This window comes from Muntiacus reevesi, chromosome 1 (assembly GCF_963930625.1).
Source record: "Muntiacus reevesi chromosome 1, mMunRee1.1, whole genome shotgun sequence".
NCBI lineage: Eukaryota > Metazoa > Chordata > Mammalia > Artiodactyla > Cervidae > Muntiacus > Muntiacus reevesi.
In genome coordinates this window covers 30032752-30321109 of record NC_089249.1, presented here as the reverse complement: position 1 = coordinate 30321109, position 288358 = coordinate 30032752, and the positions used below count along the sequence as shown (strand labels likewise).

Genomic DNA, 288358 nt, shown 5'->3' with positions numbered 1-288358 from the left:
TGGAGTCACAAATAAAGAGGAGCCTGCAGTGCAAAAGATCCTGCCAAGTAAAATAAGATAAATAAATAAGTATTTTTTTAAAAAAATAGAAGCACATCTAGTCTAGAATTCTACTCTACAAATTCAGAAAAAGACTCCTTCTTTTCTCTAGTTTTCAGAATGAAAATTACTACAAGGTTTTATCTTTTTTATATTCCCTCTAATACTTGCAACTATTATATATCAGTCAGTCAGTCAGTTCAGTTGCTTAGTCATGTACAACTCTTTGCAACCCCATGGAATGCACCACACCAGGCCTCCTTGTCCATCACCACCTCCTGGGGCTTACTCCAACTCATGTCCATTGAATCAGTGATGCCTTCCAACCATCTCACCCTCTGTCTACCCCTTCTCCTCCTGCCTTCAATCTTTCCCGACATCAGGGTCTTTTCAAATGAGTCAGCTCTTTGAATCAAGTGGACAAAGTATTGGAGCTTCAGCTTCAACATCAGTCCTTCCAATGAATATTCAGGACTGATCTCCTTTAGGATGGACTGATTGGATCTCCTTGCAGTCCAAGGGACTCTCAAGAATCTTCTCCAATACCACAGTTCAAGAGCATCAATTCTTTGGTGCTCAGCTTTCTTTATAGTCCAACTCTCACATCCATACATGACTACTGGGGAAAAAAAAAAAAAAATATATATATATATATATGTATATATATACACTAAATTTAATACTCAAAAATTCATTTATACTATACTTCATGGGAAGTTTAAGAAATTTTCCAGGAAAAATTGAACTCAATGGATTTACTTTTAGTCTTGTTCAATTTTTTTTTTTAATAAAACATTTTATTTATTTATTTATTTTTGGCTATGCTGAGTCTTCGTGGCCACGCTGGGGTTTTCTCTAGTTATGGTGAGTGTAGGCTACTCTCTAGTTGCAGTGTGCAGGTCCTCACTTCAGTGGCTTCTCTTGTTACAGAGCACAGGCTTCTAGGGTGAGTGGGCTTCAATAGTTGTGGTGAATGGGCTCAGTCGTTGGGATTCTTGGGCTCTAGAGAACAGGGTCCGTAAGTTGTGGCACACAGGCTTAGTCGCTCCAAGGCAACTAAGATCTGGGATCTTCCCTGATCAGGGATTGAACCTGTGTCTCCTGCATTGGCAGGTGGATTCTTTATCACTGCGTCACCAGGGAAGTGCCTACTTTTAGCTTTTTTATATACATGAAAGTGAAAGTGTTAGATGCTCAGCTGTGTTCAACTCCTTGCAACCTCATGGACTATAGCCTGCCAGGCTCCTCTGTTCTATGGAATTCTCCCAGACCAGGGAACGAACACAGGTCTTCTGCATTGCAAGCAGATTCTCTACAGACTGAGCCACCACGCATACTAGAATCTAAATTCCAGGTGAAATTAGACTCACTGTATCAGAGAGTATCGGCCAGCCCGGTCAAAATTGGAGGAGGGGTACCAAGTTAGATGATGTGTGCCCACGGGTATTGATAACCAAAGACAGAAAGGGCTCAATGAGGATTTCGTATTGAACATGGAAGATGTAGTAACCCCAGCTGTTCCTAAATAAATTAATACTCTGTGGGTCAACTGTCCCAGGACAAGATAGAGTTTTACAACTCCTTTACACTTTCTTTTGATCTGATTCTTCTTTTTTAATAAGTTAGTTTACTTTTTGAAATGTTTATTTGGCTGTGCTGGGATTTAGTTGCAGCTTGCAGGATCTTTAGTTGTAGCATGTGAGATCTAATTCCCTGACCAGGGATGGAAACCAGGCCCCCTGCTTTGGGAGAGAGAAGTCTTAGCCACTGGACCACCAAGGAAACCCCTTGATCTGATTCTTTATTCTTGTCCCTCATGGAGCAAACAGACTCAACCCTAACTCTGTATCTCTAAACTAAGTTAAGAGAAGGCTTCTCTGATGGCTCACCTGCAATGCAGGAGATATGGGTTCAATCCCTGGGTTGGGAAGATCCTCTGGAGAAGGAAATGGCAACCCACTCCAGTTTCTTTCCTTGGTAAACCCAAGGATAGAGGAGCCTAGCAGGCTTCAGTTCATGGGGTCACAAAGAGTCGGACACAACTTAGCAAGTGAACAACAGCAAAAGGCACTTTTTCATGAATAGTTATCAAACAAAGTGAAAGTTGCTCAGTTGTGTCCAACTCTTTGCAACCCCATGGATTATACAGTCCATGGAATTGTCCAAGCCAGAATACTGGAATGCGTAGCCTTTGCCTTCTCCAGGGGATCTTCCCAACCCAGGAATTGAACCGTCTCTTGCATAGAAGGCAGATTCTTTACCAACTGAACTATCAGGGAAGCCCAACACAAATTAGGGAAAAGCACTGGTTTTAGAACCAGATCTGAATTTGTATCCCCAGCTTCACTAATTTGTAATGTATAACTGTTCATGAAATTATTTAATCTCGTGGAAACTCAATTTCATTTTTTAACATCACTAATACAAAAAAAAGGAGTACCCACCTCGGAGGTATGTTTTAAGAGAGAAATGAGTTGTTACATGTACAGTGCCCATCACTGGAGGCCCACTCTGTTTGCTCTATAGATCTCCTGTAAATCCTTCAATCCCAATCACTTAGAGTAAGTAATAGCCAATCATTTCCCATAAGGAATAAGTGAAGACTACGGACTGAAGGTGCAAGAAAAGAAATTCTAGAATCTTAAAGACATATCTTAACCAAGAAAAGAATTCCAAGAGGGAATTTATAGAATCTTTCTTCTGAATCCTTTAAAAATAAGCTACCACCCATCTGTCTTGAAAGGATGTTGTAAACCTTTCTGCTAGCTTTCTATCATGTCTCAGGGCACTTCTCACCCTGACTCACAAAATTGGCTATTTTCCCTTGAAACTCTTTCCTTCCAAGATACTAGGCTACCCTGGACCCTCTCCAGTCTCTCCAGCAGGTCCTTTCCCCCTAATTATGATCATGCTTCTTTCTTCTCCTGCCTTCTAGATGTAGGCAAGATAGCCATCCCACCTTAACCTGGCCCTGACACCCTCTTCCTTGGTGTCTCAATTGTCACTTCTAGTCTGATCATCTCTAAAACTATGCCTCCAATTCTAATCTCTCTCCTGATCTCCAGACTTTATTTCCAAAAGCCCATAGTTTCCCTCATAGCTCAGTCTGGGTTCGATTCCTGGGTCAGGAAGATTCCCTGGAGAAGTACAGGGAGCCAGCACACGAGATCCCAACCATGACAAGGTCAAGAGGAGACCTGACAAGCAAGACAGATCAGGACTTCAGGGATTTCGAAAAGCTGCCCCGGTGCTCACCTTAAAGATGATCTCTGTCTTTCTGATGCTTGCTCTGTTAGACTACTCCCTAATTTCTGTAACACAGGTAGAAGGCCTTGCCCCATCTCTTTCCAAACAGAATCAACTTAGAACTTTAATCAATATGTCCCCCGGACGGCGGTATCCTATAAGATTATCCAGGATGAAAGGAGTGTTTCAATTTAGACCCCTTTGCTGGCATTTTAGTTTGTTTGGCAAATGCGTTTATGCCCTCCGTACTAATATGCATGACTGCTCATAATACCCTAATCATAAAACAGCATAAAGAACCTGATCATGTAAAGGCCCTAATAGGCACAGAGACCTTCAGGAGGTGAGGAAGCCCTATTAGAAAACACAAAAATGTTTTTCTATAAGTGGTTATAGTTAAAGATTTAGAAAAATAAGAGTTCAGAATTGTTAATTTCAACCAGGAATGCTAAACAGAGGCTGCCTCACCGGAGCTGCAGAGTCTTTGTGTGGTAAACCTTTTAGATAAATTTAACTGATAACTTCTGCAAAAGGACTGACCTTTGTGTTCAACAAAGAATAGAATATGGAAAGCAGCTTTGCATTCACCTAGGTCATAAAATGTCAATCGGCCCCAAGGCCAGAAGATAATGTACAAGACTCTCACAAAGAAGTATGCAGAAAACACCGTGGTTTCCTGAAGGATAAGCTGATGTAATATTAAACTATCTTCCCCTTAAAAATGTACTAACTTAGAATATAAAAGCTACAGTAAAAAATAAAGATTTACCAGACTCTGCTGCACACCCCCAATCTGGTCTCTCTCTGTCTCTGTCTCTGTCTCTCTCTCTCGCCAACGCCATTCATCCTGAGGGTACCTCTGGATCCTACTGAGGCTGGACCCCACACACACAAGATCCTACCCATGACAAGGTCATGAGGAGAAGACCTGACAAGCAAGGCAGTTCAGGACTTCAGGGATTTTGTGTGCTGGCTCCCAGCAGAGAAGGAAATGGCAACCCACTCCAGTACTCTTGCCTGGAGAATCCTATGGACAGAGGCGCCTGGCAGGCTACAGTCCATGGGGTCGCAAGAGTAGGGTACAACTTAGCGACTAACCCACCACCATAGCTGGTTCATCACTATTATTTCAAGCCCAGTTGGTCTAAATCCAAGCACACAATCTTCCTTCTTAAACCTGTTTGTCCTGCTGTCTTCCTTCTCTCCACCGATGCCATCAACATTCTCCCAGTCATCCAGGCTGCAAACTTCAATATAATTCACGTCATGTTGTTATTGTTTTGTCACTAAGTCAAGTCCAATTCTTTGTGACCCCATGAAATGTAGCCCTCCAGGTTCTGCTGTCTCCATGGGATTTTCCAGGCAAGAATACTGGGGTGAGTTGCCATTTCCTTCTCTAAGGGATCTTCCCAACCCGGGGATCGAATCCGATTCTCCTGCATTGTCAGGTAGATTCTTTATCGCCGAACCACGAAAGAAGCCCTTCATGTCTTCATAGATAGCATTTAAAGTAGGAAGGAAAGACACAAGCCTCTCATATCCAATTATCACTAAATCTTCCCAGTTCTATTTTTACAAGAACTCTCATAGCCCTCCTCCTTCTGTTCCCACTCTCATTGCCATAATTTAGTTGTTTATTATGCCTTCACCTCGGATTACTGTTATTCCTGGCTTTAATCTCTTTTTGCCACAATCCACCAAATGCACAGAAGGCAAATAATCTTCTTAACCCTTGGTTCTGGTGAGACTTTCCCCTACTCTAAAGAATGTAACTTGCACTCACATGCTCTCCTATGTGCCAGACAAGAATATCTGCTGTGTGGCAAGGACACCTGAAATCTTCCATCATTGTGTTTGCACAATGTTACTTGAAATTCTCCCCCACCACACACAGGTTTATCTAAATGATATCCAGTTTTCAAGATCCATTTTAATTGTCCCTTTGTAGTCTTTCCTGAAGTGTGTTCTTGCTGTGTAGACTAGTAGTTCTCAACTGAGAGCACAGATGGGGAACGGGGGCGGTGAGGAGAACTGCTACTGGAAGCTAATGGCACAGACCAGGGTTGCTGCCAAACATCTTACAATACACAGGACAGCCCCCCAACAAAGAATTATCTGGCCCAAAGTGTCAATAATGCCAAAGTTGAGGACTGCTGCTTGTAGACCCATATCAACTTCTGTGCTCTTTTGTTGTCTGAGTCCTTCTCTAGGGCACATCATGAGAAGACAGTGAGCCATCACCTCTGTGATGGCTAATTGGCTAGCATGGTGTTAGCCCAGTGACTACTTTTCAGACTACTCCTTCTCAATCCCTTTCTGTTCCCTTCTACCTCTTAAAATGTTTTCAGATACTGTCCTCCCTCTGGGTTTTATCCTCTGTCCTCAATGCTTTTCTCATTCATTTTGTTTAATTTTGTTTATTTATCTTTTTGGCCATGCTGCACAGCATGTAGGATCTTAGTTTCCTGACCAGGAATGGAACCCAGTGCCCCCTGCATTGGAAGCTCAGAGTCTTAACCACTGGACAATTTTTTTAACCACTGGACAATTTTTTAACCACTGGACCTTCTTATTTTATTTTTCTTAAGACTTTTTTTTAAAAAATTCAGACTTTTAAAAATCTTTATTGAATTTGTTGCAATATTGCTTCTGTTTTCTGTTTTGTGTATGTGTGTGTGTTTTTTTTTTTTTTTGGACAGAGAGGCATGTGGGATCTGAGCTCCCCACCCAGGGATCGAACCTTCACCCCTCCATTGGAAGGCGAAGTCCAAATCACTGGACCACGAGGGAAGTTCTGCTTCTCATTCATTTTAAAACTGCTCCGTGGGTGAGTTCACCTACCCTTTGACTGATATTGCTAGGTTATCTGCCAAAAGGCCACTTCTCTTCCCTTTCTTCTTCTAACTAGGGTGGTGGTACATAATATGCCTAGTCTTGGGGGGAGTGGATGATAATTAATCTCAGGGAGTAATGATGATCTCATATTATTTTGCTATAGACCCGTTTCCCCACACTCTCTTGAGCTAGGGATGCCCAGGGAATCAAGTTCTAACCAACAAGACTTAAGGGGAAGTTATTGGAGGGGCTTCTAAGGGGTTCACCTTCTGATTGGGGAAAAAAAAAAGTCAGGCAAGAAGTCCTTGCTGGTGTCACTCTGTTCTTTTCCTGTTTTAAATGCCATTTATATATCATGTTTCAGGGAGCTGCCAACAGCCATCCTGCAAGCATGAGTGACAAGCCCAAAGTCCGAAACTAATCAATTGAGGATGGGAAGGCAGAGAGAGACAGCAAGTGCTGGGCTGTGGATAACATTGTTGAACCACCTTGCCTAAGGTGGAATCACCTACCTTCAAATTTTTTGTTATGTGAGATAATTACATATCTTTTTTGCTTTGCCTCTATTGGTCAAGTATTTTATTACTACTCTTGAAAGCATTTCTTGGCTTCAATAACACCTATACTTCAGTACCACCTGACTCAAGAACTGTACTGATATTTCGGATGTACATTCATTCCCATGTGTTTGAACCAAAGGTATCTCCTCCCAACTCAGTAAGAAATTTTTATCTTATGTATCATGAACCTATATTTTCTCTCAAATCCTTTTCTCAGTAAAATCCTTTTCTCAAGCACACACACACGTTTCCCATATGCTGCATGCTTTGTAGGCTCCTCTCGTATTTCCTATGTCTCTCTCTTTTCTTTAAATTTTTACTTTTTGGCTGTACTGCGAGGCATGTGGGATCTCAGTTCCGCAATCAGAGATTGAACTCTTGCCCCCTCCATTGGAAGCGTGGAGTCTTAGCCACTGGACCCCCAGGGAAGTCCCATTGTATAGCCTATCTTTCTTATCACAGTACTCTTTAATTAGTAACCCGAACGATAGCCAAGTCAGCTTCAGATCCTACTTTTCCTTCACTCTCTGCCAATTTAATTATTTATAATTTTATAAACTTTTCTGTTTATTATTTCTCAAATTTGTCTTTTGCTCTTCATACTCTTTAGACTGCCTTATTTCAAACCCTCATCATCTCTTAGCTGGATATTACCTTCTTAACTGGGTGACATTTAAATAAATTAACGTATCTTGACCTTATTTTCCTTACCTATAAAATGGGAATTAAAAACTCCATGGCTTTCACAAGGAATAAAAAACAAATTAGACTAGTACTTACCACATAGTAAATACTCAATAAATATTAACTATGATTATTACCTTTAATAAAAAATATATATTCTGTGGTGTGTTTTTCTGTAACGTAAAGCACTTCTCACTAACTCACCACTACCCAAATGCTTTCTACTTCAGGCAAACAAATTTATTGACAGTTGTAAAGATCTTGCTTAGAGGATGTCAACTTAGGTTCAAGTCATTCTTGTTTGTCTTCACAACATATCAATTATGCCTGCTTAGACAATGTTGTTTTGTATTTCTAAATCTTTGTTATATGGCACCAGAAAAGAATTTAGGGAAGACTGATTTTTTTCCCTCTATGAGGCAATATTCTTCTGAGTACTATATGTAACGTCCCATGTATTACAAGGTTTTCCACTCTGGCTGGAGGGAATGACGGCTCTTCTAGGCTCTGTATGATGTTCCCTGCTTGTCCTGCCTGCTCATTTCGGATGATTCTTCCCCGGCTTTGAGTAGTCTCCTAATACAGGTGTGATGCAGCTGTTGCTGCTGTTGTTCAGTTGCTAAGTTGTGTCTGATTCTTTGTGACCCCATGGACTGTAGCACGCCAGGCTTCCCTGTCCTCCACTATCTCAGAGAATTTGCTCAAATTCATGTCCATTGAATTAGTGATGCTACCTAACCATCTCATCCTCTGCCACCCCTTTCTGCTTTTGCCTTCAGTCTTTCCTAGCATCAGGGTCTTTTCCAATGAGTCAGCTTCAGCATCAGTCCTTCCATTGAACATTTAGGGTTGATTTCCTTTAAGACTGATGGGTTTGATCTCCTTGTGATCCAAGGGACTCTTAAGAGTCTTCTCCAACACCACAATTTGAAGGCATCAGTTCTTTGATGCTTAGCCTTCTTTATGGTCCAACTCTCATATCCATACATGACTCCTGGAAAAACCATAGCTTTGACTATACAGAACTTTTTCAGCAAAGTGATGTCCCTGCTTTTTAATATGCTGTCTAGTTTTGTCATAGCTTCCCTTGCAAGAACAAGCATCTTTTAATTTCATGGCTGCAGTAACTATCTGCAGTTATTCTGGAGCCCAAGAAAATAAATCTGTTACTGCTTCCACCTTTTCCCCTTCTATTTGTCATGAAGTGATGGGACCAGATGCCATGATTTTAGTTTTTTGAATGTTGAGTTTTAAGCTAGTGTTTTCACTCTCCTTTTACCTTCATCAAGAAGCTCTTTGGTTCCTCTTCATTTTCTGCCATTTAGAGGCTTATCATCTGTATATCTGAGGTTGTTGATATTTCTCCTTACAATCTTGATTCCAGCTTGTGATTTATCCAACCTGGCATTTCATATGATGTACTCTGCATATAAGTTAAATAAGCAGAGTGACAATATATACAGCTTTGTACTCCTTTTCCAGTTTTGAACCAATCAGTTGTCATGTCTGGTTCTAACAATTGCTTCCTGAACCACATACAGTTTTCTCAGGAGACAAGTAAGGTGGTCTGGTATTCCCATCTCTTGAAGAATTTTTCACAGTTTGTTGTGACTCACACACTCAAAAGCTTTAGTGTAGTCAATGAAGCAGAAGTAGATGTTTTTCTGGAGTTCCCTTGCTTTCTCCATGATCCAACTAATGTTGGCAATTTGATCTCTAGTTCCTCTACCTCTTTGAAACCCAACTTACACATACAGAAATTCTTGGTTCACATATTATTTAAGCCTAACTTGAAGAGTTTTGAGCATAATCTTTCTACCACGTGAAATGAGTGCAATTATACAGTAGTTTGAACATTCTTTGGCATTGCCCTTCTTTAGAATTAAAATAAAAACTGATCTTTTCCATTCCTATGGCCACTGTGAGCTATTCAAATTTGCTGACATGTTGAGTACAGCACTTTAACAGCATCATCTTTTAGGATTTGAAATATCTCAGCTGAAATTCCATCACCTTCACTAGCTTTGTTCACATTAATACTTCCTAAGTTCCACTTGACTTCACTCTCCAGGATGTCTGACTCTAGGTGAGTGACCACAGAATTATGGTTATCTGGGTCATTTAGACCTTTTCTGCATAGTTTTTCTATGTTTTCTTGCTACCTCTTCTTAATATCTTCTGCTTCTGTTAGGTCCTTCTGGTTTCTGTTCTTTTTCATGCCCACCTTTACACAAAGTATTCTCTTGATATCTCCAATTTTCTTGAAGAGATCTTTAGTCTTTCCAATTTTAGAATGTTTGCTGAACAGAGAGGAGGAACCCACTGCAGACTCACAGCATACCTTCTACCGTTCAATGCCTGAAAACCACTGTTCCATACAAATTTTCACAGTGTTTTAGTTATTTAAGGCAAGAGGGTTAATCCAGTTCTCTTACTCCATCTTCTTCCTTTACAGAAAGAACTGGTAGTAAGGAAAAGGTAATTTAGAATTATTTGTCATAAATAAGCATTTTAGTATTAAAACAAAGTTCATGAGCACACATAATATGACTCCTTATCATCAGACATAGTGTTTTTATACTTTTTAAAAACTTGAGCACATTCACATGAACATAATGCAAAGTTACTGTTCATGAGGTTCTCAAGGCAAGAATACTGAAGCTGTTTGCCGTTCCCTCTCCCTTCTCCTAAATCCTAAGGGAACTCAGTCCTGAATGTTCATTGGAAGGACTGATGCTGAAGCTGAAACTCCAATACTTTGGCCACCTGATGCAAAGAGCTGACTCATTGGAAAAGACCCTGATGATGGGAAAAATTGAAGGCGGGAGTAGAAGTGGATGACAGAGAATGAGAAGGTTGGATGGCATCACTGACTCGATGGACATGAGTTTGAGCAAGCTCTGGGAGTTGGTGATGTGTCGGGAATCCTGGCGTCCTGCAGTCCATGGGGTTGCACAGAATTAGACATGACTGAGTGACTGAAGTGCACTGAATGGAAAGTTACAGTCATTCTACCTCATATGAAAATAAGATGCAATAGTAAGTGTTGCTTTCCAAAATTATATTTTGTGATCAATATTTCAATATTTTGTTTTACTTAGAAATTGTCCAGCTATCCAAAGATTATACATTAGTTAACTCAATTTAATATTAGTTTAAATGTTATGTTAACTAAGAATTTTGGATATTATGCTTATTCTAACACATTACAAAATATAACTGCTATTGATCTGAAAGTGTTTCTTGGTATTATAACTCAATATCACTGATCACATTATTTTGTATTTTCAGTGGTTGTAAACATTACATAAGAATAAAGTTAATCTACCTAATCTGTAAATAGTACAAGAATTTTAGGAAGCTTAGATTAACTATTAGAAAAGTCAGTCTTGCTTTTAAAAATTAGACACTTGTGTTACACCCCACACTGGTAAAATTGGAGAAAAGACATATTATTATTTTTATTTATTTATTTATCTTCCAGTTTTATTGAGATATAATTGATATAGGCATTCTATATGTTTAAGGTGTAGTGTATAATAATTTAACTTACATAAAAAATGAAACGATTATCATAATAAATTTAGTGAACATCATCGTGTCCTATAGATACAAAAACAAAGATATAGGAAACAATTTTTTTCCTTGTGATGAGAACTCTTGGGATTTCCTTTCTTAGCAACTTTCATACATAACATACAGCAGTGTTCATTACATGTATCATTATATATATTACATCCCTAATACTGATTTATCTTATATCTGGAAGTTTATACACTTTGATTGCCTTCATCCAATTCTCCCCTTCCCCTCCCCTCAACCTCTGCCTCTGATAACTACAAATCTGGTCTCTTTTACGGGTTTGTCTGTTTAAATATTCATCTATTTGGCTATATCAGGTCTTAACTGCAGCATGCGGGATCTTTCGTGTGGCACTCAGACTCTCTAGCTGTGGCTTGCGAGCTCCAAATTGCATGGGCTTCAGTAGTTGTGGTGCAGGGGTTTAGTTGCTCTATGACATGTGGAATCCTAGTTCCCACACCAGGGTTTGAACTTGTGTCCCCTGCATTGCAAGACAGATTCTTAACCACCGGACCACCAGGGTTTCTTTGCTTTTGTTTGTTTGCTTTTGAAGTATAACCGACCTTCAGCATTATGGTAGTTCCTGTTCACAACATAGTGATTTGATGTTTTTATACATTTCAAAGGGCTTCCCTGGTTGCTCAGCTGGTAAAGAATCTGCCTGCAATGCAGGAGACCCCAGTTCCATTCCTGGGTCTGGAAGATGCCTGGAGAAAGGATAGGCTACCCACTCCAATCTTGGGCTTCCCTGGTGGCTCAGACTGTAAACAATCTGCCTGCAATGCAGGAGACCTGGGTTTGATCCCTGGGTTGGGAAGATCCCCTGGAGGGGAGGGCATGGCAACCCACTCCAGTATCTTGCCTGGAGAATCCCATGAACAGAAGAGCCTGGAGAGCTACAGTCCATGGGGTCGCAAAGAGTCGGACAAAACTCAGCGACTAAGCGTAGCACAGCACACACATTTCAAAATGGTAACATCATGATGTCTAATTACCATGTGCCACCGTGCAAAGATATTACATAGTGACTGACTATATTCCCCACACTGTGCATTTCATACCTGTGACTCATTTATTTTGCAATTGGAAGTTTGTACCTATTAATCTCAACTACCAATTTCCTCCCCACAAAGCAATCCCTATGACAACCACTTGTTTTTCTCTCTGCATCTATAGATTTGTTTCTATATTTTCATGTTTGCTCATTTGTACTCTTTTTTAGGTTCCATATAAGTGAAATCATACAATATTTGTTTTTCTCTGTTTTACTTACTTCACATAATGTTCTCTAGGTCTTCCCATATTGTTGCAAATGGCAAGATTTCATTTTTTTTTAATGGCTAATATTCCACTGTTTTAATAACCCATAACTTAAATAAAATAAACCATAATTAAACCATATGGTTAATAAACCATAACTTCTTTATCCATTCATCTGTAATGAGCATTTAGGTTATATCTATATCTTGGCTATTGTAAATGATGTAGCAATAAACATGAGGATGCTTATATTTTTTTCAAATTAGTGTTTTTGTTTTCTTCAGATAAATAACCAGGAGTGGGGTTGCTGGATCATATGGTATTTCTGTTTTTAATAATTGAGGAATCTCTATACTGTGTTTCAGAGAGTGGCCATGTCAATTTACTTTCCCACAAGATTCCCTTTTTCCACATCCTCACCAATGCTTATTTGTTACCTTTTTGATAAAAGCCATTCTGACAGGCGTGAGGTGATATCTCATTGTGGTTTTGATTTGTATTTGATGATTAGTGATGTACATCCCATTGCTGCAGTCAGCCCACTGGTGAGTGATGCTAGATCCTGGGGTGTGTAATTGAAGGTTCAAGGGTTCTGGGTACTGGTGTCTTCCTGCTGATGGGTAGAGGCAAGCCCTGGGGTCTCTGGCTGCAGAGCCCAAGGTGTCCTGGAGCTGGGGCCTTCCCTCTGCTGGGTGAGGTTGGATTCAGGCTTAGTGTTCACTCTCTGGTGTGTGGGGGCTTCCCAAGTGGCTCAGTGGTGAAGAATCCACCTGCAATGCAGGAGACTCGGGTTTGATCCCTGGGTGACAAAGATCCCCTGAAGGAGGGCATGGAAGTGCACTCCAGTATTCTTGCCTAGAGAATCCCCCTGGACAGAGGAGCCTGGTGGGCTGCAGTCCATAAGTTTGCAAAGAGTCCAACATGACTGAAGGAACTTAGCACGTGCACACTGGTATGTGCAGCCAGGTCCGGGCTCTCTGGAGTAAAGGGCTGGGTTCTGAGGAAGCTATGTGTACCGGGGGTCTTAAGGGGACCAGCCTGTTCATCCGTTGACCAACGTCCCTGCTTAGCTAGTTGCATGGCCTGACATGTTGCAGTAGTGGTGTAGACAGGCTGCTGGGCGGGACTGAGTCCCAGCGCTATTGAGCAGGGGAAGGATGCTTGCCAGCACCAGTATCCTCATGGCAGAATGAGCTCCCAAATAGCTGCTACTAGTGTCCTTATTCCCCAGGTGAGCTCCAGTTGCCTCCTGCCTCTTCAAAAGACTCCTCAAGATCAGCAGGTAAGTCTGATCGAGGCTCCTTTCAAATTACTGCTCTGCCCTGTGTTCCAGAGCAAGTGAGATTTTGTGTACACCTTTTAAGAGTGCAGTCTGTATTTTCCACAGCCCTCTGGCTCTCCCAAAAGTAAGCCTGGCTGCCATCAAAGCCAAGTGTTCTGGGGGCTCATCTTCTCACTGCAGGACGCCCAGGCTGGGGAACCCAGTCTGGAGCTCCAACCCTTCCTTGTTCTTTGGGGAGAAACTCTGCAATTGTAGTCATCCTCTTATTTGTGGGTTGCCCACACAGGGTGTGGGTCTTGACTAAGTGGCATCTCTGTACCTTCTACCCTCTCACTGTGGTTCCTTCTTTATGTCTTTAGTGGTAGATCTTGTTTCCTAGTCTTCCAGTCTTTCTCGTCACTAGTTGCTCCGTAAATAGTTATAATTCTGGTATACCTGTGGGAGAGGGTAAGCCTAGAGTCTTCCTACTCCGCTATTTTGGTCACAATGTCATTAATGTTATTTTTAAACCAAAATGATTAAACTAGACCTGTCCAAGGATTCACATAATGTTTTGAATTTGGCTTCTTATATCAAAATATTTCAGAGCAGAACTTTCTATGAGAGTTTATTTTTTTCCTGAAAAATTGGCACTCACAGAGCACTGCATTAAAAGTTCCATTTTTTTTATTTTCAAGAAAGTTTGGGGATATTAGACATATATTAGCCCTTTCTATTCTCTGAAAGCCAACAGAAACAGGTCTCAGAATTTTGAAAGACTTTATTTCCTCAGAGAAGTTTTTGGTTTACAATAAAATTGAGAAGATACAGAGCTCTCCTTATATCCTCTTCCCCTATGTAAACATAACCTCCCCCTTATCAACATCACTTATCAGAATTGTGCTTTTTTTATTTGAACAAATGATAAAACTACCGTTGGGCTTCCCTTGTGACTCAGCTGGTGAAGAATCCGCCTGCAATGTGGGAGACCTGGGTTCGATGCCTGGGTTGGGAAGATTCCCTGGAGCAGGGAATGGCTACCCACTCCAGTATTCTGGCCTAGAGAATTCCCTGGACTGTGTAGTCCTTGGGGTCACAAAGAGTCTGATACAACTGAGCAACTTTCACTTTCAAACCTACATTGACACATAATAATCACCCAGCGTTCCTAAGTCCATAGTTTATCCAAGGGTTCAGTTATGGTTTTATTCATTCTATCCATTTAGACAATGACATATATACATCATTATCATATCACATAGAATATTGTCACTGCCCTAAAAATCATCTGTCCTCTGCTTATTCATATCTCCCTGCCTCTTCCACTTGACTTTCCTTCTCTCCTCACCAGACTTCTGATCTCTTTATTGTCTCCATCTTGCCTTTTCCCAAATGCCACAGAGTTGCAATCATATATTATGAAGCCTTTTCAGACTGACTTCTTTCACTTGGTAATATGTATTTAAGATTTCTCTATTTCTTTTCATGATTTGATAGCTCATTTGTTTTTGGGTGTGCTCAGTCATTTCCGTCGTGTTCGACTCTTTGTGACCTCATGGACTGTAGCCTGCCAGGCTCCTCTGTCCATGGGATTCTCCAGGCAAGAATACTGAAGTGGGTTGCCATTTCCTTTTCCATGGGATCTTCCTGACCCAGGGATCAAACCCATGTCTTCTGTGTCTCTTGCACCTTGGAAGCACCCATTTTTTTTTTTAGCACTGAATAATATTCCATTTGCATATTAAAAAGCAGAGACATTACTTTGCCAACAAAGGCCTGTCTAGTCAAGGCTATGGTTTTTCCAGTAGTCATGTATGGATGTGAGAGTTGGACTGTGAAGAAAGTTGAGCGCTGAAAAAATGATGCTTTTGAACTGTGGTGATGGAGAAGACTCTTGAGAGTCCCTTGGACTGCAAGGAGATCCAACCAGTCCATCCTGAAGGAGATCAGTCCTGGGTATTCAATGGAAGGACTGATGCTGAAGCTGAAACTCCAATATTTTGACCACCTCATGTGAAGAGTTGACTCATTGGAAAAGGCTCTGATGCTGGGAGGGATTGAGGGCAGGAGGAGAAGGGGACGACAGAGGATGAGATGGCTGGATGGCATCACCAACTCGACGGACATGAGTTTGAGTGGACTCTGGGAGTTGGTGATGGACACGGAGGCCTGGCTTGCTGCGATTCATGGGGTCACAAAGAGTCAGACACGACTGAGTGACTGAACTGAACTGAACTGAATATTCCATCATTTGAATGTTGTTGTTGCATGCATGCTCCATGTCCAACTCTTTGTGACCCTATAGACTGTAGCCCGTCAGGCTCTACTCTCCATGGGATTCTCCAGGCAAGAATACAGGAGTGGGTTGCCATTTCCTCCTCCAGGAGAGCTTCTCAACCCAGGGACTGAACCCTCATCTCCTGTGTCTTCTGCATAGAGGCAGATTCTTTACCTGTTGACCAATTTAGGGAAGCCCTTCTGAATGTACCACAGTTTATCCATTCACCCACTGAAGACATCGTGATTGCTTCCAAGTTTTGGCAATTCTGAAAAAAAATCCTAATGAAAATCCATGTGCAGATTTCTGTGTAGACATAAGTTTTCATCTCCTTTGGATAAATACCAAGGAGAGCAATTACTGGATCACATGTTTAGAGCTATATGATGACATATAATGTGGAACATCTTTTTAGATGAAGAGTCTGTTAAGGTCTTTGATCATTTATTAATTGCTGTGTGCTTAGTTGCTCAGTCGTGTCTAACTCTTTGCGACCTCATGGACTGCAGCCTGCCAGCCTCCTCTGTCCAAGGGGATTCTCCAAGCAAAAATACTAGAGTGGGTTGCCATGCCCTCCTCTAGGGAAACTTCCCAACCCAGGGATCGAACCCAGGTCTCCCACACTACAGGAGAATTCCTTTATCCACTGAGCCATCAGGGAAACCCATTTTTTAATTAGGCTGTTGGTTTCTATCGTTGAGCTTTATGGATTCTCTGTGTATTTTGAATATGCCCCTTATCCAACTGTGTCTTTTGCAAACATTTTCTCCTAGTCTGTGATTTGTCTTCTCATTTTCTTGACAGTGTCTTTCATAGAGCACAAGTTTTTAATTTTCATGAAGTCCAGTTTATCAATGTACAATCTGGTTTTAGAAAAGGCAGAGGAACCAGAGATCAAATTGCCAACATTGCCAAATTGATGATACACTGGATCATCAAAAAAGCAAGAGAGTTCCAAAAAAACATCTATTTCTGCTTTATTGACTATGCCAAAGCCTTTGACTGTGTGGATCACAATAAACTGTGGAAAATTCTGAATGATATGGGAATACCAGACCACCTGACCTGCCTCTTGAGAAACCTGTATGCAGGTCAGGAAGCAACAGTTAGAACTGGACATGGAAAAACAGACTGGTTCCAAATAGGAAGAGCATGTCAAGGCTGTATATTGTCACCCTGCTTATTTAACTTATATGCAGAGTACATCGTGAGAAATGCTGGGCTGGAAGAAGCACAAACTGGAATCAAGATTGCCGGGAGAAATATCAGTAACCTCAGATACGCAGATGACACCACCCTTATGGTAGAAAGTGAAGAAGAACTAAAGAGCCTCTTGATGAAAGTGAAAGAGGAGAGTGAAAAAGTTGGCTTAAAGCTCAACATTCAGAAAACTAAGATCATGGCATCTGGTCCCATCACTTCATGGGAAATAGATGGGGAAACAGTGGAAACAGTGACTGACTTTATTTTTTGGGGCTCCAAAATCACTGCAGATGGTGCTTGCAGCCATGAAATTAAAAGACACTTGCTCCTTGGAAGGAAACTTATGACCAACCTAGACAGCATATTAAAAAGTAGAGACATTACTTTGCCAACAAAGGTCCGTCTAGTCAAAGCAATGGTTTTTCCAATGGTCATGTATGGATGTGAGAGTTGGACTATAAAGAAAGCTGAACACCAAAGAATTGATGCTTTTGAAGTGTGGTGTTGGACAAGACTCTTGAGAGTCCCTTGGACTGCAAGAAGATCCAACCAGTCCATCCTAAAGGAGATCAGTCCTAGTTGTTCATTGGTAGGACTGATGTTGAAGCTGAAACTCCAATACTTTGGCCACCTGATGTGAAGAGCTGACTCATTTGAAAAGACCCTGATGCTGGGAAAGATTGAGGGCAGGAGGAGAAGGGGACGACAGAGGATGAGATGGTTGGATGGCATCACCGACACAGTGGACATGAGTTTGGGTAAACTCCGGGAGTTGGTGATAGACAGGGAAGCCTGGTGTGTTGCGGTTCATGGGGTAACAAACAGTCGGACATGACTGAGAGACTGAAATGAACTGAGTTTATCAATTTCTTCTCTCATAGTTTGTGCCTCTGGTATTGTATTGAAAAAGTCATCACCATACCAAAATATAAGTCTAACTTTTCTCCTACCTTTTCTTCTAGGAGTTTTTATAGTTTTGTGTTTTACATTCAGGTCTATGATCCATTTTGAGCTAATTTTCGTGAAAAATATAAGATCTGTGTCTAGATTCACATTGTTTGCATGTGTATGCCCCATTGTTCCAGCACCATTGTTGAAGAGACTGTCTTTGCTCCATTGTATTGCCTTTGTTCTTTTGTCTAAGATCAACTGAATGTATCTGTGGGGTTACATTCTGGGCTATCTATTCTGCTCCACCAGTCTATCCTTTTGCCAGTATCACACTATCTTGATTACTGTAGCTTTACAGTAAGTCTTAAAGTCAGGTAGTGTTAATCCTCCATCTTTAATCTTCTCCTTCAGTGTTGCCTTGGCTATTCTAAGTCTTATGCTTCTCCATATGATCTTTAGAATCATGTTGTCAATATAAATAAAATAACTTGCTGGTGTTTTGGTTAGGACTGCATCCAATCTATAGATCAGGTTGGGAAGAACTGATCTGAGGTATTGAAACTTCAGATCCAAGGACATGGAATCTATCCCTATTTATTTAGTTCTTTGATTTTGTGTGTGTGTGTGTGTGTGTGTGTGTGGCTGCACTACACAGCATGCAGGATCTTAGTCCCCAGACTGGGGATTGAAATCTCATCCCCAACACTGGAAGAGCAGAGTCTTAACCACTGGACCGCTGAGGAAATCCCTTAGTTCTTTGATTTTATTCATCAGAGTTTTATAGTCCTTCTTATATAGATCTTGTCTATCTCTTGTTAGATTTATACCTAAGTACTTCATTTTGGTAGGGTTTTAATATAAATAGTATCATGGTTAAATTCCAAATTCAATTTGTTTATTGTTGTATATAGGAAAGCTATTTACTTTTTTAAATATTAACCTTATGTCCTGCAATCTTGTTAGAATATTTATTTGTTCCAGGAATTTGGGGGGGGGGGTATTTTTTTTTCTATGTAGATGATCATATCATCTGCAAACAAAGACCATTTTATGCCTTCCTTCCCAATCTGTATGCCTTCTATTTCCTTCTCTTGACACATTGCATTATCAATGCAATGTCATCTTCATCCAATGGAAGATTGGTCCTCATCATTCTCACAGATCACCAAGGGAGTAGAAAACGGAATCGGATTCTCAGTTATTGCAATGATTGCTGCCACCAGTGAGGAGTAAATCATCCACTATGTGCATTCTGTGGAAGTGACGCCTGAAAGCCCATTACACATGACTTCCCAGACCACACTATAGAAAAAAATGTGGCCCAACCACTATTTCCTAAGGACCCAGGAATATACAGGGTGTTCTTTCACTTACAAAGCTAGGGCCTGCGTCTTGGTCCAGGACCAGCTGTGTGTTGTGGCCACTCCATGGGCTCACTAGAGCCCTTTGCAGTAGGGACTCTACATTGGTAGCTCATCATTGACCATATTCAAATATTTATACCACAGAAGTTAGTAGATGCTGAAAATCAGCCACTGTGCCACTCGATGAGCCAGTTGTTAAACATTTTTACCAGCATGCCACTGTCCTGTATCCACTGGACACAGGAATGGAAAGAGAAATGGCCCAAATCACACGTTAGATTGTGGACAGATGAATTGATCTGTCCAAGAAAAGAAATAAATACATGGAAGTGAAACAAAAAAGAATCTGAGGAAGAGAGTCAGCAGAGGGAAAATTCTTTTGACACATGACTGGGTGTAAGTAGGCCTTGAGGTGCACCTCTAAGGCAGGTAAGTTGATCCTGGCAGGTGAGTCCACTCGGACATCTCAGACTTCCAAAGCATAAACTGCAAAAGCTGGGGGGGAGGAGCTAAGATGGGGGAGGAATAAGATGGGGAGACCACTTTCTCCCCTACAGATTCATCAAAAGAACATTTGAACGCTGAACAAACTTCACAAAACAACTTCTGACCGTTAGCAGAAGACATCAGGTGCCTAGAAAAGCAGCTCATCGTCTTTGAAAGGAGGTAGGATGAAATATAAACGATAAAAAGAGAGACAAAAGAGCTAGGGACGGAGACCCGTCCCGGGAGGAAGTCGTAATAGAGGAAGTTTCCAAACACCAGGAAACCCTCGCACTGGCAGGTCTGGGGGAAGTTTTTGAATTTCGGAGGGCAACCTGACTGGGAGGAGAAGAATAAATAAAACCCACAGATTACATGCCTAAAAGCAACTCCCAGCAGAAAAGTACCCCAGACGCCTGCATCTGCCACCAGCAAGTGCTTTGCTTAGGGTAAGGACCGGGACAGAATGCCCTGAGGGCAATTGGAGGGAGCTAAAGTGAGACAGCAACTTAAACTGTGGGATAGCAAGAGAGAGAGAGAGAGAAAATTAACCAGCCCGAACACACTGCTGGCCCTTCGCAGAACAAAGGGACTGATAGATCCCAGAGAAGAGTTAGCCGGTGGCGGACCGACCCATCCCCGCTGGAGGCAGGAGGCAGGGGAGAGGGGCAAACTCGGCCCTAGAGATGGCACCCCTACCGAACTGCAAACAGGCTCCCAGTTTCTAACCAAAGACTTCCTGAGATTCTGGATGGTTGACATCCGCTGGGAGGGTCGCGGCTAGAGGCCAGCTCCCGAGAACAGACACAAGGCACATGCATCCGACTGGCTCATGCGGAAACTGAGGCTGGGACCGCGGAGGGGATGAAGCGCACCGCACCTGGGAGAGGACGTCCGTCAAGCTCCAGGCTGCCTGAGCTGCTCGAGCAGGGAAGGCACAAAATGCAGGCCCAACCAGATCCGTGCTTTTGTGGAGAACCCGAAAACTGGAACCACACGAAACACAGGGCCCGCCCCCTATAGAACAGCCGGGAGCCTGAGCAGTGTAGACGGGGAGAGCACACACCTGTGAGCGGGGCAAACCCACTGTGACCGGAACACTGTGAGTGCTCCCCACACAGGCCAGTGATATCTGTCTGCAGTGCTCCTTCCTTCCTACAGCATGACTGAACAAGCGAATGTGAATAAGAGACGACCTCTGCCCGCCTGTGTCAGGGCGGAAATTAGACACTGAAGAGACCAGCAAACAGAAGCCAAATAAACAAAGGGAACCGCTTCAGAAGGGACGGATGCAGCATATTAAAATCCCTGTAGGTAACACTGACTACACCGGAAGGGCCTATAGATATTGAGAAGTGTAAGCTGGAATGAAGAGCTATTTGAAACTGAACCGAACCCACACTGAGCGCAACAGCTCCAGAGAAATTTCTAGATATATTTTTTACTTTTTTTTTAATTAAAAAAAATTTTTTTTCTTTTCTTTTCTTTTTCTTTTTTTCTTTTTTCTTTTAAAATTCCCTATTACTCCTCCATTACTCCTTAACTTTCATTTTAATATATTTTTACTATTTTTTTTTAATTAGGAAAAAAGTTTTTTTTCTTTTCTCTTATTTTCTTTTAAAGTCCTCTTTACTCCTCTATTACTCCTTAATTTTCATTTTCATTTCACAATAACCTTGCAAAAAAAAAAAAAAGAAGAGGCCCTATTTTTAAACCAAACTTCATATATATTTCTAAAATTTTTTGTGTTTTTGTTTTTAATATTGTATTTTTAAGAGTCTAACCTCTACCCTAGATTTTTAATCTTTGTTTTTCATTGTTTGATATCAATTTTGGACATTTAAAAATCCAATATTCAGTACCCATTTTTACTCAGGAGTGTGTTGATTACTCTCCCACTTTTGACTCTCCTTTTTCTCCCTCAGATCACCTCTATTTCCTCCCTCCCCCTTCTCTTCCCAATCCGATCTGTGAATCTCTGTGGGTGTCTGGGCTATGGAGAACACTTTGGGAACAGAGAACTGCATAGATCTGTGTCTCTCCTCTTGAGTCCCCCTTTTTCTCCTCCTGCTCATCTGTATCTCTCTCCTCTCTCTCCTCTTCTTCATGTAACTCTGTGAACCTCTCTGGGTGTCCCTCATAGTGGAGAATCTTTTCACCATTAACCTAGAAGTTTTATTATCAATACTGTATAGTTGGAGAAGTCTTGAGACTATTGGAAGAATAAGACTGAAATCCAGAGGCAGGAGACTTAAGACCAAAACCTGAGAACACCAGAAAACTCCTGACTACACGAAACTGTAAGTATTAAGAGACCATCCAAAAGCCTCCATACCTACACTGAAACCAACCACCACCCAAGAGCCAGTAAGTTACAGAGCAAGACATACCATGCAAATTTTCTAGCAACGCAGGAGCATAGCCCTGAGCATCAACATACAGGCTGCCCAAAGTCACACCAAACACATAGACCCACCTCAAAACTCACTACTGGACACTCCATTGCACTCCAGAGAGAAGAAATCCAGGTCCACACACCAGAACACCGACACAAGCTTCCCTAACCAGGAAACCTTGACAAGCCAATTGTCCAACCCAACGCACTGGGTGAAACCTCCACAATAAAGTTGAAACTCTGATAACTTTTGCCACCTGATGCAAAGAGCCAACTCACTGGAAAAGACTCTGATGCTGGGAAAGATTGAGGGCATGGGGAGAAGGAGGCGACAGTGGAACCAACAGTAGAATAATAGAGACAGAAGATAGGATAAGTGAGGTAGAAGATAAAATGGTGGAAATAAATGAAGCAGAGAGGAAAAAAGAAAAAAGAATCAAAAGAAATGAGGACCTAAGGGACCTCTGGAACAATATGAAACGTGCCAACATTCAAATCATAGGAGTCTCAGAAGAAGAAGACAACAAGAAAGGCCATGAGAAAATACTCGAGGAGATAATAGCTGAAAACTTCCCTAAAATGGGGAAGGAAATAGTTACACAGGTCCAAGAAACCCAGAGTGTCCCAAACAGGAGAAACCCAAGGCGAAACACCCCAAGATACATATTAGTCAAATTAACAAAGATCAAACACAAAGAACAAATATTAAAAGCAGCAAGGGACAAACAACAAATAACACACAAAGGGATTCCCATAAAGATAACAGCTGATCTATCAATAGAACCCCTTCAGGCCAGAAGGGAATGGCAGGCCATACTTAAAAGTAATGAAAGAGAATAACCTACAACCAGATTACTGTACCCAGCAAGGATCTCATTCAGATATGAAGGAGAATTCAAAAGCTTTACAGACAAGCAAAAGCTGAGAGAATTCAACACCACCAAACCACCTCTTCAATAAATGATAAAGGATCTTCTCTAGACGGAAACACAGAAAGGTTGTATAAACGTGAACTCAAGACAACAAAGTAAATGGCAACGGGACCATACCTATCAATAATTCCCTTAAATGTAAATGGGTTGAATGCCCCAACCAAAAGACAAAGATTGGCTGAATGGATACAAAAACAAAACCCCTATATATGCTGTCTACAAGAGACCCACCTCAAAACAAGGGACACATACAGACTGAAAGTGAAGGGTTGGAAAAAAATATTTCATGCAAACGGAGACCAAAAGAAAGCAGGAGTTGCAATACTCATATCAGATAAAACAGACTTTAAAATAAAGGCTGTGAAAAGAGACAAAGAAGGACACTACATAATGATCAAAGCATGAATCCAAGAAGAAGATATAGCAATTATAAATATATATGCACCCAACATAGGAGCACCGCAATATGTAAGGCAAATGCTAACGAGTATGAAAGAGGAAATTAATAGTAACACAATAATAGTGGGAGACTTTAATACCCCACTCACACCTATGGATAGATCAACTAAACAGAAAACTAACAAGGAAACACAAACTTTAAATGACACAATGGACCAGCTAGACCTAATTGATATTTATAGGACATTTCACCCCAAAACAATCAACTTCGCCTTTTTCTCAAGCGCACATGGAACCTTCTCCAGAATAGATCACATCCTGGGCCATAAATCTAGCCTTGGGAAATTCAAATAAATTGAAATCATTCCAGTCATCTTTTCTGACCACAGTGCAGTAAGATTAGATCTCAATTACAGGGAAAAAATTATTAAAAATTCAAACATATGGAGGCTAAATAACACGCTTCTGAATAACCAATAAATCATAGAAGAAATTAAAAAAGAAATCAAAATATGCATAAAAATGAATAAAAATGAAAATACAACAACACAAAACCTATGGGACACTGTAAAAGCAGTGCTAAGGGGAAGGTTCATAGCATTACAGGCTTACCTCAAGAAACAAGAAAAAGTCAAATAAATAACCTAACTCTACACCTAAAGCAACTAGAGAAGGAAGAAATGAAGAAACCCAGGGTTAGTAGAAGGAAGGAAATCTTAAAAATTAGGGCAGAAATAAATGCAAAAGAAACTAAAGAGACCATAGCAAAAATAAACTGAGCTAAAAGCTGGTTTTTTGAAAAAATAAATAAAATTGACAAACCGTTAGCAAGACTCATTTAGAAACAAAGGGAGAAGAACAAAATTAACAAAATTAGAAATGAAAATGGAGAGATCACAACAGACAACACTGAAATACAAAGGATCATAAGAGACTACTACCAGCAGCTCTATGCCAATAAAATGGACAACTTGGAAGAAACGGACAAATTCTTAGAAAAGTATAACTTTCCAAAATGGAACCAGGAAGAAATAGAAGATCTTAACAGAGCCATCACAAGTAAGGAAATCGAAACTCTAATCAGAAATCTTCCAGCAAACAAAAGTCCAGGACCAGATGGCTTCACAGCTGAATTCTACCAAAAATTTAGAGAAGAGCTAACACCTATCTTACTCAAACTCTTCCAGAAAATTGCAGATGAAGGTAAACTTCCAAACTCATTCGATGAGGCCACCATTACCTTAATTCCAAAACCAGACAAAGATGCCACAAAAAAAGAAAACTACAGGCCAATATCACTGATGAACATAGATGTAAAAATCCTTAACAAAATTCTAGAAAACAGAATCCAACAACATATTAAAAAAATCATACATCATGACCAAGTGGGCTTTATCCCAGGAATGCAAGGATTCTTTCATATCCACAAATCAATCAATGTAATACACCACATTAACAAATTGAAAGATAAAAATCATATGATTATCTCAATAGATGCAGAAAAAGTCTTTGACAAAATTCAACATCCATTTATGGTTAAAACTCTCCAGAAAGCAGGAATAGAAGGAACATACCTCAACATAATAAAAGCTATATATGACAAACCCGCAGCAAGCATTACCCTCAATGGTGAAAAATTGAAAGCATTTCCCCTAAAATCAGGAACAAGACAAGGGTGCCCACTCTCACCACTACTATTCAACATAGTTTTGGAAGTTTTGGCCACAGCAATCAGAGCAGAAAAAGAAGTAAAAGGAATCCAGATAGGAAAAGAAGAAGTGAAACTCTCTCTGCAGATGACATGATCCTCTACATAGAAAACCCTAAAGACTCTACCAGAAAATTATAGAGCTAATCAACGAATATAGTAAAGTTGCAGGATATAAAATTAACACAAGAGAAATCCCTTGCATTCCTATACACTAAGAATGAGAAAACAGAAAGAAAAATTAAGGAAACAATACCATTCACCATTGCAACAAAATGAATAAAATACTTAGGAGTATATCTACCTAAAGAAACAAAAGACCTATACATAGAAAACTATAAAACACTGATGAAAGAAATCAAAGAGGACAGATGGAGAAACATACCGTGTTCATGGATTGGAAGAATCAATATTGTCAAAATGACTATACTACCCAAAGAAATCTATAGGTTCAATGCAATCCCTATCAAGCTACCAATGGTATTTTTCACAGAACTAGAACAAATAATTTCACAATTTGTATGGAAATACAAAAAACCTGGAATAGCCAAAGTAATCTTGAGAAAGAAGAATGGAACTGGAAGAATCAACCTGCCTGACTTCAGACTATACTACAAAGCCACAGTCATCAAGCCAGTATGTTACTGGCATAAAGACAGAAATATAGATCAATGGAACAGAACAGAAAGCCCAGAGATGAATCCATGAACCTATCGACACCTTATCTTTGACAAAGGAGGCAAGGATATACAATGGAAAAAAGTGGTGCCGGGAAAACTTGTCAACCACTTGTCAAAGAATGAAACTAGAACACTTTCTAACCATACACAAAAATAAACTCAAACTGGATTAAAGATCTAAATGTAAGACCAGAAACCAGAAAACTCCTAGAGGAGAACATAGGCAAAACACTCTCCGACATAAATCACAGCAGGATCCTCTATGACCCACCTACCAGAATATTGGAAATAAAAGCAAAAATAAACAAATGGGACCTAATGAAACTTAAAAGCTTTTGCACAATAAAGGAAACTATAAGCAAGGTGAAAAGACTGCCTTCAGATTGGGAGAAAATAATAGCAAACGTAGCAACAGACAAAGGATTAATCTCAAAAATATACAAGCAACTCCTGCAGCTCAATTCCAGAAAAATAAATGACCCAATCGAAAAATGGGCCAAAGGACTAAACAGACATTTCTCCAAAGAAGACATACAGATGGCTAACAAACACATGAAAAGATGCTCCACATCACTCATTATCAGAGAAATGCAAATCAAAACCACAATGAGGTACCATTACATGCCAATCAGGATGGCTGCTCTCCAAAAGTCTACAAGCACTAAATGCTGGAGAGGGTGTGGAGAAAAGGGAACCCTCTTACACTGTTGGTGGGAATGCAAACTAGTACAGCCACTATGGAGAACAGTGTGCAGATTTCTTTAAAAAACTGGAAATAGAACTGCCATATGACCCAGCAATCCCACTTCTGGGCATAAACACTGAGGAAACCAGATCTGAAAGAGACATGTGCACCCCAATGTTCATTCGCAGCACTGTTTATAATAACCAGGACATGGAAGCAACCTAGATGCCCATCAGCAGACGAATGGATAAGGAAGCTGTGGTACATATACACCATGGAATATTACTCAGCCATTAAAAAGAATTCATTTGAATCAGTTCTAATGAGATGGATGAAACTGGAGCCCATTATACAGAGTGAAGTAAGCCAGAAAGATAAAGACCAATACAGTATACTAACGCATAAGTATGGAATTTAGAAAGATGATAACGATAACCCTATATGCAAAACAGAAAAAGAGACACAGATGTACAGAACAGACTTTTGGACTCTGTGGGAGTAGGCGAGGGTGGGATGTTTAGAGACAACAGCATCGAAACATGTATATCATCTAGGGTGAAACAGACCACCAGCCCAGGTTGGATGCATGAGACAAGTGCTGGGGGCTGGTGCACTGGGAAGACCCAGAGGGAGCGGGTCGAGAAGGAGGTGGGAGGGGGGATCGGGATGGGCAATCCATGTAAATCCATGGCTGATTCATGTCAATGTATGACAAAAACCACTACAATATTGTAAAGTAATTAGCCTCCAACTAATAAAAGTAAATTGAAAAAAAGAAAAAAACAGCCAAAGCTGGTAACATGACTCCATACAAATATGCAATGAATATGTGTCAAAAATTTACTTCATTCACTAACCAGGTGTCAACATGAGAATAAAATGATTCTGAAAAGTATAGTAGAGACAGAGTATTTGTAGTCAACAAAAGATGGGATGCAGGATAAATGACAAACTTAGATACAAACTTGACTTCGGGATAGGAAAGGAGGAAAATATTTATTGTTGTTGTTTAGTTGCGAAGTCATGTCCCACTCTTTGGACTGTAGCCCATCAAGGATCCTCTGTCCATGGGATTTCCCAGGTAAGAATGCTGGAGTGGGTTTCCACTGCCTTTTCCAGGGGATCTTCCTGATCCCTAGAGAAGGGAAGGATTGAACCTAAATACCATGCATCTCCTGCCTTGGCAGACAGATTATTTACCACTGAGCCACAATGGAAGCCACAATATTTATTATGACATAGATCAAAAAAGAAAAAAAAAAAAAAAAAAGGAAAGAAAGAAAAAGAAAATAATTTAAAATAATGTTAATATTAATTGGAGTGATATGAGCAAAAAAGCAAGAGAGTTCCAGAAAAACATCTATTTCTGCTTTATTGACTATGCCAAAGCCTTTGACTGTGTGGATCACAAAAAACTGTGGTAAATTCTGAAAGAGATGGGAATACCAGACCACCTGACCTGCCTCTTGAGAAACCTGTATGCAAGTCAGGAAGCAACAGTTAGAACTAGACATGGAACAACAGACTAGTTCCAAATAGGAAAAGGAGTATGTCAAGGCTGTATATTGTCACCTTGCTTGTTTAACTTATATGCAGAGTACATCATGAGAAACGCTGGGCTGGAAGAAGCACATGCAGATGACACCACCTTTATGGCAGACAGTGAAGAAGAACTAAGAAGCCTCTTGATGACAGTGAAAGAGGAGAGTGAAAAAGTTGGCTTAAAGCTCAACATTCCCAAAACTAAGATCATGGCATCTGGTCCCATCTGGTCCCATTTCCCACTTCATGGGAAATAGATGGGGAAACAGTGGAAACAGTGTCAGGCTTTATTTTTTGGGAGCTCCAAAATCACTGCGGGTGGTGATTGCAGCCATGAAATTAAAAGATGCTTACTCTTTGGAAGGAAAGTTATGACCAACCTAGATAGCATATTAAAAAGCAGAGACATTACTTTGCAAACAAAGGTCTGTCTAGTCAAGGCTATGGTTTTTCCAGTGGTCATGTATGGATGTGAGAGTTGGACTGTGAAGAAATCTGAGCGCTGAAAAATTGATGCTTTTGAAATGTGGTTTTGAAGAAGACTCTTGAGAGTCCCTCGGACTGCAAGGAGATCCAACCAGTCCATCCTAAAGGAGATTAGTCCTGCGTGTTCATTGGTAGAGCTGATGTTGAAGCTGAAACTCCAATACTTTGGCCAGCTAATGTGAAGAACTGACTCATTTGAAAAGACCCTGATGCTGGGAGGGATTGGGGGCAGGAGGAGAAGGGGACGACAGAGGGTGAGATGGTTGGATGGCATCACCAACTCACAAGACATGAGTTTGGGTAAATTCCGGGAGTTGGTGATGGACAGGGAGGCCTGGCTTGCTGCGGTCCATGGGGTCGCAAAGAGTTGGACGTGACTGAGTGACTGAACTGAACTGAACTGCTTTACAAAATTTTGCTGTTTTCTGTCAAACCTCAACATGAATCAGCCATAGGTATACATGTATCCCCTCCCTTTTGAACCTCCCTCCCATCTCCCTCCCCATCCCACCCCTCTAGGTTGATACAGAGCCCCTGTTTGAGTTTCCTGAGTCATACCGCAAATTCCCATGGGCTATCTATTTTACATATGGTAATGTAAGTTTCCATGTTACTCTTTCCATACGTCTCATCCTCTCCTCCCCTCTCCCCATGTCCATAAGTCTATTCTCTATGTCTGTTTCTTCACTGGTGCCCTGTTAATAAATTCTTCAGTACCATTTTCACAGATTCCGAATATATGTGTTAGAATATGGTATTTATCTTTCTCTTTCTGACTCACTTCACTCGTGAAGTAGGTTCTAGATTCATCCACCTCATTGGAACTGACTCAAATGCATTCCTTTTTATGGCTGAGTAATATTCCATTGTGTATATACCACAGCTTCTTTATCCATTCATCTGTTGATGGAATTCCAGGTTGCTTCCATGTTCTAGCGTTTGTAAATAGTGCTGCAATGAACAATGGGATACATGTGTCTCTTTCAATTTTGGTTTCCTCAGGGTATATGCCTAGGACTGGGATTGCTGTGTCATATGGTGGTTTTATTCCTAGTTTTTTAGGGAATCTCCATACCATTTTCCATAGTGACTGTATCAATCATTCCAGTATTCTTGCCTGGCGAATCCCATGGACAGAGGAGCCTGGCAAGTTCAGGGGGTCACAAAGAGTCAGACATGACTTAGTAACTGAACAGCAACAACAACAACAACAACACACACACACACACACACACACATAGAGAGAGAGTGCAGTGAGTCTGTCATGTCCAACTCTTCTGAATAAAGAAACAAAGTGTTCTGGAAGGTTAGAAAAGAGAGCTATTTGTTCTTTCAGTGTAGGACATTTCACAGTAGACAATGTTTTATTTGTTGAAAGGAAAACTTTTAAAATATTTATCTATTTATTTGGCTGTATCAGGTGTTAATTACAGCACACAGGGTCTTTCTTGCAGCACGTGGGCTCTTAATTGTGGTGTGCAGGCTTCCCTAGTTGCAGTACGTGCATTTCTCTCTAGTGGTGGCAAGTGGGCTCTAGAGCACACAGGCTTAGTAATTGCAGTGTGGCCGCCAGGGCATGTGGGATCTTAGTCGCCATTCAGGGGTTGAACCTGGGTCCCCTTCATTGGAAGGCAGTTTCATAACCACTGGACCACAAGTTCTTGAAAAAATATTTGAATAACTTAATTCTGGCTGACAGTCACTGAGCACTGTCTCTGTGACTGGTACCACTTTAAGCACTTGATATGTTTTAAGTCATGGAATGTTGACGAAACCTCTTCATATTGGTGGCATTATCACTATTGTCTTCCTGATGCTGCTGCTAAGGCACAACTTGGCCAGGGTCACACAGCTAGTAAGTAGCATAGATGGGATTTGAAACCAGGTGATCTCCTCCATCAGGGGGAGGAGATAGCCACCGTGCTCTGCTGCCGAGGAAGGAAGTGTGTTACAGAAGGAAGTGGAATCAAGGAACTCTGCATGAAGGAGGTGGCCTTTCAACTAATTCTTTCTACAAAAATGAAATCCGGTGTGACAGAGTAATTTTTTTCCAGAAAAGATAGAATTGTGTCCTCACCATCGTGTCTGATATCATTAATGTTTTTCACATGGGAGGGTTTATGGGAAATTTGGAAAGTAAGTGAAGAGCAAGGAAAGAGATAATAGCAACTTATCATCACAGTTGTAGAGATGGTAATCTCCTGGAAGGCAAGCCTAAGGTTCTATTCACTTTTGCTCTGTCAATTTCAGGAGAGAAGAAAAGCTTCCATATTAGGTACACATCTGTGTCACAAAGTAGGTAACTAGAATATTCTGATGTCGGGTAATCTTTCTTAATTTTTTGGCTAATTTTAAAAATTGAAGTATGGTTGATTTACAATGTTGTGTTAGTTTCAGATGTACAGCAAAGTGATTCAGTTATATAAATATACACCCACAAATATATACAGACTCTTTTTCTTTAAAGGTTATTATAGAATATTGAATATAATCCTCTGTGCTAACAATAGGCCCTTGCTGGTTATCTATTTTATGTATAGTAGTGGGTATACTGGAGAAGGCACCCCACTCCAGTACTCTTGCCTGGAAAATCCCATGGACGGAGGAGCCTGGTAGGCTACAGTCCATGGGGTCGCTATCAGTCGGACATGACCGAGCGACTTCACTTTCACTTTTCACTTTCATGCATTGGAGGAGGAAATGGCAACCCACTTCAGTGTTCTTGCCTGGAGAATCCCAGGGACGGGGGAGCCTGGTGGGCTGCCGTCTATGGGGTCGCAGAGTCTGACAGGACTGAAGCGACTTAGCAGCAGCAGCAGCAGTGGGTGTATGTTAATCTCAAACTCCTAATTTATCCCTCCCCCAAGTCCCCCTTGGTAACCATAAGTTTGTCTTCTATGTTTGTGGGTCTATTTCAGTTTTGTGTATAAATTCATTTGTATCAATTTTTAAGAAAAGATTCCTCATATAAATGACATTATATGATATTTGTCTTTCTCTGCTTGGATTAATTCACTGAGTATGTTCATCTCCAGGTCCATCCACAAGCAACTTGAAAAGTAATCAAATGCAGCACTGTTAGATAGAACATTCTATGTTGGTGAAAATGTTCTCTATTATGCTCTGTTCAATACAGCCACCACGGGCCACATGTGGCCATGGATCACTTGAAATGTGGCTTGTGTGTCTGAGGAATGAAAGATTAAAATTTTTTGTTTTAATTAATATAAATTTACAAAGCCACATATGGGCAACATGGTCACAGGAGTTCAAATTTTTCCAAAATCTCCCATGTGGTTCCAGATAATGGCTGGTATGTAGATTGGTCATTCAGGGTCTTAACAATTGCAGATTTTGGGGCAAATGTATAACAGAAAGGATCTGCTTTCAAGCAGGAAGTGGCTTGCCATAGCAATTTCCTCAAGTGTAGAAAATATGAAGCTGGAATGATATACTGGCAGTCATATTTAATTCACTTTTAATTAACTTTTACCACTGGGGAAGACACACTTAAAAATAGGCACATTTCAGACATTATGGGTCCCCAAAAGACTTAGAATCAATCCCAAACCTAGAAAGATATATATTCTCAGTGATCTCAGTTGGACTGTGGATTCTGAGAGAGATTAAACTGTTACGGTGTTCTGAAATAGAATAGGCTGCATATAAAATGAGCTTCCCTCATAGCTCAGTCGGTAAATCATCTGTCTGCAATGCATGCTGTGAAGGAAATTTCTAGGTTTGGATGTAATAGATTATTCAAGGATAGCTGAATTTCAGTTTAGTTTTCTATAATGCATTTTGACTGCCCATTGATATTGAAAGTCTAGTATGGAAATACTCTGTTTAAAACACACACCATACACACAAATTCACTTTATTTTGGAAATATTGGAAGTTGAAGAAGAGTCAAACTTTACTACTCAGAATTTCCATTGTGAATAATTTGGGTTTACTTTGTAGGCTTTTTCCCCCTTTTCCCTTTATACAGTTGAGATCATAGTATATATAATTTGCTTTTATTTACTTGAAAATTTTAAGATTATTTTTGTACTATTTCTGTTTTACCAGCTTTGGGTATCCCCCACCTTTTTAGTTGCATTTGAGAGTTAACAGAAGATCAACTCCTCAGAACTCTGTGCAGCAGAAATGCTACCACAGCTTTTTGAGCTGCCAAAGAGCTTTACTAAGTCAACAAAACACTTTCTCAGCTTTGAGCCGTTGTGCAGTGAGATTCAACACAGACATTCCACTTGTCTGGATTTTCCATTTTGAAGCTGATGTATGTTAGAAAAATATGTAAGTTCTACCATTTTCTTTCTATTATTTCTTTTATTTGTAGCCATTTTTATAAAATAAGAGGTTTTCACAGATGTAGGACTTTGGTTCAACTTACAGAAAATCTGAGAGGAAGGTGTTTTAAAGTGTGGATTTTACTATAAAAAAACTTCAGTGTACTTGGCATAATATTATGTACATGCCAATTAGTTGAAGCTGTGTTTCCAGGGGTGACCAATTGCCCTGCTCTCTAATATGCTTCAGATTGATATCTAGCTCAGCACAGAGAAAGCCAGCTCTCTGCTATCCCAGCTCCTCCATCAACCTTGACAATTTAGCATATTGGATGTTAAATATGGGTTTTTATTGCCAAAACTCATGCCTGTTTAGAAAAAGGATAGGTGTTAGAAGCTGGTTCTCACTGGGGAAAATATGTCTCTCTTGATATACATATGTGCTAAGTCGCTTTAGTTGTGTCTGACTCTTTGAGATCTTATGGACTGTAGCCTGCCAGGCTCCTTTGTCCATGGGATTCTCCAGGCAAGATTACTGGAGTGGGTTGTCATGCCCTCCTCCAGGGGATCCTCCCAACCCAGTGCCACCTGGGAAGTCCCATAGGCAAAATAATTTGGGGGAACTCTCTAACTCAACTTACAATTGAAAGTATGGTAGGTTCTCCCCAGTGACCTCTGCCTCTGTGTAATCTCTGAACTTAAGTGTGGGCCAGATTTACTGACTTGATTGTAATGAATAGAACATGGCAGAAATTATGGGATATCACTACCAAAATTAGGTTTTAAAAGACTTTGCTATTTCTTAGTCTCTGTGTGTGTGTGTGTGTGTGTGTGTGTGTGTGTGTAAATTCTTCATTTTCTTTCCCTCTTTGTCTTGGATTGCTTACCCTGGGGAAGCCAACCCCAAGCTGTGAGGCAGTCGTGCTGAGAGGCCCGTGTGGTGAGGGACTGACACCTGCCAAAAATTACAGGCGTGATTTTGGAAGTAGAAACACCAAGCTGCTTGGTCCCAAATTCCTAACCCGCAGAAACTGTGAGGTAATACATGTTTATTGATCTGGGCTTCTACATCTCAGGATGCTTTACTTCCCAGCAACAAACAATTAATAAAGATGGATAAGAGCTAGAGAAGCTGAAAGAAGCTACTCAGGGGGTCCAATACATTTTTGACAATAATATAGTTAACATTGTACTCCCTCCATTGTGCTAAATAGTGTTCTGCATACCTTCACATATAGCAATTCATTTAATCCTCACTTTGATCCTGATATTATTACCATTTTACAGACAAAGAAACTGCCACAGAGAGAGGTTAAATCCAAAGAAATCTAGATCTTGAATCCATGCTCTTAACCACTTGGCTGTCTTGCCCTTCTGTGGTTAATTTTAGTGGGGAGAATGAAGCAGGTTCAGTCAGAAGGCCAGTCTAGCCAGGGGTGGAGGGGAAGCGTAAGCAGAAACAAGAAGTGGGAAAGGCTCCCTGAAGTATAACTTTGATTCCTAGTGGCTCAGATGGTAAAGAATCTGCCTGCAATGCAGGAGATGCAGGAGACATATGTTTGATCGATAGGTTTGATTGCTAGGTTTGAGGAGATTTAGGTCAGGAAGATCCACTGGAAAAGGAAATGGCAACCTACTCCAGTATTCTTCCCTGGAGAATCCCATGGACAGGGGAGCCTGGCTGCAGTCCATGGGGTCACAAAGAGTCAGACACAACTGAGCACACACATGCATACTGTGTTTCTTTGTTGCTTTGTGCAGGCTTTTGTGAGCAGAGGCTATTTTCCTTGCGGTGTGCAGGCTTCTCCCTGCTTCTCTCGTTATGGAGCACGGGCTCTAGTCTCAAGGGCTTCAGTAGTTGTAGCTCTCAGGTTCTAGAGTGAGGGCTCAGTAGTTGTGGCCCATGGACTTAGCTGCTCTGAGCTATGTGGTATCTTCCCAGGCCGTGTTCTCTGTGTTGGCAGGCAGATTCTTAACCACTGCACCACGAGGGAAGTCCTAACTGACTTTCTTAAGCATAGTCTATACGAGTAAAGTCACCCGCCCCTTTCTCCCACTAAGAACAACTAGCAGACTAGGAGGAAATCTGCCTTTTTTGGGAGGAAGAACACTTTCGAAGAGTTGGAGAAAGTCCAAGTAATAGATAAGACAGATACGGTCATCAGTGCTGTTTTGCAATAACGTCTTTTTTTTTTGGCCATGCCTCACTGCAGTGAAAGAGCTGGCCATAGGAGAATAATTCCCTGGGATGATGTCTGTTTGCTCAAATAAGTTGACATACCCACTCCAGCTGACACTCAGCAGGCATAAACCCATCAACAGATTGACCAGTCTAGCCTTCCTCCAAGATGATCTTTTACTTTTATCTTGTTTGTTTCACTTTTCCTATTTCATACTCAGTGTTTCCATTTCATTTAGTTTATGTTTTCCAATTTCATCTCTCTTTTTTTTAATGTTCTTTCTCAAGGCTTTATCAAACATAATAGAAATGCTTTTGTATACATGTATATGAATAGTATGTGTAATATGTATATTTTAGAAAATATGAATTTTTGGTGAAAAAAAATTATGACATTTTGATTCCACTTGTTTGACTTAGTATAAATAGAATGCTAGATTTCTAGTTAAAAATATAGATACGCAACCAGTAGCAAAGAATTGGAGAAGAAATGGCCACCCACTCCAGTGTTCTTGCCTGGGGAATCCCAGGGACAGGGGAGCCTGGTGGACTGCCGTCTATGGGGTCGCACAGAGTTGGACACGACTGAAGCGACTTAGCAGCAGCAGCAGCAGCAAAGATTTACTGTAGCACAGAGAACTGTGTGTACGTATAACTGAATCAGTTCGCTGTGCACCAGAAATATTGTAAGTCAACGATACTTCTGTAAAATAAATATATTAAGAAAAAAAAAGTTAGAGAAAGAACGAAAAACTATACTATTGTGATTTTTCATAAATTGAAAGTCGTAGGCTATTTTGCCTGCTTTTTCTTTTTCACAGTGACCTCCATGCACCTGTATTTGGCACTTAAAATAATATGAAGGGAGCAGGTCCTGGGGTTCTCAGTAGAGCCTCAGATACACTACACTACCCTGTACGACATGGGCTTGTCCATGCAGAGGACACCAAGAGATCCTCAGTACCTGTGCTGTGAGCATTATCTGATTGATGAAGAAACTAAAGCCCCAGCACACTTTGGTGGTTGTTGATAAAAATGCTTTGTTGAGTGTCAGGAGATGAAGCCCGGTTGAGCTGTCCCAGCAAGATAATGGTAGACAATAGGTAAACAAATTATAGGAAAGAGCTTTATTATATTTTATTTTTTAATTAAAATTCTTTATTGGCATATAACTGCTTTACAGTGCTGTGTTGACCTCTGCTGTGCAGTGAAGTGAATCATCTGAATATATACATATATCCCTTCATGTTGAATTGCCTTCCATTTAGGTCACTGCAGAGCACTGTGGGAGTTCTTTGTGCTATACAGTAGGTTCTCATTATGGAAGGAATTTAAATGAAAGTGTAAGTATTGATGATTCCCTCTTAAGACCTACATGATGCTGACATCTATCATATGGGTCGAGATCGTTCTACCCTTGTCATGGTTTAAAAACCTGGCTGCTGATTTTCAAGAATAGAAGCTCTTGTCTGAGAAACTTCCTCCCACAACACAACAGAGCTGAGCTTGTTGACTGGGTATGTGGAAAATGCCTAGGTTTTACACCCATGTATTTGATTTATTATTCAACTCGGTGTGCTAGTTACTTCGTGAATAGTTTTATGGGGGAAAAGTCATGGTGAATAAGTGATTGCATTTTGAATGTCATAAGAATAAGAAAGTGGATGGAATATTTATGTAACACAAACTCAACACTAATTCTTACCTGCCAGGCAAGAGAAATAAAACATGTTTGTCTTGCAAACTGAATAGAGCTCTAGTTCAAGTATTTATGATTGCACATTTGGGAGGAATGAAATTCCTCTTCCATTTAAAAAATATGGTTATGTGTTCTATTTGGTATTCTAGTATATAATATGGAAACACGAACCATTTGAAGGTTTATTTTTGAAAGTATACCACAGGTTGATATATAAAATATAAATAACTCAGTCACTAGAGCTCTACACAGCTTCTTCTTGGATAAAGAACCTAAACTTTGGGTTTACATAGTTACTAAAACACTCAACCACTCACTGCCACAGTCATACCCTTGACCTTGTTATTATCAATAGACAGAGCCCTGTCATATCCCAGATTCTGGGTTCCATTTCGATTGTCATCTTCTACCCCATCTTCACCATATATATATTTTTTTTTTTTTGGTCCATCAGGATGTCCCATCTACAGACTGTATTGCTGTTGCATCATCCCAAATCCCCCCACTGATGTCCTGTGTTCTCTCCCTGCCCAGACTAAATCCCAGTTGCATCAACAGAGTCGCTGCTTCACACAACTCCAATTCCTTCTCAATCTCACATCAAACTTGCTTGGATAAATCACAACCCTAGTTAACTCTGATTTTCCACCTACTCTGGGCCTGCACTCACACAGCTAAAAATCATGCAACTCTGCTAGCTGGTCTCATGTGAGATTTGGGACCACGAATCTTGAGAGTCATGAGAGTCAGCATGAAAGAGTGAAAGTGAGAAGTGTTAATCACTCAGTCGTGTCTGACTCTTTGTGACCCCATGGACTGTAGCCTGCCAGGATCCTCTGTCCAAGTGATTCTCCAGGCAAGAAATCTGGAGTGAGTTGCCATTCCCTTCTCCAGGGGATCTTCCCAATCCAGGGATCCAATCTGGGTCTTCTGCATGGCAGGCAGATTCTTTACCATCTGGCTGCTGACTCTCATACTGTTGCGCAATCCCACTGTGTTTCCCTATCCAGGCTTTCTCATGCTTTCTCTTAGATTCTATGTTTTTCTCTCTTCTCGAACTTCCAACACTATTTCCCTTTGCAGAGATAACTGAAGCAATCAAAAGAAAATATTCACCACCCACCCCCTGTACCTACCTACCAACCTCTATGCCCAAACTCAGTATCTTCCCTGTACTATTGACAGGCTGTCTCTGTGGCTACTAAGCCTGAGCCCTTACTGGGTATTAAGTCTCCTCCTTCAACACATGGTCACTCACAGTTTCTACCATTCCCAACTCTCTCTCCTGCAACCTCAGTTTTCCTCTCTGGATCCTATTATTCCCATAAACGTGCAAGCAAACTGTTATTTCTCCCACCTAAAAGAAACCCCAAAGCACTAAACTCCTTTGACTCGTTTCTTTCTCTGCTATTGTCTAATTCTTTCCTTCCTTTTATAGAAAATGAAAGCTGTTTTTTTTAAGCAGCTTCACTGAAGTTGAATTAATACACAAAAATGCAACACATGTTTAATGCACATATTTGATGAGTTTGGACACACACATATACCTAGGACACCATCATCATCATTAAGGTAATAATTACATCCATTACCTGCAAAAGTTTCCTTATACCTCTTTGCTTTTTTCTTTTAATGGTCAGAATACTTAACACAAGATCTACCTCTTTTTTTTTTTTTTTTTTTCAAGATCTACCTCTTAATAAACTTTTAAGTCCCCTTTATGGACCATAACCTTATGATGAAGAGGCTTGCAAAACTCAGGGAAGCGATAAGCCATGTTGTGCAGGGCCTCCAAGACAAGTGAGTCATGGTGGAGAGTTCTGACAAAACATGGTCCACTGGAGAAGGGAACAGCAAACCACTCCAGTATTCTTGCCAAGAGGACCCCATGAACAGTATGAAAAGGCAAAAAGGTATGACACCGGAAGATGAGCCCCCCAGAGTTGGAAGGTGTCCAACATGCTACTGGGGAAGAGCAGGGGGGAATTACTAATTGCTCCAGAAAGAATGAAGTGGCTGGGTCAAAGTGGAAATGACACTCAGTTATGGATGTGTCTGGTGGTGAAAATAAAGTCTGTAAGGAACAATATTTCATAGGAACCTGGAATATTAGGTCCATGAATCAAGATAAATTGGATGTGGTCAAGCAGGAGATGGCAAGAGTGAACATTGACATCTTAGGAATCAGTGAACTAAAATGGATGGGAATGAGGGAATTTAATTCAGGTGACCATTAAATCTACTACTGTGGGCAAGAATCCCTTCAAAGAAATGGACTAGTCATCCTAGTCAACAAAAGAGTCCAAAATGCAATACTTGGGTGAAATCTCAAAAATGATAGAATGATCTTAGTTCATTTCCAAGGCAAATGATTCGATGTCACAGTAATCCAAGTTTAGGCCCCAGATACCAATGCTGAAGAAGCTACAGTCGAACGGTTCTATGAAGATCTACAAGACCTTCTAGAACTAACACTAAAACAAGATGTCCTATGTATCATAGGGGACTGGAATGCAAAAGTAGGAAGTCAAGAGATACCTGGAGTAACAGCCAAGTTTGACTTTGGCATACAAAATGAAGCAGGACAAAGGCTAACAGAGTTTTGTCAAGAAAATACACTGGTCATAGCAAATACCATTTTCTGACAACACAAGAGATAACTCTACACATGGACTTCATCAAATGGTCAATATCTAAATCAGACTGATTAAGTTCTTTGCAGCCGAAGATGGAAAAGCTTTATACAGTCAGCAAAAACAAGACGTGGAACTGACTGTGACTCAGATCATGAACTCCTTATTGCAAAATTCAGGCTTAAATTAAAGAAAGTAGGGAAAACCACTAGGCAGTTCAGGTATGAACTAAATCAAATCCCTTATGATTATATAGTGGAGGTGATGAATAGATTCAAGCATTAGATCTGGTAGACAGAGTGCCTGAGAAACTATGAACAGAGCTTCATAACTATGAACAGAGTGCCTGTACAAGAGGCAGTGACCAAAACTATCCCAAATAAAAAGGAATGCAAGAAGGAAAAATAGTTGTCTGAGGAGGATTTACATAGCTGAGGAAACCAGAGAAGCGAAGAGTAAAGGAGAAAGGCAAAAAGCAAAGGAGAAAGGGAAAGATACTCCCAACCAAATGCAGAGTTCCAGAGAACAGCAATGAGAGATAAGAAGGGCTTCTTAAATGAACAATGCAAAGAAGTAGTGGAAAACAATAGAATAGAAAAGACTAGCGATCTCTTCAAAAAAATTTGAGATATCAAGGGAACGCTTCATGCAAGGATGAGCATAATGAAGGACAGAAACGGTAAGGCTCTAACAGAAGCAGAAGAGACTAAGATGAGCTGGCAAGAATACACAGAAGAACTGTACAAAAAACTTCTTATGATCTGGATAACCACGATGGTGTGGTCACTCACCTAGACCCAGACATTCTGGAATGTGAAGTCAAGTGGGACTTAGGAAGGATTACTATAAACAGAGCTAGTGGAGGTAATAGAATTCCAACTGAGCTATTTCCAATCTTAAAAGATGATGCAGTTAAAGTGCTGCACTCAATATGCCAGCAAATTTGGAAAACTCAGCAGTGAACTGGACTGGAAAATGTCAGTTTTCATTCCAATTGCTAAGAAGGGCAATGTCAAAGAATGTTCAAACTATTGAGCTGTTGTGCTCATTTCACATATTCATGAGGTTATGCTCAAAATCCTTCAAGCTGGGCTTCAGCAGTACATTAACCAAAAATTTCCATATGTACAAGCTGGGTTTAGCAGAATAGTGTTAGCTGCTCAGTGGTGTCTGACTTTTTGCGACCCTATGGACTGAAGCCTGCCAGGCTCCCCTGTGCATGAGATTCTCCAGGCAAGAATACTGGAGTGGATTGCCATTCCCTTCTCCAGGTGATCTTCTAGGCTCAGAGATTGAACCCAGCTCCTGCATTGCAAATAGATTCTTTATTTTTGAGCTATAGGGAAGCCCTTGTAGGGGAACCAGAGATCAAATTGTTAACATTCACTGGATCCTAGAGAAAACCAGGGAATTCCAGAAAAATGTTTGCTTTATTGATAATGCTAAAGTCTTTGACCCAGTAGATCACAACAAACTGTGGAAAATTCTTTGAGAGATGGGAATACCAGATGACCTTACCTGACTCCTGAGAAACCTGTATGTTGGTCAAGAAGCAACAGTTTGAATCTTACATGGAACAACTGACTGGTTCAAAACTGGGAAAGGAGTATGAAAAGTTTGTATACTATTACCCTGTTTATTTAACTTACACGCAGAGTACATCATGTGAAATGCTGGGCTGGATGAATCACAAGCTGGAATAAAGATTGCCAGGAGAAATATCAACAACCTCATATATGCAGATGACACTACCCTAATGGCAGAAAGTGATGATGAACTAAAGAACTTCTTGATGAGGGTAAAAGAGGAGAGTGAAAAAGCTGACTGGAAACTCAACATTCAAAAAACAAAGATCATGGCATCTGGTCCCATCACTTCATGGCAAATTGAAGGGGGAAAAGTGGAAGCAGTGACAAATTTTATTTTCTTGGGCTCCAAAGTCACTGCAGATGGTGATTGCAGCCATGAAATGGAAAGACACTTGCTCCTTGGAAGGAAAGCTATGACAAACCTAATTGTTGTTCAGTCCCTCAGTCATGTCTGACTCTTTGCGACCCCATGGACTGTAGCATGTCAGGCTTTCCTGTCCTTCACCATCTCCTGGAGCTTGTCCATAGCGTTGGTGATGCCATCCAACTATCTCGTCCTCTGTCATCCCTATCTCCTCCCGCTTTCAATCTTTCCCAGCATCAGGGTCTTCTCTAATAAGACAGCTTTTTGCATCAGGTGGCCTAAGCATTGGAGCTTCAGCTTCAGCATCAGACCTTCCAATGAATATTCAGGACAATTTCCTTTAGGATTGATTGGTTTGACACCCTTGCAGTCCAAGGAACTCTCAAGAGTCTTCTTCAATACCACAGTTAAAAAGCATCGATTTTTTGGCACTCAGACTTCTTTATGGTCCAACTCTCACATCCATACATGATTACTGGAAAAGCCATAGCTTTGACTAGATGGACCTGTGTTGGCAAAGTAATGTCTCTGCCTTCTAATATGCTGTCTAGGTTGGTCATAGCTTTTCTTTCAAGGAGCAAGTGTCTTTTAATTTCATCGCTGCAGTCACCATCTGCAGTGATTTTGGAGCCCAGGAAAATAAATTCTGTCACTATTTCTATTGTTTCCCATATATTTGTCATGAAGTGATGGAACTGGATGCCATGCTCTTTGTTTTTTGAATATTGAGTTATAAGCCAGCTTAAAACTCCTTTTTCACTTTTGTCAGGAGACTCTTTAGTTTCTCTTCGGTCTTTGCCATAAGGGTGGTGTGATCTGCATATCTGAGGTTATTGATATTTCTCCAGGAAATCTTGATTCCAGCTTGTGCTTCATCCAGCCTGGCATTTCACATGATATACTTTACATATAATTTAAATAGCACTGTGACAATATACAGCCTTGATGTACTCCTTTTCCAATTTGGAACCAGTCATTGTTCCATGTCCTTTTCTAGCTGTTGCTTCTTGACCTGCATACAGGTTTCCCAGGAGGCAGGTAAGGTGGTCTGGTATCCCATCTCTTTCAGAACTTTCCACAGTTTGTTGTGATCCACACAGTCAAAGGTTTCTGTGTAGTCAAAGAAGCAGAAGTAGATGTTTTTCTGGAATACTCTTGCATTTTCTATGATCCAATGGATATTGTCAATTTGATCTCTGGTTCCTCTGCCTTGGCATATTAAAAAGCAAAGACATCACATTGCCAACAAAAGAAGAGTCAAAGCTATGGTTTTTCCAGTAGTCATGTACGCATGTGAGAGTTGGACCATAAAGAAGGCTGAGCACCAGAGAATTGATGCCTCCGAATTGCGGTGCTGGAAAAGATTCTTGAAAGTCCCTTGGACAGCAAGGAGATCAAACCAGTCAATCCTAAAGGAAATCCTCCCTGAATATTCATTGGAAGGACTGATGCTGAGGCTGAAGCTCCAATAGTTTGGCCACCTGATGGGAAGAGTCGACTCATTGGAAAAGACCTTGGTGCTGGGAAAGATTGAGGCAAATGTAGAAGAGAGGGACAGAGGATGAGATGGTTAGATAACATCACTGACTCAATGGAAATGAATCTGAGCAAACTCCAGGAGATAGTGGAGGACAGGGAAGCCTGGCGTTTTGTAGTCCATGGGGTTGCAAAGAATTGGACATGACTTAGCAACTGAAAAATAACAACAAAACTTTAAATGTACAATATAATTTTGTTAACTATAGGCACAATATTGAATAGCAATCACAGTGAGCTCCTAAAAGCAGGGTCCAGGGGCTTCCCTGGTGGTCCAGTGGGACTTCATGCTTCCAAAGCGAGACATTGGGTTCACAAAATTTTCTCCTGAAAATGTCTATCTGAAAGCCTGTTCTGCCAGTTTTTTTCAGAATGCAAAGTGCCTCATTCCTGATCTCTGCCCTGAATTCCCTTTAGGGTGTGTTAAGGGTCAGTGACTGCAGAGGTTACTGTCTTCATTCCTGTAGAACCAGATAGTTAGCAACATTCTTTAGTCTGGAAGATGATATCACTCTGTCCCTTCTTGCGAATCCAAAGTTATTTCTTAGTCCTCATTTTACTAGATTGATCAGCACTTGATCACTGTGTCTTCCTCGGAATTTTCCCTGCCTGGCTTTGAGGACACAGCGCTCACTGGATTTTCCTCCTTCCACCTCACTGCTGCTCCTTCTCAGTCCTCTTTGCTGGTTCCTCCTCATCTCATTTCCCAGACTGATAAACATTGACATGTCATAGGGCTCAGGCCTTGGACTTCTCTTCCCCACTTGCCTTCACTTTCTGGGTGAACGCCATAGGTCTCTTGGGCTTATATGCCACCTTTATGCTGAGGACTTCTGGATTTATGTTATCTCTAACACAAACCTCTCCCCTGATCCAGACCATACCCTCAACTGCCTATTTGACGAACTCCACTTGAATGTTAAATAGGATCTTAAACTCAACATTCTGAAACTGAGCTCCTGATACTTATCTCTCCCTCTCAGTTCAGTTCAGTTGCTTAGTCGTGTTCGACTCTTTGCAACCCCATGGACTGCAGCATGCCAGGCCTCCCTGTCTATCAACAACTCCCGGAGTTTACTCAAACTCATGTCCATTGAGTCAGTTTTGCCATCCAACCATCTCATCCTTGGTTGAGTCTTTTTCCTCCTGCCTTCAATCTTACCCAGCATCAGGGTCTTTTCAAATGAGTCAGTTTTTCGTATCAGGAGGCCAAAGTATTGGAGTTTTAGCTTCACCATCAGTCTTTCCAGTGAATATGCAAGGTTCATTTCCTTTAGGATAGACTGGTTGGATGTCCTTGCAGTCCAGGAGACTCTCAAGAATCTTCTCCAACACCACAATTCAAAAGCATCAATTCTTCGGTGCTCAGCTTTCTTCATAATCCAACTCCCACATGCATACATGACCACCGGAAAAACCATAGCCTTGACTAGATGGACCTTTGTTGGCAAAGTAATGTCTCAACTTTTTAACGTGTTGTCTATGTTGGTCATAGCTTTTTTCCCAAGGAGTAAGTGTCTTTTAATTTCATGGCTGCAGTCACCATCTGCAGTGATTTTGGAGCCCCCCAAAATAGTCTGTCACTGTTTCCCCATCTATTTGCCATGAAGTGATGGGACCAGATGCCATGATCGTAGTTTTCTGAATGTTGAGTTTTAAGCCAACTTTTTCACTCTCCTCTTTCACTTTCATCAAGAGGCTCTTTAGTTCTTCTTCACTTCCTGCCATAAGGGTAGTGTCATCTGCATATCTGAGGTTATTGATATTTCTCCTGGCAATCTTGATTCCAGCTTATGCTTCATCCAGGCCAACGTTTCTCATGATGTACTCTGCATATAAGTTAAACAAGCAGGGTGACAGTGTACAGACTTGTCGTACTCATTTCCCAATTTGGAAACAGTCTGTTGTTCCATGTCCAGTTCTAACTGTTGCTTGCTGACCTGCATACAGATTTCTCAAGAGGCAAGTCAGGTAGTCATCTCAACTAATGGCAATTACATTCCCCTAGTTGCTCAGGTCAAATTTTTTTTTTAAAGAATGTATTCTTTAAAATTTTAACCTTTTTACTTTGTACTGGGGTATAGCTGATTAACAATATTGTGATGGCTTCAGGTGAACAGAGAAAGAACTCAGCCATATATATACATGTATCCAGTCTCACTCAAGTCCCCCTCGCATCCAGGCTGCCATATAACATTGAGCAGAGTTCCCTGCATGCTACAGCAGGTCCTTGGTGGGTATCCATTTTAAATATAGCAGTGTGTACACGTCCATCCCAAACTCCCTAACTATCCCTTACCCACTGGCAACCGTAAGTTCGTTCTCTGAGTCTGTAAGTTTCTTTGTTTTGTAAGTTCATTTGTATCATTTCTTTTTAGATTCCATATATAAGGGATGTCATAGGATCTTTCTCCTTCTCTGTCTGACTTACCCCACTCGGTATATCAGGTCAAAATCTTGAAGTCATTCTTGAGTTTTCTATTACCCTCATATCCCACATTCAGTCTGCCAGCATATCTTGTCTCATCTAAGAGCATCCATCTATCTATCTAACTGTCCATCTATCTTCATCATCACTATCTATCCATCTATTTGTCTTCATCATCACCATCTATCCATCTATCTGTTTGTCTTCATCATCTGTTGGTCCTTTAATGGACCGGAACCTGGTGGTCTGGAATTGGAGAGAGTGTGGAGAAAAGGGAACCCTCTTACACTGTTGGTGGGAATGCAAACTAGTACAGCCGTTATGGAGAACAGTGTGGAGATTTCTTAAAAAACTGGAAATAGGACTGCCATATGACCCAGCAATCCCACTTCTGGGCATACACACCGAGGAAACCAGATCTGAAAGAGACACGTGCATCCCAATGTTCATCGCAGCACTGTTTATAATAGCCAGGACATGGAAGCAACCTAGATGCCCATCAGCAGACGAATGGATAAGGAAGCTGTGGTACATACACACTATGGAATATTACTCAGCCATTAAAAAGAATTCATGTGAATCAGTTCTAATGAGATGGATGAAACTGGAGCCCATTATACAGAGTGAAGTAAGCCAGAAAGATAAAGACCATTACAGTATACTAACACATATATATGGAATTTAGAAAGATGGTAATGATAACCCTATATGCAAAACAGAAAAAGAGACACAGAGGTACAGAACAGACTTTTGGACTCTGTGGAAGAAGGCGAGGGTGGAATGTTTTGAGAGAACAGCATCGAAACATGTATATTATCAAGGGTGAAACAGATCACCAGCCCAGGCTGGATGCATGAGACAAGTGCTCGGGCCTGGTGCACTGGGAAGACCCAGAGGGTCGGTTGGAGAGGGAGGTGGGAGGGGGGATCGGGATGGGGAACACATGTAAATCCATGGCTGATTCATGTCAATGTATGACAAAAACCACTACAATATTGTAAAGTAATTAGCCTCCAACTAATAAAAATAAATGGGAAAGCAATTAAAAAAAAAAAAGAAAGTAAGAGAGAGAAAGAGGCTGATATCCCCTGGTTTCCGCGGAAAGCCAATAGAGTCCCATTCTTAGGGCTCGCGCTGCTGCACGTAGGCACCAGGCGCCCTCTCAAGTGGGTGAAGGCACAGTGCGTCTTCTCGAGAGGGTCTTAGAAGCCCGGGCAAGAAAGCGAGCTCAGTGGGCCTCCGTGCTCCAAGGAATTAGCCAGAAATAGAGAGATATAGAGAGAGAAAGAAAGACGCAGGGACCCAAGCTCCGATGGAGCAAAGGAGTTTTAATCAACTTGGCATGGGCATATATACTGTCTTACAAGGTGGTTATTCTCAGCAAAGATAAAGATTAAAATTCCCAGACTTACAAAACATAAGATGATCCCTATCAAAGAGAGAGTTGCAGACAATCACCTTTTCATAAGAAGGAAGAGGGTACTTGTCACTGTAATGAGAAATGCCTGGATTCCTCAGTCCGGGGAATGGCGTGCCTCTCCTCTTAATTCCTGAATATTCAGGAATTAGTAAGGGCCAGAGGGTACCTGACAGATCCAAAACAGCACTCTTGTTAAATTCTTCCTGACAATCATCACCATCTATCCATCTATCTATGGCTTCTTGTCTTCATTTCTCTTCCTGGATTCTTGCTATAAACATCTAACTAATCTCACTATTTCTACCCTTGACTCCTTGCTCTTGATTCATATATTCAGAGCGCACATCTGCTCTCCTTAAAATCCTCTAATGGAAAGCCAGTATTCTTCTATAACCCCGAGGTCTTACATAACTTACTCTCCCCAGTTAGTGCTCCAACCTCATTTCCTATCTTTCTACTCTATTCTTTTCACTCCAGCCACATTGGCTGCCTCGCTGTTACTCAAACATGTAGGGCAAGCTTGTGCCTCAGGATTTGCACTTGCTCTTCTGCCTGGTTGCAGTTTCTCAGGTATCCCCTGGCTGGCTTCTTCACTTCTTCCAGGTCTTTATTAAAATTCACACTCAGGTGAGCCCTTCTTTGGCTGTGTGTGTGCATGCTCAGTCGAGTCTGACTCTTTGCGACCCCATGGATTATAGCCCACCAGGCTCCTCTGTCCATGAAATATTCCAGGCAAGTACTGGAGTGGGTTGCCGTTTTCTTCTCCAGGGGATCTTCCTGACCCAGGGATCGAACTTATGTCTCTTGTGTCACTTGAATTGGCAGGAGGATCCCACTGAGCCACCTGGGAAGCCCCACCTTCCTTTGCTGCCCTATCTACAATTGCAGCCTTCCCTCCAAACTCATTCTTCATGTTCTTTTTATTTTTCTTTCTTCAGCATTTATCAGTCCAAAACATACTATGTATTTTTGTCAATTATGTTAATTTTGTCTCCTTTGGTTGGAAGTAAGCTCTATGAGAGCAGGAATTTTGTCTATTCACAGTGTATCCTAGCACTAGGATGGGCCTGATACATACTAAGTACTCAGTATCTGTTGAATGAACACATTAATGAACAGTTGATGAACATGATGAAGGGTTTCCCAGGTGGCGCTAGTGGTAAAGAATCTGGCTGTCAATGCAGGAGATGCAAGGACACTGGTTTGATCCCTGGGTTGGCAAGATCCCCTGGAAAAGGAAATGGCTACCCACTGCAGTTTTCTTGCCTGGAAAATTCCATGTACATAAGATCCTGGCATGCTACAGTCCATGGGACTGCAAAGAGTTGGGCACAACTGAAAAAGTAAGAAACAGCCGCAAAACACGATGAAAATATACAGCCTTATCTGTATATTTTATATACAGCTTTATCTGTATAAAGAGAAACATATACAGTGTTGCTTTCTTTTATACACATTGGTGATACCTATTGTTAAATTGGTGATAGTTATTGTTAAAAGCAGTTATTATTTTATTCTGGATATTCCCATATCATCAAAAGCAGAATTTGATTCTCAGACAACAGATACAAATCTAGAATTGTGAACTGCTACAAGAAATGTGTAATTTTTAACTTTAGGAAACTCCCACCATGATTTTCAAGAATTATGATATGAATATTATCACTCATGAAATACTGAGTACATGAGAGAACTGTAATCACAAAATAAAACATAAAATAGGTTTTATTAATGATTTCTAGATCATTGAATTTCAACTGATTACCAGCAGAGGGTACTACCGATCCACCTTTTTTACATCTATGTATAGAAAGTGTTTGCTGAACTATGAGGCAGCTTTTAGTGATATAAATAACCTTATCTTATAAAACTACATAACATGGTAATGATTCAGTCATCAAAAATAGAATAACTTGAGTTTTTTAATCTATTATTTTCTCTTTTTATTCTTTTATTTAAACTGATGATCTTGTACATACAGTACAAAAAATATAAAGAAATAATTAAATCTCTACCCCTGTTTCTAAGTACCCAGTTTCTCTCCCAAAGGTTACCATCATCTCTAGTTTTTTCTGTATCTATGCGTATCTGTGTTTTGCTTTGGTTTCTACTTTAGCTATATTTTTTAATGAGAAATAATAGAAATAATGTTCTTCACATTATGGTTGATTTATATTAACAGTTTGACCATATAATTTTGGGATCACATATAAATCCTTGAAGAACCTCTTTTAACAGTTGTATTTTATCTCAAAGTGTAATTTATATAACCGGTCCTTATTGAAGGATGCAAAAGTTTTTTCACCATTTTGTCATTCCAAACAAAACTATAGCAAGTATATTTTGGGAATTCCCTGGTGGTCTAGTGAGACTGTGCTTCCAATGCAGGAGGTAAGACTCTGATGCACGAGGCGTGGGTTCAATCTCTGGTGAGGTGCCACGTACCTTGTGGAGTAGCCAATGTACATATCATTTACAAAGATAAATGTTTTATATATGTATAATGTTTCATATGGGCTTCCATCATAGCTCAGTCGGTAAAGAATCTGCCTGCAATGCAGGAGACCCGGGTTTGATTCCTGGTTTGGAAAGATACCCTGGAGAAGGAAATGGCAACCCACCTCAGTGTTCTTGCCTGGAGAATCCCATGGACAGAGGAGCCTGGCAGGCTACAGTCCATGGGGTCCACAAGAGTTGGACACAATTTAGTGACTAAACCAAAACAAATGTTTAATATATATGTATATATTAAGTGTATGTATTAATGCATAATATATATGTATGTAAAACATTTATCTTTGTAAACATGTGCAAGTGTATCTGTAGGATAACTTTCTAGAAAAACCCAGTAGACATCTGAAAAATAATGAAGGCAGAGTCCTATTTCCATATACACCAAAATAAAGTCTAAATGTATTGAATTCTAAAAATAGTAGAAAAGAACATGAGAGAATGATTTATGAGTTTAGAGTCAGGAAGAACTTTCTAAGTCTAACAAAAACTTGAAGCCATAAAGAGAAGTTTGAAACCCGAGTTTAATTTTTTAAAAATATCTGCATGGCAAAAATGTCATAAAAGAAAAGTAGAAATGACCCATTGTACAAATGCATTTCTAATCCATAAAATACAAAGAACTAAATTTTTTCCTATGTAAAGAGCTTTTGTAAGTTGGTAAAACCAAGTCTCTGTTGAAAAATGACAAAAGAATACAAACAAATAGAATATAGAAAAGGAAGCACAAATATTAATAGCTTTAAATGCATGAAACCACATTCGTAAGGAGAGAAGTGCAAATTAAAATCAGGAGATGCTATCTTTCACTTATCAGATTGGCAAAGATCAACACATTGTGTTGATGAAGGTGTGGGGAACCAAGCAGGCTCACGGATTGTTGGTGACATAGTAAACTGATACAACTGCTATGGAAACCAATGTGGCAACAGCTATCAAATTTTCCAAAAGAAAGTTTGTGGAGTGTTTTGGCTTTAGGTTTGTTTGTTTTTGTTTTTTTTTTAATCAAATCTGTTTCTTTGAATTAGTCACATGTACTAAACCGGCCACCAGAGTTTAAAAATAAAAACAAAATAATTTAAGGTATTATGCCCTTTGTGTAAAGTTGGATAGCAACCATATTGGGCTATGGAAATTAAAATGACAATGAAAAGAATCTCTAAGTGCATATCAGTCAGTTAACAAACAGATGGCACATTTTTTTCAAGGGGAGACAGAAAAGAATTTCAGTCCCGAAGATGTGGGTAGGATTAAAGGAAATAATGAGGAGTGGGGAGCATGCTATGGTGCTGGCATCCTGGATCTAGGGAACCTATCCTAGCAAGGGCTAAGGTAGGGAAGTTCAGAACCAAGTGAGTACTGTCACTTTAAGAGAGGGTTGCCTGGAACTTCCGGGTGCTCCAGTGGTAAAGAATCTGAATTCCAATGTAGGGTACACCTGTTTGATCCCTGGTCATCCCTAGCTGGGAGCCAAAATCCCACATACGGAGGGACCACTAAGCCCACTCAGTCTAGAGCCTGTGTGCCGTGACAAGAAAAGCCCTCAAGCTGCAACCTACAACTAGAGAAGTCCCAGTGCTGCAATGAAGACCCAATGCAGCCAAAAGAAAAAAGCGGGCTGCCTGACAGGTGCCATGGAAAAGCTTCAACCACTGTCAGACAGGGCTGGCAGGGTGGGATCCAGGAGAAAACTATCCTAGGCTCTTTCTGCTCATGCCTATTTTATGCAGGTGCCTGGTACTGACTAAGTTCAATGGGAAATCAGAGGGCAGCAAAGTCAGACTGATGCCATCCATAGACGCCAGTCTGCTGGAACACAGAACAAGAACAGGTAGATCTTGTTTTAATTCAGGAGGGTTAACTTGGGAGGGCAATGGGTGATTGTCATTCAGCTAATACATATCTTATAATATCTCCAGGGCCTTCATTTTAACCTGCCTCCAAAAACATATTACCAATTTTTCTTCCAAAGTATTCACTTCCATGTTCCATTTTTTTCAGAATGGAACCCATAAGTCACTAAAATTTCCAATCCCTTTCTTTCTGGGACAGTATCTTTATGAAAATTGGCTTCCTGAAGACACTGCCTTTGCTTAATAAAGCTTAATTAACAGAAACCAATGAAAAGACAATGGCACCTAGAACCTTAGGGCGCTACTATAAAAAATAGTGCATTTAAAAAATAGTACATTTTACATGCAGCAAGTTTTAAAAAGTAAAATGTATGTTATGGAGACTTCCCTGGAGGTCTAGTGTTTAAGAATCTCCCTGCCAGCACAGGGGACACAGGTTCAATCCCTCCTCCGGGAAGATCCCACATGCTAAGCCCGTGAGCGGCAACTACTGACACCCTCAGGCCCGGAGCCTGTTCTCTGCAAGAAGAGAAGCCAGCACAGTCAGAAGCCTGCACAGGGCACAAGAGAAAGTCCATGTGCAGCAACAAAGGCTCAGCACAACCAAAATTAAATAAATTAATTAATAATAAAATCTTAAAAACATATGTTACATTTGGCCATGCCTCGCATGAAGGAAGATTCTACTATCTGGTTTTCTTTTTTCCTCCCTTCCTTTCTTCCAACAGTACCCTTCTTCCCCTCCAATCTACTTTTGATCAGATAAAATGAGTCTCTTAGATCAACCAGAGCTTAATTCCAGAGATCCTGCTATTGGCTAATGTCTAACAACATTAAAGACTGCTTTAGAGGGACTTCCCTGGCAGTCCAGTGGTTAAGGCAGTTAACACTCTGAGCTTCTACTGCAGAGGGCATGGGTTTGATCCCTGGTCAGGGAACTAAGATTTCACATGCTGTGGAGGGAGGCAAAAAAAAAAAAAGTATCATTAAGAAATTTAAAAAAAAAAGTATCATTAAGAAATTAAAAAAAAAAAGATTGCATTAAAGAGAAGGCGATGTTATTTAAGTAGATTTTTTTTTTTGCCTATTTACAAAATATTTAATTTTCTTGAAATGTTATTTTGAAGAGCGGGGATGGCATTTCTTAGAGGTTCCCTAATTATAGCAAGACAGTTGCTTTCAGGTCTGGCAATATCAGGGGCCCTCTCTGGTCAACCCACCTTAAAGGGAAATGACATAGCGAGGAAACAATATGTTGGTCCTAACAATAGTTTATTCCAGAGTCAAAGCCCCATCTTGACTTTCTGGGGTAAAGTCTATGTTTTATCCCTTTGTATTCCTTCACATGTTAACAAAACATGTTTTCAGGGCTGGAAAAAATGTTTGTGCTGTGCTGTCACTTCAATCCCGTCTGACTCTGCAACACTCTGCATCGTAGCCTGCCAGGCTCCTCTGTCCATGGGATTCTTCAGGCAAGAATATTGGAATGGGTTGCCATGCCCTCCTCCAGGGGATCTTCCCAACCCAGGAATCGAACCCATGTCTCTTACATCTCCTGCATTAGCAAGTGGGTTCTTTACCACTAGTGCCACCTGGGAAACCCAGAGATGTTTGGTTATATGCAAATACTATGCCATTAAAAAATTTTTTTTACTTGTTTGTTTATTTTTGGCTGCCTTGGGTCTTCATTGCTGTGTACAGGCTTTCTCTAGTTGTAGCTAGCAGGGTCTACTCTGTTGTGGTGCATGGGCTTCTCATTGCAGTGGCTTCTCTTGTCGCGAGATAGGCTTTATGGCAGGAGGACTCCAGTAGTTGCAGCTCATGGGCTCTAGAGTACAGACTCAGTGGGCTCCGTAGCCGTGGCGCTCGGGCTTAGTCGCTCCAAGGCATGTGGGATCTTTCCCAACCAAGGATGAAACCCATATCCCCTGCATTGGCAGGAGGATTCTTAACCACTGGATCATCAGGCAAGTTCCTATGTCATTTTATATAAGAGAATTAAGCATCCACAGATTTGGGTATCCAAGGGGAGCTTGGAATAAATCCCTCATGGATACCAAGAGGCTATTGTATTCTGTTAAAATCAGCCTGAGGCAAACAATAATAAGTGATAGAATAAACAAGTGATAAGTGATAAATAAGTGATGATATAACACATTCATTTGATTCATTGATGAGCCACTGGAATTTTATTCAGGTTATTCCTGAATAAGTTCAGGATGCTCGTTTCACTGCTCTGGGAAATATCACATATGATACATTCATTTGGAGAAGGAAAAAAAGAGTATAGTTTGCCAGACAGGCGATATAGTCTAGTGGATTCAGAATTTGAATATTATTTCTGGCTCTGCCGCTGTCTTCCTTTATGACTAGGAGGAAAATCTCTCTGGGTGTTGCTAGTTTCGGTATCTGGGGATTGATAAGAAGATCATAAGCAGGGATGTTATAAGAGAGTTCATTTCATGGGAAATTAAACAGAGCAAATCTAATGAGAGACATGGGTTTACTAGTTATTTCTTTCTAGTGCTATTTTGTGTTTTAAGAGGACATTTCACACCGGAATAAATACATTGAGCTTCAGAAAATGTATCATGCCGTATGTTATCTCATTTAACCCTTGAAATTAACCCAAGAGGTCATTCAGAATATTGATGCAGTTTCACAGAAGAAGAAACTGAAACACAGAAAGTTACTTTGTCACAAAATGAGTGAGCAGGGACACCCCTGGTGGTCCAGTGGTTAAGATTTCACCTTCTATTGCAGAGGGTACAGGCTCAGTCCCTGGTGTAGGGAAATAAGATCCCACATGCCTTGTGGTCAAAAGCACAAAAAGCAGACAAAAAAACCAGAAGTAATATTATAACAAATTCAATAAAGATTTTTTAAAAAAACCCAAAAAGCAAAACCCTAATGAGCAGAAAAGCTACAATATGGCCCAGGTTATTTGAATCCAGAGCCCTAATTCTTAGCTACGACATTTCTCCCTCTCACCTGGGGACAGAGATAATGATGACCCACAGGAATAGTATATATAAAAATCTTGATATGCCAAAAATAGATTTTCAGAGCACTCTATGCAGGGGAAGGGGGAAACGAGAGAAGAGGGGAGGGGTAGGAAATCACCAATGCTAAGGTCCGAGAAGCATGTGATTAGGGACTGGCTGGAGAAGCCCCATGAGTAGTAAGCAAAACCGCCAGTTTGAGAAAAAAACGTTTCAGGTATGATGTTTCCAGTTGTATGTTTGGAATCCAGATTTTGGTTTGCTTTTCTGTTTTTATGGTGATGTGTTTGTTTTGTTCTGTTTTTAAGATGCTTGTCACAGCTGAGTATCATTTCCTTGGATGGGAAATGACACTATATGAAGTTTCAATTATTTCTGAATCTGCCTGTATCCTCGCTACCTAAATTTACATTTTTTTTTCACTACCCCACCCCCTCCCCCTTTTCTCATGGTTCCATCAGACTGTGTACGCAGTGCTGCTAAAATAACAGGCTTAGTCTCACCACTAGGCTTTTCTCAGTCTCTTCCCACCTCACAGGTGTGTCCATGCCCCTATCTTTGCATAATACTTTTTTATTTATAGCCCAGCTACTTTATAATGGCTTCTCAACCCACATGGAATACACCCTATCCTGACCTCCCATGGAGCTTAATGTACCACTCATCTAATTCTTTGCTTAATTTTTGCACTCTGCACAATTTATATGCTGAGTCTTCCAAACCAGATCAGATCCCATAAAAGACACAATGATTAATAGCACTGATGTCTGAGAACACATACAACATTTGGCCAAATAGAAGCATATGAAATTTAAATTAACAAGTGACTTTTACTAGTGTGAAATATTAACAATTAAACAATAAACTTGTTTTTAGAATACATTTTATTATTAAAAGCTTTGAAATAATATTGCCTCTTTTAGACTTTCATGGGCTTCACAAATTTTAAATATTTTGCAATGTCTACTTGATATTTCTATTACAATTTTTAAATTTTAAATATTTAATAATAACCATGGTATGTACTCAATAACTTGTTTTGTACATTCTTTTCTAAGTGGAGAGATTCATTAAGCCAAGATAGCATAGAACTGAATAGAAGTGGCAAAGAGAAGGGAAATTGGAATTGTCAAAGGGGCTGCAGTTTGATATTTAGTGGTATCCCATTTTAAGTGTTAGTTGCTGGCTTGAAAATTCTTCAAGAAAGTCTTTGACCAACAGGACAATTCATTTTCATTAAAAGACTTCCTTCCTACTTCATCAATGGGATTAAGGCTACACATCGTGATAGTTTTTCCTGTTTTTAGATCTAACTCCATAAACAGAAACAATGGTAACAAGAAAAGTGACTTTCCCTGATTAGAGAGTATATTCCGGATGATCTTTATTTTGTAGTAACACTGGGATGGCATGTTAGTGAACACGCCAGCATCCTCTCCCAGCAGCTGACTGCATCCTCCTATGTACCCTTCCTCACACCCCTATGCCTGCGGGCCTGGCTGAACCCGGGAGGCAGGTGGAGATGGTGAGGGCTTCCCTGTTCGCCAGCCTGTCTCTCACCTCGCCCCGGACCACTCTGAAGACGTTAGCTCCACCCGCATCATCTGGTCCTCAGGACCTCTCTCTCCATTCCGCGTTTTCCGAAGATGGTTCTTGGATGCTAGTGAACTGACAATAAGGTGGTGAGTTTTCCCCAAACAAATAATTAAACTTTGGCTGATGGTGGCTCTTAGTCACTGAAGGTCAAGAAAATCTTCCTCTGGATGGGAAAAAGGTAACTTCAGCGGTCGCTCTTCTGTTGTTGCCTGTTGTAACTTCCAATTCAATGTGTCTCTTGTGAATGAGACAAACCTCCAAAATTGATATAAGGGGGTTCAGTGGAGCTCTTTGAAAGTTTGAAACACCTCTAGGAAAAAAACCCCAAAACACTGAAAGAAATTGGGAGAAAAAGCTGAATAGCTAAAAGTGATAAAGCTATTTTCCCTTAAAATGTTGCTTTGGAGATCCCAGAAGTGTTTTATTGAAGGATTTTGGATAGGTTAAAGCCCTGAATTGTTGTTTCCAGTCTTGGCTTTTTGGAATGTGTTAGAAGAATGTAGTTTTGTGGGTTTGTTGACTGTAAGAATGTCGGAGCACCTGAGTTTTTGGAGTTAAGATTTATCATAGGTTTTTTTCCTGGTCTCTGAGAAGAAAACCAGACTTCATATAAGAAGAAGTGAAACAGAAGAACACAGTTTTCAGAAGCATAATGTGTGACTGCTATTTCAGGAACTGTTCCAATATGAGATGTTTATAATAAGCTTGGTATGACCCAGCCAAGGAGCTTAATATAACAAGGTTAACTGAGTGGTGGGAGGAGATGGTTCCAGCTTGCAATTATTAGTAATGAAAAAGGTTTGCAGATGACAGATTCACTGAGCATTTACTAAATCTGGGACTTGTGGTTTGCAAATCATTTTGATTAACAGCTGCTACCATGATCTGGAGAGGGCAGGAAAACGTGTTGCTATTTTATCACGTTAAATACTAGTCAAAGAGAGACTAAAACAGTGTAATTTGGCAAAAATAAAATTTACTGATTGAGTAGAAATCCATGCTCTGCTCTCCCACTGGGCTGCTAAAGATGAGCTTCCTGGGAACATCTCAGTGAACAGATGTTTCTTCTTATGTGTTGATGAAGCGTTTACTGGCATCTGATTGTTACTGAAGGACTCTTTTGGCAAAAGGAACCCCTTGTTTATCTATCTACATATACATATATACTTATATTTTTTACATACGTTAATTAAGGGCTTTGCATTAATTAAACCACCAAGTGGGACTCACTTGGGTGAGTCCTGAAGGATTTCATAATTAAGTAACAGATGATTCTTAAGATAAGCCTAGTTGATCTTAAGTTTCGAAGTTTAATGTTCAAGCTATAACTATTAGTAAAGGGAGAAAAAATTTAAATGGTTGGTGAAGAAGAGATAATTACATTGTCAACATAATCTTTCTTTAGTTAGAGTTTGATTCAGAAGGTTTTCTAAAATTCTTCAAGGATGCTATTTTTGTATCTCTGTATAAATCCTAATGTCTTTCTTTGAGAAGAAATCCAACTGTTTCTTAGTTATTGAAGAATATGGATATTTAAAGCACAAATTATGCCCTAATATTATAAGTTCCTATGGAATATGAGATATTATCTATATTATACATACATGTTGAATTTATTCTAATCTACTGAAGACTTCTTTAGAAGTCCAAAGAGATAGCTTAGTGTGGGACTCTGTAGTTACACCACTGATGAAAATAATCTTACTTTAGATAAGAAACCGTGTTTGTTTTATAGATGTTGCTATGCATCAGAGGCTTTTAATTATTGCTTTATAGTTTTAGATCAGAGAGATGATTGAAAAGTTCATTCAAGATCTTGAATAGGTACAACAAGGCAATTCAGGCAATAATAATAATGAGACTCATTCTAGAAAGGACAATGGGTCATAGGTCAAACAATAAATAAATAAATAAATTTTATTTATTTATTGAAATAAATAAATAAATTTTATTTATTTATTGAAATAAATAAAATTAGTGAAATAACTTGTTTGGATAATCTCTAATATTATTTTATATTACATTTATCTAATGTGAACTCAGATAGAAATCTGCTATAGGAATATATATCTGGATATGGATGTAAATATATAGATATAGGGAATGGCATCCGGTCCCATCTCTTCATGGCAAATAAATGGGAATCAATGGAAACAGTGACAGAATTTATTATTTTGGGCTCCAAAATCACTACAGATGGTGACTGCAGCCATGAAATTTAAAGACGCTTGCTCCTTGGAAGAAAAGCTATGACCAACCTACACAGCATATTAAAAAGCAGAGACATTACTTTGCCAACAAAGGTTCATCTAGTCAAAGCTATGGTTTTTCCAGTAGTCATGTATGGATGTGAGAGTTAGACTATAAAGAAAGCTGAGCACTGAAGAACTGGTGCTTTTGAACTGTGGTGTTGGAGAAGACTCTTGAGAATTCCTTGGACTGCCAGGAGATCCAACCAGTCCATCCTAAAGCAGATCAGTCCTGAGTGCTCCTTGGAAGGACTGATGCTGAAGCTCCAACACTTTGGCCACCTGATACAAAGAACTGACTCATTTGAAAAGACCCTGATGCTGGGAAAGATCGAAGGCGGGAGGAGAAGGGGACAACAGAGGATGAGATGGTTGGATGGCGTCACCAACGCGATGGACATGAGTTTGAGTAGGCTCCGGGAGATGGTGATAGACAGGAAAGCCTGGCATGGGCAGTCCATGGGGTCCCAAAGAGTTGGACATGACTGAGTGACTGAACTGAACTGAGGGAGTGGAAAAGGGATTTTTGATTCCACTTCTTAATTTTCTGTTCACAACCTTAGATGTAGCAAACAATATATATAATATTATGCATAGCGTATGCCACATAATAGATGCTCCAATTTTTCTCTATCCTTATTCCCAAACTAGAATAACTCCTATTATATTCTCTCACAGCCCTGGCACTTTTCTTTCCTAGTGTGTAATTATTTTATTATTCTAGGCTTTAGGGTTGCTAGATTTAGCTAGTTAGAACTGCCAGATGCCCAGAGAAATTTGAGTTTTAGATAAACAAGAGATAACTTTTCAGTATAAGTTTTTCCTATGTAACTTTTTGATGCACACAATGGACTAAAAAAATTAGCCATTGTTTATTGGAAATTCAAATTTTATTTGGCATCCTGGGTCTTTTGTTTTTGGCTGCATCGGATCTTAGTTGTGGAGCATGAACTCTAGTAGTGGCATGCAAGCTTACTTGTCCTGTGGCCTGTGGAATGTTAGTTCCCTGACCAGGGATCAAACCCTAGTCCCCTGCATTGGAAGGCAAATTCTTGCACTCTGGACCACCAGGGAAGTCCTAGGCATCCAAGATTTAATCTGGCAGTCTTAGTAGCTTCCTTCTTTATATGTGCATCTCTCACAGACCAAAAGTTTTAGGACAGCAGATATTCTGGTTTGCTCATGATTGTACCCACTGTTTCTACTAGGCTTAGCACATTTTAGGTAGTTAATGGACATTGATTAAATGCCTAAAAGGATGAGTGGTATAGAGTACAATAAAGGTTCAGAGAATTTAAAAACAAAAGAAACCAATGGAATTTCTACAAGTGTACCATCTTTACATAGTAAGTATTCAATCAACAAAACAGATAAATAAGAGAATTCTTTGTAAAAGACAGACTCCAAGCACCTGATTCTACAAGTACAATTAACCTTCAGTTTTTAATTTTCAGTTAGTACTCTTTCAAAGACAGTTATTGAAAGCAAGTCAGACTTGTATTTTTCAGTGTTATGGCAGATTGCAGTGGATCTAAAACTAAAAAAAAAAAAAAAAAATTGGACAGGATGGACAGGAGATATTTCCATGCCATATAAGGAGAAAGTGGCACAAATTTTGAAATCTTGATCATCACATCTTACTTATTGAACTCCCACAAATGTTCTGCTCTATATTAGAAAAAGCAAAACAAGTTAATCTTGTGAGCTCTGTTAGCTCATGAAGAGCCGGTGCCTTAAGTGTGCTTTTTCTAAGGTTTGGTTTAATAAACCATGGAGCAGGGCTTGCTTAGGTGAGTCATGGACGTTTAGGAAACAGATGGTAGGAGGAGAAAAATGCCTCAGAAAAGCAAACAGAAATGTGGTGTCTTTATGCTAGGAACATTCATCTGGACCCATCACAGATGCCCACGAGTGAAGCCTTTCACTGGGGCTTGAATAGCAACCCACACTGAGGTTCACAGATGTTCCCAGGGAGATTGATGGGTCTGGGAGTCTGAAGTTCCAGTCCTAGGGCTCCTATTAGCCTCAGGCTCAACCTTCCCCTTGATTCACTGGCTGTAGAAGAGAAAAACAGTCACATTACATTGAGAACACTGACAGATACTCCACTGTTGTTCAGTCGCTTAGTTCTGTCTGACTCTGTGCAATCCCATGGACTGCAGCACACCAGGCCCCTCTGTCCACTTTCTCCCAGAGTTTGCTCAAATCCATGTCCACTGAGTCGATGATCATATCTAATCATCTTATCCTCTGTTGTGCCCTTCTCCTTTTGCCTTCAATCTTTGCCAGTATCACGATCTTTTTCAGTGAGTCAGCTCTTCACATCAGGTGGCCTAAGTATTGGAGCTTCAGCATCAGTCCTTCCAATGAATATTCAGGGTTGATTTCCTTTAGGATTGACTTGTTTGATCTCCTTTCAGTACAAGGGATTCTCAAGAGTCTTCTCCAGCACCACAGTTTGAAAGCATCAGTCCATCGGTACTCAGCTTTCTTTATGGTACAAATCTCACATCCATGCATGACTACTGGAAAAACCATAGTTTTGACTATATGGACCTTTATTGGCCAAGTGATGGTTCTGCTTTTTTATATGTTGTCTAGGTTTGTCATAACTTTCCTTCCAAGGAGCAAGCATCTTTTAATTTCATGGCCGCAGTCACCATCCATAGTGATTTTGGAGCCCAGGCAAAGAAAATCACTGCTTCTCACTTTTCCCCTTTCTATTTGCCATGAGTGATGGGACCAGATTCTACCTTAGTTTTTTGAATGTTGAGTCTTTAAGAAGGTCGTTAACAGACATGGGGAAGTAACGTGGCTCCTGCCATGTCCCCATCACAGTCAGCTGTAGATTTGGAATGTGTTGTATTCCCAGGCAGACTCTCTTCTGTCATTACCATTGCTTCACTTCCAACCTCCTAGCTGAGCAATGAGAAGCTCCCATTTGGCCAGGGGAAATTTTCCAGAAAGAGTGGTAGCTACAAGTCTTTGAGAGCCAACACTCACTACAGCTAGGGAACAAGTCCACAAGCCTTGTGGATTATCAATGCTGCCAACAGTAAAGTATTGAGTATCTAAAAGAGAATCATACCATGGCTTTTGTATACAAGAATTAAAAGCATTTTTGAGGAGGCAATGAGTATACACATTTGAAACAGTCCAAAAATAGAAGGCAAAATCTAATTAAATCACAGACTATACAGTACAATTATACATCCTTGGACAGAACTGAAAGCTTGAGTCAAGCGCGTATACGCTGATTCCAGAATTTCAATAGGAGAATGTGTTTTAGGCTTGACATTGAAAGATTAGCCTTGAATAGAAGGAGTGGATTGTAGTGACAGCATAAAGATTCAAAGATGATTGTTACCTTAAATGGTGAAGGGTTCTGTTGATGGAAACTTCATTAGGTGGAACTGGTGGTTATTATCTTGAGGTACAATGAACCAGACTGAGAAGATCTGGAGCGTCTTCTTCCCAGTCTTTCTAAATGCCCCTTTGTTCATTTTCTATTAGGGTACTTTTTAAAAAGAGCCACAAACAGAAGTTTTTTTTTTTTTAAAAATTATTTATTTTAACCAACAGTGTAAGAGGATGGTGGGATGCATGAGACAAGCGCTCGGGCCTGGTGCACTGGGAGGACCCAGAGGAGTCGGGTGGAGAGGGAGGTGGGAGGGGGGATCGGGATGGGGAATACATGTAACTCTATGGCTGATTCATGTCAATGTATGACAAAACCCACTGAAATGTTGTGAAGTAATTAGCCTCCAACTAATTTAAAAAAATTTTTAAAAATTATTTATTTTAATTGGAAGCTAATTACTTTACAATATTGTAGTGATTTTCACCATACATTGACATGAATCAGCCATGGGTGTACATGTGTCCCCATCCTAAACCCTCCTCCCACCTCCCTCCCCATCCCATCCCTCAGGGTCATCCCAGTGCACCAGCCCTGAGCACCCTGTCTCATGCATCAAACCTGGACTGACGATCCATTTCACATGTTTCAGTGCCATTCTCTCAAATCATCCCACCCTCACCTTCTCCCAGAATCCAAAAGTCTGTTCTTTACATCTGTGTCTCTTTTGCTGTCTCGCATTTAGGGTCATCGTTACCATCTTTCTAAATTCCATATATATGTGTTAATATACTATATTGGTGTTTTTCTTTCTGACTTACTTCACTCTGTATAATAGGCTCCAGTTTCATCCACCTTATAAGTTTTATAAGTTTTTGTTAAGGTTCTAGAAATAGTAACTTTCAAACTCTTTGTAACTATTCAACTATTTATAACTATTCAATTTATTGTAACTCTTTGCATAGATTAAATGTACCAGTTTAGGCACAATTTTGGATTTACTTCCAAGTTCTTTAGTTGCTGTCTTATAAGAAGTTGAGATCATGCTTTTTAAAGATCATATACGCTACCATTAAACAAAATTCTGCTGAAGTCAGACGTCCTTGGCACAGATCTTAGAGATGTGACCATCAGCAAGTTACTTGACCTTTTTGAGCCTTAATTTTATTATCTGTGAAAAGGGGATATTTCTACATATCTGACAGGGCTTGTGTGAAGTTTGGACATTATATATGCAAGATGCTTAATGAAAGAGATATTTATTAAGTTCTCAATAGATAAGAATAAGAGTAGCTACTCAAATGGGAGCTTTCATATCATCACCATCATCGTATTTGATGTATAAATGAAGAGCAATGTTATCTACACTCTCAAGCAAGACTGCATGGGTTCAAATGTGGACTCCACCACTTATCTACAGTTACTTTGGGTGTGTCCCTTAATCTCTTTGTGCCTGAAAAAGGAGATAATAGCAAACTTGCCTCATAGAGTTGTTTTAAGATGCAATGAGTTTTTACATACAAAGAACTTAGTACTATGCCTGACTCATGGGAAATACTTTCTAGTTGTTAGCTATTATTTCTAGAAATTTGAGTCCCAAAGTTAACATGTGGAAATCTGTTTAAAACAATTGTTTAAATAAACAAATAAACAAACAAAAAAACAAACAATTGTTTAACTAAACAAAGACCTATTGTACAGCACAGGGAACTATATTCAATATAGTGCAATAACCTATAATGGAAAAGAATCTGATAAAGAACATATGATATATTTTAAGTTGGCCAAAACGTTCACTTGGATTCTTCTGTAAGATGTTACGGAGAAGCCCGAATGAATTATTTATTCGTTTATTTGTTTTTGGTTGTGTGGGTCTTTGTTTCAGCATGTGGGCTTTTCTCTAGTTGCTGCGAGCAGGGGTTCTCTCTGGTTGCATGCTTGGGCTTCTCACTGGGGTGGCTTCTTCTGTTGTGAGCACAGGCTCTAGGGTGTGTGGGCTTCAGTGGTGAACTCAGTAGTTGTGATTCCTGGGAAGCACAGGCTCCATAGTTGTGGTGCACAGGTTTAGTTGCTCTGAGACATGTGGAATCTTTCCAGGCCAGGGATTGAAACTATGTCTCCTGCAGGTGGATTCTCTATCACTGAGTCACCAGGGAAGTCGCCAGACAAACTTTCTGGCCAACCCAATGTATGTATAACTGAACCACTTTGCTGTACACTTGAAACTGACACAACATTGTAAATCAACTCTACTCTGTTTTTTAAAGCAATTGTTTTAAAGATAGTGGTTTAAAGACATCTTGAACGAATGGATAAGGAAGCTGTGGTACATATACACCATGGAATATTACTCAGCCATTAAAAAGAATTCATTTGAATCAGTTCTATTTGAACCATTTGAATGAATGATCAATTGGTTTATTTGATCATTAATCATTTAATGACCCATCAATTCATTTGAACCAGAGATGGATGAAACTGGAGCCCATTATACAGAGTGAAGTAAGCCAGAAAGATAAAGAACATTACAGTATACTAACACATATATATGGAATTTAGAAAGATGGTAACAATAACCCTATATGCAAAACAGAAAAAGAGACACAGATGTACAGAACAGACTTTTGGACTCTGTGGGAGAAGGCAAGGGTGGGATGTTTCGAGAGAACAGCATCGAAACATGTATATTATCTAGGGTGAAACAGATCACCAGCCCAGGCTGGATGCATGAGACAAGTGCTTGGGCCTGGTGCACTGGGAAGACCCAGAGGGATCGGGTAGAGAGGGAGGTGGGAGGGGGGATCGGGATGGGGAACACATGTAAATCCATGGCTGATTCATGTCAATGTATGACAAAAGCCACTACAATATTGTAAAGTAATTAGCCTCCAACTAATAAGAATAAATGGAAAAAAATAAAAAATAAAAAAAATAATCATCACAAATTGCAAAAAATAAATAAATAAATAAAATAAATAAAGACATCTTGATCCCCCCAAAGTTGGTTTGGGAATAAATAGCCTATTGCTCCATTATTGTTAGGACAGTGCTAACTGAAAAACATGTCTACTTTTTGCCTGTACTTTTAGCCTCTTCCTCTGTCTCACTGGAGGAAAGTCAGCAATGGCCTCTGCAAAGAAGGTCGCTGAAAAACGGCATAACCCGGTGGAAAGCATCTGTAGAAAACTACGAGCCATCCAAAAGAGAGAAGACATTTCTGATCCCATCCGACAGATTATCAAATACCAGTCTAGCAGTTTTGACAGCCCACAGACTAACCCCAAGAAGGATTTTGAAGAGGTACTGAAGAAAATGATGGCTGCTCACATCCCTCTGCCCGACACGCTCTTCTCGAGTCCTGAGAAAGATGGAACCTTCGCTTCCCGGTCTCAGAGAGTGTCTCCAAGAACCCCATCCATTTCTCATCTCAGCTCTCCTGAGCAGGCAACATACCCGCTTACCCTCACAGGTTCTGAAAATATCTCAAGGCCGAGATCACAGAGCTCCCAGAATTATACATTTTTGACACCGCAGATCACAAAAAGAGAGCTATTTGCTGACAAGGATTTGACTAACTATTGTAGTGGAAATGATTTTAGTACCTTAGCACTTGATTTTGATTCCACCTCTGATCAGAGCTCTACTCCTCAGGATTCCGTGGTGAAAAAATTATCTCCGAAAGAAGAGGGTAAATATTCATATTTTAATATTTGTTCTTCCAATAAAGCAAGGAGCATGTGACTATGACAGTGCCTGATCTAAAATGAAGTATGAAACTTGGTTAAAGCATCCATCTTTCCCTTAAAATGTTCTTTCTCTCAACAAAAATCTTATATCTGAAGCATCCGTGTTTTCTATGATTTCAAATATAAACCTGATAGAAATTCTAGATTATATTTTCAATCATAATCATTGGTATTTTTCTACTGACCTGAAAACAAACTTTCTCCTAGGCAAATTAGAATGTCATGATAGGAATACATAGATATATGGGAGTTAAAATTCATATACTTCCAACACGCCTTACTGAAAATTAACATTTTAACATTTTCCCTTTTTGTGTGTGAGAGAAACATGTAAGAAAGTATAGCGCCAATAAGGTCAACCAGGGAACAATGTAAATTCTGTAGGCCAAGTTCAATGAAATTTTGGAATTCTACTTAGGGAATTGCTTACAGAATCCCATGTATGATAGGCCCTAAAAAACAATGTAAAATGATAGATTTTCTGTATAGCTAGTGTTTATTTTCCCTCTGTTTTCCTTAAAATATTCCTATTAGTGTTAACACTATTTGCTTTTTCACAGAGTGCTTTTTTTTTTTTTTAAACAGGTAAAGATAGCTTTATTTCCCCCAATTGCATTATATTAACTGAAACCTATCCATTCTGGCACATGAATTTATTCAAACATATATTCTTCATAGGACTAAACTCTCTTAATCCATTTAGCACCTCATTATATTATACCACTTCCTTCACAGTGCCAGAAGTTGTAAGCAATATAACTAAAGTAATATCCAGAAGTAACAACTTTTTTACTACAGGTATTTGCATACATTTCCTTGTATAAATGTTCAGTTCTCATCAAAAATGCAAAATCAATTTGATCTATTTCACTGTTCCAGTCATATAATGTCAATCATTATTAACCTGTCATAAAATTGCACAGTGGCAATATCTTAGAGATGAAGGTACCAGTACTGGCAAGAATAGTGACAACACACTGCAACCCGTTCAACTTTCTCTATCAACTCTGCCAATGAAAAGTACCTACACACATAACAGCAATGAATCTCAATTTCGCCTTCTCTCTCACTTCACAGAGTGCTTTTTACTATCACAGGACAATAAAGCTCACTTCCCTCTTCATCTTCTCTCCTTTTATTCCACCTCTGTAAAACTTGAAAGGAAAAATGAATAATCAAAGATGCTTCAAGACCACTTTTTTCTTGATCTATTCATGTTAAGTAACCAGTATTTTTCCAGTGGTCATGTGTGGATGTGAGAGTTGGACTATAAAGAAGGCTGAGTGCCGAAGAATTGATGCTTTTGAACTGTGGTGTTGGAGAAGACTCTTGAGAGTCCCTTGGACTGCAAGGAGATCCAGCTAGTCCATCCTAAAGGAGATCAGTCCTGGGTGTTCATTGGGGGGACTGATGTTGAAGCTGAAACTCCAGTCCTTTGGCCACCTGATGCGAAGAGCTGACTCATTGGAAAAGACCCTGATGCTGGGAAAGATTGAGGGCAGGAGGAGAAGGGGATGACAGAGGATGAGATGGTCATGGGTTTGGGTGGACTCCGGGAGTTGGTGATGGACAGAGAGGCCTGGTGTGCTGCGGTTCATGGGGTCACAGAGTCAGACATGACTGAGTGACTGAACTGACTGACTGAACCAGTATTGTGGGCTGCTCTTTATTTTAATAGTTGAAACATACCATATATGTAAAAGTATATGTTAGTCACTCAGTCATATCTCTTTGTTAAAATTTTTTAAAAAATTAGTAATTAAGCATGTTAGCACATAAAAACATCTGGATTTGCAAACTTTTTCTTCTGATAGGGTGGAAACAAGGAACTGATGATGGCAAGGAAGATGTAACCTATAGCAACAACAGGACCTATGAAGAAGAGTTGCTTAGGAGTGTTTTTAACATATGTGACTCCAAACGCAGAGGTTAGTTGAAAGTTTTCTGCTCAGATCTTCACTGATACTCATCCACTCATTGTACTTTTTGTTGTGAGAGAAAGGGAAATGGTTTATGTGTGGAGATCTGTGTATCTGTGTCTTTACACATGGCAGGTGCAACCTAATTTGGGAGGGGGGATGGCTGTTTAGATGTTGGTTAATTTCTTTCTACCTATTTTATATATTTTGTCAGAGTATTAAATGATTTTACTGAGCTTATCGATTTTACCAGCTGCAGTCATTGACTGGAACTATTGACATCTCATAGGTGTTGCCTCACAAAAAATACATACTTCATATACATAAAACCACTGTACAAATTTAGCTCCAATTTTTAAGTCAATTTTAGACTTTCACTTCTGTTTTTCTTAGAGACATGCTTTTTTAAAAATTTCCGCAAGTAATGTTTAGCATGTCAATGGTTCATGATCACTGTAGCAAAATTAATAATATGGAGGAAAGAAAGGAAAAAAGAACTCATCAGTTATCCTGTTCCCCTGAGTAACCGCTGTTAATGATTCATTGTATAACCTGCCCCAACAAATTCCTCAGTCAATGTGGTTTCCTTTCATTTGGATTAAAACTTTTTTATTATAGAAACTTTCAGACATATACAGAAGTGGAGAGGGTATCATGACCCTTATATATATGTCATAAATGATGATGTCTCATTTTTCCTCCACTTCCCTCTGCTCCACTCTGGATTGTTCCTGTTGTTTTTCAGTTGCTAAGCTGTGTCTGGCTCTTTGTGACCCCATGGACTGTAGCCTGCCAGACTCTTCTGTCCTCCACTATCTCCCACTAAGCCTGAATTAGTTTGAGGCAAGTCCAAGACATCATACTGTTTCTTCTGTAAACATTTCAGTACATTCAAAAGATAAAGACTGATTTTAGATGCAGCTATACAGTGTCTTTTAAAATTTTTTATTTTTAAATTATATTATTGGGGTAGAATTGTTTACCATGTTGTGTTCATTTCTGTTGTACAGTGAAGTGAATCAGATATATGTACACATATATACCCTCCCTGGGGTGCCTCCCTCCCACCCCTACATCCCACCTCTCTAGGTCACTGCTGGGCCCCGAGCTGAGCTCTCGTGCCATACAAAACTTCCCACTAGCTGTCTATTTTACACACGCACAGTGTCATTTTTATGACCAAAAATGTAACGTAATTTTTAAATATCAAATACCTTACCAACATTCAAGTTTTCTTATTTGTATGAGAAATTTTTGTTTTCTTAAACAGTTAATTTGTTCAAATCAGTATCCAAGAAATGGTTGTTCATTGTTATTGGTTATCTGGCTTATCCCTCTGTTCCTTTTTCATTCTTTTTGTATTTTAAGCTATTTGTTAATGAAACTGGCTCTTTTATCTCCTTTTACTCCAATCTGAATTTTAGTGATTGTGTGGTCATTGAAACACAACCTGTTTTTTTGTCCCCCTACATTTAGAGGCTTGAGCAGGTAAATGTTTTTTATCTTTTTTTTTTTTTTTTTTGCAAGATTCTGTATAGATGGTGGATTTTGGTGGGGTGTTTTTTTTTTGTTTTTGTTTTTGTTTGTTTTTTTTGCTACATCAAGTGGCAGGCATGTGGGATCTTAGTTCCTTGACCAGGGATCAAACCCTCACCCCCTGCATTAGAAGCATGGAGTTTTAACCACTGGACCACCAGAGGAGTCACAGTATATATAGTTTTATCAAAAGACAAAACTGTTTGAGAGTGAAGGCCTAGATTTATTCTTTCATTAGATGTTGTGAAGGTTAGTAGTTTATCATTCCTTCCTACTTTATCAACTAGAATATCTAGAGAATATCTATAAAGAGAAACTCTATGCTGCTTATCAGTTTTATAAGGCTGTGGCTAAGTCTTGTTTCCCAAAGGAAAGGCCGGATAAAAAGCTTAATGGTGTTTCTAGTTGAAAATAAACTCAAAAAAAAAAAAAAAAAAAAGAAAGAAAGAAAAGAAACTCCAGATATTGTGTCTCTTTACCTTGAAGTACATCAGTGTGTATTTCCTACAAAGAAGAACATTTGCTTGCATAGCTGCAGAACAATTATCCAAATTAGGATATTTAACATTGATATGATACTGTTATCTAATTTAAATGTCTGTATCCAAATTTTGTCTATTTCCCCAATAATATTCTTTATAGCTTTTTTGTTTCCTGGTCCAGAATCAAATTCAGAATCACACACTGTGTTTAGTTTTCGCATCTCTTCGGTCTCCTTTTATCTAGAGTAATTCCTTAGATTCCTTGTCTTTTATGACTTTGAAATTTTTGAAGACTATATGCCAGCTACTTTGTAGAATGTCTGCTATTTCCTCTTGATTATGCAGGCTGTACATTTTCACAGGCACACTACTGATGCGATGTTATGAAGTGATGTTATGCTCTTCTCAGGACAATGTACCAGGATTTTTAACTTTGATCCCTTGATTAATGGGGTGTCTGCCAAATCTCCATCTTGTAAAGTTACCATTTTCCTTCATAACGTCTGTACAAAATGAATCAGTTGATCTAAGAAAGCAATGGAAAATTTTAAGCCAAAGTGAGGAAGATAATCCAGGGACAGCCTTTCAGAAAACTCGGAGAACCATTCGGCCTGTTAAAAGTCGGAGCACATTTTTGAGACAGAAGGCTGTACCTTAAATGGTGTACATATTATTAATAGTTTACACAATCCAGATCTAAGCATATAAGGTGAGTAGTGAGTCATGGGTCATCATAGCTCCTTATAAGAAGGAAGGTTATCTTTTTAGGGTCGTCTTGTTGATGCTGGGATAATGTTGCGCTTTATGGTTGAGCAGGTGTTTCTGCCGATGGGGATGTTTGGTTGATGCAAAATGCAGATACACAATGCACAGTAGAGGGGAGAGGGGAGGACAAAGAGCAAAGAAAATGTTTAGTGCTTAAGTTTTCCTTGACTAGCCTTAGCAGTTTCGTCTGTGGCTCAAGTGGGGAGTGATCTGCTTTAGGTGGCAGAATTTGTTTCTTGCTCTTATAGAACTGAAGACTTCAGAGTCTGCTGTCAGCTAGACAGTTTCTTGCTAGTTGCACCTCTGAATATAGGAAGCCCCAAATATGGCAGATTTGCTTCTTCAAAGCCAGCAAGGGAATGACTCCAGCAAGATAAAAGTTTGAAAGTGTTAGTAACTAAGTCATGTCCAACTCTTTGGAGACCCCATGGGCTATAACCTGCCAGGCTCCTCTGTCCATGGGATTCTCCAGGCAAGAATACTGGAGTGGGTTGCCAGTTCCTTCTCCAGGGGATCTTCCTGACTCAGGGATTGAACCCAGGTCTCCTGCATTGATAGGCAGATTCTTTACTGCTGAGTCACCAGGGAAGCCCTAGCAAGATAGGCACTGTGATCTCATGTAAGTTAATCATAACAACATGTATATCCTGTCCCATTTGCCATATTCTACCGGTTAGAAGCAAGTCCCAGGTCATGCCCACACTCAAGGGGAGGAGACTACACTAGGGTGTAAACATTAGGAAGCAAGGATCATAAAGGGGAAGCCTGGAGTCTGTCCACCTCACTGCCACAGTATGGTTGCAAAAAATGGTTTAAGACCTTTTTTTGGTCATTATTTTCTCCTTAAGGTATATGCAATATATTCCCTAAGTGTATATGGGAGTGTTTCCAGACTTGCTTTATAATCTGCTTTTTCTTACTTATTAATTCGGAGTACTTGTCTATGTCAATAATATATATTTTCTCTGTTTATTGTACTTTAGGGGGATGTAATATATTTAAATGATATGTCTCAATTGGGTATTTTTTCTCTATTATGAAAAGCACAAAAATAACCATAATAAACAATAATGAACATTCTTATAACAAAACATTTACCTGTACTCTTAATTATATTAGTAGGATGAATGGGACTTACTTATTCCTGGTAAGCCTCTCTGCATGGACAGGATTTAAGGAATTGTTTCCCGGAAGAAAATAAGGAAATTCCATTAAAGGGAGATGGGAGATGTATCACGAACAGAACCAACAGGGTGTGTGTGTGTGTGTAAAATATATAAAGAGATGTATTAAAAGGAATTGGGGCTTCCCTGATGGCTCAATGGTAAAGATCCACTTACAAGGCAGGAGACACAGGAGATGCGGGTTCGATCGTTGGGAAGAAGAGAAGCAAATGGTAAACCCACTCCAGTATTCTTTCCTGGAAAGTTCCATGGACAGAGGAGCATGGCGGGCTACAGTCCATGGGGTTGCAGAGTCAGACATGAGCACGCAGGCACACACACACAATTATAAGGAACAGGCTCACGTGGTTATGGAGGCAGGCATGTTCGAAGATCTGCAGGGTAAGTGAGCAAGCTGAAGATGGACCCAGAGGGCTTTTGATGGTGTCCTTCCAGTCAGTGTCCAAAGGCCTGAGAACCAGGAGACAACCTGTCAAAAGGTCAACAGGCTGGAAACTGAAGAAGAGCTGATGTTACTGTTCAAGTCCAAAGTTAGGAAAAAAGAGAAGTCTTGGTTCCAAGGCAGTCATGCAGGAAGAATTCTCTCTCACTTGGGGAAGGGTCTGCCTTTTTGTTCTATTCAGGCCCACTTGCATTAGGGGACAGCAGCCTGTGTTATTCTACCAGTTTAAATCTTAATCTCTTTCTAAAACACCCTCACAGAAACAACCAGAATCATGTTTGACCAAATAACTGGGCACTCCATGGCCCAGTTAAGTTGACACATTAAAGAAACATCTCAGGAGATCTTTCTGGTTTTGAGGTATAAGATCAGATTTTAGAGCTTTAGTGGAGGAAAATGAGATATAAGGTATTCTCTTTGACTTTCCAACTCTCCAATTATGCAAACAGGAGTAAAAATTGTCTTTCTAAATAACTATTAAAACTTTATTTCCATTTCTTCCTGTCACAGCCTAATGACATTTTCCATTAAATTAATGCATTCTTTAAAGTCATTCAATTTTCTTTACAGCTCTCTTTTCCAAATTATGTACTAAGCTTATTCTTTTATTTAAAAAATATTTAAAAAAAAATATTAGTGCCTCTATTTACCTCCTGGGGTAAGAATCTTCACCCTATCAAACTTCAACTTCCTTTTCCTTCCCTCTTTAAGCTGCTAGCCCAAGGCAGGCCTTAGTTAAGAGTAGAAAAGATGTCTTATGCTTGAGAAAGACTGGTGTGTTAATTACTAACACAGTCTGTATGACTTTAATTTCTGACTGTGATAGTAGGACTGGTTATATCCAAGAATGACTTTTCCACCCCTTCCTCTCCACCCTAAAGAGTCAAACTACTTACATGAGGCTGAAAATTACATCTAGGGCCAAAGAAACCCTTTCTTCACTGAATGCTTTTTTAAAATATTTATTTACTTGCTGTGACAGGCAGGATCTTCCCTGTGGCTCGTGGGCTTCTCTAGTTGCAGTGTGAGGTCTCAGTAGTTGCTGCAGCTTAATCGCTTAGTTGCCGCACAGCTTGTGGGATCTTAATTCTCTGACCAGGAATTGAATCCGAGTCCCCTGCATTGGAAGGTGGATTCTTAACCATTGGATTACAAGGGAAGTCCCCACTAAATGTTTTTTAAAGAAAGAATGGAAGAGAAAAATAAAGTGGCATTTTGACCACTTCCCACAAGTGATTATTGATTACATGTGAGTGTGTATGTGTATGTGTGTGTGTGTGTGTGCTCAGTTGCTTAGTCATGCCTGACTCTTTGCGACCCCATGGACTGTAGCCCATCAGGCTCCTCTGTCCATGGAATTTCCCAGGCAAGAATACTAGAGAGGGTTGCCATTTCGTCCTCCAGATGATCTTCCCAACCAAGGGATCGAATCCTCATCTCTTGTGAATTGCATTGGCAGGCGGATTCTTTACTGCACCATCTGAGAAGCCTATTGATTACATAAATCTTTCCTATTTGAATCTCACAACTCTATGTAGGAGGCATCATTTCACAGATGAGGACATTCACTCAAAGAGACTGAGTAATTTCCCCAGAGCCACACAGCTGGTACAGTCCAGAGCCAAGATTCGACCCCAGTTGGTTAGACTCCAACCTAAGGCCAGTGCTCTTTCTACTTTATGATGTCAACTCAGCAAGATTGTGAGGGTTATAAGGCACATTTCCAGGACCCAAGAGACTTAAACGAGTTAAGCACCTCACTTAAAAAAAATAATAATCTTTTGCCACCTTTAAAAACTAACTTGACTTTCTTCTTCCTAAGGCTTAGTCAGAGTCACCAAAATAATAGATTATCTGAGACAGACAACTAATCAAGGTTCTGAAGATGATGGCCTTGAGGAGCTGTGGATCATGCTTGATCCTGGAAAGAGAGATGTACATGTGAACCTGGAAACCTTCCAGGCCACTGTGAAGGAATGGATGATGGCTCACTGCAGAAACAAATGGTAATCATAGTCTCAGCAGGATGCGTTTTCAGGTTCTGATTTAACAATTGATTACAATGAATGTTAATCACTGTTTTTTGTACTGATAGGAAATACTATCTGATAGTAATATCAGTTTAACAAAGGTTTAGAGGAATGACTCTATCCCATGTTGTCAGAGCGGGTGGAGAAATAGGCCTTCTCCTTGTTGGTAATAATGCAAGTTGGCACAGGTTTTCAAGGACAGTTTAGAAATGTGTGGCTTCCCAGGTAGCTCAGTGGTAAAGAATCTACTGACAATGCAAGAGACGCAATTTGATCCCTAGGTTGGGAAGAGATCCTGGAGGAAGAAAATGGCAACCCACTCCAGTATTCTTACCTGAAAAATTTCATGGACAAGAGGAGGCTGGGGGGCTGTAGTCCATGGGGTTACAGAGAGATAGACACCCCTGAGCGACTGAGCACAACATGGGCATCAGAGCCTTAGAAATATGCAATGTGGTCAAATTATGTAACTTCAGGAAAGACAACCAATTATATACTCTATATGCAGAATGTTGTTTATGATTATGATAAATGTAAGCAAACCAAATATTTAATAGTAGGTGGCTGGACAAATAAATGATGATACTTCCATACTTTAGAACCCTAATTAGTCACTCAAAATTATAATTAAATAAATATTTGACAGGAGAAATATTCATATGGATTTATTTTAAATAATCGGCCATAGATCTGTAAATGTAGTACACTCCCATATTTGTTGAGAAATGAAAATATGCACAGGAAAAAGTGGGAAGGAATATATTCCAAAATGATTATCTTTGCATGAAGACCTTAGCTTCTTTGTCTTCTTTTCTTATGAATTTTCTACTTTTCCTAAAATATTTGGGCTTGATTGTATAATACAGATATCAATAATCCATGGGTAAAGTGGAGTGAGGGCAAAAGAGAAAATTTGTTTTTATGACAAATATAAAGGAAAAGAAAAAAGAACATGGGGATATAAATATAAAATATAAGAACAGAAACTCAGAAATGGTGATGGATGTGGATCTATTAATAAGAATAGTGAGAGTGATGACTGAGCTATTCTGCTCAGTCATCTTCTGACAAACATCTCATGTTGAAACACAATAGGATGTAAATACTAGTCTAGAGGCTTTTGTAGCTGCTCCGAAGAGATTATCTAAAGGTTTGGCAATTGCTAAGATTAGGCAGCAAAACTGAAATCATAATACAAAGACTCTTGGAAAAGAAATGGTTGAAGTGTTAATATGTTTATTTGGGGGTGTCCTGGGCAGAGGCCTGTGAATAGGGTTCTGCAAATATTAGGAATGATATGCTCCAAACTACAATTAGTTCAAGTTCAACTTGGTTTTTTATGAGAAAGAGAAAAGAGCACCTTCAATGTGCCCCAAATTATTAGCTGTTCATCCCTTTTCCTTCCTAAATCTCTAAGGCCCAATGTCTTGCTACCTCTACAAGTGTCCACTTAGTCCTCCAAATCATGTCAGCTTCCTAATCTATTGAGACTCCCATTGCCTAATTATAGCTATGTACATTATCACCTACTTATTTATGCATTCATATTCTTTTCTTCATGTTAGATTAAAGTTTATAGGAGGTAGAGACAATATGTTTCTTTTCTATGACTCTGTTTAAGAACAGTGTTGGACTCCCAATTGTGGCCAAATGGATAGATGATTTTAAAATTCAGAAAGACCAACATCAATAAGAAAATACAGAACACATCTGAAAAACTGGCTAAGCTTTGGTTTGACAAAGAATCCTAGCTCACTGGTTTTATTTTTTGGCCACAGGGAAGGAGAGAATAGTGGATCAAGCAGCAGAATGGTTGATTCTGCTTTTGAACAGGACAGCACAAAGTCATGTGAAGCAAGTATGTATGTGTTTCTTTGGGATTGTTCTGCCACTTTATTGTGGTTTGGAGAAATGGATTTTTTTTTTTATTAAACTCTCTTGTGTGTGTTTCAGTTAAGATGACCACAGATATAACAGATTCTTCATCACGGAACTTCAAGGGGTTGGGTGGAGACTTGCCTCAAGGAGTCTTGTAAGCATTCTTACTTGTAATATTTTCTCAAGTGCCTCAACTTTTCTTATGGATTTTCTTCCTTCATATATCTATGTATTTTATTTTATTTCAGGGCTTCCCTGCTGTCTCCGACAGTAAAGAATCTGCCTGCAATGCAGGAGTTCAGTTCAGTTCATTTCAGTCACTCAGTCGTGTCTGACTTTTTGTGACCCCATGGACTGCAGCATGCCAGGCTTCCCTGTTCATCACCAACTCCCAGAGCTTGCCCAAACTCATGTCTATCGAGTTGGTGATGCCATCCAATTATCTCATCCTCTGTTGTCCCCTTCCCCTCCTGCCTTCAATCTTTCCCAGCAGTAGGGTCTTTTCCAGTGAGTCAGTTCTTTGCATCAGGTGGCCAAAGTATTGGAGCTTCAGCATCAGTCCTTCTAATGAATGTTCAGGACTAATTTCCTTTAGGATGAACTGGTTTGATCTCCTGGCAGTCCAAGGGACTCTCAAGAGTCTTCTCCAACACCACAGTTCAAAAGCATCAATTCTTTGGCACCCGGCCTTCTTTATGGTCCAACTCTCACATCCATACGTGACTACTGGGAAAACCATAGCTTTGACTAGACAGACCTTTGTTGGCAAAGTAACATTGGCAAAGCAATTCAGAAGACCCGGGTTCAATCCCTGGGTCTGGAGAAGGGAATGGCAACCCACTCCAGTATTTTTGCCTGGAGAATTCCATAGACAGAGGAGCCTGGTGGGCTATAATTCATGAGATCTCAAAGAGTCAGACATGACTGAGTAACTAGCACTTTCAACTTTTTCATGTATTTTATTTATGGTATAGTCACTTAGCTCTACTTGTGTGCATGTGTGGTAGGGCTAACACAATTTATTTTTAACTCTTAGCTATTATATTCCAATTGCATTAGAAGTAGTTTCACTAGGAATACAAATTATGAAAGATTATGAAGTGTCACATAAATGAACATTTTCTCACTCATGAAAAGTTTACCCTTCTTTGAATTTATGTGTTTTCTACACCAGACAAATTCCATTGTAAATAGAGTTATGACTGACCTTAAGCTCTTTGGGGGATTGCTTTTTTTTTTCTAGTTGGAGTGTAAATGCTTTATGTTGTATTAGTTTCTATTGTACAATGAAGTGGATCAGCTATATGCAGACCTATACCCCTCTATCTTGGATGTCCCTCCCATCCCACTCATCTAGGTCGTTTTAGAGCACCAAACTGAGCTCCCTTTGCTTTCTAGCAGGTTCCACTAGCTAGCTATTTTATACATGGTAGTGTATATATGTCAATCCTTATTACTTCTTCAATAGATACTTGTAGACATGAATAAGAAAAGCTGTTTTCTGCTACATATGAGTTTAGATATTAAGGATAAGTGACTCTGTTCTTTATTTTTATTAAAAAAATTTTTTTTGGCTGAGCCAACATGTGACTTGTGGGATCTTAGTTCCCTACCAGGGATTGAACCCAAGTCTCTGCTTTGGAAGCTCAGAATTGAAGCCCTAGACCTGTCCTTCCTTATTTTATCTTTGCCACTTCAGATTTATCTGTGCAAAAATTGTGGACTAGGAACCATGTAGCCAACCGGTGCTAAACTCTAGGAAAAGATGGCAAAGAAGAGGAGGCGTGGGACTCTTTGAAAAACACAGCTCAGACTCTCAAAGGGTTTAGGATCAAATGTCAGGGCAAACGTGACAGCCACAAATATTAACAAGCTGTAGAAAGTACTAGGAACAATGAGTACTAAATTGTGAGCTACAGGCTACAATGATAAAACTCTAGGAATTGTTTCCTAGTTCAAGGCCTGTTGAAACCTGCCAAGATTTCTGATTGAAAGAATCCAGTGTCAGTTTATTTCAGGATTTTTCCATAACCCAGGCAGAAGTGGGAACTCTTCAGTGTAGATAGTGGCAGAAGTTGGGAGCAAAGTGAAGAGGAAGAAACCAAAGCTGTAAAAATCGATTTCACAAGTGGCAGATGCTAAATATCTGGCAATTTTGGAAAAATCTGTGGTGTTATTGTAATAAGTGCTTGAATAAATACTGTGTATGTGAACTGTGTTTATGAGGGTGAATGAAAATAAAGTAGAAAATCTTCTTTATTTATTTATTTTTGGTTGTGCTGGATCTTCGTCGCTGCACGTGGGCTTTCTCTAGTTGTGGCGGTTGGAGGCTACTCTTTGTTGCGGTGCATGGGTTTCTTACTGTAGTGGCTTCTTTTTTTTGCACAGCAAAGGCTGTAGGCAAGTGGGCTTCAGTAGTTACAGCATGAGAACTCAGTAAGTTGTGGAGCACGGGGCCTAGGCTGGGAGGGCTTCAGCAGTTGTGGCCTACAAGGTTTAGTTGCTCCGCAGCATGTGGAATTTTCCTGGACCAGGGATTGAACCTGTGTCCCCTACACTGACAGACGGATTGTTAACTATTGGACCAACAAGGAAGTCCTCACAGGAAGATTTACGCTTGTTTGGGCTTATCCATAAGCCTTGCTTTGACTGGAAGGGATTAGTGATGTTGAAGTTTATGCTCATTCATTCTTTTACCGCAGAGAGGTGCCTGATTTGATTACCTATATAGCAGACCTGCATTTCAACAAGCAGAAATTGGAAGAGGAAAATAATAAATTGAAATTGGCATTAGAAAACTTGGAAGAAGCAAACAGAGAGTTATCAGAGGACTGTACTGAACTGCGCCTTCAGGTAAAAAGGTGAGCCTTGGTGTGGGTACTGTGTGCTGGGAACTTTTAGTTCCCTTTCCTTTTTTTCCTTTTTTTTTTTTTATTTAATAAATTTGTTTTTTATTGAGATACAAGTCACAAAGCAGAAGAGTCACCATATTGAGGTATACAATTAGTTTCGTGTTTTTTAGTATATTCACAAGTTATTCACATGATCTAATTCCAGTTATTCACAAGTATATCCACATGATGTATTCACATGATATCAAGTATATTCACGTGATCAAGATATTTTAATCATTCCAAAAAAAAATCCCATACTGATTAACAGCCACTTCCCATGTCCTCCCCTCTCAGCCCCTGGCAACCACTAATCTACTTTGTATCTCTATGGATTTGTCTATTCTGAACATTTTCATATTCATGGAATCATACAATATGTGACCTTTGTGTCTGGCTTCTTTCATTTAGCATCATATTCTCAAAGTTCATCCATGTTGAAGCATATATTGCTACTTCATTCTTTTTTATGATTGAATAATATTCCACTGTATAAATATACCTCAGTTTGGACATTTGGGTTAGCACCACTTTTTGGCACTTAAAAAAGCTGCTGTTATGAACATTTGTGTGCAAGTTTTTATGAGGTCATATGTTTTCTGTTTTCTTGGTTATGTATCTAGGAGTGAAATTGCTATACTTTTTAAGACCTATACTTTGGTCTTTCCTGATAGTTCAGTTGGTAAAGAATCCACCTGCAATGCAGGAGACCCCATTTCGATTCCTGGGTCAGGAAGATCCGCTGGAGAAGGGATAGGCTTTGCACTCCAGTATTCTTGGGCTTCCCTTGTGGCTCAGCTGGTAAAGAATCTGCCTGCAATGCAGGAGACCTGGGTTCGATCCCTGGGTTGGGAAGTTTCCCTGGAGAACAGAAAGGCTATCCACTCCAGTATTCTGGCCTGGAGAATTCCATGGACTGTATAGTCCATGGGGTCACAGAGAGTTGGACATGACTGAGTGACTTTCACTTACAACCTATACTTTAGGGCTACCCAGGTAGCACTGATTGTAAAGAACTTACCTGCCAGTACAGGAGACATAAGAGACACAGGTTTAATCCCTGGGTCTGGAAGATCCCCTGGAGAAAGAAATGGTCGCCCACTCCAGTATTCTTGCCTGGAGAACCCCATGGACAGAGGAGCCTGGTGGGGTACAGCCCATAGGGTCACAAAGAGTCAGACATGACTGAAGCAACTTAGCATGCATGCATGCAACTTACACTTTGCATTTTGAGGAATTGCCAAACTTTTCCAAAGTTCCAAAGTGACTTTGGAAAACAACTTTATTTTCCCACCAGTAAAGCAATTTTACTTTCCCATCAGCAACATTTGTTAGTTCTTTTCTAGCAATGATGTTCTCTATGTCCTTCAGAAGACCAGTATGCATACAGCTCAAGTGTAAATCTATCCCGACATTCAGTGGTTCACTAGAACTCTTACTCTGTGCAAAGTTCCATGCTAAGTACTATGAGAGAGTCATTGATGAGTCAGGTTTAAAATGTGCCCTCAGGGTACCTGTTTGGCCACCTGATGCGAACAGCTGACTCATTGGAAAAGACCCTGATGCTGGGAAAGATTGAAGGCAGAAGGAGAAAAGAGCAACAGAAGATGAGATGGTTGGATGGCATCACTGATTCAACTTACATGAACTTGGGCAAATTCTGGGAGATGGTGAGGGACATGGAAGCCTGGCGTGCTGCAGTCCATGCAGTTGCGAAGAGTCAGACATGATTTGGAGACTGAACAGCAACAGGGTACCTGTAGCCTAGAAGGATGATAAGAACATTCATTACCTAAGCTTAAGCTAGAAAGGGATACTGGACCTTGAGGATGTAATCGATCAAGTGCAGACACTGGTAAAATAGATAAAGTGGGACAAACTTGAGCATCAGAAAACAAACAACCTGGTTCTCACAAAGTCTGTGTGTACAGGTGTCATAGGTGCTAAAATTCTGAACAGAAAAGTTCTCACTTAACTTGAAAAAACAGAAAAGCATTCTGACCATGAACTCCTACCCTCACAATTTTTGACCATACTCCATATCAATCTATAAAATTAAATATATACATGTATATGTATTTATTTGGTTGCACCAAGTCTTCATTGCAGAGTGTAGGATCTTTAGTTGCAGTATGTGGGATCTAGTTCCCTGATCAGGGATCAAACCCGGGCCACCTGCATTGGGAGTGCAGAATTTTAGCCATTGGGCCACCAGGGAAGTCCCCCAATCTATAACTTAAAAAAAAATGCTAACCTCAAGCTCTCTCTATTCCATTGTTGGCTTATGTATTTGAAATATAGTAACTCAAAGTTTTTTTAAAAAGAAAACAAGCTATGCTTTGAGTGAATGTGTGATGTTATTTAATAAATATTTGTGTAATTATATTAACTAATATTATGTCTTAGTAGTAGAAGGAAAGAACTGTGTGATTCAGCCAGTGATAGATTTGGAGAAGGAAATGCAACCCACTCCAGTGTTCTTGCCTGGAGAATCCCAGGGGTGGGGTCACACAGAGTCGGACACGACTGAAGTGACTTAGCAGCAGCAGTAGCAGATTTCAAAGGAAGTATGCCAGTCTTTGTCTTCAGGAATATGTTTGTTTCCTTCTATCCTTTATCTCCCGGTGTACGCTAACCGCATCCCTTTCCTTTCTAAGGACTGTGGAAGATCTTGAGTTAAAAAAAAAAAAATTTTTATTTTTTACTATTGTTGGCATCTGGTTTGAATTTTCAGTGGTTTTCAACTTGGAGCTTAAAAACAGTCCGTGGCTTTAGTTAGTATCTTTGACGGTTATATTTGAGGTTTTGCTTATTGCCTTCTCTCCCCACCCCCACAGTGCCCACCAGGCTATTATGAGAACAAACCTGTTAAAAGAAGAACTGGAGGAACTGAAAATTAGTATGAATGCTTCAGAAGAGCAGAAGACCATGATTGTAGCCCAGAACAAACAGTTAGTAAGTCATCCAAGTACTTTGAAATTGCCAGATAGTTTATTTAACTGCAATCCAAGATGGTTTATTTGGAGGCAGAGATCGGAAATCAGTAGGCTGATGAATGAATTGGTAACCCCATAGAAAATTAAAGGCAAGTAGGATAAAAAAAATTGTGTTTTCCTTTCAACCAGGATTAAAATTCTTTACAAATGTTACATTTGCAATGGTTTGTGAAGATCTAGAATGCCTTCTGAAGTTAACAGGTGAATTTATAAATATCTGACACTGAAAATCACATCTTCCAAAAAAAAAATTGTGTGTCAAACTTTCCCCTTTTTCTCGGGTTTTTAAAGCCATTCATTTTTTCAGCATGTACAGATAACTAATTAGCTCCATTAATCAGTCCTTAACACTAAAGAACCCCAGGCTTATAATTTTTGGAGCAAAACATTATATAGACTAAGCTTCAACTACCAGAGAAGTAATTATTTTTATGGAGACTGTTAAACTATTCTCTGGAGCTTCAGTAATAATCTTCAAAATCCCTGTAGCACTATTTGAGCATTGTTGACCATGGTTGGGAGGGGGGCCAACTGAAAGTCATTCAGACTGATTTATTTTTAGGTCTGTAATTATCAGGAAACTTGAATTTCAGGCCTGTGTCTTTCACTCATGACCTCCTACAACCAACATAGCTAAGCTTAGTTTTTGCCTCAACAATAAAATGTGGAGACTGGACTCACTATCAGGTGACTCTGCGAGTCTCTATGAATACATTACAGCAAGGACTGAGTCTGGGACCACTAAGGAGCTTCTATGTGGAAGTCATGTAGAGCAGTGACCAAGAGCCCACCTTGGGGGGTCAGGCTGAAAACATGCAAGCCCTGTTTCTGAGGGCTGTGTAACTTTAGGCAAACCACAAAACCTTTTCTTTGTTTTGTTTTGTTTTGTTTCTCATCTTTCCTTCTCTGTCATAGTTAGATTGAGTCAAGGAGGAGAGTGACTTCTCACTGATCCCAAGAAACTGGAAGCCAAAGGCTTAACCCCATATTGAGAATATTTTCAGACTAGGCTCATGTGTAATATGTCAGTGCTATATTTAAAATTGATGAACAAATGTTGATAACTCTGGAAATAAATATTTGGTATTTTCATAAACTTCTCAAATACTTTTAAATTATGTTTCTCTTAATAAATCAGGAGACAGAAAACCGGGCTCTGATTCTTAAGATTCGGCTTCTCCAAGAAGAGGTATGTTGAAATCGTTAAACAGACTATACAGATAAAGATGGAAATCATACAATTGTGAGTCCTGACCCTGGGTTAAATATAAATCGTGTGAATTTCAGGCTCCTGTGGGCAAAATACTAGGTTCCTTTATCAAATGACAAACGAGGAAGAGTAGACAGGATTTTCCTATCTGGACAGAAGTATATTACCTTTGTAATCCTCCATGAGGAAATAGGATTTAAGAAATTCAGACTTAAGACAAAATGAAATTAACCCATCTAAAAAGTATACAAATCAAGAAAGAAAGTAGAGACGTTATTTAATAATTTTCCAATATTATTCCACAAAACTAGATGGCAAAGGTCATTGACTCTAAGACCCAGGTCTTAAATTCTTTGACGGTCTGACTTTGGAAAGGTCATTTATCTTTTGAGGGATTAATAATACCTATTCCCTACAGTTACTTTCAAGGTTAAGATAATGCATGTGAAGCCATTTGGTTAACCATAATATACCTCATATATGTTAGGAAATATTAGTAAAATCTTTTAAAAGAAGAAAACTTTTATGCAATATGTGTTTTTAAGCCATAATTTAAAACATTGAAAGAACAGGTAGAAAAGCTATTAGTAAGTTACTGTTTTGAAGAAAAATTCTTTATAGGTATCTTTTTTTCTTTTTTTTTTTTATAGGTACCTTTTGAATGTCAATCGTTATGTACAGTTTTTTGGTTGTGCTTTATATAAGTTTATTACAGTTATTTATTAAGCTGCAATGAATGATCTAAAGAGTTATCCAACTCTTTTTTTTATGTTTTGTTTGTGGCCTAAGTGGACATTCATAATGGATTGGAAAGCAACAGCTAAGGATTGGAAAGAAATCTTGCATTTTATTTAGATATATTACAGCTGCCAGGCCAGGTTTCCGTGAAACTAGTGCTTTTGAAGTAAGCTCCCAATGTAATATATTTTTCTTCTCATATTTAAGATGATTGACTACCATCAAAGAATTGTAGTATGTCAATTTAGAATTGAGATAGAAGGAAGGAGACTTAGAACTCTTCTTCATGAGATGGCATTACAATGACTGACTTGTGTTAGAAAAGGCATATAGATGTCACTCACTTTCCTTTAGGAGGTAAAAATCTGATGCATTGTGAAGAGTGACAGCACACTGGCTTGGGTAATTATTCAATGGAGTGCTTAGTCACTCAGTCGTGTCCTACTCTTTGCAAATCTATGGACTATAACCCGCCTGGCTCCTCTGTCCGTGGGATTTTTCAGATGAGAATACTGGACTAGGTTGCCATTTCCTCCTCCAAGGGACCTTCCTGACCCAGGGATCAAACCCACATCTCCTGTGTCTTCTGAATTTGCAGGTGAATTCTTTACCCACTGAGCCATTGGGAAAGCCAATTATTCGCTTACATTTATTTACTTGTTATACACACATTCACTGGGAGATAGACTCTATTCTAAGTGAATACGTACTTAAGCAAAATAGCCTGTGTGAAACTAGCATGTTAAATGGGATTAATGCCACCAAGAGGAGAAGGACAGAAAATGGCGACTTAAACCAGGGTGGTTAGGGGACTTCCCTGGTGGTCCAGTGGTTAAGACTCCACCTTTCAATGCAGGGGATGTGGGTTTGATGCCTGGTCTTGGAGCTAAAATTCCACCTGCCTTGTGGTCAAAAACACAAAAATAAAGGTTTGCTTTATAAACCCTAGTTTATTGGGTGGTTAGGAAAAGTAGAACTGTGAAGTTAATTTTTGGTTAAAAACTCTGAGGTTCATCTCAAAGAGCACTGATGGCAGAGGAAATAGCAAGTCCAAAGTCTTCAGGCTGTAGCCTGCCCACCATTTTTAAGAGATAGCAAGATCAGTGTGGCTGGAGCAGAGGAAATAAGTACCACAAGGTGCTACAGAGAGTTGTGGGGACCTGGACCCCCAGGATCTCATAAAAGCATTGTTTGGACTCTGGTTGTTTATGCTGAGTGAGATGGGAGCTGCTGAACAGTTTTGAGCATAGGAGTAACATCATATAGTTTCAGTTTTAACAAGATTTCTCTGGCTCCTGGCTTTAGAATCAACTGTGGGGTGAGGGAAGAAGTGAGGAGACCAATTAGGAGGCTCTTGTATTAATAATAAAGCAGGCAAAAGTCAGTGAAGACTTAGACCGAAGCAGGAACAAAAGAAGTGGATAAAGTATTCAGGTCAGCAAATGCTTTATAATATCCCAAAGTATTTATTATATATCCAAGTAATATGGAAAATTCACTTCTAATAGTTTCTATTAGAGAGTCCCTTGGACTGCAAGGAGATCCAACCAGTCCATCCTAAAGGAGATCAGTCCTGAATATTGGTTGGAAAGACTGATGCTGAAGCTGAAACTCCGATACTTTGGCCACCTCATGTGAAGAACTGACTCATTTGAAAAGACCCTGATGCTGGGAAAGACTGAAGGCAGGAGGAGAAGGGGATGAAAGAGAATGAGACGATTGGGTGGCATCACCGATTCAGTGGACATGAGTTTGAGTAAACTCCAGGAGTTAGCAATGGACAGGGAGGCCTGGCGTGCTGCAGTCCATGGGGTTGCAAAGAGTTGGGCATGACTGAGCGACTGAACTGAACTGAATACTTTCTAATGTCTCAGTGAAATACAGAGCAAAGTCATTGGCTGAGAGTGAGGATGTTGGAGGAGCTATTGGAAGTTCAAGGAGAGAGAAAGAATGAAATAGGCCAGGAGTTAGCAAACCTTTTGTAAAGGATATGATAGTAAATATTTTTAAGCTTGCCTGGCTAGAAGGACTTTGTCACAACCACTCACTTCTGCTGTTGCAAGGTGAAGGCAGCTAAGGACGATCTGAAAACAATGGGCTCAGTTGTGTCTTAATAAAGCTTTATTTATAAAACCAAGTAGTCAGAGTTGGTCTCTGAGAATGGAGAAGGGCAGTTGGTATAGTTTGCAAATCCTTGCTTTAGGCAAACGGCCTTTTGAATAGGTATGATATAATCACCAGAAAACCTTGAGATTAAAGCCTGCAAATTTAATGTGTGACCTATTGGTTTATTTGCATTTCTCTTTAACAATCGTTATTGGAAAACGTGCTGGCATGGAGTGGATGGCAATCTGAAATTAAGAAAATACTAAGAAATAGGGGAGAGCCAAGGGAATTGAAGGGATGTGGAAGTAAGAGATTGTAATGATTGACCATGGAAGAATTTAAGCTGTCAAGAGGGGACTGAGTTCACGGGAAGGTGGGAGGGTAATGAGAAAGTAGTGGGATCATTGGATTGCAGGCTCCCGTGGGGACTGAAGGTTTGTTGAGGCACAAAGAAGTAATCTGGAAAGACAAGAAGTAATGGTTGAAAAGGGAGATGCTTTTGCAATTAAGGTAACAGAAGGGTCCTAGTTGCTGTAATGACAAGTCTGAAGGTATGTCTAGGGAGTGAGTGGCTCACATGGAATGGAAAATAAGAAGGGATTACTGAGAATATTCGTGGATGATCACATTAAAAAGATTGTGTTATTTTTGGACAAAGTCTAAAGTTCTGTCACTTAGTTTAAAATGGATTACGATGTCAATGATGAAAATATAACTTTCTAAAAAAGACTTTGTGATGTCCTTTTATATATTTTTTTGGGTCTAAATCTAAGAATACTATCTTATTTTACATTAGAATGCTAAGAACATTATGGATATATATAAATTGGAAGAGAAGATTGAGGACTTGTCTAAAACTGAGAAAGAGCACCAAGTAAGCACTTCTCAAATACTGGTAAAATATTTTCTTGCATCAAATTGCCATTACTTTATGAAGGTGTTTGTGACTCATTGACACAATGACCTTTCATTATAAATTTTGAAATTTTTACTCCTCTAGATGTCTGAGTTATATAAAAGGCAGTTTCTGCTTTTTTAATGTAGCAGCTTTACTGATACATAACACATATGCCATTAAATTCACTCAGAGTATACAGGTCAGTGGTTTTTAGTATTAAATATATTCAGAGTTGTGTAACCATCACCAAAATCAATTTTAAAATACTTTTATCATCCAAAAAGAAATCCCTTCAGTGGTCATTTTCCATTCTTCCCCAACACTAGACAAACACTAATCAGCTTTCTATCTCCATAGATTTAGCTATTCTGGACATTTCATATAAATGGAGTCATATACATTATATTGTTTTTTGCGACTGGCTTTCTTCACTGAGACTGGTGTTTTGAGAGTTCATTCATGTCATAGCATATATCATTATTTCATTTCCTTGTATTGCTGAATAATAGTCCATTATAGGAATATAGCACATTTTGTTCATTCATCAATTGCTGGACATTTAAGCTGTTCCTCCTTTTTTTTTTTTACTATAATGAGTAATGGTGCTATGAATATTCATGTATAAATTTTTGTGTGAATGTAAGTTTTAATTTCTCTTGAGTATGTATCTAAGAGTCAAATTACTGCATCATATGATAACTATGTTTAACCTTTTGAGGAACTGCCAGATTTTTTTCCAAAGTAGCTATACCATTTTACATTTCCATTAGCTACGCATGAGGGTTCAAATTACTCCACATCCTTGCCACCATTTGCTATCATTTATATTTTTTATTATAGTGACAATTTCTAATTTAATAGTATCTAATTTTTCAAATTCATCAGGGAAAAGTTCAGCTATTGTACCTTCTTAATGAAAAAAGTGAAAGATGGGGAAAGAAGTCCATCTTGATTTTTTAATTCAACTCTATTGAATTAAGAAATTATATCTTACAAAGATGATTTTTTAATCTATATTGATAAAAGTATCTTTTTATTATATCTGCCATTCTTTATTATCAGGAAACAGAAGGTAACTATTACTAAAGTCAGGAATTTGTGTCATGCTTTTTGTTATCTCTGATGGTTTATTTGAACAGTATTTTTTGCTTTAGTATATGTTTGAAATGATGTACTTAAAATTCATATCTATATGTGGAATTCTCACTTTTCTTAGCAGACACCCAATTCCACGTGTGTATATACATATATATATATATATATATATATATATATATATTATAGCCATTATAATGTAGATGTTAAACATTGATTTTATTCTGGGAATGACTGTTTTGGAAAATATAACTGCCATAAACTAGTAGAAAGAGCCAGAGAAGATGTGGATTCAAATCCTGTCTTCTCGACTTAAAAATTTATGGCAGTAGTGGTTTAGTCACTAAGTGTTGTCCAACTCTTGTGACCCCACGGACTGTAGCCCGCCAGGCTCCTCTGTCCATGGGGATTCTCCAGGCAAGAATACTGAAGTGGGTTGCCATTTTCTTCTCCAGGGTAAAAGCTTTTAACCCCAAGCAATTAGTTAACTTCTTTAAATCTCAGTTTTTCCATCTATTAAATGGTTACATTTAATATATAACATTCCACAAGCTTGTTGGAAACTCAAATGAAAGGATTATGTGAAAATACCTTGAGAACTATAAAGGAATATAAAGCATGTATGATTATGATGACAATTCTACTTCTGACTATGCTATTATTTTTCCAAGTTTTCCATTCAAACAATATTCATTTTTCTCAATTACATCCTACTAAGAAGTCTATGCCAATAAGCTTGCTTTTGGTTTGAATAAACTGATAATATCCTTAATATTCACTTTGCTAAAAGAAAGCTTGAACATTTTTAAACTGCTTTTTAAAAGAGGAAGAGTCTTTTACATGCCCATATGGAGTCTGTGTTCATGTTCTACCTACATTTTTATTTTCACCAAAAAATGAACACACTCAGTGTCCTTTTATTATGTGAAGTGTGAAGCAGTGGGAAGAGCCCTTGGCTGGAGTTGGAGACTCAGATTCTAGACTCTGTTCTGTCACTTGCTAGGTGTGACCGGGCAAGGCTCTGGGTAGTGCTGAGCTTTGACTTCCTTCCTGGTAGAGAGAGGGCAATGACCTTGGCTTTGAGGGATGTTGTGAGGCTATTGGAAAGGCTCTTTATAAAGTGAAAAATGCATGCATATAAAAAGTGCTTCAGAAACATGTCTCCTGATTGTGCCATGATTTTGCGGCATTGTCCTTTACCAAAGCAATATCCCAGTGGCCTTCCCTAAATGTGTTTCTTTTCAGATGCAGTTACACATGTATGAAAACACTTTGCTTAATATAGATGCAAGTTTACAGAAGGTTGGTACTCTCTCTGCCCATGGAATCCTGGAGACTCCCTCCAAGTAATAGAGGAAGGCGATGATATTTGCATAACTCCACCCCTGTTAAAGTATCTGATTCTAACATTCTGTCACAAGGCATTTCTTTATTTGTAAGAATAAAAATTGTTCTTCTGAGTGAACAATGTTGACTTTTCCACTTGGGATATTTTAACATATCCTCTGTAAATTGTGGTGATAGCCATCCCTTTATTCAACAATATTAGTATGACGATTTGCCCGTCACTGGCTAGATAGTGGTGATGCAGTGTTTTGTCTTGTTTGTCTTTTGTTTTTTAATTTTTGGCCACACCTCGGGGCACTCAGTATCTTGATTCCTTGACCAGGGATTGAATCCATGCCCCTGCAGTGGAAGCAAGGAGTCTTAACCATTGGACCAACTGGAAACTCCCTGTGATGATGAAGTTTTAATTCATAACAACATTAATGAATGTACAGTCATTCATTTCAGCGAAGAACAATATATCCCGAGTTATGTTCTACCTAGTTTGACTGATTAATTTGATAGATAAATATTACCCTATTTATATTTGTCTCTCATGATCATAGCCTATTTGGTAACAAACTTTCCTGGCTACAGGGATGCTGGCTTGGTGGCTTTAAGAGACCCAGAAAGGACCCAGCCTAAGTTAATAAGCTTCCACATTCAAAGGCAGGAAAGGGAAGGAGGAGCAGTATTTCACTTCATTTCCCTGCAGTTGATGACATTTCAAAGGCATCCTTCACAGCTGTGGACCTTGACCAGAATACTGACTGTGCTACCGGCTGTGTCTCCTCCTCATGGGCGTTCCCTCTCCCCATGTAGTGACATTGTAATAGCGATGACTGCTCACTTCCTCCGTAACTTTAGTCCTTCCACCGCTCTGCACTCCCTCCCCACACTCGTAAGATACTTCTCATGCCCCAGGCACCATGCCATTCATGGGACACAGCTACAGGTCAGACACTGACTGTACCCTCTGGTCTTGGAGTACAAAACTATGATTTTTAAAAGATATGGTTTGAACTGCATACAATTGGATGCTTTCATAATTTATTAGTCATTTTGCAGGTAAAAATCACCTTTTTTTTTTCTTAAATAGGCCATAGTAATAAAATTTTAACTTGGATTTAAAATTTGCCTTTCAGGATATGATTTCACCGGACCAGGCAGAGACAGAACATAACAACACCAGTCAGATATAGATGTCTTGCTGCCCCTTATGTTTTTCTGTAGTTTTAATCGCAAACCCAGACTAGCTGAATTTTCAAATCATGAGATTTGTAGAAGGTCTCATCATATCATTAGGCACTTATAATTCTATAATTCTTCTTTGACTCAGATTGCTAGTCTACTAAATATGATTTGGTAAACTCATACATTTATTTGCTATTAATTCTCTCCTACTTTTCAGAAGGATGTAAGTATAGAAGAGCTTAAATCAACGATCATAGAATATGGAAGCATTATTGAGGTATACCATAATAATCTCCCAACTTTCAAGGTGGGGATTTTAAACAGAAATGTGAATGTCGCAGTAGAGTAACATGGGCAGCCTAATGTTGTATGTAATTCCAGAACTTACGAGGGGAGAAAAACAAGCTGGCTCAAGAGTTACAGCACTTACAACAGGAATTCATGATGTAAGTAGAAAGTAACCTCTCACCAACTCTCTGTCATGTGTCCCCTGCTCTACATTATTCACCTACTAAACTGTGTGCAGTTCTTTGAACATGACATGTTCTTTCCTTCTGTAACTTTGTGATGTTTTCTCAGCTTCTCTCCTAAGAGTACAAATTCCTTCACAAGTTTTCCATCAACCTCACTCACCCTTACTTTTCTCATGCCTTGAGATTAAGTAATCTTTCTGCATGCATGCATGGCATGTTGTTTTTACCTCTTTCCTGACACCTGATAACCTTATGTTATCATTTGTCTCTGATTTTATATAACATGCTAGTCCAGAAACCCATAAGCAGCAAAATGAGTAAAGTCAGTGGGGTAAGTGCACATACTTATATTAAGGGGGCGGTGAAAATGAGGAAAGTACATTATCCAGGTAAAGATGGGGTGTTACCCTGCTTAGCTCCAGATAGTTGTTATATCAAGAATATACGGACCCAGTGTGATCACATATTCTGATTTTTTAAAGAAAAGCAAAACTTCTAGATTTTTAGTGGAAATTTTCAAAATTCAACTATTAGCTCCAATTCTTAAAAAGAAAGTATGGCTTACCTGTTTGCAACTGCCTAGAATCACTAGTGTGTGCAGCACCTGGAGGGCAAAGACTACCTCTGTTCCTCTCTGTAGTCTTAAGTATTTTATACAGTCCTTATACAGCGCGCATAAGTGCTTACTGTTTGGTGATAAATAAATCTTATTCTTGTGACTTAAAACATAAGGCATACCTAACCAGACCAGACTACTGTTGTTGTTTTTTTTTGAGAAACAGAATGCAGTTAAATTTTGGTGGAAAGCATAAGAGTTTTGACTCTGAAGAAGTAAAATCTCTACACTGCGAACTCATTCTTGCTCAGTCTGCAGAGGTAGGTAATTATCACCAAATGAAGCCTTCACAAAAATAATCAACATGTGCAATAGCTTGCTATTAAGTAAAGGTCTGTATCTTGCTGAAGATCACCCATGACATTTTGAGGGAATCCACTGATAGTTTATGAAACCTAAGTCTAAAGTTTCTTAGCATGGAAGAATGAATCTTTTTCAAGTTATGGCTGAAAACTATAGTGCGACTCCAGCATGGGGTGTGGAAATGTGTGTTTAGTGAATCTGGACTTTAAAAATCTTTATATATGTGTATACACACACACACACACACATACACACATATATTTGGCCACATGGCATGTGTGATCTTAGTTCCCCAAGCAGGGTTCGAACCCAAGTCCTTGGCAGTGAGAGGGTGGGATCCTACGCTCTCCCTGGACTGCCAGGGACTTCTCAGGAAATCTTTCCGTATCTTGATATTTTTCAGGACTACCTGCAGTGATCCCCAGCCTGGGGTCTGAAAGATTGTGGTAGAGATCATGAACTATTTTTAGTATTTCTTCAAGTCCCAAAGTAAATGTATCTATCAAAAATTTAGTTGTTTCATTTACATTGTTTCATGCAGGAACATGAAATTTCTTTGCTAGAGAATATAATTGTACCGACTTGAATTAATGACACTGATTATTATACTCTGAACATGAATTAGCATTTCTATATGTTTGGGGTTAATTTTAAAATAGCGAAATGAATTAGTGCCTTAAAACCTCCAGCCTGTTGGCAGTTCTTTACAACAGGGGAGGAAAGAGTCAAACGCCTTCTTATGAATGAAATGCTGGAACCTGACTCCCTAGTATATTTTCGTTCCTTTGTACTTTCCAGTTATGTGCTTGGAATGCTGGGAAATGTTTTTTGGCAGATTGCTTTCTTTCGCTCCTTTGATGGTCTTCCATGTTGGGTAGATGATAGATTTGTCCAGAATGTCCTCCTGTTGACAGCTGGGCTATGACCTTGAAAGGAGAGAACGTCCTTGGGGCAAGTGCCATTTGAATTTCTCCTGCCAAGGATGCAGGGCGACATATGTTGCTTCACCCAAGGCGTTCTCAGGCAGTCTTGAACATTCTGCTGAGGACTGTGCTTTCCTGACATTCTGTTGCAAAGATGCATCATTTTTTTTTTAGTGTGCTTTTGAAACCAAGCCAAACTGCCAGACTGAATGACATGGTGGCTAAATCTACCACAGCGATGTGTTTTTATCCCCTGTCCTCTGAGGTAATAATGATGCCAAGATGCCAGCCTGTAAAGTTTTATAATTCTGAACAGGGGTTAAACAGCGGGCAACATTCTGGTGCTGAAGTTTATCCCACTAATGGATTAGGAAGTCTTTGCCTTCTAATTGGAATCTGGAATAAGAGCCCAATCACTTTTTTCCAAATGACAGCAAGAAGGAAGTTACATGTGTTGTTGTCGTCTATCTAAAGTATGAGAGGACACAGAGACTTTGAGAGAAGTATGAGAAGCTTGCTTTGTGAAACATCATCTGAGAGCATCTTCTATGAGTGGAAGAGAGACAAAGAAACCAGTCTGTTTTCAAAGGGATTTGTTGAGTGCACCCTCCCCTGACCAACAGTTTTCTTTTTCTGACAATTTCTTTCCTTTTCCTTCTTTTCTTAAAGTTAGAGCCATAGAAGTTTATATCATGTAAATGTAAATGTTATCTATTAGATATGTGAGTGTCCCTTAAGAATGAGTAAATGTTAAGCCGAAGGCATCCAAGAGAGGAAATGAGCAGTTTGGGGGGATGTAGGCGTCGTTCCAGGCGGTGCTATTGGTAAAGAACCCACCTGCCAATGCAGGTGACGTAAGAGATATGGTCTCAATCCCTGGGTCAGGAAGATCCCCTGAGGGAGGGCATGGCAACCCACTCCAGTATTCTTGCCTGGAGAATCCCATGGACAGAGGAGCCTGGCGGGCTACAGTCCATGGGGCCATAAAGAGTCAGACACGACTGAGTGACTTGGCATGCACACAGGAGGATTTCATAAGATAATTTAGAATGCTTGATGGGGGTCATTATATTGACCCATGGGCATCATTTTCATAAAATAAAAATAATGGATATTCTTTATTAGGATGACAGGGTTGTGGACATTTTGGTAATTGTTTCAGAACAATGAAACTGAGTGGCAGTGCAATGTAATCCGCTTGTCACCTCTGGACGTGATAATGGAAGAAGAAATGCTACTGTTGCTGAGAGAACTTGAACAAAACAGAGTGGAGTTCACAGCTGCACTTCAGAATCTGGTATTGTATAACATCTGCATATCGTATGCTATTTCACTGGCCAGGAAGATCTACAGATAACTGACCTACGGCCTGCTTGCTGAGCACAGACCTATCTATGTGTTGAGAACAAAATACATCCTACTATGAAATGAAAAAAATTTTCCCAGATCTTCCTAATGTGCATCTTCTAATTCTGGGTCAATCAGGACTAACAGGCTGACCATTAGGTATAGATTGCTTGAGCTTATAGTCCCTACAAGTTAATCTTTAGTATCAGAGGGCTGAAGACTATTGAACTCCTTCTAGTTAGTGACTAGTACTTCTTTTTCCATTTTAATTTTTAAAAAACATTTTTTCATTTATTTTGGGGTGTTGGGTCTTAGTTGTGGTGTGTGGGATCGTTCGTTGTAGCACACGGGCTTCTCTCCAGTTGTGGTACGTGGGTTCCAGAGCACGTGGGCCGTGTAGTTGTGGCAAGAGGGCTCAAGCATTGTGGTACATGTGCTTTGTTGTCTTGTAGCATGTGGGATCTTAGTTCCTTGACTAGGGATTAGACCCATGCCACCTGCATTGGAAGAAAAGTTCTTAAGCACCGGATTACCAGGAAAGTCTCTATCTTGATTTTTGACTGAAAATCCTAGATGATCAGAGAAAGCAGAGAACAGCATTTTCATGTTGGTATTTCCAGTTCCTTTCACAGTGTCTAGCACGTTGTTGTTGTTTAGTCACTGAATCATGTCTGACCCGTGGCCTATGGCATGCCAGGCTTCCCGGTCCTTCACCGTTTCCCAGAGCTTGCTCAAACTCATTTCCATTAAGTTGGTGATGCCATCCAACCATCTCATCCTCTGTTGCTCCCTTCTCCTCCTGCCTTCAATCTTTCCCAGCATCAGAGTCTTTTCCAATGAGTTGACTTTTTGCAGGTGGACAAAGTATTGGAACTTCAGCATCAGTCCTTCCAATGAATATTCAGAGTTGATTTCCTTTGGGATTTACTAGTTTGATCTCCTTGCAGTCCAAGGGACTCTCAAGAATCTTCTCCAGCACCACGATTTGAAAACATCAGTTCTTTGGTGCTCAGCCTTCTTATACTCCAACTCTCACATCTGTACATGACTACTGGAAAAACCATAGCTTTGGCTATATGGACCTTTGTCTGCAAAGTGGTATCTCTGCTTTATAATATGCCATCTAGGTCTGTCATAGCTTTTCTTCCAAGTAGCAAGTGTCTTTTGATTTCATGGCTGCAGTCACTGTCTGTAGTGATTTTGGAGCCCAAGAAAATATCACTGCCTGGTCTATAGTAGATAATATTTAGTTTAATGAATGAAAAAATATCCATGAAAATGCTTGCTTCTTTCTATTTGAGAGGAGAATAAAATGGGTAGGTTTTGTTCTGAAAAATAGTTTTAACTGATATATTCAGCATATATAGAGTAGAGAGTTAGCATCTTCTCATGGCAACATCCTGGGATAAACGAAAGTCACTGGGTGACATTAGATAACACGGAATTCTCTCTGATGGCTTTCTAAATTACCTATATTAAACCTTGTCTAAATGACTTCTTTTTATATGCTTTTCACTGAATTCCTATTTGAAGGTATGGAATTCTTTTTCAGCATGAAGATGTTTCTGAAGTTGAAACACTAATTGATCATTTTCTACAGTGGGTAACTAATCCAGAGATTACTGTGAAAGAACAGTGGGAGAACAAACTTACTGTAAGTATTATGAAGTTTGTGATTTTCCTGGTTTATCTTCTACTTTCTAAACCCAGGTAGCACTTATTACACACAGTATCATTTCATTGCAGTGTTATGCCTACTCATTCTGAGAATGTGTGTAGAGTTTGTGTCTGGGGATGTGCTTGAGGTTGTGTATATGAGTGAGAAGAGTGTGATATGAAAAGTGTGAGTGAGTGTGAGGATATGGCATATGCATTGGAGAGACAAAGAGTAAATAAGATGCAAATTAATAGTGTATTTTATTTGAATCCTTGTGAGAACTGGCTGGTCTAAACTTGAATTTTTCCTTGGCTTTTCAAAATTCTCTCTGATAGAATGATTATTGTGCAAAAGAATCTTATTCTTGAGACTTTGACAGTTTTATTATACCAGAAATTAGCGGAATATCAGAAAGTGGAAACATTTTAGGTAGCTATGCCCAGTTTTGTTAGAGTGGAAGCATATATAAAGAAATCTCTTAAATGTGTCCATAACTTATTATCTGTACTTCTTGACTGCCGGACTACTTCCTAACATCTATCAGCCCCCTAAGCTAAGCTAAAGCAAGAAGTAAATGTTGAAAACTCTGGGGTATTAATATCAGCCCTTTTGTAAAACTTACCTTTTTTTTAAAGGCTTTTAATATGGTTTTGAATGTGGTAATCAACAAATACTGATTTTACTGAATATCCTAGTCCCATTCTATTCTATCTATAAAGCTGCTGTGATTATTGATGAAATGGTCACTTACCTTAAGAAAAAGAAAGCAAAGCTCAATTTTAGGCACACTGTGTGTGCCCAATATATACTTGTTAAATTGGGATATTCAGTCCACAGTATCATCCATCTTTAGGCAACTGAGAATTGACTTCTATTCAATTAGAATTTTAGAGTTCAGTAACAGTGAGTGCTGCTGGTGTGGGAATGTCCAGAGCATGTTCTACTGCCTGTTATTTCTTTATATTTAACATTGGAACAGTGGAACTTGTTTTGTGATTCTTCTTATAGGAATTCAGATATATGATGGAGGAGAAGCTAAATCTTTGCATCTTAACACTGAACAACTTGAGAAACCATAAAGAATCCCTTGATAAAGAGTTTGCCAAATTGATAGACATTTTGAAGAGATTCAGGCTGGAATATTTTTATTTCAGAAAAGAATTTCTTTCCAGGTGATGATCCCTTATGTATAAGTGACCCATGCTTTATATACATAACATGTTTGTAATTTGCCATGGCATTCGGTTTACTTTTTCTCAAGTTGTATACATTGATTTCAGGTGCCACTTTTTCAGGGGGACCATTTTGTTTGACAATTCTGAATTGTGAAATAGTGTGAGATTGACCTATATATTCAAAATTGCAAGTAGTAAGCTTGAAATCTATGGAAACCCAAACAATGAGTTATTTCGCCTAGAGAAGGAGTTTGGAATCAGAATATAGAATTCTTTTAACCAGAAGGGGCATTAGAGATCATTCCACAAAGCTGCATAATTTTATAGAGGACTGAAGCAAAAGAATATAAAGTGAATTGATCAAGATTTGAGTTATTAATGGAAAACATATGGATAGCTCTGTAACCTCAGATATGCAGACAACACCACCTTTATGGTAGAAAGTGAGGAGGAACTAAGGAGCCTATTGATGAAGGTGAAAGAGGAGAGTGAAAAAGTTGGCTTAAAACTCAACATTCCAAAAACTAAGATCATGACATCTGGTCTCATTCCTTCATGGCAAATAGATGGGAAAACAATGGAAGGAGTGACAGACTTTATTTTCTTGGGCTTGAAATCACTGCAGATGGTGACTGCAGCCATGAAATTAAAAGACACTTGCTCCTTGGAAGAAAAGCTATGACAAACCTAGACAGCATATTAAAAAACAGAGACATTACTTTGCCAACAAAGGTCCATATAGTCAAAGCTATGACTTTTCCAATAGTCATGTACAGATGTGAGAGTTAGACCACAAAGAAGGCTGAGTGCTGAAGAATTGATGCTTTTGAACTGTCGTGTTGGAGAAGACTCTTGAGAGTCTCTTAGACTGCAAGGAGAACAAACCAATCAATCCTAAAGGAAATCAATCTGAATATTCATTGGAAGGACTGTTGCTGAAGCTAAAGCTCCAATCTTTTGGTCACCTGTTGTGAAAAGCTGACCCATTAGAAAAGACCCTGATGCTGGGAAAGATAGAATGCAGGAGTCGAAGGGGACAACAGAGGACAAGATGATTGGATGGCATCACCGACTCAATGGACATGAGTTTGAGCAAGCTCCAGGAGATGGTGAAGGACAGGGAAGCCTGGCACGTTGCAGTCCATGGGGTCACAAAGAGTCGGACACGACTGAGTGACTGAACAATAGCAGCAGCAAATGAATAGCTCTACTATTGGAAGGACTTGCTGCTGGATCTGTTGACTCCTATCCCGTTGGGCTTTAAGTTCCAACTTGGTATACAATGCTTTGCATTGGGCCCTAGTCAATGAAATTTCAAATAAAAGAAGTCATAGGGAATAGAAGACTCCCAATATAAAATGACTTACAACCTTATCCTTCCTCTCGCCTTAATTCTTATGCTTTTTGGGGAAAACTCTTGAAATTTGTGCACTTTGTAAACTAAACATACTAAATACTAAACAGGGATAGGGATTAAATCTTTTGTTAATCACTATTTTTATAGCTGCTGATACTTTACTGAGCATTCACCTAAGAAATGCTTTTTGACTGGATGAATGAATGAATGTGGGTGTAGTTTAAATTAGAATAAATTAAAAGAAAAAAATCATGAAATCACTGACTCGATGAACTTGAGTTTGAGCAAGCTCTGGGAGTTGGTGATGGACAGGGAAGCCTGGTGTGCTGTAGTCTGTGGGGTCACAAAGGGTCAGACATGACAGTAACTGAACTGAACTGAAGTGAAAAGAAAAAAGTGTACTTAGAGAGCATAGTTACTTAAAGAGAATTGCAAGAAAAAATGATTTTATTCCCCCCAAATAAGGAAACTAGATATCAGAGAGAGGTTAATACCAGAAGAAACTATCAAGAAGATGATCTTTTGCTTTTCCTAAGAAGCCAGGAGTCCAGACTTCCCCATAGTGGTAAAGGCATGGGTTAAGTAGATATGCAGTTTCCTTACACAGATACCATCTCCACAACAGGGAGCGATGAACTTCTTCTGTTTAGCAGCAAAGAACTACTTTAAGAGAGGCCTGCACTAGAGTCATCTTGGAGTAAGTGAATATTCTCTATTATCCTATTTAGACACACAAAACAGCCCAGTTAAATCACAGTAAATGTGCTTTGTCAAAAGTTCACTGTGTTCCATGTAGTGCTAAAAATTTGACATATGTTTATCTCCAGAGAAGTCATCCTGGTGAAGTTAAGTGACAGCTGGAATCAGGCCTAAATATATTCTACTTCAAAACCTATGTTCTTTGAACTATTAATCCCCCACCATCTACTTGTAAATATCTAATATAATATTACGGTTTCGCAGGTGGCACTAGTGGTAAAGAATCTGTCTGCCAATGCAGGAGACTTAAGAGACACAGGTTTGATCCCTGGGTTGGGAAGACCCCCTGGAGTAGGAAGTGGTAACCCACTCCAGTATTCTTGCCTGGAGAATCCCATGGACAGAGGAACCTGGCAGGCTACAGTCCGTGGGTCTGCAAAGAGTTGGATATGACTGAGCATAATATAATAGTATTTTGCTCAACCTTTCATTGGGAAAAATAATACTCATCAATGCAAAGATGACTTAGCTCCTGCTTTCTAAACATAATTTAAAAGACACAAAACCACAAAGAGTCTACACACAAAAGGATTTGGCTATAGGTCTTAACTGTGATTAAGGACATGAGTAAAGTATTTTGTGGGAGTGAGAAAGAATTCTATGTTTAGATGAAGTAGGAAATATTTATTAAAAGCAAGCTTTCAGAAGTTAATTGTTTGGTGAGGAGAATGTTTTCATTCAGGTGCAAGATAAATAGTTCCAGTGCTGAGGATTGGAAAGAGTTGAGTGAGGCAACAAGAAGCAGTGGGGGAAAAAAAAATACCCTTAGAGGGCTTGGTGAGAAAAGAATGTGATCATTTGCAAATGCTTTTGTACATCCAAGTGCCCCTTCTTTGCCAGACTTTTTCCCCCTCTAAATGCTAGGAAATTATAGAAAAGAAGATGGAAATCTCTACCTCCATAAAATTAAGATCTATTAGGGGACACAGATAATGAACAAACATGTAACTATATAGTACAATTCCAGGGAGTAGTAGGTGATATAAAGAGAATTAAAGCAGGATAAGAAGACCAAGACTGACCAGGGGCATAAAGACCTAATTTTAGAAAGAATGGCCAGGAAAGGTCTGTCTGAGGAATAGTAAGTTAAGTAGATAAATGAAGTGAGAAGGTGAGATATGTGATGATTTGGGGAGTATTCTAGGCAGAGGAAATAGTCAGTGGAAAAGACCTTGGGTTGTAATGAGCTTGGTATGTTTGAACAGCAACAAAGGGTCAGCATGGCAGGGGTGGGGTGAGTGCTGGGGAGTGGTAGGCAATGACAAGGGGGAAAAGCAGAGGTCAGGTCCTCAGCCTTGCAGATCACATTTAGGAATTGGGGTTTTATTTTGAATAGATGGGAAGTCATTGGAAGATTATAAGCAGAGAAATAATATGACTTGTGTTTTGGAAATTCATTCTGGCTGCCAGGTAGAGAATTGTCTATAGAAGGCAAAAGTGAAAACAGACACGTGAGAAGAGCTTTTTTCAATAACAGATCACCAATTAGGTATCTTGAAGTCAATTTACTGGATTATGACCCTTTAAAGAAATAAACACAAAACATAAGAATACTTTACATATAGTAAGAGTAAAGTACTATTTCATAAAATTTTTGTTTCAGCCGGGTGCATGTGTGTGTGCTTGAGTGAAATATAAAATGTTTACTGAGTCATGGTCAAAAAAGCTATTGTGTTAGGTGCCATTGTAATAGTCCAGGTGAGGGGTATAATGTGAACCAGGGTGATAGTCATGAAGGTGATAAGAAATGGTTGGATTCAAACTGTGTTCTAAGGGTAGATCAGATCTGACATACTAGTAAGTTAGATGTGGGAATGCAAGAAAGAGTCATCCTTAATTGTTTTTGGTCTGAAAACTTTGTAAATGAGGCACTAGATGGTAAGATCTGGAGGAGACTCAGACTTCGTAAGAGTGAAAAATCAAGATTCAGCATTAGGACATAATAACAAGGAGAGTTGTTGAATTTAAACACACACACACACAAAGCTAAAGCTACTACACCTCTTAACATGATAATGAAAATCCCTATAGAAGAAAAATCTTCAAAGTTTCTGTTGAATACCTTTAATTGATATTCATCTGCTAAATGATACTATCTAATTTGTTAAAGCTATTTCTAAGGCTGCTGTGCTTCATATTTATAACATCAAAGTAAATAAATGTTATTGTAAACTGTTATTTGCCATAACATTTATAGGTGTAAGTACACATAAGTCATGAAAAACTTTAGTATTATTAAGTATGGATTTCTGTTGGTCTTCATATTCCTTTTACTTTCCCTGGAAAGATAGTGGATACTCTTGAGAGCTTAGACTATTCCTGGAAAAGATAAAAGTAGATAAAATTGATGTCTTAAAAAACAGAGGAGGTGATACCAGCAAGAAGGTGGAATAGAAAGTAATGGACCCTCCTTCTTCCAATAGATACACTGACTCAACAGTAATACATGAACAAATTCCCTTTGTGAGAAGTCCAGCAACTACTTAAGAGGCTCTTACACCCTGGGTAACCATGAAATGAGCCACATCAATGCTGGTAGGAAAATTCTAAATACCCTCTCACCATAATTCCTGCTCATGGCACAGTGTCATATGATCAGAAGGGACCCTCCAGTTCTGAACTTCTTTCTAGATAGGGCAAGAGTTGGACTGTTGTGCCCAGCGTTCCAACTTTGCTGAAGACTGCCCAGAATACTATCTTCTGTTTCATCTGTGTCAGAATGCAGACAGAACTGGGTGTACTCCAGACACTGGGGGACACTGAAAGCAAAGCAAGTGGTTTATATTAGCACATAATCATTCATCATAGTCCCTACCCCTGGCCAGCATAAAATAGACAGATGAAAAATTCCTGATCACTGCTTCTCCCTGGGGAAGGAAAGGGTTGGATCATACATACAACATTGCATGCTTTTTGGGGGTTGCCTAAGAGATTGGCTTCTATCCTGCCTGTATCAGCAATGATGGAAATCTCGTATACTTAGGTTCCACTAAGAACAAGAATGGTGGGTTGAGCTAACATAGAGATTTTGAGGGATTATTCCTAGAATCTCTGCTCAAAGTGTCTGGTAAGGAATTTTTCCTGTAAAAGGCCTGCCTGTAGATACTGGGAGAAGTGGTTCTTGTTTATAATGTGAAGATACCAACACAGAGTCAAGAAAAATTAAGACATAGGAAAATATGTCTCAAATAAAAGAACAAAATAAATTTCCCAAAACTGCACCTACTGAAACAGAGATAAAATATTTACCTCACAGAGAATTCAAAATAACTGTCATAAAGATATTCAATGAGGATGGGAGAGAAATGCATGAACAAAGTGAGACAAAGGGAGGCTATCAACAAAAAGACAAAAAAATAAAAAATAAGACAGTGACAAACAGAAATACTGGAGGAGGAGAATACTGAAATTTTTATCAGAGGAGTTCAATAGCAGGCTAGATCAAGCAGAATAAAAGATCAGTGAACTTGGAGAGGTCATTGGAAATTTAGTCAGAGGAGTAAAAAAAAAAGAGTGAAAAAACTTAATGGACATCATTAAGTAGACCAACATATGTGTTATGGAATCCCAGAAGGAGAAGAGAGAAGAAAAGAAATAGAAAGGTTATTCAGCGAAATAATGGTTAAAAACTTCCAGAATCTGGGGAAGGACCCAGGACGCCTGAAGGATTTCAAGTAAGATGAACCCAAAGAAATCCACACTGAGACATGCTATAATCAAATTGTCAAAAGTCAAAGGGAGAATTTTGAAAGCAGTGAGAGGAAGGTTTTGTCAGATAAAAGGGAGCAATCATAAGACTATCAATGGATTTCTCAGCAGAAATCTTGCCGGTCAGGAAGGAGTGGAATGATATATTTGAAGTATTGAAAGTAAAGAACTACCAAACAAGGGCACTATACCCAGCAAAACTATCCCTCAAAAATGTTGATATATTTTCCCATACAAACAAAAGCCAAGTGGAGTTCATTACCACTAGGCTTGCAATATAAGAAATGCTAAAGGGAGTTATTGAAGTTGAAATGAAATGGACTGTAGCCCATAAGGCTCCTTTTCCCTTGGAATTTTCCAGGCAGGAATACTGGAGTGGGTTCCCATTTCTTTCATCAGGGGATCTTCCCAACCCAGCGATCAAACCGGTGTCTTCTGCATTGTAAGCAGATTCTTTACTGCTGTGCCACCTTGGAAGCCCTTAAACAGCAATTAAAAGTACATTAAGGTATAAAATTCACTAGTAATGATAGATACATACAGTCCTAGCCTGAACAATTAGGCAAGAAAAAGAAATAAAAGGCCCTAGCACTGGAAAGAAAGAAGTAAATCATTTCTGCAGATGACATGATCTATATATAGAAAGCCCTAAAGACTCCGCAAAAAGCATTTAGAGCTAATAAATTCAACAAAGATGCAACATACAAAATCAATATACATAAGTCAGTTGCATTTCTATACACTAATAATAAATTATCTGAAAAGAAAACTGAGAAAACAATCCTATTTAAAGTAGTATAAAAACAATAAGATAAGAATAAACTTTAAGGAGATAAACATCTATACACTAAAACTATGAGACATTGCTGAAATAAAGAAGATGTAAATTAATGGAAAGACATCTTGTGTTTATGAATTGGAAGACAATATTGTGAAGATGTTCATACTACCCAAAACAATCTACAGATTCAGTGAAATCTCTGTGAAAATTCAAATGGCATTTTTTACAGTAATTTGTTGTTATTCAGTCACTGAGTTGTGTCTGACTCTTTGTGACTCCATGGACTCAGCAGGCCAGACTTCCCTGTCCTTCACTATCTCCTGGAATTTTCTCAAACTCATGTCAATTCAATCAATGATGGTATCTAACTCTCTCATCCTCTACTGCCCCCTTCTTTTGCCTTTAATCATTCCTTTTCTAGTTAGTCGGCTCTTCACATCAGGTGGTCAAAGTATGGGAGCTTCAGCTACAGCATCAGTCCTTCCAATGAATACTCAGAGTTGATTTCCTGTAGGATTGACTGGTTTGATCTCCTTGAAGTTCAAGGGACTCTCAAGAGTCTTCTTCAGCACCACAATTTGAAAGCATCAGTTCTTTGGCACTCAGCCTTCTTTATGGTCCAACTCTCACATTTGTATATGACTAAGGGAAAAACCATAGTTTTGGCTAGATGGACGCTTGTTGGCAAAGTGATGTCTCTGCTTTTTAACATGGTATCTATTTGTCATAGCTTTTCTTCCAAGGAGCAACTGTCTTAATTTCAAGGCTGTAATCACTGTCCGCAGTGACTCTGGAACCCAAGAAAATAAAATCTATCACTGTTTCCACTTTTCCCCCTTTTATTTTTCATGAAGTGATGGGGCTGGATGCCATGGTCTTAGTTTTTTGAATGTTGAGTTTTAAACCAGGATTTTCACTCTCCTCTATCACCCTCATCAAAGAAAATTCTTAATATTCATATGGAACTACAAAAGACCACAACAGTCTTGAAAAAGAACAAAGCTGTAGGTATCACACATGATGATTTTGAAATATATTACAAAGCTACAGACCAGTGAAATAGACTAGATTGTCTAGAAATAAACCCTCACATATATGATCAACTGATCTTCAAGTAGGGTGCCAAGAATACACAATGGGGAGTGGACAGTTAACAAATGAAACTGGATATCCACATGTAAAAGAATAACGATGAACCTTATCATGCACCATATAGAAAAATCAACTCAAAATGGATAGAAAAGTTAAACATAAGCTTAAAACTATAAAACTCCTAGAAGAAAACTTGGGGGAAAACCTTCATGACATTGGTCTTGGCAATACTTTCTTGGATATAAAACGAAAGGCATAAGCAACAAAAGAAAAAAATATGCAAGCGAGTCTACATCAGACTAAAAAGCTTCCACACATCTGAGGATATAACAGAGTGAAAAGGTAACCTAGTGAATGAGAGAAAATATTTGCAGAGCATGTATTTGAAAAGGGGTCAATATTCAAAATATGGAAGGAACTTCTACAACTCAGTAACAAGAAAAACCCAATTTAAAAATAGGTAAAAGAAGTGAACAGACCTTTTTACAAAAAAAGATATAAAATTGACCAACAAGTAAATGAAAAGGTGTTCAACATCATTAGTCATCAGGAAAATGCAAATAAAAACCACAATGAGTCATTCACAATGATGAATGAATCACACCTGTTCGGAACGCTATTATATAAAAAAAAAATCCCAAAAGATACCAAGTGTTTGTAAGTGTGTAGAGAAATTGAAACCCTTGCATACTGTTGGTAGGAATTTAAAGTGGTGCAACTGCTATGGAAAATAGTTTGGAGGTTCTAAAAAAACTTAAAAATAGAATTACCATATGATCTAGCAGTCCCACTTCTGGGTATATATCCAAAAGGATTCAAATCCAAAATCTTGAAAAGATATTTGCACACTCATAATCATTGCAGCATTAGTCATAATAGCCAAGATGTGGAAGCAATCTAAATGCTCATCTAGGATGAATAAAGAAAATATGATATATACATACAATGAAATATTATTTGCCTTTTTAAAAAAGAGTTTTTGAAAGCTTTTTGAGAAAAGAAGGAAATTTGCCACAAATCTTAAAAATATTATGATAAGTGAAATAAACCAGTCACAGAAGGACAAATGTTACATGATTCCATTTACATGAAGTGTATAAAATAGTCAGACTTGTAGAAGCTGAGTGGAATGGTGGTTTCTAGGGACTTGGGGAGGGGAAATGGGTGAATAAGTTCCAGAGATCTTTTGTACATCATTGTGCCTATAGTTAACAACACTGTATTGTACACTTTAAGGTATATAGAGTAGATCTCAGTTGAAATGTTCTTACCACAATTAAAAAAAAGAAAAAACTGACTGCATGCTATTATTGAACAATGCTCAATAGAATGTGTGTTTTGGTAGTTTTTATTTTTGGTTAGGGTTTTGTTTGCTGGCTTGCCACAGTGGTAAAGCATTCTTTAAGACAATTTTTGTCTCTCATATGGTCCTTCTTGTAATCAAGCCTGGATTTATGCCAATGCACAGTAGGATTCTGACTATGTATGAACATTTGAGAGTCACGCAAAAAGCCTAAACCTGACCATGTCTTCCTCATTGTTTTGAAACTCCTGAAGAATATCATTCCTTTGGGCTAAGGTCCTTATTTAGGTTAAGTTGTATCCAGAGAGTCATGGATGTATTAGTACATAGCATGGTTTAAATAATCTCATTAGCTAACAGATACATTTGTATATATTTTGAGGTTTCGGATTGGATCCAAAGGAGAAGTAACATAACCACACTAAGAGATTTGGGGTGAGGAAGAAAGGGGGGGAAAGACTTTAGAAAAGAGAAGACTGCAGAAGGAAGACTAACTGCTCACTTTTATCTATTCTTGGAAACAGCCCTTCCTGTGTTCCTGGCATGTATTTATACCATAATTGACAATTCTTAAGGAGAAAGGCTAATGTCATGAAGCAAAGTGCTTATTTCTTTTGTCCCCTCTTTCTTCTCTTCCCTTCTTCCTTTTTCCTTTCTTTTTTTTGAAAAAGCTAGATGTGATATGTAAATATTGCACCTGTCACAGTGACCTCATTGTGGTGCCAATGTAGCTAAGAACCATGAATGTAGCTTGTGGGGAACTGAATATTCCAATGTAGAATAGGAAACTTTTTATCTGTAAAGTGAGGTTATCAGACTAAGTGAGCAATATAATTGCTTTAATTAAAGTTCTATATTTGTGAAGCATTTATCTGTATGTAAATACTTTCACTTTTTCCTCTCATCTCTGAGGAACTGTATTAAATTTGAACTTGTCATAACTTCCGAGGGTTAACTCTTGGTTGAAATGTCACTGACAGCTTGTGGTTGGGACTTTTTTTAACTCCAGGCAGAAACAACTAGAAACCATCACACAACTGCAAAAGGTTGGTGTCAAGCAGGAAGCCATCTTCAGGAAGCAGGTCCAAGAAGCCAGCCAGTGGTTGGAGGAGGCAGAGAAGCAGGTAGGGTGGCCTTTGACTGACTACATTACAGACACAGGAAGTCTCCTCAGATGTCCTTAAAACCCTTAAGTAAAAATGGAGGAGGAAGCAAAAAAACAAAGAGGAACTGCGAAGTTCGGTCCCTCTCGACTAGCAGTGAGCGGAGGAAGTAAAGGGGGAGTCGTAAGAGGCGGTGTCAACAGCCTGCTGATGAAAGAGGCAACTTTGCAGAAAGAGGCAACTTGACATATCAAGACTTCTGCCACTGTAGAAATAGCTCAGGCATACGAAGCCCATGCAAACACAGAATTGCAGAAGTTCAGCGGAGGCTTATCGCTTCCCTGAGAAGAAAAGCACATTTTCAGTTTCGTGTGCATGATCAGAGTGAGCATTCAGTTGCTTTCTTTCCCGGCCACCCTGCTAAAATCCAGCGTTCACTGTCGGTATCCAGGTGGAGGATGGAGATGGGGCAGCCCACTCTGCCGGGGAAGAAGCGAAGCCTTCACTGCATAAATTAGAGGAAGCAATTTCAGATCAACGAAATCTCCAGACTATAAATACCGAGTTAGTGAACACTTGCCAGACACTTGGGCAGAAGACAAGAAAACCGAAAAGTGAGTAGCCAATATTTGTTGTGTTCCAATTTAGTCCACTCTGAGGTGAGGGGCAAAAGGGCTACAGCCATTTGTCTAGATTCCAGCTACTGTATTATTACTGAACTCACGGTGATGAAATGGCTCCAGAAGGCAGAGTTATGGGCATTCGGAGAGGTCTGCCTAGTGGCTAAGAGGAAGAATTTAACCATTAACTTTCCCTTTTTGTTATTTATGATGATAGATTTTTTCCATGACTATTATTTCTTTAAAAATTAAACAAGTAGGAGGGAGGTTCAAGAAGGAGGGGACATATGTATACATATAGCCGATTCACATTGTTGTATGGCAGAAACTGACACAACATTATAAAGCAATTACCCTCCAGTTAAAAATAAAAAATTAAAACTTCTCAGTATCTGTAAATGTAAACATGGAAAAAAATCTTGTATGTCTGAGATAGTTGAACTTGCAATTTATTTACATATTCTGCTCTGATTTTATTAGCTGGTTTGTACCCATCACATGGTAGAAAAGGCCTGCCTCTCTGTTTTTTCTTTCTTTTTTTAAAAGCAATTATTTTAGGGTTGAGCAAAAATACTTATGAATTCAGTGTGTATCAAAATATTACATATGTGTGAAAAGTCTTTAAAATAATATTAAGGTGTTTACATATATATGTGTGTGTGTATATATATATATATATATATATTGCTTTTAAAATTAGAATATTGTAATTTTTCTGTATTACCTAAAAGTGGAGAAATGTTTACTGAGGATTTGGGTGAGAAGACAGTTGTCAAATGACAGATGTCAGATTATTTTTAAGCTTATTTTATTCTAGAAATATAGTTCAATAAAAGTAAAGCATATATATATATATATAAAACCATTTATCAGACAAATGCTTTTGTTCAACCAGCTTCTTGTTCTAGCTGTATAAAGGTTCCTTTTATAGAAAGTTATTGGTTTGGGTCATAACTAACTATAAGCTTAAGGTAAGCTAGAGATGGAAATTTTCAGACTTGTGTTTATTTTGGATTTATTGTACCCTTTCTGCTGTTATCTGAGAAAGCTGTTTAAGCATTTAAAGGAATTGGCTAGTTCTAAAATAGCAATGGTTGTTCAACACTTCATTATTATTATTATTTCTAAGCCTTGTAGCACTTGCTCATTTTCAGTAACTCTAAGTATCATTTTACTCTGCTTCACTGTCAGACAATGTAAAGCGTGCTTTAAGTTACATAATCTATATGTTATTTTTTGTATTGCTCAGAAGGCATTGGAAAAGGTCCCCTTGTGACTAGAGTTGCTCATTTTGAGACATGAATGTGCCTTCATTAAGGCATTTCAAAGTTGGTTTATAGTGTGTTTGCTTTAGATGCTGTGCTTTGAGGTCTAATCTTTTGAACCAGTTATATTTATCCTTTGGTAAAATCACTATTATACCTCACAGTTTTATAAAATGAAAAATTTATCCCCTCCTCTATTGGTCTGTAGTGCCTTCTTGGAAAGGCCAAGTTTTACAACTTATTCCAAAATATACATTCTTAATATTATGAACTTGCTCTTGTCTTCCCAGTGTATACTCAGGAGATAATTGGTCCAAATATCATTTAAAACAGAATATGAAAGCTACCCTGGATGGGATGCATGTATTTTTTTCTGGCTGGGTAAAGTAGGATGAATGCTTCCTTTCTGTCTTAAATTGCTCACTGCATGGGATACAGCATTGCTGTATCAGCTCCTTCACTTGCTAGTAATTTTTGTTCCCCTAAGAAGGCATTCCTATTAAGATTTTGCTCTGATGACCTTTTGCTTATGAAGATCTTTCTAATAATACCCTGAAAAATAAACCTTTGCAAGAAGAGGAAAATTTAGGTAGCACATATTTTCAAGATGTCTGTAGAGAAGATTTTCCAGATAGACTGTGAACATCTGTTAGTTAGTGAGCTAGGACAGTTATCACACAAACACATCCTCACACATTCCACCATGACCACTACTACCACATACTGTCTGAATTCTGACTCAGACGTTTGAATTCTGAGTCAGAAAACAAAGCTATTTAAATACATTTTGTTCTTGTGAAACTGTCTGGTTAGCTTTATAAATTCATTAAATGTCATGGCAGTTGCTCTCTGCTGTACCTAACAAAGGTTCGTTAGCAAATTGTGTGGGGATGCAGTTGTTTAGTCCAAAATTTTAGGTTAATGACAGTGTTCTCAAACTGGAAGTAGGAAGTTGTTTATGACATTTGATGAGATGCCCTGAATTTACAGTTGACTGAGAATATTGTTCAAGTTTTCAGTTGCCACCAGGACTGGACTGATTTATGAGGTAATTAGTATACACACTTGCCCTCCTGAAATATGCCATTAGGATTCTTAAATGTCTTGAATGGTAACATGCATTCTTTCTTCTGCTTTTTGGTATGTATCTCTTAAGTATCTTATTAACAAGGGCAATACTGGATGTGTAAATGAATGTTTGCTTTGAAAATGAAGTGAATAAAGCTTCTTAGATCTAGGGTGTGCATACAGCATATTAGGGTGAATCTGATGTGCAGGAAACAAGAGACTAAATGATCTAATCCAAGCTATCATCCCTTTATTATTCATCCATTTTTTTACCCCATCTACATAAAATCTTCAGAGAGTTGCTCATACAGTAGACAATGAGTGAAACCATAAGTAATTCCTTTAGAAGGCATAAATATTTCTTTGGGGAGAGAGCCTGAGAAGCTCCTGTATATTATAATTCTGTATAATTATATATATTATAATATTTGAACAAAGAATCTGACATGAACTTTAGAGTAGGCTTTCACCTAGATGAGCTCACTGGAAATTCTCTTCCAGCTTCTATACTTAGCCTGGAGGGCATGATGTATGGGGCAGATAACAGTTTTACAGCTTTGAGGATGAATGTGGTTGTGTACCGAGCAATTAAGACATAAGAGGGAAATGAGGCTGAAAGGGGAATTTAGGTGATGGAGATACTCAAAGATAGGTGTTGGGATGAGGACCAAGGAGATAACGAAATTAACACATGGCTTGCTGGACAGTTCTGATAGGATGCGGGCCTCTATTGTCCCAGAGGAAAAATGCATGAATGGATGAAATAATCCAGGAGAAAGTATTGCAGTGATAAAGAGCATAGGATTTGAAGTTAAACAAGTCTATGTTCTGATTCTAAGTCTACAAAAAGAAAGTCAAGTCGCTCAGTCGTGTCCGACTCTTTGTGACCCCATGGACTGTAGCACACTAGCCTCCTCCATCCATGGAATTTCCCAGGCAAGAGTACTGGAGTGGCTTGCCATTTCCTTCTCCAGGGGATCTTCCTGATCCAGGGATCGAACCCAGGTCTCCCTCATTGCAGGCATTCGCTTTACCGTCTGAGCCACCAGCGAAGCCCTGGTGTCTACAAAAGACTTTGATAAATTTGGGCAACTGTCTACCTCTCCGAACCTCAGTATCTTCTTCCAGAAAATGCTAGAGTTCTTAATTTATATTGTCACAAAAGCACAACAGTAGCTAGTGAGTGGTTGACCATACTGGGTATGGTCTGTTCTGCAGGGGTATGTTTCTGTATATAAACTACCTCATTCACAATTGACAAATGGGGGAAGACTTGTGAGAAGAATATGGACGTTTCATTCAATTTGGGTATAGAGTCTGGATTGGTAGGATGAGAACTATAACCTACAGCAGCAAAGGAAAAAACCCTCAGCTTGGTTGCTAGCAGGCAGCAAGAGGCTTTCAGCTTTATTTTAAGAAAATTAAAAACAAGTGCCTGCACCTGGGCCTCCCTTGCCGAGGACCGCCGTCCCAGCCCCGGCAGAGCTCTGCTCTGTGGCAGACTGTATTCCCACCTGCATTTGTTTCAGCAGCCCCACAGCCTCCAAGTTCCACTTTCATGTGCATTTTCTCAGCACCCCACCAGCTCTGTGCCATTTAAAGTGTCACCAGCATTTCCACTCGATTGTTTTTGTGCCTTCTAGGATTCTGGAAGTCAGTCTTTAGCCATTTTAAGGGGTATGTCTTAGTGATCTAAGTTACCTTTCCTGGTACTAGTAGCAATTGTGTTCATTAGTGCTCGGGTTACACTGTTGCATATACATTTTTAGTGGTCTCTTCCTAGCCCTATTTATCTCATAAGCTCCATTATTTTTGTTCTTGTAGTTTTTATTTATTTTTAAATTTTATTTATTTTTGCCTGCACTGGGTCTTGCTTATAGCACGGGGGCTTTCCCTAGTTGTGGTGAGCAGGGGGGCTATTCTCTAGTTGTGGTGCACAGGCTTCTCGTTGTGGCGGCTTCTCTTTTTTGCAGAGCATGGACTCTAAAGCCCAAGCTTAGTTGTGGCCCGTGAGCTTAGTGGCTCTGTGGTTCATGGGTTGTTTCCAGACCACAGATCCAACTTGTGTCTCCTGCATTGGCAGGCAGATTCTTAACCACTGGACCACTAGGGAAGCCTTGTTGTCGTTTTTAAATTCTTAGTTATTGCTGAGTAATTAATATATCATGAAACGTTGAGATCTTAAGTGTACTGTGGAACCAGTTTGACAAGTGCACATGGAAACACAGAACTTCAATAACCCCAGAAACTTCCTTTATGTTACTTCCACTTCTACCTTCACCACCGCCAGGAGGAACCACTGATCTGATTTCTATTATCAGTGGGTTCTAGCTGGGTTCTAGAATTTAGGCTGTTCTAGAATTGAGTTGTATAGTATAAACCTTTGTGTGCTTCTGTCTGTCTTCCCTTCAATGTGTTTATCAGTGTGATGCCTTTTCATGGTTGAGTTACATTGTTTTGTAAGAACATTGCACAATGTGATTCTCTTTTCTCCTATTCTTAGACATCTAAATTATTTCCAGTTTTGGGTCTGTGTGTGGACCTGTGATTTTTTTTAACCTAGGTTAACTATCTAGGAGCAGAGATACTAGATCATAGTATAGCTGTATTGCTAACATCTTAAGAAACTGCAGTTTTCTTAGTGCTTGGAGCATTTCATGCTCCTTCCAGCAGTGTGCAGGAATTCCAGGTATCTGATTTTAATTAATTGGGTTGATTGCCCCTTGTTGTATTTCTTCTTTGTGAGCTACCTAAATCTTTTGCCCTTTTTCAAGTTAAGTCCCTTGTCCTTTTGTTATTGAGTTGTGGAATTTCTTTTCTTTATATATTTTGAATACAAGAACTTTGACAGATATATGTGTCGTGAATTATTTTCTTCTAGTCTGTGGTTTTCACAGAGCTTTAATATTTTTAATGCACACTTTAATAGAACATTCAGAAATGCTATGAAGTCCATAGTCTGTAAATGTCAATGCTTGTTGATAACTAACATTATTATGGCTCAATATCATGGTCTTGATTTTCAACATCCAATTAATTGCAATGCCTTAGTGCATAATCATTTTTGTTTTATTTCAAAAAGTTGTTTTATTTCAGCTTCCTTCAAAGGCTGAATGTATCCAAGACAACTGGTCTCATCCTACATCACAGATGGCAACAGCAGGGAATACAGTGGCCATTGTTTTTCTTGCTTCCATGTGAAACCTAAATGTCCTAGAGACATGGCAGGTTCAACTCCAAACACATAAAGAAGAATGCAAAGATTCATGCAAATTAAGGTCATAAGCCAGCTTGTTTTGCCTTGTGAAACATATGAAAATCGTTGCTACCCATAGCACAAAACATCTGTTGAAATGAGGTTTACAGCTTGAATGTTTTGAGATTGACTGTTTCTAAAACCCAAGATTGCCTGATGGGAAAGCAGATGGGCAATTTAGATAGTCTTATACTAACTCGTTATTTCTTCTGAAACACAAACTTAATTTAGAAATTCAAAGACAGTGTATTGAGATATACAACTTCAGAAGTATAATGTTGGGAACTGGTTAAGAGAACAGAGCCTTACTTCGGAACACTGATTAGGAGAACAGAGCCTTATTTCTTAATATAGTAAATACAGGGAATTTTAAAAAATTGCATCTATACTTGAGTTCTAAGTATTCAGAATTTAATTCTTTAAAATTACTTAAATATGTTAAAATAGTTTAAAAATATATTATCCTCCTTGTGGGTCTCATAAACACTGTCAAGCTTAGTTGAAAAATGTTAGTTTTACAAACAAATTCATATAAAATAAATTTTACATGGGTAATTTTCCACAAATTGGAAATTTTCAAGCTTTTTTCCCTGGAAAATATTTATAATTAGGTTTTGTACTTTTCACATGTATTAGCATTATTTTCTATGGCTCAGAATTTCTTCAGGCTACTGAGACATAAAACTGTTGGTCTTTAAAATAAGAAACACCAGATTTCGGGGTGTTTTGGACAGCAGAGTATCTGCTGTTAATTTTCCTGGCTCTTAGTAACTTTTTTTTAAGTGGCAGCTATTAATATGCCTCCATCTAGCAGAGCTTCCTACCCTCATTTAATTTTTGTTTTTAATCATCTGTGGGCTGAGAAAACAGTCAAGCTTGTGAGAATTATGTATAAATTCCGAGCCCACTATCTGAGTGAAGTATAGGACTTGCCTCGTGAATAAAGGGCATGGATATCAACATCTATTTTGGTTGTTCCAATGAGTTCAGTCTATTTTCTGGTTCTTGGCTACTTTTCAAAGGGTATGGATTGTCAAATAAGAAATATGCTGCTATTTAACTTAGAAGTTAAATAGGTATTTTTCTCACTTTCATTATTTCAGAGATGAGAATTTGGAAGTTGCTGGGAAGCAGATTTTCAGTTAAGTGGAGAGACAAATATTTTTAATTTCACAAAAGAGGATAGTGAATGGAGCCCTGTCCTGTGAGTCCGATCTTAGCTCCATGAATAGCCAGTTATGTACTTCAGTCCTCTGGACATCAGTGTCCTCATGGTCTCACCCCTACTTGTAGGATTCTGGGGTTCTGTGGCTGTTTCCAGGGCTTCCTTTCCTTGTAGCTTGAGCAGAGGCTTATTAAAGAGACAATTTCCCCATGGGTAGGAGGTTGGATGGAGTGACCTCTGAGGTGTATTCCCTTTTTAACGTGAGTAATTCTGTGACTCACTTCTAGAAGATAATTCACTTGCATTGATCAAGGTTAATTTTAAATACTCAAGGGCAATAATAGTTTAGCTGCCCCCGCCTGTTTTGTTCTTCTGCTTTCCCAGTTTGATGAGTCTTGAGTTGAGAACATCATTCTCAAAAGCCATTGTTTTCTCTCTGCTTTCCTCAGGCCCCAGATTTAAAGCTGTTAAAAGTTTATGAAATGCATGGAGGGGGGATTTTTACAAATTGTCATATTAAGCTGGCTATGCATTCTCTTTATAGCAACAATTCAGCCACTAAGAAAGAAGTTAGTTAAAGGACAACTCCATGACTTGCTGTTTCAGGTAAAAAGCGAACAGAAAGACCCAAACCCCTGTGATTTGTGTTTACTGTGGGGAAGTTGTTCAGTTGGTGCAAGATTTTGAAGCTAAGTTACAATATATAATAATTTTAGTCATTAAGTTAAATAACCGACTTAGAAAAAGATGCTCTGGTGAACTTTGTCCTCTCATGCATTTTTGAAAGCATTTCGCAAAACAGGAGAGAACACTCATCAGTGAGTGGTTCGTAATAACATCTTTTAGAGAGCAAGCACCTCAGAATTTACTGTATCTGTTAGCAAAGGGTCAGTTTTCTAAGCTTAGTCACCTCCCTTCTGAGACTCTTGAGTAGGCTTAGGTGGTTGTTGTCTTTCTTTCCTGTTTGAACAAAGCTCTCAGCTCCTTTCTGTCTGGATATCTCAGGATATCCATGGTGGAGTTAAATGTGTTTCTTTCCCTTATGACACTTGGTGAATTTCTCCTTTCTGTTCATAAATGAAGAACATAAGGAACAGCAAGATTGGCACTGGAGGGAAGGGACTGGAGGAGGAAAGAGAGAAGGGTGACATATGCATGTATCTGTTCCCAGGGCATAATGCAGGAACATCTGTTTAAGCAGAAAAAAAAATTCATGTCAGAGATTAAGCTAGGTGGAGTGCCTAAGAAGCCCCTTACAATAAGTTGAACAGGAAAAATCTCCGTATCTAAATGTGCTTTAATCATCTCAAGAACACCAGTTTTCTATTATAATGCAACAAATAGATATGTATCTACCTCTTGGAGGAAAGTCACAGTTTTATTGCTGTAAAATTTTCACAGACACCATTTTCACTACTCTGAGTTATATCTCCAATGAGTTTCTTTGGCCTCTGCCTGAAGATTTCAATGACAAAGTCATTTAGTTTCCTGTTACTGATCCTTGATTTCATTCCTAGAATAAGTAATGGAGGAAATGCAATGAGCAGCTTACCATTATAAACTTGTTCCCTTAATGTAAAATACAAGATAAAGAGCTAGTCTATTTTCTCCCCCTCAGTTAACATCACATCTTTAACGTGTTTTGTATCTGTGACTCTTCCATCATCCTATTTTTGAATACACTTTACCATTTTCTCATGACAGAGCTGTTTAGATGAGGAATTTCCTCACTGTGATCCCTTGTCCTGCACAGAAAGAATTCATCAATTTCTCCAGGAACAGCTAGTAAGTTTCAGCTTTTTGAAACTATTTAAGTGCCAGTTGTGAACCTACTGTGCGTGTATTAGTAAGTCAGAACTCTATACTATTTTCTTTTCTTTTTTAAGGCTTGAATGCCTGATTTTACTTTTTATTTAGATTCATTTGTTATTTATTTTTGGCTGTGCTGGCTCTTCATTGCTGTGTGCAGGCTTTCTCTGGTTGCGGCGAGCAGGGGAGCAGGCGCTACTCTTCACTCAGGTGTGCAGGCTTCTCGCTGCGGTACCTTCCCTTGGGGCTTCCTTCAGGCTCTAGGTGCGAGGTCTTCAGCAGTGTGGCCCCCGAGCTGGGGTGCTGACGAGTAGTTCTGGTGCATGGGCTGAGTTGCTCTGTTGCACATGGGATCTTCCCAGATCAGGAACCGAACCTGTCTCTCCTGCTTTAGCAGTTGGAGTCTTAACCACTAGACCACCAGGGAAGCCCTGTTTTGTTTTTTTTTTCTTTATTATGTGCACACACACAACTCTGATAAGCCCTAGGAAATGGTACTATTGAAAACTTTTTGATTATAGTATCATAAAGAAGAATTATATAACCAAACCTGCCCCTCATATTTCTTTCCCCAAAGCCTTTGTTCATATGAAAGTGTTTCTTTTGGATATTGGTGTTATCATTCTATTAAATTATTGAAGAGTAATTTTTAATAAATGTTGCATTTTACTCATAAAGTCTACCTCTCAATTCAGAGCATGAAAGCTTTGTTATTTTGGTGTCATTTACTTTCTTCTTGATCTCTCTTGCGGGGAGACAGCGATATTCTTTTTAATTCTGGAGATGAAGAGAGTAGATTATGAAATACATTATAGCCCTTTGGAAAGCTAATAGGACTTGATTTTCTGTTCAGAAGCAGCATTGCCATAAAAGATATAGTGGTCCAGAAGCAAGAATACATCAGCTACCCTTGGCCTTCAAACACACATGCCGGTACACACCTCTGCTGGGTAAGCGTGGATGGCCCCTCTCCTATACCCTGGTAGACACCGATGGAGGTGGGGTTTTTTTTGAAATGGAAAATATTCAGTTATTGGGAAGATCGCCTGGAAAAAGGAATGGCAACCCACTCCAGTATTCTTGCCTGGGAAAGCTCAAGGACAGAGGAGCCTGGTGGGCTACAGTCCATGGGGTCTCAGAGAGTTGAACACAACTTAGTGACTAAACAATAACAACAATATGTAGCAAAGGTTGTTGAAAGCTTATATGTTTATCCCTGAATTCAGTCAGCCAACTTATATTTGAGCACCTACTCTGTGTAAGGCACTGTATTATATATTAATATAATGAAGAGTAATCCCTCAAATAGCTCACAGATTATGAAGGGAAGTAAGACTTGGGGTCAGAGAAGGCCCTGTAGAAGAAACAAGTGTTTAACTGGGCACCGAAAGACAAGTTGCATTTGGAAGAGCAAAAAGCATGGGAAAAAGTATTCCAGTGGAGAAAATAACATGAGTTGTGGGGAAAGAAGAATGCAAAGTTGTAAGAGAAGAGTTCAAGCTGGACAAATCACTTTGGAAATAAGAGAACTCAGGTCAGGGTACAGTAGAATGTGAGTCTGCAGCAGGTTCATATCCATGCCAGGCTAAGGAGAATGAACCTTATCTTAGGAGATGCTCAAAACTGGGGCATCTCTCATCACAACATAGATGTGCTTTGAAAGTAAAAGTTAATGGTTGGTTCTGAAAGGATAAAAGAAATGGGATGATAAAATAACTTAAAGAAGGAATAAAAAGTAAGTAGACTGATTTGTGGATCATTTCAACTAGAAAAGGGACAACTGCTGCCAGAACTAACGAGTGACCAGTTCGTGTAGGACAGTAGATGAGCACTTGCTTCCTAGGGATGATGTTACCCACAGGACCTCACTGATCATTACAAGGGCACTGAAGGAGAGCCCCCTATGTGCCAGGCACTGGTCTCTGCCCTGAACATGCCTCTTAATTCCTTTAATCCTCACTATATCCCTGTGAGGTAGATGCTAATGTAATTGCCATTTTAAAAATAAGGAAACAGGGACATTGAGTTAGGAACTTGCCTCAGGTCACGTGGTACTTCGTGTGTAAGTAAACTGGGGCTCAGAGTGGGCTAGTTATTTATCTGAGATCACAAAACTATATATGGCAGAGTCAGGCTTTGAATAGAAAATTGTGATTGATTCCAAAGTCTATGTTTTTTCTATTAAATTCTGCTGCTTCTTGGACGCAGAAAAACATAACAAGACAGTTTCCACACCCAGAAAAAATTATCAGCCTATTTCCTGCACTCTTTAATGGACAGGGAAGTCTGCTGTGCTGCAGTCCATGCGGTCTCAGGCACGACTTAGCATCTGAACAACAAAAACAAGCAATGTCGAACTAGTTTCTCTTCAGCAGTTGGTAAACTGTTTCTGTAAAGAAACAGATAGTAAATATTTGAGGTTTTGCAGGCTGTATGGTTTCTGCAACAACTACTCAGCTTTGCTATTGTAGCACGCAAGCAACCTTGGATGATGTTGGATGAATAGGTGTGGCTATGTCCCAATAAAACTTTATTTACAAAAACAGGTGGCTGGCTGGATTTTGCTTGTGACAGCAAGTTGTTGTTGAAACCTCTACTTGATTACTAGGCAAGGATTTGTTTCCCCTTCTCCACCTCACTCTTCCTTGAAAAAACAAAGGCATGAAAACTTAGGGGATGGGGGATTATGTTAAAATATTAATAAAACTGAATTGATTTTTGCTGTCTCAGAAATGGTCTCATCAAAGAGGGAATTTTTGAAGAGTCCCTCCAAAGATTTTTAATTTTGTGGCGTCTACATTTGAACCATTAATTTCCATTTTTATTTTTCTCTCTTCTAATGCAGATGCCTTGCATCTGGATAGTCTTTCAGCAATTCCAAGGCTAGAATTGACACCTTTCTCATGTGTGGCCCACCTAATCCATGCTTCACGTGAAAGGCCCAGATATGAAGAAATAGAGGATGGTGCTTTGGCTGTGACTGAAAGACGCAAGTAAGCTTAAAGGGCAGACTATAGTTATTCTGCTTTTTGGGGGTGGCCCCTTTCCATTGCCTACCCTTTTAATCAGTTAGATTTTCATATCCTCAGATTGTAACACCTTTATCATGGAATTTTCATTGTGTAACTTGCCTAACTTTCTGAAAATCGATAATGTAAGATACCTCTATAGTTTGCTCCATAGCTCTTTTGAATTTCATAATATCCATCCTAAAAGTGTACAAGATGAATTAGGCTATTTAAAATGTTTCCCAGTTTTTAGGAATATATTATGTACTGCTAAATTAACTTATTCTGCTAGGTTTTGATCATAATTCTATTCCTTCACACTCCAGGTGAACAAGTCTTTGAGAATCTACTCCTGTGCCCCTCTTCCCACACCCAAAACTCCTCTGAGTTCACTCAAATTTTTAAGTACACAGATTGATCTTCCTTAGGAAAAGTTCAGAAAAGTCAGTGGAATTTGTGAGCACTGTCCACTCCACTGAAATTTCCTATCTGTACCAAGGGGTTAGGAAGCAAGACTTTGAATTGCAAATACTTCATTTTCATTTGGGGCTGGATTCTCTGCGGTTATAACCTCTCTCTGATGAAGCTTGGAGCTCTCTTTCATCATGTCTCACTGAAGGCATGAACTTAATTAGAAATTTGGTAAAATTGGGGTGGGGAAGGGAAACTATGTGATAGATTAGTATCTGCTAAAATTTGCAATTTTTCCACTTGTAGTAAGGAACTTTACTTTGTGTTGTCAGGTGTCCTGGCCCTTCAGCTGGTCTCCACCCAGGAACAGATCTTTCAGGTTGCATCAGGATGAATAATGACCTAAGTATGGAAGTGAGTACTGGACTATATTCCAGCTTCATTTTTTAGCTCTCCCATATCCTGATCCTCTTCCATGGGTACTCTTTTTTTTTTTTTTTTTAAGTATTACAGACTCTTTCAAGTACAAGTCTTATATCACAAAATTCAGATGCATGAGAAATGTCTGTCTACCTTTGATGGCATATGGGGAGCTTTCTACCCTCTTCTATAGTATAAACTCAAGAAAATATAACAAAAGGATATTTTCATGAAGTGTGATAAACTTTTTGTCTGAGAGGTGGAGTTCGGGGCTTAAATTCTCTATTAACTGCAAGAAGTCTCAGGTCTCATTGACTCTCTGAGAGTTGAGGTCAAGGCTAGATCATCTTTGAGGTGTTGCACTTTGCTGTACAAAGTAAGGCAATGCCCAAGGAGCAATCACTGCCTCAGTCAGGGCTTCATAGTACTTCTTCTGTATCCAAGAGGAGAATACTAAGTAGCTGATGAAGTAAAAAAGTGAACATGATAGTAATTCAGTGATGACTGAGTCTTTGTGACTCCATGGACTGTAGCCTACCAAGTTCCTCTGTCCATGGGATTTTCCAGGCAAGAATACTGGAGTGGGTAGCCATTTCCTTCTCCAGGGGATTGTCCCAGCCTTGAACCTGGGTCTCCTGCATTTGCAGGCAGATTCTTTACTATCTGTCACCTGGGAAGCCCCAAGTCACTGAGGGCACTCAGGCAAATACCCCAGGTCATGGAGATGTGTCTGAACCTGATGGAACATGATCTTCTCAACCAAATGGAATAGATTGCTCTGTTTCAGAATCTGAAAATCCATCACTCTACTTTTTTTTAAAGACTTATTTTGATATATTTCTCATATCAAACAGTTCATCAATTAAAATTGTTTAAATGTTTTTAAAAATATTCAGAGTTGTGTAACCATCACCACAATCAACTTTCAAACATTTTGATGCTCCTAGAAGCATGACTATTAGGAGTCTATTCCTATCCCCGACCCCTACCCCCACTCCCACTCCATCCCACTCTCGGCAGCCACTAATCTACTTTCTGCCTCTATAGATTTGCCTTTTCTGGCTATCTCATATGAATGGAATAATACAATACATGACTTCTTGTGACTAGTTTCCCTCACTTAGTATAATGTTTTTAAGGCTCATCCATGTTGCAGCATGTTACCAACACTTGCTTTTTATGACCACACATTTCACTGTATGAATATGCTGTGTGTTGTTTATCCATTTACCATTGATAAGAGCTTGGGTTATTTCTACTTTTTATCATGAACAACATCACTATAAACGTTGATGTAAAACATTTTGTGTAAATATGTTTTCAGTTCTTTTGAGTATACATCTGCTGTGGTGTGTGTGCTCAGTCATGTCCGACTCTTTGTGACCCTATGGACTGTAGTCCACCAGGCTCCTCTGTCCATGAAATTTTCCAGACAATAATACTGGAGTGAGTTGCCATTCCTGCTCCAGGGAATCTTCCCCATCCAGGGATTCAACCTGTGTTTCTTGCATCTCCTGCATTGGCAGGCAGATTCTTTACCACTGTGCCACCTGGGGTACCCCATATATCTACAAGTGGAATTATTGCACCACACGGGCTTCCCTGGTGACTCAGACGGTAAAGAATCCACCTGCACCGTGGGAGACCTGGTTAGGAAGATCCCCTGGAGGAGGGCATGGCAACACACTCCAATATTCTTGCCTGGAGAATCCCCATGGAGAGAGGAGCCTGGCAGGCTACAGTCCCTGGGATCACAAAGAGTCGGACACCACTGAGCAACTAAGCACAGCACATGGTCACTGTATGTTTAACACCTTGAGGAGCTGCAGAGCAGATTTCCAAAGCAGCTACACCATTTTACATTCGCACCAATAGTGTATGAAGATTTCAATTTCTCTATATTCTTATCAGCCCTTGTCTATCCTTTTTTCTTAGTTCACTTAGAAAATGCTTTTATCTTATACTAGAACATAGTTGATTTAAAACATGTTAGTTTCGGTGTACAGCAAAGTGATTCAGTTATACATATACATGTATCTATCTTTTTTTTGTCTATTTTTTTGATTATAGGTATCAGTGGATGCAAAGTGGTATCTGATTGTGGTTTTCATATGCATTTCCTTAATGACAAATGATGTTGAACATCTTTTCATGTACTCATTGGTCACATGTATATCTTCTTTAGAGATATGTAAACAGATCTTTTTTTTTGCCCTTTAAAAAAAAATGAGTTTGTTTTTTAATTGAGTTATATGAGTTGTTCTTATTCTCCCTTTTAAGTGTGTGTATCTGACATTTTTCTGTCCCTTAGTACCCCATTCTATTGAGTAGTTAAGGAAAGAAAAAGGAAATGAATCTGTTTTGCTATTACTTAGCAGTTCTTGTAAAGTTTTAATAAAGGAAGTTGAACTTGGAAGCTTACAGGATGTCTGGTTATTAGTAATTTCCCTTCTATCTGGTATTGATTTCACCAAGAAGGCGGAAGGAACCAACATTAGTTGTGTACCAGGTACACAACTGTAGGAAAACATTTCTATATACATATTGCTAATTTTGTCTACAACTTTGAATGGTATTCTCTGCTTCTGCCATCAAGACAACTGAAATTCAGAGAGATTACATAACTTAACCAGGATCACTCAACTAGTAAGTAGCAAACCTGGGCTGCAAATTCAGGTTTGTCAAGCTTCAAAGATTAACCGCTTCTTACAACTCCTCTTATACAACATTGAATTTAGACATTTCAATCATGATAATTACTCATAGTTACCTTGAAAGTAGTTTTTTGGCTGAGAAACAAATGTGCTTCCTTATGTATCAAAAAGGAGCTCCTAATCCATTCTTATTAGAATATGTGACCAAGTTATTTTGTCTTTTTATTTATTTATTTCCCATCAGGTGTTGGTTGTGTTATGTGGGATCTTTCATTCCGGCAAGCGGGCTTCTCTCTGATGGTGGCATGCGGACTCAGTAATTGTAATAGGTGGGCTTAGCTGCCCCATGGCTTATGGGATCTTAGTTCCCCGACCAGGGATGGAACCTGCGTCCCCTGCATTGGGAAGCAGATTCTTAACCACAGGACTAGCAGGGAAGTCCCAGTTATTTTGTCTTGACACCCATGAAGAAATAGGAGCTAACAGTAATCACAGGTCAAATGCTCCTGGGGAAATATAGAGATTCCCTGAAGGTTTTTCTGCTGCCTCTAAGCCATTTCTTCCATGGGCCCCAGGAACTAGTCTGTCAGATGCACACTGTGACTGTTCTCAACTATTTCCACCAATTCCCTTTCCGTCTGCTTCACTGAAGAATCCCTGCAGCCTGTTCACTCCCTCATGCCTGTCCCCTGAGCAAATCCCCACCCCCTACCCTGTCATGGCCTCCCACACCCATCTCTTAAACAAATACAATGCTCTCCTTAGACAGTGCTTGTCAAAGCATTCTCATTAATAAGAATTAAAATTAAATGAGATTAAAATTACAAAGCATATAATCCATGTTTATCCCAGTGACCCATATATCATTGTGTTTCCTTGACTCTTCAGCTTCAAACTTTCAGAATTTCATCACTCTTGAGGGCCTTCATAACAAGCAACTTGCCCTGGTATTCAAGCTTTTCTCTAATCTGGCTGCAGTCTTAACTTTCCACCCTTTCCTCATCCCTGCCTTATAGTTGTCCCTAAATGGCAGCCAAGTCACTTGGTTTGCATTGTCGGAATATATCACACAAAGTTGTTTATGCTGTTTTCTCTGCCCCAAACATTTACAATTCTCCATTTATCAAATTCCATGTGACTGTCAAGGCCCATTCCAAAAACTTTTCTTGTGATAGTGAGAAATATTTGCAGTCAAGCATCTCTAGTCCTTTATCTTCTTCTTTTTTTAAAAGATTTTTTTAATGTGGAAAATTTTTAAAGTCTTTATTGAATTTTGTTATTTTGTCCCAGTATTGCTTCTGTTTTATGTTTTGGTTTTTTTTTTTTTGGTCCTGAGACATGTGGGCTCTTAGCTCTCCAACACCCTGCACTGGACTGCCCAAGGAAGACCTCTTTAGTCCTTCTTGAGATCGAAATCAGTATGAATTAGAAGTTGAGAGATGAGGGTTTTCCCTGGTTCTCCCTCTCTGCAATTGTGGAAAAGTCTTGTCATTCAGACCTCAGTTTCTTTGTTTCTTAACAATCCCACTTGGGAAAAAATAAGTTCACCCTTTTCTTTTAGACCCCAGTAACTGTGCACCTCTGGAGAAGGCAATGGCAACCCACTCCAGTACTCTTGCCTGGAAAATCCCATGGACGGAGGAGCCTGGTGGGCTGCAGTCCATGGGGTCGCTAAGAGTCAGACACGACTGAGCGACTTCACTTTCATTTTCATGCATTGGAGAAGGAAATGGCAACCCACTCCAGTGTTCTTGCCTGGAGAATCCCAGGGACAGGGGAGCCTGGTGGGCTGCCGGCTATGGGGTCGCACAGAGTCGGACACGACTGAAGTGACTTAGCAGCGGCAGCAGCAGCTATCCTATTAATATTTGGTGAATGCCTGTTTCCTTCTTTATTCTTGTATCCCCTATAGGGTCTATTTAAAACACAGAGTGAATACCCAGTGAGCTTGTTGAACTGACAGCCTTGCCCTATTGCTTTCTGACTGGGGTTCCTGAGAACTGGAGATTTATTTTTTATTCCTCTCCTGTATTCATAGAGATAGCTATAATCTAGCCTCTTTTGCAGAAAGCACAGCATGAGATAAGAGTGAGCATCAGTATTCATAGGAGGATTTTTGGGTGAGCAGAGGACTCTAGCAAGCTTAACATCTCAAGAAGAACATCTCTTAGTAAAATAATTTGGGGTCCAGTTTGGGACATTCTTGGGAAGAACAGAGCTACTTTACCGACTCAGTGAAATCTATTTATTTGGAATATTTTAAAGAGGAAGAAAAAGAAATAAATTATTTCCAGTCCTTGTCTTTTAGAGACTCAGACTAAAATATTTATGAGAGAAATTTTTACAGTACCTGAGTCATACTTCAAAACAATGCTAGGGTAGTTTTAGTGGGTGACAGTGTCGATGAAACAAGATGGACCACCGGTTGATAATTGTTGAATCTGCAAAATAGGTACACAAGGGTGGTGTTCTATGCTGTCTACTTTCTTATTTATTTGAAATATTTCCCAGATGACTTAGAATTTTTAGCCACATAGCATAGGCTTTGGAATTAAGCAGGTGTGGTTTTAAACTGGCTCTGTTACTTATTATCTGTGTGACCTTGGACAAATGTCTCAACCTCTTTCAGTTTGCTTGTATCCCTTGTGAAACAGAGATATTATTTTGCAGAGTTCTTCTGAGAATTCAAATACATACACATACATATATTATGCATATACACACATATATACATATCTGCACATACATATACATATATATGCATATACACATACCTATATATATCTGCAACTGTTCAGTTCTGGTCTAACCAGTCCATGGAAACAAACCAGGTTTGTTTAGAGAAACAAGCTGTTCATATTTAGAGAAAAGGCAAATCTCAGTGCTCTGTCTCCTCACTTGCTGATGCATAGGAAGCTCTTTTTGTTTCATGAGGTCAACATGAAACAAAAGAACATTTGCTTTTCCAAGAATCTATGCTGATGCCTCGGCTTCCCTGGTGGCTCAAACGGTAAAGAATCTGCCTGCAATACAGGAGACCCTGGTTTGGTCCCTGGGTCAGGAAGATCTCCTGGAGAAGGAAAGGACAACCCACTCCAGTATTCTTTCCTGGAGAATTCCATGGACAGAGGAGCCTGGTGGGCTACAGTCCAAGGGGTCGCAAAGAGTCGGACACGACTGAGCAACTAACCCTTTCATACTGATGCCTACCAGTATATCCCAGTGTCCTGCCGACCTCACCAACCAGTGGGTCCCAGGGAAAGGCACTTCACCTCCTGAGAGATTGTTGGAGAAGGCAGGTGGTTTCACCACTCCCATCTCTGCAGTCCTTTCTGTTTGCTGTCCTCACTGGCCATAGTCCCTGCCTGCTCTACTGCTGACCTCCTCAGAACGCTATGTCTGAACTTCTGGTAATCTTACCCTGGTCAGTGGGGAGAAGTCTCTCCCTTCTTGTTCCAGCACTTTAAGGATCCTACTGTAGTGTTGGGTGGACTGCTTGTGACTTAGTTATTGAAATTATCCTCTGCTTTTCAAGACAAATGGATAATCCAGCAGTGCTGCATGATAGTCCAGTCTCCCACTGAATTGATTCTTGCTGCTCTCTTCCATAACTAGATCTAGCAGTTTATTTGGTCCAACTTTCTCCATTCTTCCTCACTCCTGGCAATTTCTATTTCTCTCAGGCCTAGGTTGTCTCTCCTTATAATCTATCTTTCTTTCCTTGTTCACTGCTCCCACCACTGAGTCTGAATAGCAACCAAAGGATTTCTGGGCCTTTGCAAAACTGCATTCATGATTAGGTACCTGTGTGTGTCCCCAAATACTCCAAGAATTAAGATGCTTCATGAAAATCCTGGGACATCCCTGGTGATCCAGTGGTTAAGACTCCGTGTTACTACTTCAAGGGGTTGCAGGTTCAATCCCTAGTCAGGAAACTAAGATCCTGCATACCATGTTGTATGACCAGAAAAATTTGGAGGGGAGCTTCCCAGGTGGTGCTAGTGGTAAAAAACCAGTCCATCAATGCAGGAGATGTAAGAGATGAGGGTTCGATCCCTGGGTTGGGAAGATCCCCTGGAGGAGGCATGGCAACTCACTCCAGTATTCTTGCCTGGAGAATCCCATGGACAGAAGAGCCTGGTGGGCTACAGTCCATGGGGTCAAAAAGAGTCAAACATGACTGAAGAGACTTAGCACTATGAAAATTCTATAACAGTGAAGCTGATTCTCCCCTCTACCTACCTGAGTCTTAGATTTTACCTCAACAAGACTCTTTATAACATATTAAAGTACCTGGTTCATAGTAAACACTCAGGATAACAACTGTAACTATCACCCAAAATCAGGATTATCAATAGCATGAAGCTCAGAGGATATAGGTTAAAGGATATGAAGATGAATTTTTGTTTTCCATTTTACTGTTAAACAACAACAAAAAATTATACAGTAGATATTAAGTGTTTTGCTATCCTTTTGCGGTCTCCTTCATGTAATTACATGTTTTTGCCTCAGATGTGCTATCACTAGAAAAGGGTGATTTATGAGGCAAAGTACAGAATCCATTGAAAAATATCTCAGATATTCTGGCCATTGTCTGTCCTGTTCTCTCAAGCTGTGTGTGGGTGCAGCTTTAATAACCTTGGAGAATAAATAACATTGCCAGTTGCAAAATTGGAACGTGTAGAAGTTGGCTGATAACTATATTACAGATGAACCTCAAAGTGGTGGGTGTGTCCTGTAGGTCTGAAGGTGTGGTGTCCTTTTAGTTAGAAACTGGAAAAAAAAAAAAAAACTTGTGAAGAAATTTAGTTTTATTTAGGTTACAGTGATTATAATCTTTTGACGTTCAAGCTTACATTCTTTTCTTTCTAGAAGATTGAAACTTTGACTCCCAAGTCAAGGACATTTTTTTTTAATTTAAGATGAAATAAGTCTATATAGACTCCTATTGTTCAGTTTTTTTCTCAGAAAATGATATTAATTTACTTGAGTAGTGTCAACTGTCTAAAATGGATCTAAAAGTAAAAGTTACATTGGTAACATGAATGTTTCTTAGTGGAAGTGTTTTTTGATCATAAAAATGTATGGGTAAAATAGCGTTTTGTCTAAAAGAGTAACCCTGGAAGATTATCTCGGCCTATTAATTGCCCTTACTGATACTGATAGCGCTTCCCTGGTGGCTCAGATGGTAAAGAACCTGCCTGCAATGAAGGAGACTGGAGTTTGATCCCTGGGTTGGGAAGATCCCTGGAGAAGGGAATGGCTAGCCTCTCCGGTGCTCTTGCCTGGAGAATTCCATGGACAGAGGAGCCTGGTGGGCTACAGTCCATGGGGTGGCAAAGAGTCGGACATGATTGAGAAACTAGCACTTTCACTTCACTTTCAATATCTTAGAAGCTATTTCTTCATATTTTCTAACTGAATATTGAAATAATGCTGCTGTGTGTGTGTGAGAAAGCTGAAGTGAGAGGGGGAATGTGTGTGTGTGTGTGTGCCTTGTATTTGCTGACCCAGCCCGTGGGAGAATATCTCGCTTTGTTCCGTGAGTACGTTGGCTACCCCACCCTTACCCTACATTAGACTTTTACTGTCAGAAGCAAATGGGCTGCACCACAGATTTTCATGTAAATGTTATGCAGGCTCCTATTTGAATGGCTTGAACAGGAAGAACATGCTTCCTGCTCTAGGCTGTCAGCATGTGTTAGACTCATTGATGTGAGCCAATCTTGTGCTGTAAGTAAGTGTCTCTCTTCTGAACTTTCTCTTTCTTGCATTTAGTCAGTTTCTTGATTTTCCTTGGTTTTAAGATATATCCAGTAAATTATCTTTTGTTATAATCTGACTAGATCCTGCAGTTGTTGTGTGTGTTAGATTCTCCTGTGGGCTCAGGAAATTGGTTTGAATAGGGGTGCCTTTTGAAACTGGAAGAAAAGAGCATAATTGTAGAAAGTGTTTGCTGAGTTATTTTTCACCCCCCAGTTCACACACACAGACACCCTGAGGGGCTATATCTCCAACTTGCATTAACTATAACTCTACATTTGGAAAAATAAAAATCTCCTTCTTCTGTCTGGCTCTTCTTCTAAGGAGGAAAAAATGTTAGCTGAATATATGAAAATCTAGGATTGAAGTATGTTGTATATTAGGTTGTCTTTTTGATCAGTGAGATTTATAATGATTCATGAATTGGGACTAATATCCAGTAATATCCATTATCTTTGCAACAGAACAATGTAGTAATGTATGGCTACTAAATATATAATGTTTATCCAAAATCACAGAATTGTTACTTATTTAATCAATAAATATTTTATATTTACCAAACAGTTTCACATATAAAAATTAGGATGAAAGAAGGGCTTTACACAGAGCATTATGGAAGATGAGACTCATTTTTAATATAATGTATTTTTGCTGTACTTATTAGTTTGATTTTAAATAATAGAATTTTTAGAAAAAAATTATAGAAATAATGTTTTCTCTTTCCTTTAATACTGGAAATCAGTTTAATTCAATAGAAAATAGCTGCATTCTCTTTCACACCTCTTAAATTCAAATATAAGGTTTCATGTCTGATTGGTATAAAAAGGAATTTTTTCTGACAAAATTAGGTTTTTAGTTAGTGCAGTGTAATTATTGCATATATTGTTATTATTTATAACAGTAATAAGTGCTATTTCAAGTCACATATAATAGTAGATTTCTATGTTATGAAGTGTTAAATGGGCCTGATTTTTATTATTATTATTAAGGACTCAATGCTCATTGATTTTTATGGAGGATACTCAATGAAACTGAAGAATGTTTAATTTTTTTCTATTTTACAGCTTCCTTTTTTACATATGTATTGGTAGATAGTTAGATAAGCATGTAATAATTATTAGTACAACATATTTAAATATCTCAAGGACAGAGCCAATATTATTTAACTACCAATGGTGTATAAGGTATAATTTCTCTTCAAACTTTAATGCACATATTTTCCCACTGTGTTCTGTGTATATTTTCCTCTATGCAATGCTGCTTATAATTTATGAAGTATTTGTTCTGCATATTTGTCTTTTTGACTGGCCTATGAGCTCCTCTGGGACAAGGACTATGTTTCTGGTCTCTCTCAGGCTTTTGGTTTTGTGCCAGAAACAACGAAAGGCTGCTTCTGGCAACAAACTAAGCCTTTGTTGAAAATTGTTGAGTTAAACTGGTGCCACAAGGGACTTTAGTCACATGTAGTCTGACACAAAGACGTTTAAAGCAGGGATAAAATGAAATAAAAGAGAAGATTGCCCAACATTTACATATACAAGTTGTTATTATTGTTCAGTCACTAAACTGTGTCCCACTCTTGGAGACCCCATGGACTGCCGCACACCAGGCTTCCCTGTCCTTCGCTATCTCCTGGAGTTTGTCCAAACTCATGTCCATTGAGTCAGTGATGTGATTCAACCATCTCATGCTCAGTCGCCCCCTTCTCCTCCTGCCTTCAGTCTTTCCCAGTGTCAGGTGTAAATTCTTGCTGTGCAGGTTTGATTGTGGACTTTTCTTAACATTTGAGGTGAACACTTTGAAAGTTTATTTTCAAATCATTTATCAGTCAAAGACAATCAATGGAAAGTCTTTGCCTCTCCAATAGCCTTAGGGTATTTCAGAGACAGTTCTGTTTACAGTGAAGAGGACACTATATTTAGTCTGATTGTTCAGCCAGTTTAGAGGCTGGCACTACCATTCTGAATGCTCCTGGGAAATTACTTTATTCATTGGCTTTACTTTCCTTACCTGAAATAAGTAAATCTTTTTTTTCCACTAAAATCTATTGCATAAGGTTGTGGAGTGAATTAAAGGAGATGGTATATAAAAGGGCTTAATAAATTGTAGTGTGCTGTACAGATGTAAGCTATTGTTTTTTGTATTGGATAACTATATATTCAGCAAACTCTTGCTAAACCTTTACCTTTCTGTGAAGTCAATCTTATCTTGGATAGATTCTCAATATGGTATATGATATACAGCAACCCTCTATTGAAACCTATTGTATGTTGTGACACCTAATGAGAAGTTCTATGTTTGATTATGGAAATTTAAATATATTTATTTTTGCATTGTCTGTGCAGATTTTGGATATGTCCAAGTGATTTCAGTTTTAATTTATTAAATTCTTATTTATTTTCCTAAATAAATCAAATGATAATAAATATATTTATTAGTAAAACTTTTTATTAAAGAGGAACCTGTGTTCCCACTGTATTTTTTGAAAGAGAATAAGTGAATCTAGGGTTTCCCAGGTAGCTCAGTGGTAAAGCATCTGCCTGTCAAGTAGAACATGTGGGCTTGATCCCTGGGTTAGAAACATCCCCTGGAGAAGGAAATGGTTACCCACTCCAGTATTTTTGTCTGGGAAATCCCAAGGACAGAGGAGCCTGGTGGGATACTGTCCATGGGGTTACAAAGAGTTGGACATGACTTAGCGACTAATTAACAGCAAAAAGTGAATCTATATTCCCACTGCTTTTTATTGGAAAGAGAATGAGTAAACCTAAAGTTCCCTCCAAACTAAGAACTCAATGGAGATTATGAAGCTCAATTGAGACTTTCAAATACTTGTCCTGGGAGAGTGGGACCACAATTTTTTTTTTGGGGTGGGGGGGAACCACAATTTTGTTAAAGCTCTTTTTGAGCCCCAAGTAAGAGGAGCTGACATAGATGTAATCCCTCAGAACTTTGAGACTTGGATAAACTTTAAATGTATTATGGATCTAGCTAGAAAATTGAGAACCATTTTTAAATCAACAGGTCAAGAATTTTAGGTTGAGTAATAGTTCCATAAATAGAAATGTTGTTTCATGCCCACCTAGTTCTGTTTAAAGAAAACTTAAGTTCATCATAGAAACTCTGTCTGCCCTTTAAGATTAAAATTTGTTTTGTGCAAGAATTTATATTCTTTGAATATTGGACTTGTAAGTATAGTTAAAATTGGACTTTTTTTTGAAAGTACAGCTTTGAGTAAGTATGTATATCCATCTGCCCTATAGCATCACATTCCCATATCCTCTCCAAAAGAGCAAAGCAAATATGGGTTCATTTAAAACTGTATGAAAATATTTGCTTAACGCAACCTCTCTGGAATGGAAAATGTCAAATTGTTAAACTTATTTCTCTCTCTCTTTCTCTCTCTCTCTTTTTTTTTCCTTAAGGAGAATGGTGTTGAATACTTATGTTCTGAGAGCCAGCCCCAATCCAGGTTTGCCTGTTTGTTTCTGTGTGTGAATTTGGATGCATATTCCATAATTTTCTAAGTGAATTCTTTGGACCCAACACTCCAAAAATACTACTTCTACTCTTTTGACAGGGAATATTCGACCCTACCATCTCCTGGTCACACTTCATCCACAGAGAGTACTGTAACTTCAAGTGGTAAGTAGATTAGAAAAGATATAAAAATAAGTCTGTTAGTCTGTTATACTGAAAATGGATAACCAACAAGGACCTACTGGACAGTGCATGGAACTCTGCCCAATGTTTTGTGCCAGCTGGATGGGAGCGAGGTTTTGGGGAGAATGTATACATGTCTATGTATGGCTGAATTCCTTTGCTGTTCATCTGAAACTGTCACAACATGGTTAATTGGCTATACCCCAATGCAAAATGAAAAGTTTAAAGTTTGGGGAAAAAATAAATAAATATGAGGAAACAGAAAAAAACTGAGGATATTCTACTAAAGATCCCATAAGCAGAAAGCTGTACTCTATTTCAATAAATGGTATATTATTTAAAACTTCCTTTAAAAAATTAGAATGTTAATTTTATAACCATAAGCTTGGATATCTTGTGATCTCCTGCGGTGTATACAAGTGAAAAGGCCATAAGCAAATAATCTTTTGCATAGTATTCATGCTGTTAGTTTCTTCCTGTTGATAGATTCTGGATCAGAAATTTTGCATATGGCTTCTGGTGACCTTGACTGTAAACCACTCTGTGAGAAAGAGGAAGATAAAAGATCAGCTTCTGCTGTGACAAAGATCCAAGGTAAGCTGTTGAAGGATTCAAGCATAGTTTCCATTCTAAAACATGAAACAAACCTGGAAGCTAGAGGAGTAACTATGATCAGTGGCTGAGTAATATTGTTTTATAAAAGAATTTTGAAGACATAGTCTGAAGAAAAGAACTCTAAGAGGTGACCATGGCCTTCATATATGACAATGTTACCAACTTTTTTCCAACTCTACATTTAGAATAAAACTTACAATGTATTTTAATGGGATTTAAATATCTCCTTGTGGCCAAAATTTATTGAACACACCTGAGTCTCGGCTGTGATGCAGCTGTGAAATCACTTACTTAGGAAATTCTCAAAATCCTCATTAGAATTTACTGGGTTAAAAGGATGGACCAGGACTTCTCTGGTGGTCCAGTGATTATGACTCCATGCTTACACTGCAGGGGCCATGGTTCATTCCTGGTGGGGGAATTCAGAATGCTATGTAGCATGGTCAAAATTTTTTTTTAAATAAAATTAAAACTGGATATTAAAAGAAAAAAGGATGGACCAATTAGCGATGGTCCACTCAGGAGGCAGAAATTAACTAAACAATGCATTAGATCCTCCTTTTCTGCCATTTGAGTCTGAAAATAAAGTGGTTATTCTCAACTATTCCCTGTTAGGCATCACTATGGCTGATACTCTTGGGAAATGTAGGCTTCCATTTCTACCTAAAGTGTCAATTAAGGAAAATTCATTGAAAGTTAAATTGGCAATTAAATTTGAGATATAGGTGCTAATTTAAAGGAGCTATAAAATTGTAGAAATGGAATCCATTCCTTCATTTAACTGAAGAATATCTTTACATTCTATCTGGCACCAAATAAGAAAAATTTTAATTAAAACTACACCAGGACACCATTTTTTACCTATCATGTAGACAAAGATAAAACAGTTTGCACACTTCTGGTAAGATTGTTGGAAGAAAAAGAATTCTCGTCCATTGCTGCAAGGAATGTAAATTATTATAATTAGTGTGGAGAGGAATTTGCCAATATCTACCCAAAATTTAAATGTATGTCAGTTCAGTCGCTCAATCGTGTCCAACTCTTTGCAACCCCATGTACTATGGCATGCCAGGCCTCAGTCCATTGCCAACTCCCGTGGTTTGCCCAGACTCATATCCATTGAGTCGGTGATGCCATCCAACCATCTCATCTTCTGTTGTCCCCTTCTCCTCCTGCCTTCAATCTTTCCCAGCATCAGGGTCTTTTCAAATGAGTCAGTTCTTCGCATCAGGTGGCCAAAATATTGGAGTTTTAGCATCAACATCAGTCCTCCCAATGAATATTCAGGACTGATTTCCTTTAGGATGGACTGGTTGGATCTCCTTGCAATCCAAAGGACTCTCAAGAGTCTCTCCAACACCATAGTTCAAAAGCATCAATTCTTCGGCACCCAGCTTTCTTTATAGTCCAACTCTCATCCATACATGACTACTGGAAAAACCATAGGTTTGACTAGGCGGAACTTTGTTGGCAAAGTAATGTCTCTGCTTTTTGACATGCTGTCTAGGTTTGTCATAAATGTATGTATCCCATGATAAAATAATTGGTTTCTGGGAATTTATCCTGTAGATCTAAGTACACACATACTATATGACATATATGGAAGTTTATCTACTACAGCATTGTTTGTAATAACAAATAATGGAAACGAGTTAACTATCAGTAGAAGACTAACATATTTTGGCATGTCCAAGTAATGGGAATACTAATATGCATTTGTAAAACATACACAGAAGGGAACTTTTTTCTTGGAAGAATATCAAAGAACTATTATTTCTTAGGGAAAAGCACTAGAGTACAAAGTACTATGTATTGCATGTAAATATTTGTGAAAAAAATAGAAAAAAGTTTTTGTACATATAATACATGTATAAAATATCTCTACAAAGCTAGACAGAAATTATTAACATTGCCTGTGAGGCAGGAAACTGGCTTTCTGGTGGACATGATGGGAGAGAAAATTTTCACTGGAAAACATCTTGTACTTTTGATTTATGGAATCTACTATCAGTCTTAAAAATTTTTTAAATATAAAATATCCATAGGGAAGATTTTTGTGTCTTTGAAGATAGTGGCTACCATTTTGTTCTTATTTCCATATAAATTTTAAAAATTGAGTACATCCTTTAGTTGTTTTCTTGAAAAGAAAGAAACAAAATCTAACTATAACTGCTGACCTTTGTGCCTGGGCTGAACTAAATTCAGTACAATGGGTCATGTGAAGAGGAAAATCATTATCAAATACATTACAGTACAAACAAATACAGGGAAACTACAAAAAGGAATGGCATAAATTAAAAGTGCATCTCTTTTTCTTAGTTGGATGACATTTTGCTTAGAAAGATACTGTGTTTTGGAAGGATATCATACTTTGTTATCAGCCCTGCATATATAATTTTTTAAAACATGTTTGTCAAGCTATTAAAAAAAGCTAGCTTCCCTGGTGACTCAGTGGTAAAGAATCTACCTGCCAGCGCAGGAGATGCAGGTCCTGGATCAGGAAGATTCCCTGGAGAAGGAAATGGCAACTCACTCCAGTATCCTTGCCTGGGAGATCACACAGACTAGGAGACTGGCGGGCTACAGTCCATGGAGTCGCCTAAGAGTTGGGCATGATTTAGTGACTAAGCAACAACAACTAAGTAATTGTTCATCCTTCTTTCATTCAGTTTCTGTAATCACACTAGTAATGTGTTTGATTTAAAAAGCAGCTCAGCCTTAAAAAATAGTTTAAAAACCCTATTATTTGAAGGCCGTACAAGTATTTGTATGGCACATTTGTATGGCACAAGTATTTGTATTCACAATTTTAATCTATGCCATTCCCTTTTGTAATTTCCCTGTATTTATTTGTACTGTAATGTATTTGATAATGATTTATACAGGTATTCATTTCTGTTAAGAAATTTTACATGGCTAGCTTCTTTGGGAACACATGTTAAACCCTTCGCCATTTAGGTGTCTGCCCACATTCCACCCTCACTCTTTCTTCCTCTTTTACTTGTAACCCTCCTCGCCCCACAATGGTTGGGGTGTTTCCTCCTTCTTACAGGCAGAAGTCCAGCTCCTGAAAAAATTGAACCGCAAAGCTCTGTGAGTGAAGAAAAGAGCATGTTGATTCAGGTAATATACACATGTTAACAATAAAAGTAATGACATATTACAATGGTAGAACTGTCTCTTTAAGTTTGCAAAGTACTCTTAAAAGCATTATTTCAATTTATCCTTTCAAAATATTATGCGGTTCATAAAATTTAGTTACAGCAATATTTTACAGATGAGGAAGTTGAGGCCAGAGCATCCAGGGTCACACAGTAGAGTCAGAGGTAGGACCTCCTGACTCCACACTGGTTTTTCTTTCATTCATTCTTGCATTTGTTCACTCATTTATCCATTAAAGGTCTACTGGAAACAAGCTAAATATCTATCTCTAAAGTCCTCTTACATAAATTAATGCATTAATAAATAAGGCTAAATAAAAGTGATACCTGTCTTAAAGATATGCTATAATTAAGGGAAGAAACGTACAATTACTCAAGAATTAGGCTGTGGTTAGACTAACATTGTTTTAGTTCAGTCTATCTGATTATAAGAAACAGAGACTCATGTGACTGTTAATAACCCAGGTTGAGAGAAGTTTGTGACATGTATACATTTGAAGTAATGAGGTAAAAATTTTATGCTAAAGGGAGTGGACTAATTGGATATGTGGTTTGGAATAATTCTTTGTGGTGTAAATTATACCTAAAGTGTAGTGTTAGCTAGCAGACATGCCCAGAATGGTTGCCTCTTGTTAAAAAATGGACAGAGGAAAATTCAAATCCTCTAGTCTTTCATACTAGTCTTTCGAGAAAACATTTTTTTTAATTCTCATTTCAAAAAGAAAAAGAACAAATTTAGAAAAATAATGGATTAGAAAATGTAAAAAATAAAAGTAAAAAAAAAAAAAGAAAATGTAGTAATGGAAGTAGGGGACTGGTTAGAATGCTATAGGAATAATTCAGGCAAGATATGAAGATAGTATGAATTTAGTCATAATGAAAAAATGAGACTTATTTGAGAGATATTTAAGGAATAACATTCACAGTACATAGTGACTCATAGTCAGGGGCCTGGGAAAAGGTAAATACTTAGGTTTACAGCTTAACCTACAGATTGAGTAGAACAACATGAGAGTAGGAAAGAGTAAGAAGAATTTGTGGGGTAAATTTAATTAATTTGAGATAAGTCAAGTTTCAGGTTGATATGTGATATCATCAACACCCTGTAAGGAGATGTTATAGATAACTATATACCCATATTCATAAACTCATCAATGGGACTTTTGGGACAGAGACATATTTGTGAGTTATCAGCAAAAAAACAAGCGTGCGGATGAGATTTCCCAAGAAAGGAGGGAAAGTAGAGAGAACAGAGGATGATGGACTCTTGATGATTCCAGTGTCGAATAAGAGGAGGCCAGTGGCAAAGGAGACGGAGAAGGAGCTATTGCAGTGATTGGGGGACATCAAGAAATGGAAGCCAAGGGCTGAAAAGCCTTCAAGGAGGGGACCCTAGATCATTTTAGATGTTACGGTGAGCTTAAGTAAGATACTGGCTGAAAATTATTCATTGGGTTTGGCAGTAGGGGGGTCACGGATAACTGGGGAGGGCACGTTCCTAGGAGTGTTGGCTGCAGGGGCAGAGTAGTTCACAGATCACAAATGGGAGATGAAGAACCGGAACAGCTCTTCAACCGTGTCCAACAGTGGCCAACCCTTCCCAGAAGAAGCACAGCCAGGAAGCACAGAAGAAGAGGAAAATGACATCGCCGGAAGACATCATAGGATTGAGAGAGGATTATAATAAACTTTAAGATTGTGTAAATATTGAGACAAATGATCCAGTGTTTTACCTGCATTATTGCATTTGTTATATTTTATCAAAATCTTAGTTCCAGTTGTCCAAAAATGACGTGATGTGGTATCCAGGGCCCTACGAAGGAAATTTGTCTTGGCCAAAATAAGGAAATATGGAAAATTTCTGAGAATGTTGATTAATAATTATCCTAAAATAATTGTAACCTATAGCTTCTCCTTTAAATTTCCCCAGGTAGTAGAGTACAACTCCTATGATGGTGATTCTTGTTGTATAAGATACTTTTGTAGGCAGTTGGTCATGACCTTAGAGTATATTCAGATGGAGTAAAAGTCAAACATAGCACCATCTTTTTTTGAGGTATAATTGCTTTACAATGTTCTGTTAGTTTCCGCTGTACAATGAAGCAAATCAGCTGTGCACATACATAGATCCCTTCCTTCTTAGGCCTCCCTGCCACTCCTTCCCCATCCCACCTCCTAGGTCATCAGAGAGCACTGAGTTAAGTAAGCTTCCTGTGTTATAGAGCAGATTCCTTCCACTGGCTATCTATTTAGCACATGGTACTGTATATATGTCAGTCCTAATCTCCCAAGTCATCCCACTCTCCCCTTCTACCCCTGTCTCCACATGTCCATTCCCTACATCTGAGTCTCATTTTAGCTGTCATAATTTCCCCAACAACCCATTTGGAATGCTACGTGTGAAAGTCCTAGATTACCACCCCCTTTTCATTCATTCAGTCTCGCCTCTCCCTCAAGCTCCAACTTGTTCTTTGCCTGCAGAGACATTCCATGCTTCTCAAGCCATATGTCTCTCTCCTCCCCTTGCAAAGCATATATTTGTATCTCATTTGGCAGGCACTTAATCCTACTCTTCTTTGTGGTAATTGGTATCACATTGCAGCTTTTCAGGTATTTCTGTTTTTTTTAATGCCTCAACTAGATTGGAAACCCTGTTGGAGCCAGTCCTCTTTTCTTAATCCCTAACACAGTTCTTGGCATACTTTGTTTTTGAACAGGGTAGGGCAGGAGAGGACAGGAAGCCAAGAAATGATTGCGTACGAAGGATTTCCACTCTATGTACAGCAATAAAATCTCCTTATGTTTTTAGGAAGCCAAAAGGGAGCCAGAAACAATAGATGAGCACAGAAAGGAATGTGCTGCAGGAGGTAAGGAATATTCTCTTCCAACCCCCCACCCACATTAACTTTTATTCCCTGCTGGTAGGTTTTATGGGAGAGATCTTTGTCAGTAAAGATATGGCAAGCCAACTCTTTATGACCCCAAGAACTATAGTCTACCAGGCTCCTCTGTCCATGGGATTCTTCAGACAAGAATACTGGAGTGGGTTGCCATTTTCTTCTCCAGGGGATCTTCCTGACCCAGGGAGTGAACCTGAGTCTCCTGCATTGCAAGCAGATTTTTGACCATCTGAGCCATTCCCCTATAATTCTGCATCTGTAGGTAATACCAGTCAAACTAATTTTGATTCAATCTGTATCATTTTCAGAAGGCCATATTTATATTGCATTGCCTGTTAAGCCTAAAGGTCTGGTAATAACCACTGCCCTATTGTGAACTAAAAGCTGTGCCAATGTTGGGACTTCCCTGATGATCAGTGGCCAAAACTCCACACTCCCAGTGCAGGGAGTCTGGGTTCAATTCCTGGTCAGGGAACTAGATCCCACACAGCACAGCTAAGAGTTTACATGCCTCAACTAAACATACTGCATGCCTTAAGGAAGATCGAAGATCCTGTGTGCCACAACCAACACCCCATGTAGCCAAATAAATAAATATTTTAAAAAATGCCAAAAGAAAAAAAAAAACAAAAAACAAAAAAAAAGAAAACAAAAATGAAAAAAAAATGCCAATGTTAGTAGTGAATTCTCAGCAGCTCTAATATAAGATCTTTTCTTTGTCCCATCTAAAAGCAAATAAGCCAGTATTTAAAGAATGAGTGTTAATTTACTTCTCTCCCCGTCTCCCTATTAGGATGGAATAGTGCATAGAGTTTCACCTTTGGAAATCAAACACTATACTCAGTCACTCTGTTACTTGCTGTGACTTTGGAAAGTTGTTTAACCTGAGTCTTAATTTCCTCATTTGCAAAGTGGAAATGATGAGTAAAAAACAATGTGGTGGTGGCTTAGTCAGTAAGTTGTGTCCAGCTCTTGCATGGACTGTAGGGATTGCAGTCCTCTGTCCATGGGATTTTCCAGGCAAGAATACTGGAGTGGTTTGCCATTTCCCTTGTAGCCCAGCTGGTAAAGAATCTGCCTGCAATGCAGGAGACCCCTGTTTGATTCCTGGGTCAGGAAGATCCTCTTTAGAAGAGATAGGCTACCCACTCCAGTAATCTTGGGCTTCCCTGGTGGCTCAGTTGGTAAAGAATCTGCCTGCAATGCGGCAGACCTGGGTTCAATCCCTGGGTTGAGAAGTTACCCTGGAAAATGAAATAACTACCCACTCCAGTATTCTGGCCTGGAGAATTCCATGGACAGTATAGTCCATGGGGTCACAATGAGTCAGACATGACTGAGCAGCTTTCACTTTCATTTTCAAAAATCAATGTATCCTTTATGAATAGACTGTGCTAAGTACTAGGCAAAATTGTTTATGTACGTAGTTCCATTTAGTTCTACCCAATGCTTGTTTGAAATAGGTAAGCTGTGATTTAGTTTCATAGCCTATATACTGTAGGTAAGAAGAGAACCTACCACAGAAGGCTGGCTGTGAGGATTGAGTAAATGATGTAAAAAGCACTTAGAAAAGTGCCTGATGAAAGTTCTCATAAAAACTACCCTAGAAAAATAGAAAAATCATCCTTATTTTGTGGACGGTTTGATGAAGTTGTGACTACTTGTTCCAAGTAACTTAGTTATAAGGATCAAAGTGTTGACTGAAAAAAAAAAAAAGCACAACCTAAACTTTGAGAATTACAGTTTATCTGGTAGATTTATTAAGGACTTAAGCCTGGGATATAGCTTCTCAGCTCTGAGTAACTGCCCCAAAGAGGTAAAGGAAGAGACAGGATATATAGGAGTTTTGCCAAAAAACAAAACAACAAAAAACTACCAGGCCATCCAACATCAAAAGACTACTGCTAATTGTAAAAAACCCAGACATCTCAAGTTAATGAATTTAGCACTTTTCTGTACATGGGAAGATACAAGAGTCTGGACTTATTACAATCATTCCTTTGATATGCACCTTAACTAAAAGCAGGGCCAATATCCTGCTTTTCTCCATCTTAAATCCCTTATGGCTTGATGGCAACAACATCTTTTGTTTACTGAAATGACAGGTGACATTCTTTGTCCAAAAAAGCTAGGATTTAAACTAGGTTTTTTCAACTCTAAATCTAATGCTCTTAATAACTAATATTGTGTTCTTTGCAAAATAGTGAAGAGTATCATTAATATGTATAAAGAGTCTTGTTCTGGGACTGGCCTATAGTAAACCTGTGGGAAATGATTGGGATATCATATTTATAGCGGTTGCCTATTGTGAAGAGCTGACTCATTGGAAAGTACCTGATGCTGGGAAAGATTGAAGTAAAGAGGAGAACGGGGTGACAGAGGATGAGATGGTTAGATAGCATCATTGACTCAGTGGACATGAGTTTGAGCAAACTCAAGGAGATAGTGAAGGATAGGGAAGCCTGAAGTGCTGCAGTCCATGGGGTTGCAACGAGTCAGACATGACTAAGCCACTGAACAACAACAATCATGTTTATTCTTGCTGTTATTGTTACTATTATTATTATTATACTATTAATATTATTACTACTACTAGAATCATTACTCTTGTTGTTGCTGCTTTTAAACCCTTGATCTGCAGGAGGACCCGGGTACCAGAGGAAGGTTTGCATTTAACCATGGAATCAAATTAAATAAACATTCAAATACAGGAAGAACAAACTGGGCTGTCCCTTGACTCTGAGACATTTTCAGGTTTCAAAGACTATTCACGTGCTGAAATGTGAGCCAATAATTTTAACATCCTCATAATCCCCAAAGCATAATGTAGTACAACATTATGTTATGTTAACATTTACGCAGATGTATTATTAGCTGAGGGACATCCGAGGTGGCTCAGTGGTAAAGGATCTGCCTGCCAATGCAGGAGACAAAGGTTCAATCCCTGGGTTGGCAAGATCCCCTGGAGGAGGAAATGTCTACCCACTCTAGTATTCTTGCCTGGAAAATTCCGTGGACAGATAGAAGCCTGGTGGGCTGCAGTCCATGGGATCACAAAGAGTCGGACACGACTGAGCGACTGAGCATGCACACATGCCTTATTAGCTGGCAAGCTTCACAGACATATATCAATGAAATACCTTTGTTTTTTGGAGCAAGGACATAATAACATTTGGTTGAATGTGCCCTTAGCTGTTAATCCTTTTTAACCAAATACTATTCTATTGTCTTTAATAGGTGCTGCTCTTTCCTCTCTTCCTGTGAAATCGGTTAACTTTAGACAAAGTGACAAGTAAGTTCTTCCTCATACGGCATGCTCACATTTTTGGCGTTTCTGTTGAACTATGTTTGAATAAGTTCTTTCTCTTATTCTGTAGCACTTCTGCTAATGAGAAGGAGGTAGAGGTAAGTTTCAAGCAAATATTTTTTTCTTTAATAAAAAAAGTGTTTCAGAATCACTTGCCTACAGTCCCTGTCTGCTTTTATTCATAAGCTGTCCTACATGTGCTGTCTTTTGGCTTGGCCATGACAAAGTCCAGATAAGCTCATGCATGCCAGCATTATGTCACAGGGAGGAGAAACATGTGCTTCAGTGTAATTTGGTATTAAGCTGAAATATTTGACTACATGAAACGTTCTCCCCTCACCTTCACATTATTTTGACAATAGGCCGAATTTCTCAGATTATCTTTGGGATTTAAATGTGACTGGTTCACCTTGGAAAAAAGAGTGAAACTTGAAGAAAGATCCCGTGACTTGGCCGAAGAAAATTTGAAGAAAGAAATCACTAACTGTTTAAAACTGTTAGAGGTAAGAACCTTAACATTTGGGAACTATAGGTTTGTTATATTATTAATAAAGTTTTCAAAACTACATGACTTTATTTGTATAACTAAAACTGTCACCAGGTACCAAACCCTACCTGACTCAAATGTGAATTAATAGGAGGTAAGAAGTCAGGATCAAGCTAAGATTAAAGGTTCACCAACAGAAGGGTATAAGCAGTAAAACAAACAAATGTATTTAAAGCAGTTATGTGAATCTTCTGCCATCTCTCTAGATCTTCAAGTAGATTTCAGGTAGAAGAATAAGCAGAAAACAATTTTAAGCTTCAAAGAAGATAATCCAAAGACCATTTCCATTTAATTAATTGAGAAAAGAGTATCGTGACTGATTTCAGTCTTGTTAGATAATGGGCAGACCCTTCTGTTAGGTACACAGAAATGTAATAGCTACTATTCTTCTATTTTATGAAGTCACCATAAATATACAGATGGATTGGAAAATTAAAATGGTTTAATTTTTGAAAAAAATAAAAGTAAACCATGTTCTGTTTTTACTGTGGTTTGAAAAACACATAATGTAAAATTTACCATAATAACCATTTTAAGTGTACATTAGTAATGTTGAGTATATTCACATTGTTATGAAACAGAGCTTCAGAACTTTCTCATCTTGCTTACTGAAACTCTATGTCCATTAAACCATTCCCCCTTTCCCCTTCTCTCAGCCCCTGGTAATCACCATTCTATTTTCTGTTTCTGTGAATCTGACTACTTTAGATAGCTCATGTAAGTGGAATCATACAGTATTTGTCTTTTTGTAACTGGCTTATTTTTCTTAGCATAATGTCCTCAGAGTTCATCCACGCTGTAGCATGTGGCAGGATTTCCTTCCTTTAAGGCTGAATAAAATATTCCATTGTATGCAGAGACCACATTTTGTTTATCCATTTGTTTATTGATGGACATTTGAGTTGCTTCCACCTCTTGACTGTTGTGAACATTGAACATTTTTGCGATGAATATTGGTGTGCAAATATCTCTTCAAGACCCTGCTTTCAATTCCTTTAGAAATATGCCCAGATGTTGGATTGCTGGATTATATAGAGTTCTATTTCTGTAGTTTTTGAGGAGCCACCATGCTGTTTTGCACAGGGGTTACACCATTTTACAGTCCTACTAACAATGTACCAAGGTTCCAGTTTTTCTATATCTTGGCCAACATGTTATTTTCTGATTTCTGATAGTAGCTATTCTAATAGGTGCACGGTGATATCTCATTGTGGTTTTGACTTGCATTACTGATGATTAGTATTTGAAGCATCTTTCATATGCTTACTGGCCAGTTGTGTATCATCTTTGGAGCATGTCTATTCAAGTCCTTTGCCAAAATTAAAGTAATAGATGTGATTTGCAAATATTTTCTCCCATTTCATGGGTTGCCCCTTCATTCTGTTGATTATGTCCTTTGATGCACAGAAGTTTGTAAGTTTGATGTAGTACTCTTTGTCTACTTTTGCTTTTGTCATCTATGCTTTTGGTATCATATTCAAGAAATCATTGCCAACTCCATTGTCAGGAAGCTTTTCACTACGGTTTTCTTCTAGAGTTATCTTCTGGGGTTATATAATTTGGGGTCTTCAATCCATTTTGGATTGATTTTTGTATATAGTGTAAAATAAGAGTCCAACTTTACTATTTCGCAGTTTTCCAGCATCATTTATTAAAGAGACTATTTTTTCTCCGTTTCGTAGTCTTGGCAACCTTGTCAAAGATCATTTGACCATATGACCATTTGACCATGTGTAGGTTTATTTCTGAGCCTGCTATTCTGTTCTATTGTTCTGTCTTTATGCCAATACCATTCTGTTTTGGTTACTGTAACTTTGTAATGTGCTTTGAAACCAAGACATGGGGTACCTTTAACTTTGTACTTTTGTTTTCAAGACTGTTTTGCTCTTCAGAGTCCTTTGAGATGCCATATGAATTTCAGGATGAATTTTTCTGTTTCTGCAAAAAAAAAATTCCACTGGGATTTTGATAGAGATTATATTGATTTGTTAATTGATTTGACTAGTATGGATGTGAGACAAATGGCTTTCCATCAGAAAAGCCTTAGGAAAGCCATCATCTTAGATCAATGGCACAGGTTTGAGATAAATATTCATAAGGCAACAAAGGCCTACTTACCTAACCAGCCTAGGCTCACCTTGTCATCAGTGGAAGAGCAAATATAGTGGTCAGAGTCAAATATAAGTTGAGTATATTTTTACTACTTTTCTTAAAAATTCAAACTATGTTCTTCAAATAGTGCATTCATTTATAGAAATAATTTCTTTACCACTGCTAATTAATTATATCCCATCCCATTAATTGTAGAAGAAAGATATAAACACACATGAAGGAGTGGCAAATTTGGGAAGTTAAAGTAGAGGAGATCAAAATTGTATAACAGATTTTATGAACACCTCCATAGGTCTACTTGAGAGCCAACAAAGATCATAATATTTCAGTAGCATTCATTATTTGTCTTTACTGATGCTTTTCACCTTCCACAGAGATAATAGAGTCATCTGCATTTACAACATAGTCAGTATTAGAATCACTTGCTGAATACTTGGGTTTGATACTTTCTAATACTTTACTTTCTGTGCAGTCTTTAACATCTCTTTGTGAAGATGACAGCCAGGCGCAGGAAATCATTAAGAAGCTGGAGAAGAGTATAACGTTCCTCAGCCAGTGTACAACACGAGTGGCCAGTAGGGCTGAGATGTTGGGAGCCATTAATCAGGTAATTTGTCTCCATTTCTCTAGTTACAATGAAATTACTGAAAGGATTTATTATCTGTAACATTATGGATTGTATTTCTAGGAAAATACTCTATTTGATCATTTGAGAATATTTTTGGTATTTTGTGCTTTTAGACAATGCAGCAATAAAGATCCTTGTTTATGGATCTTCTCATACTTATTCAGAGAGAAGTAGATTTTTTTTTCAAAATTTGTGGGAAATTCTGGGGAAGATTTTAAGTTTTTGAATCTATACCTAAATTGATGTGTTATATTCATATCTCTAAATAATATGTCTACACTATCACTTAGTGATTTATTTACAGTTTTAGATATTTATTTGTTTCCTACTGCTGGGGTCCAGCCTTGGCAGGATCCAGGGGGTACCCTCGGGATGAACGGCGTCGGTGAGAGAAGACACATGAGACCAGCCTTGATAGGGCCAAGTCTCAGGATGAATGGCGAGAGAGAGAGAGTGACCAGACAGGAGTGTTTGCAGAGTCTGGCAGGGTCTGACAATGCTTTATTTTTTACCGTAGCTTTTATACCCTGAGTTAGTACATTTCTGAGGGGAGGATAGTTTAACATTACATCAGCTTGTTCTTCATGAAACCAAGGTGTTTTCTGCATACTTCTTTGTTTATGAGGGTCTTGTACATTATCTTCTGGCCTTGGGGCCTATTAACATTTTACACAGGTCAGGTGAATGTAAACCTATTTTCTGTTTCTATGGTGACCTTAACTGAAAGGTAGCAGTCTCATAAGGCAACAGTACAGAGTAGAAGTATAACCTTGTTAACATAAAAATTAATCCTTCTGCAGAAGTTGTCAGTTGAGTTTATCTAAGAAGTTTACCCCACACTGACTCTGTGACTTTGGTGAGGCAGCCTCTGCCTAGCACTCCTGGGTGACAATTAACAACCATCTCATTGTTACCACACTCGGGCTAAGCTCTTATTTTTCTAGATCTATAACTATATTAACAATGGTTTCTATAACACAACCTTAGCACATTAAGAGCAAAAACGCAGCAAGCAAATGTTAACCCAATAGCTACTTTTAGAATAATTTTTCTTGTGTTTTCTAATAGGGCTTCCTCACCCCCCGAAGGGGTCTATATCTATTAGGGCCTTTATATGATCAGGTTCTTTATGTTACTTTATGATTAGGATATTATAAGCAATCATGCATATTAGTACCAAGGGCATAAATGCATTTGCCAAACAAACTAAAATACCAGCAAAGGAGTTTAAATTAAAACACTCCTTTCACCCTGGATAATCTCATAAAATACCACCACCCGGGAAACTTATTGATTAAAGTTCTAAATTGATTCTTATTTGGAAAGAGATCGGGGAAGGCCTTCTGCCTGTGTCACAGAAATTAGGGAGTAGTCTATTGAAGCAAGCATCAGAAAGACAGATATCATCTTTAAGGTGAGTGCCGGGGGCAGCTTCTCAGAATCCCTGAAAACTTGATCTGCCTTGCCTGTCAGGTTTTCTCCTCATGACCTTGTCATGGGTGGGATCTCGTGGGCTGGCCTTTTCGAAACCCCAGAAAACCTGATCCACCTTGCCTGTCAGGTTTTCTCCCTCATGACCTTGTCATGGGTGGGATCTCGTGTGCCAGCTCCCGGCACCTACTATGAAGATGAATATTTAGTTCTTTTATAAATCTCTGCTCCCTCACACCTAAAGTGTCTTTCACTTTATTGTTGATCTCTCTTCTTTCCTGACAAAGCTTAAATTCCATGGTCAAACACTATATTCACTCTCTTGCATGAACTCTCAACACTTTTACCTCTCTCATTTTATTCATTTAGAAAATCTACAATCTTGTTTAATACACTTCTTTACCTGCTCATGCCTGCATAGCTGGAAAACCTCACACCCTTATGCTGATTGAGTTCTCTTGAAATTCATCACAAATCTTAAGTGGTCCTTGGGGCTTCTCATCATTCACCCTGCTTCTCTTCTATATATCAATTTCGTACTTTCCCTTTCCCCTGAAGCCCCTATCCTGTCCTCTCCTCTCTTCTCTGTCAAATGATGACTTTGCTTCCTAATTCAATAGGAAATTTGAGGCAGTCAGAAGGAATCTACCAAAAGCTTTGAACCTACAAGCATCTAAACACTCAACATTGCCTTCCTTCCTAGTACCAAAGATGAGTTTTCTCTGCTCCTATCCAAGGCTAACCATCCCACCTCTATGCAAGAGCCCATCCCTTTTAGTTTGCTAAGAATCTGGGCCACAATTCTCCCTGCAGTCTTTCCTCTCCAGTTTTTTCCCACTCTATTGAATCATTCTCACCAGCACACAAATACTTAAATACTTTGTTTATAAGACAGGAAAAATAACACAAAGCAAACACAAAAAGTATTTTACTTTCCCCTTTGGTTATCACCCTGTTTTTCTGTTTCCATTTTTAGCAAATTTCCTCAATAGGATTGAACTCACTGTTTCCAATTTCTCTCCTCCCGTCATCTCTGAAATTTACTCTTGTCAGCCTTAACCTACTCTTTTTTCTTAACCTGTCTGCTATATTCAACATGGCTAAGCTCTTCCTTCTCCTGGAAACACTCTTGACATTTGGCTTCCAGGTACCACCAATCCCCTGGGTTTTTTCTCTATATCGTGAATCATCATGGACCCTTCCAGGCTCCTTTAAGGGTCCCACCCTTTCTCCCAACCTTATTAATCTTGATGGACCCCTCGGCTTTACCTTTGCACGTCTGATCTCCATCATCACTCAATCCTGGTACTATCCCATCTAGTCAACTGATGACTCCCCAATTCACACACTTATCCTAAATATCTGCCATGAGTTTTGGACTAGAATCTGCTACTGTCAACATGGCACTTCCACTTGGAAGTTTGATAGACAACTTAAACTTAACATGTCCAAAAAGAAACTGCTGATGGAAGGGAAGAAAATATTTGCAGATCATATACCTAATAAGGGTCTAGTTTCCAGAATTTGGGCTTCCCTGATAGCTCAGTTGGCAAAGAATCTGCCTGCGAAGCAGAAGACCCTGGTTCAATTCCTGGGTTTGGAAGATCTGCTAGAGAAGGAATAAGCTACCCACTCCAGTATTCTTGGACTTCCCTTGTGATTCAGCTGGTAAAGAATCCGCCTGTAATGCAGAGACCTGGGTTCAATCCCCGGGTTGGGAAGATACCCTGGAGAAGGGAAAGGCTATCCACTCCAGTATTCTGGCCTGGAAAATTTCATGAACAGAAGAGCCTGGTAGGCTATAGTCCATGGGGACGCAAAGAGTTGTACATGACTGAGACTGCGCATACATGCACATACATCCAGAATATGTAAAGAATGCTTGCAATTTAACAACAGAAAGATAAGCAATCCAATTAAAAATGCAAGTAAGACTTGAATAGACATTTCCCTAAAGAAGTTATACAAATGGCCAATAAGCCCATGAGAAGATGCTTAATTGTTAGCGAATTGAAAATCAAAGCCATAATGATACACCACTTCACACCCACTACTATAGCTATAACAAAAGATAAAGGAAGGAAGGAAGAAGGAAAATAACTAGCGTTGACAAGGATGTGGAGAAATTACAATATTTTTTTTTCATTGGAGGAAAATTGCTTTACAATGTTGTGTTGGTTTCTGCAATATTGTTGTTGTATTATTAATATAATATTTAGCCACTAAAAGGAATGAAGTGTTGATACATGCTACAATGTAGCTGAATCTGGAAAATTTTATGCAAACTATAGATGCTAGACACAAAGGTCACATGTTGTGTGATTGTGTTTATATATAGTATCTAGAGTGGATAAATCTTTAGGGAAAGGTAGAAGATTGGTGTTTGCTAGCTTCTAAGGGAAGGACATGAGTAGGAAGTGACTGCTTCATAAGTATGGGGTTTTATTTTGGGATGATGAAAATGTTTTGGGACTAGATAGAAGTGATGTTTGTATAACATTGTGAATGTACTAAATGTCACTAAATTGTTCACTTTAAAATAACAAATTTTATATTGTGAATCATAGTATAAAAAAAGAAAAAATACAATAAGTATATATTTTATCAGGTTCCAGTTCAAATAAAACTGTTAAATAGATGTTTTTGAGGCAGCTGGGGAAATTTGAATATGAATTAGACGATGTTAAGGTGTTTATATTTATGTTGTTAGATGTGATCATGGTATTATTATTTAAGGAAATATACTCCCATTTTTTAGATATTTATTAAAATGTTTAAGAGTTAAATAATATGATGTCTGTCACCTGTACTTAAAAAAATAGCATTCAAACTTTGAGATGAAACTTATATGCCAAAATGTTGATAATTCTTGAAACTGATTGATGGATATATGTGGATTTATTGTGTACTTTTTGTGTCTGTGGAAATTATCATAATATAAACAATTTTAATTTTTAAAAAGTGGATAAATAATATTAGATCTGTATTATCTGTAAATATTATTATGCCCATGTAAGTTCTATTCATAGCAGATACAAGTAGTCTTTTACGATGACTTTTCCTCCTTTGCACAATGTTTATGTTCTTCTTAGAGTTAATAATTTTACTTTGCCATGATTGTTATGCTTAGTTTTCTATTTACTTATCTCTAATTTATTCTTAACCTCTCCATGGAGTCTAGATTTCACAATAGATACACATTCATCAGGTATTCTGTCAATTTTTTCTTTGAGTTGTTGCTTCCAGAGACTTTTGACCTGTTTCAACTGGTGTGTGTGTGTGTGTGTGTGCGCGCGCGCGCTCAGTCATGTCCGACTCTTTGTGACCCTGTGGACTGTAGCCCACCATGCTCCTCTGTCCGTGGAATTTTCCTGGTGATAATACTGGAGTGGGTTGCCATTTCCTACTCCAGGGATTCTTCCTGATCCAGGGATAAAACCTGCATCTCTTGCATCTCCTGCACTGGCAGGCAGAAATTCTTTACCACTACACCACGTGGGAAGCAGATTCTTAAATGAAGACTTCTTTCACTTCTCTCTTGAGTTAAACTCCATCTCCTGAATCCCATGCCTCCTTCTTTGCTGGTTTATTTATTTTTCTTTATTTTGATGGAACATCTCACCGAGTAACTTTCCAAGAAAAGAATGCTTGGGAGGTAAACTTTTTGAGATGTTATATAACTGAAAATTCAAGTTTTTATTCTTATGCATCTTTACACTAACTGGATAAAGGATTTTAGATTAGAAATCATTTTCTTTAGAATTTTTCTTGCACTGCCTCATTTTCCTCTTAGCTTCTGCTGTTGGTATCAAATTTTGATGCCATTCTGACCCCTAAGCTTTTGTTTACAACATATTTTTACTTTTTAGAAGCTTTTAGAATATTCTCTTACCCCTACTGTCCTTCCCTGGCATGGGTTTATTTTCAACCACTATTTTAGGTCCTGAGTGGACATAAATTGACAAGTTATTCCTTGAGTTCAGAAATTTTCTTGAACTATTTCCTTTTCTACACCTGGTGGACTTTTTCTACATTTTCTATACTTGCATTCCTGTTTTTTGGCTGTTGGATCTCCTGAACTGGTCCTTTCTCTTTTCTTTTCTACCTTTTAGTCTTTTTGCTCTAGTTTCAGAGAAGTTTCCTCAACTTTATCTTGAGACTCTTCTCTTGAGTTATATATTTTTGTTATATTTCTAACTTCCAGACTTTTAAAATTCTCAGATCCTAACTTTTTAATATCTTGTTTCCATTTCACAAATGTAATGCTTATTCTTCTTTGAAAATATTGATAGCTTCCTTGAAGTTTTCATTTTTCTGTAGTTTATTTCTTTCAGCTTGTTTCTTCCCCCCTGTATTTTTATTTTCTTTTCTCAGGTTAGAGGCTTGCCTCAGACAAAGTGATGACCCATTAACTAGTCCCATTAACTGATTGGGAACTCGGAATGTGTTAGGCAGGGAAGCTTTTTCCTGGCTCTGAGTTTCACACAAGCTAGGAGGTTTCACCAGCATCCTCCTAATGCCAATAGTTTTTTAAGACTTTCATCCTGCAGTGTTAAGATTCCTCAAAGAAAATTCCAACTGCCTATCTTGAGAGTATAATCCTGGCTACCAGTGTTTGGTAGTTAGAAGAAGAATAAAGTTTTGTATCTTAATATTCAACATGTATCAGCAACAGCCACAGGAGTGGAAAAGGTCAGTTTTCGTTCCAATCCCAAAGAAGGGTGATGCCAAAGAAATGTTCAAACTATTGTACAATTGTGCTCCTTTCACATGCTAATAAGATTATGCTCAAAATCCTTCAAGTTCAGTTTCAGCAGTATGTGAAGGAGAACTTCCAGTTGTACAAGCTGGCTTAGAAAAGGCAGAGGAACCAGAGATCAAATTGCTGACATTCATTGGATCAGGCAGAAAGTAAGGGAATTCCATAAAAGCATCTACTTCTGCTTCACTGACTATGCTAAAGCCTTTGACTGTGTGGATTACAACAAACTTTGGAAAATTCTTAAAAACATGAGAGTACCAGATCACCTTATCTGTCTCCTGAGAAACCTGTATGTAGGTCAAGAAGTGGCAGTTAGAACTGGACATGGAGCAACTGACTTGTTCAAAATTAGGAAAGGTGTATGACAAGGCTATTGTCACCCTGCTTATTTAACTTATATGCAGAGTACATCAAGTGAAGTTGCTGGGCTGGATGAGTCACAAGCTGGAATCAAGATTGCCAGGAGAAATATCAACAACCTATGCAGATGATACCACTCTAATGGCAAAAGGTGAAGAGGAACTAAAGAGCTTCTTGCTGAGGGTGAAAGAGGAAAGTGAAAAGGCTTTACTTGAAACTCAACCTGAAAAAAACTAAAATCATGGCATCTGGTCCCATCACTTCATAGCAAACAGATGGGGGAAAAGTGGAAGCAGAGATAGAATTTATTTTCCTGGGCTTCAAAATTACTACTGACAGTGACTGTAGCCATGTAATTAAGACACTTGCTCATTGGAAGAAAAGCTATGACAAACTTAGATAGAATACAAAAAAGCAGACATCCCTTTGGTGACCAGGGTCCATATAGTCAAAGGTATGGTTTTTCCAGTAGTCACGTGTGGATGTGAGAGTTGGACCATAAATAAGGCTGAGTGCCGAAGAATTGATGCTTTCAAACTGTGATGCTGAAGAAGACTCTTGAGAGTCCCTTGGACAGCAAGGAGATCAAACTAGTCAATCCTAAAGGAAATCACCCCTGAATATTCATTGGAAGAATTGATGCTGAAGCTCCAATACTTTGGTAACCTGATGCGAAGCTGACTCATTGGAAAAGACCTGGATGATGGCAAAGATTGAGGGTAGGAGGAGAAGGAGGCAACACAGGATGAGATGGTTAGATAGCATCATTAAGTCAGTGGACATGAATTTGAGCAAACTCTGGGAGATAGTAGAGGATAGAGGAACCTGACATGCTGCAGTCCATGGAGTCACAAAGAGTCAGACATGACTTAGGGACTGACCACCAACAACAGACTTGCTTAAATCTATTTTTTTCTGTAGGGTCCATTCACCATCAACTGTTACTGCTCAATCCACAGACCCTCTGTTTAAATCTCTCCAGTTATCCACTATTTTTAGTCTTTCCCCAAAATGGTAGAGGGGCTCAGCTGACCTGAGTAACGGGGGGTATCTGTGGATCTAATTGTTTTTTATACAGATTTTCAACTCTGTGTGTGTGTTACCTCCAAGCTTAATTCCAGACATACCACTACTTCTTGGGCATTTGTGGATTTCTGTGATTCAACCCAGGTTTCTTCCAGACTTTTCTTACTTTTTTTTTTTTTAGGGTTTGACTTTTCAGGTCTTTGTCATTTACCACTAGTCTGTCTACTTGGCAAGTGTTCAGAATTTGGTTGCTCTTCTGTCCTCTTCCATTCTGATTACCCTTGTATGCCTGCTAAGTTGCTCAGTCATGTCCAACTCTTTGCGACCCTATGGACTGTGGCCCACCAGGTTCCTCTGTCCAGGGGATTCTCCAGGCAAGAATACTGGAGTGGGTTGTTGTGTCCTCCTCCAGGGGACCTTCCTGACCCAGGGATCAAACCTGAGTCTCTTTATGTCTCCTGCATTGGCAGGCCGGTTCTTTACCACTAGCAACACCTGGGAAGCCCTTACCCTTTGATACTCGTGCCTTTAAAACACAACAACAAAAAAACTTTCATCATTACTTTAGTGGGATTTATGTCTGAGATGAAGATAAGTGGATGTATCTTTTAACTGGGTGTTAAGGATGGTATTTTCGATGTAAATTTGTTTTGTTTTGTTTTTCCTGCTAGGAAAGCCGGGTTAGTAAAGCAGTTGAAGTGATGATTCAGCATGTAGAAAATCTGAAGAGGATGTATGCCAAAGAGCATGCTGAATTAGAAGAACTGAAACAGGTTCTTTTGCAAAATGAAAGGTCTTTTAACCCTCTTGAAGATGAAGGTAATAAAAGTTTAAGATAATAGTATCAGTTACATTTTTCTAACATTCTCCTCTTTCATTCTCTCTTACTAATTCTTATTATACAGTCTTTAGTACAACACCCTTTATGTTAAGGTTGTATTAGAAGAATATAAAAAGGATACAATATATAAAATAATATAAGAAGTAACTCATTCCTATTATCTATATAGCCCAAAGTAAACACCCTTTATGTTAAGGTTGTATTAGAAGAATATAAAAAAGATACAATATATAAAATAATATAAGAAGTAACTCATTCCTATTATTTATATAGCCCAAAGTAAGATGTCAGCATACAAATTAGGAGACAAGTATTTTATGGTAGACACCAAAAATTCATTCAATTGTTGATATGAGAGAGTACATTTAATCCAATTCATTGAGTTGACCCCAGTGTTGTCCTACTTAGGAACTGGCTCCTTTGCCATACATAAAACAAGACACCATAGTATCAATGAACCACTTTCATCAACAGTGGTTTTGTATCCCTCGAAGAAGGAATGACCATGGCAGAACAAAATGATGAGTGTCTTGGAAAATAGTGAGACTACTGAGACCATGGGGAAAGTATCTCAACAGAAGACCTATATATACCTTGTAATAGTTTTATTTTAAATAGATAATATAAATGTTCACAAGCAGACTATTCATTTTAATGGTCTGTTCTCTCTTTTGTAAAAGTAATAATGTTTGATGATCTTCTGATCTGTAAGTTTGGGCCCATTTATTCAGCATACATTCACTCTGTGCCCCATCTGTCCTGGGCCGATTGTGGCATTGTGGCCAGTGGCAGTGACACAGGGGACTGTATCTCACTGGTTCAGATATTGTTTTGAATCATCAAATAAATGACAACTAGATATTTGCCTTGGTCAGTAGTCACTAGGGTCTTAAATAATTTCCAACTATTACTTTTCTTTATAAAGAATTAAGACCATTATGTTAAATTGCATATGTTAATTTAAAAAATATGCAAATGTGTTTTCCCTTTCAGATGACTGCCAAACTAAAAAACGTTCTTCTTCTGTAAACTCTAAGGTAATTACCAATTCACTTAACAAATGTCTATCAAATGTTACAGATGAGACGATTTTAAAATAGTTTTTGAAGTAACATGGCTTTAAATGTAAACCATAAAGCAACAATGATTTTAAGTCACCTATGGTATATGCATGTGTGTGTTTATGTTTATATATATATGCTTTTATACTTCTTGCAATATTTGTATGCAACAAGGCTTCCCAGGTGGTCACTTGGTAAAGAACCCACTGCCACTGCAGGAGACTCGAAAGACACCAGTTCCATCCCTGAAAGATCCCCTGGAGTAGGAAAATGGCAACCCACTCCAGGATTCTTGCCTAGAAAATTCCATGGACAGAGGAGCCCGGTGGGCTACAGTCCACAAGGTCGCAAGAGTCAGACACGACTGAGCATGCATATGCACTAAGTTTGCCTGCAGTGAGAAGAAAGTCAGTGTAACAATAGTTTTTCTTTCATGTGAAACCAGAATTGGGAATAAGCAGTCTAAAAGTGGCAGAGCAGCTTCACCAAATCTCTAGGGCCCAGTCGCCTTCTCGCTTACTGAATCATCACCCTCAGAGCTTTGCTTCCACGTCATGGTCAGCTTTGGCAGTTCTGAGTACCAAGTCTTGGTCATTACTAAATATGTTGAGCCATATTCCAGGAAAAAAGAGCAAGAGAAACAGGTGTTCTCTCTCTCTGAAGACACTCCCTAGAAGTCCCAGATAACATTTCCTTTTTCATTTTTGCTTGGAAACAAGATGAAAACAGAGCTTATATTCTGGAGGCTGTATATGTAACTGAAAATCAGGAGGTCTGTTACTAAAAAAAGGAGGGCAGTGGGTTGGAAAATGGGCTATTGAAAGTCAACCAGCAGTTTTTGTCTGTTTAAAAATCAGGTTTTCACAGAATTTTTGAACAAGTGAGTTTAAAAATCATTCCCTCTAAATTGATCTTATTCACAGAGGAACAAAATCACTTTCACAGAAATTATATGTTTAGTTATGACCCTGTAGTGATAGAACCATGATTAGAATCCAGATTCCTGGACCACAATTTGATATGCTAGATGTTCAGCTAACCTATAAAATTAAATTAGGGATGATGGTTTAAGAAAAGAATTCACATAAAAATTCTCATTTGTTTCCTACATTCAGCGTATTTTTATTTCCTGTAGTCCACTTATTTCAACTTTAAGAGCCATAAAATATGACATAACATTTTCCTGTATAAATCTCAAGGCTAAGGTATAAACAACATCCATTCATTAAAATGTCATGTGTTAAATCTGTTAAATGGAAAAAAAATGAAGCCATGAAAAAAGAAAGCTCTTAAATAGAAGCATATTTATCTCCTCTTGATTTGGGGAAAATTTTCCAAGCATAAAAGAAATGGCAGCAAAAGTGAGGAAAAGATGAAAAGATTTGACTGCATTAACAATAAAAAAAGTTTTTTGCCAAGAAGTATCTTTAGCAAAATAAATATGGGCAAAAATCATAAACAGGTGGTTCTCAGATCAGATACATAGTTGTTCAACATAGAAAAACAGTGTTCAGTGTTACTATAAACCTAAACAGAAAACCTTGTACTCCTTACTTCGCTGGCAAAAATTATCCAGTGTTGGAGAAGGTGGAATATAAATTGGCAGAATATTTCTGGAAGGAAATTTGGCCATAACAAAAACCTTGAAAATATGTCTCCTGTTTAACTCAGCAATGGTCAAGTACATGGATGTGTACATACAAGAATATCCATCAGTGTTTCATACAAGGATAAAATATTGAGAATTTTCTAAATGTACATTTCCTCCCTTTGGGTAGCCATCTTCTCTTCGAAGAGTGACCATTGCCTCTTTGCCCAGAAATATTGGAAATGCAGGAATGGTAAGCAAGTGTTCTTAGTCAGAAGCAAATTAATTTTCATATCACCAAAAAAAAACTTCACTAAATTTGTATTTTATTATTTCCTTAATGTCTGAATTTTAAAGTTGGCTGGGATGGAAAATAATGACCGATTCAGTAGGAGGTCAAGCAGTTGGTAAGTGTAATTTTATGATGCCTCTTTGGGAACCTTATTATAACTTGGCTAAAGTAAATGTTTGAAATAAGCAATATAGTAACATTTGTTTTGTATGGAGTATATGCAGAATAGTTATAAAAATTGGCATATGATCATGAAATTGTTTTCTTATGAGATAAGCATTACATGAATATGTTAAAGAAAAAATAAGAACATATTGCTTCTGTATTGATTTAGGTAGTGGGAAATAAATTGGTAATGGCTACCCAAGTATTTGATTTGATAAGTGGCTATAATCATCTTTATTTAGGCGTATTTTGGGGTCAAAGCAGAGTGAACACCGTCCCTCATTACATCGATTTATTAGCACCTATTCCTGGGCAGATGCTGAAGAAGAAAAGTGCGAACTAAAGTAGGTAAAGCTTGATGTGTTTATTAACCTGACGTGACTGGGGAACAAATAATGGGCATCACTTTTATTCTGTGGAGTTCACTGCTGCAGCATCAAAAAGACCATTCATTGTATAAGACTTTTATGAAAATAAAGCACTATGTAAATGGTACTTATGAGTACATTCACTCAGTACTTCAAGCTGTGAGGTCTTAAGTTAGAAAAGAACCTGAAATTTGCCAGATTTGTGAAGATAATCTTTTTCCTATATAGGTATAGTGTCATCAGGGGGAAAGGTTCATAGAGAGCCATAGAAATAAAATGTTCATCAACTTAAATGAATTATATACAACGTGTGTGTGTGTACATATAGACATAATGTATATGTTTATATATATCCTATAGGCACATATGTAATATATGTGCATTACATATACATCTGTCTTTTCTTTAGGTAAATGAAGAGTAGGAAAAACAAATCTCTACATTGCTATCTCTATATTTAGCAAGTGAAACAAATAAAACATACTTCTATAGTGAAAGGTAGAAGGTAAGAGGGAGGAACAGGAAGAAATGCTGCCTCTAAAATCCTTGGTGACATTTGGTCTCAGTTTCCTTATCTGTAAAGATCTTAATGAAATGATTTTATGTTGATTGTATGCACGTTCCTTGCATGCCTATTATGTTAGGCACACTACGCTCAAGCTTAAGGGATATGAAGAAAAAGACATCGTTCCTACCCTCAAAGCCCTTTGTTCTCCCTTAAACAATTGTGGAAGCCTAATTGCATGGATTGAATTCCCTTTTATTAAAGATTTAGAGTTAACATAATGGATATTTTCTGATCTGGGTTTTAAAAAAATCAAGAGTTTCCTTGAAAAAAATTATCTCTTTTAAAATTTTTGTTTGTATGGCATGATTTCTACTGAGAAGTTTTTGCAAACAAAGACTGAAACCTTGAGAATCCTGTAGGAATTCTGGGCTGGGGGTCTTGTGTTCTTTACAAACTGAACTAAAATCTACCACAGGCATTCCCCATAAATGTCTGACTGAAAAACAAAAACTTTGACATGCAGTTCATTTTGGCCACTGCGGGGGATAACAAACTTGGGATTTCAAAATTCAAATCTAACTAGGGACTCATGAGTGGTCCTGAAACATGGAACATGAACAATGAAACAGTTAAGTTTTTTTCAGGCAAAGGATTCCTCTTTAAATAATATGATTTCAATACAGTCAACCCAACTGCAACTTTCCAGTTCATTGAATACTACTGATTTTAAGTAGTTTTATATCAAACCTATCTTCATAAACACTTTTTAAATTATGAAGGTTTTTTAAAGAAAGAAGTGACACTTTAATGCTATTCCAATGTAGTGTTGCTCAAAAAACCAAGAGAAAAGATTAATTTTAATTAATTGTTAATACACAATGTTAAAAAAATGTGGTAAAAGAATACTTACTGAGAAAGATTTTACTGTATGTTGAATGAAAAATTCACAGAAGAAGAAATAATGGCATCCACATTTGTTTTTTAAGGTGTAGTTACTTATACATACACATACACACACGCATGCACATACAAAGATGGAAAATCACAGTAATAACACTGGTTAATTATAAGTGGTGAGCACTGACTAACTTACACATGTTCTTTATAAATCTCCCCTTTTAATTTGTTCTTTGGCTAGCACCCAAACTTTCTACAACAAACATTTGCTATTTTTCTAAATACAAAGATACTTAGAAAATTTAAATTCCTATAAATGATTAAAAATATAAAGTTGGTGATTTGACTTTTAGAATTAGGTATTTATCAAATCTTTCTAAAGCAAAATAAATATCTGCAAGCTTCCTTACAAAATACAGTAAAACTTAGCAATACTTTGTAAATAATTATAGAACATTATCCATACTTTAATACTTAGAAACAATACTTATTTACAGAACTAAAGATGACTTAGAACCACCTGAAGGAGAAACAGTAGAAAAGACGAGAAAGTCAAGTCTTTCTGAAAAGAAAACGAATCCATCAAAATGGAATGTCTCTTCAATGTAAGTTATTTACTTGCTAAATGATATCATTTTGGTGGAATGGGGAAAGGTAAGGCAGGGTTAGAAGGAGTCATCTTTTTCATTATTTTTGCCTCTTAAAAATTTATTTATTTTTGGCTGCACTGGGTCTTCATCGCTGTGTGGAGGCTTTCTGTAGCTGTGGCCGTTGGGGCCACTTCCATTGCATTGCACAGGCTTCTCATTGCAGTGCTTCTCTCGCGTGGAACATGGCCTCTAGGTACACAGGCTTCAGGAGTTGAGCTCATGGGCTCTAGAGTGCAGGCTCAGTAGTTGTGGTTCTTCACTGCTCCACGGCATGTGGGAATTTCCTGGACCAGGGATCGAGTCCATGTCCCTGCATCGGCAGGTGGATTCTTTACCACTGGCCCACCAGGGAAGTCTAGCAGCATTAATCTTAATCAAATTACTTTACTAAAAGATCTTTGAAAATGTTAAATTTAAGATGAATAATAACAAACTCCATATAGTCTACAAGAATTATTCCTGAACCTATGAGCTACAGGAGGCAGGGCAGTTCACAGTGTAAGGAACTTGGCCTTGGGACCAGATGACCGAAATAGCTCCCTAACTAGCTGTGTGACCTGGGCAAGTTCATCCGTTTTTGACCATCAACTTCTTCATCTATAAAGCAAGAATGATAATCGTGCTTATGTCATTGTTTCACTGTCATGATTAAATGAAAATTAGCACATGTAAAATGCTTAGTACAGTACCTAACACATAGTTAACTATTTTCAAAGACTTATATGATGCTGTAATAAGGTTTTTTTGGTGGATGTTCCTAAAAGGAAGAGTTTACATTTCAGTACACCAAAAGTCCAGGGTATAATGAGGAATAAGTGACATGCTTATAAGTACATCACATAAATCATGCTCAACCCGATAAATAACATTGTTGTTTCTACCCTAGGAATATAAATTGCCTTACCCGACTTAAAGAATGAAATTAGTACTCAGATGTACTTGTTAGGAGTTAAGTAATGCCTAAGTCACATAATTTTCAGATTTCTATCCTAGCATCTCATTTCTTCAATTGTAAAAAATTGGGGATAGCAGGGAGCAGATCGTGGCCAAGACAAGAGATGACACTGTGTAGCTTATTACAAGGAGGTGTCACTGGTAAAGAACATGCTTGCCAATGCAGGAGACGTGGATTTGATCACCGCGTCAGGAAGGTCCCATGGAGTGGGAAATGGAAACCCACTCCAGTATTCTTGCCCGGGGAATCCCATGGACAGAGGAGCCTGGTGGGCTATTGTCTGTGGTTGCAGAGTCAGAAATGACTGAGCACACGTGTACACTGGTGGAATTATGTAGGGTAGATACACGATTATTGTTGGCAAAAGGAATTTTCTAGTACACAGAAGATTGTGATTACTGCATACTGATTTTGTGTTTTTGTTGTAGTTATGACACATTAGCTTCCTGGGCAACAAACCTCAAGACTTCCCTCAGAGAGACCAACAAGGCACTCTGGCTTTCTGTGGCATTCATTGTACTGTTTGCAGCGCTGATGAGCTTCTTCACAGGCCGATTTTTCCAGAAGCCCGTCGACGCTGCCCCCACACAGGATGGGGACCCCTGGATGTCTCTAGAACACATCTTGTGGCCATTCACCAGACTCCGACACAACGGGCCCCCGCCAGTGTGACTGCAGCACATCCTAATGTGTGTATCTTGATTTTTAAAGTTTCAGTATCTGAACTTTGTACACTAGTAACTTTTAGCTGGGAAATTACAGAATGGAACCAGAGGTTCTCAGAATGACTGTAAGATATTTTATATTCCCTCTTTTTGTGATTACCTTCCTAACTAAAATGCAGTGGGGAGGAAGCCTACTGATATGATTTTTTAATGAGCTTTCTGAGGAGGAGATATTATTGTTTGTTAAAATTTATTGAAATAAAGAACCATTCAAATCTATGAACAGTGAACATTGGTAGTCTCAGTAGGCCAAGTACAAGAGCAAAAAAAAAACCTAATTCTTAAGAAATAAAATTTGAGTATAAAATGCTGATTAGATCATTTGAACAGCCTGTTTGAAATATATTCACTCATTACACTTTATTGAAGAAATACCTGATGTTTCTCCAAGTTGCTTGATTCTTCATACTGGAAAAAATTTATCCCTGGGGATTTAAGAATAGCTGAGTAACCTAGTTGAGAGTAGCATGTGGCATACACAGTCCACAAACTGGCAGTTGGAACGCCTGACTTCCCTCATTGCTTCCTGAGAGGCAAAATCCTTCACCATGTGATATAAAGTGGAATGAAATTCAGTTTCTTCTTTAAGGACTTCAGAAAATGCATCACTGGATTCATTGATCTTGAGACTTTGTGCCCTATTACCACTAAACATTAAAAGGGTCCAGTTAGGATTTTGAATGGATTCGTCTTTAAGAAGGTGTTCCCTCACCTAAAAAAAAAAAAGAAAGAAAAAAATTAGAGAAATCTGTTAATAGTTCCTCTTTTATTAGGTATTTTGACAGTTGAGTATGTTACTTTGTTTGTTGTTGTTGTTCAGGGGCTAAGTCATGTCCAACTATTCATAACCCAATAACTCCAGCACACCAGGCTTCCCTGTCCTTCACCATCTCCTGAAGCTTCTCAAACTCATGTCCATTGAGTCAGTGATGGCATCCAAGCATCTCATCCTCTATCACTCCCTTCTCCTTCTTTTCTAAATCTTTCCCAGCATCAGGGTCTTTTCCAATGAGTCAGATCTTCGCATCAGGTGACCAAAGTTTTTCCATACGATGGTCACAAAAATTGTGAACAATTTTTTTGGCCAACCCAATATTTGAAGGGCTTGAGTTTCCCAAATTGCTAAGATAAAAAGAAACATTCTTAATGCCCCATTTTTTAAAAAAGCATGAAACTGTTTATATCTTAGTGTTTATGGAGCTTATCAAAATATATTCTTTAAAAAATATTTATTGAATGCCTTCAAGTGACAAGTATTGTTTCAGGTCCTGGGGATATAACAACAACAACAAAAAAATAAAAATTAACCAAACATGAATAAATAATAATCATAACAATAAAACCTTGTCTTCGAGGAGCTTGTATTCTAATGGAAGAAATGCACAGTGAACAAGATAAATAAATATGGTAGCTCATTTATGCTAAAATATTCATCAGTCAGCTTGCAAAATCTGATAACTTCTTTAGCAGACTGTAGGAAATGTGCCCAGAAGGTTACTCTCAGAGGAGAAAGTTCATGAATCATAGATATATTCACATGAAAGGCTTACATGTGTTCTTCAGTTGATGTAAAGAGGTCCCCAGCCTAAAATCAAGAGCATTTGATACCATAATGGACAACAAAGGCATGACCTTTACATGGTTTGGTTTTATATTTTTGGCAAAATGAAAGAAAGTTTGCCAACTCCATTTTGAATTTTAATTTTTTCACCTTTTTAAAAGGAGAAAATATGGTCTACATTCATTTAGTTTTTGAGTACTTTATCTTCTTTTGGAAGCCAAAAGTTTAAGGGGTTTTGCATACTATACCTGAAATATAGTTTTCTTAGAATCACATACTGTATTCCACTTACTCCAACAAAATGCAAAAGCAGAACTTAACAGGGCCATTTGACGATAAGCTTTCACTTCTACCGAAGGATGCTGTCAGTATAAAAACAAATAAGGTTGATCACAGAGCCTCTCAAGTCTCCCTTCCACCCTTGAACTCCTACAGTCTAATCTGTTCTCAAACCAGATCCATTTAAAATGTAAGTCACATGAGGTAAGTCAGAGAAAGATAAATATCATATATCACTTATCAACAGAATCTAAAAAAATGGGACAAATGAACTAATTTATAAAACAGAAATAGAGTCACAGATAGAGAAAGCAAACTTATGCTTACCAAGGAGGAGAGGTAGGGGAGGGATGAATTGGGAGGTTGGGATTGACATATACACAGTACTACATATAAAATAGTCCATGGAATTCTCTGGGCCAGAATACTGGAGTGGGTAGCCTTTCCCTTCTCCAGGGCATCTTCCCAACCCAGGGATCGAACCCAGGTTTCCCACATTGCGGGCAGATTCTTCACCAGTTGAGCCACCGAGGAGGCCACATGGGCTTCCCTGGCGGCTCAGACAGTAAAGCGTCTGCCCGCAATGCGGGAGACCCAGGTTCGATCTCTGGGTTGGGAAGATCCCCTGGAGAAGGAAGTGGCAACCCACTCCAGTACTCTTGCCTAGAAAATTCCATGGATGGAGGAGCCTTGTGGGCTACAGTCCATGGGGTCACAAAGAGTTGGACATGACTGAGCAACTTCACTTTCACATATATAATAGACAACTAATAAAGACCTGCTATATAGCACAGGGCACTCTACGCAATACTCTGTAATGACCTATATGAGAAAAGAATCTGAAAAGAGTGGGTTATGTATATGTATGTATGACTGACTCACACTGCTATACAATAGAAACTAACACAACATTGTAGATAAAATATACATCAATTTAAAAAAAATTTTTAAGAAAAAAAATAAAATTCAAATATAAAAAATAAGTCAGACTCATGACTTCTTTCTCAAAATGGGGCAATGGCTTCCCCTTCCAGAGCAGAACCCAGGGTCCTAACAGTGCTCCCCGGGGCCTCTGTGCTCTTATAGCCCCCACTGTTGTTCAGCCTCTCAGCTCTGTCCAACTCTTTGCAACCCCATCATTGCAACCCCAGTATGCCGGGCTCCCCTGTCCTACACCATCTCCTGGATTTTGCTCAGACTCACGTCCATTAAGTCGACAATGCCATCCAACCGTCTCATCTTCTGTTGTCTCCTTCTCTTCCTGCCCTCAATCTTTCCCAGCATCAGGGTCTTTTTCAATTAGTTGGCTGTTCACATCCCCCATACTCTCTCTGACTTTATCCCCTATTCTTTTCCCTTTGCTCTGGGTGCTCCAGCCTCCTTGCTGCTCCATTCTTATTGCTGGTCCTCCCATCCTCAGATACATCAGACCACGCCCTCTGGACTATTTCCCCCCACTGTCCTTCTACTGTTCTCTCCAGCTAGAAGCTGATATCCTTCCAGAGATGGCAACTTGGCTAAATTCCCCACCCTGAAGCTTTCCTCAAATATTACCTTCTTATTGAGCACCCCTCCCCCTACACCATAGTTGATATTGCACCTTTTCTTTCATTCATATGATTTATTACGTTTGTTGTTGATGTCTGCCTCCCTCTATTCTAGAATGTAAGCTCCACCAGGGCAGAGACCTTTGTTTTATTCACTAATGTTTCCTATGCATCTAAAACAATGTCTGGAATATAAGTGTTCAGAAAAAAATTCTTGAATACAATATCCTGAAAAGATGACTAGTATATGACATTCAGCATTTGTAGAGTAACTGGCAACTTGAGTTACTAAAACTGAAGTGGGATCTTTTCCACTATGCATACATGTATACACTCTTATAATGTGATTATTTCCAGTATGTGTCTACCCATATTGTTATTTTCTGGTATATGATAAATCTGTTCTTGAGTTTATAATTCTTCTGCCCAAAACACCTTTCATGATTAGAAGTCACTCTCTTCATATATGTATCATAAATGTTTGATAAACATCTACTGTATTCTGGGAATAGGGTTGGTGCTAGAAGAACCAAAGTTGATTAAGGAATGGTCACCACCCTCAAGGAGCTCAGAGTTTAACATGGAAGGATCTCATTTAACTCAACTTATGAGTTACATGAAGCAATATGCAGACAGGAAGGCTCCGTGAAGTAGAAGGAAGTGGGTTTTAAGGATCGGTGGTCCTTGTATGTATTTAATTTCACCTGATTTATCACATTTGGGAAACTGCTGAGTCATTTACTCTTTTCAGAAATCTTCCATATATGCACTCTGGAAGAAGAAAGAAAGCATACAAAATGGGATGTAGCCCAGACTACCTTTGAACTAAACTGAACAACTGTGGTTGTGCCCCATGTGTCAATATGAAGATCGTTCTACGGAATATTACATTTGAGAGAACCCTAGATTTCTCAGTTTAGTTCAGTCGCTCAGTCATGTCTGACTCTTTGCGACCCCATGGACTGCAGCACGCCAGGCTTCCTTGTCCATCACCAATTCCCGGAGCTTGCTCAAACTCATGTCTATCGAGTCGGTGATGCCATCCAACCATCTCATCCTCTGTCGTCCCCTTCTCCTCCTGCCTTCAATCTTCCCCAGCATCAGGTCTTTTCAAATGAGTCAGTTTTTTGCATAATGTGGCCAAAGTATTGGAGTTTCAGCTTCAGCATCAGCCCTTCCAATGAATATTCAGGACTGACTTCCTTTAGGATTGACTGGTTGGATCTCCTTGCAGTCCACGGGACTCTCCAAGAGTCTTCTCCAACACCACAGTTCAAAAGCATCAATTCTTCAGCACAGCTTTCTTTATAGTCCAACTCTCATCCATACTTGACTACTGGAAAAACCATAGCTTTGATCTGATGGACCTTTGTCAGCCAAGTAACATCTCTGCTTTTTAACATGCTGTCTAGGTTGCTCATAGCTTTTCTTCCAAGGAGCAAGAGTCTTTTAATTTCATGGCTGCAGTCACCATCTGCAGTGATTTTCAAGTCCAAGAAAAGAAAGTCTCTCACTGTTTCCATTGTTTCCCCATCTATTTGCCATGAAATGATGGGACTGGTTGCCATGATCTTAATTTGAGTTTTAAGCCAGCTTTTTCACCAGAAATCACTGGATTTCTAGTCTTGCTATTTACTCCTTCCTTTCTAACTATAATCTCATGTAAGTGAATATAGAAAACTCATTGGTGTACCTTAAGATTTATAAAATGTAACACTTGCTAACATTCTAAATGTCCATCACATTCAACTTGGAAGGATTCATTCTTACCTTATAGTTTATAACAACATAAAGATGAGAGTGTCCAGTAGGGAAGATATTCAATCCAGCATTTTTCAAAGCAGTAATGAAAGAAACAGGAGTCATCCACTTTTCTTCCAAAATAGAGGGATGCTTTTTGTTATTTACTTTGATTGAAGCTAACATGCAGAGGTTTTCCTAGTTTCAATAAGAAAAAAGAAGCTTTTATATAAGTAAGTTAAAGAAATTATTACCTCATTATCATTCCAGGTCCAGCTGTTAGGTTCTTTATACAAAACTATGGTTTTTCTAGGAGTCATGTACAGATGTGACAGTTGGACCATAAAGAAGGCTGAGTGCTGAAGAACTGATGCTTTTCAACTATGGTGTTGGAGAATATTCTTGAGTGTCTCTTGGACAGCACAGAGATCAAACCAGTCAATCCTAAAGGAAATCAATCCTGAATATTCATTGGAAGGACTGAAGCTGAAGCTCTAGTACTTTGGCCACTTGACATGAAGGGCCAAGTCACTGGAAAAGATTGAGGGCAGGAGGAGAAAGGGGGGACAGAGGATGAGATAGTTGAATGGCATCACTGACTCGATATATATGAGTTTGAGCAAACTCCAGGAGATAGTGAAGGACAGGGCGTGTTGCAGTTCTTGGGGTTGCAAAGAGGTGGACACAACTTAGTGAATGAACAACAGCAACTATTTTTTCTTTCTTTTAGAAAATCCTGTATTATCCTATATTAAAAAGAATGCAGGACAGACATATTTTAGGCTTGATCCAAAAGGTCCACCTCAAAGCTTCCACATTACCTTAACTAGTTTATCAACTCTTCTCAGGCTCATCTGAGCAATCCAAGGATCTCTCTGGTCATCTACTTTATAAGTTATGATCTAAGAATACTGCATGTGCTCCTGTTGAAGTAAAAGAGCTATTTGATAGCAACCATGTTGCAACTTTTAAAGATCATAATTTTTTACATGTATAAAATTTTAACATAATTCAAAATTATTATCCAGTTTTAAAATTTGCAAGGTGGTAATCTGAAGGTGTACAGAGTTCACATCTCTCCTCTGACCTTAAAAAACAAGTTTGATGATCTTCTAGCTTTCCTGCCACATTCATAAAGAATTTCAGGTTATATCTTTAAAAAAAATCTCTTTTTTAAAACAACTTTCGTGAGGTATATTTTACATATCATAAAATTCATCCATTTCAAGTACACAGTTAACTGATTTTTTTTTTTTTTTTTTTGGTAACTTTACTGACTGGTGCAACTATCACCATAAATTAGTTTTAGAACATTTTCATCCCCTCAGTGAAATCCCTTATGCCTATTTATATTTATTCCCCACTTCAGCCTCAGGCAACCACTAAATCTACTTATTGTGTCTTTAAATTTCAGACTCTGTAATTTTTTTTTTAATTATGAAAGTATAATAACATTTAGAGAAGATTTGGAAAATACAGAACAAAGTTACATATTGTTCTACCATATGTTACAGTTATTTTTTTAAAGTAGATAAATTAATATTTTTAGTTGGAGTTTCAATATCAAACTCTTAAAAATTAATAGAATAGAAAAGTAGAAGGATATAGTAGGCCTGAAAAGCATCATGAACCAATTCAACATAATTAACAGTTATACAATTTTCACACAATAGTAGGATACAAATTCTATTCAAGTTCCCATAGACTACAAACTAGGAGACACTGGAACATAACCAGGAACATAAAATAAGGTACAAAAATTTCATGGTCTACAGGTATTGAAATCATAGAGTCAGACTCTGTAGCAATGGAGTTACTCAACAGGGATTTCAAATGGCTGGGTGCTATCTTCCTGTGATAAGATTAGGAAGCCTCTTTAGAGTGGACCAAAAACTCTGAAAGTCATACTACAACCATACTGAGTTCCACCAATTGCTCTATTCCTAGTAACTTTAGGGCACAAACTTATACTTTACTTTTACATGTTATTTCCTATATACTCAATATTTTATGTAGAAACTACAGCTAAAGGTATATTTTCAATATATTTATAAAAGACATATTTCAATATGTAAATCGTTAGTGACTGACTGTTTTGACACACACTCTTATAGTCATCGAAGAGATTTAACTCTTTGGTATGACTTTCTATAACAGCGGTTTACCTTAATTTGTATTTGAAGTTCAGTAAATACTGTAGTCACAGTCAGAAGTACTTTATTCACATCAAGTGGTATTAGCTCCCATGACTGGAATGGCATATTAATATGGGCATCTTGAATTAAGGTAACAGGACAAAAAGTTTCCAGGTTGAATGTTATAAGTCTCTCTTCTGATTTGTAAGACACGTTGCTGATGCCATCAGTTTTCCAGTGTTTACCTTTATAATTAGGATCAATAAGGATTAATTAATTAGGATTAATTACCTTATTAATTAGGATTAATAAGACATTAGTTCCATTTTTTCCTCTGCAAAAATAAGATGAATGAAACCACTCCACTAACTTCAATATGTATAAATTGATTTTTCACACTGAGAATAGGATCACAACAACAAACCATCTTCACTGGAGTTTCTTCCTGTCTACAGGATCAAGTCCAGATCCCTCAGCATGGTCACAAGACTTTCAGAATGAAGCTCTGACTCTCATTTCTGGCTTCCTTCTTTGCTACTTCTCAGACTTCTTTCCAGTCACACTTTTCTTTTCTTCCCCAACAACATCATATACCCATAAGCCTTGCACATGCAGTTCTTTCTTCCTAAAGAACATTTCCTTCCTCTATTAGAGAACCTCTCTTCATCTTTCTTTTTAGAGAACTTTAAAATTCTCCTATCTTGAGTATACAATTATTCTTAGTAAATTTACCCAGTTTTGCAATCATCGCCACCATTCAGTTTTAGAATATTATTATCCTCCCAGTAAGATCTCTTTTGTCCATTATAGACACAGATTCCCATTTGTATCACCAGCCCCAGGAAGCTATTAATATACTTAAAGATTTGCCTTTTCTTAACTTTCATTAAACACAATTATATAATAGGTGGTCTTTTGTGTCTCTTACAACTCAATAATAAAACACAACACAACTTAAAAATGGGCAAAAGATTTGAATAAACATTTCATCAAAGAAACTACATGAAAGTATAATAAATGCATAAAAAAAGATGCTCAACATTACCACTCATTAGGGAAATACAAATTAAAACTATGAAAAAACATTTCATACCCACTAGGGTGGTTCTAATAAAAAAAATAGGTAATAACAAATAGTGGCAAGAATATGGAGAAATGGGGAACCTTGTGTTGTGATTATAGCTCCTTTGAAAAACAACTTGGCAGTTTTTAAACAGTGGAACATCAATTTACTCTTCAACCCAGCAATTCCACTCCTACCAATATACCCAAGAGGAATGAAGACTTACGCCCACACAGGATATACTACATTAACGGTCTCTTCGTCTCTTAAGGACCTGCTCAATATTCTATCCTAGGAGAAGCTGTCCTTAACACTCCAGATGGGAGCCAGTCACTGTTCTGCTCCGTAGCACTTTCATCTATTACATAGCCCCTTACTACTCTAGCCCCTTGTGTATGTCGTCTTTCCCTGTCTGCCTCTCCTACAACTTTGAAAATTCCTGGAAGAAGGAATTATGTCTCATTTATCTCTGTCTTTCTTATTGTTTAGCGTTTTATGAAATGAATGAATCATTCTTTTTCTAGAACACCCTCTTCATTTCCACTTGGCTTTCTTGTCTTCTCATATGAAAGGTTCCACTGGCAATTTTTTACTTAATTTTTAAAAAAAAAATTTGGCATGTATTAATTTGAAAATTTACTGGAAAAAAGAAATAAAACACTTTTAGGCATTAATTTTAAAGCATTCAATAAACAATAGTAGGAATATATAATATTGTCCCTACGCTCTTAAACTCTCCTCCTATTGAGGCCATCCTCCTAATGAGAATTATCTTGGATAATTAATAAAGTAATAAGTAATTAAGTAAGTCCCAACCTCAGCTGTCATTCCCATCTCTCTCTAGTTTTCATCTCCATACACCTACTTTTTTAAAAAACCTTTTTAAAATTGGTGTATAGCTGCTTTGCGATGTTATATTAGTTCTATTTTTGACTCTTGAATTCAATATAATAAATAATTATATTAGAAAACTAATTTATATATAATTCATCTTTTTGTTTTTACATTTACAAAATTATTTTAATTTGTAACCATAAAAATTGCTGTTTAGTTGTTGTTGTTTAGTCGCTAAGTCGTGTCTAACTCCTGGTGACCCCATGGACTGTAGCCTGCCAAGCTCCTCTGTCCATGGGGTTCTCCTGGCAAGAATACTGGAGTGGGTTGCCATTCCTTCTCCAGGGCATCTTCCTGTATGAGGGATTGAAACCAAGTCTTCTGCATTGGCAGGTGGATTCTTTACCAGTGAAACCATGGAGTGGTTGATTACTGCCATATAATTACTGCAGTTAGAGTCAAATTTTACTTGTTATATTTCCCTGAATCAGGTAGGATAACTGATCTTGTCTAAGTTTAATTTGATAAGTAAATATTTAGGAATGTTACTGTTAAAGGAAAGGAAAAGTGAAATCTCTAAAGCAACATGAAAGGAAAAAAGTACCCAATGTTCATGTTGATATATTGTATAGTTTAATGTATTGATAGAAATATACTGTTTTTAAAACATAAATTATTTCTACACTAAACATCTTGTGGTTATATCTATATAAGCAAAAATGTGGTGTGTTATAGCAACCATAGAAAAATTCGAAGTACAAAATAGTCTAAATTCTCTGCTCCCATAACTAAAGTAATAGCTCTGTGCTTTAGTTATCTTATTATCTAGACCTGTTATCTAGTATGCAAACCTTTTCAGAAATAAATATTTGGCTGTAGAATAATTCACCAACTTTAAAAACAAAGCTATTCAACTTTCATCTAAGAGTCCCCAGATTTGCACACATTAATTCACAAGACCAAGACCTTTCAAAGTTTAGCCTGCCAACCCCAAATCAGGTATTTGTTAATAATTTGCGAATCATTAACTTGTATTTGTTAACACTTCTGATTTATTGATATTTAACAATTTGAATAAGCAATAATTTCCCATGGTTCAATAGTTAAAAGTTATAGAGGCATATAGTAGTTGGTTTTCCTCTTTCTCAGGCTTCCCATTTTCCACTCCCCATCCTCAGCTGTTGTTTAGTTGCTAAGTCGTGTCCAACTCTGCGAACCCATGGACTGTAGCCTGCCAGTCTCCTCTGTCCATGGGATTTCCCAGGCAAGAACACTGGAGTAGGTTGCCATTTCCTTCTCCAGGGTCCTTCCCACCCTAGGGATTGAATCTGTGTCTCCTGCTTGGCAGGCAGGCTCTTTACCACTGAGCCACCTGGGAAGACTCCCATCCTCAGCACCTGGTTGTAATAAGCTTTGCAATTGATAAATCATTAACATTAAAATAATCAAATTTTAATCACCCCAATCTGAATTATTTGTCCATTTCAAGAGAGAGTAGGCTTTTCATTTGTTTTTGATTTGCTATACTATTTGATATTTTTACTCATTTCCTTTTGTTTAAAAAACATCCCTATTCATTTCCATCAAAAGGAAACAAAGACTCTAGAATTGGCATAGAAATATGTATGATTAGAAACTCAGTTTACATTCTCCATTCCTATTTTGATTTAAGGATTTATATTATTATACCTCTTTTCATTACATAATCATCAAAGCTGGTTAAGTCATCATTGTACCTTCAGCATCCCACCTTGCAACCATAGGATTCTCAAAGAAGATTACATTCTCGTGAACTTCAAGCATGACCTCTATGGGTGGAAAAACATTTTCTGTTTCAAGGTCTTCTGTAGTTTCTGGAGGATATGTATATTTCTGTAATCCCTCTTTGAGTATCTTTTAAAAATGACCAAGAAAATACTAAGTTAGAAGCTGACTGGTAATAGTTTATGATATATATATTGCAGAGTAAGCTATATATGTTAAATAAACACTGCAGTTTGGTCACATTTCACTACAGATTGACTAACAAAATGTCACAACAAAATTAAAGATAATGATTGAGGGGAAAAAATCACTACATTTGAATGTAATTCAGAACCCTCCTATGGGTCAGATTCTAAGCTGGCTGGGACTTAACTATTCATTTTATTTCTCCAATAATTCTATGAGATATATATTGAACAGAGAAGATAACTGGGACTTAGAAAAATCAATTAATGTGCCAAAGATTACAAAATGACTTCAAGAAGGCACCAGAAGCCAAAAGTATTGGATTGGCCAAAAAGTTCATTTGGGTTTTCCCCTAACATCTTATAGAAAGATCTGAACAAACTTTTTTGACCAACCCAGTAGATCTATAGGACCCCAAATCCCATGTTCCAGTAACTTGGTTAGGGTGTGTGGGTGAAGACAGAAAGAATAAGAAGCAACCTTTTGAGAAGTGTGGAAATAAATGAATGAAATTAATTAAAAATTATCATATTGCACACCTTATGCAGTGTTATATATCAATTACATCCTTAAAAAGTAGGGGGGTGGTGAGGGGGAGAAAGTAAATTAAGCCAAGAGCAGATGTCTGTGGGATAAAGAAGATTTGTCTATTATCAGAATTTAGCAGAAATGGATCTAGGAAAGGGAAGAAGATTACAAATGTTACAAAAGAAAGGAAAAAACTGGATGGGGAAAATTTCTAGAGGAAGTGTGAGATTATTTAAAAGGGACTTAGAAAATGAGGACGGTCTCTTCATTGCAGGAGAGAAAAATAAGTGTGATGGAGAATACTCTAGGCTCAATTGAGCGCCTAGAGTAGTATCAGGATACCAGGACAAAAATTCAGGAACACCAGATCTTTGTATGCATCCTTGAAATTCCCAGTTCAGGCTTAGACCTTCCTATGGATAAAGAGTTTTGAAAGCCTACCTCCACCAAAGGGTGTCTCTCTGAACTCCACTCTGCCCTTCAGGTATTTCTGAGGTAGGGAAGGCTGATTGAAATAGATTCTTCAAAGTGGCTACGTGCTAAGTCGCTTCAGTTATGTCCGACTCTTTGCAACCCTATGGACTGTAGCCCGCCAGGCTCCTCTGTCCATGGGATATCCCAGGCAAGGATACTGGAGTGGGTTGACATGCCCTTTTCCAGGGAATCTTCCTGACCCAGGGATCGAACCTGTGTCTCCTGAGTCTCGTGCATTGATGGTGGATTCTTTATTGCTGAGTCCCTGGGGAAGCCCCTCAAAGGGGCTACAAACCAAATTATCTCTCCAGGGTCAACCTAATAACTGCATTCTCATTTATGAGAAGGGGAAAGGAACAGCAATGTTATCCCTAAGAGGGTAAAAATTAGTTTAGAGGGGTCATGAAAAAATTGTACTATTTTAGGTATAAAACACAAATATACATACAGCACATATGTGGCTATACAGTATACATGTGGTATTAATATTTTATGGGGGACAGTTAGGAAAAAAGTCTACAAAGGCTCCTTGGAGGGGTGATAATAAAAAAAAAGATAAATACTACGCTAATTCAAGAATGCCTATGCATAAAGAAGTTGTGGCTTCTTCTAGGCTCCTCTGTCCATGGAGTTCTCCAGGCAAGAATATTCCTTTCTCCAGGGGATCTTCCCAACCCAGGGATTGAACCCAGGTCTCCTGCACTGCAAGCAGATTCTTTACCATAACTGGGTATTATCTGGGGTGTAGGCCACTAAAAGTTAAATCAAGTCAATACTAGTGCAAATGTTACTACTCACTGAACCAAGAGAGAGAACTCCTTGAAAAATGATTGACAACTGCTACCATCAGTATCCTTGTTACTCAATGTGTGCAATCTGTGCATCAATATCATTGGCATTGCCCACATCAGTGCTTTTCAAACTTTCATGTGCAGTTAATACACAGATTCAGTGGACCTGAGGTAAAGTCCCAAATGATGCATTTCTAACAAGTTCTCAGGTGATACAGATGCTGCAGGTTCATGGACCACACTTGTATATCAAGGATACACACCAGTGGTTCTCAAACTTTGGGGTGTGTCTTGCTAAAATACAGACTGCTGAGTCTTACCTCCAAACTTTCTGATTCAGTAGGACTGAGGTGGGGGCAATGAATTTGCATTTCTAGCAAATTCTCAGATGATGCCAATGATGTTAATGCTTCTGGTCGAGGGACCACATGCTGGGAACCACTGATTTAGACTAGAATCCACAAACTATGGTCTCTGGAAAATCTGGCCCCCACCAGTTTTTGTAAAATAAGTTTAACTGGAACACAGCCATGTCCATTCATTTACCAACGACTATTTTAATGTTACAATGGCAGAGCTGAGGAGATGCAACAAAGCTGGTACGGCTCACAAAGCTGAAAAAATTTACCACCTGGCCCTTTACAGAAAAAATTTGATGATCTCTGAAAATGACTGTCATTATTACGGCCAAATTGGCATAATATAAACAGTGTTACAGGTTTACAATTAAGTTAACATGTATGAATTCTAGTTTTAAAATTCATTATTATTTCAGATTCCTCTCCTTTAGTATCTTATTTTGATTCATAAATTCAAGACAGCTTAAAATTACATTTTCCGCATTTGTGCTTGTTTAGTAGGGTTAAATCATTTTAGGGTTAAATAGATGTTAAATCATTTCAGATAAAGCATGAGAAATTATTTTATCCATAAATTTTGATTCAAGAATCAACCTACTTCCACAATCATCCAGCCCTTCATTGGTTTACACTGTGGAGGAAGCTCCAAAATATCCAAGTGGTACACTCCACCCAGGGTTGTGAACTGGCATAAATCAACCTCATCTTCTTCAAGGAAATAGGGCTTTTCACAAGCATTCTCTAACAGCAACTCCTGTGCTGAAATTAATCAGATTGATTGAGTTTCTAAATAGACCACAACATTTCTGTATTTTCTTAGTAGGGAAATGAAAACATTCTAATACTGGTAAAGAAAATTTTTATTTAGCAACTACACATTTTCAGAATGTGGTTAATTCAAAATCATTCACTTGAAAGTGGGAACAGGCATGCATAATGTTAGGGTGCAGGGGAGGGCTCCATCTATATTTTTCATAGGTAAATTATCTCATAAGGATTACAGAAAAGTTATAACGATATAAACCTAGTTGACTGTTGACACAAAAGTGCATTCGAAAAAGTGAGGTGGACAAGAAGTCTGTTATAAAAACCATGCTAAGAACTGTATAAAAAATATATTCCTAAGGAGTTTCTGGAAAAGAAGCAAAATGATAAAGTTAATGAAAAAGATTACATAAATCTCAAACTAGAAGTTCTGCAAATTAGACATCACTATCATCTTGACATTTTAAAACTGTATCCAACTGTTATTTGCCAGGATAAGACTAAATACAAAAGTGTGAAGAAATTTCTAACTTCGTATGTGTGCTTATGAATGTTTAAGGCAATATTACTTGTAATAACAAAAAAATTTAGAAATAACCTTATTTAAGTCCTTATTAATAGATGATAATTTCCCAGGGCATTACATAGATACTTTAAAAAGTAAGGTTACCAATGTGTTCTGACTTAGAATAATGTTGAATATTATTCATTTAAGGAGAGTATGTACTGTGTTTCATGTGTGTATGTACAATAACAAATATTGTTAGGTGAAAAAAAAGTAACTGAATAAGGATATTCATATAATATGAAATTCATATAATATTCATATCATATAACATAAAATATGATGGTTTCATTTAAAATCAAAAAGAGAGAGAAAGAGACAGAATACAACAAATTCGAAAGAATTGTTAACACTGGTTATCTCAGAAGAGAGATGAGGAAGAATTTTCACTTTAAATATTCTTCTGCAACATCTGAGTTGATTTTCTAATATCCCTGTGTTTCTTTTGTAAGCAGAAAATCCCAGTCAAGTTAAATTCTAAAAATGTGACTTAGAAGAATACCTGCTGAAACTGTTTCACTTAGTAATCTCATCTCCATTTCATATTTTGTGGTTTCAGGTTCCTCCTGGACAGGACACTGCAGAGGACACAAGGACAGATGGGGGTGATTGTCAGTGTCACGGCCCAGCCCAGGTTCACTCTCCTCCTATTCTAGTTCCCACTAGGTTTCTGCTACCTGAATTCCAGGACCCCAGATGGACACTCGCTCTGGTCTTAAACTGGACTCAAAAATAAGAGTTTAAAAATTAATTCCACAAAACCTCACAAGGCCAGGAGCTAGTTGCTCAGATTCTCTGTGGAAAACCCCCAAGCATAAAACAGAGGGACTAGGAAGCCATGCAAGCTATACAAATATTATTTATATTGGCATTTTGGTTTTAGCCAACTTTTTGACTTTGCTTGATTTTGGCAATAAACTCTTTGAGTAATTCCAAAGCCTGTTTTTGGGTAAGCCTCTCAAGAAAATTAAAGATGCCATGCTCTAAGTAATTAGAAGATATTATTATATCCTGGTATAGCAAAACAGAATGCTATTTACAAAAAGAGGACAGAGGAATTTAAATATGCCATGTGGCACAGTGGTAAAGAATTTGTCAGCCAATGCAGGAGATGTGGGTTTGACCCCTAGGTCAGGATGATCCCCCAGAGTAAGAAATGGCAACCCACTCCAATATTCCTGCTGGAAAATCCCATGGACAGAGGATCCTGGCAGGCTACAGTCCATGGGGTCACAAAGAATCAGACATGACTTAGTGACTCAGCACACATGCACGCCATCAACTTACCTTTGTGAACTTAAGCAAGTCATTTAACCATTACAGTCACAAGGCCCTGATCTAACAACTGATTTGGTATGCATCTGTGCACTAGACATATAATACCTCTTGTAAACAATCCTAAGCTATATCTTCATTTTACAAAAAGGGAACTGAATCTTATGGAGATAACTGGTCTAAGGGTCCAATAAAATAGTAAAAGTAAAGAATGGTGTACACTGTAAACTACTAGATAAATGCAGTGCTACTATAAAACTTCAGCATGTGTGTGCTAACATTTGCAAATAGGAAGGATTATATCCAGAAAAATTCATTTGCCCTCAAATACCACCTGTCCAGTTTTAATACTATGCATTCTCTGCCAACCTTTTCATCAAGCCCCTGACACTTCTCACTTACTAACTCATTCATTCAATGAAGCTTCACTGAGTGCCTGAATTGTACATTCATCACTAGATACTAGGAGGAAAAAGAAAGAAAAAGGAAAGGTCCTTGCTTAAGGAACTGCCAGTCTATTAGGGAAGCAAGTAAACAAAGTGGGTGCTATAGTGCAGGAAGGGGTCCACAAGAGAAATGCAAAGGAAGAGTGGTTAATTCTGTGGGAAAACAGCCTGTGGGTGGTAAAAGTGGAAAACACTACAGGAAGGTGGTAAAGTTTGAACTAAATCTTGAAAGATAATTAGGTCTTCTCAAAAATGGTGGGAGAGAATTACAAGTATGAGTGAAGGAGGAAAGGTATGAAGCAAAACAGAGGGTTCCAAACACCCCCAAATGGTCAGGTATGGTTGGAATGAGAAAGACTAGGAGGGTAAAGATTTGAAGCTGGAGAGAGGCAAGGTCCAACTTGTGGAGAGCCTTGGATGCCGCTCTAAAGATTAGATTTTCTTCCATGTGTAGAAGAGAGCACCCAAAAGACTTACTAGGAAAGTAACACGAAGAAATGCTTTTGGAAAGGGTTTCTTCTGGTGGCCAGATGATGACGTATCGCTTAGTAAAGAGTAGGGAATGCAGGGACTTTCTTGTTGGTCCAGTGGTTGACAGTCTGTCTTGCATTGCAGGGAACACGGGTTGGATCCCTGGTCAGGGAACTAGGGTCTCATATGATGCAGAGAAACTAAGCCCAAGTGCTGTGGCTACTGAGACCGTGTGCTCCGGAGCCTGCGCCACAACTAGAGGGTCCAAGCACCGCAAGAAAAGATCCCACATGATGCAGCTAAGACCTGATACAGCTGAATAAGTCAATAAAATAAAACAAACAAATAAATATTCAGAGTAGGAAGTCCCAGGTAAGAGGATCAGGGCACAAGTCAAGATAGATGCAATCAGGGTCATTAGAAGGAGCTTAGATGAGAGATGATGAGGAAGTAAATCAACATAGCCTGGATGGAGAATGGATATAGAAAACTGATTTTCAAATGCTTGGCTTAGGTAATAAGACAGATGGTGGTAACAATTATCAAGAAAAGGAAGAACTGGTTTGGGGGGGAAAAGCAGTAAATTTGATTGTGGATATGTTGAATTTGAGATGCCCATGGGACATCTAGGTGAACTTTGATATTCTCTACCATTAAAAAGCCATCTGCATTTCTTTCTTACAGGAAGGAGATTTTCTCTGACAACAGTATCAAAAGATATCAAACCACCAAGGGAGTCAGGCTTTCCAATTCAGTTTCAAACATTTGAGAATTCTTCAGCATGTAGATCAGACTGGTTTTCTACCTGGCAGGGAGACCAGAGAATTTATATCTTTTCAACAGAACCTTGATAACCACAGTACTTCAGTATGCAACAACAGGAATTTATCAGCATCTCATTCATCACATAATAGAATAATCTTGTATTTAGCTCAAAATATTGCGCTATAATTCACAATTTTTATAATTTTATGTTATTCTTTAGCTTAATTGACTCTTTTTTGAAGCTAGACTTCTGGAGAATGGAAGCAATGGGTCAATTTACACTCTGGTGCAAGCTCCTGAATCTTGATAACTATTCTAGAATGTTTTCCTGTCATCAGGGCTAGAACATACTCCTGCACTAAAAGTAAACTCCAAACCACATTTATTGATCCTATAGTCCTTCAGCATTTTACACATTCTAAAAGCTCCTTCTGTTTCTTGGCAATGAAGCTGGAAAAAATGTTTCTTTCTTCACATTATCATCATGTTTATATCTGCTAAAGAAAAGTACTCTTTCAACATAACTGTTTCAGAAAATTTTCCGCATACTTTTTTCTTATAGCTAAATTTTAATACATAGTGTTTTGTCAAGTCTCAACAATTACCAAAGTGGAGTTTTTCTTTGAATTACACTAAATTTATAATAAGTCTATTTTTAAAATAACATTTTCAAAACTGTTTGCATGGAAATGTGGACAGAATAGGAAGCAGAGACGGTAGTTAAAGTATAACTTTTTCAATGACATCTTGGTTCAACTGGTTTATGAATTGGCTTCTAACATGGAAGAACTTCATAGAACACTAGCAAAGTATTTTTCATTGCAACTTGATTAATGTGCAGTTACTGTAATGTGGAAATTATTTTAATATGTATGCAACTTGAATTTGAATAAAAATATAACTTGGATCATGAATAAGATCATGAAAGCTGAGTAGAAATTCCAGAAATAGATCTCAGGAGCCACTTGGGAATGTAGCATATGGCATTTCAGATCAATAGGAAAAACCTAGGTTTATATGGTAAGTGTTTTGAGAGCACTCACTAAGATCTGAAATAAAATAAATTTATATTCTACCCTACTTTACACATTTAGAAAAGGCAGAGGAAGCAGAGATCAAATTGCCAACATCTGTTGGATCACAGAAAAAGCAAGAGAATCCCAGAAAAACATCTACTGCTGCTTTATTGATTACGCCAAATCTTTGTATAGATCACAACAAACTATGGAAAATTCTTAAAGAGATGGGAATACCAGACCATCTGACCTGCCTCCTGAGAAATGTGTAGGCAGGTCAAGAAGCAACAGTTAGAACTGGACATGGAACAACAGACTGGTTCCAAACTGGGAAAGGAGTATGTCAAGGCTGTATATTGTCACCCTGTTTATTTAACTTATACGCAGAGTACATCATGGAAAATGTTGGACTGGAGGAAGCACAAGCTGGAATCAAGATTGCCAGGAGAAATATCAATAACCTCAGATACGCAGATGACACCACCCTTATGGCAGAAAGTGAAGAGGAAGTGAAGAGCCTATTGATGAAAGTGAAAGAGGAGAGTGAAAAGGCTGGCTTAAAACTCAACATTCAAAAAAAACTAAGATCATGGCATCCGGTCCCATCACTTCATGGCAAATAACCTGGGATACAGTGGAAACAGTGTCAGATTTTATTTTTCTGGGCTCCAAAATCACTGCAGATGTTGATTGCAGCTATGAAATTAAAAGATGTTTACTCCTTGGAAGGAAAGTTATGACCAACCTAGACAGCATATTAAAAAGCAGAGATATTACTTTGTCAACAAAGGTTCATCTAGTCAAGGCTATGGTTTTTCCAGTAGTCATGTATGGATGTGAGAGTTGGACTGTAAAGAAAGCTGAGTGCCGAAGAATTGATGCTTTTGAACTGTGGTGTTGGAGAAGACTCTTGAGAGCCCCTTGGACTACAAGGAGATCCAACCAGTCCATCCTAAAGGAGATCAGTCGTGGGTGTTCATTGGAAGGACTGATGTTGAAGCTGAAACTCCAATACTTTGGCCACCTGATGCGAAGAGCTGACTCATTTGAAAAGACCCTGATGCTGGGAAAGATTGAAGGCAGGAGGAGAAGGGGACGACAGAGGATGAGATGGCTGAATGACATTACTGACTCAATGGACATGAGTTTGGGTAGACTCCGGGAGTTGGTGATGGACAGGGAGTCCTGGCGTGCTGTGGTTCATACAGTTGCAAAGAGTCGGACATGCTAAGCGACTGAACTGAACTGAACTGACCATGTTTCTAGGGCTTTCCAGGTGGCGCAGTTGGTAAGTGAGTGTTTGTCACTCAGTTGTGTCCAATTCTTTGCGACCCCATGGACTATAGCCCACCAAGACCGCCAGGCTCCACTGTCCATGGAATTTCCCAGGCAAGAATACTGGAGTGGGTTGCTATTTCCTTCTCCAGGGGATCTTCCCAACTCAGGGACTGAAACTGTATCTCTTGAGTTTCCTGCACTGGCAGATTCTTTACCAACTGCAAGCCTTCCTTGGTGACTCAGATGGTAAAGAATCTGCCTGCTAGGCAGGAGACCCTACAGTCCTTGTGGTCGCAGAGAGTCAGACAGGACTGAAACTGTACACACACGCACCATGCTTCCACGTTAGGCCCTCACAATTTGTTCTCTGCACAGTGGTCAGAACAACCTTTCTAAGTCATGAACCATGCCACTCTCCTACTTAAATAGCCCTCTAATGGCATCTCACTGAATCTACAGTAAAATCTTAACTTCTCCCCCTGGCCTGCAAAGCCCTGCTTCACCTGGCTTCTGCTTTCCTCTCTCACATCATCACATCCCACTTTCTTCCTTGTCCACTCTGCGTCAGTCCACTGGCCTTCTTCCTGGTCCTCACTTCTGTCTAATGACCTTTGTCACTATACAGCTGATTCCCTCTGGCCATTTGGGTCTCAGCTTTAATAAGAACTAATCACACAAGCCATCTGTAACTATCCAATTTAGCTACTACCAGACCCTCCTACCATACCCTCCTGCTTAATTCTGCATATGGCATTTATTAATATCAGCTATCTCCAGTTTTTTCTGACTTGTTGGTTTCTCCTGACTTGCAAGTATTATAAATCATGAGAGTAGGAATCTCATTTGCCCGTCACCACTGTACCTTGAGGGCCACATAGTGCTAACATATATAAGTAGGCATTCAAAAAATATTTGCTGAGTGAGTAAAGAAATAAGAACAAGGTCCAAGTTATGACCAGGTAAATGGGTGGTCCAAGTAAATTTGTGGGAAGCTGAAGGTTGTTGACTGATAAAGGTTGGTTTTTTCATGTGGGCTATTCTCGTAGATTCTAAATCTATTCATGATGATGCCAAGACGTCCTCAAATCTCTAAGGCTATTTCTCCACAATTTTTCCTCTGAGCAGAATAATTTCCTTTCCATCTAAACTCCTCCATACCTATCAAGAGATTTAGCTCAAATGCTATCTCATCAGAGAAGACTTCCAATCTGTTCAATTCTGTTCTTTTCTTTTTTGGATTTATTTCTCTCTCTTAACTCCTATGCCTAATCTCTCTCATTACATATATCAGAATATATGGTAACTGTTACACTTCTCCTCCTCAATCAAATTTCATATAGAAGATAATTAGTAAATTTTATGTTTCATATATATGTTTTACATATTACACAGACTCATATTTATATTAAATATATGTGTGTGTGCTCAGTCACTTGGTCATGTACAACTTTTTGCGGCCCCATGAACTGTAGACTGCCAGGCTCCTCTATCCATGGAATTTTCCAGGCAAGAAAACTGGAGTGGGCTGCCATTCCCTTCTCCAGGGGATCTTCCCAACCCAGAGATCGAACCTGGGTCTCTTGTGTCTCCTGCAACGGCAGGCTGATTCTTTACCACTAGCGCCACCTCGGAAGTTCATGTTAGATATATACAATAGATACTTACTCACATTTATGTTAAATCTGTTTAGAGTATCTTAAAGACAAAGACTATTCTTTTAAAAATAATTTTATTTTATCCATTTATTTGTGGTTGCATTTGGTCTTCACTGTTGCACAAGAGGGGCTACTCTCTAGCGGCAGTGTGGGGGCTTAGCTACCCTGTGGTATGTGCAATCTTCCCAGACCAGGGATCAAACCCATGTCCCCTGCAATGGTAAGTGAATTCTTAACCACTGGACCACTAGGGAAGTCCAAAGGTTATTCTTAATCCGAACTTTAAAAATTTCAAAGGTTCATATATTATCATGCATGTCCCTTAGATCACCAAAATATTTCTGAAGATAATTATTCTTTTTATTTAAAAAAGCAATATTTCTCATACTGTGCTATGCTTAAACTGGGCTATTCTAAAATTTTTCTAAGATATGTTCATTGGGAAGACAGCATTAGCCAATACTGACAATATTATTGTATTAGTATTACTACAGACGTAAATGAACTGAAATGTGGTATTCAGAGCCCTCTAGTGGCATAATTCTTAATAGATCCATGAAAAAGAAAGAAATAATTTGGACCATCTCCTAAATCTAAGAGATTTAATTTTTAAATTAACAAAGTACTAAACACTTGGTATTTATAATCAGATCATGTATCAAGCATAATTCAGGAATTTGGGGCCATAAATTCCTATGTTATTATACTAAAATTTGCCTTGCAATCTGCCTCCAAATTTGTTAAAAAGATACAGTATTTACTTATTAGCATTTATTTATTAAAAAGAAATGCAGTAGTAGATTAAAATATGCCAACCTAAAATTATAAAAATAAGCAACTTATCCTAAAGAAAAAGTTTTAAAAATAGAGAAATCTCTTCCTTTAAAGCCAAACACAGTAAGTCTGCCTACTGATCTTACAGGCAGCCTGCAATTTACATACATTCACACAAACACATGTACACATACACAAATAAGTTAAAGTTTCATGAATTTATATGCCAGCGTTTAAATTTTATAATGTGTTTTGCCACACCAAGAAAACAGTGTTATGAGTGAATTTAGGGTTAGGATAGTTTGTGTTGCTCTGAACATAAAGGAATACGAACCTCACCACCATCCATAGATATTGCATCACATTCTGAGTTACAGCTGGACTGCAAGAAGCACATTTCTTCTGAGGCTGCTGTGAGGTTGGAAGTGAAACTTTCCTGTTACCACATGTACATATAGCAGATCACTCCAGGGGTCACAACTGCGGAGGAGAGGGTCCCAAGAATTCCTGGTGACAAGCTTGTAGATTCCCCAAAGTAGCACAAATGGTTCCAGCATGGCCAACTGGAATGGAGCCTTAATTAAGTGCCTTCAATGCACAGAACAATCTTAAGGTGGGTTCTGGCTGACTTCTTTCATATGGCAAGTGTTCTTACACAAGTTGTTCACGACAAACCAAGTTAGGGCCTACTTTTAATCACTTAACCATCCATTCATTCGCTTATTCCTTCATCCATTCAACAAACATTTAGGAACTTCCCTTATGGTCCTTCTCATGTTGTTCATGGACTTCTCAAGGCAAGAGCACTGAAGTGGTTTGCCATTCGCTTCTCCAGTGGACCGCATCTTGTCAGAACTCTCTACCATGACCTATCTTGGGTGGCCCTGGCACAGCAGAGCTCATGAATTTGAGCAAACTCCGGGAAGCAGTGAAGAACAGGGAAACCTGGCATGCTAGAGTCCATAGGGTCGCAAAGAGCCAGACACAACATAGTGACTGAACAACAGCTAGCAGTCCAGTGGTTGAGACTTCGCCTCACAATGCAGGGGGTGCAAGTTTGACCCCTGGTCGGACAGCTAGGACCCCACATGATTCGAGGCCAAAAAGCAAAACATAAAAAATAGAAGCAGTATTGTAACAAATTCAATAAAGACTTTAAAACTGGTCCACATTACAATTGCACTCATCTCACACGCTAGTAAACTAATGCTCAAAATTCTCCAAGCCAGGCTTCAGCAATATGTGAACTGTGAAATCCAGATGTTCAAGCTAGTTTTAGATAAGGCAGAGGAACCAGAGACCAAATTGCCAACATCCGCTGGATCATCGAAAAAACAAGAGTTTCAGAAAAACATCTATTTCTGCTTTATTGACTATGCCAAAGCCTTTTGACTGTGTGGATCACAATAAACTGGAAAATTCTGAAAGAGATGGGAATACCAGACCACCTGACCTGCCTCTTGAGAAACCTGTATGCAGGTCAGGAAGCAACAGTGAGAAATGGATATGGAACAATAGACTGGTTCTAAATAGGAAAAGGAGCATGTCAAGCCTGTATACTGTCACCCTGCTTATTTAACTTATATGCAGAGTACATCATGGAAAATGTTGGACTGGAGGAAGCACAAGCTGGAACCAAGATTGCCGAGAGAAATATCAATAACCTCAGATATGCAGACGACACCACCCTTATGGCAGAAAGTGAAGAAAACTAAAGAGCCTCTTGATGAATGTGAAAGAGGAGAGTGAAAAAGTTGGCTTAAAGCTCAACATTCAGAAAACTAAGATCATGGCATCTGGTCCCATCACTTCATGGCAAATAGATGGGGAAACAGTGGAAACAGTGGCTAACTTTTATTTTTCTGGGCTCCAAAATCACTACAGATGTTGATTGCAGCCATGAAATTAAAAGATGCTTACTCCTTAGAAGGAAAGTTATGACCAACCTAGACAGTATATTCAAAAGCAGAGACATTACTTTGTTAACAAAGGTCCATCTAGTCAAGGCTATTGTTTTTCCAGTGGTCATGTATGGATGTGAGAGTTGGACTATAGAGAAAGCTGAGCACCGAAGAATTGATGCTTTTGAACTGTGGTGTTGGAGAAGACTCTTGAGACTCCCTTGGACTGCAAGGAGATCCAACCAGTCCATCCTAAAGGAGATCAGTCCTGGGTGTTCATTGGAAGGACTGATGATGAAGCTGAAACTCCAATACTTTGGCCACCTGATGCGAAGAACTGACTCACTGGAAGACCCTGATGCTGGGAATGATTGAAGGTGAGAGGAGAAGGGGATGACAGAGGATGAGATGGTTGGATGGCATCACCGACTCAATGGACATGAGTTTGGGTGAACTCCCAGAATTGGTGATGGACAGGGAGGCCTGGCATGCTGCAGTCCATGGGGTCACAAAGAGTCGGACACAACTGAGCAACTGAACTGAACTGAAGAAAATCTTAAAAAAAAACATTATTGATTCCTATCACGTACTAGGACCTGTGCTTACTATAAATGTGAAGTCTATCAAGATATTCTTATCCTTAAGATCATAACTTAGTGTTTAAGTTAACAATTCTAATCATTAAACAGAAGGATAGGAGCATAGTAGAAAGACATCTAATTTAGCCTCACAATGAGGGGAGAACTTTGTGGAGGTAAGATTGAAGGTGATGGAATGAAATTTGTATTTTAAAGCTGGACAAGAAAATGTAAGCATAACATATTCCCTGCCTGCACTGGCCCTCCCTACTGTACAGTGGGCATATGCGTTATGCATTAGCCAGACCTCCTGAAACGTGGGAATGCTTACCACAAAAATCAGTGTTTTTACCCTTTTTCTGAGGTCAGTAAGGTAAATTATTGAAGTTTAGCATTCTTTCCCAATTATGCAAGGGGTCATGGTGATATACTGCTCACTTTGTACATACTTACCCAGATTATGTATCTTTGGTGAACTTTATGTAAAATGTCAGTGTATCATTTGATGTACGATCCATTGCCTCCAAAATGTAGGTGACTAGCCTTGACTTCTAACAAGTGGTACAGTTCTCAGAGCTTCTGAGAGTCTGTCTCCCAGGTTATAATGATCAAATTGGCCCAAATAAAATTCTTTTTTCTCTTAACTCAATCATTAACTGAATTTTTTATCAACAAATGTAAATCTTAAAAGACAAGTAAATGTTAGGTAAAGTGGATGAGGTTGATGGGAGGAAGGGAATTCCACAAGGACAGAATAGCAAGTAGAGTGTCATGAACAGAGGCTTATCATGAACTTTCCATTTCTAAAACCAAAAACGGAAAAGGAAATATTGGGTTGGCCAAAACCGTTTGGGTTTTGCCATATGATGTTCCTGAAAAATCCAAATGAACTTTTTGGCCAACCCAATATATTGTTTCATTTTTTATTAGGAAAGGAATGTGTGTTCAGTACTTATTTACTGAAAAGTCAAACAATACATAAGTGTAAAGAGAGTAAGAAATAACTGGTAGTAATACCATCCTGGGGGTTCCCAGGTGATGCAGGGGTAAAGAATCTGCCTGCCAATGCAGGAGATGCAAGAGACATGGTTTCAATCCCTGAGTCAGGAAGATCTGCTGGAGGAGGAAATGGCAATCCATTTCAGTATTCTTGCCTGGAAAATTCCTCGGATAGGGGAGTATGGCAGTCTACAGTCCATGGAGCCGAAAAGAGTCAGACGTAACTGAGCGACTGAGCACATGCATACCATCCAACTTTCTCATACTCCCTCTCCTCCTGACCCCAAGACAGCCACTGTTTAGTTAAGCAGGCTGTCAGATTTTGTTCTATGATTTCACAAATAAGTATTTTTTTCCCTGGTTCAGATAGTGAAGAATCCACCTGCAATTGCGGGAGACCAGGGTTCAATCCCTGGGTTAGGAAGATCCCCTCGAGGAGGGCATGGCAACCCACTCCAGTATTCTTACTTGGAGAAGCTCTGTGGACAGAGGAGCCTGGTGGGCGATAGTCCATGGGGTTACAAAGTGTTGGACACGACTGAGTGACTAAGCGCAGCACAGGACATTGCAAATATAGTTTCATTCTTTAAAAAAATCTTGAGAAAGCCTCTTAGGTATTTTTCCATATAAAAGTTATAGGTTCTAGTCCAAGATGGTGATGTAGGAGGATCCGGAAGCCATCTCCTCCCACAGACACACTGCATCCACAGCTGCACATGGAAAAATTTTCTCTTAAAAAAAAGAAAAAAAAAACACACCCAAAAGCTAACTGAGTAACTCCTACACATCGTGCAAGTTGGAAAACGTCCATACTGAAGTGGGTAGCTGAGGCTGGGACACAGTCTCACCATAAACCCACCCCTGTGCAGCAATCCACAATCAGGAGGGAACTCACAAGCAAGAGGGGGAACAGAGAGTCTGAATACCACATCAGGCCTCAGCTTTTAACACCTGCGCCTGAGAAACTAGCCCCTCCAATATCTAGCCTTGAAAGCCAATAGGACTTACTTCCACCAGGACCATAAGGCTATGCGAACTGAGATGCAGTTATTAAAGAGCCCCCTGCATAGACTCATCTGCCCCAGGGCCCAGAGCAAAGGGGGCCAGCTGAAAAGCAACCTGATTTTCTGTGGAAGAGGCTTATTTGATTATTTTAAAGTGTAGGCCTCTAGATGCCCATCAGCAGACGAATGGATAAGGAAGCTGTGGTACATATACACCATAGAATATTACTCAGCCATTAAAAAGAATTCATTTGAATCAGTTCTAATGAGATGGATGAAACTGGAGCCCATTATATAGAGTGAAGTAAGCCAGAAAGATAAAGACCAATACAGTATATATATACAGAATATATATATATATATTTTCCATGGAATGTATATGGAATTTAGAAAGATGGTAACAATAACCCTATATGCAAAACAGAACAAGAGACAGATGTACAGAACAGACTTTTGGAGTCTGTGGGAGAAGGCGAGGGTGGGATGTTTCGAGAGAACAGCATCGAAACATGTATATTATCAGGGGTGAAACAGATCACCAGCCCAGGTTGGATGCATGAGACAAGTGCTCGGGGCTGGTACATTGGGAAGACCCAGAGGGATCGGGTGGAGAGGGAGGTGGGAGGGGGGATCGGGATGGGGAACACATGTAAATCCATGGCTGATTCATGTCAATGCATGACAAAAACCACTACAATATTGTAAAGTAATTAGCATCCAACTAATAGAAAAAATGGAAAAAAAACAAAGTGTAGGCCTGAGGGGCAGGTATGTACTATAACATACACCTAGGAAACTTATAAATTACACTCCCAAAACAGAGGCCAGTGGGCACCATATCTTGGTGCTTCCCTTTTATTTTGCTCAAAGACTGCCAGTATCTGCCCCAACGAAGCTTGTGTCACCCAGGGGCTAACCCTAGACCACCTGGCTCCAGTGGCTGGTGGGGCCCACCTGCACAGGTCCCACTAGACTGAAGCAAACAAAAAAAGAGCTCCTAACTGGTAGACTACCACCCCAGGGCACAGCAGAGAGGACAGGCCCAGCAGCTCAATGTGAAACAGTCCTAAGGGTTTGTCAGCTATGAAGGTTTATGGCTTAAGGGGCAGGCTTCCAACTGAACACTCATCTGACAGCCCACTATAATCCTCCCTAGAGACTTCGGAAGGCAGGCACAGTCGGTTTTGAGCACCAGTATTTCTCAGGGGAAGCTTGTTCATGTATCTGGCGCCCTGGTTTTTACATCTGGTATGCAGGTGACTCAGTGATAAAGAATCAACCTGCCAAACAAGAGATACATGTTCGATCCCTGGGTCGGGAAGATCCCCCGGAGAAGAAAATGGTAACCTACTTCAGTATTCTTGCCTGGAAAACCCCATGGACAGAGCAGCCTAGTGGGCTACACATGGGGTCACAAAGAATCGAACATGACTGAGCTACTAAATAACTACATCACCACCACCCTGGTTTTTATGGCTGCTATCCAGGGAGTGGCCTCTGAGTGCTTGGTTCTGGTGGCCAGCAGAGCTTGTATTCATTGGTTCAACAGGATGGAAGCAAGGGAAGAAGTAGCTTTTAACTATCACCTCAAGGCTCAGCTCAGAGGGAGTAGAAAATATCAAAAGACCATCTCTCAGTCTACCCCTGAGGGAGGACAAATATGTGCATATTTGTGTATTTTTTAAGTTGTTGCTTGGGAATTCCCTGGTGGTCCAGTAGTTAGGACTCTGTACTTTCACTACTGAGGACATGGATTCAACCCCCAGTTGGGGAACTGAGATGCTGCAAGCCATGAAACTCAGTCAAAAACAAAGAAAAAAAGGTTGTTGGTTGAAGGTCTGGCTTCAGGCTGGACCTTGGTGCTGACTGAGCTCCTTCCTTTTGGGACACTGACAGCTCTTGGCACACCCTCAACTGCTGGGAGTCACTAAAAATAAAGTAGGTGCTTGTACAATCACAAAGAATTGAGAGAAAACAAAAGCAGTGTTGAAGGATAAATTTCATCTCCTACACAAGGCTTCTCCTTCAACACTGGGAGAGATGGCTGTTTTATCTAACCAATACGGAGAGTCAAGGAAAGTGAAGAAACAGAGGAAAATATTCCAAACAAAAGAAAAATATAAAACCTCAGAAAAAGACTTTAATGATTTACCTGATTAAAGACTCAGATGAAAGGTCATAGAGATGCTCACTGAGCCTAGGAGAAGAATAAAGGAACATACTGAAAATTTTAACAAAGAAAAAATATAAGAAAGTACCAAATAGAAGCCAGGGAGCTGAACAATACAATAACAGAACTGAAAAAAATACAATAGAGAGATTCAACAGCATACTAGATAAAGCATGAGAAAAGGATCAGAGAACTCACAGACAAGGCAGTAGAACTCACCCAAGCAGAAAGAAAAAAGAACGAGAAAAAGTAAAGATAGCTTGAGAGACTTATGGAACAACATCAAGCAGAGCAACATTTGCATTATAGGGGTCCCAGATGGACAGGACAAAGAGAAGGGCCAGAAAACTTATTTGAAGAAGTAACGGATGAAAATTTCTCAACCTGGGGGACAAAACAGACATCCAGAACCAGGAAGTCCAGAGAGTTCCAAGGAAAGATAAATTCAAAGAAGCTCACACCAAGATATATTATAATTAAAGCACCAAAAGTTAAAGACAGGGAAGAATCTTAAAAGCAGCAGGATAAAACAATTTATCACATACAAAAAGTGAAAAACTGAAAGTGAAGTCGCTCAGTCGTGTCCAACTCTTACTACAAAGGAGCTTCCATAAGACTATAAGCATATTTTTCAGCAGAAAATCTGTAGGCCAGAAGACAGTGGAATAACATATTCAAAGAGCTATTAACAAAAGAAAAAAAAGTAAGAATACTCTACCCAGCAACATTTTCATTCAGAAGTGAAGAACAGATGAAGAGTCTTCCATACAAGCAAAAACTAAAAAAGTTCATTGCCACTAGATCAGCCTTACAAGAAATGTTAAAGGTACTTTTTTAAGCTGACATGAAAGGGTCTTAGTTAGCAACAGGAAAACATGGAAATATAAATCTCATTGGTAAAGAAAAATATATAGTAAAATTCAGAATAATATAAAAATGGTGGGTTAATCATTTATAAAGCTAGTATGAATGTTAAAAGACAAAGTAGTAAAATAAACATAACTATAATAATTTAGAGATACACAAGATAAAAATATGTAAATTATGACATCAAAAACATAAAATGCAGCAGTGGGGAGTAAAAATATAGAACTTCAGAATACATTCAAATTTAAGTTGTTACCAATTTAAAATACACTGCTATAAATAAAAGTTGCTTTATGTAAGTCTCATGGTAACCATAAAGCAAAAATCTACTGTAAATACACAAAAGATAAAGATAAAAGAATTTAACCATACCAGTATAGAAAACCATCAAATTGCAAAGAGAGGAAGAAAAGAACAGAGGAAATACAAAATAACCAGAAAACAATTACCATGATGACAATAAGTATATACTTATTAATAATTATCTTAAATGTACATAAGATAAATTTTCTAGTCATCACAAGAAGTAGAGTGGCTGAACGGATAAAAACACAAGACCCAGAAATGTGCTGCCTATAAGAAACTCACTTTACATATAAAGACAGACATTGATTGAAAGTGAAAGGATGAAAAGAGATATCCTATGTTAATAGAAACCAAAAGAAAGCTGGGCAGCTATACTTTTATCAGCAAAAATAGGTTTTAAGATGAAGAGTGTAATAAAAGACAAAGAAGGTCATTACACAATGATAAAGGAGTCAATCTAATAAAATATAACGTTTGCAAATATTTACACACCTCAACATAAGAGAACCTAATACATATATATATATATATATATATATATATATATATATATCTCAAATTAGACATAAAGGGAGAAACAGAAAGCAATACAATGATATTAATAGTAAGAGACTTTAATATCCTAATTTTATCAATGGATAGATCATCCAGACAGAAACCAATAAGGAAACATTGGCCTTAAACAACACATTAGACAAGACAGACTTAACAGACAAAAACAGAATACCCCACCCGAAAGCACCAGAATATATGTTCTTAAGTATACAAGGAACATTTTCCAGGATAGATCATTTATTATGTCACAGAATAAATCTTAATAAATTTAAGAAGACTGAACTCATATCAAGCATCTCTGATGACAATGGTAGGAAACTAGAAATCAATTACAGGAAAAAAACTAGAAAATTCACAAATATGTGTAGATTAAACAACATGCTACTGAACAACCAATGAGTCAAAGAAGAAATTTTAAAAAATATCTTGAGACAAATGGAAATGGAAATACAATACATCAAAACTTATGGGATAAAGTGAAAGCAGTTGTAAGACAGAATTTCACAGCACTAAATGCCGATATCAAGAAACAAAAAAGATCTCAGATAAACAACTAATGTTAAACCTCAAGAAATTAGAAAAAAATGAAGCTCAAAATTAATAGAAAGAAATAACAAAGATAGGACCGTAAATAAATGAAAGAGACTAAAAGGATAGTGAAAAGATCAATAAAACTAAGATCCTTTTTTTGGCAAAGATAAACAAAATTGACAAAGCTTTAGGTAGATTTACAAAGAAAAACCCTAAACCTCACTCCTAACCCTATCCCCTAAACCCTAGCTCATACTTGTACCCTTACCTGTACAATAAAACCTGACTTAACCTTAACCAAAAAGTCATAAAATCATATATCATATAATCATATATCTACAGTTATAAACCATAAACATAAACCTAATCATAGCCAGAAATTGAAACCAAAACCATAGTACACACATTGTAACAAGAAACTGAAATCAGAGCCATAAACCATAGTTTATAACCAGAAACAATATATTTAACCAGGGAACCATAGCCATAAGCCATCAACCATAACAATTAACTATAACCACAACTAAAATATAAACCAAAAACAAACCGCGTACCACAATCATAAACTCTAACCTTAACCTAGCCCCAGGTCAGCTCCCATACCACTCCTCAGCCCCAATCTTAGTCCTTTAAATCACCAACCCCAATCTAATCAAATCATACAGAGACATCACAGAAAGAAAACTATATATTAACATGCCTTCTAAACAAAGACGTAAGAATCCTTCACAAAATAATAGCAATATGAAACCAACAGCATATTGAAGAGATTGTGATTCATAAGCAAGTGTCTCAATACCAGGAATTCCAGGTTGTTTAGTGTACTCAGCCAAGCAATGTAATAAATTATTAAATGAAATCCAAGCAATTATTGTGTGATCATATAACTTGATGCAGAAAAAGCTTTAAACAAATACTAGTGTTATTTCATCATATAAGCACTAACAAAAGTAGGAGGAAAAGGAGATTCATTCAATATGATACAAAACATTAGAAAAAACACATAGCAAACATCATGCGCAATGCTGAGGACTGAAAGGTTTACCTCTGAATTCAGTACAAGATTAAGATGCTGACTTTTACCTTTGTTACAATATTGTACTGAAAGTTCTACCCAGGGCAATGAAGAAAGACATAAAAGGCATCTATATATGAAAGGAGAAGGTAAAGCCATATCTATTCAGACAGTGACAGTATCTTATATATATAACTTCCCAAAGAATCAACAAAAAATTACTTGAGCTAGTCAACTAATTCAGCAAAGTTACAGGACAAAATACCAATACACAAAAAACTATTTGTATATACTAGCAATAAATATTCCCCAAAGGAATTTAAGATGATTCCACTTTGAATAATGTGAACACCAGTAAAATATTTAGGAAAACATTTAATCAATCAAGGTGCAAGACTTCTACACTGAAAATCACAAATCATGTCTGAAAGAAATGAAAGAAAACCTAAATGATAGTGATGGAAAGACTATTGTTAAGATGGAAATGTTACATAATGAGATCTACAGATTAAATGTGATTCCTATTAAAATTCCCAAAGGCTTTTGGGGAGAAAAACACAAGTTTATCCTAACATTCATATGAAATTTCAAGGGACTCCAAAGAGCAAAAACAATCTTGGAAGTCAAAGTTGGAGGCTGACTCTTCCCAATTTCATATCTTAGTACAAAGTAACAGAAAATAAAACATTGTGATATTGGCATAGAGATTAGATCAATGGAACTGAATGGAGAGCTAAAAAATTTTTTTGTTGTTGTCCAGTCAACATGTCCGTATATAGTCACTGATTTTTGATAAGGGTGGAAAATAATAAATTGGGAAAAGAATGATTTTATCAACAGATGGTTCTAGGCAACTGACTATCTATGCACACAGGGATGAAACTGAACTCTCATACCACATACAAAAATTAACTCAAAATAGATAAAAAAAACTTAGTCAGTTCTCCATATCTGTGGGTTCTGCATCCACAAATTCAACCCACTGAATATGAAAAATATTCCAAAAAATAATTCTAAGCTAAGTCGCTTCAGTCGTGTCCAACTGTGTGTGACCCCATAGACGGCAGCCCACCAGGCTCCCCCGTCCCTGGGATTCTCCAGGCAAGAACACTGGAGTGGGTTGCCATTGCCTTCTCCAATGTAAGAATAGTGAAAAGTGAAAGTGAAGTCGCTCGGTCGTGTCCAAATCTTAGCGACCCCATGGACTGCAGCCCACCAGACTCCTCCGTCCATGGGATTCTCCAGGCAAGAGTACTGGAGTGGGGTGCCATAGCCTTCTCCGAAATTCCTGCATTGAGTTGTTTTATTTGGTTTCCTCCGTGTGCTTAGTAGCTCAGTCACGTCTGACTCTTTGTGACCCCATGGACTGCAGCCCGCCAGCCTCCTCTGTCCATGGGATTTTTCAGGCAAGAATACTGGAGTGGGTTGCCATGCCCTCCTCCAGGGGATCTTCCCAACCCAGGGATTGAACCCAGATCTCTGCATTGCAGGAGGCTTCTTTGCCATCTGAACCACCAAGGTAGAAATAGTAATTAATGTTGGAACTAGTGTTGTTTTGAATAAGAACAGAATAGAATCAATAGAAAATAGAAAATAAAATAGAATAGAAAAGAATCAACTCCATACCAGTGAAAGTGATAATTAGAAATATCTGTAACATAAAGAATGTCGTGATATTTGGGGTAGTGCTTTGAGCTAGTGATTCTTTGGACAGGTGGAACTGCCTGGCTACGGGTATGAGTGGTAAGGGTTACATTGTTAGAGTTAGTAAAGGTGCTGCTAGAGAGTCAGAGACGATTAATGAAACGTTAAGGCTGTTGTCATTAAATTGGTTAAGAAGGACTAAGCTAATAAAACTAGTATACTGAAAGTGGTAGTATTAATTCAAACTATATTATTTTTTCATAGTAGTGCTATTATTAGGTGTAATAATGAATTTTTAAATTGGAGGTTGAGATTGTGTATGTAATCAATGTAATAGGTGTTTGATACCATTACTAGCAGGGATAATCCTAGTGCAGCTTCGCTGGCTGTAAAAACTGGTAAGATGATGGGTATTGTGCTAGCTAGAGTTACATGGGTGTCCAGAATCATTAGGGTTGCCATGATAAATAATGACATTATTCCCTCCAGAAACAGTAGGGAAGATATCACACAGGATTGGTACATTAAGACCCCCTAGTGTTAGTTGCTCCAGTCGTGTCCTACTCTTTGAGACCCGCCTGTAGCCCACCAGGCTCCTCTGTCCATAGGATCTCCCAGGCAAGAATACTGGAGTAAGGTTGCCACTCCCTTCTCCAGGGTATCTTCCTGACCCAGGGATCAAATCCACGTCTTCTGCTTGGCAGGCAGATTTTTTACTGTTTGAGCCATCAGGGAAGCCCCCAGGGGAAACTGTAAATACTAGAGTAATATTTATGTAGACTACAGGAACTTGATAATTATGAATTTAATAATTTAACGAGTGAAAAATAAAAACTTGCTTTAATTTAAACTAATTGTCATATTTGGTCCACTCTAACCCCTTTTGAGTCCACCTGTAGGCTAAATTTACTGCTAATGGTGAAATTAGGATTAGTCCTATGAGTATTGCTATTAGATTATTTGTTTGGGATGCTCAGGGTAGGGGCAGAATTTCTAGGTCACACAGAGAAGAAACATAATGGTCACTATGAAAAATTTTAAGGAAAAATTGTAGGCATGCTGATCCTATAATGTCAAATCTGCATTTGTGAGGACTTGATTTTTCCATGTGTTTAGTTGGGGAAGTTAGAAAGCGATAAATACAAGAAAGCTTTTCTGGATGATGTCTCTTTGTCACTAATACATTGCTAAAATGTTGGTTAATAAGTCCAAGTATAATAAGAATGTTGAGTCTAAACAGAAGCGTATGACTAGACCAGAGAGTTCAAGAGGGGCTAAGAGGGCTCTTGTAAAAGCCTGGGGGCTGGGGTTTACCATTTGGAATGCACAGGTTTGATGGGTTACCACGTGTCATTGTGTAAGCAGAGGCTTATGAGCAGGGGGCTGACAGAAGCTTGAATAACTGTGCTGTGTTCTGTGTGCTCACTCAGGTTCGACTCTTTGTGACCCTCCGGAATGTGGCCCACCAGGATCTTCTGTCCATGGGGGCTTTTGGGCAAGAATATCGGAGTGAGCTGCCTTTTCATCCTCCAGGGGATCTTCTCAACCCAGGGATCGAACCCTCGTCACCTATGTCTCTTGCACTGCAGATGGATTCTTTACCTGCTGAGCCATTGGGGAAGCCAAACAGCTACTGCAAATTCAAGAATAGTGAGTAAAAAGAGAATAACAAATGCAATGAAGGCTGTGTTAGGAATAATGCTTATTAGGGCCAGGCTTGCCCCTCCAATTAAATAAATTAATAGTTTCTGCTGGATCATATGGTAGCAATTAACTACCATAAGATCCGGCAATTCTATTTCAGGGCATTTATCTGAAGAAAACAAAAGTACTAACTCAAAAAGAGGTATGCACCTCTGTGTACACTGAAGCACTATTCACAACAGCCAAGACACGGAAGCAATGTAACAGTTCATCAGTGGATGAATGGATAAAGAAAATGTGATATATAGCGACAACGGAATAATATTCAGCCATAAAAAATGAGGAAACCTTGCCACTGGAGACAAGGGGGACCTTGAGGGCATCATGTAAAGGGAAATAAGTCAGACAGAGAAAGACACATACCATATGACCTCCCCTTTTTTGTGGAATATAAAGAAAGAAAGAATTTAAATACAGAGAACAGATTGGTGGTTGCCAGAGGTTCGGGGTGGAGGTGGACAAATGGGTGAAGGTGGCCAAAGGTATGAACGTCCAGTTATAGAGAAATAAATTCGTGACTTGAAATGTACATGATGACTATAGTTAATAATACTGTATCGTATATTTGAAAGTTCATAAGAGAGATCTCAAAAGTTCTCAGCACAAGGAAAGAATTGTTGCTATGTATGGGGGTGAATGCTAACAAGACTTACGGAGATTATTTCACAGTACATAGAAATATTAAATTTATGTGCTATATACCTGAAACCAATATAATGCCATATGTCAGGTACATCTCAAGAGGTTTTGAAATTAAAGTATATAAAATCTATATCATTTTGAATGGCTACTACTTGACTGAATATTTTATAATTAATCTGTGGACTGTAATTTCTAATATAAAAAAGCCAGTGAACATTGCAACATTTTTATTTAGTTGTCTTGTCTTATCATTTCATAATAATAAATCACTAAAATGAAAAATCACTAAAGGTACATTTCCATAGTACCAAATTTCCCTGAAGATTGTACAAATTTCCACTTTTAATAAAAGTACGTGAAAATGGCTGCAACCTCTTACACTCAATCTGATATGAAGTGATATAATGTCAGTTCTAATTTGTTTACCTATTTGGTTATCTTTTCATATCTTTATTGACCAGCTGCATTTCTCTTATTGATCTGCTCAAGTCTTTTGCCTAATTTATATTAGGAACTTGTCTTACCAATTTGTATAAGTTCTTTATATTAGGATACTAACCATTTGTTTGATATGTTTAAATATTATTCCCAGTCCATTGTCTTTCAGCATTGTTTATAGTGAGGTTTATTTGACAGAAATGTTCGAACCCATAATCTTTTCTTGCAAGGTTTTGGTTTTGATGCACTAATAAGGAAGAAAGATCTTAGGACTTTCATGGTGGTCTGATGGTGAAAAATCAGCTACCAATGCAGAGGACACTGGTTCGATTCCTGGTCTGGGAAGATGTCATGTGTAGCTGAGTAACAAAATCCATGTACCACAACTATTGAGCACGCCCTAGAGCCCATGTTCCACAACGAGAGAAGCCACTGCAATGAGAAGTCCACCCACCACAATGAAGAATAGTCCCTGTACATTGCAAGTAGAGAAATCCTATGCATAGCAATGAAGACCCAGCACAACCAAAAAAAAATAACGACAAAATTTTTTTTAAAAAGATCTTTTTTGTTTTTGTTCAGTTGCTCAGTCATGCCCAACTCTTTGTGACCCCATGGACTACAGCATGCCAGGCTTCCCTGTCCTTCACTATCTCCTGGAGCTTGCTCAGACTCAGGTCCATTGAGTCAATGATGCCATCCAACCATCTCATCTTCTGTCATCCCCTTTTCTTCCTGCCTTCAATCCTTCCCAGCATCAGGGTCTTTTCCAATGAGTCAGATCTTCACATCAGGTGACCAAGGTATCAGAGCTTCATCTTCAGTATCAATCCTTTCAATGAATATTCAGGACTGATTTCCTTTAGGATTGACTGGTTGGATTTCTTTGCAGTCCAAGGGACTCTAAAGAGTCTTCTCCAACACCACAGTTCTTTTTAGTAAATATGATAAAATAACTTCCCTACATTCTCTTCAAATACTTTTTATTATTTTATGAGTTTTGATTAGTTTGTTTTTATATTTACACATTTGATCTGGTTTTTTTTTCAGTCTGTAGAGGGAAGTATGATTGGAAATATATTTTATTTCATATCTTAGTTTGCTGTCTCAGAGACAATTATTATATTAAACTCAACCTTTCCCTTCTCAAGTTCTATAAATTATTTTACATAGATATTGGATCTCCTACTTCTTTCCACCATTTATTTTACTCACTCCCATAAATTCCATCAAATTATCTTTATCCCCTTCTTTTGAGCTGATTTTCTTTATAAATCCAGTGATTTTTGCCCCATGCAGGAGACTCACACTTACAAAAAGTGCTCAACAAATGTGTTCTGTTCAGAATTAGTGGCAAGGGCAGGCCCAGCTGATGAGTGTTTCCACCTGCTCTCTTTCCTCTCCTAGCTAGCTGAGCAGGGCAAGTGGGTCTGACCTGGGGGATTCTTCACTCTATGAAGGTTACTGCTGCCTGCCTCAATTCCCCTCCAAAATCTTCCTTCAGCACAGGGGGATGGCTTTCCCCCTGCCTTGGTACACTTAAGCACAACTATAGGATTTTTCGGCTTCTATGGAAATCACACATACTTCAGCATTGTTCATAATCACTTTTCAGAATGCTGTGGGGCATTTGGAAGAATGATAGGGCACATGGACATAAGCGTGAGTACCTATACACATGCCCGTGTGGTGTGATGAAAGGATTGGTCCCCAAAACAGGGGTGCTCACTAAAGTAATGTTAGAGTCATCTTCTAGGCAATCTTCTCTTTTTCCAACTGCCTGATGACAAAGTTCTGCCAGCCAGGTTCCTCCAACTACCACTCACACGATTCTCAGTCGTGCTTCCCAGACTGTAGTGAAGTTTCATAAGGTAAAACTAATTGTCTGATCATTACTCTTGGTTCCCTAGACTAATTATTTGAGAAGAACTTCATTCACTCTGCCTTAAAATATGCATTACCATTGAGTAGAATGCTTTTCCTTAATGTACTTCTGTGGTATTATCAAGAGTAGCATTGGTACATCCCCTGAGGAGGGCATGGCAGCCCACTCCAGTATTCTTGCCTGGAGAATCCCCATGGCCAGAGGAGCCTGGCGGGCCACTGTCATGGGGTCGCAAAGAATTGGACATGACTGAGCGACTGAGCACAGCACACACAGCACTGGTATACCTTTAGTCATTTTTACCCTTTAGTCATCATTATAGATGGAAAAGGTTCAGTTCAGTTGCTCAGTCGTGTCCAACTCTTTGTGACTCCATGAACTGCAGCACGCCAGGCCTCTCTGTCCATCACCAACTCCCAGAGTTTACCCAAACTCATGTCCATTGAGTCGGTGATGCCATCCAACCAGCTCATCCTCTGACACCCCCTTCTCCTCCTGCCCTCAATCTTTCCCAGCATCAGGGTCTTTTCAAATGAGTCAGCTCTTCGCATCAGCTGGCCAAAATATTGGAGTTTCAGCTTCAACATCAGTCCTTCCAATGAACACCCAGGACTGATTTCCTTTAGGATGGACTGGTTGGATCTCCTTGCAGTCCAACGGACTCTCAAGCGTCTTCTCCAACACCACAGTTCAAAAGCATCAATTCTTCAGTGCTCAGCTTTCTCTATAGTCCAACTCTCACATTCATACATGACTATTGGAAAAACCATAGCCTTAACAAGACGGACCTTTGTTGACAAAGTAATGTCTCTGCTTTTGAATATGCTGTCTAGATTGGTCATAACTTGCCTTCCAAGGAGTTAGAGTCTTTTAATTTTATGGCTGTAAGCACCATCTGCAGTGATTTTGGAGCCCAGAAAAATAAAGTCAGCCATTGTTTCCATTGTTTCCCCATCTATTTGCCATGAAAAGTTTCAATGAAACATTAAAGAATAACAGAAAAAAAAGAAAACAGATGCTGTTAAACACACTGGAAAGGGCCTGTTAATGGAGGAAAAGTTAGTTTGGTAACTTGGAGCTCAGTGACTGAGAATAAAGGAAATGACTTCTTACTCTAATAGATGAAAGATTTTGAGAAAAAATAGAAAACTGCACTATTTGGTATTACAGTGAATTCATGTGCTGATATCTTTAATGTGAAACTATTTTAAGTAGTTTTAGACATAGAACTATAATAAGTCATCACTTATATGAGGTGCTTCAACTGAGACATGCATGCATAGGAAGAACTGCTAAAGCCATCTAAATTCAAATAATATTTCAAATTATATCTTTTCTAAATTATTTCACAACTTTAATAACACAAAATTTTGGGGTAAACCGTTGATGAGTTTTTTACAAAATATGATCAAGGAATTTGAGGAGCAGAAGTTATTCAATATTTTTACCAGATCAAGACCAAACATTTTTAGATAATATCTTTTCATATAAACAATTTTGATACCTTTTTATTTGTTGTTTTCATGAATTTTCAATCACAAATCTTGCTAAATCTTATTTTAAGTGTACAGTTCTTCATTTTGTTTCTTACTGCATACTTAAATAATGTGACATCCAGGGCCCATTTACTCATTCTTTATTTTTTCCCCCTTAGAAATCAGTGTGTTACATCCATTCATGTCTTCTTAACTAAAGCAAGTCACATGGTCACCCCTAATTTTAAGGGGGAGAGGGATATAATCTTCCTACAAATCCAGGAAAGGGAAGAACACTGGAAATATTGTTGAACCCTAGTAAAGCTACCATGCTATCTGAGAGGAAAAATGATTATTTTCTTTAGTTTTAAAAGCTACCAGATTGCTCAAAAAACATTTCTTTAAGAGTGACAACTTTTAAAGAAGAACAAATCACTTATTTCCAACCTCTCTGAAGTATCAGTTATATATAGGTTTCTAAATTCTCCTCCTTCTATGCCTTTTTGATTTTTTCGTCATTGTTTTCACACTCTGAATACTATTCTTTGTACTGACCATTGTGTCTTATGTCCATATTTTACATTGCTGTAGAATCATTACAATTTTTTATTCTGGTGTAATCAAATGGAATTTTTCAATTAAATGTGTTCTTATAATACCTGATAATACTTATTCTGATTTCTAATTTGTATTCAACTTAATTCTTAACCCTACCTGTGTTTAAAGAAAACAAACCAATAAGCCAACACAATAAGCACTTACAGGACAACCTGGTCCTTCCTAAAATCAAATTGTCCATGGCCAAACAAAAAGCTGCTCAGTTAGGAGAAAGTTCTATTAAATGCTAAAGAGACAATTTATTTTACCATAATAGGTAAGTGGCTTGAAAATCCTGGAAACAGAACGAAGACAGCAGAAACCAACTACCAAAATATGATTATTATAACATATTATTGGGCTTTCCAGGTGGCACTAGTAGTAAGGAATCCACCAGCCAATGCAGACAGAGAAGACTCGGGTCCTATCCGTGGGTCAGGAACTTCCTCTGGAGTAGGAAATGGCTACCCACTCCAGTATCCTTGCCTGGGAAATCCATGGCAGAGAAGACTGGCCAGCTACAGTCCATGGGGCCACAAAGAGTCAGACATGAATGAGTGACTGAGCACATAGCACTTAACACACTATTATATCTAAAGACGTCAATTTTTAAAAGAGAAATACAACAGTTTTTAAAAAAAGTTTTTACTTCATTAAATTCTTTTTTATAAAACCAAAACCTGAAGAAGTAACTAATCCTTCAGTTTTGTGACAGTATTTATCACAAGTTCCCTTAAGTGAATTTGAAATATAATAAATATCCACAAATTAAATTGCCTCAAAGTTTTTTGGGAATGAACCTAAAATAAAAATGAGCAATTTCTGTGCTCAACTTCAGGATGTGGAAGCAACAAGCTCAACTATAAATAGTGACTATGAATATAGAAGCCAAGGGAAAAAAACACATTCAAAACTGAGCCATTGGTTAGAAAGTGGCTTTCAGTTTCTAGCTGTTTAGGAAAAAATCTTAAGAATGCATCAAGAGAATCTAATAACACCCATTACATGAAGGAAAAAAATGTACATTTAAAGTGGCCTACCGTTTGTTCTTCGACATCACCTTGTTCCTCAGCTTTTGTTTCTTCCTCATGAACTGAGTTAGACTCATTTTCTTGTTTATTCTCTTCTTGGAGATCTTTGCTGACTGCTGTTTGCACACTCTTAACTTCTTCCCTGACAAAGTCAGTTACTAAGGAAACGTGTTCTTGTGGTGGTGTTAGGACGGGGCTCAGGGGTGTGACATGATCGTAGTGAGTGTGCAGGAGTCGTAGAGCAATGTCAGATGTTGCTAATATCCTTGGGATTTCAAATCCAGTTTGGGTCTCAGAGAATCTGATACTTCTGTGCCTGTTAATTAATTTAACAAAAAAGATGAGGCTCTAGGAAATTCTATGTCTGCTGTGAATTTATACCTAAACATTATTTCCTCTTTAATTTCACCAGAGTTTTGAGTACTTGTGAATACCCTTAACTTGCCCTCTTTGCAGCATTTAGACCAGGTTGCTGATGTTACTGTCTTCACAACTGTTTCTTGGGATCCATGGCTCCATACTCTTCTCCTCCATCTCTGGGAGCTCCTTCTCTGGTTCCTTTGTACAGTCTCCTTCCTAACCACGACTGAGCGACTCAACTGAACTGAACTTCCTAACCATCCCTTAAACGCTGATGTCACTCAGCCCTCAAACAGCCTGAGTCCTCCTTTCATCTCCTTCTACATATTCCCCCTGGATATTATTATTTCTATGACTTCAATGAGCTCTATGTTTCCTAGGGGAAGAAGCATCCCTGAATGAACTATAAAAGGTTAAAAACAACTCCCTTACATATGTGTGCACATATGTAATAAAGTTCATAAGAGCTGATTTCTAAAAAGTTAAGAACTACTGATCTGTATGCTAATGACTTCCCCAAACATGTCTCCAAAACTTGGGCTTCCCTGATATCTCAGTGATAAAGAATCTGTCTGCCAGTGCAGGAGATGCAACTTTGATCCCTCAGTCAGGAAGATGCCCTGGAGAAGGAAATGGAAACTCATTCCAGTAATCTTGCCTGGGAAACCCCATGGACAGAGGAGCCTGGCAGGCTTCAGTCCATGGGGTCATAAAAGAGTTGGACACAACTTGGCGACTAAATGACAACAATGCTAATAATGTCTCCAAGTGTGTTTCCAGCTCACATTTCTCTCAATGCCTTCAGACAGTTACACTTTGAGGTCTCATAGTCTCATAGGGAACTTCAAACTTAACAAGTCCCACACTGAACTCACCACCCCAACCACCCTCTGCCCCTCTTCATCACCATCAAAGTAAAACAAAAGTTGTTCTGCCACTGCTGTTCCTTATCTTAGTAAAAGAACAACATCTAATTCTCTTTTTAAAATCTGGGTAGTTAATACAGAGCTGTTCATTTTACTTTTACTCTTTTAAAATTATACAGATTATTTTCCGCCAGAGGGCAGTCCACTGGTTAGGACGCCACGCTTTCACTGCCATGGGTGTGGGTTCAGTCCCTGGTTGGGGAGATAAGATTCTGCATGCCGCACAGTGTGACCAAAAATAAATGAATAAAAAATTTAATTAAAATTTAAACTACAGAGTATTTTGTAGCAAATAGAACTTGGAAAATATTTTGTTCCTTCCTTTTACTAGATATCAAAAATAAAGCCCAAGTTTCCCCACTCTTGTTATGACTAGCCTTTTTAGAGCTAGGACTAGAAACCTAGACCTCCTAACTTTCATTCTAATAATTTTTCTCTAAAACTCACTGTGCCATATTAACTCAATTATTTTGAAACGTTTGAGTAAAACGGCAGCCAAGTGATTATGAATTTGTCATTATCTCTATTATTCCTCAGAATGATATTACTTTGTTGAAAACATCATTTAAATATCTAAAAAGTAATAAAAATGAAGTTATTTTTGAAAGTATTTTTTTTAATTTAAATACATATTTTTAAATTTTTACAATGTTGTGTTGGCTTCTGCCATATAACAACACAAATCAGCCATAATTATACATGCATACCCAGTTCCTTGTGGCTCAGCTGGTAAAGAATCTGCCTGCAATGTGGGAGACCTGGGTCTGATCCTTGGGTTAGGAAGATTCCCCTGGAGAAGGGAAAGGCTACCCACTCCAGTATTCTGGCCTGGAGAATTCCATACACTGTATACTCCATGGGGTCACAAAGAGTCAGATACAACCGAGCGACTTTCACTTTCACTCTCCCTCCCTAGCCTCTCTCCCCTTCCCCTATCCCATCCCTCTAGGCCATCCCAGAGCACCAGACTGGGCTCCCTGTTGCCACATAGCAACTTCTCACCAGCTATCCATCTTACACCTGAAAGTGTATGTATGTTGATGCTACTTTCACAGTTCACACAAAATAAATTTTTTAAAAGCTTCAGACTGTCCTGTAGGAAGCACCTATAGCTTCTATTTTTTGGTGGGGAGGGAGGCTGAGTAAGTGAAAAAAAGAGGAAGACCCCGATATTTGTCAGTGTATATTTATACTAGACATCCTGTTATGTATGACCTTTACATGTATTAACATTTAATCCTATTAAGTGATAAAAATAATTTCACTGTTGATATACTGAGACCTTACAAGGCTAAGTGACTAGCCTAAGATAAACAACAGGTCTCAGAATTAAACCCTAACTGGCTGACTTCCTAAGATGGGTTTTTATAAGTATGCCATGCTGAAATGCAACAGGCATCTGCTTGGTCACGTGACTCTCATGTCTTCAGACCTACAGCATCACCCATGGCAATACCTTGGATTCTTCTTGAGGTTCGCCCATATATAGAGAGTAACATTTTCATCTTGAATGACTTTTTCCATATTTCCACTGTCCAGATCTGCTAAAGTACTAGCTTGCTGTAAGAAAAAAAGAAAACATTATTAAGATTAGAGGCCTCATAAATTATGCAATTTAGGTAAGTTATTTCATCAGTTAGGTGTTGGATTCCCTTCAATACTTAAAAAAGTAATTTGGGTAAAACCAAGGTTCAATAAAAATAACAGAATTGTTTTAAATAATTCTCTAAATGATACAAATGTGTTCCCCCTTTTCTACTCAGTTTCTCTTAAGGTGTCTAAGGATGGTAGTTGCTCCTATATTCCCAGGTAGCTCTTGTAGATTGCTTTTAGATTACCCTTTTCAATTTTAACATTATCATGACTTCTCATTTTAACTATATATCCTAATCTTATCCTTACCTTATGCTACTGCAAAAGTTAGCCTATTCCTGAACACATCAAGTTTACAAAATAAAATATCCCTATGAGTTCTGATTTACTAGTCTAATACTCGATAATCAACATACCATTTAAGGATATTCTTTAGAATTCTTTAATAAAGACTAAAATAGATTCATGCCTCTTGCTTAAGACATTAGTTCTTTAAAAGGACTTAAATAAGCCAATAGGTATTCAGTTCCTATAATGTAAAAACTTAAAAGTACTGGGAATTACTCCATGGCTGATTCATGTCAATGTATGACAAAACCCACTGCAATGTTGTGAAGCAATTAGCCTCCAACTAATAAAAAAAAAAAAAAGTACTGGGAATTGAATTTATTGCTATTTGTTTTAAAAGTAATTGTTCTGTGACTTCCCCTGGCAGTGGTTAGGACTTCACTGAAGAGGGGCACAAGTTCGATCTCTGGTGGGAGAACTAAGATTCCACAAGTCACTCAGTGTGGCATAAATAACAAGACTGCTGTAGAACTGTTCCACCTTGCGTGAATTTATCCAGCTGTTCCCTCACACTTTAACTTACTCCTCTATCTCCTTTATTTTTTGTACACTGTAAGTTAGGTCAAGGTAGGTTTAATCAGATTAGACGAATGATTTTCTGCAAGAAGGTACCTTGTGGGAAGTTGTGTTCTTTACATTGCATCCTATCAGGAGGCACATGATGTCCTACTGTTAACAATGTGGACTTGATTGCTGAGTTCAGGTGGTGACTACCCATATCTTCCCGTTGCAAAGATTTATCCTAGTCGGTAAGTAATCTGTAGTCAAATACTTTGGCATTATGAGAATGACATGCTCCTAAACTTTTCACCTAATTACTGAGGCAGTGGTTAATTATCTATCAGTTATTACACTGGGGATTGAAAAATGGTGATTATCTTACTGACCATTCCTTCCACATTCATCAGATGGTATTCTATAAAGAATTGTTCTCTCTACCCCCACCTCACTTTCCCTCTTCCTTTCTGGGGTATCAGTGTAGACTCAAGAATTTTTATTTTAGTCAATGTGTTTTAATAAATTATAGTCATTGTTCTTTCTGATATTCAAATTATCCCCAACTTGACCACTGGGAGTTTTTTTAAGCTAGTCTTGTCCCTCTACCTATGGCTCCATCAGTCTTTGAGCATTTACTTGCTTTCCAGCACAAGATAATGCAAAAACTCATCCTGCAATAACAATCTCATCTTTCAAATTCCCTGCCCCAAGCTTGAATCAGCTATTTACCCCAATTAGAACTTATTCCTTTTCATGGAATAAAGAGAAATCTGGTTCATACTGATATTTCCATTACAAATTTAACATTATAGTGTTTTTTCTAATCTTCTCTTCTATATAACATATCTTTTTTTTCCTGTTAAAATAAAAATCTTGATCACTAATAATTATAACACATTTCCTTACTGGCTTTTTTCTTGCAATATAAATAAAATAGTTGCAAAATTTTAATATGAATATTACTGCTAAGAATAGCTTAACAATAATAAGCCTTCTTTGCAGTTCTTTTTGTAATTAGAACACATTCTACCAAGTCTATAAAGGTTACTGTGTTCTAGACCAGAAGAAAAAAGAAACCAAGATACAAAATAGCCAAAAGCAAGGTATGATCTTATACTGTTTTCTGATTTAAAAAAACAAAGCCAAACAAAAACTATACAAGATATTCATGCAATATTAGGGAAAATTCAAATATGGACTGGATATTAGAATATACTATGGAATTATTATTAACTTTCATAGATATAATAATAATGGCTCTATACTTAGTTGAATATTACCATTAGTGCTAAGATATTTGGGAAAAATAGAGTGACTACCAATAATTGTAATCTTGTGTCAACTGATTCATCTAGAGTGAATATCTAACATACAAGGCTTTGTGAATTTATTTTCATAATGGTCCCAGTAAACTTTAGCAAGTATAAGAGAAAATATCTAGAATTTAGCTATATTGATAATGTTTTATTTCTTTAAGAGTAAAATATTCGCAGTTGATAAATACATTGTGCCTTAAATTATTCTGACTTTTTCTTCGCCTTTTAAATCTTCAAAAAAATGATATTGGATTTTAAAAATTATATAATATAAAATCTTAACACTTACAAAAGATATTAATAACATAGAAAGCAAAACATCACACTTACTCTGAGAAGTATTTCTGTGGCTCTGTTAAACTTAAGATGAAGAAGCTCCTGCAGTTCTAGAATTGATCCTTGGTACTGGATTACATTTTTCCTTTGCAAATCATATGGTGGAGTTTCCAACAAAATTAACTTCAATTTCTCAATTAACTATAAAGTAAAAGTAAAAACATAAAGCAAAAATTTACCATAAAAGTAATCTTCTGATAAACAAAGGAAAAAGTGAAATATGGGATGTTTTTACCACTTTTGAATTGAGGAAGATATCACCAGTAAAACGTATAAAAATAGTTTCCGGTATTTATTCTATTAGAAAAGGTCATGGGAAAATAAAATATTTCCTCCCAAAACTCCATTATAAGAATCCTCAACTATGTAATGACCTGCCCTTAGCTGTCATTAGCAAGCTGTCCTTAGCAAGCTGATAGAGGAGGCTCATTGCCCAGGACTGTGGAACAACAGAAACAATAACAATATGGTAACAACGAGAAGAGTGAGCAGAAATGGAAGAGGAGAATCACTAATATCTACTGAATACTTACTATGTGCCAAGACCTGTGTTCCAAATGCTTCATATGTTTTAATCCATTTAATTCTCATCGTAAGTCTATGGGTAGATACTGTTCATTGTGCCTATGTTGTAGATCAGGAAACTGAAGCAACCTAGTTCCACCAGTGAGGAGCTTTAGATGCCACTCCATCCTATCAAGTGAAAGGCTGAACAGACTGAAAACACCAACAACTTCTTTATGGACCAGAAAGCAGGAGGAGGGAGAAAGGAAGCATTTTGAAATACACAAGAGCACTCTGTTCTTCTTAACAAGGCTTGATCTCAGGGAAAATTAACAACAAGCTTGACCTGCTGGAATTTTTTTTCAATTAATTTATTTTAATTGGAGGCTAATTACTTTACAATATTGTGGTGGTTTTTGCCATACACTGACATGAATCAGCCATGGGTGTACATGTGTCCCACCATCCTGAAACCCCCTCTCACCTCCCTCCCCACCCCATCCCTTTGGGTTGCCCCAGAGCACCAGCTTTGGGTGCCCTGCTTCATGCATTGAATTTACACTGGTCATCTATTTTACATGTGGTAATATACATGTTTCAATGCTATTCTCTCATATTGTCCCACTCTTGCCTTCTCCCACATAGTTCAAGAATCTATTCTTTACTTCTGTGTCTCTTTTAGGGTCTTGCATATAGGGTCATTGTTACTGTCTTTCTAAATTCCACATATATGCATTAATATACTGTATTGGTGTTTCTCTTTCTGGTTTACTTCACTCTGTATAATAGGATCCAGTTTCATCCACCTCATTAGAACTGACTCAAATGTGTTCTTTTTTATAGCTGAGTAATATTCCATTGTGTATATGTACCACAGCCTTCTCATCCATTCGTCTGTCGATGGGCATCTAGGTTGCTTCCATGTCCTGGCTATTATAAACAGTGCTGCAATGAACACTGGGGTACACGTGTCTCTTTCAATTCTGGTTTCCTTGGTGCATATGCCAGCGGTGGGATTGCTGGGTCATATGGCAGTTATATTTCCAGTTTTTTAAGGAATCTCCACACTGTTCTCCATAGTGGCTGTACTAGTTTGCATTCCCAACAACAGTGGAAGAGGGTTCCCTTTTCTCCACATCCTCTCCAGCCATTTGTAGACTTTTTGATGGCAGTCATTCTGACCGGCATGAGATGGTACCTCATTGTGGTTTTGATTTTCATTTCTCTGATAATGAGTGATATTGAGAGCATCTTTGCAAGTGTTTGTTAGCCATCTGTATGTCTTCTTTGGAGAAATGTCTGTTTAGTTCTTTGGAGCATTTTTTGATTGGGTCATTTTTCTGCTATTGAGCTGCATGAGTTGCTTATATATTTTGGAGATTCATTCTTTGTCAGTTGCTTCATTTGCTATTATTTTCTCTCATTCTGAGGGCTGCCTCTTCACCTTGCTTATAGTTTCCTTCATTGTGCAAGAGCTTTTAAGTTTAATTAGGTCTCATTTATTTTTGTTTTCATTTCCATTCCTCTGGGAGGTAGATCATAGAGGATATTGCTGTGATTTATGTCAAAGAGTGTTCTGCCTATGTTTTCCTCTAAGAGTTTTATGGTTTTGGTCTTACATTTAGACCTTTAATTCATTTTGAGTTTACTTTTGTGTATGGTGTTAGAAAGTGTTCTAGTTTCATTCTTTTTCAGGTGGTTGACCAGTTTTCCCAGCATCACTTGTTATTTGAAATTGTCTTTTCTCCATTGTACATTTTTGCCCCCTTTGTCAAAGATAAGGTGTCCAAAGGGGTGTGGATTTATCTCTGGGCTTTCTATTTTGTCCCACTGATCTATATTTCTGTCTTTGTGCCAGTATAATACTGTCTTGATGATTGTAGCTTTGTAGTATAGTCTGAAGTCAGGCAGGTTGATTCCTCCAGTTCCATGCTTCTTTCTCAAGATTGCTTTGGTTGTTTGATATTTTTTGTGTTTCCATATGAATTTTGAAACTATTTGTTTTAGTTCTGTGAAAAATACCATTGGTAGCTTGATAGGGATTGTCCTGAATCTATAGATTGCTTTGGGAAGTATACTCATTTTCATTATACTGATTCTTCCAATCCATGAACACAGTATATTTCTTCATCTATTTGTGTCATCTTTGATTTCCTTCATCAGTGTTTTATAGTTTTCTATACATAGGTCTTTTGTTTCTTTAGGTAAATTTATTTCTAAGTATTTTATTCTTTTCATTGCAATGGTGAATGGGATTGTTTCCTTAATTTCTCTGTTTTCTCATTGTTAGTGTATAGGAATGCAAGGGATTTCTGTGTATTAATTTCATACCCTGAAACTTTACTATATTCATTGATTAGTTCCAGTAATTTTCTGGTGGTATCATTAGGGTTCTTTATATAGAGGATCATGTCATTTGCAGAGTTTTACTTCTTTTCCAATCTGGATTCCTTTTATTTGTTTTTCTTCTCTGATTTCTGTGGCTAGGACTTCCAAAACTATGTTGACTAGTAGTGATGAGAGTGGGCACCCTTGTCTTGTTCCTGCTTTTAGAGGAAATGCTTTCAATTTTTTGCCATTGAGGATAATGTTTGTTGTGAGTTTGTCATATGTGGCTTTTATTATGTTGAGATATGTTCCTTCCATGCCTGCTTTCTGGAGAGTTTTGATCATAAATGGGTGTTGAATTTTGTCAAAGGCTTTCTCTGCATCTATTAACATAATCATATGGTTTTTACCTTTCAATTTGTTAATGTGGTGTATCACATTCATTGATTTGTGAATATTGAAGAATCCTTACATCACTGGGATAAAGCCCACTTGATCATGATGTATTATCTTTTTAGTATGTTGTTGGATTCTGTTTCCTAGAATTTTGTTGAGGATCTTTGCATCTGTGTTCACCAGTGATATTGGTCTGTAGTTTACCTTTTTTGTGGCATCTTTGTCTGATTTTGGTATTAGGGTGATGATGGCCTCATAGAATGAGTTTAGGAGTTTGCCTTCCTCTGCAATTTTCTGGAAGAGTTTAAGTAGAATAGCTGTTAGCTCTTCTCTGAATTTTTGGTAGAATTCACCTGTGAAGCTACCTGGTCCCGGGCTTTTGTTTGTTGTAAGATTTTTTATTATAGCTTCAATTAACTTGTTTATGATGGGTCTGTTAAGATTCTCTATTTCTTCCTGGTTCAGTTTTGGAAGGTTATGCTTTTCTAGGAATTTGTCCATTTCTTCCAGGTTGTCCATTTTATTGGCATATAATTGCTCATAGTAGTCTCTTCTGATCTTTTGTATTTCTGTGTTGTCATTTCTTCATTTTGATTTCTAATTTTATTGATTTGATTCTTCTCCCTTTTTTTCTTTATTTCTGCTCTGATTCTTCAGAGCCTAACTCACCCAGGAGAAAGGAAAAATCCAACTGCAATAGGCTTTAGTCATTCCCTCTCACCTAAGATAGGACAGGAAAAGTTAAAAATACTTGTGGATTCATTGTCCAGAGACATAGGATTATTTAAAGACTGAGACCTAATCACAAGACTACAGAACTCTTCCTTCCCACCTCACCACCACATTACACAAGGCTTATTTACAATAGTTCTTTTTACCCAGTACATCATATCTGGCTATCAAGAAAAAATTACAAGGTATACCAAAAGGCAAAAACCACAATTTGAAAAGACAAAGCAAGCATCAGAACCAGACATGGTAGAACCAGACAGACATGGTAGGATTTGATGATCAGAACAGGAATTTAAAACACCTGTGATTAATGTGCTATGGGTTCTAATGGATAAATGGATAATGGATAAATGCAAGAATTAGATGGGTGATGTAAAACTGAAAGATGGAAATCCCAAGAAAGGACCAAAAAGAAATGCTAGAGGTCATTTCAACAGAAACAAAAAATACCTTTGATGGGCTTATTCCTCTACTGGACATAGCTGAGGAACGTATCTCTGAGAGTATTTATCAATAGAATCCTCAAAAACCAAAAAGCGAAGAGAACAAAGGCTGAAAAAAGCCAGAACAGAATAACCAAGGACTTTGGAACAACGTAAAATAAATGTGGCACACACATAATGGAAATACCAGAAGGAAAAGAAGGAAAGAAACAGAAGAAGTATTTGAAATAAAAATGGCTGAGAATTTCCCTCAAACTAATGTCAGACACCAAACCACAGATTGAAGTATCTCAGAGAATACCAAGCAAGATAAATGCCCCAGAAACCTACTTATGCATGTTATTTTCAAAGGATGGAAAATCAAAAATAAAGAAAAATTCCTGAAAGCAGTCCAAAGGAAAAAACACCTTACCTTTAGAAGAACAAAGTTAAGAATTATATCCAACTTCTCAGAAATCACACAAGCAAGTAGAGAGATATTCAGTGTTGGGAAAAATTAAGGCACAGTATGATCAAGGAACAACAAATAAGTAGCCGAATTTAATTTTTTTTCCTGCAGAAGACAGCACCAGCTTTATTTTAGGAAATAATCACATGCAATGGAATAGGATTTTTTTACTCTAATCAGAATGACCTTTTGATGTGCTGTGAAGCATGAAAGCAATGACTGGGTAAACTAGGCTGAAAAGCAGTACAGCACATAAAGAATAAAAGAGTAGAATTTAATTCTGAACACGGACATAGATAATATATAGAAAATTTCTAAAGTAAGAGAGAGAGCATAGTCATGCTGGGTAGTGTGGGCTCAAGCCAGAAATCTCGGCTTCATCTTCACCCTCTTACCAGTGGCATGATCTGGGACAAGTTATTTAACATCTGAGTCTCACTTTCTTCATTTGAAAAATGGGGATGATTGTGCCTACCTCACAAGGTTATTGGAGTTACTTCGCAGCAGCAACATGAGTAACCTGAACCAGGCTAAGAATGTCTGCCATAGTAAGGGTTGCAAGAATTTGTCATACAAATAAATTTGATAATTTGGAACTTGATGTTTACCATGGGATAGAGATCAGTTGCATCCTACTCTTTGCAACCCCATGGACTGTAGCCCATCAGGCCCCTCTATCCATGGAATTCTCCAGGCAAGAATACTGGAATGGGTTGCCATTTTCTACTCCAGGAGATCTTCCTGACCCAGGGATCAAACCCACGTCTCTTGAGCCTCCTGCATTGGCAGGTGGATTCTTTACCACTGAGACACTTGGGAAGCCCAACCATGGGATTACTGCTATCCAGTTCTTTCCATTCATCTTGTGACTTCTTGTTTTAGTTTCCTGCTGTTATTGATTACTCTCCTTGTCTGTCTCTTATTTTGTTTTACTTATCCTTTTCTCATCTTCCCTATTATTTATTATTTCTGCTTCTATACCTCACATTCATAACAGGAAGATGTCATATCCAGCTCATCACTGGTGAACTCTAGTACTACTTCCTGCTGCCTCTGCTATTTAAAGAGCAGCAGATTGCTGGACCAGCATTATGTCATGGCAGCCTCGCTGGGAGAGAGGATATGAAAGAACACTGTGTGAGGACTCTATTAGTATGCAAACCCCTCATGGGAGGCTCTTTGGAATCTTTGGAAAGTCAGAATAAGGCTCATCTAAGGTCTCAAAGGGGATCATAAGCAAGTCACCATTTGTTTCTTCATGTGTAAAATGAATCTTATAAGCTTGTTTTCCAGATTAAATTAGGCAAACATATTATGACCTTAACAGTCTGGAGTTATTCCATTTTATAGGCACATGGAAAAGTAAACCACAGTGACAAGAACTGTAACATGGTAAGGAAATGAAGCAAAAAGCATTAGAGAATAAAGGGACCAAGAAGAGTGAATTCTTTCTGTTGGTGTTGTTCAGTTGCTAAGTCACGTTCAACTCTTTGCAACTCCATGGACTGCAGCACGCCAGGCTCCTCAGTCCCTCACTATCTCCCAGAGTTTGCTCAAATTCATGTCCATTGAGTCAGTCAAACTACCTAACCATTTCATCCTCTGCCATCCTCTTCTCCTTTTGCCTTTAATCTTTCCTAGCATCAGGGTCTTTTCCAGTGAGTCAGCTCTTCGTATCAGGTAGCCAAAGTTTCCATTGTTACATTGGTGTATCTAAGTGTGGATTCCTTTCTGTTTATCCTAACTTGGGATTTGTTGGGTTTCTGAGGATTCTGGGAAATTGTCAGCCTAATGAATATTGTTTCTTCCTTATTCTACATCTCCTTCTGGTACTCCTTGTCAATATACCTTTAGTCCTTTTAGCTCCATCATACATGTCTGTTAACTACTCCTTAATAATTTTTCATCTCTTCAATGTGCTGTATTCTGATAAGTTCTTCCAATCTGACTACTGACTCACTCATTATTAAGAATTCTTGGTAGAGACATTATTGTTTTGCCTTCATTAAGCTAAATATGAGCCAATCAAGTGCATATCATCACCCTTCGCACTGCAGGTTTTCATCTATTATCAACATTACCTTTCTGAGGCTCCCAGCCATAAAAGGGTCTCTGATAACACTTGCTACCTTGCTTGTACCTTAGGCTTGCCTCCTGATGCTCCTTTAAACCAATGCAAAGCCACGAAAGAGTAACAAATAGACACTTTCTGGGAAGCCACTGACTTTGACACTTGTCCATTTTTCTGAACTGTCTTATGGACTCCAAGATTTTTGCTTTACTTTCCTTTGAGCTAGGCAATGGATTTAAATGTCACAACTTTTTTTTCCTGGCATTTTTAAGTGCATGGTAAAGTGGTAGTGCCTCAGGTTAACCTATCCATCCTATTTGCAGAAGTAGAAAGTAAGATATTCTTATTCATCTGTGTACTTTTAGTGCTTAAAGGAGGTGCTTGGCTTATAGTTAACATTAATGAATCACTGAAAAGTGGATAATTCTGGCTGAAGATAAAATCATACATTTTTACATTTCTTATCTACGTAAATGGATGCAACTAGATTTTTTTCTGGAATTGGATACACTTACAGTTAATGTTAGAGTTTTGGACTTCCCTGGTAGCTCAGAAGGTAAAGCATCTGCGTACAATGTGGGAGACCCAGGTTCAATCCCTGGGTCGGGAAGATCCCCTGGAAAGGGAAATGGCAACCCACTCCAGTACTCTTGCCTGGAAAATCCCATGGATGGAGGAGTGTAGTAGGTTACAGTCTGTGGGGTGGAAAAGAGTCCAACACAACTGAACAACATCACTTTCACTTCCACTTTTCACAGTTAATGTTTCAGAATTGTTAGGCTGATCTTACCTAAGGTGGTGAGAGGTTTTGAGGAGTGGTAAAAATAAAAAATAAAGTAAAAAGATGAGCAAATATTTTTCTTCTTAACCAAGAAAGAAGTAGTGTTACTAACTGACAAATACAATAATTTATTTCTATTTTTGGAATCAATATCAGGCTATTTATAATTTATATAATTTAAAATCACAGAATAATGCTTAAATACTTACATTTAGCACTAGTTTACTCTTCTCAATCACTTCCTCTAAAGTTTCATTGGTTTCCTCTTTCCACAAGGTAATAAAAGTATTCATTTCTTGAGCTATTGAAGGATCAGGACTCCCATCACATTGAATATAGTGTTTCCACTGCGGAACAAAAATGCTTGCAAGTTTTCACTGATGAAAATTCAACCAAAGATTAAATTACTTCTTTTTCAATATATGAACTCTTATAACCTAGTTTTCCAATTCAGGTGAAAAACATATTATGATTTTAGTTACTTGAAGATGTCTCTAAAATACCCAAATATCTCTTCATCAATATAACTTATAAGCTTCAATAATTCAAATAAATAGAAATTATATCTATTGTCACATTTTACTTTTAAAACAGTGTTTATGAGATGATTTTGTTTTGCTTTCCTCACTAATCACATAGCTCCTGTCTTTACACAAGTTTAACACTTGGGTTAATTTATATTTCTCAAATTATTACTAATTATTAATTGCCATGTCATTTTAGTATGTCATTCCATTCATTGTGTAGTCTATGCAAACTCTACATTTGTAATCGCATTGTTTGTGTGTGTGTGTGACTTATTCAGTCGTGTATGACTCTTTGCGACCCCATGGACTGAAGCTCACCAGACTCCTCTGTCTGTGGAATTCTCCAGGCAAAAATACTGGAGTGGGTTGTCATTTCCTTTTCCAAGGGATCTTTCTGACCCAGGGATCGAACCTGGGTCTCCCACATTGCAGGCAGATTCTTTACCATCTGAACCACCAGAGAAGCCCAATCATATTGTGATTACAATTTTTTTGCTTTTAAGTTATACTATAATCTTTGCCATATTATTACAATTTTTCCTTTCTAACCATTGATATTGTTTCCAAAGCTGCACTGTTTTGAACAACACTCAATGGCCTCAGGGTCAAACTTTTTATATTTTAATTTAGGATAATTTCCTCAATATAAATTTCCCCAAATTAAATCAGAGTCAAAGGATATAAAAATGTCAAGGATCTTATTGACAAATAGATTTCTAAAAAGCTATATGAATTTAATTTGCTACAAGCAAATGAGAGAGATTTGTCAGATTAACTTTTTTATAGACACGTTTAAAGTTTCCTGTTGTTAAGATGGATATAGGATTATAAATCCCTCTTATGGTATAAAAGTGTTAGCTAAAAAAATAAAATCAGTCTTACCTGGGAAAGGAATCTATCATCTCGTTTCAATTTCTCTGCTTCAGGAAAACATGCTTCTAATAAATAAAGTTCTTCAAGCTCTTCATTTCTCCTTTCTAGATCCTGTTTCATGGGGACAGATACATTGATCTTTTTTTAATTTCAACTTTGTATTTTGTAAGTGTGTCTGTGTGTGCGTGTTAGCTGCTTAGTCATGTCCGACTCTTTGCAACCCCACAGACCGCACCCTACCAGGCCCCTATGTCCATGGGATTCTCCAGGCAAGAACACTGGAGTGGGTTGCCATTTCCTTCTCCAAAAGGAACTAAAGAAAGATAGAAAGTGAAGTTGCTCAGTCGTGTCCGACTCTTTGTGACCCCATGGACTGTAGTCTACCAGGCTCCTCCATCCATGGAATTTTCCAGGCAAGAGTACTAGAGTGGGTTGCCATTCTTTTGCAAGTAGCATCTAAAATTTACTGGACAAATATTTAATTTCAAGATGAACACTACAGTTAGTTTAAATATAACTAATATTTCTAAAAGGTTTCATCTGAAACAGTGTTGTACATAGTGTGATATGCAGCTACCAGGTGATTCCTCCAAATTCTTTCAGGATCAGTGAGGTCAAATCTATTTTAATGACAATACTACGACTTTATTTGCTCTTTTTGCAGGGTACACATTTGCAAGATGGTGTAAAATTGCTGGCGCCTTTGTACAAATCAAGGCACAAGCTTTATTAGTGGTCATATTCTTCAGGGGAGAGGGTGATAAGTAGCCAGGTTCACATAAGAATGACCTGATGAAGAAGTAAAAATTATTAGTTGTATTAAATGTAAAAATTTAAGTATATGTCTTTTGATATTCTATGTGGTAAGATGGGAAGAATGCATAGAGCACTTTTGCTGCACATCAAAGAACAATGCTATCTTGAGAAATAAACATCTGTGCAACTGTTTGAGTACTTTGGCAGACCTTCTGTCAGAAATGAATGAACTGACCATGTCACTTTCAGGAAACACTGCTGCCCTTGATAAAATTCAAGCTTTCAAATAAAAGTTTGAATTTTAGAAAACTTGTATCCACTACTAGGGAGCCTGACAGTTTCCCAATCCTTAAAACCTTTTCCTGTTTGACTGGAGTTGACACTAATGCATGTGATCTTTTTGATAATGAATTATAAGAATACATCAACATTTGGAAGCAAATAATTCAGTGAACCACTTTTTTCCAAGCTATCAAGTCTTGATGTTGCAAAATCATGTGTCAATAGAAGATCTATTCAGGGTATAAAAATAGATCAACATTTTAGTGTAACAGAGTACATAAAGTTCATTAATTTGGTTTCAGATTCCACATTAAGATGCTACCACCTATTGAGTTTCAGTATAGTATCAAGGCAAGAATCCACAATTATCTGAAAGGCTGTTGCAATATTTCTCCTTTTTCCAACTATCTGTATGAGGCCAAATTTTCTTTCTTTATATTTACTTCAATCGAAACAACACACACTGTAACAGATGGAATAATGAATAATGAAGTAGGGAGGAGATCCAGGAGGGCTTCCCAGGTGGCACTAGTGGTAAAGAACCTGCCTGCCAACGCAGGTTAGACGTAAGGGATTCAGGTTAGATCCCTGGGTCGGGAAGATCTCTTGGAGGAAGGCATGGCAACCCACTCCAGCATTCTTGCCTAGAGAAATCTCATGGACAGAGGAGTCTGGCAGGCTGCAGTCTACAGGGTTGCAGAGTCAGACACGACTGAAGTGACTTAACATACATATGAGACCCAGTTGTCTTTTGTTAAGTCAGACATTAAAAGGGCTTTAAGAGATATAAACAATGCCACTCATTTCCCTAATTTAAATATACATTTATGTGGTAACAGATGTTAACTAGACTTATTGTGGGAACATTTCACAATACATACAACTATTGAATCATTATGTCATACATTTGAAACTAATATAATTTTATACCTCAATAAATACTGCAATTGCTTTTTTCTTTAAGTATGTTTAATGTGTTTACTTTTTAATTCATGTTTACATTTAACAATGTCTAATCTCTATTAATACAATAAATATTTTGAAATTTCTGTTTTAATTTCTAATATGATAAATATTGATACATATAAACCATCTAAACAAAAACTTCTTGGGGATCTTCACTTTTTAATAGTAATGAGGCTTTGTCCTGAGATTAAAAGGTCTCAGAACTACTGATCCAATAATGAAGAAACCTGGTGAAAAAGAGAAGTGAAATTTTAAAAGAAGAGGTATAATTTGAACATTTTTTGGTCCCTATTTAATTATCTATAAGACAGATTGAGAATAATAACTTAATGGTTATAAGCATGAGCTCTGAAGCAAGACTACTTTTGTCTAAGTTTTAGCTATGAAATTTATTAGCTGCTTAATCTTTCCATATTCCCCAATTTCCTCATCTGTGAAATGTGGGTAATAATTTACCCACCATAACTTTATGGTAGGATCAAATGAGTTAAACTAGTTCATACAGTCCTAAATATCATGGGTATCTATGGAAGAGAATGATATTATATGGCCAAAGAGATCTGATTGCTGTTGTTTTAGTTGCTAAGTCATGTCTGACTTTTTGTGACCCAATGGACTGTAGCCCACCAGGCTACTCTGTCCATGGGATCTCCCAGGCGAGAATACCAGAGTGGGTTGCATTTCCTTCTCCAAAAGAGATCTGATAGCCACACAATTTGTCTTCAGTAATAATGTCAATAAAGTTTACTTACTTTTGCTTCAAGTTTTTGCAATTTTTCATTCTCAATTCGTTGTATTTCAAGTCTTTCCATTTCTTCTTTTTCATATTTCACACGTGCCTCCTCTAAAGAACAACAGAAAGAAAAGTTTTTAGTCTGTTTTTAAGCACTTAAAGTGATTTCAAATATTTAAGACATAGTGGTGGTAGAATACTAGATATAAATCACAACCTTTATCATGTGGTAGAAATAAAACTGCCAGATTTCTTTCAAAAAAACAACATGACTCTCAAAATTTCTGGCCCACAATTATATTTCTCTTCTCCAAAAAGTTTATACAATCTAATAATGATTTTAATAAATGAAAAGCGACAGATCTATCATGGATAATTAAGAAGAGGTAAAATCTTCAGATTTCCATAATCTCGTGACATCCACACCATCAGAACTACCTAAATTTTCTCTTGCTTTCACTGTTAAAAAATAAAATATGAAATATACATTAAAGAAAAACAGTTTAACTCAAAATAATAAAACATTCCCCAAGCAGTAGGTCCTGATACTATATTCTTATCATAAGTCACCTAAAGGATTTATATGATTATTAATAAAAAAATCAACTTGGAAACTAATGTGCTGATGGTGCTCAGTTGCTAAGTCATGTCTGACTCTGCAATCTCATGGACTGTAACCCCACCAGGCTCCTCGGTCCATGGGATTTTCCAGGCAAAAATACTGGAGTGGGTTGCCATTTCTTCCTCCAGGGGATCTCAAACCTGCATCTCCTGCATTGGTAGGCAGATTCCTTAACACTGAGCCACCTGGGAAGCTAAGGACAGATATTTAAAATCCAAGTATGAATCAACAGATGTTCTTCATGTTAAAAGCTACAACTATCTGAACTATTCAGATTTTTTAAGTCACTTTTCGGTATTTTAAATAACCAAATTTTTATTAATTTCTACCTGACATTCTTCAACAAATGAAAATCCTCTTTATACTTGACAAATAGATATTATTACACTGTAAGAACTTAGGCTGCTCTATGTTTCTTGGTAGTATATATTTCCCATATTTAATTTAAGAATTCTTACTGCACAATCAGCACCAAAGCTCTCAATTTAATCAGTAAGTAACGATACAAGCACTTCAAGATAAGATTGCCATATTTAGCAAATAAAAACTATAGGATGCTCAGATGAATTTGAATTTCAGATAAATAATGGACTATTTTTTTTTTTTTTGGTTCAAGTATATCCTAAATATTGCTGGCTAAATTATCCCAAATTATCCATTGTTTATCTGAAATTCAAATTTAACTGGGCATCCTGTATTTTATCTGCAACTCTCCTTTAAGATGTATCTGAAAGCGATTGGTGGGTATGCTGTAAAAAATAAACAGCTACTATAAAACACTGTTGTTTAATTGCTAAGTTGTGTCTGACTCTTTTGTGACTCCATGGACTGTAGTCCACCAGGCTCCTCTGGTCCATGAGATTTCCCAGGCAAGAATACTGGAGTGGGTTACCATTTCCTTCTTCAGGGGATCTTTCCGACCCAGGGATCGAACCTGCGTCCTCTGCATTGCAGAAGGATACTTTACCACTGAGTTACCAGGGAAGCCCATTATAAAACATTAAATTCAAAAAAATAAAAATTTTGAAAATTGTCTTTAAAAAGTATTGACTGGGTAACAGAAATGCCAACCTATTGTTAGCATTACCTGCATATGAAAATAGTTATCACTGTATGTTTTATACCTTCCTCTTTTTGTCGTTTCTCTTCTTCCTCTTGTATCTGCCTCAACCGGTCAGCTTTGGTGATTTTCTTTTTCTTACTGCCAGACTTAACAAAGGTTACAGCTTTTAAAAAGGTTAACATGTACACAAACTACTTAAAAGCACTTTTACTTCTATGAATCTAGTCCTCTGTTTATTCAAATAAGACTGCCTATTAAGTGCAAAGCCTTGACTCAGGACCTTAAGAACAAAATACAGAAACAGTAGGAAAATTAGCATATAAATTATTCAAAGGAAAAATTGACATTGACAAGTATATACCATTTAACTCTATCATTCCCAGGTTTCACATCTTTTAAGTGGTGTTAAATAAAATTTCACTTCATCTTTGTAAGGATTAAACTAAAATATATGTAAAAATATATTTAACACTGCCACATGTCTATAAAAATTAATTTTTTTATGACTAACAGACATAAAGAGTTATTTTGCAAGTCTGGAGTAAGGAGAAATTATCTCCAAAAGCTGGGATCAAGTAAAATTTGTATAGAACAGCTAGCCTGTAAGTCTGTGCCCCAAGGATTTTAATACTTAGATACGGAGGGACAATAACCACAGGAAGGGAAATGCAGGCATAAGCTATAGAGTTGGGAGAGGACTGGAATGGCCCTGGGAAGACTACAAGAAGAGGATACGATGGACTCGAGAATGGAAAAGAAGGCGAGAGCCTAAGCCATGGACATTGGACATTATTCTAAAAGAACTGGAAACCCCCAAAAAGTTTTTGAGACGATCTGTGGCTGTTATCTTGAAAACTAACCTGGTGTTGGAGGTGGGGGGAATAATTATAAAGATACCATCATTTTGGTGACTATTAACAATTTATAAAGTCATGATACTGGAAATGCAGATGGAGGATGGATCCAATAAATATTGTATAAGGTAACTTATTTGATAATGATTAAAGCTGGAGGCAAGAAGAGGAAAGGAGTCAGAGAAGACTCAGAAAGGAAGAACAGTAGTCCAGAAGATGCAAATTAGAAAGAGGAACTGCTTAGAGAAATTTATATACAATTAGTATAAAATGCTGGTGGAGCATCCAGGCAAGGCTTGCAGGCATTGAAACTGAAGAACTGATGTGCAGCAAAGAGATGAGGATTATAGAATACAGCTTTGAGAACTACCTTGGTGATGATCCCCTCCCCTCCATTTTCCCTATAGGAGAGTATAGAAAGGGAAGAGCACCATCTAAATTTAGAAATCAATTGTGTGGCTAATCCTTGGGATATACAGACTCTTGGATGACCATCTTCTCTTTTTGGCTCACCAACTGCAGAATGCACCATCGGAAACTCCAATCCACTAGCACTGTCACTTTTCCACCATTCATCAATCCCCTCTTCCCATACGGTCACCTCTTACCCCAGTTAGGTTTCATAGTTCATCACCATTATCACTAACATATATCTCCACCTCCCCTACATTCCTCTCCCTCTGAGTTCAGCTGGCAAATGCCTAGTTCTAGTTAAACTCAACTCTTCATTTATTCTGTGCTAGCCACAGGGGCAGCTGAACCTTACCAGAGAAAAATACATGAGTTCATTTGTGAGCACAAATTTTAAACAGGCTCTAAGCACCATCCAGAATACCTACTACTATTTCATTCTCCTCGCTCTTCAAACTCCCAAAACCCTCTTCTCTTTCCTACTCTTAAGTATTGACCTTACCTCTTAACATCACTAGAAACCTTAAGAGTGTAAGAGTGTTAGCTGCTCAGTCGTGTCTGACTCTTTGTGACCCCATGGACTGTAGCCCACCAGGCTCCTCTGTTCATGGAATTCTCCAGGCAAGAATATCGGAGTGCCCTTCTCCAGGGGATATTCCCAAACCAGAGACTGAATCTGGGTTTCCTGCATTGCAGGCAGATTCTTTATCATCTGAGCCACCTGGGAAGCCCAACTTTAAGAATACACACCAAATTTCTGAACCTACCTCTATCTTTGCCTTCCTTCCTGTTATCCGTGGATGGACTGTATGTACCTTTTGCTACTGAAGGCTGAATCTCCCACTTTTACACTGGATCCTATCCCTTACTATCTATTTAAGATTTGACTCCTGTAATTAACACCTCTCAATCTTGTCCACCTCTTTGCAACGCCATGGACTGTACAGGCCAGAATATTGGAGCGGATAGCCTTTCCCTTCTCCAGAACATCTTCCCAACATAGATATCAAACCCAGGTCTCCCACATTGCAGGCGGATTCTTTACCAGCTGAGCAACCAGGGAAGCCCCAATTAACACCTCTACTTATTCACAGATTTCTCCCTCCCTTTTACTTCCCACTCTCTCTTTTGCTCCAATGCTGTTACCCTTTATTTCAGATTGCCTAAAGGGAATTGCCCGCTGACTCTACGTCCCCATTTTCTGCATGCTCCATTCCAATCAGGCTTTCATTTCTAATGTGCCATTTAAGCCTCTCTTGTCATGAAAGCTTAAGATGGTCATGTTTTCAATGACAATGGCCAATTTTCAGCCCTCATTTTAACTGTCATCATCATTTGACAAAGTTTTCTTTCTCCATCTTGAAATATTTTCATTAGGCCATCAGGTTGATACTGATTTTGCTTTCTCCCCCCCTTAGACTTCTTTTCTGGCTTCTCCTCCTCAGATGTACTTGATCAGTAACTTTTAAAATTATTTGTTCATACCCTAAAAGAACGTTGAAAAGCTATGTACCCCTTCACACACTTTTAAGCTGACACTGAAAACTTTTAACCACAAGCTTAAATATGTAAAAAAAAAAAACTATAACATCACTCTTTTAAATATTATATCCATCATTATTTAAAATATACCCAATGGATCTACACAATATAGTGATTTAATGGCCAATTTCAATTAAAAATATAAACAAGCTTTTTTTAAAATAAAAGTTTTCTAGTCCTTTTTTCTTTGATTTCATATTTCCATTCCACTCACCCCACAGAATCTTACCCTAATGTGATACACTTGAAAAACTTTTGCTGATTTTTCTGTCATAAATAGGATATGGAAATATTATAAAAATATGTATGAAAATTTCAATTTCCTTGATTCTAAGTTTCTAAGCAATATAAATTTTACTCTGGATTGAGTTAATTTTTTAATTATTTTGGTATACAATTGAATAAAGCAACATTTTATATTACAAATTTTGATAAGTAAATATTAAAACATAAACAGTAAAATTTTACTAGATATGCATCTTTTGATGAGATGATTGGGTTTTTTCTTTTCCCTGATTAGTTCACGATCCAAGGATAAATGTTAACTATTGATGAAGAAAATAAGGATTCAGGCAGATTCTATTTTAATTTTTACAGATACAGAAAATGAGAAATCTAGTTTATATTAAAAAGCAAATGAAATAGGTTATAGCTATATCATGCAGTTTTTCAAATTCTTTCCACAACAGATGTCAAAAATTATATTGACTTGCCAAAAAAATTACTTATACACTAATCACTAATTTTTGTGATGATGACCTTGTTTTTCTTAAATGTATTACTACATATGTATATATTCCTAAACAATATAGTTTTCTTACTTTTGAATTTTACATAAATCAAATTCTATTTTATGAATACAACTGTAATTTACTAACTTACAGTCATTAAGTATACATAACAAAAAATTACCATTGTAACCATTTTCCAGTGTTCAGTGGCATTAAGTACACTCACATTGTTGTACAATGCTCACCACCATTCACCTCCAGAACTTTTTCATCATCCCAAACCAAACTCTGTATCCTTAAAACATTAACTCCCTGCCATGCCTACAACCCAGCCCCTATCGATCACCATCCTGCTTTCTGTATTTATGAGCTTGATTACTCTAGATATTTTCTATAAGTAGAATAATACAATATTTATCCTTTTCGTGATCCACTTCTTTAGATACAAATTGTGGTTTGAAAGATTCAGCCAAGGGGGGATATAGCTGCAGCTGTATATTTTCATTGCTGAATAGTAACTCATTATTTATCCATTCTTCTCCTGATTGACACTGGATGGTTTCTAATTTGTCACTGTCAAGAACAGTGCTGCTATAAATGCTGCTATAAACCTTTGAGTGTTTAAACACACAGGAGTTTCTCTAGTGTATATACCTAGAGGTAAAACTAGTGTATTTTCAATGTAGTTGAAGTTGAATTTTCCGGAGTAATTATTCCAATTTACACTCCATAATCATTATCCTGGTCAATATTTGTTAATGTCAGTAGTTTGCTTCTCTGGCAGTTTTTGTTTATTTAAAATACAGATAACGCTTATCAGGCTAAGGAAGTGCCCTGTAACTTATTAAGGTACAGTAATTGAATTTCTAACTCAATCTAATTTTATTAACTTAATTTCTTATATTAAACCAATTCTGTCTCCCTGAGATAAGCTGAATTGGGTCATGATTTTTTTTTAACCATTTTATATACTTCCAATTGAACATACTAATGTTTAGTCACTAAGAAATTTTGCATTTATGTTTGTGAAATGAATTTCAATTTTCCTTTCTCATACTATTCCCAGGTTACCCAGGTAACTCAAAATGAATTAAAAATGTTTCCCCTTTTTCCATGCTCTAGAATAATGCATAACAAAATGAAATAATTAATCTTTAATGAAGAACAAGCTATCAAAGGCTTACAGACCTAGGATTTTCTTTTGGGAAAAACTGAAGCCACTGATATAATTTCTTATATGATTATAGCACTTTCAGGTTTTCTACTTCTTCATGAAATAGTTTAAGAATTTTTTTTCTATTTGTCTAATTCATCTAAATTTTCTAATTTATTGGTATACAAAGCTGTTCAAATTATGACATTTATTGTTAAACTCATGTCTCTCTTTTCATTTCTAAAACAGGCATACTCTGGAGATACTGCAAGTTTGGTTCCAGACCACCACAGTAAAGTGACTATTGCAATATTGTAAGTCACAAATATTCTGGTTTCCCAGTGCATATAAGTTATGTTTACACCATACTGTAGTCTATTAAGTGCACAATTGCACTGTGTCTGAAAAAAAAATATGCACCTTAACTTAAAAATACTTCATTGCTAAAAAAAATGCTGACCATCATCTAAACCTTCCAGTTCAGTCAGTCAGTTCAGTCGCTCAGTCGTGTCCGACTCTTTGCGACCCCATGAATCGCAGCATGCCAGGCCTCCCTGTCCATCACCAACTCCCGGAGTCCACCCAAACCCATATCCGTTGAGTTGGTGATGCCGTCCAACCATCTCATCCTCTGTTGTCCCTTTCTCCTCCTGCCCTCAATCTTTCCCAGCATCAGGGTATTTTCCAATGAGCCAGTTCTTCACATCAGGTGGCCAAAGTATTGGAGTTTCAGTTTCAACATCAGTCCTTCCAATGTATATTCAGGACTGATTTCCTTTAGGATGGACTGGTTGGATCTCCTTGCAGTCCAAGGGACTCTCAAGAGTCTTCTCCAACACCACAGTTCAAAAGCATCAATTCTTCCACGCTCAGCTTTCTTTATAGTCCAACTCTCACATCCATACATGACTACTGGAAAAACCATAGCCTTGACTAGACGGACCTTTGTTGACAAAGTGATGTCTCTGCTTTTGAATATGCTGTCTAGGTTGGTCATAACTTTCCTTCCAAGGAGTAAGCGTCTTTTAATTTCATGGCTTCAATCACCATCTGCAGTGATTTTGGAGCCCCCCAAAATAAAGTCTGACACTGCTTCCACTGTTTCCCCACCTATTTCCCATGAAGTGATGGGACCAGATGCCATGATCTTAGTTTTCTGAATGTTGAGCTTTAAGCCAACTTTTTCACTCTCCTCTTTCACTTTCATCAAGAGGTTCTTTAGTTCTTCTTCATTTTCTGCCATAAGGGTGGTGTCATCTGCGTATCCGAGGTTATTGATATTTCTCCTGGCAATCTTGATTCCAGCTTGTGCTTCTTCCAGCCCAGCGTTTCTCATGGTGTACTCTGCATATAAGTTAAATAAGCAGGGTGACAATATACAGCCTTTAGCAAGTCATAATCTTTCTGCTGGTAGAGGATTTGAAAGATTGCAAGAATTACCAAACTGTGACACAGAGACATGAAGAGAGCAAATGCCGTTGGAAAAAATGGCACCAATAGACTTGCTTGACACAGGCTGCCACAAACCTTCAATTTGTAAAATATGCAGAATCTGTGAAGTGCAATAAAGCACGATAAAATAAATGTCTGTATTGATTATATATTCCATTTGTTCTTCTTGATAAAATTTACCAGAGAATTGTTAATTTTTTCAGTATTTTCAAAGAAATAAATTGTAGCCTGTTTATTCATTCAATTATTCTAAGAAATACTGAGAATCTAGCATGTGGTAGGCATTCGAAATATATCTATAAACAGACAAAATTCCTTGTAATTATGTACTTATGAACTTACATTCAAATGGGAAAAGACAAAAACAATAACCAAAAATTTTTAAATAATTAAAAATCTGAATTATAGTTGTTTACAATATTAATACATTTCAGGTGTATAACATAGTGATTCACAATTTTTAAAGCTTATACACCATTGATAGTTATTATAAAATACAGGCTATTTTCCCTGTACTGTACAATGTATCACTGTGGTACAATAAACAAAATTATAAAATAATTTGTAAAATATCTTAGAGGATAAAAAGTAGTATGGAGGAAAGCAAGGTGACTCCAGACCATAGGGGTCCCTCAAAAAAGACAAGCTACAATTTTAAATGGAGTGTTTAGGGTGGGCCCCATGGAGAAGATAACATCTGAGTGAAGACTTGAAGGATACGAGATTATAAATCCTCTCTATTGTACGTTTTCTGTTTTATTAATTTTTATATTTGCCTAGTTTCCCTCCTTCTCCTTACTTTGAGTTTTAGTCTTTTTCTTGCTTCTTGAAAAGAATGTTCAGTTTCATTAATTTTTCATCTTCTAAAGTTAAGCATATAGAGTGTCATATTTCCCTCTAAGTACCTCTTTAGACACATTCACAAATTTTGAAGTAATTTTCTTATTATTGAGTTAAAATTATTTTCTACTTCCACTATATTTTCTTGAACCATGTCAGATTTTTTTTTAATTTCTAGAATAGTGTATCTTCCTGTTTGTAACTTATTTCTTTGATTTTTAAGCTTAATTTCATTGAGGTTATAATACATGCTCTGAATTGTTTCAATTCTTTGAATTTTGAGAACAGTTTTATGTCACAGAACACTGTCAGTTTTGGTAAAAAAAAAAAAAAGATGTGCCTAAAATTCTCTAGTTATTGGGTGCAATGTTATAAATGTCTCATTCACTAGATTTATTCATCATGTAGCTCTAATCTTCTAAATCCTTACTCTTTTTTTAATGGTTGTTCTATCAGTTAATGAAAGAAGAAATATTGCATTATGATTTTGAGCTATCTATTTCTCCTGATAGCTCTCTGAATTCATGCATTGTGTATTTCAAAGCTTCACAATTAGGTATACACAAATTTAAAATTATATTTTCTTGGCTAACCAAATTTTTATCATTATAAAATGACCCTCTAATTCTAGAAGTGTTTTTAGTCTTAAAGTCTATCGTGTCTAATATTAAGTTATATTATACTGGCTTTTGTTTTTCTAGTATTTGCATAGCATGTCTTTTCCCATCACTTTACTTCCAACCTTTCTGTATTTTTATTCTTAAGATAGTGTTTGTAAAAAGATTATTGTTGGATATTATTTTTTATCCTTTTGTATTCTTTCTTGGTATCTTCAATTGATTATTTCTTTGTTAGTGTACTACTCTCCCTCTGCTAGTTTGGAAGTTATGTATGTACTCTATACCATTGTAGTGCCTATCTTAAAAAGTCTGCCTATCTTAAAAAGTCAACCTATGTATCTTATATATATATATATACAAACACACACATATATGCCTATATTTATCATACTACCAAACAGTACAAGGGCATTCAGTTCATCTCAGTTCAGTCGCTCAGTCGTGTCCGACTCTTTGCGACCCCATGAATCGCAGCACGCCAGGCCTCCCTGTCCATCACCAGCTCCCGGAGTTTACTCAAACTCATGTCCATCAAGTCGGTGACGCCCTCCAGCCATCTCATCCTCTGTCATCCCCTTCTCCTTCTGCCCCTAATACCTCCCAGCATCAGGGCCTTTTCCAATGAGTCAACTCTTCGCATGAGGTGGCCTAAGTATTGGAGTTTCAGCTTCAGCATCAGTCCTTCCAGTGAACATCCAGGACTGATCTCCTCTAAGATGGACTGGTTGGACCTCCTTGAAGTCCAAGGGACTCTCAAGAGTCTTCTCCCACACCACAGTTCAAAAGCATCAATTTTTTGGTTCTCAACTTTCTTCACAGTCCAACTCTCACATCCATACAAGGACTTTAGAACGTCTTAAATAATCCTTCCCCAACCCAAATGCTACATTACTGTTGTCATATATTTTAATAACAGTTTTACGGAGATAAAATTTATATGCCATATATTTCACCCATTTAAAGTATACAGTTTAATGGTTTTTAGTGCATTCAGAGTTGTGCAACCACCATCATAATCAATTTTAGAACATATTCATCACTTCCCCCAAAGAAACCCCATACACATTCACAGCTCCCCCCCATTTCCTCACAACCCCCCCAGATCTATGATACCACCAGTTACTTTCTCTATATTTCATGTAACTGGAATCATACAAGGTATGGTCTTCTGTAATCAGCTTTATTCATTCAGAACAACATTTTCAAGCTTTTTCCATGCTACAACATGTATCAGCATGTATCATAATACTTCCATTTTATGGCTGAAAAATATTCCATGGTATTACAAGATGGATATACACATTTTGTTTATTTATCAACTGATGACTATTATGGGTTGTTTGTAGCCATGTATTTCAGTTTGTTTTTTAAATTCACATGTCATTATTAGGATTAATGTTTTATACCTTACATATATAATCTGGTTTGCAGGTGGAAAACACAATTTTTGCTTGAGAAAGTGCTTTCTATTTTGGCCTCACTGCTGTGTGACTTTCAGGATCTTAGTTCTTCCCCAACCAGGGATCGAACCCAGGCCCATGATGGTGAAAGCAGAGAGTCCTAACTACTGGACTATCACGAAATTCCCTGAGAAAACATTTTTATCTCACTTTTGTTTTGAAAATTTTTGAGCTGATATAGAATTCTAAATTGTCAGTTATTTACTTTCAGTACACTGAAGACATCATTCCACTTTTTTTGGCTTCTGTTGTGGCTGTTAAGACCAGAAATTCAATATTTAACCACTTCCACAAAAAAAAGTTGGCTTAAAACTCAACATTCAGAAAACTAAGATCATGGCATCTGGTCCCATCACTTTACGGCAAATAGATGGGGAAACAGTGGAAACAGTGAGAGACTATTTTTTTGGCCTCCAAAATCACTGTAGATGGTGACTGCAGCCATGAATTTAAAAGACTCTTGCTCCTTGGAAGAAAAGTTGTGACCAACCTAGACAGCATATTCAAAAGCAGAGACATCACTTTGTCAACAAAGGTCCGTCTAGTCAAGACTATGGTTTTTCCAGTGGTCATGTATGAATGTGAGAGTTGGACTATAAAGAAAGTTGAGTGCAGAAGAACTGATGCTTTTGAACTGTGGTGTTGGAGAAGACTCTTGAGAGTCCCTCGGACTGCTAGGAGATCCAACCAGTCCATCCTGAAGGAGATCAGTCCTGGGTGTTCATTGGAAGGACTGATGCTGAAGCTGAAACTCCAATACTTTGGCCACCTGATGTGAAGAGCCGACTCACTTGAAAATACCCTGATGCTGGGAAAGACTGAGGGCAGGAGGAGAAGGGGATGACAGAGGATGAGATGGTGGCAGAAGATGGCATCACCGACTCAAAGGACATGGGTTTGGGTGGACTCCAGGAGTTGGTGATGGACAGGGAGGCCTGGTGTGCTGCGGTTCATGGAGTCACAAAGAGTCGGACACAACTGAGCGACTGAACTGAAGATATATCTCAATTTCAGTCATGTTAAAATGTAAAATGTAAAAAGATGAGTATCCTAGAATTAATAAAATACGATATCATTAAGTAAAAATGTTTCAGATTTAAAACAATGCCTCTAAGATTTCACTATCTAAAGCCAAAAATGAAATGTCCACACAAACTAATAAACTACTGTAGACCCACATATAAATGCTTGTAGTCCACCAGAATACTCCCCGTAAGAATGTGCTTTATAAATGTTGCTCAGTTATATCCACAATCCCTAACACAGAATCAGGTTGGTAGTGGGTTCAAGTGACTGAGAAAAGCAAACACCGAGGGCACTCAACAGAATTTTTTGAAAAAATGTTCAACTGTATAAATACCAAAGACACATTTATATGATCATGTCTTCTTAAATGGGGTATTATATACTTATTCCACAAATATTCGTGAATTTCTACTATGTGCCAAACTAAACACTATAGATCCAAAAATAAATAAAACATGTTCTTGACCTTGATCAGCTCACAATGAAAAATTACTACAATAAAATGACAGGTGTTATAATTGAGTTATGTACGAATTCATGTGCTATCAGAACGTAGTACCATTGATTTCACAAGAGAAGATGATAGGAAATTAACAGAGTGGTGACTCTTCAGATATGACTTAAATCTGGCATTCCAAATCGAAATCCCGTTGAGACCCGAGAGGCAAATGATGAAAGAGATTTGGTCATAGCCTGGGCTACAACAAAAGGGGAAGCATTTCCAAAAAAGTGTAGTTGCCACTTGTCTAGCCAACTGTTCCCTTATGGGACTGTAGGCCCAGTGTTATCAGGTTGCCAATTTTTTAAGAATAGAAATCACATTTTTGCATGATAACACTTTGGCAACTGATTAAAAAAAGAACTTTTAGGTTAAATGAACTATGTCTATGTTTGCCAGTAAGAGACTATAATCTCTGCTTTAAAGTATAAATCTACTCAGTGAAGAGAGAAAAAGTTACTTGAGATATCCTCTAAGGAACTGAAATTTTAACAAAGCACAGAAAAATTCAGTGTATGTTATCATGCAACCCATTTAGAAACATATTATCTTAGGGTTCACTTTTAAGTCACAGAGGTTTTGGACCTAAATTTTTATGGGTTTATCTGAAATGAAGAAAAAGTTTCTTGATCCAAAATTTTCTAGAGCACAAACAATAAAATACTTAAAATCTAGACACAAGTAAAAATTAAAGGCTATCTTAAAAAAGTCTTTGTGAAATTAGAACCATTTTTTTACATCAAATTTGAAATATGTCCTGTTATTTTAAAGGATTATTCAATGATTTAAATAGCATTAACGTCTAAAAACTAAGCTTAGTAAACTCTATAAACTATAATACAACTACCAGAAAATGTTTCAAAAATTCGATTTGTAAAACTATTTTGAGAAATAATTTCTACCTACCTTTTTTGCTTTGGGAGCCTAAAAGTTGGAAAAACAAAAGAATTGATAAATTAAAAAATAATTCATACATTTTAAACAAAAATATCATAATTACCTAACATGTTAAAATTAAGAGAAGCTAGGTAAAAAAGACAAAGGAACTTTCTGTACCCTCTTTGCAAATTCTCTTTAAATCTAAAATTATCTCAAAAGGTTTTTTTAGAAAAGAATTCAGACAGAACTACAACAAGTCTAGAAAATACTATGATAGTTCACCCACTGAAGCATCTTTTGTAAGTAAATTTTACACTTTCTTATGACAATCAATGATCCGTGTTTAATGAAATATCTGATTATGAAACAGAATACCAGTCAAGAAGGCACTGATTTAAAGGGTTCTAAAGAACAAGAAATCATTGACTAAGTATTTGTATTAATGTCAAGCCTAAAAGTGTGGGAATGATTTCATATCACAGAGAAATAGTCTATCAAGTTAGATTGCTGATTTTATAGAAAACGAATCAGTAATTTAAAGCCGGTAAAGCTATGACAAAGTGATTCTATTCAGCGATGGGTCCTAAAGCAGAAGTATGCTTTTTTAGATCTTAGAAAGTAAAGCATTTCAATAAATATTTACAAGTATTTTTTAATAACACTACTTGTAATTTCCTGATTTGGCCCTTTTGTTCACTAGATTTCTGGTAAGGAATTTGTAAGATGATACACTTTCCACATTTGAAAACTAGTACAAGAGAAGTTATTGGTTCAAGCCATAAGGTTATCACTATATACAATATAAATGTTAAAACTGACATCAAGCAGTGGATTATATGTTCGTGCATATATCCCACTAATTCATTCAACGGGTATTTCTTAATGATTTACACACAAAGTTCTCTGAGATACTAGAGATGACTAAATAAGAATGATGGTGACTCGACTCTCACAACTTTTACAAAGGTGTTTTATTTTTACCATACTTGCTATCATTAATAGTTAACATACTTCCATCTTGAAATAACTTCTATACAGCAGAATATGTAAACAGCAAGGGCCCTGTTCCCAAGCAGCCACATTTTAAAGGTAGGCAAACTGTCATCTCTCATTAGGGCTTTTAATGTGAGGCAGGTTTGGGATACGTACATACACTCAAGTGGAAGTGAAAGTCGCTCAGTCGTGTCCGACTTATTGCAACCCCATGGACTATACAGTCCATAGAGTTCTCCAGACCAGGATACTGGAGAGGGTAACCTTTCCCTTCTCCAGGGGATGTTCCCAACCCAGGGATCGAACCCAGGTTTCCCGCATTGCAGGCAGACTCTTTACTAGCTGAGCCACAAGGGAAGTCCAAGAATACTGCAGTGGGCAGCCTATCCCTTCTCCAGTGGATTTTCCCAACCCAGGAATCGAACCAGGTCTCCTGCATTGCAGGCAGATTCTTTACCAACTGAGCTATCAGGGAAGTCACATATACTCATTCTTCCTGCAAATCATAAGAGCATCAGGTAGTACAGTAGTTCTCAGAGAGCATAAGCATCACCTGGGATGCCTGTTAAAAATGTATATTCCTGGGCTAAAAGTGTACACACTCACTTCTCTCTTCCCATTGTAACTCAGTTCATGGTATGGGTTGAATTGCATCCCCTCAAAATTCACACATTAAAGTCCTATCTCCCAGTGTCTCCAAGTGTTTCCTTGTTTGGAAAGAGGGTCCCTGATGATGTAATTAAGATAAGGTCATACTGGAATATCAGAATGAATCTCTGATACAATAAGACTGGAAACCTTGTAAGAAGGGGGAAATGTGGACACAGACACACACACACACACACACACAGAGACACACACACACACACACACACAGACACACACACACACACACAAAAGGGGGAAATGTGGACACAGACACACACACACACACACACACAGACACACACACACACACACACACACACACACACACACACACACACACTCAGAGAATACCAAAGAATGGGATAATACTGCCACAAGACAAAAAGTAGCAGCTAGCACCTGCAGGGTGAGAATAGCCTTGACAACACCTTAATCTGAGACTTCTAGACTCTGAAACTATGAAACAATAAATCTCTATTGGTGAAGCCAGTTAGTTTGTGGTATGTTGTTACTTGGCAGTCCTAGGAAACATACTTAGATCTGGAGTCCAGCCTGTTCCTGGAATCTGCATTTGAACTGGTATTCAAGGCTTGCATGCGTGCTAAGCTGCTTCAGTAGTGTCCAGCTCTTGTAACCCTGTGGACTGTAACTTGACAGACCTCTCTGTCTATGGGATTCTCCAGGCAGGAATACTGGAGTGGGATCTTCCCCACCCAGAATAGGAACCTGCGGTTCTTATGTCTCCTGCATTGGCAGGCAAGTTCTTTATCACTAGAGCCACCTGGCAAGTCCATTCCAAGTTTATTAGAGGCCAATTTTCCGGAAACCACATTTTGAGAAAGACTGCCAGAGGGATCTAAAAACAAGAAACTTGTGTACTGATTGGAAAATAATAAATAGGTGCCTATTGTTCCCTTAAGCCATCAGCAGCTTTAAGCCAGTTTAAAATCCATTTACTTTCTGTTCTCCCTGACATAAACGCTCTCCACACCCTATTTTTTCTCATCACTTCTGGTAAATTCATAATCATACTTTAAAACACAGCTTGAAAAGCACTGGTCTGCTCTTCCCTACCCCTTTTCTCTCCCGCTCTAATTTTAACATTGCCATCTTTGTGTTACTCCAATGTAGTCACTTCAATGATTACAGTTATAAAACTGTATTGTAATTAATTTGCTAAGTCTGTCTTTCATACCAGGGAGAGACTGTAATGATCACCTTTGTGTACTTCCTTTCAGTCTAGTGCCAAGCACAAAGGATATGCTCCATATTTTCCCTTAATTAATGAATTAAATAGTTAACTAATTACGCTTTCCACTTCCATCTCGTTTTAATCACTGAAGAAGATGGAAATCACGTTTAAGAAAATGGGAGACGAGAACATGTTATTGCTACATGTTGGTCTGTGTTCCTAGAGAAGACATGATAGATGAAGAGTGCAGAAAAACAAAACGAGAAGCTTTATCATACTTAAACACCAGTCAGGTTGCATACTCCGAATCACAAAACAATTCAAATTTCCACAAAAGACCACAGAAAATAACTTTTCAAAGCAGAGTAAACTGCAGCAGCTTTCAATTAATTGCTGAGAAGGCAAAAAAAAAAAAAAAAAAAAACACCCAAAAAACAAAAAACTATGCATTTCCACCAAGCTGCAATTGAAAAAAAAAAAAGCAATTTCACAGGAATGTCTATCACTACTAGGAGTAACTAAATTGAGACGAATATTTGAATTTAGCAGCAGCTGGAGATTAAAACACCATCTGATCTGATTAAAACAACAAAAACTAGCCATTCCCCGCTTGCAGAAACCGGTCTGGACTCTCTCTCCCGCCCGTCAGACCCCGAATGGAAGGCCATCCCCCCTAAGGATATGGGGTCTTTCCTAATAAAATATGACAGGCTCTTGCCACATCATTTAACACGGCGCAGGAGCATCAATGATCGCCCCTTGACCCTGCTCCCCTACGTTCGCTGCTCACCATGCTGAGGCATACACGACCTCTGTAGTCGGCCAAGTGTGATCTCCGGAATGTGTAGACCAACGCTGCCGCGTTGTCAGGACGACAAGCCCCACCCACTGGCGCCCCAGGGCCGCTGCGGAGATCCCCGCGTCTGGGTTCGCGCAGTCGCGCTGGGGTTCTTCCGGACGGCGCCCTACCCACTTCCCTGACAGGTTGCTCCGCCCCGCTACAGCCTGCCGCCCGCCTAGGTCGACAGCCTCCGGCGTCCGGCCTGAGGGTTGCGTTTACGGCTGCGGCGTGCCGGAAAGTGCGTGAGTGCCGCGCCGGGGCGTCTTATTTTGTTTTCCGGATGCTTGAGTCTGGAGGCGGTATGCTCTGGGCGAGGACCAGCAGGTGTAGGAAAAGGGCTTGTGTGCGTCTTCCAACGTTAACAGTCCCTCTCCCTGTTTCCCTAGATTTGCTGGGGCGAATCTTTCTTTGCGGATTTCGAGAAGGAAGGGGGCCGCCGGCTCCGCGACTGGGTCAAGTGACTGACACCGGGTCGGCTTCCTGGGCCGCCTCCGCTTAGACCAGCGGGGGCCCGGGCTCGATTGGCAGTTTAGAAAAAAAAGGTAAATAAATTGGCTCCCAGAGGGTTATTTTAAAATGACCTTCAGATTCTTCTCCCTGCACCTGGTTGTTTATTTCCTGAGACATCAAGGTATATGCTGTTTTTTGTGTTTGTTTTTCAAGAGGAGCTCTTAACAAGAACTGGAAATTTGAAGTAGTTCCTGGGTAACATACCTTACTGGTGGAGGTCTCAGAGACCCAGCAAGACGCGCTAAATTCTGTGCCCAGAGTCAAGGTCACACACAGTATACTAACCGGTAGCACGACCCTTCGAATGTCGGTCTACCAACATGAAGAAACTCTGGCAGCTTAGACCAACAGGAAAATTAGAAGAAACTAAGAGACTGGGAAGTTAACCTTCCAAAGCGTATCTGAATTCCGTATGAATTTAGATCTAAACCCCGTTTAGGCTTAAACCCCATTTTAGCCTGACAAGACATGAAATGCTTTAAAATTCTTGCCACCATTCCTCATCTCTGATTGTAATTTTATAATGCGCTCTCTCTCGCGATTTCATTGACTAAAGGTATTATTAAATAAGTGTTTCTGACTCAGCTAGTCTTTGTAGGTTAAAGTGTTATTCTTCCCACAGAAATCCAGATTGTGTCATACCTATGACATTTCACCTTCACATCCCTGGTAGCAAGATTAAAAACGTCTTAATGTCGACTTTGATATAGAGTTCCAAAGCCGGTATGGAACTAAGCTTTTAAGTTTTTCAATCAAACTACTAATGTTTATGATTACAGAACTTCAGTCAGGTCTGATGGGAGTAAGGAAGTGTGAATGATAATCACAAATAATTTTGATATTGTGGGATTTCAGGGGAGAGACTTGCTCAAGTTCTCCTTCCACCAAATTCCTCCCCAGGGAGGAGGATTTGCTATGGATGTGTTAGAACATGCTGGACTGTGTTCTAGGGGACTGCTCTGCTATGAGATTATACCAATGGGCTTATTTAGTTCTCCTCTACTAGTCTTACAACCTGCAAGAATAAGAAGGCCCATTTCCTCTGTTCACTTTTACCTCCAGACAGGTGCAGTTCCTAGCCCCTCTGAACATACATGACCATCTTCTTTCAACTCACTTTTATAATCTGGCTTCTAGGCAGGCCTCGACCAAGCAGAATACCAACTTTGGGGGCAAAATCTCTTGCCACCTGCCTCTCAGATTACATATTCTTTGATGCTGGCAAGTGTGTTGGGATAAATTTTAGTGTGAAGCTTTTTAGGCTTAACTACTTTGGGGAAATGTACTCCATCTGTTTGAGTCAAATCTGAACTTCATGGGGAAGAGTGATCAGTAACAGCTTTGGGCACCATGATGTTGCTGTTTAGTCACTAAGTCACGTCTTACTCTTTCGTAACCCCATGGACTGTAGGCCCCCAGGCTCCTTTGTCCCTGGGATGTCCCAGATGAGAATACTGGAGTTGGTTACCACTGCCTTCTCGCTTAACCCGTTACTGGAGTTGGTTAAGTCTTGGCCCACAAGTCATTGGGAAAGAGCTATCACTGTGGATTGTATGCCCAACCCCCATCCAGGTTTCTTAGAATGATAGGGAACTTCTCACAGCCCCTAACTCTCATTTGGCTCTTTATAAAAACAGTAACTTCCATGACTTTATGCAGGGTTAAGGAGCAGCCCCAGGTCTCTGCCGCATTTAAACTGTTCACCAGTTCACCCAGGGAAACCCGTTTCTCCTAAAGGCTAAAGTAAACTTAAATGTCTGAAGGTCAGTTTGCAGTAATAAAACATTTCCTTAACTCATAGAAGTTAATATATCAAGGAATGGGACAAATTTATCTTGGTCACAGCAGCTACTTTTTTGCTGGGAAGGTCCTTTTTTATGCATAATTTGTTTAAAAAACAAAACAGCTAAAGACGATTTAAGCCACATTTCTAAAAACTTTTACAAAATGTGAATTAAATAGAGCTATGCTGTTTGCCAGGAATTAAACAGGCTGTAATTTCTGATTTGAAATTACACAATGTAGATTTAATTTACAGTTGTTTTAAAAGCACAAGGTTCTTCCTTAAGTGTCATTTTCAGTAAGATTAAAACACAAAAAAATGGCTCTCAGAAAAAATGTTTTAAAAACGGAATTAGGTGTTGCTGTACCGGGTTAAATAGACCCATTTAATTCACTCCTGAAAGCACTAAATCTTCAGTAAATGATTTTAAAAATAAATTTAATAGAGGAGGAGATGACAACAGTAAAGCTTTGGAAGCTGCAAGACAGATGACTGTCACCTAGCACACTTGAAAAGCCCAATTTATACTGCATAATTCTCAAAAAGGGCTTGGAACAGGGCCATTGGAGCTGGAAATGAAGAATGAAGTAAATCAGAGAGGATGAAGTGAAAGCTATTTGAGAAACATCTCTAATCTGCATGCCTCTCTCTCAGAAGACTAGAGGTTTATTTCTGGACAGAATCAATAATCTATGGTGTGGGGGTGTCCTCAGGCTAAGAGCAGGTTAGGTGCATTTGAGTATACATGATGCTGAATGCAAGGCCCTGTGTCCTTTTCCACTTCTTAATGTAGTAAATCCTCATTAGATTGGAAGACTCTTATCTGGGGAATCTGACCAGGCCAGGAGGAACAGACTAAGGTAACATCAGAGGTTCCCCAGTAAAGGGCCCAATTAGAGCACCCTTAGTGAAGCCCCAAAGTCTCTAAGCTGCAACCTCTAAGCAGATCTTCTAAAGGGTTTGTTTTTTTGTTTTTGTTTTTGTTTTGTTTTGGAAAAGGACTACCATTTATGCAGGAAAGTTCAAGTGATAACAGACAAAAGCAGAAAAATAGCACTTTGGAGGAAAACAAGAGTTAATATTAATGAACTCAGATGTTCTGATACATTGTATACTTGTCACTGTGAACTCATAAATCAGTAGTAAATAGGGGATGCAGACAATTAACATGTAAACAGTGTTGGCTCCTATATATATTTTTCCTTAAGAAAGAAAAGCCACAGAAGCAGATCATAAACTTCAGCAAGAAAAGGTCTTCACTTAGTTGCTGGCAGCAGAAGGCTTTCAAGTGTATTTGTAAAAAAAAAAAAAAAATTAAGTGCTTACCCCTAGGGCTTCCTCCCCAGAGAAGTATGCAACTGTTGACGTGGTTACAGGTTGAATCCCCTACTGACCAGCCTTGTGGTTTAATGTCTACTTCCACATGCACTTCAGTATCTCCCAGCCCTACTCTTAGTATTCTGCCAGCACGTCTACACTACTTTTAAACAGTTTTACTAACGTATAATTGACATACAAATGCTACACTTATTAAGTAGAAATACAATTTGGTAAATTTGACACCTGAAACCTCACCACAATCATGATGATAAAACCATCATCCCCAGGGATTTCCTCCTGTCTCCTGTGATCCCTTCCTGGTCTCCAGCCCTCTACTCCTATTCATAAACTTCATCTATCTCTGTGGTATCCTCCAGCAATGCTGAGAGCAGTCTTGAGTGGCTCAGATCAGCTCTCCAGGTACCAATTTATGTTCTTTTTAATTGGTGCTCTGTTTACAACTGCAGAGGATTTGAGTGGTATGCCTCAAACCTCTTTTCCCCCCATAAGCTGTTACTTTCAGTGTTTTTGCAAGATGAAAGGTTTTTCTGGATGACATATACTTATGTCTCACAGTACCTCCCACAAAATGCTAACTTCAAAGGAAAAAAAGTAACTGTGGAGAGTCCTGACAAACACCACCTTAACCAAGTGATCAAAACTAACCTCAGCCATAATGGAACAGACTGGAATTGTGTCCACATAATAGACTGCAATGAAATAAAGCATGTCCAATGTTTCTGCCCAAACTATGTAAGCTGAATCTAGCCATAAATTAACATCAAAACAAGACACATTTCTCAAAATTAATGGCCTGTGACCCTCACAGGTGTCAAGTTTATGAAAATCAAGGAAATTCAAAGGAATTTTTTCAGATTGAAGGCTAGAGACATGGAAATTAATTGCAATGTGTAATCAGTGTAGATTGGATTCTTTTGCTATAAAGGGCAAAACTCAGGGTTGTGGATTCAACCCTGAGTAGTAATATAGTAGTAGTATAGTATAGTAGTAATATAGCAGTGCCTGTTAATTTCCTGATTCTAATGGTGGTTTTGTGCTGTAAGAAAACGTCCTTGTTCATAGAAAGTACCTCAAACTGTTGTCCAGTATGGTAGCAACTAAGCCATTGGTACTTACAAACATGTCTGGCATAACACTTCTTGAAATATTTTGGATAAAAATGATACATTATTAAAATAATTTCAGCTTTTATTTTTAATAAGGACTATCAAAAAAAGTAAAATTACATGGGTGGCTTGCGCTGTATTTCTATTGGACGGCACTGCAAAGTATTCAGGCTGGTTTGGTATCATGTTAGCAACGTATCCTCAAATAATTCAGGGAAAAAAGAAGTAATTAGTACTGAGTTGCAGCTTTTCTGATTGAACGAAATTATTTTAAAATAAAAATTATGTTAATAAGGGATATAAAAAGGTATGTTATTTTAGATTAATGGGCAAATGGGCATTATGAAATTTTAAGGTTATAAATAGCATTGACATTCATTTGGGGCCTATCACAAGCTAAATGTTTATAATGTAGGAATTTTAGGAGTTAACCCCTACAACCATCACAAGTATTGGGAATTATCTCCTATGTTTAGGCAGTGATGGTGCCTTTAAGGAGCTGCCTCTCACGAGCAACACGAAGTCCACATAAAGATTAAGCTTATCTATCCCACTGGATGTTGCCTGCTCCTCACGTACCGCCTTTATGGGTTGTTCACTTCGTCTCTTCATCACTGATCTTATTGCCCACTTGCCATTAGCTGTGAACCTGCTTGACTCTCACACCTGTCTGTCCTCCCCTTTAGCCTTTCTTAGGAGGGCACTCTTGATTTGATCAGGCCTCTTCCCCATGTCCTGCAAACAGTTCAAGCCTTGCCTTGAGAGCAGGGTAGACAAGAAAAGAGGCTCAGAAAGATTAAGTAACCTGTACAACACTATGCAGCTGGGATTCCTAATCTAGTTCTAATTCATTCCACTCTATAAAAGGAGGTCCACCTGCTTATCTGTCTCTGACAGTCTACTTTCTCTAATTGTTCTGTTTCCTTCATAGAACTTACCACAATTCATAATGATCTTTCATGTCCCTCAGGAGATGCTAATTCTGTGATAGCAGCTATCTTACCTGACATGTTCACAGCTGCATCTCACTGCCTGGAACATAAAAGTGCACAATCAACTTTTACCGAATGGCAAAAAAAAAGGGGGGGGGGTACAGTTTACCAGTGTGTAAAATCTTTTTCAAGACTACAATGCAGTTATTTGTAAAAATTTTTCTTTTTCTTTAGGTATATTACAATATAAAAGTGGATATTTTCCATGACAAATGAAAATGGCCAATTCTTTAAGAGGAGAAGTATTGAATCTTTATAAGAATGTAAGTAAGTATGTTGCCAGTTTTGTAAATTTTATATGACATAGATTGTTTAGAAATATATAATCTTTCTTTTTTAAGCTGCTGTATCTTGGACGAGACTATCCAAAGGGAGCAGACTATTTCAAAAGGCGTCTGAAGAATGTTTTCCTTAAAAACAAAGATGTGAAGGACCCAGAGGAGATCAAAGAACTTATTGAACGGGGCAAATTTGTAATGAAAGAACTAGAAGCATTATACTTCCTTAGGAAATATAGAGCTATGAAACAACGCTATTATTCAGATACCAACAAAACTAAATGATCAGCATTACTATAATTTGACTGAGATCAGTGCCAGCTGCTTATGTACCAGCTATGACAAAAATAACTTTAAAGTGTCACAATATACATTGTGTTCAAAATACCTGAGCCGCCTTACTGAACTAAAACAGGTTTCAACTTCTGTTGCTTTATCAGCAGCCTTTATGCTCAATGTTTATATAACAATTAACTAATGTTAAATGTCAATTTTATAGTAATTTAGCTATATAATGGTGCCAACTACTTATCAAAAATTGATGAGCACCCAACTTTGAATGAAAATATAATGTACTTAAGTTTTGTTGAAAAATTCGCCAATTATTCTTAGCCCATTTCTGCGTTTTACTGAAAAGAGAATGCCGTTTAATGTACACTTAAGCAGAATAATTTCTTGCAAGTTTATTTCCTTAACTTTTAAAGGAGCTCATTTTTTACCCCATTTGAAACGTTAACAGCACATATGCAATGTTCACTGCAAAAGAAGTAGCATCTGGTAATGATTTAAGTGCAATTAGTAGAAATAATATGTATAGAGTTAAGAACTTGAAACAGCCTACCAGTGACTGGCATTACATAATATACCTATTTAATTATTTCCAGTATTAATTTTGCAATTGGATGCCTTTGGGCCTTAAATCACCTGTTGTATATTAATTACCTTCTTCAATAAAATGTAATGATTTATGTTATTCTACTCTTTTGTCATAAAGGCAGATTTGGTTTGCATCCAATTCTAAATGAGTTAATATGACATAGGACCTAAACATAACATGGTTTTAAGCAAACACTTAAACCTTTACACAATGTTCACAAATAAAAAACATCTAGCTTATAAGATGAAGAAAAGATTTACTAAAATACTATAGCGTCTGTTGCTTATAAACTATCCTGTATCATTTGTGGGGCTAATGTTTCAAATTTCCCTGGCAATCCAGTGGTTAGGAGCTGGCACTTTCACTGCTGTGGACCCAGGTCACAGTCAGGGAACGAAGATCTTACAAGTCGTGCAGCACAGCCAAAAAAAAAAGTACAAACTATGATAGTCACCATAACTATTTTTATTACATTACAATAATTAGGAGCAGTACAGTTCATGACAAAAATATTACAAATTTCAGATCACTTCACAGCACATACTCCTATAAACATTTAAAAGTTAATTTTAATTAAAAGAGTGGTCATTTTTAAATTTAATGTTTGATATGACCAACATTCCTAGGTCAGCGCAACCAAACGATGGAAAACAACTGGATCACACTGCATATGTCCCACAAAAAGAAAGCACAATGTACAAAATGTGCATGTTCAGTTTACACTATACAAAAATAGTTAAAATACATTCCAGGTAAACATGTTACATTAAGAAATAGTACTAGTAAGAAATTGGCACTCAAAGGAAAACTGCAAAAGTATTTTCAACATGAAAACACAAGACAGTGGAATTGGAAACTTCTGAATAAAACATTACATAACCCATTTAGCTCTATAGGGAAGGGGACCGTCTATAATTGACATTTCTGCAGGTAATAACTTTTTTTTTTCATAAATTCATCTAAAATTGCCTATTATCATCCCAAACAGGCACTTAAAACTATTAAAACAAGTATTACTAGTTATGACTCATCTTTAGGAACTGATGTGAATATATCTCTAGAAAGAAAGAAATTTCATTTCTGAAGGAATTTACAGCTACCAGTTATATGCTGTTGAATTTCTCAATGCAGATTTCATGCTACCCAATATCAACAACAAAGTTATTAAATATAAATTCAAAGTTACTAATGGGTTGTTAAAAATCATTAATACAAAATAATCAATAAATTATTACTCTTTTGACAGATGGAAAGGGCAGGTAGTTTTTACTGCCTACAAAGAAACCTAGATGTGTATATGTTTAGGAAAAATGGTTAGAAAAAAAAAAAAATCACTGGAATACAAATGAGATGAACTTGTGCAAACTGCAACTTAACATGCCTCACAAAGTTTCCATATATTTTAGGACAAAATTGTGCAATGGTGGCCAAGATTTTGATAACCTATAAAAGTTAGGTTCTAATTCCTATGCAGTGTGACTCAGTTAAAATAGAGCCTAGAATTCCTAAGTGGAGATACTCACTCAAATTTTACTACATACTTCTGCTACATTCTTCCACAAACGTTAATGTCTAAAACTATGTAATTTAGCAATTTTTTTCAACTTCAACAAGGATTTTTATCTTTAAGGCTGTAATTAGATAACATTTATGTTATTTCTAGGATTATCTCTCCCCTTTTAAAATCTCTACAAAAACAAACATTTTATTAAACCATTCAAAATTCACATAATAAAGGATAATTACCACTGCCATAAAAAAGTTGCCCAGCTACATCAAAAATTCAAGAGTCCTAAAAATCACCTCAGTTATACACTGCAATTCCTGAAGTATGGCCATTTCTTTCTCTTGTTTAGAAACAAGAGGAGGTACTAAAACAAGTCTTAACTCCCTACATAATGTTCCAAAAGCCTGTAGTTTAATATAGCATCTCAGAAACCATGTTGCTTTTTACATAGAAGTTTCCTTTTCTGGGAATTAGCTCAGGCATCTGTTTATTTTTACCTAGAAGAAACAACTGTTTTAGAATTCAATATTTAATTTTTAACATCTATTATAATTACTTATACAAAAAGACCATACTACACACAGGGGGATTTTAACATTATCTGACATACAACTTAATTTGTACTATAACTGTCTCAACAGAATCACATAATTATGCCAAATTAAAAAAAAAATCAGATTTACTCCTCTAAAACATTGAAGTAAACTGATTTAATTAAAAAAGAGCTTGACTAAACAGCTAAGCTGGAATAAGAGCAAAACAGTTATTTTAGAACTGGAAGAAACTATGCTTAGAGACCAGATCATTTTTTTGCAGGATTACAATATGCGTTATGTTGTATCTATGTCACAAGTCAGATGCCTCTCTGAGATACAGACCCTCTAGAAATAAACACTACTTAAGGACAGGCCTTATGTCCCATGCTTGGGTACTCTAATACCCCAGCGCCTTGGGGAGTGCCTGGCATCTAGTAGGCACTCAAATATTTGCTGAATAAACGACTTCTGCTAAAGAGTAAGACATGAATTAAATTTTAAAGTATCTTTCATGGTAAGATTTTAGTTTTTAAAACAACGGAATGTATCACTATTAGCAGGGCTAGTCCTAGTAAATTACATAGGGAATTCTCTCAGCACTACTTTTATTAAATTCTCCTTCCACGGGATAGAGTTCTAACTATTCAGAGCAGGTATGAAAACTCCTACTTTGTCACTGATGGACCAGGCAGCAAAGAGATGATGTTCAGAGGATCAATATTAAATTGTTACAGCCACAACCTGAAAATTAGCTATTAGGTCAAATCCCATTATAGTATCTATCAGATTATGTTGAGCCTGAGGAATTTTATGATATAGAACATTTTGATATGATTTGATGGGAGGCTATCATGGAGATATCCAAAGCAGCAATAAATCTTGAGATCAGAGAAATGTGAAATATTAAAAGAAAAAACATCAAGTCATGGGACATAGAGAAGGGTAAGGTAGGCAGGCAAGACAACACTAATATGGGAGAAGTCCTGGAAGCAGAGAACGATATTTAAAAATAAACTTCACCTCTTGCACAATTTTGCCCAAGACTGGCACTGAAGATGACAACACAGGTAAAAAGTTACAGATGGTGCTGAGACTGACAAATAGGTATATCCTTATGTAAACTGAATGTAAATCACATAGTTATAAAGCTAGACACAGCCTTTGAGATGACTTCTTTAGAAATGAAGAAATGGCTAGTAAGTGATTTGTCCAAAATCAGACGTATAACTTAGAATCTAAGTCACCTTCCTCCTTGTCCAGTGATACTTTCACCTCAACACACTATCTCAGTTCAAATATTTTAAAATAAGTTAACATTTTAAATGCATTCAAAGAATCATTTTGTTAGCATTACTTTATCTATTATATAAGCATTAGATATTCTTAATAATGGACCAGACTGTACTGAAGTGTTTACGAAATGTTACTTTAGCCAGCATTAAGAGAACTAGCCAATACTCAAGATTTTGAAACTTTTTCATTTCATCGTTTAAAAAAAATTAAAATCTTGCCACCCCACCTAAAATCTCATTTAAAATAATGTTTGGTTTTTTTAAAGTTCTGTTTTTTTGGGTTTTTTGTTTTAAAAAAGTGATGTTCCTGAGTAGACTATGACATAATGAGAATGTACCTTGCTGAGCTATTCAGTCTCTCTGCAAGTCCCCGTTTTTGACCAACCAAGGCATGACAACAGTGGAAGACCACAGGGATGCAGTCCACACTGCGAAACTCTCCATGTAGCTTAAAGGTTCACACAAGGCCCGGCTCTGCCACCCTGGTCTCTGTAACACCTACCAAGCCAACTGGCCCAATTAATTTTTTACATCACTACCAGTAGAATTAAAACTACTTTCAAAGATTGAAATTCAAGAAAAAGATTTATGCTAAGAAAGAGCAATCTGACACAGGGAGACTATATTTAATTCCTATGAGAATTCTTTATACATGTTAAAATTTTTTCAATTATTACAAAAATTTAAAGCATGTAAATATAGTCCCAAAATGCTTGTTCTAATCCTCATTACCTACTGGGTCTGCCTTAACAAAAAGCTATTCAGAGCATTATAGGAATTTACCTAATGTGGAAAGTAAGTGGCCTTTTAATATTATCCATTGCCTTGTATTTTTTTCCATTTTTTTTCCCTTTTTATAGAAAAAATATAGTATTTTGGGGAACGTGACCATTGACAAATAGCAGTGGAAATAAGAAAACCTTTGTGAACAGTGTAACTTTACATTCATTAAGGGTAACTGAAACTACAGGACAATGATACCTACAAGATGAAACTACAGGAAGCCCATAAATTCATGTTCTCTCGATGTTTCAGTAAAACCAATCATGAAATCTTAAATGAAGTTATAATTAGTAATTAACCCATGTATGTGACTAGATAAAACAATACAATAGGGATGATTTAAAAGCCTCATTAATTTGTTTCACACTAAAGTTCACAATTGATAGGAAAAATAGGAAGTAATCAACTGCATGCACCAAAAACCCCAAGTCAGAAATCTTGGGTGTTCAGTTTCTTTTTCACAGGCATTGCTAGTTCAAAAACCAAAACGCAGGGAATACTGGCACTTAGAGGAAAAAAGTTTCCACTGTCATTTTAAAATAAGCATTCAAGATAAAAGCTAACAGTATGGATGGAGCAGAAAGAAAATTAGATAATGCTAAAACAAATGCTAATAATTTAGTGTAATATACAAAAATTACCACTTTTACTTAAGTATGCCTTAAGAAAAAAGTACAAATTGTATTTACATAATTATACACTTTGTCTTTGACTTCTTTTTCTTCTTTTTACCATCTTTGCTCATCTTTTCTTTATGTTTTCGAATTTCCCGAACTAATGTATAGAAGGCATCGTCAACACCCTGAAACACATAACAAGTATTAAAACGTGAATATATATGATGGTTTGAGGTATACAGAAAACAGAAAGGATGTATTACTAGTGGAAATAATTGAGAAAGAATAAGAATACTTAACATTTCTCTTTAGACATATATATATCAGATTTTTTAGGATTCTTAAATGTCTTCAAGGATATTTTGGTAACATTAAAGGAACACTGAACAAAAGGCAATGAAATCAATGGCAAAGAATCCTACATACACTTAGGTATTAACACATGACTTTTCCTGAGAACTTAATTTGCTACCACTTTTTCTATACTGACATAGCTCTGTCACCAAAATACAAATGTAGTTGTGTATATGTGTGAATATGTATTTATACTTAATTATCCCTGAGTTTCTAGACATTTGATATAAGCCATGCCAGTATATACTACTTTATACTACTTTTATAATTATTCACTGTATTTGAGCTCTGGTTCAATACTTACTTAAATCCATTTAGATTTAAGTAATTATTATGAAGTATAGAGTTTCAGAGTATATTACTTTCAGTTTTATTAAGGCATTAGTTTCACTTCACATACTTGTGAGAAGAAAATTTAAAATGACCACAAGACACACTACTCTGAAAAGTGTAATGCTTCTACTTGAGAAATGAGCCAGATCATTTAAATGGTGAAGTCCGCTGATTTGGAGATGTTTTTTAATTCATTATACCTTTAATATCTGTTTAGTATATGAAGTATTCAGAAGTTTGTCATATAAAGTCAAATGCTGTTATCTTCAAAGAAATTGCCATTTGGTGATTTTGGTCATCTTGTTTTGATCAAAGCAAGGTACCCAAATCACTAATGGCTGAAAGTGATTTTGTGTCAAAATAATTTTCACCCTAATCACTCATACAGAACATGAAAAATAACACTTAAACTGGTAGTAGGACAGTTTATTTTAACCCTGCAATCCTGAATGATACAAGATCTACACCTAAGTCAATTCTTATCCTACCCCTATCAAAAGCAAACTAAACATATAAGCAAAATAAAAATTAAAGAAAAAATACGATCTTGTATTTAAAATACATATTTTTAAATCTGTTCAACTGAAGAGGACTGTGCTGTGCTTAGTCAGTCAGTCGGGTCTTGACTCTGCAACCCCATGAACTGCAGCCCGCCAGGCTCCTCCTCTGTCACGGGGGTTCTCCAGGCAAGAATACTCAAGTGGGTTGCCATGCCCTCCTTCAGGGGATCTTCCTGACCTAGGCTTTGAACCCAGGTCTGCCGCATTGCGGGTGGATTCTTCACCGTCTGAGCAACCAGGGAAGCCCAAGAATACTCTAGTTGGGTAGCCTATCCCTTCTCCAGGGGATCTTCCTGACCCAAGAATCTAACTGGGGTCTCCTGCATTGCAGGCGGATTCTTTACCAGTTGAGCTAACCAGGGAAGCCCCAGTAACTGTCATCAAGTGCCTGTTAACCTAATGATGTTTTCAAACCTAGACACTAGAGGGAGTCTCAGGAACAAATACACAACAAAGTTGTATAAATCAAGCCACTTAAGAACGAGGAAAACTGGCTTTTTACTCATTTTAACCACTTCTGTCGAATATGAACAGAAACACATTCATTAAATTATTTTATCTTGAAAATAACTGAAAATTTAACAGATATTTCTCTTTTATGCATTACTAAGATCTTCTACAATTAATATTTCAATAACTAAATTAATTCTGGACATTTTCATGCAAGTTACATTTAACTGATTTTCACAACATATCTAAAATTTATGAAAGTATTACCAATGATTTTAAAGAATTAAACAGTGGGAATGAGAGGCTTGCTCACCTTTAAACAATAGTAGTGGTATAAAAACTGGCATTATTGATTTGAACACTAGTGAGTAGAAGTTCCCAGTGAAGCCCCCAAACTTCACGTGATGTTCCCCACTTACTGATACCATTACTGATACAACATATGCTTCTGCTTCACCCACAGGAGAGAGGAAAAGTGGGTAGACAGTTCATCAGCAATACAGTCAGGGCTTCATATATATAAACCTTCATGTTAACCTTCTTCACACATAAAGAGCAAAAAACTTCCAATGACACAATAAAGAATAATTATTTTCTTATAAACAATATCAACCCTGACTAATGTATAAACATAAACTATTAGAACGGGATGGAATCTTAAGAGAGGATCTGTTCCAACTCCCTTATACCCTTCACAAATTCCCTTCGATCACACATCCTTACGTAGTCTACTTCAACAGTTTTTATAATGAAGAAAAACATCAATGGTACAAAAATGTTGAAGTAGACAAAATGAAAAACCATGAGATAGATATAGAGAAGACACACCCCAAGGTGAAAACAAAATATAAATATTTAGGAGACAATGAAGGCAGAATTTGATTATATTACCTTCTTCTAAGATTCTGACAAATACTTTAGTTTATATTGCACTGAACTCTCCTTTCTATATAATCTTATTAATAATTTTAATGATTAGTAAAATATTAAAATTGATCAAAACAGGACAGTGGATGCCTTTTTTTCATGTGGGAACTAATCATTCTCATATACATGTAAAGAAAACAAAACAGGATACTAGGGTTAGTTTGTTCAAACCCATCATTTTAGGGCTAAGAAAAACTAATTTGCATATATTTATCACTGTCAAATTAATTTTGTAAAAATATCTTTTATTTAAAAAATTTAGGTATTACCAAGAACAATTTTTTCCTTATATAAAATGCTATTCATGATCACTGAAAAAGATTTAATTCATCATGCCCAACAGTTTGACATTTAGACTACAGTCATTGAAATAGTTTGCACAAACTTGAGATTTTAGAAAAGTATACACTTTCATCTGTTTCAAATAAAAGCTGAAGCATAAAGCTTATTTTATTCTAAATAGTTCTACTTTAAAAATCATCCAATAATAAGAGTAGGAAGAAAAAAGACTAGCACTTAACTCTGGCAAGTTTTACTTTTCAGATTGCATCCCATAAAATTGTTAGGTTTATATAATTAAATAATTAAATATATTAAATAATTAATAATATTAAATAATTAAATATTATTTTGTACAATGATGCTCAAAAAATATTGAGTTCATAAATCTCAATAAAAATTAATGCCAGTCATTAATTTTGCTTTGTTTCTTCATCTGAGTTTAGTTCATAACATACCACATAGTATCTTTGGAACTTAATCTACTATTCAGAAGTATATTTTTGGAGATACAGTATTTCAGACCTTCAACTCATATAAAGAACACCAACCTTTAGTTTAATCAGCACAATGAATGATATCCTCCAATTTTATTTCTTGTTCTCACAGAACATTATATATTGCAAATAATATGCATCAAAACCTTAAGCTTTGGCATGAACTTTATGGCATCTATTGAGGGAAATATTTTCTAAGGAAAACCAAATTTAATATGGGTTGGTTTAGAAAGGAAATTGAGAAATTCCACTCAGTAAATCCAACTGGGCAGCTCCTGTGTGCCAGGAACCTCATTAGGCCACAGACATACTAAGATCAGAAATATGAGCTTCTAGGTCTCTAAAATTCTTACTGTATAGGAAGCAAACATAGGTTATTTCACTTTAACATGGTAAGTGTGTAACAGTTGAGAGCAATAAACTGGGAATACACAAGAAGGGCATTATGCCCAGTCTAGTGGTGGTTTAAAGAAAGATTCTTAGAGAATGGGAGATTAGACAAGCATGAAAGTGTGTTAACTAGTAAAACTAGGGGATAAGAACACTAGCATTTCAAACAAGAGCAACAGCCAAGACTTAAGGGAAGGTAAGAAATAACACAGTGCTGATCTACATGAGGACAAAAAAGTTCAGTCAAGGAATTTTTTCAGACATAAAACCAAAGGTGAGAGGGGAAGGAAGGTGCTAAGGAGCCACATATATGCTATGAAACCTTTTAAGTGTATCTCTCTGGTTGCACTGTGAATGAAGGCAGCAAAAAGTAAACCAGGTAAGAGGTTTCAACAATCCCAGCAAGAAATGATAGAAGTCTGAACTAATGATGTGATGAACGTTAGAATGTGGGCTTCCCTAGTGGCTCAGTCATAAAGAATCTGCCTGCCAGTGCAGGAGATGGAGGTCTGATCCCTGATTCAGAAGATTCAACATGTCATGGAGCAACTAAGCCCGTGTGCCACAGCTATCAAGCCGGTCCTCCAGAGCCCAACAGTGGCAACTACCGGGCCCATGTGCCCTAGAGCCCATGCTCTGCAACAAGAGAAGCAAGAACAATGAGAAGCCCATGAGAAGCCCCCGCATCGCAAATAGAGAAAAGCCTGTGTGCAGCAATGAAGACCCAGCACAGCCAAAAACAAGTTAAAAGTGTAACATAGTAACAAGAATTTGTGGTTGCCTCCAAATGGATGTGAAAAACAGGGCATCATCCCAAGACTCCCAGGTTTCTCACTTGGGTAAAGAAGTGATGCTGATGTTACTAAGTTAAGAGAGCAGAGACAGGATAAGTACCTGCCTGTGGAGTGTCCAAAAGAAAACATACTCTGTAAGAGTGATCCTTTCCCATCTTCTGGGCCATTCAACTGCTCTATATGGTCCGGCATGTTTTGTCTCTCAAGATCCTGACAAATGTAGAGTACTCTATAGACATCGAAAAACTACCTCAATTATAATTAATACCCATTAGATTAAAAATAAATGTATTGACCGTGGAAGCAAACTACAAGTTTCTTATTTTTTTTAATACTTCAAATTAGAATCCCACACCAAGGTAGATTTCAAGTGGTTGCTACTTTGTTAGCTATGAAAAACATACGCTTTCTGCCAAAATTAATATGCTGAACTTACCAGATTACATTACAATGCATTTTTTAATTTTCACACAGCCAGGAGTCTTTTCTTCTTTGCTGATTTTTTTCAATCTGTATTGTCGGATCTCTCTCACCAATGTATAAAAAGCATCCTCCACTCTCTGCATTGTAAAACACAACTTCTTTAAAGTCTGTTTCATTGGTAATAGTAATTTATTGGGACAGCCATGTGCAAGAAGTTTGAAATTTTGAGCTTTACTTGAGCATTTTCTTTTTTCAAACAGACATCAGACTGTTTGAATAGAACTAGGGATTCAATATTAAAATAGGGCATAAATTCTGATTTGTTCTTTGAAGTCAAGTTCTATTTTCTAATGGGATAAGAATTTTTTTTTAAAAAATTTAAATTAGGAAGTACAAGTTTTATTAGTACCTGTATATCAATTAATGCAATCATTTTAGTTTGTTAGTCACAGAATTAATCAGTCTAAACTGAAGTTAGATTTAAATTATTTCTTTGACTTAAGGAAAACAAGTTATTTTTGTACCACTGATCCCCATCCCTGCTCTGAGTGGGGAGTGAGGAGAAAAATGGTACAAAAGGGATAGTCAGAGCTTTGTTCACACACGCACACACGCATGCACACACGCACACACACATGCACGCGCGCACACGCATACACGCACGCTCATACACACACGCACACACACATACACACACGCACATGCACACACACACTCGCATATAACACCTCAAAATATAGCTGGGTCAAGAGACTGGAATCACGAGTTCCATCTTCAGTTACAACTGTCCAGTCAATTTCTGGAGCCCACAAATGGAACCAGGACTGGGACTTTTGTGGACAGAGAACTACACTATTTAAATAAAAACGCTCAATGAGGGCTGTGTACCACAAAATGAAAATATTTTTAATCGTTTAAAAAATACAAAATAGTAGCAATAAAATTTTGTGTCCATATTACAAGTCTTGAAAATAACTTTTAGAACAATATTCAATGTACTGGCTTCGTATCTTCTAACTTACACACTCAAGGAGCTGAGGGGACTTCTGCTAAAGCTGCGGCGAGAAAGCTACGCCAACAGATACAGTCACATATGCCCACAGGGAGATGTTTTGTCTTTTCTAGTCTAGAAAATTAGACAGTAGCCAAGAGGACAAAATGTTCAGATTAACTGTACTGCTAGTTTGTCCAGAAGAATGTAACCACCAAAGTAGAAGTTTACATCTAAAAAAAGAAATATTAATTTCTTAAAAGCATTAAGAATACTTAAAAGTATTAACACTTAAAAATATTAAGAATTCTTTAGTATTTCTAAAAAGAAATACTAACACAAATATTAATCTACATAGGGCTTCCCAGGTGGCACTAATGGTCATGGTAAAGAAGCCATCTGCCAATGCAGGAGATGTAAGAGACACGGGTTCAGTCCCTGGGCTGGGAAGATCCCCTGGAGGAGGAAATGGCAACCCACTCCAGTATTCTGGCCTGGAGAATCCTGTGGACAGAGGACCCTGGCAGGCTACAGTCCATGGGGTCTCAAAGAGTCAGATATGACTGATGTGATTTAAGCACGCATTAACCTACATGTGGTACAAATTAACTTAAAAGACATATGGGAGGCATGAGTCAAGTGCTCGGGCCTGTTGGGCTGGGAAGATCCAGAGGAATCGGGTGGAGAGGGAGGTGGGATGGGAGACCAGGATGGGGAATTCGTGTAACTCTATGGCTGATTCACATCAATGTATGACAAAACCCACTGAAAAATAAATTTTAAAAAAAGGCAAAAAAAAAAAAAAGACATATGTTCCATTCTTCTCAAAGAAAGATGTGTTTTAAAAATGTTAGTGTTTTATTTTACTGTACATTTAATTTTAAGCTTAATCTGTTCTTTCAATTTTAAGATAGAATTACTCACTATGGGAAGTGGCATATTTAAGTCTCTGCAATTGGTAACACCAGTCTTTCTATAAACCAAATGTGACAAAATGGACCCAGTACCTAAAAAAGCTAATTTGTACCAAAAATATGATTTGTAGTTTTAAATTCAATCAAGCACAGAGAATCAGCCATTTAAGTATTAACTTAAGTAAACCAACAGCTAAAGCTTAATCTTGGCATGCATACATCATCACACATCCATTCCTTACAAAAGTTAAGGAAAAGAAAAGGGGCATCTCAATTTTTGTAGCAACACTAATTCTTACAAATCATTAGAATATATTAAGAACTGCTTCAGTGGAACTCAGTAATTTATCTTTAAAGTAAAACAATAATTTAAAATTCATAAAATTAAGTTTCAGTTAAGTAGGGATTTAAACAATGTTAATTATATATTAATATGTACCTCTGAAGTTATTGTATCAACTTGTGATATAAAAAATCTGTATACTTTTAATGAAATCAATTTAATCAACTAGATAACTAAGCCAACTACAAAATAAAAATTCCAACTATTTTATGAAATCATTAAATATGTTGGTACTTTAAATGAGACAGCCACATGTACCCATGTATAAAATTTTTAATATTTTGTATTTATCACTACTGTCTAAAAGAGGGTTTGTTTTTAAAAAATTACTATTCTCATTATTAGATAAATAATTGAGGTATTAAAAGAGCTTTAGTAATGCATATAAAATATAAAGCATGTGTTGACATTTAAGATATCTTCACAAATGATTCTTTTTAATTTGAAAATTAATGCAAGAAATTTCACACATATGTATATACAAATAAAACAAACCAGGTAAAGCTCATATTTTTAAGAATAAAAACTCTCATTCCTGTTTAAAAAACAAGGTATAAGGTCAATGTAGAAGTACTGAAATATTCTATGATGGAGGAAAAAAACAGTTTGTTGCTCTACTAATTTAGCAGAAGCAAATTTTGATTGTAATTTATTTCTAAAACTAGTTTGAATGTGTCTACTTTTTAAGTATGCACATCCCATCACCAATATCAGAATATATGATTTCTGTTTCTAGCAATGCAGAGAGAGAGTTGGAAGCCAGTAATTAAAAAGAACTATATTACCCGCCACCAAGAATTCAGTATCAGGACCTCAGAGGCTAAGATAATTAACAACACCAAGAAGTAGTTGTTCCAGAATGACTTTTTCATTTCTCATCTTTACTAATAGAAAATTTAAATTAGATTTTAAAGAATCAGTTATTTACCACATTTTCTCAGACTTAATTACTTATTTCTTGATAATATGCTTTAATGTCAGACTGACATGAAGAGAACATTACTGATCCTTGTATGTACCTTAAACCACTGGCACAAAACACTGGTTTCATATTCCAGAATTTGTAGGTAATTTTAAAAGATTAAGCACAGCGAAAACAGATGTTTAATACCTACTGTGGCTAGTTGCTAAGGTCTTAACCAGCACACAATGATTTAGTCTTGAGACTATGGCTTGTTGCCACAATATACTCATCTGCAGATCTCACTGATTAAGCAACTGAGACATAACTGCGTACTGTAGGAGCAAAAGTGCATGTGTCTATGGATGTAAATTTTTAAATAAGTTTTTAAAGATATATTTGTACATTTTCTTAAATCAAGAGATTTGGCAGTACTTTCAGCTCAGTCATTATCTGAAAACATACTTTGGAGACTATGGAAATACAGCACTTCAGTACAGGAGAAAGAACTGTTAACCACATCATTCTGTATCCTGGTGCCTGTAATGTTTTCACTAACCAATTCAATTTTAAACAAGTACTTGTTCCAGCTGAACAGTTTACCATCTGCCAAAACTCTTTCAATGAAATAACACTTCAAATACCTGAACCGTAGACAGATGCAAGAATGCCAGCCTCGCTGTGTTGCTGTTCACTCATTAAGTCATGTCCAGTTCTTTGCAAGCCCACGGACTGCAGCACACCAGGCTCCCCTGTCCTTCACTATCTCCTGGAGTTTGCTCGGATTCAGATCCATTGAGTCAGTGATGCCATCCAACCATCTCATCCTCTACCACCCCTCTTCTAGCCTTCTTGGGGGAGAGCAATGGGAGGAGCAAGATGTATTCTAAAAAGCAACTCTGCATCGCTGAATTGGAAAGAAACCTTGCCGAACGATAACCCACCTCAGGAACTACTGAACTGCTTCAGAGGCTATGCTATGCGTCTGTGCACAGCAGGTCCTCAGTTAATTGTTTTGTTTAGTTTTAACTCATAAAAAGCAAAGTTCAAAATATCAATCTTTTGTACACAACCCCAACTACTGCTAAACAGAGAAATGTGGCACATAACGTTTTTTATTTGGTTTGCTTTGCTAAAACAGTTTGATCATAAGCTTTCTTTAATGGAGGTCTTCCAACAACTATATTTATGTATCTAGAAATTAACAACAACAAAACAGAAAATTATTTTTTTATTTTTAAAAAATTTTTTTAAAAAATATTTTTTTAAGTTCATAAAACAAATGTCCACATTATGCTCAAACTGAGACCTCCAGAAAGCAAAAAAGCTGAATCAGAAGTAATAGATACTCAGAGAATTCTGCTTTTGTCATCCACTTTCCTGAATGCTCCCCACTTCTGATTTTAGCAGACTGGAAAACACACTGCTGATTACCATGGTGTCAACATTTTGGTTTCAACACCTTTGCGAACACTGCCATGCACTGCCCAAAGAGGCCAGAAAAATGTCATCTAGACAGCAGACGTTATTATACACTTGGAACACAGGGACCTGATACAGCCTACCTGCAGAAACAAAAACTACCTTGGCCTTTCAGATTGGACTAAAATGACAGTTGAAAACTATAATTTTATAAAAATATAAAATAATTATATTTTAGCCATAAAAATGGGCTTTTTAAAATAAACTAAGTTGGTAAAACATATAGTCTGCAACCCTTACCTTAAAAATACTTTAGAGTATTTTTAAAGCTCCTACTTCTCTTTCATAGAATACGTAAATTTTACTTTAAAATTACTAATGTTAGCCTATAAAATTTAAGTTTAAAGTCTGACCTAACTTCTCCTGTCTGGTCAAAGAATACTGTTCCCTAGAGAATCAACAACCAGCACAGCACAACCCACAAGCCCAATGCAGCCACAGCCTATATTTTTGTACTGCCCACAAGTTGAGTGATTTTTGCATTTTTAAAGAGCTATAAGAAAAAAAAAAATGCAACAGATATTACTTGTGGCCCAAAAGTCTAAAGTATTTATCATCTGACCCTCTGCAGAAAAAGCCTGCCAGCCCCTGACTTTTATCTATGAAAGTTTTAAATGCATGTCCTGTTCCTACTAACTTGAATGTAACTTTCTCTTGTTCTGTGTGTTAAGTTCATGCTCAAGACCAGAACAGGGCATGCAACAAGTAGCTGCTGACAAACTACAATGAGGATATGCATATTCATCTTGCTCAAATAAGAAATAAATAACAGCAGATGACTGTCACAGAGCCCCAGAAAATAGGGCTTCAAATTTTCACAAAAACTGGAGATGTAAATTAAAATTTATAGAAATTTACATATTTAATTTTCTCAATTACTTGGAATAATTATTTCAAGTCTTCTAAGAGCATGCAAATATCAAATTAATTTCAACAGAGAGAAATGAATAAACTTTTGAGAGATAAATCAACAAGTCCATATAATAGAGAAATCAAAGATCAGAAACTAAATATCGAAGCTGTAGTTTAGCACCATAAATTACATAACCAGATCAATAAAACAGGATATAAATATAAGAAAAGCTGAGGGCTAGAAGGTTAAGGAATAAAGTACAAGTATTTCTTTGTAATATATCACTGTATATTTTAATTCGATGACCCGTAAAAACGTCTACAAAACAAAATTCAGGTTAATCCACTAGGTATCACATACCTACACTACCTTCCCTACCCCTCCCTCCACAAAAACCAGTATAAAACCTAAAAATGTATTTTGAAAGGAAACCAGGTAGTTTTCTGATTAGTTATGAATGCTGTGGTGTATTAGAGTATTAATGTCAAACACTAAGGATCAGTATTACTTCTAAGGTAGTAACCACACAACAAGGAAAGGAGACACAACTATTTCAGGCTCTTGTATCAAATGGGAGTGGAGGGCGACACTGCACAAGTAACGCCTCCTTCTTCTGTCCTTTATTACCTTTCTACTTCAGATGTGGTCCATGTACCAAAGGCAGCATCACCTGAGAGCTTGTTAAAAATGCAGACTCACAGCTTCCAACCTAGACCCTTACTCTAATTCAGAATTAGAACCTGGATTTGAATAAGCAGCCCAGTTGATTCTTATGCATATTAAAGTATGAGAAGTACAGCTTAATTTGCAGCCCTTTACAACATCAACCAAAGTCTCTTATTAGACTTTTTTCTTTCCTTTGTACAATGTACACTAATATGCCTCCCAATCTAAAATATTTTTAAAGTTATAAATAAGTTAATAAAATGTTAATGTGTATAATCTAGGTAGCAGGTTTGCAAATGCTTTCAGTAAAAATCCTTCAATTTTATATCTGAAAAATTTTCATATGAAAGTGGGAGAAAAAGTTACAATGTTACAATCATGTTTTCTGAGTATTTCCTAAGGGAAATCCAGGATTCTAGTCAGAGAAGACCAGTACAAACATGATAAAGTTCAAACCTCTTGCTAGTCTTTGGGACTTGGGAATGCTATGAATAAAATCTTAATTCTTCCAAAGTAAAATGAAGTAATGTATATACCAAGTATTTCTGTAACTTATAAATCAGGTTTTAGAATGAGATAATCTGTATTATGGTTAAAAACTATAGTAATTCAGCTTTTGATTCCAAATGAAGACTTAGAATTTTTTTTTTTCACTGTGTACCAAATCTGTACAACTAGAAAGTGGTACATAAAATCTTCCACCAGGGAAGCAGACATATATATACTAGCTGAGTGATGGTTTACTTTTAAAATTTTTATCCCTTTACAAAATTCAGTGAAAGATCTAGATGTTTTTATCAATTTAACCATGTAATACGTGTTCATCAATTTTCTTAACTTCTAGCATGATAAAGTTAAATTCCATGAGATTGGTTTTCCAAGCCATAACCAGACAAGGCCCCAAACAAATGTTCACCTTATATGGAACATACTAGTATTCCATCATAACATTACATATTCCTTTCTAGGAATTTATTTACTCTATATGTTAAACTCTTATTTCACACAAAGAGGTTAAATCATATCAATTAATTTTACCTAGGGAAAAAGTTACTTTTAAAATAATTTTTGAAATAAAATTCAGGATCAATCTGGTGGTGGTGGTCTTTTTTTTTTTTTTTTTCCAGAACAACACAGTAAATGAATAACTGAGAATTCCTATTTGCTTTCTAAATATTCTCCTGCCTTAATGAAAACTTCGCCAAAAACAAATATATCCTTTAAAAGAATATTCTAGCAAAGTAAAATTCTCCAAACACACAACATTTAATCTAGAAACATATGACATAATATTCTTAAAAGCACTTCAAAAATAGGAAACTCAAAATTTGTCTCCCTGTTCTTTAATTTTAAAAATAAAACAGTAAAAAAAAAAAAAAAAAATTCCCACATTTCTTGAAACCTGACTATAAGATGTGCTGAACTGTTCAATGTGGAAAGAAACCAAAGCCAAAAATAACGCATGGACACTGGAATGAGGACTGCCCTCTCATATCCTTTAGAGAACATTTACCAAGTAAATATTGTTTTACTTCCTACTTTAGTATAATGGGAAAAAAATCAACAGTTATGCTATCAGGTATGTATATTTATTAATGTTCACGCCTTCCTGCTCCCAAAATGACATTATTGGAATATATATTAGTAAATTGTGATTAATGATTAAAATCACTTGATATGGTTTGAGAGGACAGATTTGTTATTTACTGTTATTTACAATTTTACTTACCTGTCTTGTCTTTGCTGATGTTTCAATAAAAGGAATTCCGTAACTTCTTGCTAAGTCCTGAGCCTGTTTTGTGTCTACTGTTCTAGAAGGCAAATCACATTTATTTCCTACTAGAACCATAGGTACATCTTCAGAGTCTTTAACTCTTTTTATTTGTTCTCTGGGGAGGGAAAAAAAAGTTATAGCACAGGAGTTAGTAACAAAAATCTTTCAAAACTGTTCACAACTTTGTCTCATAAAATATGGTTAAAAGGTTGTAAATGTAATTCCTAGTTCCCATCACACCAAATTTTCCTTTCTCCTCCTTCTACTTGTTTTTCTCTATTCTAAACAGAACTTCTGTGTCTTTTAAAAGATCAAATATCCAGAAATATAGTAGTACTACAGTCTAATAGGTTCATATGCAGGTAGGTCACAATGATAAAACAGAAATAATGAAAAATTCTAGGCCAAAAAAGTACTATGCCTAATTTTTAAAATTATAATCTTAAAAACACATACTTTACATGTTGTTAAACGTACATATATAAAATTAATGTTTTTATAAAAACATGAATTACAACAGTAACATATTTTTAACTTTCCATTCTTAAAAAAGAGCATTTCAAGTGGAAAGATTTTATTTCTATGTGAACAATTATTTTAATCAAAGTAATCAATTTTGAGCAAATTCGCCAAGATTCTTTAAAAACTGTATTAACACTTCAGTCTTTTAACTTCAGAGTTGTGTTTTTTCCTTAATTATCTAAAGCCATATTTATTTGATTCCAAGAAATGCCACACTAAATGGTCTTATTTTTTAAGGCTATTCAAGTGGCGCCATCTCAATTATCTTTTCACATTTTTGTTCATGGTTTTCATTTTTATGATGGATCTAGCATAAAGCTTTGCTTCTTTACTACAGAGTGGTTAAGAGCACAGGTTTTAGAGTCAAATAGGCCTGCTTTTCAATTCCAGCATCACCACTGTGTGATCTGGAACAAGTTGCTCAACTGCTCCAGTCCCTAAGATTTCATTTGCAAAACAGGGATATTACCTACCTCACAAAAATTATTTTAGTTTAAATTAGATAATTTCTGCATGGCAGTTAGCAAAGACTCATTAAAGGGAGATACAATTACTCCTCAATGTCAACTGATTTTATTCAACTTAAACCCACCTATAATGGTGAATATCTTCAAACGATTTAGTATTATTTATGGCAAATACACAAAGAAAGCCCTCCCCCGTCCTCATGTACTGGTCCCTCATTGCACTGTACTCCTCTTGACCTGCTGTGTCGAGAATATCCAAGAGACAGGTTTCTCCATCAATTACCACTTGTTTCCTGTAGGAATCCTGAGAAGGGAGAAACACAGTCTGTGTTATCATGGTGCACCTTTTACTTCTAATAAGGTGTTAAAGACACAACTCACGAACAAAAACCAACCCAATTCAAAACCGGGGAAATTGAATAGACAGGTTTCTAAAGAAAATACACAATGGCCAATAAGTACATGCAAAGATGCTCAACCTCATTCAGGAAATGCAAATCAAAACGACAATGAGCTACCACTTCACTCCTATTAGGGTGGCTATTTTTAAAAAAAAAAAAAAAAGGTAATATAATAAGTGCTAGTAAGGATGCAGAGAAACTCGATCCATCAATTCCATTCCTAGGTATGTTAACAAAAGAACTGAAAGCAGAAACTCAAATACTTGTATGCCAATGGTCATAGAAGCATTACTTACAATAGCTAACATGTAGAAACAACTTAAGTGTTTGTTGGATAAAATGAATGGATAAACAAAATGTGGTGTGGCGGCATGACTGTATACACACACACACACACACACACACACACACACACACACACAGAGGAATATTATTCAGCCATAAACAGGAATGAAATTTTGATATATGCTATACAACATGGATGAACCTTGAAAACATTATGCTAAATGAAGTCTGACACAAAAAGACAAACATTCTATGATTCCATTTACATTGAGATACCTAGAAAAATTCAAGTCACAGAGACAGAAAGTAGGAAAGAGATTACCTGGGGCTGAGGAGAGGGGAATTGGAGAGTTATTATTTAATGGGCACAGAGTTTCAGTTTGGGATGAGGAAAAAGTTATGGAAACAGACAAAGCTAATGGTTGTCCAATGTTGTGAATTTACTTAATGTCACTCAACTGTACACTTAAAATTATGGCAATGATAAATTTTATGTGTATCTTACCACAGTTTTAAAAAAGTTTGTTTTTTAAAAAGTGTTATAAGAAGATTCAACAATGCAAATGCACAGATCGATAACAAGAAGACCCAAAATTCTCTACAAAGAAAAATTATTATTACAAAATGGGATAGCTCTATCAACTCTTACTATTCTGGATGATTTAGGTGGCAAGAAACACCAAGCAACTTACAAATAATTGTCGTGCATCTATTTTACGTATAGTCAAGGAAATTCATAAGAGAGTAGTCAATACTGAGAATTTTCATACCCTCCATAGTCCATTTCTACAGTCCTGGGAACAATATTTAACAGTCAGATAGATACTATGAAAATGCTAAAGAGAATGATTGTTCTGTCTGCAAATTCTGTGAGATCCCGAGTGAAAAAGAGAGGGAGTGGAGAAGAAAAGAGAGAGAGCTGGATATCTTAAGAGACACTGCACCTCAAAGAGGGAGTAAAGAAAAGAGGGTGAATAACACAACAGAATCTTGAAACGAAATTTGACTTTCCTCTGACTTTTGATTAGTGTCTGTGTATCTACTCAGCCACTCACTCACTCGTGTCCACTCTTTGTGACCCCGTGGGCTGTAGCCTGACAGACTCCCCGTCCGTGGGGTCTCCCAGGCAAGAATACTGGAGTGGGTTACCAGTCTCTTCTCCAGGGGATCTTCCTGACCCAGGGATCAAACCCGCATATCCTGCATTGGTAAGCGGATTCTTCACCACTGAGCCACCTGGGAATCCTTTGATTAATCCTTATGCCTAAAAGATTTCACAGAGTGTGCCAAAATAGACTTCAAAAAATAAGGGAGAGAGCTGGTGTAAGGTGAGGTCATAAGTATAAGCCTAAGGACACTGTTTCTTCTTGTTCCACCTTTAGTTCATGGATTACTTTACAAACCAATCCATTATTTAAAAAGTGGTCATTAGAAATTATGTTTTTGGTAAAATGTTTGAAAAAATGTTCACAGCATACAGAGTATTCTAAGATACACATGTGGCATGTTCCCAGTATCTCTACACATCTGTATAAACATATCTACATATACATTAAAAAACTCATGGTGGTATGTATATTAATGTTAACAAAGGGTATGTCTCTGATGGAAAGAATTAATCTAAGAAATAATTGATTACTTATCTTTTTCAGGTAACATTTTTTTTAATGTATTTCTTTCTTTGCCTCTTAATTTTTAAAAGTGTGAAAGATTACCATATTAGACTATGATCTTGTGCTTATCTTTTAAACTGTATTTTCCAAATGTTTATAATAAAAAGCTGTTTATCTCACTAGTCAGAAAAAAAATGATGAATATTTAATTTTCCAAACAAGAAGCTCTTGACCAAAGATTTGAACATTTGGTTGATATTTTATTTTAGCCTAAGAGAACTGGACACAACTTAGCGACTAAACAACAAAAAAAACAACAAATTTCCTTAATTACCTACTTGAAAGAACTCTGTATATTATAAATTATTTAATAAAAACCAGTGTTTTCAACGTATAATGAAAGAGCAGGAATTGAGAGCAAAGTACAGTGTATTCAAGTCAATCCATTCATTACCCAAGTGTGGCTACTGAGCATGTAAAACAGACCAAAGACTTATCCTCACAGTCTTCACTTGCCAATACTAGTACAAGTTAACCTTATGGTTAATAGTTTCTTTAGTCTTTGAAATTTCCTATCAACAATGAATTAAAGACTACAGTTTCTGGAGCCATACAGATCTATACCTAAGGCGTGGCTGGAGGATCACTCACATGTGACCACAGATACTGCCTCTAAAACAAACACCTCAGTAAATTCCCATTTACAAAATTTTCAAACACTCTGTGTTTCAAAAGTATGTAATGTGGAATAGTAGCAGTTTCTGCATGTATTTCATAGCATGTTCCCAGGATGAACACTCCATCAAAGAGACTGGGAAACTGGGAAAGCAGTCTCTATTCATTCCTATTATCTTTTCCCTTCTAAGCCCTAAAGATACTGACAGCAAAGTTCTGACTCACATTCTGCTATTGAAAAAAAATAATCTACAACCTGCCTATAAACAATGAGGTGGAATCTGCTGATTACATAGAATAGGTTTAGGTTAAAAACGTAAACCAGTATTTCCCAAGTTAATTTTAACTAGAGTCATCCTTAGAAGCATAACGAGTCACTGAGCTATATAAAAAGGCAATACAACTTGGTAAAAATTTAAGAACAAAAGTGTTACATGGTGAGATGTGATCTGAAAAGAACTGACAGGTTTTAAGACAAAGCAGACAGCAAGCGCAACAAAAATGACACGTGAATACTAGAGGGTTTGTTCCAGCTTCAGGGCAGCCCTAAGAAAAAAAGTATATGGAGGTAGGAAAAAATGTATGCATCAACGGAGACTCTTTCCCAAGATGAAAAGCCTAAATAAGCAAACTACTGCCCACAGGCCAAATCCTGCTCACTTGTTTTGGTGTGGCCTATGAGCCAAGAATAGTGTCTAGGTTTCTAAACGGTTGTTTAAAAAAGAAAAAAGATTATGTGACAAAGAACCAAACGATGCTTAACAGAAGTTTGCCAACCCTGCTCTAAGCTAATAAAATGCCTTATCACAAATCTAAAGTACTCTTAACATATATCACTCCTTTCATTTTTAAAAAACAAATCATCACTGAGAAAATACAGGTTATAAAGCCTAACCAGTTTAAAACCACACATAAATTCCACAATGAAACTAGTTAAAGACAAAGCAAGAAAAGGAATAAGACTACATTTTTAATTAGTGTTATTTCCAGAATAATACTAATAATATAGAATAAACTTTTAGATCAGGTACATATGTTACTAACATCCTCTGGAAACTAGGATAAAACAAAGTTATTTAAAAACTAACTCAACACAATAAAATGATAAATGAGGGAAAGTAATTCCATAATTTCCCCTTATTCCCAGCTAAAGTACTATTTTTTAAATTTAAACAAGAAAAGCTTTTCTAAATGAAATATACTATGCTGGCAAAAGTTAAGCACAGACGGAAGTCAAACATTTCTGGTGATACAGTTAATAGTTACAGCCCTTTGGGAAAGCTAGTACTTATCAAGAGTCACACAAATGTTCATAGCCTTTGACACAGTAATGCTACTTATGGTAAAGGATGCTAAGAAAATATGGTTTACTTTCAAATATCTATAGTTAAGAAATATACTTAACATGCATATCCCAAAACATTTTACCAAAAAGCACAATATTACAGACTTTTAATACCCACAATCTTATGCCATTTATCTATTTTCAAAATATACTCCAAATCCAAGAACTCACCACCATCACCCTAGCCCAACATGGTTGTGTCTCAAGCAATCTCCTACAATTGCTTTCTAGCAGTTGTTGCTAGTCCCACAGCAGCTGGTGATCATATTAAAATTTGCAACTATGTACTTATGTGTAATTATTCAAGTCTATATCCCCTACTTGGCTTTAAACTGGAGGATGGTTCAGCTTGCATCTGTTTTATTCACTACTATGCATCCTGTGTGTCAGTCTTGAACACAGTAGGTATTCAGTAGTTGAACAAATGAATAAACTGTTCCAGTGTAAACATATGCAGGCACTATAAAACAGTCTTATAAAAATAAAAACAGCTAGAAGAATCAACCTCCCTGACTTCAAACTATACTACAAAGCTACAGTCATCAAGACAGTATGGTACTGGCACAAAAAAATAAATATGGACCAATGGAACAACACAGAAAGTCCAAAGATAAACCCACGCATATATGGGCAGCTGTCTTGGACAAAGGAGGCAAGAATATATAACGGAGAAAAGACAGTGTCTTCAATAAGTGGTGTAATAAGCTGTCCTGGAAAACCTGGACAGCTACATGTAAAAGAATGAAATTAAGAACACTCCCTAACACCATATACAAAACTAAACTCAAAACAGATTAAATGCTTAAATGTAAGGTCAAAAACTATAAGGCTCTTAGAGGAAAACATAGGCAGTACACTCTATGACATAAATCGCAGGAAGATTCTCTTTAACACACATCCTAGATTCAGTTCAGTTCAGTTTAGTCGCTCAGTCGAGTCCGACTCTTTGCGACCCCATGAATCCCAGCATGCCAGGCCTCCCTGTCCATCACCAGCTCCCAAAGTTCACTCAAACTCATGCCCATTGAGTCAGTGATACCATCCAGCCATCTCATCCTCTGTCGTCCCCTTCTCCTCCTGCCCCAATTCCTCCCAGCATCTGGGTCTTTTCCAATGAGTCAACTCTTCGCAAGAGATGGCCAAAGTACTGGAGTTTCAGCTTCAGCATCAGTCCTTCCAATGAATATTCAGGACTGATCTCCTTTAGAATGGACTGGTTGGATCTTCTTGCAGTCCAAGGGACTCTCAAGAGTCTTCTGCAACACCACAGTTCGAAAGCATCAATTCTTCGGCTCTCATTTCTTCACAGTCCAACTCTCACATCCATACATGACCGCGGGAAAAACCATAACCTTGACCAGATGGACCTTTGTTGGCAAAGTAATGTCTCTGCTTTTTAATATGCTATCTAGGTTGGTCATAACTTTCCTTCCAAGGAGTAAGCGTCTTTTAATTTCATGGCTGCAATCACCAACTGCAGTGGTTTTGGAGCCCCGCAAAAATGAAGTCTGACACTGTTTCCACTCTCTCCCCATCTATTTGCCATGAGGTGATGGGACCAGATGCCATGATCTTAGTTTTCTGAATGCTGAGCTGTAAGCCAACTTTTTCACTCTCCTCTTTCACTTTCATCAAGAGGCTTTTTAGTTCTTCTTCACTCTTTGCCATAAGGGTGGTGTCATCTGCATATCTGAGGTTATTGATATTTCTTACGGCAATCTTGATTCCAGCTTGGGCTTCTTCCAGTCCAGCATTTCTCATGATGTACTCTGCATGTAAGTTAAATAAGCAGGGTGACAATATACAGCCTTGACATACTCCTTTTCCTATTTGGAACCAGTCTGTTGTTCCATGCCTCGTTCTAACTGTTGCTTCCTGACCTGCATACAGGTTTCTCAAGAGGCAGGTCAGGTGGTCTGGTATTCTCATCTCTTTCAGAATTTTCCACAGTTTATTGTGATCCACACAGTCAAAGGCTTTGGCATAGTCAGTAAAGCAGAAATAGATGTTTTTCTGGAACTCTCTTGCTTTTTCAATGATCCAGCGGATATTGGCAATTTGATCTCTGGTTCCTCTGCCTTTTCTAAAACAAACTTGAACATCTGGAACTTCACGGTTCACGTATTGCTGAAGCCTGGCTTGGAGAATTTTGAACATTACTTTACTAGTGTGTGAGATGAGTGCAATTGTGCGGTAGTTTGAGCATTCTTTCGGATTGCCTTTCTTAGGGATTGGAATGAAAACTGATCTTTTCCAGTCCTGTGGCCACTGCTAAGTTTTCCAAATTTGCAGGCATATTGAGTGCAGCACTTTCACAGCATCATCTTTCAGGATTTGAAACAGCTCAACTGGAATTCCATCACATCCACTAGCTTTGTTCATAGTGATGCTTTCTAAGGCCCACTTGACTTCACATTCCAGGACGTCTGGCTCTAGATGAGTGATCACACCACTGTGATTATCTGGGTCGTGAAGATCTTTTTTGTACAGTTCTTCTGTGTATTCTTGCCACCTCTTCTTAATATCTTCTGCTTCTGTTAGGTTCATACCATTTCTGTCCTTTATCGAACCCATCTTTGCCTGAAATTTTCCCTTGATATCTCTAATTTTCTTGAAGAGATCTCTAGTCTTTCCCATTCTGTTGTTTTCCTCTATTTCTTTGCATTGATCGTTGAGGAAGGCTTTCGTATCTCTCCTTGCTATTCTCTGGAACTCTGCATTCAAATGGGAATATCTTTCCCTTTCTCTTTTGCTTTTTGCTTCTCTTCTTTTCACAGCTATTTGTGAGGCCTCCTCAGACAATGATTTTGCCTTATTGCCGTTCTTTTCCATGGGGATGGTCTTGATCCCTGTCTCCTGTACAATGTCATGAACTTCCATCCATAGTTCATCAGGCACTCTGTCTATCAGATCTAGTCTCTTAAATCTATTTCTCACTTCTACTGTATAGTCATAAGGGATTTGATTTAGGTCATATCTGAATGGGCTAGTGGTTTTCCCTACTTTCTTCAGTTTAAGTCTGAATTTGGCAATAAGGAGTTCATGATCTGAGTCACAGTCGCTCCTAGTCTTGTTTTTGCTGACTGTATAGAGCTTCTCCATCTTAGGCTGCAAAGAACATAATCAATCTGATTTCAGTGTTGACCATCTGGTGATGTCCATGTGTAGAGTCTTCTCTTGTGTTGTTGGAAGAGGGTGTTTGCTAAGACCAATGCATTCTCCTGGCAAAACTCTATTAGCTTTTGCCCTGCTTCATTCCGTACTCCAAGGCCAAATTTGCCTGTTACTCCAGGTGTTTCTTGCCTTCCTACTTTTGTATTCCAGTCCCCTATAATGAAAAGGACATCTTTTTTGGGTGTTAGTTCTAAAAGGTCTTGTAGGTCTTCATAGAACCACTCAACTTCAGCTTCTTCAGCGTTACTGGTTGGGGCATAGGCTTGGATTACCATGGTATTGAATGGTTAAAGGAAATAAAAACAAAAATAAACACATGGGACCCAGTGAAACTTAAAAGTTTCTGCACAGCAAAGGAAACTATAAACAAGATGAAGAAAACCCTCAAAATGGAAGAAAATAATTACAAACATAGTAACCAACAGAGGATTAATCTCCAAAATATACAAGTAGCTCATATAGCTTAATGTCAAAAAAAAATGAACCCAATCAAAAAATGAGCAGAAGACATAAACAGACACTTCTACAAAGAAGACATACAGATGACTGATAAACACAACAAAAGATGCTCAACACTGCTCATTATTCAGTTCAGTGGCTCAGTCATGTCCAACTCTTTGTAACCTCATGGACTGCAGCATGCCAGGCTTCCATGTCCATCATCAACCCCCGGAGCTTGCTCAAACTCATGTCCATTGAGTCCCTGATGCCATCCAACCATCTCATCCTCTGTCGTCCCCTTCTCCTGCCTTCAATCTTTCCCAGCATCACAGTCTTTTTCAATGAGTCATTTCTTCAAATCAGGTGGCCAAAGTATTGGAGCTTCAAGCATCAGTCCTTCCAATGAATATTCAGGACTCATTTCCTTTAGAATTGACTGGTTTGATCTCTTTGCTGTCCAAGGGACTCTCAATAGTCTTCTCTAATACCACAGTTCAAAAGCTCATTACCAGTGAAATGCAAATCAAAAATACAAACCTCACAACAGTCAGAATGGCCATCATCAAAAAATCTACAAACAATAAATGCTGGAGAGGATGTGGAGGTAAGGAATCCTGCTGCATAGTTGTTAGAAATGTAAACTGATATAGTCACTACAGAGAACAGTATGGAAATTCCTTTAAAAACTAGGAATAAATCTACCGTATAACCCAGCAATCCCACTACTGGGCATATACCCTGAGAAAACCATAATTATAAAAGACATATGTATCCCAATGTTCACTGCAGCAGTATTTACAATAGCCAGGACTTGGAAGCAACCTAGATATCCATCAACAGATGAATGCATGAAGATGTGGTACATAAATACAATGGAATATTACTCAGCCATAACGGAATGAATTTGAGTCAGTTGTAGTGAGGTGAATGAACCTAGAAACCTCTTATACGGAGTGAAATAAATCAGAAAAACAAATATTACATATTAACGCATATATATATGGAATCTAGAAAAGCAGTACTGATGACTCTAACAGAGAACAGACTTGTGGATACATAGACACAGTCAGCAAAGGTGAGGGTAGGACGAATTGAGAATGCAGCACTGACATACATACACTATCATGTATAAAATAGATAGTGGGAAGTTGCTATTGAACACAGGGAGCTCAGCCTGGTGCTTTGCGATGACCTACAGGAGAAGGGTGGGGGGAGGGGATGGAGGCTCAAGAGGGAGGGAATATATATTAATATATAATTATGACTGATTCATGTTGTTGTATGGCAGAAATCAACACAATAATGTAAAGCAATTTTCCACTAATTAAAAAATAATAATAATAAACAGGGTGTACCCATCTCATCACCACTCACTCAACAATAGGTCTTACATTTTTATTTTTCTCAGTTTGTTAGACCAAAAACCCTACTGTTTTAATATCGCTCTCTTTGAGGACTTGTAATGTTACATAGTTTTTCTTTTTCATGTTTATCCACATAACCTTTGTCCTTTGCCCTTTTGGGATTTTTGTCCTTTGTACTGACCCAAAGAAAGGCAATGCCAAAGAATGCTCAAACTACTGCATAATTGCACTCATCTCACACGCTAGTAAAGTAATGCTCAAAATTCTCCAAGCCAAGCTTCAGCAATACGTGAACCGTGAACTTCCAGATGTTCAAGCTGGTTTTAGAAAAGGCAGAGGAACCAGAGATCAAATTGCTAACATCAACTGGATCATCAAAAAGCAAGAGAGTTCCAGAAAAACATCTATTTCTGCTTTATTGACTATGCCAAAGCCTTTGACTGTGTGGATCACAATAAACTGTGGAAAATTCTGAAAGAGATGGGAATACCAGACCACCTGACCTGCCTCTTGAGAAACCTGTATGCAGTCAGGAAGCAACAGAACTGGACATGGAACAACAGACTGGTTCCAAATAGGAAAAGGAGTATGTCAAGGCTGTATATTGTCACCCTGCTTATTTAACTTACATGCAGAGTACATCATGAGAAACACTGGGCTGGAAGAAGCACAAGCTGGAATCAAGACTGCCAGGAGAAATATCAATAACCTCAGATGTGCAGATGACACCACCCTTATGGCAGAAAGTGAAGAAGAACTAAAAAGCCTCTTGATGAAAGTGAAAGAGGAGAGTGAAAAAGTTGGCTTACAGCTCAGCATTCAGAAAACTAAGATCATGGCATCTGGTCCCATCACTTCATGGCAAATAGATGGGGTACAGTGGAAACAGTGGCAGACCTTATTTTTTTGGGCTCCAAAATCACTACACATGGTGACTGCAGTCATGAAATTAAAAGACACTTACTCCTTGGAAGGAAAGTTACGACCAACCTAGACAGCATATTAAAAGGCAGAGACACTACTTTATCAACAAAGGTCCGTCTAGTCAAGGTTATGGTTTTTCCAGTAGTCATGTATGAATGCAAGAGTTGGACTATAAAGAAAGCTGAGCGCAGAAGAATTGATGCTTTTGAACTGTGGTATTGGAGAAGACTCTTGAGAGTCCCTTGGACTGCAAGGAGATCGAACCAGTCCATCCTAAAGGAGATCAGTCCTGGGTGTTCATTGGAAGACCTGATGCTGAAGCTGAAACTGCAATACTTTGGCCTTCAGATGCGAAGAGTTGACTCATTTGAAAAGACCCTGATGCTGGGAAAGATTGAGGGCAGGAGGAGAAGGGGACAACAGAGGATGAGATGGTTGGATGGCATCACTGACTTGATGGACATGGGTTTGAGGAAACTCCAGGAGTTGACGATGGACAGGGAGGCCTGGAGTGCTGCGGTTCATGGGGTCGCAGAGTAGGACAGGACTGAGCGACTTAACTGAACCAGCTGAAGTTTTTTAAAATGTCTTCCAACTTATTAAAGTGCTCTCAAGTGTTGTTTCATGTGTAGAAACTGATCTGTAGACCCAATGGAGGGATTTGAAAGTTAAGAATAAATCTTCCAAGAATGAGATAAACTCACTTATCAGGACATCATTTTGTCATTTTTCTATTATAATTAACAGTAATCAAGTTATTCAGTATGTTCATCTTCTAATATATTCAGCTGAGTTTTCCACTGAGGCAGTTAACCCTGTCATGAGAAGACATATTACAGTAAACAAAAAAATCTAAAGAAATGATTAACTTTTACTAAGAGTAATCATTATTACTATTAATAGTAATTATGACAGCCAAGGCTTACTGAACCCTTATTTATATGCAGGATACTGTGATAAGCATATTACAAGCCTTACCCCATTTAATCTCCATCTTCATGCTGCTGATTCCATCAGATGCTCTTGTAAATATGAACAGGGCTGCTGAAAATGCCAGCTAAAGTATTCTTTGAGGATTTACTTTTGAAATGTTTGTAAGATTTTCTTATTGTGCTATCTAAGTATTTTTCATGTACAGCTATGTAACACCAACAGAAAAATTTGAGAAACTTTTACTCTCTCAAGGGTATTCTGTTACCCTTCTAAAAGATTCTAACATAGAAAGCATGTATGTGGAAGAATATACATGAACCTAGAACCCAGGTCTCCCAGATTGCAGGTAGATTCTTTACCAGCTGAGCCACACGGGAAGCCCAAGGCATACTGGAGTGGGTAGTCTATCCCTTCTCCAGTGGATCTTCCTGACCCAGGAATCAAAGCAGGGTCTCCTGCACTGCAGGTGTATTCTTTACAAACTGAGCTATCAGGAAAGCGTATTCCATACACTGGTTATAGATCATCAAAAGTGGTTGTACACAGCTAGTTCTCAAAGACAGCTAGAAACATACAGTAGCCTGGTATGTTAGAATTACAATACAGAAACAAAGAATTTGGGACATACAAACACAGGCTTATTTATTAGTTCATTCCCACCTACGTGCTACTCCTTTCTCCCTTGCATCATACAAACACTTACTAAAAATCTACTAGGTATCAGATACTGTGCCAGGCATTAATAAAGTTTCTAACCTCAAAGAACTAGGTCTAGTGAAAGAGCTATGAATGTAAACACATGATTACAATTCAGTGAAATAAATGCAAAATGCCTTATGTAGAAGAAGATAGCAAATAGAAGAAGAGATCAACTTTGCTTATATGAATTAAAAAAGACAGGAGGACCACTCCAGGCAGAAAGGTGCAAAGAGATTGCACAAAAACATGAAACAGCATGTTTAGTACATGGAACCAAGAAGTCCCTCTAAGAGATTATAGGCAATTAGAAGTGAAACTGCACCATCAAGCAGAGGCCAGGTTATGGAGGGTCTAATAAGCCATATTAAGAAGTTTTGAACTTCACTGTATACTAAGTCATGAAAAGGTTTTTAAGTAGGGGGAGGATCAAATTGACATGATTCACTATTATTATGGTTCACAGCATTATTATGACAAATTATAGAAAGAGCCCATACTAGAGGCTGGAAGATGAGTTTCAAAAACTTTTACAAGGACCTGAAGTAAGGCAGCAACAGGAGTAAGATGGAGAAGATTAAACAGTTTTAATGAATACTTAATGGGTGAAACGGACAGAAAAACCTTTACATATCCCTTGCAGCAATGTTTACAGCACTGTCATTCAAAACAGCCCGAAAGAGAAAACTATCCAAATGCCCATCCACTGATGAACACATAAACAAATATTCATACAAGAGAATATTATTCAGCCATAAAGAGGAATGAAGTATCGAAACACGACAACATAGATGAACCTTGAGAAATTATCCTACATGAAGGAAGCCAGACACAGAAGGTCACATATTGCATGATTTCAGTTAAATGAAATATTCAGAATAGGCAAATCCATGGAGACAGAAAATGGATTAATAGTTGCCAGGGGCTGACTGGAGAAGGGTTTGGGTCATAACTGCTAACTGGTATAGACTTAAATAGGGTGATGGTGACAGTTGTGTAACTTTGTGAATATACTAAAAACCACTGAAGTGTATTATTTTAAGAGGGTGAATTTTATGTTATGTGAATTATATTTCCATTGTTTTAAATGGCATGGCTAACTGTTTAGAGATGAGAACTTAGGAGGAAGGGGAAAGGAAAAGATGGGTTCAATCTGAGGCATGTTGAATTTCGTGTTTGTAGGCTGCTCTGGTGCTATGACCTGCAGGCAGCTTTGATACACAGGTCTGATGCTCAGGGCCGAAGTCATCCAAACTGGATATGTTCCTGAACCCTGCATGTGTGGCAGCTGCAGAACCCCACTTACTTGTGGTGTGCATTCGTGCAGTCGCGTAGTCGTGTCTGATTCTTTGTGACCCTTTGAACTGTAGCCCATGAGGCTCCTCTGTCCATGGGACTTCCCATGCAAGAACACTGGAGCAGGCTGCCATTTCCTTCTCCAGAGGTACCTTCTCGACCCAGGGATCAAACCCACATCTCCCGTGTCTTCTGCACTGCAGGAAATCTTATTTACCCACTGAGCCATCATGGAAGGCCACTTGTGCTGTGTGAGTATGCACAAACTACTTTATCTCTAGTGTACTCTAAGCTATTATTCCTTTAGCTATAAAAGTGGGTAAATAACAATACACAGGACTTTGTATACAAGTTAGAACTAAAGACCACGAAAATTCCTTTATAAAATGCAAAGTCCTATAAAAAGCTAACTGAACGTCTACTCCTGGACTACTTTTCCCAAAACTACTCACTGTATTTCAAAATAAATATAATGGAGTTAGATAAGATCCAGGGAAAAAGAGCTAAAACTCTGAGGTTTATAAAGGATTTCTGTATTGATTAGGGAGCAAGGGTGTTAAAAGAGCTTGTTCTCACGGTAGAATTCCGATTAAGACATTCATTAAAAGTAAGAATAAAGAAAACAAAGACTTCTTTCAAATAATGGATATTTGAAATTATAAAAACACATTGACTCTTAGCTTAGGACTAGAGAGAATAAAATGGGTACTATGCCCAAAAGACAAAACTAGTTCAAAAATCTGAATAAACTCAAGGAAAATTTGAATGACAAATTTTGAAAGTAAGGATATTATAAGCCTATATCTGTAACCTGTTGAAGTCATGTGGCATTCTCCCACAAATTATCACTTGATGCCAAGGTCAGATTGGATCCATAATGGATCCAATTTTTTACAGATGCCAATATAATTTTCATATATTGAATTATGTACCTCTCAGCTATTCTTTAATTGGCCTAATACCAATTTCTTTGTATATTTTATCTCTAACACATCTGTATTATTCAATTCCTCAAGGTTTTAAAAGGGGGGAAGAAAATAAATATGAAGTAATCTAATAGTACCTAATACTCTAGTGACTCTTCTCCCTCAAAAATAAGGATGTATTTTTCTCTCTCAAACAGTATATACTCATTTTTTAAAAAAACAAAAATACTACAGAGAGTGTGGCATATGTCCTACCATATTTTATGTACGTATTTCCATACAAAGGGCTATTACACAGCTTCTCTACATAATTAATGAACCATTGTTCAATGTCAGTACATACAGATTTACTTAATCCCTCCCAACAACTGTGTAGTATCATTTATATATATATATATATATATATATATATATATATATATATATACACACACACCATAACTTACTTCACCCATTCCTTACTAGTAGATGCGTAGATTATTTTCACTTTTAAAAATTATAAACAGTGCAATAAACATTCCTGGATATACATTTAAACACTTGTCCAACTAAATCTTTCAGGTAAATTTCTGTAAGTGGGATTAACTGACACGTGGTTTCCATTGTGATATGTATTGCTAAACTGATGGCCTCCAGAAAAGTTTATGGTAATGTGTGTTCCCACTACAGCATAAAGAGCACACATTTTTCCTACCTTTCCAGGTGTGCCGTCATTCTAATCTTAGCCATCATGAAAATAAAAAAGGTTATTTAGGGAATTCCCTGGTGGTTTAGTGGTTAAGACGCCACAGGGTCACTGCTGAGAGCACGGGGTCAATCCCCGATTGGGGATCTAAGATACCCTAAGCTGCAGAGTGTGGCCAAAAAAAAAAAATGTTATTTATTGTTTGAACATGCATTGCCATATTAATGAAAGTATCCCTTAATATGGTTCCACATCACTTTTTGTGTGAGTGTGGAGAGGTTGGCTATTTGTGTGCTTAGCCCCCACCCCCTCCTCCTTTTTCTCTTTTCGGATGTTTTTTTTTTTTTCTAATTCAGATACAGAAGAAAGACCTGACTTGATAGATGATGCAAATAGTTTTCCCAGATTTTCATCTGTCTTGTATTTTTGTTAAAGGTGTCTTAATTTCCATGGAGCCAAACAGCTCAATTTTTTCCTAAATGGTTTAAGAACACTTTGAAAAAGTAAAAAGGATCCCTACTTTTCTCAATGGAGAAAAATATTTAACCCCAAGTCCACAAATAGAAAAGCTGACCTAATGTTAAATCATTCAATCTGTGTTAACTGAAATTATCGTTTTTATTTCCACAGCTGTCTAATGTTTAACATTAATTAATGTTAATTAATTAATATTTAAAATTTATATACAGGAGAGAAAGACACGGAGGAAGAATGAACTCATGATTTTCAAATAAAATCTACCTCTTAGCTCTGTCCATTGAAATGGGTCTAGAAGCAGTAACACCGCAGTAGCAACAAGCATACCCGATATCCAGGTCTTGATGTCTCAACAGCATTCCCTAGTAAAATGAATTAGGGCTCTTTGGACAAATGGCTGAGTCCAGGATAGGGACAGGTAAAAACAAGGTGAACCTGGAATATACTGTGCCAGAAAGTAAGGAAGAGTTCAAAAACTGATGGAGACATGTCAATAAGATACAGAGCCCAGCTTAAAAGCAATTTCACTGGTCATACCAAAAATAAATGTGAGCATTGATATCAGTAATTACAGGAATAGACTTTAAAACATCAAATGAAAAAAGAATCTGTGAGTCAGTACTGACACAAATTAGACAAACCAAATAAATAAAGAGAGGGGAGAGAAAAGAGAGAACCCTTACTTATGGTAGCTGTCAACTAATAAATGTAGACATAATGACAGAGTCAGACTACCCACCACTTTGCCGTCAAGATGGCGGTAGTTTAACACGGTGAGAATTATCAGTGGATGCTACAACCCACTGGGTCCAAGTATGTTGCAGAACGAGATATTTACAGTCTCAAAGCATCTCCCCACAGAATACCTATTATAAAGAATTAAAGATACCTTCACAGAGATAAAACTGATAGATATGAAACAGCTATGACATTAGCCACTAACCAGTGTTAACATAACACCGTTAATAATGCAACAAGCCAGCATCTTATGCCTCCTGATGTGACCCCCAAGGAGGGCATGACATCACTTTCAGAGTATTTCTACCAAAAATGTTTAATCTGAACCTGACCACAGGGAAGCCATCATCAGACAAAACTAAGTGAGAAGATGGTCCACAAAACAACTGGCCTGAATTCTTCAAAATGTGCCACTGTCACGAATGATTAAGAAAAGCTGAGAAACTTGTAGACTGAGATGTGACAACTGATTTGTGATCCTGAGATCAGGGGGGAAAAACAACTGCTAAAAGCACATTCTGGAAACTGATAAAATTTGACTACGGAGTATATATTAGACTTTTTATCAGTGTTGAATTTCCTAAATTTTGTCATTGTGTTGGAGATATACAAGAAATTATCCTTGCTATTAGAAGACAGTTAGCAAGCTTGTTCCAAAAAGGACTAGACAGTAATTGGTCTCTTGCAACCACTCAGCTCTGCCAGCGCAGTGCAAAAGCTGCACTGCAAGCAGCCGTGCCCCAATAAAACAGACAGAAACAGAAACAAGCTGCTCTGGGCCAACAGGCGGTCATAGTGCGCAGACCCCTGTATCCAGAGGAAAAGGGTCCCAACACACGCAACTTATTTTCAAAGAATTCAACAAACATAAGTAATACGTATTCAAGTGTGTGTGTGTGTGTACATGCAACTTATTTTCAAAGAATTCAACAAACATAAATAATATGTATTCAAGAATGTGTGTGTACATAGGGCTTCCCAGGTAGCGTTAGCGGTGAAGAACCTGCCTGCCAATGCAGGAGACATAAGAGAGCGGGTTCAGTCCCTGGGTCGGGAAGATCCCCTGGAGGGGGGCATGGCAACCCACTCCAGGATTCTCGCCTGGACAATCCCACGGACAGAGGAGCCTGGAGGGCTACAGTCCATGGAGCTGCAAACAGTCGGACACGACAAGTAACTCAGCACGTGTGGGTGCTCATAGAGAGGTATACACACAGAAAGCAAGAATGTGTAGTTTAAAGGTAAGAGGTATTCACTGTACAATTTTTTTAACTACTTTTCCATGGGTTTGAAATGTTCCAAAATAGAAAGTTCAAAAATTACCTAAGGTAAGCACTACATCCCTATTTAATCCCCTCAAATATTTCATTTTTATTACCCATTTCTAATTTTATTATATTAAGATCACAATAAGTGCTCCATAAACCTAGGTACTATGAGATAATACAATTAAGATATAAGAAATCTATTGCCCTCCTAAAGCATAAAGCCTCTAAGTTACATATAATTAGGATTACTGTCTATAAACAGTAGATCTTCTTCCAAATATATCTAAGACTAATAAGCTCCACAACAGCAATGATCTGGTGGTCCCTTTTGTTTCTCAATGTATTTGTAGACCCCAGGAAGGCTGCATGGTACTGAGTAGGCACGGAATAACACTCATGGAATTAAGAAATTAATTACATGGCAAACCAGAATCTTATGAGATGCCAAACCATAAAAAGTTTTCCTTTTATTTCCACTGCCAACTTTCATTTGAATGTTTTTAAAGCTTTGTATTTATAAAAACTCCAGGTTAGAATAAAACATGCCCAATAATTTTTAACATTCAGGTCTCAATAAATAGTTATTAAATAAATATTCTTAAATTGACCTAAATACAGTACCTGAATTTTGTGTGAGTTTATTCTAGAATAATAAGGTACTCTCAATTATTCTACAGTCCTATAAAATTGCACATAATGTTATCTTTCAGCTTGCCACTTTTGAATAGGCTGTTCCTAACACCCCACGAAATTCATCACTAAGCTCTGAGCTCTGTAAGGTACCTCCTGTATGCACGAAAAGAAACTCATAGACCCTATAGTGCCACTTCTTGTCCCCTCAGACAAAGCAGCCTCGAGCGATGTTAACAAGGGCACCACCCTGTTTTCTTCACATTGCCGCATTTCCACTCTTGGTTAAAAATATTCACCCACATATTTAGTTACGCCTAACTGAACTAGTCCACACAGCAATCTTAATGCTAGCAGAGAAAAAGTGATACTTTAGATTGTTAAAACATTATACAAAATAAGACTTTTAAATAAAATTTATAGCTATAAATTGTTTATACCCACAGTTTAAACAGAAAAAATATCCAAACTTAGGATTTCAATTTTTATTATAAAAGCAAGTAAGTTGACCAGTAGAGGGCACTCAGCTGAAGGGGGGGGGGGGCGTGAAGAGAGGCCACAGCCTTCAAGAGAAAGAAAAGCATTTACAAAACTGCTGTGTACCTTGTTTTAAAAACAACAGAACGTTTTTACAGAATTCCAGAGCAAGCTAACATACTGCTAGTTTAGAAAATGAAAGGTTTCCATCTATAATATGTTAAAAGAAAAAAATCTAACACAAACCACTCTCATGGACTTGACTTTCACAACTTACAGAATGTTTAAAGCTGTATGTAATGCACATTAGGGTCTCGGCCTGGGCACCACTGACTTCTGGGGCCATGTCATTTTTGGGGGGGCTGTCCCATGCACTGCAGGGAGGGTAACAGAACCCTCGACCTCTATCCACTATAAATGCCAGGAGCAGTCCCCCTCCTCAAATTGTGACAACCAAAATTGTCTCCAGATGATTGACAAATGTCCCCTGATGGGCAAAGTCATCACCCATTCCTCCATAGTAACTATTGATACATGTTTTTTGCTTTAACAAAAAAGAAATGAAAGAAAAAAGAAAATTAACAGCTTATATCATTAAACAGTGCTTTTCTTAAATTCCTGTTTAATACTGATTTAATTCTCTCAAGTTTAAATACCTTAATCAGCAAGTAAATTCCACAATTAACATGGAATTTTTTTTCAAAGAGAAACTGATATATCTTGGCAAATAAGCAGCTCAGAGCATTAAAGATGGAACCAATCAATCCAATTACAAATCCATTCATCTCTATTGAGGAGAGAACTGTTTCATCAAAGAGACTGAATTATAAATGTCACATTAACAGAAGCAAGCAGATGTCAATGAATTGGAACCTGGGAGAAAATAGTTCTTTTATCTATTTTTATATTATATCCAGTAAATACTTGTTACATATTTGCTAACTGACCACCTGATCCTTCCAATCTCTACTTCCATTTTCCTGCTTCGACCAAATTTTACCTTAGAAAACACATTTCAGAGAATGTATTTTTATAATAACCATGACCTCCAAACTATAAAAGTATGTATTATTTCTAGCCTAGTACTGTGTTTGGGGACTGGGTTTTTAATAATCCCACACCACTAAAAAAGTGTTTTGTTCTCTCGGAACTCGTAGATGAGCTTCACAAAAGATAAAGATAAAATCTTCTCAGAATAGAAGTAAAGGTGATCATCGTGCAAATATAAACATGCTCCATCCATGCATCTTACCCAATTCTATATCAATCTCTGCCATTAAGATGCCATCAGATAGTACGCTGAGTTCAAATTTTGACATATTGAGAAATTCAAATCAGTCTCCAATATTATTTTCTTACCTTGAAGGCCAGTTTTTCATTTTTAAAAAGCTAGGCAAGGGTACAGTGGAAATTCCACTTAACTTGATCTCAGAAAACTTAAAATTCCATCACTTACTAGCTAAGTATCCTTAAGCAAGTTACAACCTCTCAGAGACCATTTTTATCAATAAAATGAAACTATGACCACCTTTCTTACCTGTCTTATAGTATAAATCTCTGCAAATTCTAAACAACTAAAAAATATGGTATTACTTAATTAGAAATCTTTCTCTAAACTTCCTTCCCCTTGTTTTAAAGCAGAAAAACTGATGAGAATTCCGAATGTGCCAGGTCTATGTGCTCTGTTATTTTCTCTGACCTACACTGTTCACCGATCAAAAACCTTAGCAGCAGTGATACTCACTCTTCTTCAACCTTCTATAAAAATGTCATGTATCTTTGTTTATTAAAATAAACTACTGAACTCTCCTGCTTTTCTTCTAGTTGAACTACACCAAGAATTTAAAGTGTCAGTTCCCTCAGAGACTCACGGTCACTTGGAGATAAGAGACAATCTCCGAAACCTTTTCCCAGGTGACTACTCTAGTGACGGGATGTCAGTTTCAAAGTTCACAGGTAATCAATGCTTCTCTGGGTCAAGTCTTCTGATTTGGCAGACATCATATCAGAGTTAATGAGTTTGAATTTATAAGCCTTTTCTTCCCCCCAAATAAAGGACAGCCTTTTGCTTTATTTCTTTAAAATTTATATGACACTTAAACAATTTTGACCAAAAGATTTCCTAACCTTTTTTTTTTTAATCACATTCTTAATACATCATTCTTGACCTCTGATAGGAAACAGAGCATAATGGAATTCCTCAGATTTTCAGAGAAGATGGGCACTTCTGCTAAAATCATATTCCAGAATCCCAGGAAAACCACTGTGCTTTGCTTAACTTAAATTCTATTAAAACTCCCTTTTACTTCCGATTTAAATGGTGGAGTATGCTGGCTTTAGGAACAGGTGAACTATTTAATCCTCCTCAAAGTAAAAAATAAACAAACCCATCAGCACTGAACTGACTTGCCAAGAGGAAATACAGAGTGACTCTTACATAGGTGGGCCACGTAAGTTAAGACTCTCCTTCTTACTATGTGAAATTAGGAAACCTGGAAGCCATGTAAAAGTTGATTCTGTGTTTAACTCAGATCTTTGCAAATAAGGGTACTTTTCTTCATCTTCTTTCCTGCAGTACCAAAAATATTTGACATTTCCTTATGAACAGTTATCTACTCAATCCTCAAAATGCTACACTGCACAGACATCTCTCCATGGCCAACAGTGTCCTCAGAAACTATCTGAGTGCAGTCAAGGTTTTGTTTTTTTTTTAAAGACATTACACACACAGCACCTTAACAGGGCATTTTGACCTGTTCTAGACTCTACAGCTTGGGACGCAGAGAAAGTTCTGGGCAATTTTTCAGAGCTGATTAAAAATCTGATAGTATCAGATCTATAATAAAAGTTAAAGGATTAGAGTTGCTTAACTTGGAATAAAGAAGTCCAAGAAACAATCTAACAACATAATCTATTTCAAAGATGAGCTGGTACTATGTTAAACTTACCAGGAAGATTCAGACTATGCAAGAAATATGCTAATAAATACATTCCGGAAATTAGTTAAGAAGGACAGTTATGTGACAGTCCCTCCTGCAGGTCTTTGGGGTTAAATAAATCCTTATCTGCTTCTAAGCATCTGAGTACAGTGCTGCCAGAAGGCAGTGGGGAATACTACCTGACCTCTCAAGCTCTCTGCCAGGCCTTTATTCTATCATTTTGCTGTTAGCCATCCTTTGGTTCATTTTCATAAAACTGAAGAAGTCTGAAAATTATTAATTAATCAATTTGTAATTAAAAAAACAATTCTAACACTGCCTTGAATAAATTGAAAAAGGGCTGAAAAGCAAAGGTAAGGATTGGTTGGTGGTACCCTTATATATCAGCTGATATACATATCCACAGAAGCAAAGAATGAGCTTTCTAAAATGCAGCAGGTAGTTGTAGGTTCTCCACTACTTCAACATGAAAAGAAAACATGAAAATACTACTAAATAAATGCTTTTAATTCAATCATTAAGTGATTATACATCACCAGTGTCAACTCTACATGTGACATCAAGATACCAAACAACAACAACAAAAAAACCAAAACCCCATAAAAACAAAAGCCACCTTTTTAAAAATGCCTATTACATATGTCTCATCTTACAGACACAAGGTAAATTCACATTTTCATCCTCTGAGAAAACTCTGCAATACACTTCCAATCAAAATACACATACACTAACACAGAGTGAGCGTCACAGGTGGTATCTCTCCTGAGAGAAGATGGGCCGGGCTCTCATATCTATGGTTACTTACATCATCAGAGTAAAGCTGTGAAACCCAAGTACATTTCAGTTAACTTAATAAAAGTATGATTAGTATAACTGCCTTATAATGAGTAGTCAGAGAAAATGATCAGAGAAACCATTTTTTGTACCCAAAGGATGGGCCGGCACAAGTCAATATGCATAATATTAAAATAAGATTTACCTCTATCGTAGGATCATATTCATCCACAAAGTGATTCTGAATTAGCTGTATCGTCAAGGCACTCTTGCCTACGCCACCAGCTCCAACTACCACAAGTTTATATTCAGTCATTTTCAGCAGGCCTTATAATAAAAATAACGAAAATGTGACTAAATTAGAACACGTGCCGCACATGAGGTTAATGTAACCCAAATGCTCTATCAATACACAAATTTACCTTTATACGGGAAATTATTTTCAAAATACTTCACAAAATTCAATGACGGAAACACCAGTTGATTGCAGATGGAATGAACTGTAGCTTGTTTACAAACTCCTTCATCAGCATTTGAGAACAATGCATTCAGACTGCACAGTTCTTTTACCTTCGACTCAGGTTGCTCTATCTAAAGAGCCAGCAGTCTGCTGCTCCGCAGCAGTCAATGGCTCTCGAAGGAGCAAGCCATGACTTCGCTCAGGACACGTGTCGAGAGCGCTGCTCCATGTCCTGTGGACACACCCGCACCGAAGCTGTTGACAGCTACCGCCACAGGATTCCTCACTGGTGTGGGCCCCTAAGAGTTACAAGCGGATGCACTGAGTGTCTCTGTTGGAGCTGACGGCTATAGAAAACTTTTAAAAAGCATCATCGTGGTCGTTCTCCAGGACAGGTAGCAAGAATCAAACTGGGGTGGCAGGACGATTGCCAAAGCTAGATGCTATGCTGGGAAAATAAAACCTGAGATGTCACAGCAGATGAAGACAATATCTGGTGACATTTTAATCTGTAAATTATCTGCTGGGGAAAATAATGGTGTAAAAAATAAGACAACTTTGAGAATCTTGAACTATTCAGCATAGATGATCTGATCATCAATCACAATATATGCTATTATTAGTGCTGAAAAATAGCACTTTGAACAGAAAATAGAATAATATTAAAGACAAGCATGCTTTTAATGAGTGAATTTTTAAAACATGTTAGTTATATCGCAGTACCCACATGACTTTTACTCTCTGCTTGTCATATATCAACTCCCAACAGTAGCAATAAATATCAACATGTAAGGTTTAACAGTGCCAACACAGACATTATTTTTTTAGTTAGCAGTTTCAAACTCTTTGAAATGAACGTATCTACTTTAATCTCCTTTCCCTCAATACCTACAAGATGTTACTACAAATTTAAGTCCTGAACTGGCAATGTCCAGTACTAAAGGACAAGTAATTCCAGATTAATGAAAGTGCAGATATACTATACAAACATATACACGCAGCATCCCATTTACTGAAGATCAAGAATTATCCCAGTAGGCACTCCACCACCCCACACATCCTTGCACTGGCTCTATTTCCTGAACCCATTCCCAAACAGCAGACAGCCCCAGCAACTGCTGTATCAGTTCCTCATGGGCCTGCTCTGTGCCACCTATCCTTGGCTAGGGCCACCGCCAACATGTATTATGTCCTGTTTGCTCCCTGTTTTCATTCCTAATATTGGCCATAGCAAATGTGATAGGTGAGGATAATCACACCAGAATGTATCCTCTAGCTCCCTGCCCACCCTACCGCCCCAATAAAATTTGGACAGCCTAAAACAGTAGTTCTCAAAATGTGGTGTTAGGACCCCTAGACTTTTGGAGAGGGTCCAAGAGGCGAAACCTGGTTTGATGATAATGGTATGAGATGATTTACCCTTCCCACTCTTATTCTTTCACAAGCATATACAGTAGAAGTTTCCAGACCTGTGATCACAATACACCGACTACAGAAGCAGCTATGAGGATCCAGCTGTCTTCTACTAAGCCATACAATTAGAGAGATTTGTGCAAGTGTGAAACAATGCCACTCTTCTCCCTAATTGTTGCATTTGTTTTGGAAAACAGTTACTTTTCATTAAATATTCTATTTCTGTTACCAAGTAAAGGGCTAATTATTTCTTTTTTAAAATGAATTAATATTTTTTAATTCTCCAATTTCATTTCTGTTGTGGCAATATTGACACACTCCACATTGGGATGTTCAGTAATTCTGGAGTCCTTATGACCAGTAAGTGAGCTAGTCTAGGGAAGATTGTGGGCAAATACTGGTTAGTGCTTAGCTTGTACATACACATGTGAATTCTCAACACCACACACTTTCTGGTCTACTTTTTTATGCAGTGGTTATTTCTGAAAAAAATCTTTGACTTGGATTTCAAAAATCGAGTATTATTTAAATCCACTAGAGAGAAATGCGTTCCCATGGAAGATCACAGGCCAAAGGAGTCCCCCTTGTCCAAAGCTACCTAAGCTAGTAAGGGGTGGAACTGGAACCAGAACCGAGCATTTCATTCAGGCAAAAAATGTTCACTTTTTCGATCATAAAAGAAAATGAATTATCATTTCATCTACTGCCTCTTAAAACCAAGAGCGCCTGTGGACGGATAAGGTAAACAGTGCTATCAACCATTTTTGACGTCTCTAGTCCACTACACGTTCGAGTCAGCATTTTGGACCTTAGTCACCTAAGAATGACATCACTCATAAGGTTGATTCTGAGATGATGACTGTGAACAGAATTTTTTCCCTTTGTAATTTCTTTTGAACGAATTTTTTTTCCGTTACAAATGTAACATGTATATTAAGTAAAAACTAGAAAATGCTTTTTTTGTTCTTAACCCCTCGTTTTGGTGGATCTCAAGATTTAAGAAGGCCAGTTTAGGACTTCACCTGCACCACTGCACATGCCTTAGAGTATTTCAGGCAGTTGGCTGGCAGATTGCTACAATTAACTTCTCTTGTAGGTCGCTTTGAAAAAAAAAAAGGCCTGAGAACCGTTTAGGAGTACTGTAATAACTCCTGGGATGAGGGTCAAATTTGTACGCATAAGGGTAATATAGAAGGCAAGGGGGAGAGGAAAACAGGCAAATGAAACTTCAAGTGCAATTTTAACTACTGCTGTCTACACTCAACTAGCGAGGAAAGAGCCCTGCTTCTGCTGTGCGGGTTAGCTGCGTGTGTTTTAACTTGACAAAGCAAAACAGACCTTCTGGGATTAACTTTTTCCTTTACACGAAGTCCAGGCTTTACGTTGCAGGGTGTTGGCCACCTGTTCTTTCACCACCATCCCTACCTCCACCTCCTCCTTTGTGGCCACAGCAATGTCACAGCCCATACAGGGGGGGAGGGGAGCCGTCAGGAACTCGGCTGCAGATGCATTTTTTCCAAACACAATAACCTCCATCAGTGGTCTCTAAGCACTTTCCCCTGCGCTGCCTGAACGCGACCTCGCCTCTTACTCATCTATCCCCCCTACACACTGAAAAAGGACCACAAGCCGTCCAGTCTGCGCTCGGGGGAGAAGTTTATACCTTCGTCCCAGAGATGAGAGATGCAGCAGAGAAGGCAGCAACCGAGGCAGCCCAGTACTAGGAAGGGAGGAAGAGGTGCGGGAGCGGAGAGGAGGGTGAGGGAAGGACGCCGAGGGGGAGGGGAGGCCGGAGCGCCGCGGGAGTAACCTCCACCGCACCCGACCGCCCAGAGGGGCGGCCCGCCCGGCCCGCGAGTTTCTCCCCGGCCGCCTCCAGCCGCGGCTCTCGGGGAGGAGGAAGGAAGGGGTTCCCCGTCCAGGAAGCAGCCCCAGCGGCGGCCGCCTCCAGCCTCACCCTCCTCAGCCCCGCACCGCCCATTCCTCATTCCCCGCGTCGCCGCGTCCCCGCGCCTCCCCCTGCAGACCGCCCCCCCCCCACCCCCAGCACCGGCCCCGTCCGCCCGGCGGCCCGCCCGCCCAGGCCCCGCACCCGCGCCCCCTTCCCGCCCCTCCAGGGACCCCTAATTCATTCACTCGCCGCCGGCCCCGCCCGGCGCCGGCGAGGAGGGTCGGGACCCCGGCAGGAGCCGGGAGGGGTGGTCCGCTCTGTACCTCTCTCCCGCACCTGGGAGCCGCCGAGCCTCTGGCCCCCGCCGCTGCCTTCAGTCCCTGCGCCGCGCTCGCTCCCAGTCCGAAATGGCGGGGGCCGGGAGTACTGGCCGAGCCGCCACCGCCACCGCCGCTGCCGCCGCCGCCGCCGCCACCGCCGCCGCTGTGCCTCCGCCGCCGCGGCCGCCGCCTAGGGAAATCGAGCTCCGAGCGCACCGATGAGTTCGGGGCCGGGCGGCCGCAGAGGGCAGAGCTATCGATGCGCTCGGTGCTCGATTCCTCTCCAGACGGGAGTGCGGGGAGGGAGCGGCTGAGGGCGGTGTGGGAAGAGGGAAGAGCGAGCCTGCTAGCGCCGCCGGGGAGAGGGAGGGGGCCGGCCCGGGCCGGGGAGGGGGCGGACCAGGCCGGCGGAGGAGGAGCGGGGGCCGGCGCGGCGGAGGAAGCGGGCGGCTGGGGCGATGGAGGGTGGGGACGCGCGACCGGCGTAGTGGGAGGGCGATTGGCTCTGGGCGGTGCCTCGGCGCCCGCCGGTGGGGGCGCCGGCGGATCCACGCGGGGCCCGCCCCCAGGCTCCAGCCGCAGGGCCCGGCCGAGAGCCGCAGACTCGGACCCCGGCCGGCGCGGGCTCGGTACCCCGGCGATGCCGAGGCCAGCGCCGCGCGCCGCTGTCGGGTCCACACGGTGGAGCTGCGAAAATCCCGCCACCCTTGGGGTCGGCCTGCACTTGGGTACATTCATTTACGATCATTTATTGCAAGT

General features: G+C 38.1%; 4 protein-coding genes across 14 annotated transcripts; 2 read left to right on the top strand and 2 right to left on the bottom strand.

The window, feature by feature from the left end:
* The first annotated feature begins 64345 nt into the window (after positions 1-64345).
* Positions 64346-160658, top strand: IRAG2 (inositol 1,4,5-triphosphate receptor associated 2). Of its 3 annotated transcripts, XM_065940235.1 has the most exons (40): positions 64346-64910; positions 66783-66896; positions 73119-73302; positions 75105-75184; positions 75280-75358; positions 77907-78065; positions 80933-81050; positions 82230-82280; positions 85942-86019; positions 88384-88440; positions 89876-89935; positions 90040-90104; positions 90908-91007; positions 93136-93270; positions 94873-94974; positions 95986-96149; positions 106162-106276; positions 106707-106869; positions 114174-114235; positions 115334-115414; positions 116292-116388; positions 118284-118431; positions 119190-119271; positions 131120-131166; positions 131275-131339; positions 131844-131951; positions 135025-135085; positions 135994-136003; positions 137943-138000; positions 141271-141325; positions 141411-141438; positions 141703-141843; positions 144472-144606; positions 152878-153025; positions 154041-154084; positions 155887-155949; positions 156054-156103; positions 156396-156497; positions 158424-158531; positions 159960-160230. In XM_065940235.1, the coding sequence occupies exons 1-40, from the start codon at positions 64346-64348 to the stop codon at positions 160201-160203; spliced, it is 4326 nt and encodes a 1441-aa protein (XP_065796307.1). In that variant the 3' UTR covers positions 160204-160230. The 3 variants fall into 3 exon arrangements, with proteins under 3 accessions (XP_065796307.1, XP_065796315.1, XP_065796325.1); XM_065940253.1 differs by lacking the exons at positions 64346-64910; positions 66783-66896; positions 73119-73302; ... (16 more) ...; positions 116292-116388; positions 135994-136003 and having other exon boundaries at positions 106682-106869; positions 135025-135095; positions 159960-160658; XM_065940243.1 differs by lacking the exons at positions 64346-64910; positions 66783-66896; positions 73119-73302; ... (18 more) ...; positions 119190-119271; positions 135994-136003 and having other exon boundaries at positions 106635-106869; positions 135025-135095; positions 159960-160658.
* Positions 160659-160685: 27 nt separating this feature from the next.
* Positions 160686-235936, bottom strand: DNAI7 (dynein axonemal intermediate chain 7). 3 transcript variants are annotated; one of them, XM_065940275.1, is made up of 16 exons: positions 235862-235936; positions 232266-232283; positions 220833-220917; positions 219106-219197; positions 216359-216460; positions 215159-215296; positions 207241-207387; positions 204612-204715; positions 201879-202185; positions 175350-175425; positions 174116-174276; positions 171152-171308; positions 167549-167763; positions 165414-165581; positions 162066-162179; positions 160686-160968 (listed from the first exon to the last, which is right to left on the bottom strand). In XM_065940275.1, the coding sequence occupies exons 1-16, from the start codon at positions 235862-235864 to the stop codon at positions 160690-160692; spliced, it is 2166 nt and encodes a 721-aa protein (XP_065796347.1). In that variant the 5' UTR covers positions 235865-235936; the 3' UTR covers positions 160686-160689. The 3 variants fall into 3 exon arrangements, with proteins under 3 accessions (XP_065796347.1, XP_065796356.1, XP_065796338.1); XM_065940284.1 differs by lacking the exon at positions 232266-232283 and having other exon boundaries at positions 235862-235932; XM_065940266.1 differs by lacking the exons at positions 232266-232283; positions 235862-235936 and having other exon boundaries at positions 220833-220980.
* Positions 235937-236036: 100 nt separating this feature from the next.
* On the top strand, positions 236037-242900 carry ETFRF1 (electron transfer flavoprotein regulatory factor 1). Of its 4 annotated transcripts, XM_065940224.1 has the most exons (5): positions 236066-236211; positions 236299-236454; positions 236576-236788; positions 241819-241907; positions 241986-242900. In XM_065940224.1, exons 4-5 carry the CDS (start codon positions 241857-241859, stop codon positions 242205-242207), a joined length of 273 nt encoding a protein of 90 aa, XP_065796296.1. In that variant the 5' UTR covers positions 236066-236211; positions 236299-236454; positions 236576-236788; positions 241819-241856; the 3' UTR covers positions 242208-242900. The 4 variants fall into 4 exon arrangements, with proteins under 4 accessions (XP_065796279.1, XP_065796288.1, XP_065796296.1 ...); XM_065940207.1 differs by lacking the exon at positions 236576-236788 and having other exon boundaries at positions 236037-236154; XM_065940216.1 differs by lacking the exon at positions 236576-236788 and having other exon boundaries at positions 236049-236150.
* A 343-nt stretch (positions 242901-243243) lies between these two features.
* KRAS (KRAS proto-oncogene, GTPase) lies at positions 243244-287752 on the bottom strand. 4 transcript variants are annotated; one of them, XM_065940185.1, is made up of 7 exons: positions 287603-287742; positions 283721-283842; positions 261580-261758; positions 260421-260580; positions 252563-252678; position 249921; positions 243244-247719 (listed from the first exon to the last, which is right to left on the bottom strand). In XM_065940185.1, the coding sequence occupies exons 2-7, from the start codon at positions 283829-283831 to the stop codon at positions 247603-247605; spliced, it is 684 nt and encodes a 227-aa protein (XP_065796257.1). In that variant the 5' UTR covers positions 283832-283842; positions 287603-287742; the 3' UTR covers positions 243244-247602. The 4 variants fall into 4 exon arrangements, with proteins under 4 accessions (XP_065796257.1, XP_065796241.1, XP_065796232.1 ...); XM_065940169.1 differs by lacking the exon at position 249921 and having other exon boundaries at positions 252555-252678; positions 287616-287752; XM_065940160.1 differs by lacking the exon at position 249921 and having other exon boundaries at positions 252555-252678; positions 287603-287737.
* Between the last annotated feature and the right edge of the window lie 606 nt (positions 287753-288358).

Bases quoted from the DNA above. Each gene is read 5' to 3' on its own strand.
- IRAG2 (XM_065940235.1), top strand. From the start codon at position 64,346: ATGGCCTCTGCAAAGAAGGTCGCTGAAAAACGGCATAACCCGGTGGAA. The intron at 66,897-73,118 runs GTTAGTTGAAAG...CTTCTTCCTAAG, and splicing joins ATGTGACTCCAAACGCAGAG to GCTTAGTCAGAGTCACCAAA. The intron at 106,870-114,173 runs GTGAGTAGCCAA...TTCTCTTTATAG, and splicing joins GAAGACAAGAAAACCGAAAA to CAACAATTCAGCCACTAAGA.
- DNAI7 (XM_065940266.1), bottom strand. From the start codon at position 220,953: ATGTTAACCTTTTTAAAAGCTGTAACCTTTGTTAAGTCTGGCAGTAAG. The intron at 215,297-216,358 runs GTAAGACTGATT...TTTGTTCCGCAG, and splicing joins ATGATAGATTCCTTTCCCAG to TGGAAACACTATATTCAATG. The intron at 162,180-165,413 runs GTAAGAATGAAT...TTATACTGACAG, and splicing joins ATGTTGTTATAAACTATAAG to CATCCTTCGGTAGAAGTGAA.
- ETFRF1 (XM_065940207.1), top strand. From the start codon at position 241,857: ATGAAAATGGCCAATTCTTTAAGAGGAGAAGTATTGAATCTTTATAAG. The intron at 241,908-241,985 runs GTAAGTAAGTAT...TTCTTTTTTAAG, and splicing joins TATTGAATCTTTATAAGAAT to CTGCTGTATCTTGGACGAGA.
- KRAS (XM_065940185.1), bottom strand. From the start codon at position 283,831: ATGACTGAATATAAACTTGTGGTAGTTGGAGCTGGTGGCGTAGGCAAG. The intron at 261,759-283,720 runs GTAAATCTTATT...CTCCCTTCTCAG, and splicing joins AATATGATCCTACGATAGAG to GATTCCTACAGGAAACAAGT. The intron at 252,679-260,420 runs GTAAGTAAAATT...TTTACAATGCAG, and splicing joins CATCAGCAAAGACAAGACAG to AGAGTGGAGGATGCTTTTTA.